The sequence below is a fragment of the Panthera onca genome, chromosome E3, assembly GCF_046562875.1.
Source record: "Panthera onca isolate mPanOnc1 chromosome E3, mPanOnc1 haplotype 2, whole genome shotgun sequence".
Classification (NCBI taxonomy): Eukaryota; Metazoa; Chordata; class Mammalia; order Carnivora; family Felidae; genus Panthera; species Panthera onca.
The window spans coordinates 7,556,983-7,828,024 of record NC_138354.1 but is presented as its reverse complement, the minus strand read 5'-3'; the positions used below and the strand labels follow the sequence as shown (position 1 = coordinate 7,828,024).

Below are 271,042 nucleotides of genomic sequence, written 5' to 3'. Positions count from 1 at the left end.
AGGGGCACCTGGGTGGCTCAGTTGGTTAAACGTCTGACTTAGGCTCAGGTCATGATCTCGCGGTCCGTGAGTTCGAGCCCCACGTCGGGCTCCGTGCTGACAGCTCAGAGCCTGGAGCCTGTTTCAGATTCTGTGTCTCCCTCTCTCTCTGACCCTCCCCCGTTCATTCTCTGTCTCTCTCTGTCTCAAATATAAATAAACGTTTAAACATAAATAAATAAATAAATAAATAAATAAATAAATAAATACAAAATTTAAAAGCCCGACCAGCTGTTGGGGTGGGGATGCTCTACACAGGTACTGGCATGGCGATGATCATAGGCAAGGAACAGGGGGTGACAGCCTAATTTTGGGGTGAGAGGTCAGTGAAGCACTCTAATAATGAAGGAAGGAGCACCCGAGATTTGCTCAGGTCTGTTCCACAAGCATCCATCCAGGTAGTGATTTGGCTGCTCACTTACGTAATGTAATACAGTAGATACTGAATTAGCTTTGCTAGGAAGTAGTCCTGGGTGGATGGAGGGTGGAGGAAATGACTTCACACTCACAGGATAGACACTCCTGAGCATTGGAGTGAAAAGCTCAGATATCATCTCCAAGGAAAGGGGAAATAATGGGATTCCTGCCCCATTAGAAGATCTTTGAGGCCAGGAGCCTTGCTTTACAAATCTGCAAACTAGCACAGTGATCGCTTGGCACATAGCAGATGCTTAATAACAGCTTTATTTTATTGATTCCTTTATTTATTTTTTGTTTTTTTTATGTTTATGTAATTTATTTGAATAATCTCTACACCCAATGTGGGGCTTGAACTCATGACCCCGAGGTCAACAATTGCAGGTTCTTCTGACTGAGCCAGCAAGGTGCCCCATTATTCATTCTTTTACTGGTATACATTAGATATTGGGAACTGGCTTACATGATGGGAGGGGTGGGGACTGAGGACCCTATGATAAGGGATCAACTGGGTATTTTCTTTTTCTCTAATATTTATTTATACTTGAGACATAAAGACAGAATGTGAACAGGGGAGGGGAAGACAGAGAGGGAGACAGAATCCAAAGCAGGCTCCAGGCTCTGAGCTGTCAGCGCAGAGCCCGATTTGGGGCTTGAACTCATGAACATGAGATCATAACCTGAGCCGAAGTTGGACACTTGACGGACTGAGCTACCCAGGCGCCCTTCAACTGGGTATTTTCTTATCTGAGTTCTCTTCCCTATAGCTGAGGGGGCCTGGTTCTCAGGGGTCAGAAATACAGGGTTCGAATCTGCAGTGAGCTGCACCCCTCTGTCTCATCAGCCCTCACTACCCCCTGCCTCATTTCTCTGTGCATCTGTGTGGGTCTCTCTTTACCATTCAGGCCATCCACCCCCCACCCCATCAGGGGTCCCAACCAAATAAGACAATTCAAGCAATCAAGGGCACAAGGAGGTTGAGCACAGAGCCCAGGAAGAGATAGAGACATAACTTTTGGAGGAAAGAATTTGAGTGTGTAGTGAGAACCAGGGAAAGGTGTGTGTGTTCCGAGCGAGGAGGTGGGTGTTTAACCTGGAGGAGAAGCTGAGTGAGAGAAGGGAGATATGGCTTGGATCAAGGAAGGAGGAGGGGATTCCTGGCCCTGGCCTGGTCTGCCTGGCTCCAGCCAAGCCGGCTGTTTCCTGCCCTCCGTGACCCCCCACCCCGGAGCAGGACCCAGGCAGGGCCATGAGGAAGGGCAGGGGTGTGGGGAGCACACTTGTGGCCGGAAGATAAGTGCGCTGGGACAAGAGGTCACTGCAGGCCTAGCTGTCCTCTTGGGGGGGTTAGAAGCGCTTGGCAGTCTCCTCACCCCCCCTCCATCCACCTCCCTCCCCAAAGTCCTGGGCAGCAAGGAGTGTTCCTTCACTCTCTCGGCTCCTCAGCAACTCCAGACTCTGTCTCCCTTAAATTTCTGAGTTAAACCCTTTTCTTCCAGCTCTTCACTGGCGGATTCCTGCAGCGCCCCCCCCCCCTCCCTCCAAAGGTGACCTGACTTATAAGGGGGTTGGTGGGAGGAGCACTGTTTTCCTGGACCCTCCCCTCTAACTGATGGGATGGGGGTGGGGAGGCGGCAAAGAGAGGAAGGGCCTTCCCAGCCATCCCAAGGGCCCCCAGGAGCCAGACAGGAAACAGCCTCTGGAAAGACAGCAGCAGCCCCGGCCCAGCCCCAGGGGTCAGGGCTGCGGGCGGCAATGAGCTCTCCCCAACGCGACAGTGAGAGTGAAGATGGTGATTTGGGAATCCATCCAGACTCTTTACTCTCGGTCCCACCTACCTTTTATTTACTCCTGCTTCCTTTTTTTCTATACTCCTCCCCATCTCAACCCAGTTGCCCCACTTCGCTAGGTTGCGCGCACAGCAGGTCCCCATACCTAATGTTTGTTGAGTGATTGTGTGAACGTTCGCTCCAGGGTCATCTAAGCAGCGATCGCTGTCTCGGGAGCCCAATGCGCCACCCTCCATCCTCAGAAACTTCCCCCAAACATGGTCCCCTGCGCCAACTATGGAGTAGTGGGCGCATCCAGGAGTAGAATCCAAGTCCGCAAGAAGGTTGGAGCGGGCTTCGAGTGAGTAGTGCACTTTTCCACGCACGTCCGGGCGGCCCTCCGTGCTGCTGCTGGGTGTGTTTCTCCGCTGCCTGCCGTGTGCTGGGTTCGGACCTGCCCCGGGGGTCCCCGGGCCCCGGCCCCGACACGCGCGGTCCGCGTCAGGGCGCACGGCCACCGCGCACGTCTGGGCGGTCCCCGGGCTCCGCGCCCGCCGCCCCTCCCCCTTCTCCAAACTTTCTCCCAACTTCCCGACCTGCTCCGCTCGGCGTCCCGCTCTGCTTCCCTCATGAATTATTCAGCAGTGCGCTCTCCAATCAGCACGCCCCGGCCCCCACGCCGAGCCCGGACTCGGGGAGGGGGGAGCTCCCCCGCCCCCCGCGCGCCCCTCCCTCCCCGGCCAGGCGCCGCCCGGCCCAGTCCCAACCCGGCCCAGCCCCGGCCCGCCCGGCCCCGCGCCGCAGTCTCCCTCCCTCCCGCTCTGTCCCCGCTCCGCTCCCACCCTCCCGGCCGGCTCGGAGCGCACCCGGCCCGGCGCGCGAGCAGCACCACTCCAGGGACGGGGGGGAGACCGCGAGCGGCCGGCCCACCCCCAGCCAGCCGGGGCGGGACCCCGAGGCCCCGGAGGGACCCCGACTCTAGCCACGTCTCGCTCTGCGCCCGCCCGGCGCAGCCAGTGCGAGGACGCCCCCCGCCCGCCCGCGCGCGCGGCGGGGACGCGGGGCCACACCTGGACGCCGCCGCCCGGTGCCCGTGCCGAGCGCGCCCGCATGGGCCCGCGCTGAGGGCCCCGACCGAGGGTCCCGGGAGGGGAGTCGGTGTCTGCCGTCTCGAGGGGGGGGGTCCGACCTGGGGGGGCTAGTGCCCCCCAAACTCGGATCGGATCCAACCCGAGAAAGGCGGCGCCATGGAGCTCCGGGCTCTGCTTTGCTGGGCTTCGCTCGTCGCGGCTTTAGAAGGTGAGTTTCCCAGGGGGCACCCCGGCACTCCAGGGACCCCCAAAGTTGGGCCTCGGAGTGAGGGAGCCGGCCTCGGTCTGCCCCTACCCCGGCACCCCAACCCTGAGCACTTCGGACCAATAGTGCTAGACCGGGCGGGGGGCGGGGAGGAGGCGGCCCAGCGGGGAGTGGAGTTTTCTTTTGTTTGGGAAAGAGAAGGAGTGGAGCTCCGTCCCGGGACTTGCCCCTGCCCCAGCTTCCCAAATTCTTAACCCTGATTCCGTACGCCCTTGGCAGCCTTTCCTTTTCTCCCTCCTCCAACCTTCAAACTGTCTCCAAAGCTTCTGTCCCTCTTCCCACCTCTGCCAAACATGAGAAAACGTTTCTGGAGGAACAACTGTAGACCAGGCAGAATGCTAGGCCAGAAGACTGCCCCCACCCCCATTCCTCATCGTTCACACCTTGATCCTGCAGTTCCCCTGGCCTCTGGCAGCTGGGCCACCTTCTAAACTCACCCTCCAAACGCCCAAATCTGTCTCGAAGCCACTGCCTCTGCTGCCATGAGGCCCCCTCCCTGGTTTCCCCAGGCTGCACCTCAGCCCTTTAAATGCCGTCTAGACCCCAGACCTGCACTAGTCCTGCCTAGGCCCCCTTCTCCAACCCCACAGGCCAGCAGAAACTGACCTTCACAGCCCCTGGGTCACCTGAACTTAGCCTAATAGCTACCAATCTCTCTAGATTTCTGATTTTTCTGTGTTCCTCCCAGATGTTTCTTCATCCAGGAGTCTTTTCCCTCGCTTCATCTCCTAGAGGGGGAGCAGAGCCCAGAGCCCTATAAACCCTCCTCCTACAGCCCTAATCTCCTTTCAATGAGCTGCCTCCTTCCCCCCCTTCACTGCCTGGAATCAAAGGGGTCTCTGGTGGGGGGGGTCACGGGGGGGGGCTGCTGAGGAGGAGGAATCAAAGGCAGTTGGAAACCCCTCTCCCCCAGGCTGGGCAGTGCTGCTCTGGGCTGGGGATCAAAGGCTGGGGAGGGGGAGAGGGAACCCTTGCCCGGCTCTGAGAAAGAAGGGGAAATAACTGAGTGAGGGAAAGGAAGACAAAGTGGGGAGATACGCCCCAGGGCAAAGCATGGCGAGAGGGAAGGAAAGAGGCAAAGGAGGAAGGGGGAATGTTTTCATGCTGCTAAGTAAGTGCCTTCCCAGCCCGAGGCCTGCGCTAAATTTTCACCTTAAATTTTCACCTTCACAACAGCCCTGCTGTGGGAGGGATTGTTGCCCCCATTTTACAGATGAGGAGACTGAGGCTTAGAAGAGTGAGATAACCTGCCCAGGGCCACGTGCCCCAGTGAACGTGAAAGGCTGGAGACGGAAAACCTAGGGGAGTATAGTGACAGAAATGGAGGTGGACAGAGGGTGGAGGAGAGAGGTGAGAGGCAAGAGAATTGACAGATTGAGGCAGGCCCTCTGAGCCTGAGATAGGAGAGAAAGTGAGTCTCTCAGAGCGCTGAGGACAGCCCTGAAACAGACAGTGTGTAAATTGGAGACAGGAAAACACTATCCAGGCTGGAACAATGGAGGGTGGAGACGGCAGCCTCTATCCACCCCCTTCCCAGAACCCGGGCATCCTGTCCCCAGCGTGCCGGGTTGGCTCCTGCCACCCCCGGGGGCCCGGGCCTCACCTCAGGTTGGCTGGGGTCCCGCCTGACCCCTTGCCCTCCGTGGACATCACTTGGCCCCTGGGAGGAGGCTGCCCCACCCACCCACCTTCCCTTCTCCCCTGCAGCCCCCACAGGGGCAGAGGGAGGCAGGCGGGTGAGTAGGGGGAACCTGGTCCCAGGTGTGCTGCTGGCTCCCCTGGGGGCCTCCCACATGGCACTAACTCCCAGGGGATTCCCCTACCCTCCCTCTACCCTCCACTGCCAGGGGCTGTGATGTTTCTCCTAATCCCCCCTTTCCGCCAGAGCCCCACCCCTCCCCCGATGCCCCTCCCCAGAGACCAGAGCAGAGCGGAGCCAGGTGTGTTCACCCCTCCATACACACACCCCTAAAATCTCCTCCCCTTTTCCTTCCCGTAACCAAATCCAGATGTGAGGCCTCTGCAGGCAGGGGCCAGGGCGGGAACCCAAGCGTCCTGGCCTCTAGCACTTCCTCCTCTGACAGCAGCGAGCTCTTGAGGTGGGGGCAGGGGGTGGTGGTGGCAGGGCTGGGCCTGGGCAGCTGAGTACCACCTTCAGGGATCTAAAGGACTGGAGTGTTTGGTCCCAAAAGGAGGTGGGAGCCTGGAGCAGGAATGGGGTTGCAGGGAGGGAGGCAGTGACTTTGGATTTGAGGAAGGGACTGTGAGTGGAGGTGAGGCAGGCCCTGTAGGGAGGGGTATCCCCCTGCCTGCGGTTCTCCTCCCTCAGGTCATGCCAGGTCGGGGTTCTAGTTTAACCCTGTCTGAGCTGTTTGGCCTTCTTCCCCTTTCCTCAGGGCAGAGCGGTTCTCGGAAGCCTAGATCAGGGAATTCGGAGGGGGGCAGCCCGGTGCCTGCCAGCTGTGAGGGGTGGGGTCGGCACTCCAATAAAGAGATGAGAAACAGGGTGGCAGAGGACAGGACTTGCTCCCCTCTTCATCTCTCGGCTCAGTCAGCCCCAATGCCACCAGCTTGGAGCTCAGAGGACCCACCTGCCTCAGTCAGTTCCCAGGGATCTGGTCTCCCTGGTGTCTCCCCCAGTGCTGACTGTCTCTGTCTGTCTGTCTGTCCGTCTGTCTTAGAGACCCTGCTGAACACGAAACTGGAAACTGCAGACCTGAAGTGGGTCACGTTCCCTCAGGTGGAGGGGCAGGTAGGAGGCAGGCCCAGGAGCTGGGGCTTGGAGGGACGCCGAAGGAGGAGGGACAAGAGGTACCTGTGCTGGCCTGCTTCCCATGCCGCCAGCCCCCAGATCACAGCAGCCTGAGCCCCTCCTTGCTTTATCACAGACACCCCCAAGCAGCCCCCAAGCTGATTCCCCCCACTCTCCCCACAGTGGGAGGAGCTGAGCGGCCTGGATGAAGAGCAGCACAGCGTTCGGACCTACGAGGTGTGCGACGTGCAGCGGGCCCCGGGCCTGGCCCACTGGCTGCGCACCGGCTGGGTCCCGCGCCGGGGAGCTGTCCACGTGTATGCCACGCTTCGCTTCACCATGCTCGAGTGCCTGTCCCTGACCCGGGCCGGGCGCTCCTGCAAGGAGACCTTCACTGTCTTCTACTTCGAGAGCGATGCTGACACGGCCACAGCCTTCACGCCAGCCTGGATGGAGAACCCCTACATCAAGGTACCGGGGCGCCCGGGACCCAGCCGCCGGCCAGTGTGGGACTGCGGCAGGCCCGTTGTGGTCCAGGGGCAATGGCTGAGCTTCCGAGGCCCTGGGGGGTTGCGGGGGCGCTGGGGCCTGGAAGCAGGATGCTGCAGCCTGGAGAGGGAAGAAGGTGATTGGCTGGGTGGAGCAGTCACGTGTAGTTGAGCTGCCCCCAGGACCCCCGGGGCGGGGGGGGGGGGGGGCGTCGTCTAGACCACCTCTGCCACTTCCCACCTTCTTCCAGTACACCTTGCCCTTCAGAGACTCCTTTCTGCGCCTTCCATCCGATTCCTACTTGCCCTGCAAGCTTCAACTCCCCCGGGACGCCTTTGCCCTGGGGTCTCCCGCCAGCTACAGATCTCATCATGCTTTTAACTTCTCTGTTTCCTTCGTTCCTGTTTCCTCGGCTCCAAGTCCAGGGGCCTGTCATAGAGCAGGTGTTGATAAATGTCTGTAGGGTGAATGAGTGAAGAGAAAGGGGGTGCAGGACAGAGGCTGGACGCATCATAGGAGCTCAGCAAGCATTAATGGGTAATGTTGGGGCCTGCAGGCAAGTGGAGAGAAGGCTCTGGAACAGGAACGGAGGTGGTCAGGGAGAGGGTGAGCTGGGAAGAAGAAAATAGTCCCCCAGGCCCTCGGGGAGTGGAGGACAGTTGGCAATGAGTCTCTCCCTGCTCCTGGCAGGTGGACACAGTGGCTGCTGAGCACCTGACCCGGAAGCGCCCTGGGGCCGAGGCAACGGGGAAGGTGAACGTGAAGACGCTGCGTCTGGGCCCACTCACCAAGGCTGGCTTCTATCTGGCCTTCCAGGACCAGGGTGCCTGCATGGCCCTGCTGTCCCTGCACCTCTTCTACAAGAAGTGCGCCCAGCTGACCGTGAACCTCACCCGCTTCCCGGAGACTGTGCCTCGGGAGCTTGTGGTGCCCGTGGCGGGGAGCTGTGTGGCTGACGCCGTCCCCACCCCCGGCCCCAGCCCCAGCCTCTATTGCCGGGAGGATGGCCAGTGGGCCGAGCAGCCGGTTACGGGCTGCAGCTGTGCCCCAGGGTTCGAGGCCGCCGAGGGGAATACCAAGTGCCGAGGTGAGGCCCAGCGTCTTCTCCGTAAAGCTTGCCCACCCATGCAGCTCGCCCATACCCCGCTCTTGGACCCACTCCAATTTCCATTTTGAACATTTCTCTGTTCTCAAGGGCACTCACAGGGCCTGTTTACAGAGCCCCCAGCATAGTTCTGAGCTCTTTCACACCCATTCTCCTAACTATGTCCCCAATTCTTTTCTGGATGAGGGATGAGGGACGCAGGGCTGACCGCAGGACGAGGGTACCTTGTTGGGCTCTGAGGACAAAGGCATCGTGGTCTCTGTTTCTTGTTCATTATGGTTTCCTCCAATTTACTGAGACTGAATTCTCACTTAGCTATTTTTCTCTAGCGTGTGCGTGCAAAACTCAGGTTTTGTAGATTGAACTTAAGGGATCTGGGAACTTCTGTGGAAAAGAAAATGACCTTACTGTCACTCACCTCCACCTGCAGTTGGCCTCTGATAGTGACAGGGCCCAGCAGTCACAGCAGGACCTGAGACTTGCACACCTTTCGAATCACAGCTATTTTCCCAGCCCTTTCCAGAAGATTCAGGAATGTCCTAGCTGCATTTTTTTGCCCATCAGGGCTTCAGTATTACAGTGGCCATCGGGCCTGCCACTCTACCTTGTAAATAAAGAAAACACGTTCATTCCTGTGGCACAAACTTGTTTTTCTCATGTTTTGATCATCGTATTTCAGTTTACTTGGTCTCTGTTGTGACCCGGTGTATTTAGTGGTGTGCATTTAAAAACATAATTCTGAGCAGGGGTCTGTGGTATTACCAGACTCCCAGAGGGTATTTGTAGGGGGTGTCGAGGTTAACAAAGGTCAGAAACCCTGATCTGGAGGGAGGGTTTCCTTCTCCTCTTAGAGGCGAAGTTTCTGAGCTCTTCCCTTGCTGCTCCCTGTGTGCCCTCCACGCAACTTTAAGAGCAGCTGAATGTTTCTGATGAACGCTGTCTCTCTCTCAGCCTGTGCCCAAGGCACCTTCAAGCCCTTATCTGGGGAGGGGTCCTGCCAGTCGTGTCCAGCCAACAGCCACTCCAACACCATCGGCTCGCCCGTCTGCCAGTGCCGCGTTGGGTACTTCCGGGCCCTCACAGACTCCCGGGGTGCGCCCTGTACCAGTAAGTGACCAGTGACCCCTGGGGCGGCGGGTGGACACCCACCCCAGCTCCCAGCCTCTCCGGCCTTCCTCCTCTTGGCCCTGGCCTGCTGGTGCCCAGCCAAGACAAGAAGTCACGAGGCTGCCTGCGTGCCCCACTGCCCCTCTCTGCTGAGCGGGTCAGCCTGACTCCCTGGTGTCCCACAGCGCCGCCCTCTGCTCCGAGAAGTGTGGTTCCCCGGCTGAATGGCTCCTCCCTGCGCCTGGAGTGGAGCGCCCCCCTCGAGTCCGGGGGCCGAGATGACCTCACGTATGCGCTGCGCTGCCGGGAGTGCCGCCCTGGGGGGTCCTGCACACCCTGCGGAGGAGACCTGACCTTCGACCCTGGCCCCCGGGACCTTGTGGAGCCCTGGGTGGCGATTCGTGGGCTGCGTCCTGACTTCACCTATACGTTCGAGGTCACCGCCTCGAATGGGGTGTCCTCCTTAGCCACCGGACCTGTCCCGTTTGAGGCTGTGAATGTCACCACTGACCGTGAGGGTGAGACTGCGAGCCGGCTGGAAGGGACGAAGCTGGCCCCAAGGCCTGAAGGGCAAAAGTCGGTGGTGGGGCAGTGAGGCCGCCGGGAAGCGTGGAAAGTCAGGGCTTGCAGGGCAAGAGGCAGACACAGCGAGTGAAAAACGGTGCCGAGGCAGGCAGGCCTTCAGGACGGGGCAGAGTCAGAGGCAACTCCTGGAACAGCTGGAGGACCGACACAGGTGTAGCCAGCAGAGGCAGAGTTGGAAAGACGGGGAACAGACCTGTCAAGAGCAAATACCCTACCCTGTCCTCTCCCTCACAGTACCGCCCCCAGTGTCCGACATCCGGGTGACGAGGTCATCACCCAGCAGCTTGAGCCTGGCCTGGGCTGTTCCCCGGGCACCCAGCGGAGCCGTGCTGGACTACGAGGTCAAGTACCACGAGAAGGTGAGAGCAGGACCTGCCCCTGGGGGTTTGGGGTGGGCAGGGGGACGTGTTTGGGGACTGGGACACCTCAATTACAGGCATCCAATAGGCATTTGAATTCTAGCTCTGCTGAGTACTAGCTGTGTGACCTTGGGCCAGCCCCTTGGCCTCTCTGAGTTTAATAACCCCATTGTAAGTCAGTTACAGGTACCAACCCCACAGAATGGCTGCAAGGATTAAATGCTATGATAAAAACCAAACACCCAGCACAGTGGATACATAAATGAGCTCTGAGGCCCCTCTTGCTGCACAGGGGAACCAAGATGCAATGATGGGGGAGGCTCAGGGCAGGGAGGAAGAGGTGGGAAGAGCAATGGAAACACGGCGGGGGGCGGGAGGGGTGCCTGGTTTACAGCCAGCCCCTCCTCCTCTCGGACAGGGCACAGAGGGCCCCAGCAGCGTGCGGTTCCTGAAGACGTCTGAAAACCGGGCAGAGCTGCGGGGACTGAAACGGGGAGCCAGCTACCTGGTCCAGGTGCGGGCGCGCTCCGAGGCCGGCTACGGGCCCTTCGGCCAGGAGCACCACAGCCAAACACAGCTGGACGGTGAGCCTGGGGAGCAGGGCATGGGCGGGCCTTGCCCGTGCCCTCGGAGGACCCCCAAAGTCACGTTCCCATGCTCCTCTTTCAACCACAAGGCGTTTTGGCCTAGTGAGGAGAGCATAGGCTGCAGAAACCAAAACGTATAGCTGGGAGGGGAGACCTGCTCAGTGGCTTTCCGGCTGTGTGACTTTCGGCAGAAGCCTGACCCTTCCTTAAGTCCCACCTCTCTCCTCTCCCCAAAGTGGAAATATCCCGAGACCTCTCTCACAGGGCTCCAAGGATTAACTGAGGTGACACCTGTTCATTTTTATTTATTCATTTTTATTATTTTATTTATTTTATTTTATTATTCATTTTATTATTATTATTTTATTTATTCATTTGTTTATTTTGAGAAAGAGAGTGAGCACATGAGCAAGGGAGGGGCAGAGAGAGAATCCCAATCAGGCTCCCGCTGTCAGCACAGGGCCCTATGCCGGGCTCAAACTCCCAAACCATGAGATCATGACCTAGCCAAATTCAAGAGTCGGACACTTAACCGACTGAGCCACCCAGGCACCCCATACCTATTCATTTTAATATGCTTGGCCCCGGGGGGCCCCTGGGTGACATTTGAGCATCTGACTTCGGCTCAGGTCGTGATCTCACGGTTCATGGGTTCGAGCCCTGCTTCGGGCTCTGTGCTGAACGCTTGCTCAGAGCCTGGAGTTTGCTTCGGATTCTGTGTCTCCCTCTCTCTCTGCCCCTCCCCCGCTCGAGGTCTGTCTCACTCTGTCTCTCAAAAATAAATAAATGTAAAGAAAAAATTTAATATGCTTGGCCCGGTAGCTTTCTGAGCCTTTTCATTTGACAGTTTAGTTGAGCTGGGACTCACATGCCATACAATTCACCCATTTAGAGTGTACAATTCGGTGGCTTTTAGTATATTCAGTGTTGTGTGACCATCACAATTAATTTTAGAACCTTTCAGCATCCAAAGAGAGATACTATAGCCCTTTAGTCACCCCCAGCCCCTGGCGAACACTAATTTACTTTCTGTCCCTGTGGATTTACTTATTCTGGACATTTCATACAAACAGGAACCGTGCATTCTGTGGCCTTTGGAGACTGGCTTCATCCTTCACTCAGGACAATGTTTTCTTTTTTTTCTTTTTTTCAAGTTTATTTTGGGAGAGAGAAGGGGGGGGTGTGGAGAGAGGGGGAGAGAGAATCACAAGCAGGCTCCACGCTGGAGCCTGCCGTGGAGCTCGATCCCATGACCCTGAGATCATGGGTCTCCCTAAGCCAAAATCAGGAGTCAGATGCTCAACCGACTGAGCCCTTCAACCACCTAGGCACCTCTAGGAGAGTATTTTCGAGATTCACCTATATTATAGCGTGTATCAGTGCTGTTTATGGCTGAGAAATATTCCATTGTATGGCTACAGCATGTTTTATATATCCGTTCATCTGTTGATGGACATCTGGGTTACTTCCACTTTTTTGGCTACAAACCTTTTCATTTTTAGCCCTTGGGGACTTTCTGTGATCACCAGTATCTGTAACTGAACAAAATCAAACTGCTCTTGCCGCAACTAGGTCTGGAAACTTCCTCCCTTGCCCTGAGGGACTTGGGAGGGGCCCCCACCTGTGGAAAGCAGTCCGAAAACCACTGTGCTTCCCGGACCCTGCGTCTCCTCTGCCTTCCCCGTACCCCCCACCCTGCTGGGGGCCTGTTCGCAAGGGAACACAGCTCGTGCCTTGCGGCTGGTGTGGGGTCCCCAGGGGCCGTCGGCTTCTCTTGATCACCAGTTTTTCTCCCCCAGAGAATGAGAGCTGGCGGGAGCAGCTGGCCCTGATCGCAGGCACGGCGGTCGTGGGTGTGGTGCTGGTCTTGGTGGTCATCGTCATCGCCGTCCTGTGCCTCAGGTGAGGGCTCTGGGCACCTGGAGGCCCTTGGGAAGGCCCGTGTAGCTGTCCACCTGCCCGCTCGCTCCAGGCAAACCTCCCTCAATGCCCCAGGATACTTGTTTTCTCTTGGAAGCTTCTCTCATCCCCGCTCCTCCTCCCCCCGGTCCTGTCCCTTTGGGAACGCACAGATGTGGGATTCAGTTTACCTTTTCTTTCCCATTGGCCACAGGAAGCAGAGCAGCGGGAGAGAAGCTGAATACTCAGACAAACACGGACAGTATCTCATCGGGCACGGTGGGTAGGCGTGTCCTGAAAGAAGCAGGACTGGGGGCAGAGCTGTGAGCCGAGAACCCAGGCATCTGAGTGCATGGGAAGCTGCCTCTCGGTTAACGGGGCCTGTGTGATCCCTCAGGTACTAAGGTCTACATTGACCCCTTCACTTACGAAGACCCTAATGAGGCTGTAAGAGAGTTTGCAAAAGAGATCGATGTCTCCTATGTCAAGATTGAGGAGGTGATTGGCGCAGGTGAGAGGAAGGCTGGGCGCCTGGGGGAGGAAAAGGAGGGCCAGATGGTGGGCAGAGGAGGGCTGACCCTCAGCGTCCTTCCTGAAGGCGAGTTTGGCGAGGTGTGTCGGGGGCGGCTCAAGGCCCCTGGGAAGAAAGAGAGCTGTGTGGCCATCAAGACCCTGAAAGGGGGCTACACGGAGAGGCAGCGGCGGGAGTTCCTAAGTGAGGCCTCCATCATGGGCCAGTTCGAGCACCCCAACATCATCCGCCTGGAGGGCGTGGTCACCAACAGTGTGCCCGTCATGATCCTCACCGAGTTCATGGAGAACGGCGCCCTGGACTCCTTCCTGCGGGTGAGCCTTCTGCCCCCAGCCTCCCGCACCCCCCTCACTCCCCCAGCACAGCCAAGGAGCTCAGAACCAAGGTAGATCGTGGGGCACGATCGTGGGGCATCACACCTCCTCTGCCCTTTGTTCTTCCTTCGGGACAGCTTGAATTCCTGGGACTGGCTTTTCCTTTGGCCGTGAGTGTCAATGGCCTCTCGGTGGGGCGAGCTGACCCCAAGATTTGGAAGGATGGTCATTTGTCCTTTTGACAAATATTTCCTGAGTGCCACCTGGCACATCAGCCACTGTCCTAGGTCCTGGGAATAAAGCCATGAACATCTCTGCCCTTGACAGTATAATCGAGGAGACTGGAAATTAACAAGTAAACAAATAAGCTTTTGGAATACAGATATTTTGGGGGCGCCAGGGTGGCTCAGTCGGTTGAGCGTCCGATTCTTGATTTTTAGCTGAGGTCATGATCCCAGGGTTGTGGGATCAAGCCCTGAGTGGGGTTCTGTGGATGGAGCCTGCTTAAGATTCTCTCTCCCTTTGTCCCTCTCCCCTCCCACTTTCTGTCACTCAAAAAAAAAAAAATTTAAATACAGATAATTTGGAAAAGTGACTTGAGATGATGGGGAAGAGTTTCTTTTAATTTTCATCACTTTAACAGGCTTCACTGGATTTTATTTTATTTTTTAATTTTACATCTTTTTGGGGGGAAAAAACGCATTTTCCTACAGAGCAAGATATTGCATTTAACAGAATTATGATGCTTCCTCGGGATCATCCGGTACCCAGTCAATATTCACATTTCCCTAGGTGTCCCCCAGATGTCTCCTTCCTCCTGGTTCCTCCAAACCAGGATCTAGTTCAAGCATTGCACTTAGTGGTTTTGTTTGTTTGTTTTATTGTGTTTTGTTTTTCCTGGTGGTTATTTTTTTGAGCCTCTTCTAAATCCAGGACCGTTCTTTGTTGTGACACACTGACATTCTGAAAAGCTGGGCCTCTTATTCCTTTGAATGTCTCACCTTCTGGATTTATCAGCTTCTTCCCTATGAGGTCATTGTTTCTCCACTTCCTTTAAGAGAAGATAGATTTAATGTTCTGATAAGTTCAAAAGTAAATATGTGTGGCCAGCCTACATCGGGGGTGCTGTGTACCTTACATGACACCCCATCCAGAGACAGGCTATCTGGCTCTCATCAGGAGAGATGCTGAGGCAGGCCTTGGGGTAGTGTGATGGCGGCCTGACCCTTCCTTGTGGACACAAGCTTCTGTTCCTTGGTACCATACAAAGGTCTGGTTGCCAAGAGAGGGAGGGAGGGTCTATTTTAGAAGAGATGACATTTGGGGTGCCTGGCTGGCTCAGTCGGTGGAGCATGCGACTCTTGATCTCGAGGTTGTGAGTTCAAGCTCCACGTCGGGTGTAGAGATTACATTTAAAAAAGAAGAAGAAGAAGAGAGGACATTTGGGCTGACATTTGGGTAGATGAGAGAGAGCCAGCCAGGAGCAGATGGAGGAGAAGCACGTGGGCCTCATGGCCTTAGTAAGGAGTTTGGATTTGATTAGAAGTTCAAGGGGAAGCCTTTGGAGGGATTTCGGCAAGAGAGGTGACTTTAGGAGCTCCCTTTGGTGTGCTGGGGGGCAAGAGCCAAGAGCCAGTGGGGAGACTCGCAATCCTTTTGGGGCACAGCAGTTGCAGCAGGATGGGGAGAAGTGGCTGGATTCGGGACGTGGTTTGGAGGCAGGGCCAGCAGAACCTGCTGATGGATTGTAAGTGGCAGGTGAGGAAGAGAGGAATCGCAGAGAACCCTGGCGTCTGCCCCGAGCATCTGGCCAGCGGCGTTCCTGCAAGCTGAGTTTTGAGGTGTGGGACAGGGGCAGGCTTAGAGGAGGGTTCAGAATTCAGGGTTTGGACTCTGGCCCTGGCCCTGCATGGCTGCCAAGGGTCCCCTGCGTGCTTGCTGAATCCAGAGGATGGGATTTGTCCACTGTAACTGTTTGGCTGATCCGGTGAGAGCAGACTCTGTAAAGGTCAAGGTCAGGCTTTAGGTCTTGGCTTTGGCGCCGTGTTCATCGATCGCACCCAGTTTTTCACTGCTGTGTTGCAGGCTACACACAGCTGGTCCAAGAGGGCTGAGCAAGCTTTCTTTGGGTCAGCACAAGTGCATCTGCACCTGTAGACAGGTAGTTTAGGGCACACCTCCACTGTCGCCACTCTGTTGCCTCCAAATAAAAAGAACATACTAGGGGCGCCTGGGCTGCTCAATCAGTTAGGTATCTGACTCTTGATCTCGGCTCAGGTCTTGATCTCAGGATCCTGAGTTCAAGCCCTGCACTGGGCTCTGTCCTGGGCGCGGAGCCTACTTAAAAATGGGGGGAAAAGAGTTGTGTCAGAAATAAAGAAAAAATTAGGGGCTCCTGGGTGGCTCAGTCGGTTGAGCCTCCAACTTCAGCTCGGGTCATGATCTCACGGCTCATGGGTTCAAGCCCTACGTCGGGCTCTGTGCTGACAGCTCAGAGCCTGGAACTTGGTTCAGATTCTGTGTCTCCCTCTCTCTCTGCCCCTCCCCTGCTCACACTCTGTCTCTCTCTGTCTCTCAACAATAAATAAATGTTAAAAAAAATTTTTTAATAAAAAAAATAAACATTAGAAACATTTTTTTAAAAAGTAAAAAACTGAAAAAAAAAAAAAAGTATTAGATTAAAAGGATTTGTTGATACTCCCTGGATATAAAGCCCTGCCCTAGGCTAAACAGAAGAAAATGATTTTTTTAGTTTTTTTTTTTAATAATGTTTATGATTTTGAGAGGAAGAGAGAGACAGAGAGAAAGGGAGACACAGAATCTGAAGCAGGCTCCAGGCTCTCAGCTGTCAGCACAGGGCCCAACATGCGGCTCAAACCCACGAACTGTGAGATCATGACTTGAGCTGGGGTCTGACGCTTAACCGACTAAGCCATCCAGTCGCCCCTAAATCAAAGAAAAGTTAAAAATAATCGTATAATCTTGAACATCATGTCAGGTTACTGTAGCGAGAGCTGAGAGAGCTCAGAGTAAGAGAAAAGAGGAGGGCTTACCTGGGAAGGAGGAGGGCTTACCTGGGAGGTCAGCGGAAGGAAGGGGGGATGGCAGGTGCGCTGGCCTGATGGTGCCCTCTCCCTCGTCTGGTCTCCAGCTGAACGACGGGCAGTTCACCGTCATCCAGCTGGTGGGCATGTTGCGGGGCATCGCCTCAGGCATGCGGTACCTGGCTGAGATGAGCTACGTCCACCGAGACCTGGCTGCCCGTAACATCCTGGTCAACAGCAACCTTGTCTGCAAGGTTTCCGACTTCGGGCTTTCCCGCTTCCTGGAGGAGAACTCTTCTGACCCCACCTACACGAGCTCTCTGGTGAGGCTGGGGGACCTGCGTATGAACTAGGTTCTCAGGGCCAGGTGGAAAGGTGGGAGGCACTGGCAGCTCCAGTTCAGGGTCAGGATGTAGGCGCAGACCATGGAGGGGGCGGTCAACTTAGGGAACCCAACTTCCGGTGTCCAGGAAAAGAACAGAGTTGAGCTATGTGTCTGGGTCCCAGAAAGAAAGGAGGCCTGGGGGAAGGCAAAGGCAGGGGGCCAAATGCCTGGGTCCTGTGAGTCCCTCAGCTAACCTTTTCCCTCCTCATCTTTAGGGGGGAAAGATTCCCATCAGATGGACAGCCCCCGAGGCCATCGCCTTCCGGAAATTCACATCTGCTAGTGATGCCTGGAGCTACGGAATTGTGATGTGGGAGGTCATGTCATTTGGGGAACGTCCATACTGGGACATGAGCAATCAGGATGTAAGTGTCCCATAGTCCTACCAAGCTTACCTGAAATGTTCTCTCTCCTGGGATATGGGTTGGGGAGTGGGGTCCCCAAAGAGCTAATCGCTGTTGTCCTTGAGGGTGGCACAGAGTAGAGTTGATCTTTGTATCCAAGACTTTGATACAGCACGTCTGGTCACAGAAGGACACAGAGGAGGGCAGGGTTGGGAAGTTACTCATTAGATCACGGCCCAAGAGCCACTGGGGCTTCAAGCCACAGCCAGCTTCAGCCCCGGCCAGAAGGACCCCCACCCCAAATCTGCCATTCTCAGGGGCTGTGGCACCTCTCCCGGCATCTGCTAAGTCCCCATTTTCTGGGAGTCCTTTGGCACCCCAGTGTTCCCGGGAGACCCTCACCCAGTGCTCCTACCTGTCCTTCCAGGTGATCAATGCCATTGAACAGGACTACCGGCTGCCCCCACCCCCAGACTGCCCCACTTCCCTGCACCAGCTCATGCTGGACTGTTGGCAGAAGGACCGGAACGCACGGCCCCGCTTCCCCCAGGTGGTCAGCGCCCTCGACAAGATGATCCGGAACCCAGCCAGTCTCAAAATCGTGGCCAGGGAGAATGGCGGGTGAGGATCCCAGACAGCGGGCTTCCTTCCCACACTCTGCCACCACCTGAGAGCCCCCCCCCCCCCCCCCCCCCGCCCTTCCTCCTCAGAAGTATCCGTCCCTCTGGTGGTTTGTGGGATTGTCCCTGCCTGCTTCTCTGAGGCTGGGCTCAGAGTCTCCACCTGATGTAGCCTTGGAGCTCAGCGCGCCCCTCCCCATCCTTGCCTCCCAGGGCCTCGCACCCACTCCTGGATCAGCGGCAGCCTCACTACTCAGCTTTCGGCTCTGTGGGTGAGTGGCTTCGAGCCATCAAGATGGGAAGATACGAAGAAAGTTTCGCAGCCGCTGGCTTTGGCTCCTTCGAACTGGTCAGCCAGATCTCCGCTGAGTAAGTCGTGGCAGAAGCTGGAGGTGGTGGCTAAGGGGTACCTGGGGACCAGAATCAGATCCGCAGGTTTAGCAGGGACCTTTGGGGGAGATTCCTGGTGCAAACCCTGTTATCAAGAGTCTCCACCACCACCACCCCCACCAAAACAAGCAGTAACAGCTCTGGGGGCTGAGAGCCTACAGAATCTCCCAGGCCGGCATTGCCCAGCTCACCCCTTTGCGCCACCCCATGGCCCTGCCGCACCATAGGTATCTATCCTTGTGTATCTATCTACATTCCGGGTTCTGCTCTCACATTAACAGTGACAACTCTGGCTGTTTTCCCCACCCATAAAAGGAGAGGGTTGGACTAGGTTTTGGAGATCCTTTCCAGCTTTAATGTTAAATAGTTTTATGGTTCCAACGCCTCTCACTTGCCTCTCACTTTGTTCCCCCAGTCGGCCCCTCTGGCGCTCCACCTTTCTGCCTTCCCATTTCCCTCCCAGGCTCTTTTCTCAGGCCAGGTTTGAATAACACGTGGAAGGAAGAGAAATCTGGAACCAGGAGGTGGGAGGCAGTCTCCCCGCAGGGCAGGTCATGGACCCCCCTGCTCCCTGATTGTTCTGGAGACTCATGCTCTCTATTTCCCACCTCTGCAGTTCTCCCTTATCTCGGGCTCCAGGCCTCAGGATAGGGGCGGGGGGGCGGGGCAGCTTGTGTTCGCCCCTCCCCCCTTCCTCCCCACCCGCTCTTCCTCTCTCTGAGACCTTTTCTTCTGACTTCTCTTTTTTCCTCTAAAGCAATCTGTGCAGCTCCTTCCCTCAACCTCATTTTGCGCGTTTTTCCCTCTTTCATTCCTCCCCTTCGCTGATTCTCTGCCTTTTCCTAATCCTTGCTGGAGCCCCAACCTGTGGCCCCCACAACCTCCCACCAGCCAGCCCTGCTCAGCTACCTACCCCACCCTCTACTGCGGCTGTGCAGAAGGACTGAGGCCCGGCTCTTAAATCCTCCGGAAACTGCCGGCAACTATTGGCAACTATTGACGTGCCCCTCCCCTGCTGGCCTTCCTGATTGGCTGACAGTCCTGAGGCAAGACGCGGTGTCTGGAGCTAAGAGAGCCTCCCTGGGAGCCCTATGGCCTCACCTAGCTCTCCCTTCTTCCCCAGGGACCTGCTCCGAATTGGAGTCACTCTGGCGGGACACCAGAAGAAAATCCTGGCCAGTGTCCAGCACATGAAGTCCCAGGCCAAGCCTGGAGCCCCGGGTGGGTCGGGAGCACCAACCCCCCAGTACTGACCTGCACCTGCTTGCCTGGCCCCACTGCTCTGGAGCGGCAGGAACTCCCAGCTGGGGACACCGCTCCCCTTCTTCCTGGGACAGAGTCGGATGGGGACCCAAGAGGCCATCATACCTAGGCCCCACTGGATTGCACTTTGAACCCATGGGGGTGGGGAGCTGGCAATTTGGAGACAGGATTTGAGGATTCTGCCATATGAGAGTAGAAATCACATGTCCCCCCGCCCCCCAGGCGGGGAACCCTATGCCAAGGGTGCGGGAGCCCTTCCCTCGGGATTGGGTGTGACCAGAGGGAAAGGAAGCGCTTATAATCTGCCAACTTCCCAGGGGTGGTTGGGCACGATCCCCACAACCTCCCTCTGATCCCCAGTTAGGGCCCCACGTACCGCCCCCCCCTTCACCTCGAAGGGTCACTGCACTGCCCTGCAGACCAAAGAGAAGAGGGTGACTAGCCTGGGAGCTCGGGAGTGGAGAGCGCCGCATCGTGGCCGGAGGCGGGAAGGGGTGTCGTGGCCCAGTGACAAAATCATTGGACTTGGATGTCCCAACCTTGCTGCTGTCTTCCCCGAACTCAGTTTTCCCTTGTAAATGGTCCTCCCCCATCTGCTGCCTTCATATTGAAGGTTTTTGAGTTTTATTTTTTATTTTGGCCTTACTCCCCCCCCCCCCCCGTTTTTTGTTGTTTTTTGTTGTTGTTTGTTCTTCCACCGTCCTTGTCATAACCTTTTGTGTTGGAGGGGCCCGTTTCATTATTGCCTCCTTTGCCCAGGGTGAAACAGGGCCTCATCGCTGTGTCTGTTTCTGGAACAATGCCTTGGTCACACCACAACTCCCAGACACTTCCCTGCCCCCAAGTACCCCCAAGCTGTGTCCATGAGGGGGTGTGGGAGGGGTGAGGTGGTGGTGGAAACCAGAGACAGACACCGGTGCTTGGAGGGGATCTTAAATTATATTTAAAACAATTTTTTTTTTGTATAAATAAAAGAAACTGGGAAACTGTGCAGTTCTGGGGGTGATTGGGGATGGGGGATGGGCCAGGTTTCCGCGGAGAGTGCGGCCTGGGTATGGAAGAGTGGTCGGAGGTCTGGAGACAGGACTGTGGGGGGCTGCGGGGGGCTGCAGGCTTGGTTCCCGGGCCCCAGGGTGTGTCTGAGGTGGTGGGGTGGGGGCAGTGGGAGATGAGTCATTGGCAGCTGCTTCTAACGGCTCCAGATGGTTCTGCCAAGAGCCTGGGGCACCTCCGGGGTGGGGCTGCCCCTCCCTCCCCTGTCCTGGTTCCCCAGCCCTGGTAGGGGGCCTCACCCGGGGAGGCCTTGAGCTTGTAGCCCTGCCCCGCAGCCCCCTGAAGGGGTATAGGGGGGCATTGGCTGGGGTGGGGGTCCAGTTAGATGAAGGAGACAGATGTGGGCCAGATGTTGGCAGCTGGGGTTGGTTTAGAGGCAATGGGGGGAAAGTCTGCATGGGCTGTGGGGGGGGGGGCAGAGCTGGAGTGAGGGATGTGGACCCCCCACGGGTACACACACACACACACACACACACACACACACCCTGGGCTGAGTCCTTGGGAAGACAATTCCCCCTTTCAAGATGCTGCCCGGGCAGGTTCTCCCAGGCTCTTCCGAAGGGGAGGGGAAACCACCTGAATGTCTTCCCCCAACTTCCAAACAGGAAGATGGGGATGGAGTCAAACCCCTGCGAGCCCTTGTTGCCCTCTTTTGTTCCTTTGCTCCCAATCTGCCCACCCTCAGGGACACCTGCAGGGGCCAGCCTTGCTACTTCTGCATCTCCGGTGCCCCCTGTTGTGTTGGGGTCTGTGCGGACCCCAAATCACAGTTTCTGCCCTTCCCTGCCCAGGTGGCCTCAGGTGGCGATCCCGTCTGTGATTTCCTACCTGTCCCAGCGTCTTCTAGGGTCCCTAATGCTCTGGAATCCTCTGTCCACTCCCTCGATGACCCATCACTCCTGTTTTGTACACTCAAGAGGTATGGGAGGGACTCCATCCTGCTAAGGATGGAGGGCGCATGGGTCCAGAAGGACGTGGTCTATCGGAGAGGATGCCAGTCCAGGCCACCCCTTTCCCCTCCCAACCAGACATCCGGGCTAGATAAGGTGACCTTAGTTGTTGAGGGGAGGGGCAGAGGTCAAGGGGACAGGGCACAGACGAAAAACAGGCAAAAGGTCAAAGATGCGGTGAAGGGAGTTCGGGTGGGGGCGGGGTGTGCAGCAGGGAACCCCGTGATGCCCGAGCCAAAGCGCAGCCAGCTCACTCGCGGAACCCCCTGAGCACCCCTGCCATGCCCAGCTCGAGTGAGAGCTGCTCCCCCTAGCCAGCCGGGTCAGGGGCCATCCCTCCCTCCCCGGGCCCTTCCCCAACCAGGTGGGATCTCCATTCCTTACACGAGGGTGGCTGCAAGGGTCCTCTCAGAAAATAAGCACAGAGGAAGGGTTCCTTTGTAGAACCCAGTGTCCTGCCTGCTCTGGCATCCCCTGTCCCTTGGGGTCTTATGTCCTGGCCTCCCCACCCCAATTGGCAGCCTTCCTTTCCCTCTTGGCGCCCAAGCAAGATGTTCCAGGCCCCATCCCCAAGCAGTGACCTGCACGTCTGGAGGCCCGAGACCCTGGGGGAGGGGTCAGAATGTGAGCCCTTTGGGTTCAGGCTGAGGAGAGCTGGCCTCCGCTGCTGGGATGGGGCTCCGAACTCCTCAGCCCCTAGACCTCACCAGCAGTTGCCATAGTAACCCCTAGGCCCTCCTGGGAAATGGATGTGCGCAGAAGGAGGGGCCTCCCCGGAGGATTACAGACAAAAAAGCCACATTCCCCATCCTTAGCCTCCACCCCGTGTTTAATCTCCTCATGGGAAATGTCAGCCTCCTCGGGATCACCTGGGTTCCTGGGAAGACTGGGGAAGTGCAGGCTTTTCTCCCATTTCCCAGAAGCCAGAGGGCTGGACACCCCACCGCCAAGCGGCTCTGTCCAAGGGACAGTCAGACCTCGGTCCGCCTCCCCTCTGGACATTTTGCAGAGCACCCAGCGCTGGCCACCCCCCAGCCCTGCACACCGGTGTCCCTCCCTCCTATTTCACCACCCCCCCCCCCAAGACCCACTTCACAGATCCCTTCCTCCACCACAGTCATGTGGAAATTCACATTTCAAAAATAAATTTTAATTTTCTCTCTCCTTTTTTGAGGGCAACTCAAAACTGAGGGACTCTAAGGGCATGCTCTGGAACGAAATCTGAGGAGAAAGCGAGAAAACCCCGCGTTAGAGGCAGACTCGGCTCCCAGTCGCCAAGGTTTTGTGGGGCCGGGATGGTTCTCACCAGCATCGGCCAGCCTGTTCTCTGTTCTGGCTCTGCGTTTTCTCCCTGGGAGTGGTGGGGAAGAGAGGAGGGTCAGTGCCCACTCCCCTGTGGACTCATCCCCACCCACCCCTGCTCATCCCCTTTCCCAGAACTCACCTCCTCCTCCTCTTCCTGGAAACACATTCCCAGGTCACTGCCGGCACTATGACCACCACAGGCACGAGCATCCCCAACAGGATGGCCACAAAGCTGGATGCTTCTGGGGTGCGGGGGACAGAACGGAGGCACATGGGATAGGAAGGCGTGGGGGAGGAGACACTCCCCTTCCATCCTAAGTTGCCACCGGAAAGGACTATAACCCCTGAGTCCCTGGGTGTGACTAGTTCTCCCTCCAGAAGGCTTTTACTCCAAGGCCTCGGCACCACACACCCAGGGTCCCTTTGTGTTTCTGGACACTCAACTCCCATCAGCCTTGTTAAGGGGGGTGTTTGTCCAGCTGGTCCCCTAGAGTCCAGGGTATCATTGTGGCCAGTGCTTCTCAACGAGCAGCCCTGGAATCACTTCTAAAATGTTTTGTTAATATTTATTTATTTTTGAGACAGAGAGAGAGAGAGAGTGCAAGTGGGGGAGAGGGGCAGAGAGGGGCAGAGAGACACAGAATCCGAAGCAGGCTCCGGGCTCCGAGCTGTCAGCACAGAGGCCGACGCGGGGCTCGAATCCATGAACTGTGAGATCATGACCTGAGCCAAAGTTGGACGCTCAACCGACTGAGTCACCCAGGCGCCCCCGGAATCACTTCTACTAGTCACCCAGGAGCTTATTAAAAATGCAGATTTCTGGGCCCCCTCCAGACCTACTGAATCCAAATCTCTGGGCTGCCAGGAGTGGGGGGGGGGGGGGGGAGTCCTGAAATGAACATGTAGAAAAAGCCACCCCCACCCACCCCACCCTGGGTGAGAGGTGGGATAAAGTCAGAGAACCACAGGCTCAGAAGCCCAAGGGAATTCGAGTTTTGGATGGGGAGAAAGGGTCAAAGGTACTGGAGAGGCTCAGACGGATCCGAGACGGGACAGGAAGAGCAGGAGTGAGGCAAGGAGACCAGAGAAGGGACCGGGGTTCCAAGAGAAGATCCCAGAGGACAGCGGGTCCCCCTCGTAGTCTGGGGTTTCGCTTTCCACACTTGGTCACCCACAGTCACCCGCAGTCCAGAAGCAGATGGTCCAGTAGCGTCAGAAGGTCAACAGCCTGACACTACATCACAACGCCTACATCATGCACCTCCCTCGTCATCTTCTCTCCCATCATCACAAGAAGGGGAGGACAGTACAATCGGTTTGAGAGAGGGACCACATTCACATGACTTTTATTATCGTAATTGCTCTGGTTGTTCTATTCGGTTGTTGTTAATCTCTTATTGCACCTAACTGGTAAACAAAACTTCATCATACGTCTGCACGTACAGGAAAAACCAGATGGGGTCCGGGGCTGTCTGTGGTTTTGGGCATCCACCTGGGTTTGGATGGGGGTCTTGGAAAGTACACCCCACAGATTAGTGGGGGGCTACTGTATGTCGGTAGGGGATGGGCACAGGGACTCGGATTCTTTGAAACTTCTTGCTCTGCTCATCTCTAGGGAGCATATTATTATGTTTTCTATAATGTGTGTTATGTTAAGAATCTACTACCCGTCATAGCTCTGTAATAGGTATGCATTATATGTTCACATTATGTACATGGAATAATGCTGTAGCAACTGGTGGTGGGGAAGGGGCGGTGAGGATACAGGGTCTGGGATGAAGTTCTCACCTGGTTTTCCAGGGGGTGGCGCATCCTGGGGCTCTGTGCAGAGGTGCCCCCCGTAACCGAGTTCACACTCACAGGTGAAGTGGGTTCCCTGCTCCTGGCACCGTCCATCATTTTGACAGGGGTTCCGTAGACATGGGCTTTCTGTGAGGACAAGCGGGGTGACGGGCGGGTGGTTCTAAGAGGACACCCACAGCCAGGGAGAGGGGCCTGGGGCTGGGACCCCAGAGAGGGAAACAGAGGCTGGAAGAAACTGGGCAGGGGTCCGCCAGCCTGGCTTGTTGCTTGCTTGCTTTTTTTTTTTTTTTTCCCCTGAGTTTTAACACTTTTTTGATTATTTTTATTTAAATCCAAGTTAGTTAACATATACACCAGCCTGCCTTTCAAACTGGGCTCTACACTCACTAGCCCTGGGCTCTGGAGAAAGTGCTCACCCTCTCTGAACTCCACTTTCTTTACCTATAGTGGGGATGTGGGGTAAGGACTGAAGATCACGGAAAGCTAATGCCGGGACAAGGCCCCAGCACAGTGCCTGGCAGATGGCAGGCACTCACTGCACGCAGATTCTTTCTCTCTGCCCCTCCCAAAAAAGGAGAGAGTGGGATGACGGCCAGCTTCCTGACATCGAAGACTGAGAGGGACGATCCTCCGTCCCGCTCTTCCCCGCCCCCCCACAAGGGGGCAGCTTGAAGCCAAGGGGAGGTCTAGGCTCACCTCGGAAGCAGCCACGAGTGAGGTTCCCCAGGGTGCAGATCTCCCCGGCACGACAGCGGAGGGGCTCACACAGCAGCACCCCCGAGCTGGCGCAGGTGCAGCGCTGAGAGCAATCCTCGGTCACAAAGCTGTCACCCCGCTGCAGAGGGGAGAAGGGCCGGGAGGAGAAGGTCTGGTTTTCCCCCCTCGTCAGGCTCTCCTGCCCCCACAGGGCCCTCCACTCCCAGCCCGGACCTGGTAGTAGATGCCGTTGCTGGTGCAGCCACAGTGGGCCACGGGGAGGCTCAGGGCACCACTATAGATGTAGCCTGGGAGGCTGGCACAGCCTTCCACACAGGGTCCCTTGCAGTCCCTAGGGGCTGCCAGGTTGGCACAGGAGGCTGGGCAGGGTGTCATACAGCTCTGATAGACGGTGTTGGCCGGACACGCCAAGGCTGACGGGAAAGTCATAGTGAGGTGGTGGCCAGGCCGGGCTGACCCCACAGATACGGGGAACGTGGGGCCGGAAGCTGGAGGGGGGAGCAAGGTCATCCAACAGAACCCAGAGCTTGGTAAAGGCCGGGAAGCCAGAAGAGGGGGCCGGCTCTGCGTGTCCTTCTGCCTGTGACATTAAAGCGTGCTAAGGAAGTGGAGGAGCAAAGCTGGGCGGAGGCGAGAAGGAGTGAGAAGGAGCGGGATGGGCTGACACGGGTGGGTGGGGTGCAGCCTCCTGGGTGGGGCCGAGAGGGAGGCTGGGTCGGGAGGACTCGGATGTGGTGAGTCCAGGGAGGGATAGGGGAAGCGGGGCGGGCAACCCAAGAGGAGCAAGAGTGGGGGCTCAGAGCCGAGCAGGGGGCAGAAGTGGCCAAGAAGGTCGGGGGACCAGCTGCTGGGGAAGGTCAGGGCCTCACCACAGCCGGTGAGGTCCCGCCAGCCGGCCGGGGTGGCTCCCGCCTCCTGGCAGATGATGGCGTAGCCGCTGAGGACCTGGCAGCGAAGTTCCTCCTGCTCTTTGGGGGTCCGGGCGGTACACAGATCAAACACACAGTGCCTGGGGGTAGCAGGACAGTTGGGGGCTGTCAGAGACGGGGAGGCAGAGACCCAGCCAGCCCTGCAGAGGAGGACCCGGAAGCCCCAGCAGAAAGATATTAGGCAGTGTGTGTGTGTGTGTGTGTGTGTGTGTGTGTGTATGTGAGCGTGTGTATGAGTGTGAGTGTGTGTGTGTGGGGGGGTGTGTATCACAAGGAACTGAAGCCACAGAGAGAAAGAAGAGCCAAACAGAGCTCGGATCACAGAACCGGCAGCAGGACCGGGACAAAGGCCACTCCCATGTGGTCTGGGCCCTCGACTCACTCCTGGAAGGGCTCGGGGGCCACAGTCTGGTGACAGGCAGCAAAGGGGCCCTGGGGGTCCACCAGCACCCTACACGCCTGGGTGCTGTTGATGAGCGCCAGCCGCTCCGGGGTGCATTCCGAAGTGTCGGAGCCTGACTCCTCCCCTTCCTCCTCTTCCTCCTCCGGTAGGGCCCTGGGGCAGAGACCCAGGGAGCGCCAGGTGAGGCCCATGAGGACGGTGAACTCTGGAACTGGGCAGGAAGTGTGGGGAGGCATGGGCACAGCCTGGGATCTGTAGGGCCGGTGTGCCCACAGTCGGTCTGAGAGGCAGGGACAGAACGAGATCAGGCAAGTGTGTCTGGGCTCTCGGCCTCGGGCGTCCTCCTCTGCTGAGGATACGGGGTGAGTGGGGTGTGGACAGATACCGGGCTGACGCTCACCCCCCCAGGGCCAGTCACCTTGCGGCCACTCAGAAGCCCAGCCCTCTCACCTTGCGAAGCGGGCGAGGCCGCCACTGATCCTGTGTACCTCCCAACTGTTGCCAAAGCCGATGAGGTCTTGGGTGATGGTGCCGTTGGGCAGCACGAAGTCATTCCTCTTGTTCCCGTCAAAGTTACCGCACAGGCCACGCACGAGCCCCTTGTACTTGTTGGGCAGCGTGATCACTGCGGGAGGAAGGGGTGTTCGAAAGCAGGGCTCCCCACCTCCTCTCTGCCCCTCCAGGCTCCTCCCCAGGCGCTCAGGGCCCACTCCCAGGGCAGGGGCCTCCTCACCACGGCCCGGGGACCACGTGGTTTTCCTGGCCCCCTCCCGGAAACGTCCATCCTGCTCTCCCATCCCCGCTCTCAGATACCTGCATTTTTGCCTCCGTCGAAGCTGACAAGCATCTCGAAGTCAGTGATCAGAAACAGGCGATGGCCTCGCAGGTTAACCCGCAGACGGTCATCGGGCTGGTAGGGGATGTCCACCTTCTGGTTGTTGACCTGGAGAAGACAGACAGGAGCCACGTGGTCCGGAGTCAACCCGACCCTCCGCTGCCTCTCCCCTGCCTCTCTGCACTGCTCGGCATCTCCGTGCCATCATTCCATGGAAGGAGACACCCCGGTAGGGTTTGCTCCCCCGCGTCTCTCTTCCTTGGCAGAGCAGACGCCCCCGGTCCTACTTCAGCCTGGCTCCACCTTCACGCCGCACGTTCTCTCCTTCCCTTTCTCCCTATGTGTCTCCAACCTCTGGCTCAGTCCCGCTGCCCTCCTCTGCCTCATCCCATGAGGGGAGTGTGGCACTGATTCCGACTTCCATAACCAGGCAGCCCAGCCCAGGCCGGGAACTTCCCAGAGAACACGGAGCCCTGGCTTCGCCTGTTTTCGGTGGCCTCCCAAGGCCCAGGCCGCCTCCCGACACCCACCGGGCCCGGCCTGGCTCTTACCACGAGCCCCAGTTGAGCCCGGAGCTGGACTGTGTAGCCATAGATCACCACGATGATTTCGTGCAGGTAGACGGGGCTCCAGGGCAAATACACTTTGTTGCGCCCCTCGACGATCAGAGGCGCCACCCCAGTGGGGAGCGCGTCCACCGTCTTTATCAGAGTGTAAGTCATGCGGCCCCGGAAGAGGTAGCTGAGGCCATCGAACGTGCGGTAATGGGGGTCCCCGTAAACTGAGCATTGTTCTGATGCTGCCAAGAAGGACAGACACTCAGAAGGGACCCTTCCCGGATAGAACAACGCTCGGAATCCTTCTAAGGCCCTGATGTCTCTCGTCACCCTCCCTCCGAGCCCCCAGCTCCCTAGATACTTGACCTTCAACCTTCTTCCTTTCCCAGCCCCCGTTGCAAAACCTGAGAGATCTCTCGGTCCCGTCCCCTGTTTGCACTTAATAGAGCAAATCCCAGGGGCGGCCACGGCTAGGCCACGGAGCAGGTGAGAGCCCAGATGAGGCCGCAGGCCCACCCCCTGCCCGTGCCGGGCCCCCTTCCCTCTCCAGACTTTCCCAGCCTGAGCCCCTTCTGGCCCCACCTCTTGCTCCACCTCCCCAGTTGCCCCTCTTACTGTTAACGTCACAGGTGCCCGTGCCGTCAGATTGGGGCTCACAATGGGAGCCAGAGGGGCAGCTGAACTGCTGGCAGTGGACGGTTCCCAAAATGCAGGCACACCTTCTGGTGCAGCGAATGGTGATCCAGGTCTTACCCTCCTAGAGAAGCCACGGGAAGAACCAGGGCGTGAGGAGGGAAGGGCCAGCCTAGGCCCACAGTCTGAATGGCTTACTTGGCCCAGGCCAGAGGCAGTTATGGCACCACCTCCTAGAGGCATCGTGCTTGGTGTCTTACATACGTTGTTCAGGAAGTACTACTGGACCCATCTTCCAGATGAGGACACTGAGTCACGGAGGTCCTCTGACTCATGAGTGGTACCCATAGGATTCAAACCAAGGCCACGCCCCATCCCGGCTGTTTGGATTCCTCAGATCCAGAACCCAAACCGTGCCCACAGCCACCCCCCCACCCCAGCCCAGCTCTGGCTGGACACCACCCTGTTCTGTCCCCAGGCTCAAAGAGACCCAGGAAAGGAGAAAATGCCAGCTTCCAGGTGTTGTCCCCACCGCTACTTCCTGTCCCCACTCACAGGGAAGGAGCTGCCATAGTCGTCTGTGCAGCCGCCACACTGACTCCTGGGTACACACTCTTTCCCACTGAGCACGAAGCTGGACTGACAAATGCAGCCCTCCTTGCAGATGGTGGGGACTTGGGTGTCACTGCACTGGCCTGATGGGTCCACGCAGGAAGGTAAGCAGGAGGGAACGCAGGACGAATACTGGGTGTGGATGGGGCATTCCAGAGCTGGGAGAGGGGGAGGGGGGGAAACATTTATTGAGCGTGGGCTCTGTGCCAGGCCCCAAGGAAAGAAAGGAGTAAAAACGGCCCTTCCACCAATTCAGTGTGGGAGACAGAGGTCAGCCAGCAGCCCAGCGACTTTGATGTGTGTGGTCAGTAAGTGTGTGACAAGTGTGCATGTGCAACAGGAGCAGGGAGGTGTTCGCTCTGCTGCAGGAGAGAAATAGAGCCCTTTAAGCAAAGTACCTGTGATCAAATGGAAATGTTCACGGATAGCAAGAATCTACAACATAAAGGAGTCAGTTGTCCCTAAGTTAATTTATACATTTCACATGACCCCAACAGAACACGCCAGCGTGATTTTGCATTGTTGTTGTTGTCTTAAGTCCATTTATTTATTCTGAGAGAGACAGAGACAGCCTGGATGAGGGAGGGGCAGAGAGAGAAAGGGAGAGAGAATCCCAAGCAGGTTCCGTGCTGTCAGCGCAGAGCCCCACACAGGGAACGCAGGAAACTGAGATCGTGACATGAGCTGAAACCAAGTCAGATGCTTAACCAACTGGGCCACTCAGGCACCCCTGTTTTGTTTTTTTTTTTTAATAGGGCAAGAAGGTATTAAAGTGGAGAGGAAGATATGAACAAACCAGAAAAGCCAAGAAAACTTAAAAAAATGAAAGAAAAGAAAGAGCAGTGAGTAGTGAATGTCCCTACCAGAAATTAAAACACAATTTAAACTCTCAATGATCACAACACTGGGTTACTAGTAAGTGAAGACACAGCAGTGAAAGGACAAAGAAGACCCCATAGGGACCAGATACATATAGGAATTTAGTATAGAATAAATCATGGCATCTCAGGTAGTGGGAAAAAGAGACAGGTCATTTAAGATGCTAGGGGAAAAAATAAAAACAAATGTGATTCACATTTCGTACTGTGTACCAGAATAAAAATTCCTGTGGATCAAACATGTAATATAAAAAAAGAAACCATTCGGCTGGCTTGGTCGGTAGCCCTACATTGGGTGTAGAACTTACTTAAAAAAATAGAAAGAAATCATAAAAATGCTGAAGCAGGGGCACCCGGGTGGTTCAGTCAGTTGAACGTCCCACTCCTGACTCAGGTCATGATCTCATGGTTCGTGGGTTCGAGCCCCGGGTCGGGCTCTGACTGACAGTGTGGAGCCTGATTGCGATTCTGTCTCTCCCTCTCTCTGTCCCTTCCCTGCTTGCACTTTCCCTCTCTCTCTCAAAATAAATAAACTTTAAATGCTGAAGCAAAACATGAGCAAATTTTTTTTTAATGAATTTTTTTAAGTTTATTTGTTTTGAGAGAGAGAAGGAGAGCATAAGCAGGGGAGGGGAAGAGGGACAGAGGGGAGAATCCCTATCAAGCTCCCATGATCAGCACAGAGCCCGATGGGAGGCTCGAACCCACAAAAACTTTGGGATCATGACCTGAGCCAAAGTCAGTCGCTTAACTGACTGAGCCACCCAGGTGCCCATGAGCAAATTCTTTTTTAACTCTGGAGCTGTAAGGCATTTGTAACTATGGCTCCAAATGCAGAAGCCACAGAACAAAGACTACCATATGCTACCCCACATACATGTATCTCTTTTATTTGCCTGACAAAAAAAGTCAAAGAAAAAAAAAAAAAGAACTGGAAAAATGTTTGTAACTCATAGCACTAATAAAGGGCTACTTACTCTCTGTGATAGATAAAGGACCTCCATAAGATAGTTTGACAAAAGCCAACGAGCCAGTGGAAAAAAAAATGGTGAAGGGATATGAAGACAGAGTTCTCAGCAAAGGAAATTCAAACAACTCCCAAACACGTGGAAGAATGCATAACCTCACTCATAGGAAAAATGCAAATTAAGACTCTTTGTATTTTTCACGTATCAGATTGGCAAAGGTCCGAAAGTGTGACAATGCTCTGTGTTGGCGAGGCTGTGGGGAATCGGGCACTCTCCCGTGTTGCTGGTAGGAACGTAAACTCCTCACCCGCTGTGGAAAGCCAACTGGCAGCATTCCTCAGAAGAACGAATGCACACAGTCCTTCATCCAGCATTCCACCCCCAGCAGTTTATCCTACGGACAGACGCGTACATACAAAATCATAACTGCAGCGCTGTCTGCAGTAACAATTGGAGACAACGGGAAAGTCTGCCAACAGGAGACTAGTTAAGTAAAGTAGGACAAACAAGGGGCGCCTGGCGGGCTCTGTCTGTGGAGCAGGCAACTCTTGATCTCAGGGTTTTGAGTTCGAGCCCCACATTGGGTGTAGAGATGACTTGAAAATAAAATCTTAAAAAAAATATATGACACAGGGCGCCTGGGCGGGGGGGGGGGGGGGGGGGGCGGGGGGACGGTGCTCAGTCAGTTAGGCGTCCGGCTCTTGACTTCAGCTCGGGTCATGATCTCACAGTTCGTGGGTTTGAGCCCCGTGGCGGGCTCTGCACTGACGGTGTGGAGCCTACTTGGGATTCTCTCCCTCCCTCTCTCTCTGTCCTTCCCCCACTCATGTTCTCTCTCTCTCTCTCTCTCCCTCTCTCTCTTTCAAAAATAAATAAACATTTAAAAAAATTATGACAGAGGCTCCTGGCTGGCTCAGTCATTTGAGAGTCTAACTCTTGATTTCGGCTCAGGTCATGATCCCAGGGTCGTGGGATTGAGCAGTGGGGAGTCTACTTAAGATTCTCTCTCTCCTGGGGCGCCTGGGTGGCTCAATCAGTTAAGTGTCCGACTTCAAGTCATGATCTCACAGTCTGTGAGTTTGAGCCCCACGTTGGGCTCAGTGCTGACAGCTCAGAGCCTGGAGCTTGCTTCCGATTCTGTGTCTCCCTCTCTCTCTGCCCCTCCCCTGCTCATGCTCTGTCTCTCTCTGTCTCAAAAATAAATAAAAACATTAAAAACATTTTTTAATAAATAAATAAAAAGATTCTCTCTCTCCCTCTGCCCCTCTCCCCAACTTGCGCAATGCTCTCTGAACAAATAAACAGATAAAAATTATGACAAATGAATTATGATGTAATCATGGGATATCACAGAGCTGCAAAAGAGAATGAGGGCACTCCTTAGCTGATCTGATGTGAAAGGATCTCCAAGCTAGATTATCAAGCAAGAAAGATAAAATGCAATCTACCGGCTGTTTCGAAGGGACACATGCACCCCCATGTTTATAGCAGCACTATCAACAATAGCCAAAATATGGAAAGAGCCCAAATGTCCATCAATGGATGAATGCATAAAGAAAATGTGGTCTAGGGGCGCCTGGGTGGCTCAGTAGGTTGGGCGACCGACTTCAGCTCAGATCACGATCTCGCAGTCTGTGAGTTCGAGCCCCGCGTCGGGCTCTGGGCTGATGGCTCAGAGTCTGGAGCCTGCTTCCGATTCTGTGTCTCCCTCTCTCTCTGCCCCTCCCCCGTTCATGTTCTGTCTCTCTCTGTCTCAAAAATGAATAAACGTTAAAAAAAAAAAGACAAATGTGGTCTATATATACAATGGAGTATTACTCGGCCATCAAAAAGAATGAAATCTTGCCATTTGCAACTACGCGGATGGAACTGGAGGATATTATGCTAAGTGAAATCAGTCAGTCAGAGAAAGACAAAAATCATATAACTTCACTCATATGAGGGCTTTAAGAGACAAAACAGATGAACATAAGGGAAGGGAAATAAAAATAATATAAAAACAGGGAGGGGGACAAAACAGAAGAGACTCATAAAAATGGAGAACAAACTGAGGGTTGCTGGAGGGAGTGGGGGGGGGGGGCTAAATGGGTAAGGGGCACTAAGGAATCTACTCCTGAAATCATTGCTTCACTATATGCTACCTAACTTGGATATAAATTTTAAAAAATAAAAAATAAAGTTAAAAAAAATGCAATCTACTGGATCTTGTATGCTATTTTTAAAACAAATAAAAATTTTAAAAATAAGGAAAATTAATTTGCGTTTGTTTCTATGGGCATAAGTAAAAGATCTTTGGAAAAATACTTGGATGCTGATAAGGTCAGGCTGTGACCCGGGGTCAGGGGGGAGGGAGACTCTTCACTGGCAATCTTTTTTTTTTTTTTTATTCTTTTAGTAATTTCCACACCCCGAACATGGGGCTTGAACTCATGACCTGACATCAAGAGCCGCAGGCACTTCTGGCTGAGCTACCCAGATGCCCCAGGCAATCTTTTAATGCATTAAAAGTTTCTGAACCATGTGAATGCGTCACATCCTAAAAACACACTAACCACTGTCTTAAAGTTTAAAAGGTTTTGGAATTATATAGTGATGATGGTTGCAGAGCTTGTAAATATCCTAGAAAACAATGAATTGTATTTTTAAAGTGGTGACTATTATGGTATGTGAATTCTAATTTGAAGAAAATAATGTTAGGAACTACAGAAGGATGCCTAGGAGTCTGCCAGGAGGCGAGAAGAATCTTTGCCGTCAAATTTGACCTGGACCCCGGTGTTAAAACCTGGAACTTTCCAGGTTCAGGGAGCGGTGTGGATAAAGGAAAGGAGGGGTGTGGAAAAGCAAGGTCCGTGTGTGCTGTCCCCGTCATAGGGGCATTGGCTAAGACCTTGTTGCAAAGGAGCCACAGCTGAACAATGAGGTCAGATGCAGGTCGGGCACGGCCCAAAAGGAAGACAGGGAGCTTTAAGGGACATGCAGATGGAAAGGAGGTGTGGGAGTGCTCCGGGGTGACCGTAGGGGACACTCACGGCAGAAACTGCTGTTTCTCCAGATTGGGGGCTGGAGCCCCCGGGCCCGGCAGGCGGCTGCGAAGTTTTCCAGAGATCCACAGAGGGCATGGCGTCGGCCTCCAAACTGACAGAGGTTGTGGATACACTTGAGCAGGAAGGGCTTGAGGAACACGTAGGTGGCACACTCAGTCCAGGCCGGAGTCTGAAAGGCTGCCTGGCATTGTTCCTGGGCTCTCACTAGGTCATCTCTCCTGCAGCCTATATTTAGATTCTCCAGCTGTATTGCTTGGGTCTCCTGGCTCTCTTTTTGGCAACTGCAGAGGAGAAAAGGGTCATCACAGGGACAGCCACTGTCCCACCTATGAAAATGGCTTGGCCCTCCCAAGTGACTCAGAAGACCCCCTTGTCTTGTCTTCACCAGGAAGCTGGTCCAAGCTCCGGCTACCTTCCGGAAGCCTCAGTCCCTGCCCACACTCTGAAGCGAAGAAAGGAAGGCTCATGTGTCCCCAGATAGGTTCCGGGGACCCAGAAGCCATCCCCCGTCAAGTTGCACACATACAGGAACACTCCAGTCTTCCTATCCCTGGCACGCTACACAGTCCGGGATCCCAACTCCTGTTCCTATGAAAGGCTAGAGGCTTTGGGGACAATTACTTTGGGTGAGACTCCTTATCTTGCCAACTCTCCACAAATTCAGCGTCATTCTGGGCTAATTCATCATTGGGCATCATGAGCTCATCCTCTTCCTCACCATTGAAGTTTCCGCACAAGCCACAGACCTGGGTGGGCAAAAGGGTTCTGGGCACCAGGGAAGCAAAAGAGGCTTTTTTGGGGTGCCTGGATGGCTCAGTTAAGCGTCCAACTTTGGCTCAGGTCATGCTCTCATGGTTTGTGGGTTCGAGCCCCGCATTGGGCTCACTGCTTCCAGGGCAGAGCCCGCTTCAGATCCTCTGTCTGCCTCTCTCTCTGCCCCCAGCCCCCTCCTGCTCTCACTTGCTTTCTTTCCTTCTTTCTCAGAAAGAAGGAAAGAAGGAAAGAAAGGAAAGAAAGGAAAGAAAGAAAGAAAGAAAGAAAGAAAGAGAAAAAGGAGACTTTTTCATATGGCATGGGCCCGCATTTCCACTCCTAAGAAACAGGCGCACTCCCAGCCCTCCTCCATTCTGGGGAGTGACCAGTTAGGTCTGGAGAGGGCTCTGCCCTCTTGAGACAGACTCCCCTAGAGAAGAGCCAGGGGATTCCCCCACCTTTTGGTAATAGGCTGCAGGGAGCTGGACCTCAAAGAAATCTTTGCCGTCAAACTTGACCTGGACCCCGGTGTTAAAATAGAGTACGGTGTTGTTGCCAACAGTGCTGATTCTGAGCCCTCGGATCTCGGTGGCGAAGGGAAAGGTGACCTGTGTGCCGTTGATCTACAGAGGAGGGCAGGGCAGGTGAGTGGGAAGAGGGACCTGAGCCCCCTCCCCAGAGCTGGCCTCCTCCCTTCCCCCCCACACCACCCAGCTCACCAGCACACGGTGGTCCTTTATCAAGGTAATGAGGGTATTAAAGAAGTCAACGTTGACCTGGTGGAGGTAGGAAACAGCGGATTGGCCTCTCTTCTTCCCATACTTGACGCTGATCTTGAAGAAAGGCAGGTCCGTGGTGGGGTGGCACACTTTCACCAGGATACCAGTGCAGGTGTCCCTGATGGTGTGGTAAGTGCCATCGAAGCTCAGGTACTGAGACTGGTTTGAGATACGGCACACTCCCATACCTGGCAGAGAGAGACGGGTTGCTGAGGAGTGGTCCAGCCTCTCCAAGAACAAGTGCTCCCCCATCTGTGAGGAGAGCTGAAGGTGGAGGAGGCCCCACAGGGAGGGGAGAAGAGAAATAAAGGCTCGGTGGCCAGGCTAGGATGAGGCTTGGGGGTGGAAGGGGCGCTATTCTGCCAGAGAATGTGGCATCATAATGGGACTCACAATGTCCCATCTAAGTTCACGGCCGGGACAGCCATGAGTGAACACGAGGAACCCTTTCCAACGGCACAGGGGTCATCATTCCCAGTCAGAAGTTCTTTGGGACCCCGGACATAGGAGCCCAAGAGCTACAGGTGATGGGAGAGGGTGAGGAGGAGTTGGGGACAGCAGTCTCAGTGACACCGGGGTCCTCCTGTGTGCTCAAGGGCCTTCTACCTGAAGCCCGGCAGCGTAGCAGCCCATCCAGGGGCCAGCACATCTGGCCAGGCTTGCAGGCGGCCTGCTGGCAGGAGATGGCGTTGCGAGTGGAGCAGGTGCAGAGCCTGGAACAGGTGTGGTCCGCGTACCATCTCTCCCCGACCTGTGGGATGTGGGCGTCAGCAGAGCCCATGGAGGTTTGGAAGCCAGGGTTGGACCGAACCCTCTACCCCGGGCGCCCCCTCAGGCTCGCTCCCCTTGGCTGCTTGCCTCCATCCCCAGACTTTCTCAGCCTTCGGGCTTCTGGGCTTGCTGCTCAGCCCCTAGCACTGGCCCTGCCGCCTTATCCCTTCACAGGCTCTGAGGCCTCCTGCTCCCCAAACATGTGGCGCTGCGGTCCGGCTTCTCACCGGGTGGTAGTAGCCCTCCTGGTCGACGCAGCCGCACTGGCTGAGGGGCACACAGGAGGTTCCACTCAGGATGTGACCTTTCTGGCACTCACAGCCCTCCGTACAGGGCAGTGCTGCTGGGCAGTCTCTGGGGGCCGTCAGGCTGAGGCAGGTGGCTGGGCAGGGGTTGGCACAGGGGCTGTAGCTGCTGCTGGACGGGCACTTCAGAGCTAAGAAGAAACCAGTGTCAGGAAAGGCAGTGATTTCCAGCACCCTGAGCTCGGGGCATCGAGAGCTCCCAGAGAATGTTCATCAGATGAATGGATGAACACAATGAGATCTATCCATACAGTGGATTATTATTCAGTCTTTTTTTTTTTTAATTTTTTTGTAACGTTTATTTATTTTTGAGACAGAGAGAGACAGAGCATGAACAGGGGAGGGGCAGAGAGAGAGGGAGATACAGAATTGGAAGCAGGCTCCAGGCTCTGAGCCATCAGCCCAGAGCCTGACACGGGGCTCGAACTCACGGACCGTGAGATCGTGACCTGAGCTGAAGTCGGACGCTTAACTGACTGAGCCACCCAGGCGCCCCTTATTCAGTCTTTAAAAAGACATTCTGGGGGCACCTGGGTGGCTCAGTCGGTTAACAGTCTGACTTCGGATTGGGTCATGATCTCAGGGTTCGTGAGTTTGAGCCCCGTGTCGGGCTCTGTGCTGACAGCTCGGAGCCTGGAGCCTGCTTCGGATTCTGTGTCTCCCTCTCTCTCTGCCCCTCTCCTCACGTTCTGTCTTTCTCTCAAAAATAATTTTTTTTAAAAATTTAATTAAAAAATGAATAAACATTAAAAAAAGTTTTAAGTCATTAAGATGGGAAATTTTATGTTATGTATATTTTACCACAATTTAAAAAAAAAAAAAAAAAAAAAAAAAAGAGTTCCCTGAAAAGAGAGGAAGGAAGAAAGGGAACAGAGCTGGCCCAGGTCAGAGGGGAAGGAGGCAGTAACCAAATGAGGGTAAACCGTCTTGGTGAAGAGAGAGTCAGATGGAGGAGGCTCCCAGAGTGGGGAGACAAGTTGAGGGTGGGGGTTGGGTTCGGAGAGACTGGAAGGCTGGGACAGGATGGGGGTTCCACATGGGGCTGAGGGGTGGGCTGTGACAGAAGAGCAGAGGAGCAGACTTTAAGGACAGGAAGAGAGACAGGGGTTCTGGCAGCCTCCTCCGGGCTTCGGGAGCAGGTGGTCGGGTCACTTACGGCAGAAGGTGCCATTCCGCCAGGAAGGGGCCCGGCCGGCATGCGCGCACAGGGATGCATAGGCCTGCAGGGAGCGGCACAGGGTCAGGGTGTCCCCCTTGGTCCCACACTGGCCATACACACAGCTGGCGAAGCTGGACTGGGGAGGCACCACCCCGTGGCACTGAGAGAAGGGTCCTGGAAGATGAAACGATGTAGGTGTGAGGGCAGAGAGTCAGCTTGGAAGGGGAAAGAACCACGCGGCTGCCCTGGAGTGCATTCAACATCCATTTCAATCAAAACCCGTCATTATTGAGAAAGTACTGTCTGAGGTGCAAAGAAAAAAGGTCCATCAGAGCTCCCGAGGTGAACACTGCCTCTGCCTTACCTTCCGCTTGCCTTCCCTCCGACTTTCTATTTCCTGTCTCATCCTTCCTCTCTGCCTGACCAGTCCCCCTCCTCTGTCTCTGGCCAGGGGAGGAGAGCGCTGCGGCCACCAAGGGATGTGGCTTACCCTGAGGGTCCATTAAGACATCACAGTTCTTTTCCCAGCTGTTTGCCCCTCTGTTCTCCTGGCATCTGGAGGGCTTCGGACTCTTAGCAAAGCAGCTGAACAAGGAGAGGGGAAGGGACAGGAATTTAGGATTGGAGGAAGCTTCCCCAAAACTGAAGCGACAGTGGTGAGGGAAAATGGGAGGGGAATAAGAAGAGAACAAAGTGGTCCCTCAAGCAACAAGGTCAGAAGATGCAACAGGAAGGAAAGCGTTTGGCACTCAGGATGGGATTCCCAAGGGGGCTCTCCAAAGAGACGGATGAGTAAGTGCAGAAGGCAAGCGGGGCGGCGGGGGACAACAACCTTGGGTCAGTTCATCTCCGGAGAGATCAGGGACGCACAGAGGACCCCCCAGGCTGCCCGCTGAGGCTGCTCCCCAGCTCTGGCTCCCCGCATTCCCAGCTCACCCTGTTTCAGAGTAATCAGGGAACTTCCAGGCGACGCCCAGGCCATCCGAGCTGGCCACAGGCCTTTTGTCCAGGAGCAGATTGTCATCCAGGCTATTGTTGTTGTAGTTGCCTGGAGGAGGGTCCAGTTAGAGCCATAGACCCTCTCCCAGGACCACCACCTTCCTCTTAGAAGAGACAGCTTGCTCTTCACTCAACAGACCACGGTTCATCTTTCTTTCTCTTTCCCTTTGGCCTTTTAACACCTACTCGCACACACAAGCAGACAGGCCCTCAGGACACCTACTGAAATCTGTGGATGAGCCGGTCTGGGACAAACTCTGGCCCATTGTCCCTACTTTGCCCGCAGATGCCCAGGGAACTCACCACACAGCCCGCAGAGCCGGCCAGCATAGGAGGAGGGCACTGTCACTTCGGCCAGATGCTTCCCATCGTAGCGAATTTGAAGCCCAAAGTCCGTGTAGAGGAGGATAAAGGAACCGCTAGGCCTTATGCTCACCCGGCCTTGCGCAGGCCACACAGGCAGGGCCACTCGGCGACCATTCAGCTACAGAGGCAGGGAGGACGCAGTAGGGAGAAGCCCTTGGGACAAGGACAACGGGCCCAGGACGAGGCGGCAGACAGCGATGGCGATGTGTCTGCGGAATTGGGGGCTGGATCTGCTGTGGGCTTCCCCCAGGGGCTCTAGAAGCCAGACAGGTGGGCCTGTGGGCAAGGAGGGTGCAGAGAAGAGATGCTGGTGGTGCAGGGGCCAGGGGAGGCGGGCGGAGGCACGCACCATGACCTTGTGGCCTTTGATGAGCGAGATTCTCAGGTTGAAGATGTGCAGGTGAACGGATCTGACATAAGAGGCCTCCAAGTTCCCACTGCGAAACTCATTGGTGGCGCTCACGATGAAGTAGTTCTCTAGGGACCTAGACTGGCAAGGCCTGGTCAGGATGTAGCTGCAGGTGCCCATGAAGTGGTGCAAGGCTCCGTCGAACGTCAGGTAGTGGGGGTCCCCTGAGACGGTGCAGGTGGCGGCCCCTGGGGTGAAGGAGATGGAATTCAGAGGTGCCCTGACCCTGAGCTGCTCTCTGGGCGAGTCCACATTGGAATGGGACCCTTGGCTCATCCCTGGCTCATCCGTGTGGTTGGCTCGGCCTAGAGAAGTCAAGCATAGGGACTGCCCCAACCTCACCGGGTCCACGCAGAGGCTGCTCAGGCTCGGGCCAACTGCCTTCCAGTCCCCCGTTAGACTCCGGCTCTCTGGGGTGACTGTTTTAGGGCAGAGCCATGCCCTCGCCCAAGGTCACGCGGGCAGCTCCCCCCCCCCCCTCACCTTCCACCGGTCTGCTCACCTAGGGCATGGCAGCCATAGATGCCATCCTGCTGACGACAGACCTCCTGGGCCTGACACCTCCACCGCGTGCAGCGAATTTTATTGTTGCTCTCGCAGGTACAGAGCTGTCTGCAGCCTGGCTTGAACCACCGCTCCCCTACCTGGGGGATGGAAAGAAGAAAGGAAAGAGGTCATTCCCAGGTCTGTTACTCAGATCAGTGGGTTGCTCCCTGGGACCATTCCTGTCATCCCGAAGCTCCAGGCTTCGCTGCAAGCCTGGCATTGGCTCACTTACTCAGCCATTCACTTCTTTGTTCCTTCACTTTTTCAACAGATATCTGTTTGTGCTAGGTGTTAGGGATTCAGGAATGAACTGGGTGGACGATGTTCCTGCCCTAACAGCTCACGATGGGGGGGGTAGGGAGGGGGGGCAGTAAACAAGTAAATTAATGGATCAACTGTTCCAGCAGGATATGCACCTAAAGAAGACAATCAGGGGGCCCAATGAGAGTTTCCTGCCATCAACACGGACAATAAGCACGGGCTCAGGAAGTTTAGAGGAATGTCTTCTGACTTTGCTTATCAGGAAGGCTTCAAGGAGGCAGCATTTGAACAGAGCCTCAGAGGAGGTGAAGGATTCCAACAGACACAGGTGGTGGGGTGCGGGCAGAGCAGAGATAGAGGGACTACAGAGAAAGTAAAATTGAGGGGAGAGCAAGGCACAGACAGGGTATTCAGTAGGCCGACCCAGAGCTGGGCAGAGGGCTGTGATGGACGCCAGTGTCGTTCTCAGGGACAGGGCAAGGGAAAGGCAAAGGAGGAAGAGAGAAACACCAGAGATGAGGGTCTGGCTTCAAATGTGCACATGGGGGTGGGGGGCCCAGAGGCTCACCTTGAAGTAGCCCAGTGTGGGCTCGAGGCACCCACACTGGGAGTGGGGGACACACTGGAGACCGCTGAGGACGAAGCCCGGGTTGCACTCACAGCCCTCCACACACCGGTTCTGGCAGGCCATGCCAGAGAACCCAGAATGGCAGGTGGCGGGGCACACCCTGGCACACAGCGTGTACGTGCTGTTGGGCGGGCAGGTCATTGCTGGAGGAGGGAGAGGCAGAGGTGAGAAGGGCACAGGGCAGGGCAGGGAAAAGGGAACGAAGGTGGGTTCAAAGCCCAGCGTTCAGAGGGCCCACAGCTAGAGGCTTCTGCCCAATCCTGAGAAGCAGAGGGTGACCCGGAGAAGGGTGACCAAGGAGCTCGGCTTCCACTCTGGGCCCAGAAAGTGGCCTGCTGGGAGCTACTAAGAGGCAGGTCTGGGGGAGCAGAAAGATCTGGGGGAGCAGACAGATCCAAACGTCTCAGCACTGCTGCTGTGTAGACATGCACTTGTCTACAGGGCAGAAGAAAAAGCCCATGAGGGCTCGATCAAGGGCACCGCCACCTAAGCAGGCTCCCCAGAGGCCGTGAGGACACCGAGGCCGTGCAAATACACCTGCAAGCATTGCCCCGCATAGCCTCAGGCGGCCGGGGGCGCTTTCTGAGTCTGCAAGGGACTGTGATTTTTCTCCATGGCTATTTCTGCCTGCAGATTTCCCTGTGCACGTGTGGAATCAGAGGGGTTCAGCCAGGGGTCCCCCACGCCTGTGCCAACACTCAGATGCCCACCCTCTGCTCGCATCCGTGGGTGAAGGAAGGGGCCCTGCTGCGGGGCACAACTCACGGCAGAATTGGGGTCCCCTCCAAGGCTTCACGGCATAGCCAGCATCCTGGCAGATCTCAGTCAAGGCTGCCATATGGGCACACAGCACTGGCTGCAGCCCCTGGAATTTACACATGTCAAACGTGCAGCTCTTGAAGAACGAGGAGGCCTTGAGGTGAGGCAGACATGCCCTAAGGAGAGAGGCTGGGTCAGAGGAATGAGCCAGGTGCTCAGTGACCACCCTGCCTCCCGTGGCCCTAATCGGCTCCCTTCATACTCAAAGGCTCCGCGGGTGTCCAAGAGCCGTCCACAGAACTGTAGTCCCGACAGACTGTTCTGCAAGCCTGACTTGCACGAGGGAGGAACTGTCGGGTTCTTCTGGCACCTGGAAGAGACACCCCCCACAACAGGCCCTGAAGGCTCGTCTCCACCCCGCCCCTACCCCAGCAGTCTCGCGGCTCTCGGCGGCCCCTAGTGGACAGCTGCTGAACCCCAAGCCCGGGAGGAGGTGGGAAAACCTGGAACCGAGCAAACCGGAACAGAGGCTGCTTGGCATCCCCTGAGGACGACTGACAGCGTGGGGGCAAGCGCGGTGGTGAGGTGTTCGTGAACTTGGCCGGATCGGGAGCAGGGAGAAGAATGACAGAAGTGGCGGGGGCGGGGGGGTTGCAGGCGGGAGAGGAGAAGGAAGAAAAGGGGTGATGTCGGTCAGGGTGCACGGTTCTCAGAAGGGCAGAGGCAGGGGTGGCCACGTCCTCACTCCTTGTCCTCGTCCTCTGCCGTCTGCCAGCTGTTGCCCAGCTCCTCATCGTCCAGCGCTGGGCTGCCGTCGGGCTTCTGGTTGTCATTGCTACCGTCCCCGTCATAGTTGCCACAGAAGCCACAGAGTTTGCTAGAGTAGGTGCTGGGGGTGGGAGGAGAGGAGGAGGCGTCAATGGAGAGAAGGGGCTCCAGTCCCTGGAGGGACCACGCAGAGGGAAGGGCAGAGCTGTGGGCCTCGGGCAGGACACATCGGAGGACTAACAGACGCACGTTGCAAACAAGAGCCTGTGCCAGGCACCCTGCGCACAAGGACCTCACAGACCTTCCCCCCCAGCCATCCTCACTACTCCACTCATGCCCCATCTTCTTGCTGGCCCTACAAATGTGGGAACCAAAGGCAAAAAGAAATGTAGATAAAATTACACTTCCTTACAACCTACAGCCCTTTGACAAATTCTTTTTTTTATGTTTATTTATTTTTGAGAGAGAGAGAGAAAGCAGGAGTGCACGCAAGCAAGCGGGGGGAGAGGCAGAGAGAGGGGGACAGAGGATCCGAAGCAGGCTCTGTGCTGATAGCAGAGAGTCCAACGTGGGGCTCAAACCCATGAACCGTGAGATCATGACCGGAGCTGAAGTTGGACACTTAACCGACTGAGCCACCCAGGTGCCCCAACAAATACTTGAGACAGGCAGAGTAAGATGTTCCTCCAGGAACTCCATCTGTCTTAATATTAATACTCTGTTAGAGGGAAGGACAACCGTAGCTTGGCAACAGCTAGACCTCTGGGATCCTGTGAGTCTCCTTTGGAAGCTTCTGCTTATCTTTACTTCCCCAATTCCCAAGTCTATAATCAGGCACCCCTCAATCCCAGTGCAGCTCTCTCTGCCCATGGGTCCTTTCCCTGTGCTTTAATAAAACTACTTTTTGGGTTGCCTGGGTGGCTCAGCCGGTTAAGTGTCTGACTTTGCTCAGGTCATGATCTCTCGGTTCATGAGTTCAAGCCCCGCATCGGGCTCTGGGCTGACAGCTCAGAGCCTGGAGACTGCTTCACATTCTGTGTCTCCTTCTCTGTCTCTGCCCCTCCCTGCTCGTGCTCTCTCTCTCTCTCTCAAAAATAAATAAACATTTAAAAAATGTTTTTAAAAAATTCTTTTTCATTGTCGACTCCAAACCCCAGCATTTCAAACCACACCACTACAATATTCCCACATTCCCGGTTTTCCATGCATTTGCCGTTTGCTATCTGCAAAGACATTCTTTCCCTTGTTTGTCCGTCCTGGGAACCACCCTTTCTTGAGACTGGAGTCAAGTGACCACTCTTCAGGAAGCTCCCAAGACCCATTAGCCACTCGTTCTAGGACATTCCCAAAGCATCATGTGTATATCCTGCTATTATCATTCTGCCCAGAAACCAATTTCTCCTGTCTCCTCATCCAAAGGGAGGCGGGAACTAGATGCTTCCCACCCAAAGATTGAAAATGAGTGCCTGGATGGGAGGGGGAGGAGGAGGGCAAGGTCCTGGGAGGGGGAGGGGACAGAGCAGGTCGGGGGAGTGGCAGCGGCACCGAAGGGCACCCCTCACCTGGGCACACTTATATACAGCTGCTGGTTGCCATCCCATCTCACCCGCAAACCAAACGCCGTCTGCAGCTCCACAAACCGCCCACTTGAAGCCAGGAAGATTCCTTTAGAAGGTACTGCTGGGAGAGAGACTTGCTTCCCCCCAACCTGGAAGGCGGGGCAAGGGAGGAGACCAGGAGACAGACGGAAAGTCAAGGAGAACCCCCACCCCCACCCCCACCCCAGGAGACAGACAGAAAGTCAAGGAGAACGCCCCACCCAGAGACAGATGGAAAGTCAAGGAGAACCACCCCCCGCCGCCCCACAGATTCCCACATCCACGCTGGAAGGCACGGCAGCATCCACGGCAATCCTCAGTAGCACACAGAATGCTCTGGAACCCGTCCCTGAGAGGTCTGGAGGTGGCAGGAGCTGGCTGGAACACCGCGGCCCACAGGACAGGCTACAGCCAAGGTCTGGAAGCATTGGCAGGACTGAACAGAAAACCAGACTCACCAGCGTGCGCCTGTCCCTGAGCAGGGTGATGGTGATCTCATGCAGGGTCACGTAGACTTTGCTCAGGCAGGACATGCCTTCCTGTCCTCGATCTTCATTCTTTGCCGCTACCCTGAAGAATGGCTCTGGGTGGGGAGAGGGGTGAAGAGCACCCAGGGGCCCATTCAACAAGCATGTCTGAGCGTCCACTGAGGGTGGCGCCCACACCTGGCACTGCGGGGCTAAAGGACCACAAAGAGTGGGGCGTGACTGTCTGCCTTCTTCCAGAATAGCCTGTACTGTGCTGAGACTCTGTGCCCCCTCAGTGGGCCAGGGCACCCTCTGGGGCAGGGCATTCGTAATAGCTCTCTCGTCCCTTCATTGCCATTATTCCAGGTAGGCCTTCAGTAAAAGCTGGCCAGGGAGACAACTCCTAAAGAGGCATTCTCTTAAAGGGCATCCTGAGTAAGTCCTGCTTCTGGGGTGGACGTGTCCACTCTTACGTCACCCAAGACATTGTTCCCATCTTGCTCCTCCCATCGGCTCCCCAGCCCTTTCCTGCCGCCCGCTGTTCCCAGCTGTTCTGAACTTGGACCCCTGGCCCAGGCATCTCCAGGGCCATACCTGTCGAGTTGCCACAAGGTTGGGCCAAGACGTAGGTGCATTTGCCCATGAAGTTGAAGTGTCTTCCATCAAAGGTGAGATAGTGCGGGTCTCCGTAGACGGTGCAGGTGGCGGTGCCTGCTGGGGAGGAGGAGGGTGGGGGGCACAGGCAGCGGGCTGCTGCCACTGCTCCAAGCAGCACCTCACCCACCCGGTGGCGTGCCCCGGCTCCTCTGGTCAAGGGACCCTGGTGTCATACCCACTCTGACCAGCTGGCTGGCGGGGTAGCGTGCAGGGAAGGGCTCACCATAGGGCTGGCATCCGTAGTGGCCGTTCTTCAGCTGGCACACTGTGTGAGTCCCACACTGAGAGATCTGGCACTCCATCCGACTGCCAGGCCTGCAGCGGCAACGTTCTGTGCAGTTCGAGCTGAACCACTCTGCCCCAGGCTGGGAGCAGGGGGTCCGGAGTTAGACACTATAGCTCTGGGGACCCTTCCCCCTTCACCACCACACCTGCAGACCTCACTTGGCGCATAATCTTCCTCTTCCCACGGCCCTGCCAGATAGCCCTGCTCACCACAGGACATTTGCACGTGCTTCCCTCTTGTCCTGGAATGCTCTTCCCCCTCCTTTCTAAATCATTTTTATGTAACCAGCTCAAGGGTCACTACTTTCTCAGGAAGACTTCTCAGACTCCCTGACGAGGTCACCCTCACCGCTTTGGGTACCCTTCCTTCCCAGGACTTACCACAACTGTACTTTCGTATTAATTCCTGTGATTGTTTGATTGCAAGCACTCTGTGAGGGACCATGGCTCTTTACTCACTATCAGAGCCGCAACACATCGCACAGTGCTTGGCAGGAGCTCTCATCCAAGAAACCTTTGCTGTTGGGGCGCCTGGATGACTCAGTCAGTTAAGCTTCCGACTCCTAGTTTCGGCTCAGGTCATGACCTTATGGTTTGTGAGTCCAAGCCCCGTATTGGTCTCTTTGCTGACAGTGGGGAGCCTGCTTGAGATTCTCTCTCCTTCTCTCTCTGCCCCTGCCCCCCCCCCCACACACAATAAATAAACAATAAAGAAAAAGAAACCTATGCTGTGCCATAGTGAACCAAGATCCAATGTATCCCGCGGAATCTAAGAGCATTAGGAGAGCAAGGACCATGCCCTGTTTGGGATGGCCCCAATTCCAGGAGGGTGGAAAGGACTCAAGAAATGTTCCTTGAATGCATAAATGAATGTATAAGAAATGCATACACGACTCCAGGGGCAGGCAAGAAATGCTTAATGCTAATGGTTGTGATAGATCTTTCTGAGGCTGAAACTAATCCTAACACTGACACAGGGACACCCAGGAGACTAGTTAAAGGGAGGAAGGGGAGAAAGTGGTCCTCAAAGAGGCAGATAGGAACTCAGATGATCCATGGGGAAGAACACCTGAAGCTGAGACAAGCCACTGGGCACTAGTGAAGAGCTTAATGCACTTTTTTTTTTTTAAGTAGGGTCCACGCCCAACATGGGCTTGAACTCACAACCCTGGGATCAAGAGTCACACACTCTACCAGCTGGGCCAGCCAGATGCCCCTGGCTTAATGCACTCATAATAGGTTGTGTATGATATTTACCATAATTAGCTAATAATAGTAACATTTATTAAGTACTTGGCCTGTGTTCAGACCTAATTTCAGCTTCACAACAGCCTTATGAGGTAGGTAGAAATTATTGTGTACACATTTCGTAGACACAGACACAAATCTGAAGAGATAAAGACACTTGCCCAAGGTCACCCAGCAAGTGAATGCTGGAGCCCAGATTTAAAAAAAAAAAAATCTTTTTTTTAAAATGTTTATGTACTTTTGAGAGAGACAGAGACAGAATGCAGGCTCTGAGCTGTCAGCACAGAGCCAGACGCAGGGCTCAAACCCAAGAACCGTGAGATCATGACCTGAACCAAAGTCAGACGCTTAACTGACTGAGCCATGCAGGTGCCCCTGCTGGAGCCCAGATTTAAAGGCTCTGTCCAATACAGTGGCTACCAGCCACATGTGGCCATCGAGCTCTTGAAACGTGGCTGGCTCAAATTGAGCTATGCCGTAAGTATAACATACACACTGGATTTTGAAGAATTAGTATGGAGGGGGGAAGGAATATAAATGATCTCATTAATAATTATTAGTTACATGTTGAAATGAGAATATTTGAGATTGAGTACATTACTGGAATTAATTTAACCTGTTTCTTTTTACTTTTTAAAAATGTGGCTATTAGGAAATGTGAAATAAAGCATGAGGCTTGTGTGCTATTTCTTCTGGACAGCGCTGGCTCAGAGCCTGCGCTCACGTGGAACCTTCCCAGGGGGGCCACCAATTAGGGGAGACAAAACAGTAACTCCTCTGTTTTGACAGGATATGCAAGCTCCTTTGGAAGAAGATTCTGGAATGCTGTGTTCTGCCTTGAACACTCCTGAAGTTCTACTCAGCATCTGGGCTCCCTGTACATGCAGGGACCCCCCCCCCCCCCCCGGCTTTCCTCAGGATGGAGATGGGGGCCTTGGACCACCAGGTTGGCCCAGTATCTCATGCGTGGGGCCACAGGATTATGGAATGTTCTGCACAGTCTAGCCTAGCTGAGCCAAAGTGAGTACTCAGCACCTATTTATTGTAGGAACAGAGATGACCATCAAAAGCCATATTTGGAATGAATGACTCCAATATTGCATAACCTCTGCTTGTGAGCTGGCCCCTTGGGACTATCCCATGGGGACAGTCATCTCGTCTTGGGAGCAGATGGAGCCAGAACCCAGGTGTTCCACTCACAATCTCCCTCGGGGGCTCTGGGCACCCCAGCGGCCTTACCTTATAGTAATTGTTGTTGTAGAAGCAATTGCAGGACGAGGCATTGATGCAGAGGGATCCCCGAAACAAGAAGCCAGAATTGCAGACACAGCCAGGTTTGCAGGGGGGCCCACAGTTGGGCTTGGGTCTCTCACAGGATGCTGGGCAGGTGCAGTGCTCATAGTGGGCATTTGGGGGACACCTCGCTGAGAGGAAAACAGCCTGCATCAAGCCTTCACTCTACCGCTTTTTTCAGGGAGACTTCCTGTTCTCCTATACCCCCACACTCAAGTTCTCTACAAAGCAAGTCCATAATTTAGCCATAAAGAGGAGCGAAGATCCCTCATATGGATGGACTTGAATTTCTACAACATGGAAGAACCTTGAAAACATGATGTGGAGGGAAAGAAGCCAGTCCAAAAGACCACATAGTACATCATGCTCCATGTATGCAATGTCTAAAAGAGGTAAATCCACAGAGACAGGAAGTTGATTAGTGGTTGCCAGGGCTTGGGGCATGGTGGGGGTTTGGGGAGAATGTGGAGTGACTGCTAACGGGTTTCTTTTTGGGGTGATAAAAACGTTCCAGAATTAGAAACTGATGTTTGCACAACGTTGTAAATATACGAAAACCACTGAATTGCAAACTTTAAAAGGATGCGTCTTATACTATATGAATTATATCTCTATAAAGAGGAAGGCGTGTGGCATGCGACTGGCCCAGTCAGTGGAGCATGCAACTCTTGATCTCAGGGTTGTGAGTTAGAGCCCCACGTTGGGTGTAGAGATTACTTAAAAATAGAATCTTAAAAAAAAAAAAAGATGCTGTAAGTTCGGGACTTGACTCCCAACAACCTCCACCCCACCCATGCTCTGCTTCCCTCTTGGTCGGGGTGGTCCTCATTTTTTCAAAAGTTAACATGTCGCATTCATCTCTCTTCTAAGACTGCAGTTTTCTATTAGAAGCATCCATTTACCTAATTCTCTCTCCTACTCATGATCTCTTACTTTCTGCTGTCGGTTCGATGCTGTGTCACATACCTGGAGTGCGTCCAGGGGTTGTAGCGGTCGTGGAGGTACTTGGAGCGGTAGAAGGCATCACCAAGACTGTTGGCCCAATGGGTACAAGTGTTGGGCTGGGCTGGGGTATTGTAGGAACTGTGTGCCATTCAGTGGCAAAAGTAGATATTTTTGTGGGGATGGTGGGGTTTTTTGTAGGGACAGTGGGTTTTTCAGTAGGGATGGTGGTTTTTTCTGTGGGGATGGTAGGCCTTCCAGTAGGGACGGTGGTCTTTTCAGTGAGGACAGTGGATTTTTCTGTGGGGATGGTGGTCTTTTCAGTAGGGGTGGTAGGCCTTTCAGTGGGGACAGGGGGTTTTTCTGTGGGAACTGTAGACCTTTCAGTGGGGATGGTGGGTTTCTCTGTGGGAAGGGTAGGTTTTTCTGTGGGGATGGTGGTCTTTTCAGTAGGGGTGGTAGGTTTTTCTGTGGGGATGGTAGGCCTTTCAGTAAGGACGGTGGGTTTTTCTGTGGGAAGGGTAGGTTTTTCTGTGGGGATGGTGGTCTTTTCAGTAGGGGTGGTGGGTTTTTCTGTGGGGATGGTAGGCCTTTCAGTAAGGACGGTGGGTTTTTCTGTGGGAAGGGTAGGTTTTTCTGTGGGGATGGTGGGCCTTTCAATGGAGACAGTGGGTTTTTCTGTAGGAACTGTGGGCCTTTCAGTGGGGACGGTGGGTTTTTCTTTAGGAAGGGTAGGTTTTTCTGTGGGGATGGTGGTCTTTTCAGTAGGGGTGGTGGGTTTCTCTGTGGGAAGGGTAGGTTTTTCTGTGGGGATGGTGGGCCTTTCAGTGGGGACGGTGGGTTTTTCTGTGGGGATGGTAGGCCTTTCAGTAGGGACAGGGGGGTTTTCTGTGGGAAGGGTAGGTTTTTCTGTGGGGATGGTGGGCCTTTCAGTGGGGACGGTGGGTTTTTCTTTAGGAACGGTAGGTTTTTCTGTGGGGATGGTGGTCTTTTCAGTAGGGGTGGTAGGTTTCTCTGTGGGAAGGGTAGGTTCTTCTGTGGGGATGGTGGTCTTTTCAGTAGGGGTGGTGGGTTTTTCTGTGGGGATGGTAGGGCTTTCAGTAAGGACGGTGGGTTTTTCTGTGGGAAGGGTAGGTTTTTCTGTGTGGATGGTGGGTTTTTCTGTGGGAAGGGTAGATTTTTCTGTGGGGATGGTGGGCCTTTCAGTGGGGACGGTGGGTTTTTCTTTAGGAACGGTAGGTTTTTCTGTGGGGATGGTGGTCTTTTCAGTAGGGGTGGTGGGTTTTTCTGTGGGGATGGTAGGCCTTTCAGTAAGGACAGTGGGCTTTTCCGTGGGAAGGGTAGGTTTTTCTGTGTGAATGGTGGGTTTTTCTGTGGGAAGGGTAGGTTTTTCTGTGTGGATGGTGGAACTTTCAGTGGGGACAGTGGGTTTTTCTGTGGGCACTGTGGGCCTTTCAGTGGGGACGGTGGGTTTTTCTTTAGGAAGGGTAGATTTTTCTGTGGGGATGGTGGTCTTTTCAGTAGGGGTGGTGGGTTTCTCTGTGGGAAGGGTAGGTTTTTCTGTGGGGATGGTGGGCCTTTCAGTAAGGACGGTGGGTTTTTCTGTGGGAAGGGTAGATTTTTCTGTGGGGATGGTGGGCCTTTCAGTGGGCATAGTGGGTTTTTCTATGGGGACAGTGGACCTTTCAGTGTGGATGGTGGTCCTTTCAGTGTGGACAGTAGGTCTTTCTGTGTGGACAATGGGCTCTTCTGTGGAGATACTGGGCTTTTCAGGGGGTATAGTGGACTTTTTAGTGGGGATGGTAGGCTTTCCAGTGGGGATGGTAGGTTTTCCAGTGGAGATGGTGGGCTCTTTGGGAAGGACAGTGGTCTCTTCAGAGGGCACAATGGTCTCTTCAGAGGGGACAGTGGGTTTTTTAGTGGGAATAGTGGGCTTTTCTGTTGGGACTATGGGCTTTACTGTGGTGACAGTGGGTTTTTCTGTGAGGGCCATAGGTTTTATTTGGGGTGTCATAGGTTTTTCTGTGGGGGTCATGGGTTTTCCTGTGAGGGCCATGGGTTTTTCTGTGAGGACAGTGGATATTTCACTGGGGACAGTGGGTTTTTCTGTGGTGGCCATAGGTTTTTCTTTGGGGACTGTAGGTTTTTCTGTGGGAGTCCTAGGTTTTTCTGTGGAGACAAGGGTTTCAGAAGGGCCAGTGGGGGGAACTGGAGATTTGGAAGGAAGCACTGTTGGCATAGTTCCTGCAAAGAAAAAACAAACAAACAAACAAACAAACAAACAAACAAACCCTGGAGTTTAGTCGAAACCAGACCACCACCCTCTTCACTCACTTCCAATTGGAGTGGGTGGCCTCAAAGGGTAATTTATTCACACCTCTCCTTCTACTCCCAACCCCAACCTTCACTCAACAAACTCTCAACAAGCACTGCTCCTAATAAATATCAGACGTCATGCCAGATACAAACGACACAACATGAATAGGATGTGGGTCCTCCCTTCAGGATCGCCATCTACTGGGTAAGGAATTCTGGATCTAGCCACAGAAATTCACTGCATCAAAGTCACATGCGCACACGCAAGCATCCTGATGCCACCGAGAAGGCAGAATGTAGAACACAAAGCAGTGTGAAAATACAAGCACAGGAGAGAACTTGATTTTCAGCCATCTGACAGATGGCCATCCCAGAGCACCGCCCCCTTTCCGGGGCCTTGAGTTTTGTTTTACCTCTACAAGTCCCGTGATTGATCAAGATAAAACCCACAGCGACAACAAAGGCAGTGTTGGTCCCTCTGATGGCCTCCAATATCAGCTGAAGGGAATGAAGGACAGAGAAGAGAGAAGTCCAACTGAATCCATGGCACCTCAAGGATTCTCCCAGACAGCCTGTCCTCTGCCAAAAGGTCACCTTGTTCTAGGCTCAACAGTCCAATTCTGCCCTCACTCCTTTTCAGGATGCAGATATCCCTCTCAGGGACACTGAGTTCACCTCTGCTCTGCCCCCTTTCCAGCGTCCCATCTCCTCAGCCCTGATTGTCCCCGGGTACTATGTCCCCCTCACCGGGCCCCACACAGGGCCCACTCTGTCTCTCACCTGCATGGGCTGTTGATGCCCCGAAGGGATAGTGACGGAGGTGTTCAGCCAGTCGGGGCTCTGAGACCCAACGCGGTGCCAGAGAGAAGTCGGGAAACTGCCTGCGGGACTCTCCAGCAGGAGACTGAGTTTAGCGCCCTCTCCTAGGCCGTACATGTGGTAAGCAAACTCCACACAGATCGCACTCGGGGCACAGAAGGGCCGGCTCACCAGTCTGCAAGACTGGCCTGCCTCAGAGAACTTGTCAGCCTCGAAATAGATATAGCGACCTTCTGGGCAAAAGAAGGGAATCAAAAGAAGGGCAAGATGACAACCCCCACCCCCACCCTGAGGACACTCTCGTGTTGTTTTCCCTAGAGACACCTTGCAAACGAGGGTTTGACGCGAACACCCAAACTCCCCACGCTGTAAGCGGGTTTTTTTTTTTCCTACTTGTTTTGGACTTCTAACTGAAGAAGGTAGGATCAGAAAGAAAGGGAAAACCAAACGAGCAACCCAGATTCCTTTGCTGGCTGCACCAGTAAATGTCTTAACTGAAAATGAGATTGTGGATTTTGAAGGCTCGGGCTCAGTGAAGTGAGTTGCCCGGATTTTCTGGCGGTTTCAGTGACCCCACAGGCAGGAGAATCTTCAACCCGTTCGATTTCTGTCATCTCCCCAGCTCGGACCCATGGTGGCTTCCCAATAAACACCTGCCAGCTGACCGTCGCCACCTACAATATCTTCTCCCAGGAATCATACCAGCCAACTCCCCAGTAATCCGTTGGCTTGGGAGATCCTCAATCTCCTCACCTCCATTAAGGGAACCTCCAAAAGCGCCTGTACCCTGGATGTGCATATTTTTACTTCCCCGGGTCCAGTGTCCGCCGTCCTCTGATGCCTGGGCCCAGTCACAGAAGGGATGGGCATCATCGTCAAAGTCACACTGAGGAAAGCTCTCTGGGGGATCAAAATGGGAGATGTGAGAAATTTGGGCCATGCCCTCTATTTCTCCCCAATCTTACCCTCCCACCCCCCCCCCCACCCCCACCGCCCGTTTTGATGATCTGGTGGAGGCCCTGCTCCTCCCAGGGCCTTGCTCTCACCCCCACAGGGAGCAATGCTGATCGCATCCACTGCCACAGCAGGCTCTGGGGTCTCTCCAAACACACCCACCACAGTGAACTGAAGAGAGAGAGAGAGAGAGAGAGAAAGGGGACTGGGAGTGAAAAAAGAGCCCAAATGCCCAAACCACCCCCCCACCATCTAATTTTACTCTATTCAGGAACCCAGACACCCTACTCCCAGCGCCCAGACCCTCACTCCACTTCAATATCAGAAGTGCCTACCCTGTGCAAGGGGTCCTGACCTTTGCTCCTCTGTACCTGAATTTGTCCCTGGGCTGTGTAATTGACAGTAACAGGCTGCCAATTGGGTCCAGGTTGTCCTGAGAAGAGAGTGTGTTTCCTGATGCTGCCTGCAAATGAAAGGAATCAGAGAGAGAATTGACTTATTAAGGGGACTGAAAATGACCTCAAACCTGTACTCAGGGGGCGCCTGGGTAGCTCTGTGGGTTAAGCGTCTGACTTTGGCTCAGGTCATGATCTCACGGTCTGTGAGCTCGAGCCTCACGTCGGGCTCTGTGCTGACAGCTCAGAGCCCGGAGCCTGCTTCACATTCTGTGTCTCCCTCTTTCTCTGTCCCTCCCTTGCTCACGCTCTGTCTCTCTCTCTGTCTCTCAAAAATAAACAATTTTTAAATTAGGAAAAAAAATCCCATACTCAGAAAGAGGAGTAGCTAAGGGAATACTGGGAGTGTATCCCCTTCTCCCAAATGCAAGCACATCCTTCTCTCTCACTCTCCTGGTACTTTTATCTGTTTTTCTAGAAGCCAGCACTCTCCCAGCTCCCCAATTCTACACCACACAATAATCTTGCATATATCCTAGATTTCCCTAGAAATATGGGATGCCCCATATTTTCCTGTCAACTCAACCCTGGGAGACGAGATAAGCATAAATCCTGCAAATGCCAGTCTCACCCAAGACAGAAGCATAGATGGCGAGGGCTGCACCAGGTGACTGGCCATAGAGGATGTAGTGGAAGGACAGGCTCAAACAGCCAGAGGACTGGCTCAGGGGGCTCAGGAGGACAGATTTCTGCCGCGGTTTTGCATTCTTGGGGTCCAGGAGCATGTAGAAGCCACCTATAAAGTAAAAGGCCAGTTAGGTGGGGCGGCTGAAATTGGGGGATAGGACCCTGTGACCGCAGGGGTCCCGGGCCTGGGAAGCCCCAACAGCTGCCTGGGATCGGCCAGCGATGAGGTGGGCCTCCATCTGTCCGAGGCCTTCGAACTTTCCAGAAATGCTTGGCAAGACTGGGTAAGGGCGCAGGCACCACCATATGAAACGCAGCATCCTCTCAGAAGCAGCAGCCAGAACCTTGTCCTTTGGGTTGTGACGCTTTAGGTCCCCCAGGGTCATATCCTCTTCCTTTTCTGGACCCACGGGACAGAGCTGATTCACACAAACTGGTGAGAGAGGACTGGTCTGACGCCTAGAAGCCGGCATCTTCCCACCCCACCCCCTCCGGCAGTTCAAGCAGCCAATCAACCTGGACCTCGCTCCGTGACGCAACTGGTAGCCGGGGGAAAAAGTTAGGCTGCGCAGGCGTGCTGCGTCTTGACTCCCGAGCGGTCCTGCCTGGTGAGCGCGCACGCACCAGGCCTGGAAAGGCGGCCTCGGGGAGACCGAATAGAGGGCAGAAGGGGAGGGAAGAGAAAAGAGAGGAAACATCAGGGAAGGAGGAGGTAAGGGGAAGGAGGGAAGTGGTAAATGGTGAAAGAAAACGCCAGGAGGGCGCTAATGGGATAGCTGGTTGGTGGAAAGGAGAAGTGGGAGTAAAAGAAAAGACGGAAAAATAGAAGGAAGCAAGCTGGAAAAAGGAGGAGAGAGAAAATGGAAACAACAACCAACATTTACTGAAACTACTGAGGCTCGGCTTGGGGGTGCTAATACTGGGAGGCGGGGGTGATGCGGAGATGGGCTGGCCCTGCCCTGATCTCCAGGGCTTCGGAAGGGAAGGGGAGAGGAGGTTCTCAGGGTCTTTCTAGAAGGCGGACCTCGGAGGCAGCAGGAACAGCAAGAAAGCTCAGAGGAAGGAGATCTTGCATTTGGAGTGAGCAGAAAGGGCTTCTGGGCGCTGGGGGCAGACGGAGGGGAAAAGGACAGAAAAATGAAGGGAGAGGATTGAGAATGGAGAAATGCAAGGGGCCAGAGAACAAAGAAGAGAATTTAGAAAAGAAATCAGGGAGCGGGGTTCTCATGTTTGACCTGCACAGCTTGGCGTGCGTGGCGTGTGCTCTGTGAGGACTGGAGAGGCACGTTGTGTGGAGAAGACAGGAAGAGAGGTAGCTGCTGTGGGCGAGAGAAAAGGAGCAGAGAGGCACAGGGAAGGAAGGAAGGAAGGAAGGAAGGAAGGAAGGAAGGAAGGGAGGGAGGAAGGGAGGGAGGGGGGTGGGGGAGAAAGTAGAAAGGGGGAAGGAAGGGAGGGAGGGGTCATCCGTGAAAAGAAAAGCCCAGCCTAGAGCACAGAGAGAGATGGTGGGAAAGAAGCTACGGACAGACATGGATGCAATGGAAGAGGAAACATATTGCCTGGCTTATTACAAAAGCCTTGTAACTATATACATATGTATATGTTTATTTTAGAGAGAGAGCACGCACACGTGCGTGAGTGGGGGAGGGGCAGAGAGAGAGGGAGGCAGAGAATCCAAAGCAGACTCCAGGCTCAGAGCTGTCAGCACAGAGCCCGACATAGGGCTCGAACTCACGAACCATGAGATCACAACCTGAGCCAAAGTCGGACATTTAATCGACTGAGCCACCCAGTTGCCATATTGCAAAAGCTTTCTAAATGGCCTCTCTGCATCTGCCTTTGGCCGTTCCCTTTAGCGTATTCTCAACGCAAAAACAAAAACAAAAAACCCCAGGTGATCCTTTTAAACATAAGGCAGATTTAGTCACTCCTCTGTTCCAAATCCTGCAAAGGCTCCCCATCCATATCCACATAGAATCAAAGCCACAGTCCCGACCATGGCCTTCAAGGCTCCAAGTCATCAGCCCTGCCTAGGACTGCTCTAAGCTCCTCTTCTCTATCCTTGCTAGGTGGCCTCTTGTATCTCAGCACCTCCCCTACCTCCTAGCTCACTGCTACCTCAGGACCTTTGCATGGCTGGCCCCTCGGCTTAGAATGTTCTTCCCCTCTATATGTTCACTCCGTCACTCCTTCACTTGCTTCAAGTTTATGCTCAAATATGACCTGAATGAGACCTACCCTGACACCTTGTTTAAAACTCACAACCCCCCCCCCCCGCCTTAACTCCTGCACTCCCAATCCCCTCATTTTGTTTGACTTTCATTTTTCAATAGTCCTGCTATAACTATATAATTTATTTCTTGTTTTAGGAACCATCTTCCTCTCACCCCCTGCCACTCCTAGTCTGTTTTGTAAGCTGATGTATCTCAAGGGCCTGGAACAGCACCTGGCACATCATAGGCGTTCAGTAGGTACTTGTTGAATGAATGGATGAACGAATGAATGAAGAATGCATGAATGAATGGTGCCAGGGAAGGGAGGTGAGGAGTAGGCTGTGTTGGGTCTGCCCGGTGGGGTTTGTGGGATGGCAGTGGGGGAAGCTGGGGTGTGGAGTTTGCTTTCTGCTGAGTAACTTGCGCTCAGCGAGGTTTGAGGTTGCTGGGGCTTACATCCCATGGCAGTTACTGTGCGGTAGTCAGGCAAACATCGTAAACTCCTGCAGAGGTCACTAGAAGCCCACAAAGTCAAAGGACGGAAGTGTGCTCATTACTCACCACCAGGGCTAGAGAAATCGTCCTCAGGCCCCACTTTCAGCACCCCGGACGACCCCTTCTTCTGGACCCACTTGGCCCCAGAGGCTGTCGGGATCCAGCTCCAGCCACAGAGATCATTTGGAATGTCAAAGCTGCACATTTGCATCATGCAGACTGAGGGGAGAAAGAGCGGGGTGGGGAGGGAGGGAGGATTTAGCTTGTTCTAGAAGGATGCAGCTCTCAAAAGTATGCCCCAGTGTGGGCATACTCAGAATTCTGAGTCCCAATACTGTGGGACCCAATTCTGAGTCAGAATACTGTGAGCCACGGGGGGCTTTGGAGCCAGATACAATTCCACTCCTCAACGGCTTATTCCTGGGACATGTTACAGAACCTGCCCAAGCCTCAGTTTCCTCATCTATAACTGGGAACGACAGCACCCGCCTATCTCACTTTAGATCATTTGTGGAGAGCCACTAGTACAATCCTGTGCCCAGTAAGTGTTAATTACTTGGACTCAGCTTCTGGAATTTTCCTTCACTTGAGTTTGCTCCCCTTGAATCTCTATATGTCAGCTTAGAGGGCTGATTCGGGATGGATCTGGGGGAACAGCTGGAGTGACCAGACATCCAGTTTTGCACAGGGACTGAGGCATTCCTGAGATGCAGGACTTTCTGTGCAAAAATGGGGACAGTTCAGGGCAACCCGGACTTGGTTGGTCACTCTCGGAAAGTTATTACCACAACTGTGTTCAAAGGGAACCTCTCCTTAGGTGTAGGTGCTTCAGGATTCAAAGGTGTGAGGTGTGGAAGTAGAGGGAAGCCAGAGCTGGGCGGATGGTGGAGGCAGAGAGAGAAGGAGGGACAGGGGCTCACTCCGATTGCAGGAGCCCCTGTGGATGGAGATGGCATCCAGAGCGATGTCCAGGTAAGCCGTGCTGCCCCTCACTCCTTCAAACATCACCTGTGGGAGAAAGGAGGGGACCACGCAGCCTGTAAGCTCCTTTGCCTCAGGCCCCCACTTTTCCTGTCTGAATTCGGGTGGCCCGGCCCCGGCGCCCCCTCCTTGGCCCGGCCCCTCCTGCCCCCACCCACCCAGATTCGCCCCAGGGCCCAAGACTCTGCCCTCTGCCGCACCCTCACCCGACTGGGCAGGGCAAGCCCCATAGGCACGGTGACAGTGGTGGGAATCCAGGAGGGGTTCTGGGTGTTAGTATGTTTCCAGAGCAGGCTGGGACGCTTCTTCTTGGTGCCTCTGAGCAGCAGCAGTTTGAGCTGGGCGCCCCACGAGAGCCCAAACAGGTGGTAGGCGAAGTGCACGCAGAGGGGGCCTTGCTCCCATACGGGGGGGCTGCGTAGGCGGGCCACCCCGCCCCGGTGGAAGGTGCTTGATGCCATGTGCAGGTAGTAGCCCTCTGCGGGAGGCAGAGCCCAGGATGATGAGGAGGCCCTCCCAGCCTTGAGGGCTGCCCTCCCACCGCCTTCCCAGAGCCCAGGCGTCCACTTCCAGCTGCCTCCCTTCTCCCTGCACCTGCGTCTGCCCATGCCTACCTCCTAGCTGTCTCCTTAAACCTTAGGCTTCCTTACCTCCATTGGGGTAGCCCCCGGGGGGACCCGTACTGCCGATGGGGGAGGGTCCACTGGCTCGAGTCCAGTCCCCGTCATCTGTGGACACTTGGGTCCAATCACAGAGGGGGTTGGAGTTATCCTCAAAGTCACACTGAGTGAGAACAGCTGGGAAGAAAGGGCCGCTCTGAGGCCAGGAGAGGGGAGAGGGCCAGCCCCAGAGCCAAACTGGGGGTCGGGGGTTAGCAGGATTGCTTAGCTTAGAGAAGGCAGCCACTATGTGGGTCCAGAGCACAGATTTGGAAAAGAGAATCTGAGAAATAAGAATCTCGTAGGAGAAATTCAGGGCGGGGTGGGGCAGGGCAGAAGGACTTCTAGGACAGGGGTCGCACACTGAGGTCCCGGGGGGTGGGTTCATCTGGGCAGACAGGCTTTGTCTGGATGCATACATTTTGTTGTTGTTAACCTGAACACGAATCTTCTAGGTAGGGCTTAGACTCCACTCTTCCATGGTCCCTCCACCCTCTATTCATCCAAGGACTGCCCTCCACACATCATTATGTGTTTATGCCATCGCCCAGCCCAGAGGGCCCTTGAGGTGACCACCCTGCCCTGGGGAAGGAGAAAGGTCTGAGTGGTGCTGGTTTCCAACTCACAGTTATCCCTAGAGTTGCGGGCAACTGGCTTCCATTCTGAAGGCTTCCCCTTCCTTGGGGTTGGAGAAGGAAAAAGAAAAGTAATACTTGTCATCATCAAGAATCATAAGCCTCATTGATCGTGAGCTTTCTGAGTGGTTCTTCATGAAGGATTTCTTGGTATTCATACTGCACCAAAGTGTAGGCGGCGAACATATATTTGTCTTCTTTAAGGTTTTCGAAAGGCCGGGCGCTTGGGTGGCTCAGTCGGTTGAGCGACTGACTTCGGCTCAAGTCATGATCTCACTGCTTGTGGGTTCGAGCTGCACATCAGGCTCTGTGCTGACAGCTCAGAGCCTGGAGCCTGCTTCAGATTCTGTGTCTCCTTCTCTCTCTATGGCCCTCCCCAACTTGTGCTCTCTCTCTCAAAAAATAAACATTAAAAAAAAAAAAAAAGAAGGCCCCCAACCTCCTCACGTTAAATTCTCATCTGTCTCCTAAAAATAAAATAAAATAATGAGTGTCTCTCCTCGGAGCGCCTCACTGGTTCCCTCCGTGCCTCTGTGACGTGTGTTGGAGCCTCCCTGGAGGAGGAACCCGATCGTGTGTCTGGCAGTTCTCAAGCAGTGCCTCCGCGTTTACACCTGGGGACACCCCTTCCTTCGAGCTGAGGTCCTCTTGTGCTGAAGCCTAAGTTCTCCCCTTAGAGCGGGGACCCTGGGTCCCATGCTGCCCTAGCTACATGCCACTGAACATACAGATGAATAACACAGGGATGGCGCCTCCTCGCCCTAGGAATAACACACAGACGCTCACTGCGCCTCCCCAGATGGTGTAGGCCAAACAGAATAGCCCTTTGCCATCCATGCACAAGTTCGGCTTGCTCAAATCCCACAAAACAAGCTCCAGGACACCAAGCCATCTATCATTTCTTGCTGCCTCTACCGGAAGTCTCCTGTCTGCTGGGTTTGCCCTGGGTTTGGTCCGTTTCCCGAAGGCCCAGCCTCTCCTCTCGTCTCTCCTTGCTCTTTCTAACATCTGGGCTCTGTCCTCTGAGCTTCTCACACTCCTCAGTTCTAGGCGCTTGGGTCGTGGGGTTCTCCCCACTGTTCCTGTTCATCATCCCCTTCCTCCCCACGGCTGTGCCCTTCATCGTTACCCTTTTGCCCCCCCACTCTCCCCCAGAGTCACCCCAGATCACCCCCTGAGCCCCGCTTACCGGACAGGGGCAGGCATGTGACCCTGGCCCCAGGCGGCCCCCACCAGCAGCACCAGAGTCCAGACTGGAGGAGCCATAGGGGACCTCAGAGGCGGCTCTTAGGGAAGAGGGGAAGGCACAGTGAGCCCAGGCTACTTTATCTATCCCTGACCCTCCTCTCTTGACATCCTTCCAGGGATGCCATGAAAACCAGACAGAGAACACCAGAACGCTCTGGGAAATGAAAAATACAAAGGGTGGAAATTTAAAATCCAGTGAGAGGAAATGAGATGAGAGCAGGAGAGAAGGACCAAGAGAAAGACTTAGAGAAGCAGTCCAGAACGTCTAGCATCCAACCAAAGAGTTCAAATCAGAAAGACCAAAGGAAAAGAAAGGACTTCGGAAAAACCACACGAGAAGATTTCATAGGACTGAGCTACAAGTCTCTTGATGAAAAGGGGTCTCTTATGATGGGTGCAAAGACACCCATGGAAGGTCTGACATGAGATTTCAGAGTATTGGGGGAGGAGGGGAGAGAAGACCCTAACCACTTTCAGATAGAGAGAAGCAGGTCACATACTAAGGATCAGGAGTCACCATGGCATCAGGCTTTTCAATAGCAACCAGGGGTTCTAAGAGGCCGTGGAACATTGTCTGCAGAATTCCAACAGAAAATCATTTCAAATCTAAAATTCTATAGCTGGCAAAAATGGCAAAAACGACTGGCAGGTCATTACTGGCAAAGAATTGAAAAAGACAAGTCCCAGAGGAAGACGTACCACCAGCCAGTAAACATCGGAGATGTCCTGCTTCACTAGCGATAAGGAAAATGCTAATCAAAACTACAACTGTCACATTGACAACCATTTAAGAGATTGAAGGCATTGGGCATTGGCCAGGATGTGGGTAGACACACTCAAATACATTGATGCTAAGACTCTGTGTTGGTGAAAACTTCTTCAAAGGTAATCTGAAACTCTCAAACTTCCTAACATGCACGTCTTTGACCCCGCCTTACTTTTCCAAGCATCTTCCCACAGAAATACCTATTTGCACAAAATAGTAATAGAAATGCCTTTTTGCACAAAGCTGGGCACATCTTAAAGTTGGTAATTGTGGCACTGATTAGAGTAGGAAAAAAAAAATCGAGATTACCCAAACGTTTGCCAGCAGAGATGCGGTTGGATCATAGTCAAGGACTATTTTTCACATGGAGGAATATTATGTACATATTAAAAAGAATGGCACTCCTCCAAAAGTTAAAAATAGAATTACCATAGGGCCCAGCAATTCCACTTTTGGCTGTATACCCAAAAGAATTAAAAGCAAAGATGAAGAGATAGATAACCTGGTCACCCATGTTTATGGTGGCATTATTCACCATAGCCAAAAGGTGAAGGCGACCCAAAGTCCACAAAGCCAAAAACTATGGCACATACATACAATACCATTCAGCCTTTTTTTTTAATGTTGATTTTTAATTTTTTTATTTTTTGAGAGAGACAGTGTGAACAAGGGAGGGGCAGAGAGAGGGAGACACAGAATCTGAAGCAGGCTCTAGGCTCCCAACTGTCAGCACAGAGCCCAACGCGGGGCTCGAACTTGCAAACTGCGAGATCATGACCTGAGCCGGAGTCGGATGTTTAACCGGCTGAGCCACCCAAGCGCCCCTCGTTCAGCCTTTGAAATGAAGGATGTTCTGACACATGCTGCAACACTGAGGACATTATGCTAAGTGGAATAAGCCTGACACAGAAAGACAAATAGCATATGATTCCGCTCATAGGAGATGCCTACTGTAGTCAAACTCATAGAGACAGAAAATAGAATGGTGGATGACAGGAATAAGGAGTTTTTGTTTCATGGGGACAGAATTTCAGCTAGGGAAGATGTGAAGGTTGTGTGGATGGCCAGTGGTGATGATGTCACAACGCGAATGTACTTAATGCCACTGAACTGCACACTTAAAAATGGTTAAGAAGAGGTTTGCCTGGCTGACTCGGTTGGAAAAGTGTGAGACTCTTGATCTTGGGGTCGTGAGTTCAAGCCCTATGTGGGGTACAGAGATAAATAAATTTTAAAAAAACAAAAAAAAATTTTTAAGAATTTTAATGGTTAAGATGACAAATTTTATGTTGAGTATGTTACCACAATTAAAAAATAGTTTAAAAATATTAATTGATGTTATTACACTTTGTTAAAGTTTATTCCTGGCTTAAGGAAAAACATAAAGAATGGTGGTAGAGCTGTATGCTGTGATAGTGGAAAGGGATCCTGCATATGTTATTAAATGAAAGAGGCCGGGAGAGTCCAGAATGCAGGCAACAGGAGGGATGAGCCACCTCTGGGAAGGGACGGAGGAGACCTTGCCGACACAGGTTTAGAGACTTTCTAAACCACAAAGGGGTGGTAATCAGACAAGATGGGAAGACACATCCAGGAAGGAAGAATGTTCCAAGCTTAGAGGGAGCATGACACTTTTTTGAAGAATGGTGTGGGGGCGGCGGGGGGGGCGGGGCGGGGCGCGGAGAGGCAGGGTCCCTGGCTTGGAGGACCTTGGATGCCATAGCTTTGAAGGGCCACTAAAAGTTTTTAAGCCACCAGGGTGACTTGATCCCACGTACATTCTCCAAAGGCTTCTGTGGCAGCCTCGGCAGATAAGGACCAAAGAGAGGCTGGTTGGAGCTGGAGAGACAGGAGGGGAGGCTGCGGAGGGCGAGGGATGGTGGTGCAGCTGGACGGTAACATCGAGACAGCAGGAGTGGGGAGAACTTTGCAGGAGCCAGGAACAGCGGTGCTTGTGGGCTAATCTAACCGCACCTCGTGTCCTCTTTGTTGCACAATTATTGTCCTCGTTTTCCATGTGTTGAAACTGAGCTCTTCGGAAATGAAGTCCACTGTCCGGCCCAAGAGCATGGCTCCGACGGTGCCCACAGTGTGGCCTGCAGACTCCCACCGTTGTGTTGGGAACATCCAGAAGAGGTCAGGGCCCCACCCCCACCCCAGCCACAGCCACAGCAGCTCTGCTTTGACCTGTTTCATAAATGGCAGTCCTACATAAGACTGCAGCGGAAGGGTGGTTTTGCCCCTTTTGAAAAGGCTGTTGACTCTCACCGCGCATATGGAGCCGTATCTAGGCTGGAGGGCCGGTCAACAGCGAGCTGGCCTCTCCCGTCCAGATTTCCCATATCCCACCACACCCAGGTGTTTCTAAAAGCCTTCAGTTTCACTCCCTTCACCTTGGCAGCCCCCCATTCCCTATCATCAAATCCATGCCCAGCGCGGCTCAGTCGGTAGAGCATCTGACTCTTGGTTTCAGCTCAGGTCATGATTTCATGGTTGTGGGATTGAGCCACACGTTGGGCTCTGTGTGGACAGCAAGGAGCCTGCTTGGGATTCTCTCTCCCTCTCTCTCTGCCCCTACCCCACTCATGAGCATGTTCCCTCTCTCTCTCTCTCTCTCAAAATGAATAAACTGTAAAAAAACTTTAAAAAAAAAAATCTGTGCCCAGGGGTACATCAAAGAGGGAAGTCCTAACCCCCTTCACAGTCCTGGGGATTCCTGCCCACGTGAGCCCAAAGGGACTGTGTAGGGGTCCGATCTGGGGAGAGAGCAATCCTCTGCCCCTTTTCATCAAAGTGGGGGATGTAATGGATGCCCGGCCCAAACGCTGATCTACCCTTTCTCCATACCAGGTTAGGAGAGCAGTCGAGAGAGGGACAGCGCCAGGAAATGGTTAACCCGGGGAAGAGCAACAGAAGTCAATTGATCCACAGCCCCTCCTGGTTGGGCAATAAGTCCTCCGAGGGCTGCTTTTGCTGACCTCTCTTTGGCGCCACAGAGCTGGACAATCTCAGCTTCCAACCTGTCCGGGGGTGGGGGTTGGTTCACAAGTCAGGACAGGAAGGGCTGGCGATGTGGGAGGGAGCCCCCAGGCTCTGCATTTTGGGGAGTCACAAGTGCACAAAGACCCAGAGGGCTTGTGGCTTGACCAGCCTAGCAGCTGCAGGGATAGGTATGAGAGACCCTGGTATGTGGAAACCCTGGGGACCACTCCAGAGAAGTAAAGCCGGTCTTGGCTTCACTGTGTTTTTTTGGACACTTTACTCACCCTCTCTGGTCTTTAGTGTGTGCTTCTGTAAAATGGAGAGACTAGCACGGCTAAATTTTGTTTTGTTTTGTTTTGTTTTGTTTTAAAGCAGGAATTGTGTGTGGGTCATGTAATTTTTTTCCTAATCAATTTTTAAAAATCAAGAAGAGAGAGTTCATGGACATTTGGGCATGACTTATATAAGTTGGGAAACCATACTCCTGCCTGCTTTTCTGTTGCCAGTAATCTTTCATAATGTCAGTTTTATGATGGAATTTTAGAGGAATTAACCTTGACCAGCTAGAGAAAAAAAAAACAAAACAAAAAACGTAGTTAACGTTCAGCTTAGGTTGCAATGTCTAATGTTGCCAACTCAACTCCAGCAACACTTGTCTTCTTTGGTGAGAAGAGGATTCTGAGCAGTTCCAGGAACATCTTAGGTGACCTGTGAGCTGGGGTCAGGCAGGTGCATTTGGTCAGCCTGATGCTCAGGCCCAGGGAGAAGGTTTGGGCCAATAGGTGGCAGTCAAGGTGGGGTCTCCGGCTGCTGGAGGCGACTGAGTTGGCCTCCAGTGCTGGAGACTTGGGTCTGGGAAGGGTGGGAGGTAACTTCTGCCCATCTAGGGAGGAAGGAGGAACCCCAGGCAGGGGATGGAGCAGGGAGGAGTTGATGGAGCAGGGAGTGAGAGATGGATGGGCCTAAAGCCTCATTGACCCAGAAGTGCTCTCTCTCCTCCAGCTACTCCCTCTACGCTCCTTTCCCCGTGGTCCCCGCTTGGGGCAGAAGAGGGAACCAGGGTCAGAGAACCTGGATCCTGGTCCTTATCTTCCTCTCAGTGTCTTACGGCCTGGGCACGGCCCATAATCTCTCTGAACCTTGGTTTCTTCCTCTGCAAAATGGAGATCCTCTACCATCTCTGCCTTCCTCTCTTGGTTAGGAGAGCAAATAAGAAAATGCCCCGAGAAAGCACCTTGTAAATCGCAAAGCACTCTACAAACACAAGGCAGTGCCATTAAACAATTATGTAACCGGCTGACTCAGAACTGGGCTGTGCCGGCTCCTGTCCTGCCAGGAAGTCAGAGGAGCTGGCTGGCTGTCGTTTACCTGGTGGGACTGAAGTTTTATTCTCCCCATCCGGCAAACGGGGATGATACTGAAGGTCTTCCTGTTTCGTGGATTGGTGGTGAGAATCACAGCAGGTCATGCCGGTGCCAGAGTTTAATAAGTTGTGAATCATCATCATAATAGTACAGAAGAGAGTTCACACTCCCTGCCTGTGCCTGAAAAACATCTGGAATCTGGAGACACCCTCCCTCCTTGGGTATCTATGTCGCTTCGCAGGGACTTGAGCCTTCACCAGGTCCTTCCCATCGGGGCCTGTCCATACAGTCACCTACAAAGCCGGCTCTGTCCACATTTATGAGCTCCTGTCTTTTTGTCTCCAGTGGGGAATGCCCGCTTTCTCGGGGGACACCTGGGCTGTGAGTGGCGCAGATAATCATTTCATGTTTTTCTAAGCACTCAGCACAGAAGCTGGTACCCAGTAGGTACTCCGTTAAGTGTGGAATAAATGAGTTATGTGGGGTTTTTTTTTAAAGTTTTTTTATTTTTGAGAGAGAGAGAGACAGACAGGCAGACAGACAGAGTGCTAGTGGGGGAGGGGCAGAGAGAGAAAAGGAGAAAGAGACACAATCTGAAGGAAGCTCCAGGCTCCAAGCTGTCAGCACAGAGGCCGACGCAAGCCTTGAACTCACGAGCCATGAGATCAAGACCTGAGCCAACGTCAGATACTTAACCAACTGAGCCACTCAGGTGCCCCATATGTTTAGAATGTTTTAACATACTGGCCCAGGTCATATAGTTGGGGTCCCTTAACTAGCTAGGTACCACATCAGGCTAAGATGTGCTTAGGGGTTGAGTTCTCAACCTTGTGTTCAGGTCCCAGCTGCCATTATTAGCTGCATTCCTTGGATTTCAGGACAACCCTCTTGACTTCAGTTCTGCCAGAGAGAAAGATTCCTCCCTTCCTGATTCATAGCAGTGGGGCGAGAACCAGATGCCATCTGTGGAAACCGCAATACAAACTTCTATTGAAATGTGCCAAGATCGGAGCCTTAAGGGTTCTTTTGCAGGCCAATTTGTTTAGCATTTCCTAGTGGGGCCTGAAGAGGGCACTGTACCCCAGGAGCTGGATTGGCCAGGTGAAAATTCTCCTTTGGATCCACCCCTCTGTGGATTCCTCCCACCCCTGCCCCCATCACGCTCCTATACTTCATAAATACCCTCCAAGCCTGCAACCTACCCCTAATTTTTCCTGCTGCAGATTGCAAAACTTCTCTCTCTTTTGCATATTTTCAGGGGTGCAGCCTGACTTCTCTGTTTTGTGATAGAAACAGAGAGACTGATCCTCCCATATATGTTAATGGCCGGGATCTGGATCCTGATGCAGTTTTGTGTCATCTTTTGCTGTCTGCACTGGTCTCTCCTGGGCGGTACTTTACAGCGGAAGCATTATGTCTGGGAAGGAGTTTGAAGTTGATTGTCAGAGTAATGAGTAAAATTAGACGTAGGGATGGAGAGTGGAGGCCGTTTGTTCTGTGTCCCATATCCCGGGGAAGCAGGGAGCAGGTAGGGATTCTGTGGAAGGAACAAGCAGAGAGGGAAGGGGTCAGTGCTGGGGGAATTGGGGGTTCCTGTTGTCTTGACCTTGGCAGTGACTTTATTTCTTCATCTGTTCAATGGGAATGACAGTGGACACTTTCTCATAGAGTTGTGCAAAGAATCAAATGAAGTCGAGTAAGGGAACCACCTGGAAGAGCCATGCTCAGTGAGACCCTTGTCGGGGAAGGTGGCTCCTTCTGTGAGTTACAGGGTAGAGCATTAATAGTGACCATCGCCGGCAAGGAAAGAGGGCAGCGGGATTTAGAGGTGGCAAAGGCGGATTCTGGGAATGTGGCTTTAGCCAAAGGCACCACAGAGAAGAAGTGAGAAATAATAAGGGTCTAGTATACAGGACTGGGAGCTGTCCCCAGCCACCAAAGGGACTCTTCCTCCTGGCTCCTGTTTCCTTGATGGCGGCTGTAACTCACTAAAGAGAGTTGCCAGCTGCCTACTGAGGAATAGCCTTGAATGGAGCCACCTTATTGACCAGCGTGGGCAGAGCTTGTGGCCTCAGGCCCAGTGGGGTCAAGAGGTCAGACAGGCCATGCGAGGCAGCACGTAGGGCCTGACCCCCTCCAGCTCTAGTTTCCCAGGACTGCTGCCTGCTGCCAGGGTGGGAGCAGGGCCAGGGAAGTGGGGTGCTCCAGGGGAAAACAGAAAAGCCAAGAGCCATGTTGTGGTTTCAGTTCTTGCCGGTGAGATTGAAAAATACACAAGATGTGGACCCACTGGGAGCCAGGGGCCAGCCCCCATCCCATCTCCCTGGCTCCCACCACCCTTCGTCCGGCGGGCTCTTACTATCATGGGAGTGCCCATGAGACCTGGAGAATTCATGGCTCGCCACCTAAATTCTCCGGTCCCTCCTATCCCTGCCTGATGGGTGCACGAAGAGGCATCGGCCCTCCACCTTGTCCCGGCATCGCGGTTCGGCAGGGCACCAAGATGAGTTTCTGTTTCTCCCCAGCAAGGCTCCATCCCCAAGTTTAAGCTGATTTCCTCCAAATTCCTCCTGCTTTGGGGCCTCAGGCTGGCCCTGTGACATCCCTAGATCTGAGTTGCGCTCTGGACAGTTCCTCTGGCCCTTGCGATGTCACCACTGGCCGTGGAGTGTCCGTGGGACAGGCTGGTGCTGAGCTGATCACCCCCGACAGGGGTCAGGAGTGGTGGTGCAGAGGGCGTGGCACAGGCAGTGGTGGTAAGTGAGGTGGTGGACATGCCCGGGGTGGGAGCACCTGGTCACCTGTCTCCTCTTCGGCAGGCCTCCCCTGTGTACAGCGTCAGCTTTCCCCGCAGGAAGTTGGAGTAGATTCGGAAAAGTTTGCACAAAGTATCGACAGTGAATGTTCGGAGTGGAGCAGCAGAGGTTGCCTCTGGAAGGGAGGTGGCTTCCTTCTGCCAAGGAGAGAACAGAAGGTTACCGCAGTGCCGGGGCCCCTGGAGGGAGATGGGATTCAGGCTAGAATCGGGAGGGGGATGAGAGCCTCAGTATTTCTTGGCAGGGGTCCTTCTCCCATTTTACAGAAAGGGCAGAGAGAAGTGAGGCCCCCCCACCTACGCACCTGGGCTCCCAGTGCCCGAAGCAGGGAGGTGAGGCTGCGCAGGCTGCTGACGGCTTTATCCACATGCAGCTGCAGGGTCTCAGATGGCTGGGAGGAGTTGGCCAGCAGGGCCTGGCCCCGCAGGATGGCTTCTGAGAGCAGGGCGAGGCCCTGCCAGACTTCCACAGCCTGCTGCCCGACCTAAAGGGAGTGGACACTTGGAGTCAGCAGCCCAAGCCAGCCCCTCCGTCTCAGCAACCCCAAGCACCAAGCTGAGCAAATGAAGCCATGGAATCAGTTTTGTTGAATGAATGAATGAATGAATGAATGAAGAAAGGAATAAATGAATGGACATACTGCATTCAGCCCTCACCTCCTTCTGTCATTCTCCCTCCCACCCCAACAGGTTCCCAAAATGAGACTCCCCAAGAAGAAGGAAAACATAAACTCACGTCCATCCTCTTCCAGGTATAGAAGTTGACCTTGGTGTCTGGGACAGTGATATTCTCACTGAAGCTGCAGCCTTCAGCACAGCCCATCTGAAATGCACGACCCCGAGTCAGGCTCCCCGAGGGCTCCCCTCCACCACTGCCCCTTACCTAGCTTCCAGGTATGCATTGGGGGTACCACTTTTATCATTGTTACTGGGGGTTCTGGCTTCCCACCTCCCTGAGCCAAGTGCCAGGAAGGGGCTCAGCTTCCTGGATCTTGGAGGACCCCCCCCCCCAGGACTCCTGAGAGTGAGTTCTGTGGAATGTTTTGTGGAGGGGGCCTCACCGTGACATTTTCGGCCTCCCTGGCCTCCAGAATGTACCTCTCCAGGACTCGGCTGTCACAGATGAGGCGAGGGGGGGCGCCCAGGACTGGGAGGCCCAGGGGAAGCAGCAGCAAAGATAGCAGAAGCAGCAGGGCAGGACATTCTAGAAAAGAGTGCCAGGCTGAGTGTGTTTGGAGGAGCAGGTTCACACATCCCGTTCCTCTGCCCCCAGCTTGTCGCTCCCACCCCGAACCTTCCCAGCGCTCGGGTTCTGCCTCCTTGGCCTTCATTCAATCCCCGCCGCCGCCGCGGTGAGCACACCCCACCCCCCAAACTACCGGCATCCCCTTCTCCCGGGCAAACTTCAATCCCGGTGTGACAGAGGCTTCCCCTCTCGCAGATCCCGGGGATTGCTCCAAGACCCAGGTATCAGCTTCCTCCCCACGCACGGAGCCGCCCCTCTTCCCCCCGAACCCGCAAATTGCGTCCCCGTGCCCGGGTCAGATTTCACCTTTTCCCGGCGGCTCCGGGAACCCTGCCGGCACGTGGAGGCTGCCCCACCCCCCTTGCCCTTCCGGGGTCCTTGGCAAGTTGTCGGTCCTTGAACCCGGCCACCTCGGGGCCACTCGCCCCAGCGGTAAATTCCTGCTCAAACAGGGGCCCAGGCGGGCGGGGGCTCCTCCAGCCGGCGGGTACTCACCGCACGACCCCATCTCCGCGCCTCCCCCGGCCCCTCAGCGACCAGGGGCTCGGCCGGCGCCCTTGCCGGGAGCCCTCATCCCGGGAAGCGCGGCGGGGCAGGGCCGGTCTCACGCCCTGAAGGAAGGGGCCACCGTCCGGGGGCCGCCGAGCCGGGGTCGCGCACAGCGAGCGCAGGACTGCTGGCCACGGTCCGCGAGGACTGGCGCGCGGCGACCGGTCGGGGTTGGCCCGGGGACTGCGGCTCGGCCGGGGGTCGGGGCTGTTATCAGCATGTGTGCGTGCGTGTGTGGGGGTGGGGGGCAGGCTGTGTGCGTGAGGGGTCGCCGGAGGTAGGGGCCAGAGGGGTCAGACCGGGGCAGGACGCCTGGGTCGGGGGTTCGCCGGGGCGGGAGCACAGCGGCCGCAGGCGCGGAGCGGGGCACCGGTCTGCGCGTCCGAGCCCGGGTTCTGGGAGGTGCCGCTGGGTGCGCACCCGCGGGAGGGGTGCCATTCTGGGAAAGGCTGGGGGCCTCCGACGCTCCCTGGGGGTGGGGGAGGGGGGCGTCCCGTTCTCGGGCCAAGGTGGGGGGGGTTCAGAGTTGGGGGTGCCGGTTCCTGCGAGGCAGCTGGGTCTGGAGGCCGGGAAGGTGCTGGCAGAGGCGAGTTGCCTTCCTCTCACAATCCCGCTACTTCTAGAAGCCAGTATTTGTTCGTGGTCTGGAATTTTATGGGGGCACACGAAGCAAGAACTCTGGGGGTCTTCTCTCCCCACTCATCACTTTCCAGGACTCTGAAAACCCAGAAATGGAACTTTCGGGCACCTGGTAGGTTGTGCAGGACAGGCCATGCACTTTGACATCCTTTTTGTTGTTTTTGTCTCTGACCTGTGATATAGGTTAGTCTGCGTGGCAGAATTCTTAAGAGCTCTGAAATAGAGCTATCCCCCAGAATGATGGCTCTTCAGATTTGCAGCTCAGCCTTTGGGGCTTCTAGGAAGCATCCGGGCAAGCTGTCTAGAGCAGGAGTCCAAGGCTGGCTGGTCTCTCAAACCTTGGAAAGGCCTCAGTGCCCTGACCTATCAAATGGGGCTGATGAAAGTCCCAGTCCCAAAGTCCTACAGATACAGGTGGTTATATATATTCCTTCACATCCTTACCAGTTCTGTGATACTAAAGATATCTCATTCAAGCCATCGGTGCCTTCTTTTGTCAAGTCAGCTGACTTTTGCAAGACAAAAAGATGTGTTTGAGACCTTGCTCCCGCTTCCTGGAGTTTGTAGCTTACCGTAGAGATAAGATGGGTACACAGGGCAGTGTGTGAGGACTGGAGTGTGTGGAGCCTAGGTGGAAAAGTTTGAAAGAGGCAGAGCTCACTGTTAGCCGGGGGAATCACGGAAGATTTGATGCAGGAGGTGACTTGAGCTCAGCCTCGAAGGGCGGGTAGGATTTCCACGGGAAGTGATGTGAGGCGGGGGAAGAGGCTAGTACAGCAGGGAAGAAGGAAGATCCGGGATGGTCAGGCATGTCAGGGGGGAGGGTGTGGAAGGGAAAGGTGGACACAAGGCCAGAGGGCTGGTTTGGGAGGGGTCAAGTTGGGAAGGGCCTTGCATGCCACTCTAAAGAATTTGGATTTTGTTTGAAAAGAATGGGAAAGGGGCGCCTGGGTGGCTCAGTCGGTTAAGCGTCCGACTTCGGCTCAGGTCATGATCTTGCAGTTTGTGAGTTCAAGCCCCGCGTCGGGCTCTGTGCTGACAGCTCAGAGCCTGGAGCCTGCTTCAGATTCTGTGTTTCCTTCTCTCTCTGCCCCTCCCCTGCTCATGCTCTGTCTCTCTCTGTCTCAAAAATAAATCAAACATTTAAAAAGAAAAGAATGGGAAACATTCATTCATTCTTTCATTCAAGAAATGACTATTCCTCTAAGAAATATATATGAGTACCTAATTGTGGCCAGGGACCTGGGGATAGAGCAGTGAATGAAACGGACAAGAACGCCTGCCTTGGTGGAGCTGACGTTCTGGCAGCAAGGCAGATGACAAACACAAACATGGGGATCTCCGGGGCACCTGGGTGGCTCGGTTGGTTGAGCATCTGGCTCTTGATTTCGGCTACGGCCATAATCTCGCGGTTGGTGGGTTTGAGCCCTGTGTTGGGCTCTGCGCTGGTATCACGGAGCCTGCTTGTGAGTCCCTCTCTGCCTCCCCCGTATTGCATGTGTGCATGTACTCTCTCTCTTTCAAAATAAATAAAACTTAAAAAAAAGAAAAAAAAAAAAAAAAGAGGCTCTCCAGTGGCAATAAGGACCAAGGAGAACAGACATGGAAGTGGCCAGGAGTGACCGGGGAGGCTGCAATTTTAGATGGGCAGTCGGGAGAGCCTTGCTGAGAGGGTGACATGAATAAAGTCCAATGGAGGTGAGGGAGGGAACCATAAAGTGGAGAGAGAGCAAGATCAAAGAGGGGCTCAGAATGGTGACCAGGAGAGGCCGGGAAGCAGAGGCTGGCCTGCTTCCAGTGGGAAGGAATGAGGGTCTGACTTGCTCAGATCCTGCCCCTCTGCCCTCCACTCACCTCCAGCCTGCTCTGGGGTCCCTCCTCAACCCTGCTGTACTGGCTCCCGGTCTGCACACCCTGCTATGCCCCTGGTGCCAATTTCCCTCTCAGCACCCAGGCAGCCTCCCAGCCCCGCCTGGCCCTCGGAGCCCGGTTCTGCTTCCCTCCTAAATCCCAGCTGTGGGACAAGCACACGCACGCTCACGTCCACACACGTCCACACATGCGTTCTGTCCCGACCCCTCGCCCCTCCCCAGCCTCTGCTCTTCATTCCCCCGACTCCTGCGTCACTGCCCTGACCTGACCATGGAGAGGGGGCCAGGGACAGATTGGGGGGGGGGGGTAGACACTGCCTGAGGAAAGGGAGGAGAGGAGGATTTCGGGCTGTGGGACCTGCTGCTTCCTTCGTAGCAACTTGTCGGAGGTGCCTACACCCCTGCCTTCAAGAAAGGAGGGGAGATGGGCCAGAAGGACCAGCTTCTAGGTGTTGGGGCCTGCTGGACAGGGGCGGTGCTGGCTCATCCTCTAGGGCTTTTAGAGAGAGCCCTCTGATGGCAGCTTGGGAGAGAAGGTGCAGGAGAGGATCTTGGTCCACCCCACACCCAACCCCTGAGCTGAGGTAATCCTACTAGAGGGCAGAGGGTGCTTCGGGGCCAACTTCAACCCAAATGCTCTTGGCTACTGCCCAGCAGGGTCCAGCTATCTGCCCATGACATCAGGGGACCCTGAAGAGCAGAGAGAAAACAGGAAGCTTCCCGGGGCTCCCCCCCTGCAATGCCCACCGCCCCGTGCCAGGGCCCCCTTCATCTGCCTCCCTGTGCTCTCCTAGTATGGCGCTGACCACTGCAAAGGGTCTCCTCCCCAACCTCTGCAGTCAATCCCCACTATCTTTCCCATTGAACAGCCTCTTCTGTGTCACTCCCCTGATCAGGAGCCTGCTATGGCTCCCAGTTGCCTCAGAACTAAGACTCCCTGTGTTCTGCCCTGTGTCTACCTTTCCAGCCTATTTTCCTACTTTGTTCATTCCTGCTCCTTCCATCACGTGAACTCAGATGCTTCCTGCCTTTTGCTCACTCTGTGCTTTCCACCTGGATCACCTTCTCACACTCTCTCTCCCCACATCGTTCTTCAAAGCCCAAGCCCGAGCCTTAAGCTCCTCTATGAAGCCTTCCCTGATCCCCCAGCAGGAAGCTGTCCCCTTCCTCTGTACTGCCATCATTTATGGATGTGGCTTAGGCCTCTTACTGGCTGGGCCAACATGCACAGCTTTCAAGATTGAGCACTGTACAACTGCAGAGGGTGCCACTCACAGGCTTGCCGGGAATGGTACTCCCTGGAGTCACGCAGCACGGGTGACTTGATCACCAAAAAGAGCAAAGGACAGTGTATGGCAGGTCTGGCTCACTTTGGTACCCCCCGGGCACCCAGCATGTTGCCTCTTTACGGTTAAGTCTGGCTGGTATTAGGCAATCCCTCCACTCCAGACACCTCTGCCAGAGAATGGGAGACCTAGAGTGGGGAGGTGAGCCACTCATCCTCCGAGTGCTTGCTGGAGCCAGGCTGGACAACCTAGCTCTGGGATTGCAGGGGCCCGTGAGGCCTACATCCACTTCCTGAGCAGCAGCCACTGAGGCAGGATCTGAAAAGGGACGGGGTGACAAGGAGGATGGCGGGGGTGGAGGCAGGCTCTGTTCCATGGAGCCTTCCTGGCAGCCAGTCCAGACTGAAAGTCCAAGGAGAAGCAAATTTACGGTTCCCCTGAACTGCCCCAGACCCCAAGGCAGCAGGAAGCCCCAGCTGCCTGGAGTCGTGTTGGGGACGAAGAGGGGGGCCTCCGGGCTTCTCTTCCATCCTCTTTGCAAGCAGTGGCTTCTCAGCTCGGCTGGAGAGTTCAACCAGTGGCCCAGAAGACGTTCTGTGCTGGGAAGTGAGGTGGCCAGGGACTGTGGAGGGTGCGGTGGGGAGGGCTTCCTGGCCCTTAGGGAGCTGGGAAGGGAGCAAGAATGCTGGAGAACAGATCCCCGCTGGAGAACCAGAGAAAGTCCTGTCCGAAGTCAGTTTGGGGAAACTGAGGCAAGGGTTGCTTTCTTGGCCATAAAATAGCCAGTGGAACCAGACATCCAGGTTTCTGCTCTCAACAAGCAGCTCTGTGGCCCAGTGGCTTCCAGGGGTTGTCCTGGAAACAAGGGAGCCCGGATTAGTGGCCTGATCTGCCGCTTACCAGCAGCCCACTTGGACCAGTGACTGTACCTCTGAGTCTACGGATGGCGAAAATGATAGTGATTGCTTGCCAGAGCTCTCGTGAGATTATGTAACACCTCGAGCGGGGTAATCAATGAGTGCCGGCTGTTACTACTGCACTATCTCTGCTTTATTGTCCCTCCTACTTGTCCTCACTTGGGAGGCCTAGAGACCAAATCTCCAGCATATTCTCCAGACTTCCTCCACTGTTCCCTCTGGGGCGCTGGGCACAGGCTCAGGGCACCTCGTGTCTGGTGTTGTGTCCGCTATGCCAAGCAATTCACCGGAAGACGTCGTGAGAATGGAGAATAGTGGGTTGTGGATGGAGGTATCTTTGGGTGTGTATACTGATGGCACTTGGAGAAACTTGCCCCTGAACACAACCGAGCGAAACAGAGTCACTGTGGGAGTTGCAGGTGGGTTAAGAGGCAGATACCAAGACATGTCTCAAATGGGTCAGCTGGGGATTCCTTGCCCTGTCGGTGTGGGTCTCCTCCTAGGGGGGCCCAGAGAAACCCTAAGGATCTTGAACTGAATGAGGCCTTTGGGCTCACCCTAGACAAGCCCTGAAACATGATGAGCCACTTTTCTTGAACACTTGTCTCCTGAATCCCCCAAATGTTTGAGTCCTTGAAGGTGGGCTCCCAGGGCACCAATGCCTCCGCCTCAAGCTCCAGAACGACCCCGGTTCGGTTTCCGTGGAGAGCGTCTGGCGAATCCTAGGATCTGTAGCTCACTAGTATTGCTGAATATTCCTAAGCCCCCTCCTGTATCTCCCAACCTGTAATCAGAAGACAGAGCTGCTAAGTTGACCAGAGTAATGTTCCTGTCCAAAAATAAGACTAGAAAATCCTAACTGAAGCAAAACATGACTGGTAATGTCAACACGAGTAGTTTGTTTCTCCCGTGTGAGGCCTTTGCAGGCGCTCGGTTGTGAGTACAGACGTTTCATTTTGTTGACGTGCGGCTCGGGGACTTTTTGAGGATTTGGTATGACCTCTACTGGGCGGTATTATAGGCGCTTTCTACTTAGAAGAATATAGGCCGAGACCTCAAGGGAAGTTTATAGAAGCCTTAGACATACTCCTGCACATCCAAATATAGCAGATATTCTCCCAAGCTGTTCACGGTTCACTGAGAACCAACAAATATCAAGAACCTGTTGCTCGACCCCATAGGCATCCCTTGATCTGTATACAAGGGAGCCTCTCTGCTTCTGTCTTATTTCAGGAGCCAGCAAATAAGTTTAGTACTTTCGGGAAAGTATATTTTTCTTGCAGCCAACAAAATTCATTGACTCTGAACCGGAAAGGACCTAGGAGGTCCCATGAAAGTGAAGGCCCACCCTCTGCTTGCAGACTTCCAGTGGCAAGATATTTGATGTTTCTCAAGAGAGCGGAGGCTTGTTATAAAGTGGACGGCAAGCTGTCCTTCTATACATCCATCCATGTAGTCATTAGGTATTTATTTGTTACTGGATCAGGCAATGAAATCACTTCTTCTCCTTGAGGTTATCTTACCAGTATGATCACTAACTCCCCTGATGACCCCACCTAGAGAACAGAACAAAGGAACACGCTTCGTAAACAATTAATGTTCTCTTATTACAAAAATGATACGTGATCACTGAAAATTAGAAAATATGGCTAAACCAAAACATAGGAGTTAAAAAGCACCCACAATGCCATTATGGCATTTCTTTTGCCGGACAAACTTCTAGTCATCCTTCAACATTCAAGTCAAAGATGACACCATTAAGGGGCGCCTGGGTGGCTCAATCTTTTAAGCGTCTGACTTTGGCTCAGGTCATGAGTTTGAGCCCCGCGTTAGGCTCTGTGCTGACAGCTCGGAGTCTGGAGCCTGCTTCAGATTCTGTCTCCCTCTCTCTATTCCCCCTCCCCCACTCATGCTCTGTCTCTCTCTCCCTCTCAAGAATAAATTAAAAAACATTAAAAATTTTTAACAAAAAGATGAACGATTAAGGCAGAGCCTTAAGTGGTCATATCCAGGCATGTTTCTTTGTGGGATCACCTTTGCCTCACCCCAAACCCTGGTGCAATTGGACCTCTGCTCCCTGAGAAACTACGTTCATCACAGACTTTTCAACCAACTTCTCTAGAGGTTCGTGGGTTTAAGGAACACGCCATTCTTCCCCCAACTCCTGACCAGGCACCCTGCACTCAGCCCATCCTGAGTATGAGGACCTCCCCAGGAGGATCATCACCCAGTCCAAACCAGTTCATGTGTCCTTAGGGCCTGTCTTCTTCTCTCCCAGGCAAGCCACAAATGTAAAAGCCAACAGAACTAGTAACCCGGCCTTGTAAATCAAACACACAAATCCCCTTTCCACCCCCCTCCCTATTCCCACAGAGAGGCCCAACACCATTTCTTTGCAAAATGGCTCACATTAACAATAGTAGCTTTTCTGACTTGTGGAGCCTGTACTAAATGGCAGGGACGGCTCCCAGCACTATGCCAATTATTTGTCTTTTTAAATCTGTCTCACTCCCTATTGACTTTATAGGACCAGTTTCACCCTCTCTGGGAGGCGGGATGCTTAACAGATCCCTGCAACTAGTGACTGCTCAATAATGCTATGGGTGATGAGCAAATGTCTACACCCTCCTCCAAAATAAGGCATTTCAATTCTGGCCTCTGGGGATCTGCTTTTGAAGTAAGAGGTCATTTTGAATGCCTGGTGGCCTCTGCAGCTGTTGAGTAAAAAGAAGGGAGGGGAACCCCATTGGGACACACCTTCTGCCCCACCCCCTTCCCTTTTCCCAAACTCTGATGGAAGGTGCTTCAGTCAACAGAAGGAAGCGGAAAAGAGGTCTTGGTTGGCCTCCCTACAGGAGGGATCTGGAGTGCCCTGCCCTGCCCACGGTGCGTGGACTCTAGCAGATGCAGGAGCCTCCCCCACGCCCCCTACCTCCCCACACACTAAAGGGCACGCTCCAGGACCCACTCTTCCTTCAGCAGCAATGTCCAGGAGCTGTTTCTGCAGACCTGCCACTGAGGGAAGCCCCATTGGCAAGCAGTGAGAGGACTTGGAGTAGAAACAACAAATAGGCTGGGAGAGGTAGCTGCCAAAACAAACCAAATGCAAAAGGGCTGCTTGCCACCACCTCAGCTGGGCCTGGGCCAGGAGCACAGAGGGATGAGAACACATACGTGCAGAGAGACACATAGTTCCAGCAAGCTCCCTATTCTGCTCCTGGGGGGCTCCAGGGCAAGGGAGCCTTGCAGTCAAGGCTGATAGGGGGACAAGGTAGGTGGCTATGGAGTGGGGTGGGGGTGGGGGACCTGAAAGAAATGTCTCTGGTCTTGTCTCCCTTAAGTCTCCCCAGTGCCCCCTGCTTTCTCGCCACCCTGAGTCCCACGATACACGCTGCCTATTCATGACTCCCCTTTGTGCATGCTGACCCCCCTGCCAGAGATGTCTGTCCTCTCCTCTCTTTTGCCTGGCAAACTCCTATTCATCCTTCAATACCCAAGTCAACAGTAAAACCATTTTAGACTCCAGCAGGAAGCTAGCCATTTCATTCTCTACATTCCCAACTCATGGCTACTCTTACATCTTACATAACTCACCTTCTCACTCATTCACAAATTTGTGTATCTACCTCCCCAGTTAAATGAGGAGCTCCTTGAAGGCAGGGGTTTTTGTACTGATTTTGTATCCCAGGGCCCAACCCAGGCTTTGGCTCACAGTAGACACTCAGCACGTTTGTTGGAATGAAGCACTGGTCTGGTAAGGAGTCCCCTTGCCCGAGTTGCTGGCAGTCAATGACCTGGCATCAAAGTCCCTCAACAGGAATATCCAGGCCAGGGGCGCCTGGGTGGCGCAGTCGGTTAAGCGTCCGACTTCAGCCAGGTCACGATCTCGCGGTCTGTGAGTTCGAGCCCCGCGTCAGGCTCTGGGCTGATGGCTCGGAGCCTGGAGCCTGTTTCCGATTCTGTGTCTCCCTCTCTCTCTGCCCCTCCCCTGTTCATGCTCTGTCTCTCTCTGTCCCAAAAATAAATAAAAAACGTTGAAAAAAAAAAATTTAAAAAAAAAAAAAAAAGGAATATCCAGGCCAGAGGGAGGGTTTTTGAGAAATGAGAAGCCTTATTTTCAGAACCCCAAACCAAACTGCCTTCAGGCAAATTAGAGTAAAACCTCTGTTACTTTTAAGTCAGAGGCTTTCCAACTCTTGTGACTTCGATCGATGGTAAAAAACACAATTTCTATCATAAGTAGCACATGTGTAACTCTACACCTACCCCTAACTGGAAAGGCACTAACAAAACATTACCGGTTCAGTGGCTTTTTTTAATAGAAAAAGAAAAAAAAAAACTTTCTAAATGGCTCTGACCCAGTAAATTGATTTCAAGACCCACAAATGGATCACCACCCACTTTGATAAACATTGCTTTCAGGGACTCCAGCTTGATAAACATGAGAAATCAGATCCTCTTACAAATACCCAAACAAAAATTACTGATTACCTGTGTGCCCAGTAATTCAGGGAGGAAGCTCTCCTTTCCCACTGGAGCAGCTCGTCAAGAAGGGTCTAAAGGGCTCTGGACCACAACTGCTTGGAACCACCTGGGCCCCGCAGGACTGGGAATCCAATGAAACAGTCCCTATCATAGAGTCTGACACAGGGCAGGCCCACGGTTTTTGTTTGCTCCCTTCATCCTTAAATTCTCACCTTTCTTGTCTTGGGGACCGCCACCAGAAAGCCCGATGCTTCGTGAGTGTACAACCATCCTGCTGCACTTTAAGCAGGCAAGATGGAACACCTCATCCCTCGGCCTTCCTCTGAGAGTACACAAAATGTTAAAGCAAACACTGGGATTCTCCGGTTTTTGCATTGCACTACAGTTTGTTTTCTTACACAGTCTGTAATACTATCTACGCTCTCTAAAGGCAGAAAACACTTGGGGTCCCCTCCTGTACCTAAATACTTGTAAAGTTTCCTACTCTCCCTTTCCAGGCACACACAGAATTTACACAGGGGAGAGCCAGCCGCAGTGGGGTAGCTGCATACTAACACAACTTGATATTTTTTATTGTCGATGACAAAGCTTACAGACCACAAAGACGGTAAGACCCGCGGCTTGGGCCCAACAAGAGACAATACTCTTTCCCTCAGTTCAGAGTCCTCTGGGCTGTAAGGGAAACAGGCTTTCTCTTACGTGGCTCTGGTAGGAGGTCCATGGCCACATTCAGTACAAGGGGAGCCACGTCTGAGCCTAGCTACCTGGGGGTAGGTGGACAACGCCGTCCTCATTTGGATTACTTGGGTGTAACCCTGAAAACACGGATGTGGATGGCCGAGTTGTTGCGGATGCGGGTCAGCGGCTCTCGGGTATCAGTCTCTGGTTCCAGCTCATCGACGAGCTCCACGGTGGAGGTATTGGCAGCCACCTGCAAGGACCCGAAGCTGCCCGCCTGAAGCTGTAGAGCAATGTTGATGGCACGGTTGATGGCCAGGCCCAAGCCATGAATGTAGATCTCACTGCATGAGTTCTGACCCCGAGCCCCTCCGTCCAGAAGCTTTTGGCAGCGGGCCAGCTGGGCTTTAAAGTCAGTCTTCATGTTGACGTAAATGTCATTGGGTCTCCGGGGCAGGCGGTGGGGGAGCCGCTTCCGAAGGGTATACTCCACCGGGTCCAGCTCAGCCTCGACGGCCCCGCGGGGCTCTCGATTTTCCGCCATGCTGTGCGCCCTGACGCGGGGAGGGAGATCAGAGAGAGGTGACAAGCGACTTCGCTTTCGCTTTCTTTCCTACCCCGTTTCCAGCCCAAAGGGTGCAGACGGGAGGGGGCGCACTCAACGCCCCTTTTCCCTTCCAGCCTCAGTCCCCTCCCACTCACTTCGGACTTGCGTATCTCCCTCACCCCCAGTTCCTATTCATCCAGGACATCTCCCCCACCCTCAGGTCCCTCCACAGCCCCCTTCCCCCGCGCCTACACTCTCCAGTCCACAGTGCTCTCCCCGAGCACGCGGCCCACTCCCGGCCGAACCACTCAAGTTTGCGTCGACCCGCCCGGGCTGAGGGCGCGGCCCGCGACCCACAAGCCCCAGGACGAGAAGGAAAGCCGCGCGTAACAGGATCGCGAGATCGCAGGCACCCTGGCGGCTCCCGGCTCCTGAAAGGGCTGCCAAGTGCGCACGCGCGCCCCGCCCCCCGAGGCCCGGCCCGCGTGCTCCACGAATCGCTTTCCCGGCCTCCGTTCTCCCCGCCCCCTCGGGCGCTCGCGCAACCGCGCGACGTGTTTAAGTAACGCGAGAGATCTGAGAGACGGGCTCTACCACGTGTACGCCACGCAAGCTGGGCGCGGATGCGTGGGGCATGTATTAAGTCAAACCCCGAGAGAGTCAGCTTTCCTAAGCCAGTCCAAGTTCCTGGCCCACGAACGGGGTCTTAGAGGGGAGACAGGAGGCTGTTCTAAGGACGTGGAGGATTTGGGGTAGGGGACTGCCAAAGACCAAAAAAGGGCTGCGAGTTCAAGAGAACCTGAAGGGGACTGAAGGCAAGTCTGGACTCCCGCGTTCATCGCGGTTTCTCTGGTCAGAGGAGGCGCGGCAGAGTTGGCAGAACTGACTCCCGCCCAAGGCCCCTGCTGCCCAAAGACTTGAGTAGGGGATTGAGTGGCGAGGTCGGGCCCCGGGCAGAAAAAGCCACCTCTGGACTCCCCAGTAGATCACGGGGACCTGTCCCTTTCCCCTATCACTTGCAAGGGCTGACCCTAAAGTCAGCCCTTGGAGACCCAAGCTACGAGACGTAGGCCCAGCCTTCACGGCTCCCCCGGAGCATGCTGACCGACCCACACTTCTCAACCTTTGCCCGCCAGTTCATCGTCCTCTGTCCACCCCCACTCCCGCCCCCAGCAGGGACATGCACCCCCTGGTGGGCAGGGCGAGGCAGCGCCTGCGGGTTCCTGGCTCCCGATGGCAGTAGGGAGGGGTTTCCTCTGCTCAGATTGGTATCGTTTCTGGAGAGTTCTCTTCAAAAAGGAGTTAGACCTGCATTGGGAACCTAGAGCTATTCTCTGCTTGAGTTGCCCCAACACTTAAATAAGGATGATAATTCGTGTTCTGCCACTGGGAAACCCAAAATAACCTTGTAAACTTAAGCCTACGCATGTGAGTTGGCATTTTTATGACCCCATTTGACTGCAGGTTGGAAAGGGGTCAGGTTCTTGAGAACTTTTCTCCCAGCATCATTTAAATCCTGTAGTTCTCCCTTTAGTTTCAGATTTTCATTAATCACAAGTTTGGGGGTTTATGTGGCGTGAGGAGGAAAGGCTATTCTGCCTCGAAAGTGACGTCTGAGCTGAGTTTTGATGGATAAACTGTTTTTCAAGGAACCAAGGAGTATTCTGGAAACACTGAATGGTATTTTGAAAAGAATGGAAGCATAATCTAAGCTTCCACTTCAAGGAACTAGAAAATGAGCCAAATAAAGCCAAAGGAAAAAGAAGTGAGGAAATAATAAAAGAATAAAAATCAAACAACACAAAAACAATAAAGAAACTCAAAAGAAAAGCTAGTTCTCTGAAAAAATCGATAAAGTTGATAAGCATGTAGCAAGACTGACAAGTCAGAACCAGAGAAGGAAAACTGGTGCCTGGCTGGCTCAGTAGAACATGCATGCAACTCTTGATCATGGGGTTGTAAGTCTGAGCCCCAGGTTCGGTGTAGAGATTACTTGGAGCTAAAATCTTAAAAAAAAAAAAAATCAAATTATGATTACTAGAAATGAAAGTGGGGATAGCACTAAAGATAGCCTCATATGCAAAAGATACTTAGAGAATAATACAGGCATGCCTTGGAGATATTGTGGGTTCAGTTCCAGACCACTGCAGTAAAGTGAATATCACAGTAAAGTGAGTCAAATAAATTTTTTGGTTTCCCAGTACACATAAAAGTTATATTTACATCATAGTCTATTAAGTAGTCTATTAAGTTTGCAATGGCATTATATCTTTTTAAAAAAAGCATGTATCTTAGTTTAAAAATACTTTGTTGAAAACATAAAAATATTTTATTGATGGGGCACCTGGGTGGCTCAGTCATTTAAGTGTCCAACTTTGGCACAGGTCATGATCTCATGGTTGGTGAGTTTGAGCCCCAAGTCGGGCTCTGTGCTCATAGCACAGAGCCTGCTTGGGATTCTCTCCCTCCCTCTCTCTCTGTCCCTCCCCTGCCCTCTCTCTCTCTCTCTCTCTCTCTCTCTCTCTCTCTCTCTCAAAAATAAATAAATAAATAAACATTAAAAACTACTTTACTGCTGAAAAATGCTAACCATCATCAGCTTTCAGTGAGTTGTGATCATGATTACAGATCATAACAAATATAATGAAGTTTGAAATATCAGAATTACCAAAATGACCCACAGACACAGGCTTAAGCAAATGCTGTTGGAAAAGTGGTGCCAAGAGACAGGGTTGCCACAAACCTCCAGTTTGTAAAAAGTGCAGTAAAACAAGGTATCCTTGTACAAACAACTCGCTATACACAAATTCAACAACTTAGATGAAATGGACCAATTTCCTAGAAAACCACAACCTACGGAACTTACAGGAGATGAAACAGATCATCTGAATAGTCCTGTGGCTACTGAAGTAACTACATTCATAGTTTTAAAAAACCTTTAGAAAAAGAAACATCTAGGTCCACATGATTTCCCTGGTGAATTCTACCAAATTCTACACAATCTCTTCTCTACAGAAGAGGAAGGAACACTTTCTAACTAATTTTATGAGGCCAAAACCAAAGATTTTACAAAGAAAACTACAGACCAATATTTCTCATGAAAAAAGGTGAAAAAATCCTCAACAAAATTCTAGCAAACTGAATCCAGCAGTATATAAAAAGAATGATAAGCCATGACCAAGTATCCAAGCATCCAAAGATGCCAGACTGGCTCAAAAAATAGAAAATCAATCACTACCATTTACCAGGCTAAAGAAGAAAATGTATATGATCGTATCAGTCAATGCAGAAAAAAACATTTAACATAATTTAGTATCCATTTATGAGAAAAACTGTCAGCAAAAAAAGAATAGAAGGGAGCCACCTGGCTGGCTCAGTTGGTGGAGTGAGGACTCCTGATTTCAGGGTTGTGAGTTCCAACCCCACATTGGGTGTAGAGATTACTTTAAAAATAAAAATCATAAAAGAACAGAAGGAACTTCCTCAACTTGTTAACGAGCATCTACAGAAACTCTACAGCTGGCTACAATCATATTTAATGACATAAGACAGATGTAAGACAGTTTTCTCTTAAAATCAGGAACAAGGCAAGGATGTCTTCTCTAACCACCCTCACTATTGAAGTCCCACCCAGTGCAATAAGGCAAGAAAAGGATACAGTGTAATAAAGCAAAGAAAAGATTGGAAAGGAAGAAATAAAATTCTCTATTTGCAGGTAACATACATGACTATTGGAAACTGAAATTTAAAACAGTACCATTACAATCCAGAGAGAGGGGAATCAGGAGTGAGGGAAGTAGAAGGAGGGAGAAATATTTAGGTATAAGTCTGACAAAACACGCAAAGAATCTGTATGCTAAAAACTACAAAATCCTGATGAAGAACTCAAAGATCTAAATTACTAGATGTCCATGTATTAGAACACTGAACATAGTAAAGATATCAATTCTCTCCAAACTGAACTCTAGGTTTAAGGCAATTCCTATGAAAATCCCAGCAAGAATTTTGTAGATCTAGCCAACTTCACTGTAAAGTTAACACGGAAGGGCAAAGCAAGGTAAAGCAATTTTGAAAGAGGTGGAATCACAATACCTTATTTTAAGACTTACTACATAAACACAGTATCAAGACAGTGTAGTATCTGCCAAGGGATAGACACACAAATCAATAAAATGGACTAGAGGGTCGCCTGGGTGGCTCAGTTGGTTAAGCGCCCGACTAATGATGTCAGCCCAGGTCATGATCTCACAGTTTGTGAGCTTGGGCCCACATCAGGCTCTGTGCTGACAGTGTGGAGCCTGCTTGGGATTCTCTCTTTCCCCCCGCTCTCTCTGCCCCTACCCCGCTTGCTCTCTCTCTCTCAAAATAAGTAAATAAACCTAAAAGACATTTTTAAAAAATGGAATAGAGAATCCAGAAATTGATTCTCACAAATACAGCCAGACAAAGGTGCAAAAGCAGTTGAAGGAGAAAAGAATAAAGAACCTTGGGACACCTGGGTGGCTCAGTCAGTTAAGTGTCCGACTAATGATTTCAGCCCAGGTCATGATCTCACGGTTCAAGAATGGGAGCCCCACATCGGGCTCTGCGCTGAGAGCCCAGAGCCTGGTATGGATCCTCTGTCTCCCTCCATCTCTGCCCTTCCCCCATGCTCGCTCTCTAGCGTTCTCTCTCTCTTTAAAAGATAAATAAACATTAAAAAAAAAAAAAAGAAAGAAATAATGGGGCGTCTGGGTGGCTCAGTCGGTTGAGCGTCCGACTTCGGCTCAGGTCATGATCTCGCGGTCTGTGAATTTGAGTCCCGTGTCGGGCTCTGTGCTGACAGCTCAGAGCCTGGAGCCTGCTTCGGATTCTGTGTCTCCCTCTCTCTCTGCCCCTCCCCTCCTTGTACTCTCTCTCTCTCTTTCACAAAAATAAATAAAACATTAAAAATTTTTTAAAAAATTAACTTTAACCCTGTGAAAGATCACGTTAGTAGAATGAAAAGAGAAACCATCCATCGACTGGGAGAAAATATTTGCAAATTACATATCAGACAAAGGATTCGTATCCAGAATAAACTCTCTAAATTCAAGAGTCAGAAAACAAACAACCCAATTAGAAAATGCGCAAAAGTCTTGAACTGACGCTTAGGTAAAGATGGTGTACGGGTGGCAAATATGCACATAAAATATACAAAGTTGTTAACCGTTGAGGAAACTCAAATTAAAACCATGATGAGGCACCACCACACATCTATCAGAACGTCTAAAAGAAAAAAATCTTACCAACCAAGTATTCACAAGAAAGCAGGGAAACTGGATGTCTCACACACTGCTTGTGGGAACAAGAAATGGTCTAGCCACTCTGCAAAAGAGTTGGGCAGTTTCTTCTAAAACGAACCATACAGGGGCCCTGGGTGGCTCAGTCGGTTGAGCTCAGGTCATGATTGGTCACCTGGTTGGCTCAGGTCATGATCTCACAGTCTGTGAGTTCGAGCCCCGCATCGGGCTCTGTGCTGATAGCTCGAAGCCTGGAGCCTGCTTCGGATTCTGTCTCTTCCTCTCTCTCTCTCTCTCTTTCCCTCCCTTCTCTCTCTCTCTCAAAAATAAATAAGATTTAAACATAAATAAGTAGGGGCGCCTGGGTGGCTCAGTCGGTTAAACGTCCGACTTTCAGCTCAGGTCACGATCTCGCGGTCTGTGAGTTCGAGCCCCACGTCGGGCTCTGGGCTGATGGCTCAGAGCCTGGAGCCTGCTTCCGATTCTGTGTCTCCCTCTCTCTCTGCCCCTGCCCCGTTCATGCTGTCTCTCTCTGTCTCAAAAATAAATTAAAAAAAAAAAAAAAGTTTAAAAAAATTAAAAAAAACATAAATAAGTAAATTTTTAAAAATAAAAAATAAAATAAAAATAAAACAAACCATATATACGCTTAGCCTATGACCCAGCAAGAACACTCAAAGGCATTTAAAAACCTGTTCACCGGGGCGCCTGGGTGGCTCAGTCGGTTAAGCATCCGACTTCGGCTCAGGTCATGATCTCGTGGTCCATGGGTTCGAGCCCCACGTCGGGATCTGTGCTGACAGCTCAGAGCCTGGAGCCTGTTTCAGATTCTGTGTCTCCCTCTTTCTCTGACCCTCCCCTGTTCATGCTCTCTCTCTGTCTCAAAAATAAATAAATGTTAAAAAAAATAAAATAAAATAAAAACCTGTTCACCAATGTCCATAGCTGTTTTATTTGTAGCAGCTCCAAACTGGAAATAACCCAGGTGTCTTTCGACGGGTCAATCGTCAAACAAGCTTCTCAGCAGTAACAAGTGGATCAAGACTTGATAGGCTGTTGGAATACTAGTTACATCACAGAATTCTGTGCTAAGCCGCTCACAGTTTCGTGTGGAAGACAAACAAGATGAACAAAATGGTGAGACCAGTGCTAAATGGGGAGCATGTACAGGGTTCGGTGGGGCCCCCAGGAAGAAAGAACAGCCAATGTGACCTGGAGGAGATCCAAGGTTTTCCAAAGGAAGCAGTGGCTAAGCTGAGATAGGAATGTCTAGCATTGGGGCTCATAGCCTGTGCAGTCCCTCCCATTACAATGAATAGGTCTGGAAAGACTGAGCATTGTGTTAAGGAAGAAGGAAGGAACCACAAAGGATGCAGAAGGAGCGGCTGGTGAGGTAGGAAGAAAAACCAGGGAGTGTGGTGTCCTGGAAATTATGGGAGGAAAGCATTTCCTGGAGGAGGGAGTGATCAGCTGTGTCCATGCTGCTGACAGGCCGCATAAGATAATGGACCAGTGCGGGTACCTGGGTGGCTCAATCCATTAAGCATCAGACTTTGGCTTGGGTCATGATCTCACGATTCATGAGTTCGAGCCCTGCTTTGGGTTAGTGCCTTTTTCCCTCTCTGCCCCTCATGAGATTCTCTCTCTGCCCCCTCTCACTTGCACCCTCTCTCAAAAAAAAAAAAAAAAAAAAAAAGATAATGGACCAGTGGGATCAGCAACGAGTAGGTCATTGGTAACTGGAGACGCTAAGACAAAATCTTAGATCGTGGCAGAAAATAATTCTGAATGCAATAAATTCATTTTGAGGCCCATTTTGTCTGACAATTAACAATAAACAGTTTATGAACGATCACTCCATTACTCAGGATATGTGTCTTTTCATGGGATCTAAAATGTGGTTTCTGAACTCTGACATCCAGATAAATATAAAGGTTCATGATTTATGTGGGTGAGGCCAGGCACCGTAAGAAACTGATGTGACATTAAGATGGTCCTTATCTTTTTTGCATTTCATTTAAGGTAATCACTACAGAGGAATCTGCCATTCGGAAAAAGGGCAGAACTTGGCTCTTTAAACTTACTTGGGACCTCCCTTTCATCTCGATTAATCATCTCGCCAAATCTCTTTCTTAAATTTTTTTTTTTTAACGTTTATTTATTTTTGAGACAGAGAGAGACAGAGTATGAACGGAGGAAGGGCAGAGAGAGAGGGACACAGAATCGGAAGCAGGCTCCAGGCTCTGAGCCATCAGCCCAGAGCCTGACGCGGGGCTTGAACTCACAGACCGCGAGATCGTGACCTGAGCTGAAGTCGGACGCTTAACCGACCGAGCCACCCAGGCGCCCCAACCCAAATCTCTTTCTTTACTTCAAAAGCAATTTAAAACAACATAGACCAAGGCATTTTACACCATAGCACCTGAATAAACAAAAACATTTTAGGTCTAAGTGATTTTTTTGTAATTTTCTCTTTCATTCTGTAGGGGAGATACACAGTTCTGATTTCAGTTTCTTTTCTCAAAGAGGGTGCTTAACAGATTCAAATTCCCATGTCTTCAGCGGCAGCAGCCAGAGCGTTTTCCCCAACTTTACAGCTGGAGGAGATTACTTGGCTACAGTCACAAGTTGGAACACAAGGAACCTTTGGTGATCACTCCAATCTTGGACTCTGGAGTCTAGTCTGTGCTCCTTGCCAGGCTGCATCTAGTGGGTGCTACTCTATAATCAAACACTTTTTTTAAAAAAAGTTACTTATTTTGAGAGAGAGAGAGAATCCCAAGAAGGCTCCACATTGTCAGCACAGAGCCCAACACAGGGCTTGATCCCACAAAGCATGAGATCACAACCTAGCTGAAATCAAGAATCCGATGCTTAACCCACTGAGCCACCCTGGTGCCCTGATCAAATACATTTTTATGGTAGCATTCGAAGCATTCAGCTGAAGTTCTGCTTTTCTTCTTACCCATCTACTCTTCTCCCATCAGCCTAGATTGCGGCTATCATAAAGCTGACCCCCACTTTTCCTAAAGCCACCCCAAATCCTGCCTTTCTTCCAGCTCAGCACGGCTGAGTCCACAGAGCTACAGTCCCTACAGCTACCAGTCGACAGAGGTCCCTCTTTTCCCTTGTACCATTTCTCCACCAAAATTTGCAATCTCACGTTGCTAATTAACAAAACACGCTAAGGCTTTCCTCATTCCGAGATTAGGCTGCTGGGATCTTCAACCACCCAGGACACAATCTAGAAAAGTTAAAAAACAAACAAAAAGCAAGGACAACAGCTTTTGAGTTGAGAAAACACTGTTATAAAAAAGCTGATGAACTTTAGGTAAAAAATTCTCACCCAAGCTTAGATTCTGTTGATACATTTTTATACAGTGTTAACAATCAGAATATTGTGGACCCTGTGGAACCAGAAGCCCCTACCAGGTAACACCGGTGGAGTACCTGCCCTGTGCCAAGCGCTGTGTTAAGTGCTTTACCCCACAATCCAGAGATGGAAGAGATTATTTCCAAGGCCACAGGCAGTAATGAATGAAACCCACACGGGAGCCCTTGCTCTAAAATAATTCCACTTTCCAGCCTGGGAGCAAGCACCTAGACTGGCAGCACTAAGAAATCCTGACTGCGAGAAAGTCAAGGGAACGGAAAAAAGCAGACACTAACACTACAAGTGCACAGAAGCCTGGGGAATGCTCAGTGCAGGAACAAAGGGCCTTCTGGTAGCTCCTGAGGTCTGTGCTCCATTATGGCACAACACAAGGGACTCAAGTTCTAAGTCTGACTTTACTTCTCCATATCCTAAGAATTACATTGTGTTTGGTAACAGCTATTATAGGAAGCTGGAAAGCAAAGTATTACATTCTAGAATAACTGTAAAAAAAAAAAAAAAAAAAAAAAAAAAAAGGTGAAAACACCAGAACACTTTTTCATCCTGAAAAGTTCAAGGATTCTGGAAAACCCCTTTTTTAAACAAAGGAGGTGTCAATCTACTACTCGATTTGCATAGTAATTTCTCTCTTTTCACAGCCTTTCATATTCACCTATTTTAATTCTTTCAGCACTCCGGGAAGGAAGTGGAGTGAGGGTCAGGGGTGGGGCGGAGAAGTGCAATAATACCTGACTGCAAACGAGAAACCGAGGCCCGAAGGTATCAAATGCTTCCCCCGAAGTCTAGAAGCTAGTCAGTGGCGGCGCCAGCCACTCTAGGTCTCACCAGCCAGTGCTGCCTCGGACAGTTTCCAAGTGATTAGTTCCTCACTTATTTCATATATCCCAGAACGTCTGAGTGAACACACATCTGGATTAAAAGTTGTCTCCTTCAATCCAGGCGGGCTTCCTGGAGGAAGCCGACTGGCGAAACTCAGAGCCCTGCGATGCCACCTGCGGCGGCCTCCGTCGCGACGGTCACGCGTCACTTGCTAGGGGCAGCCGGGGAGCGCCCCGGGGACCCCCACCCCCGGCCCGCTGCAGGCCCTACGTCATGTGATGAGCCAGGCCCCGGGTCACGTGTCGGGGGGGTCGGGGCGGCGGGCTTTGGGGCTCCTCGCGGGTCGCGCGGGGCGGACGCCTGGCCGTGCGGGTCGCGGGGGACCGGAGCCGCGGAGGGGGCGGGGGCGGCGGGGGCGGCAGCGGCGGCGGCGGCGGCGGCGGAGGGGGCGGCCCCGCGGCCCAGCGTCCGCGTCACGTGGTGCGAGGCGGGCAGCCATCTTGCTACAAACACAAACAGAGAGGAGCGGCCGCCGCGGGAGCGCCAGCGCCCCCTCCCCCGCCGCCGCTGCCGCCGTCGCCGCCGCCCCCCGGCCCGCCGCGCGCCGCCAACGCCCCGGGACCGGAGCCTCGCGCCGCCCGCCCGCCGCGGTAAGCGCTCGGCGGCTCCGCGGACCCCGGCCCGCCGCCGGGCCCGGGGCAGGCCCGCCCCCGACGCCGAGGCGGCCGCGCCGAGCCTGCGAGAGCCAGAGCGAGAGCGCGGGCCGCCGGCACGGACCCTCCCGCGCCTCTGCCCAGGCCGCCGTCGCCGCCGCAGCCGCCCGGTGCGTCCGCACCCCCGCCGGCCCTTCCCCGGCACGGCCCCGAGGGAGGCCGGGCCCCTCCCGGGGGGCGGCCGCCCTCGCCCCGCGCACCTGGCGCCCCCTCCCTGAAGGGCACGCCGTCCTCCCGGGCGGCCCGCCTCCTTCCCACCCCCGCGCTCCTAACGGTCGCCCTCGGGCCCCTCGGCGGCCCTGCCCGGCCCCCTCCCGTCCACCCGCATCCTCCGCCTGGCCCGCCCGGGGCCCCCCGACCCTAATGCCCGGCGGTCCCCGGAGACTTCCCCGGCGTGCCTCCGGGCTCTTATCGTAATTAGCTGGGCCCAGCGGCTCTGAAAGTCCAGGCGTTCCGTGACTTTGGCCAACGTGGAAGCCTTTCCTCTTAACCAAAGCACCTCCACTGGGTCTTCACCTAAATCTCCTTTCCACGAGCGACATTAGTGCTTGGTCATTGGGGTCTCCTTGCTCCCTGTTGCCTGACCGTTTTCAACACCTAAGTCTCTCCTGTCTCCAGGCCAGGCTCTTCCCAGCCCAGCGCCTCTGATGCAGCAGCTCCCCGGCCACGGCCCCTCACACTTTGGCTTTTTTTTTTTTTCCCCCTCCTTCTTCTTCCTTCCTAAGTTAACTTAAAAGCAATCCTCATCTCGCATTTCTTACCCAGCCGTTACTAGAATTCCCAGTAAGCTCCCAGGTCTGGTCCTTCATAGGGCCCCGGCCCTGGGAGATGCTAAGTCAATTGTTGTTGGCCCATTCTTTCCTCCACCCGCCCCAGTCTCACTGCCCTCTCCTTATTGCTGTTTGCCCAAAGATCAGCCTCCACACAATCTCTCCACTGCTCCTCTGAGCTGGCAGTTGCACCTTAGCCCTCCACCCCCCCCCCCCCACCCCGCCTCTGCATCTGAAGCCCTATGGGCGCCGACAGGCTAGTCCCCTTTGCCACTCACGATGTGGGAGTTTGCTCTCTAGGTCCTTCATCTGTACTGTTCCCTGTGTGTCTCAGGCCACCCACCCTCACTCAGCTCCAGTCTTAGTTTCTAGTTGTTGGCCTGGTGTGTAATTGGGAAGGATCGAGACGGATCTGGATTTTGTGTTGCTGCCTTGGTCTGGGGACCCAGGGCCTTAGGAGACCTATATGGTGATTACAGTCAAGTGAGTTGTGTTCCTAGACCTCTGGCCCGGCTTTTTAAGCCAGGGGACAGATTAGTATTGTTGCCGTTTGAGAAATTAAAGGACTGTAGTTTGTTGTCTGTGGTTGGAGTTAGGGGTAGAAAGAGTAGTCTCAATTTAAACAGCAAGGGAGAAGAGATTGCTACGTGAAAGATTTATAAAACTAAAGGAAATTTAAAACGGCCTGAAACTCACAAAGTACTCAGGGTGCTTCTGCTGCTAGTGCATCCCTTCTCTAGTCTCGAACAGAGTGTCTGGGGACATGGGGTCCCCTGTGGGGCCAGCTGCATCCTTCCTTCCTTGTTTTCCCTGGCTAGGTCCCAAGACTGGGCAAGTGGGTAGAAGGGATCAAATGAGGTAAAGTGTGAAAGCGCTTTGAAAACTTAACTGGTAAACGTGCCAAGGGGCGTTATTTGTCATGATGGCTCAGAGAGGAGAGAGCTGGGATCGCTCACCAGGTGGGGGAAACATGGGCTTGCACCCCTTTCTGAGCTTTCTCAGTTACCCTCCTGGGCCTGGAGGATCTTCGCATCCTGAGAAAGGGCAGAGTCACTTCCCAACAGGTTTGGGACTGGGCGGTTGTTGGTTGCTCAGATGTTGGGGAATTTGGGACTCCACTTCTGTTAATAGTGGTACCTTTCTGTGCCAAGGCACATAGCTCTGGAATGGGGCTAATTTTAGGGTTGATGGAATGAGGAAATAATGTTAACTTAGCGAGTGCTAGGACTGCCCATTCTTGGGATCTTTTTCTTCTCAGGGTTCTGAACCCCAGAGAACAGGCTTCCCTCCTGTTCCTGCAAGCCTGTTGTGAACACCCTGGACCAGTATATCTTTTTCCCTCAACTCCAGCAGGGGGCAGCCTTTTAATAGCAATAAATCTAAAGCTCGGAGGGAGAGGGTGTACCAAGGCCTGAGAAAGAAGATGGGGCAGAGGGATGGAGGGAGCTGGGCAGGCAGATGAGGCAGGCAGGTGCTGAAGGTAGGGGTGGCGGGTAAGCGGGAAGGAGCCTGGAGGAGACGCTTAGATCAAGAAGCCAGGAAAGGGTGCTGCCCCCAGTCCTGTCTGCTCTCTGTCCCGGCCCTTTCCTTCACTGGAAAGGGATCCAAACAGGTGGCTTCGAGAGTTTGTGATAGAGAAACTTTGCACAATTTTTTTCATCTCTTAAGGATTTCCCTCCTGGCAGGGTTTCAGATTTCTCTCAAGGGACAGTATAATTAGGAAAAGATTTCCCTGCTTTTAGGGGAGACTGAACTGGAATAAATTTGGTTTCTCCTGTCTTCTGTTCTTCCCTGTAAACACAGAGCAGGCTTTACCTGCGCTTGTGATATGGAGGAGGCGTCCTCAGCCCGGGCACTGTCGCCGCATTGGGCCCACTAATTTCTTGTTGTGGGGGGCTGTCATGCGCCTTGTTGGAGGCCAGTAGCGCCTTTCAAGTCATGCCTACCAAAACCGTGTCCAGATACCGCCACATGTGCCCTGGAGTGCAGGCGCCCCCAGTTGAGAACCCCTGGCTCAGAGGACACAGAAGCACGCCTGGTCGGAAGGTGGGAACCACTGGCAGCTCGTGTGCTGCTTTGCAGTGCTTCCTTTGGTCTGAAGGACGACCCGACAGCCACCGGCTGCTGGACCAGGTCCCCCTGTGGCCAGGCCAGCCCGGAGACATGACTTTCCTCCAGCCGCTCCTCTGCTTCCTCTGCCCTGACTGCCTTTCCTTGCTTCTGCAGTTTCCCTGCTTCTCACACCGGGAACCACTTTTCCTCAGTTTGCCAGTCTGCGACCGGGACAGAAAGGTGAAGGCCGGAAGAGGAGAGCTGCCTTTGCCACTCCCTGGAAGGGAGGGAGGGTGAGTTGTCCCTGTTGTCTCACAGTGGACTTCCATGAGGATGGGGTTCTTCTGGAAAGAATCGCAAGAGGCTCAGAACAGCCTCTCCTGAGGTTTGTTTGCAGGAATGTGGGGTGTTTTCTTTGGAGTGAGGAGGACCTCGGTATGTAATAGGTATTCCCAAATGTCTCTTTTTTTCCCCCTAAACCTTTTTTTTTTTTTCTCCTGCCGGGGTGGCGGGGTGGTAAAACAGGCCATTTAACCATTTTTGAGTGTACGATTCTGCAAGGTTAAGTACGTTCACGTTGTGCAACTGTCCCCACTGTCCCATCTTCAGAACTCTTTCGTTGGTCCCATTTTGGCTGAAACTTCTTGCCTATTAAACACTTCCCAGCCCTGGCCCCTATTGTTCTATGTGTCTCTAAATTTGGCTGCTCAAGGAATCTCAAACGAGGAATCCTGTGGTGTTTGCTCTTTTGTGACTGGGCTGTTTCATTTAGCATAGTGTCTTCAAGGTTGATTGGGCAGATTAGGTAAGGGCTGTAGCATGGAAAGAAGGAACCTTACTCTGTTGTCCTGGGAGGCCTGCGTGAATCCAGTGAAAGGAAGAGCTTTTCAAATGTTTTTATTTATTTTTGAGAGAGGCAGAGCATGAGTGGAGGAGGGGCAGAGAGAGAGAGAGGGAGACACAGGGTCCAAAGCAGGCTCCAGGCTCTGAGCTGTCAGCACAGAGCCCAATGAGAGGCTTGAACCCATGAACAATGAGATCGTGACCGGAGCCGAAGTCAGACGCTTAATGGACTAAGCCACCCAGGTGCCCCTTTTCAACACCATGTGTCTCCTGAGAGCCACGTGTGCCGTGGTGTGCTCTGTCGCCAGGAATGTCCAGTTGGGGCTGTTGCAGAAGAGATGGTCATGCCAGGGACAAGTCCACCCTGTTCTAGACAACCTCCAAAGCTGGGTTTCCTCCTAGGACACCAGGATTTTGGAAGCGGATCGCACTTCTGTCATGGTGTTCTGCTTTGTCTTCCCGTCTGCAGCTGTGAGAGCTACTGCCCCTTGACCCCTCTGGAAGAAACCCTTCCGCCTTTCTTCGCAGAATCGTGGAGTCTTGGACTTGATGGAAACCGTGGAGGCACTCTGGTCCGGCCTCCTCCCCAGCCAGTGAGGGAAGCCCTTGTGCAGCTCCCTGAGACCTCACCCACCCATCCTTGCTCAGAACCGCCAGGGATGCGCTGCCCCCTGAGAGCCTCTCCTGCTGTTCCTTAGGAGGACAGGTCACTGCCACTGCCACTACTTCTGTCAACCTCATTTTTACTTTATGGTGAGAGGGGCTTTTGCCTAGTTTGTAGCATAATGTTCCCTTTTTGGTTCTTAGTAGTTGTGATGGGGCTCTTCCCGATCCCTGGAAAAGTGTGGATTCCTGTTGGGTAAACCAGGCCAAGGGGGCACTGGCTGGACTCACCTGCCTGTGGCCTTCCGTTTGCCCTGTCTTTGGCCCTGGGGGAGGGGCTCCTCACCGCCGCTCCCATTCCACTGTCTTTCCCCCCAAATGGAATCCCTGGATTCTAGCCGCCAAATAGGCGGCCCTGAGAGTTTCCAGGAGGGAGGTAATTTTGCTCCTAGGTTGCATTTGTAATTCTTTCCATAACTGATGTTTTTTTGTCTCTAGGGTATTTGTGGCTCTGATGTTTTGTTTGTTGGTTTCCTTGCTTGCTTGTGTTTTACCTTTGTTCTCAGTGTCCCCCATGCCTCAACCAGCCCCTTCCCAAATACCACGCCACCCTGCGGGGGCGCTTAGACCTGGAGAGGTACCTGGCGTGCTCTGCCACAATGCCAGCGCCTCTGTTAGCTCTGCTGGGTCAATTAACTGGTCTTAAGGCCTAGCGGGGGGGACAGAGATGAGAAAGAGCAGGGTCCGTGGCTCCCTGCGCCGGGTAACTAGAAGCCTCCCGCAGCTGTGGATCTCCCCATGTTGCGGGCCAGAGGAGGGCCAGAGGTGGGGAGACCCATCCGGCCCGTTAGTTTAACCCCAGTTTTATTTTCTTGCCTCTCCGTAAGGATCTTTCCCTGATGTGAAGCTCCCTCCCTGGACACCACTGTAGTCAGGTCAGCGTCCTGTAGCTTGGAGACCTTGGTTCATTCCAGCACAGGCCCCTGCCTGAAGAGAGCCCCGGCCTGGCCCTACCTGCTTCCTGGGGCAAGGCTGCCAAGTAAGTCTGGGGTAGAGGGAGGTACCCTTTGTTGAAGCTGGAAAGGGCTCCAGCTGCCCTGTTTCCTTCCTTCCCCCAGGTCTTCCCCCGTCGCGACAGTTCACTTAACTCATGGTGTGAGTGGCACGTGGCTGGCTTAGGTGAGTCCTTTCAGAGTTCATTAGGCGGGATTCCATTTTTTCTCTTCTTGTGGTTTTCTAGGTGTGTGATGTGTTGTCTCCGAGGCCTAGTGTCCCCGTGTCTCCACAGGTGTTTGGAGAGTGAACGCCAGGTCCCCCCCCCCCTTGTCCCTTCAGCCCCTCGGACCTTGAGGATACACCTGGCTCCACAATGGCAGCAGAGACCCTCAATTTTGGGCCTGAGTGGTGAGTCACACATGCTTTGGATGGCTCAGAGAAACCAGGAAGAAGAGGGCTGCCCGGATTCCTGTTTCTCTCCTTTCCTGTGTCCCTTTTCTAGGCTGAGGGCCCTTTCCAGCGGTGGCAGTGTGGCCTCTCCACCCCCGTCCCCTGCCATGCCCAAATACAAGCTGGCTGACTATCGCTACGGGCGAGAAGAGATGCTGGCTCTCTACGTCAAGGAGAACAAGGTGGGGCTAGGCGAGAGCGTGGGGTGTGTGGCCCTGTTGCCCATTTGGTCTCAGCCAGTGGAGGGGGTCCAGGAGCACGTGGGACCTCCGCTCTGCCCCGGTTGACAGGTACCCGATGAGCTGCAGGACAAGGAGTTTGCTGCGGTGCTGCAGGAGGAGCCACTGCAGCCCCTGGCGCTGGAGCCTTTGACTGAGGAGGAGCAGGTGGGCCTGGGCCGGAGCCTTGCAGGGCAGGGTGCTGGGTCTCCATCTTGGAGAGAGGGGCCAAAGCTGGAAAGACAGGTGGTGGAGGTTGTGGTTCTGGGCGGGGTGGGGGGGGGGGCGGCGGGTGCCTGGGTCCTCACTCCCACCCCTGGCTCCCTCCTCAGAGAAACTTCTCCCTGTCAGTGAACAGTGTGGCTGTGCTGAGGCTGATGGGGAAGGGGGCCGGCCCCCCCCTAGGTGGCGCCTCCCGCGGCAGGGGCAGCACTCGGAGCCGAGGTAGAGGGGGTGACCACGTGTCCGGGGGCGGGCCGAGGTGGGGCCCATGGTTTTGAGGGTACAGAGAGACGATCGGGCAGGCTTCCCACGTGCATCTCCTTCTTTCTCCAGGCCGAGGCCGTGGTGACAGTTGCTTTTACCAAAGAAGCATCGAAGAAGGCGAAGGGGCCTTTGGCCGAAACCCCCGGGAGATCCAGCGTAGCCAGAGTTGGGATGACAGGTGCTAGCAGCATCATGGCAGAGCAGAGAAGCCCTGTGGCGGGTTCTGGTGTCGTGTGGAGGGGTTCCGCGCCTTTGGCATTAGAGAGCAGCAGGGGATTTGCTGAATAAGCCTTGGTCACAAGTCTTCCTCTTTGCCTCCCAGCTCCCTGCTGCCTTCCTCTCTTCCCATTTGTCCTGTGACCTCCTATTCTAATGTGTCCCCTTGGGCTCCCTCCCAAGACTGACTTTTCCCTAACTGCCCCCCCCCCCCCCAGCCCTCCCTCTCCCCACCCTTCTCAGGGCAGAAGGGACAAGTTGTGCAGAGATGCTGCAGGTTGGGGAGGGGAAGCTGTCCTGGTTTGACCAACACCTTTTCCTTCCGCAGAGGCGAGAGAAGGTTTGAGAAGTCAGCCAGGAGGGATGGAGGTATGGAGAGTGACAAGGGCGATGGCCGGGTCCTGAGGGTCCCTGAGAGGTGGGGGTTGGACTGAAATGGGTGACCACATGAGGGGAAGGTGTTTCCCGCGGGAGGTGGTGGGAGCAGGAGGGCCCAGAGCTGGGCTCCTCCTTTATCACGAGGTGTGTAGTAAGAGTCTTCCAGGAACCGTGGCTGCCCTTCCACTGACTGTGTCTTCCCGTCTCCAAGCGCGATCCGGGTTTGAGGAGGGAGGGGCTGGCCCGAGGAAGGAACATGCCCGCTCAGATAGCGAGAACTGGCGTTCTCTCCGAGAGGAGCAAGAGGAAGAGGAGGAAGGCAGTTGGAGACTTGGGGCAGGACCCCGGCGAGATGGCGACCGCTGGCGCTCAGCCAGCCCTGGTGAGGTTGGGGCCGGATGGGTGTTGTGGGGGGCATTGGTGGCAAGAGCTTCCTGAGGGTGTGTTCCCGCAGCCGGGTGGAGGGAACAGAAAGTTTCCTGCAGTGGAGCGGGTGGGAGGGCAGACTTGGAGATGCCGGTTCCCGGTGGGGGCGCGGGGGCGGGGGGTTCCCAGTGGGCAGCAGAAGAGCGAAAGCCAGCTTGCCCAGGATACTGATTCTCCTTCTCTTGACTTTTTCTGCCCAGATAGCGGTCCCCGCTCTGCTGGCTGGCGGGAACATGGGGACCGGCGTCGCAAGTTTGAATTTGATATCCGAGGGGATCGAGGAGGGTGTGGTGAAGAGGAGGGGCGGGGTGGGGGAGGCAGCGCTCACCTGCGGAGGTGCCGAGGGCCTGACGGCTTTGAGGAGGACAAGGATGGGCTCCCCGAATGGTGCCTGGACGATGAGGATGAGGAGATGGGCACCTTTGATGCCTCTGGGGCCTTTCTGCCTCTCAAGGTATTCGTGAGGGGGCGAGGGGAAGGTCTGTGCTGGCGGGTGGCGGGACCTACCCCAGCAGGGGCCTCTCCCACTCATCCTCTGCCCCTCGTCCCCACCGGGTTCCGTAACCCCGTGCAGAAGGGCCCCAAGGAGCCTATTCCTGAGGAGCAGGAGCTCGACTTCCAGGGCCTGGAGGAAGAGGAGGAAGAACCTTCTGAAGCGCTAGATGAGGCGGGCCCTGAGGCGGGTGAGCCCAAGGAGCAGGGTGGGGTGGGGAGGAGAGGAGGCGGGCAGGCAGAAGGCCCTCACCAGGCTAGGCACCAGCTGTCCACCCGCCTTCAGGAGAAGGTGGCCTGTGAGAACAGCGGGTGTCGTCAGGCGGGAGGAACGCAACGGGGCTGTCTGAAAGGCAGGGTGCCAGGCGAAACCCCGATGTAATCAAGATGACCTGTGAAAATTCCTTGGAGGACTTAAGGAACGTGGTGCCAAGAGTGGTGTTGCGTGTACAGCCCTAGGCGGTGACCCGGACACGCTCCCGACGTGTCTGGTGTCGCAAAGTGGGGTTTGTGGTGCTGATTGGTTGGATGTTAGCGGGGTCGACCAAAGCTAGGTGGGAGAGGATTCAGTGTCCAGAGGCCTAGATTCTGGCCACAGATGGAGGGTTTATGCCAAGTCATCTTTAAGGCCTTCCAGCTGGTTGGTTTTGAATTCTGGTAATTGCCCTTCTCTTTCAGGAGGGAAGGAGCTGACCCCACTGCCTCCCCAGGAGGAAAACTCCAGCTCCCCACCCCCACTGCCCACCTTGGGACCGCTCTGGGGAACTAACGGGGAAGGCGACGATGCTACAGAGAAAGACCTGCCGGCGACTGAAGGTAGCCTAGGGTTGATGGGGGCGGGGGACGCTCCCCTTCCTTGGAGGGGGCGGGGAGAGAGCTAGAATCACAGCGCTCTCCTCTGGAATGAGGGTGGTTGGGGCGGGGGGGTGTTTCCTTCCTGTCTCGGGATCTTCTGTTGCACTTCCTGTCTTCACTCCTAGACGATATGAGGGGGATGCAGCTGAGTCCCGGGGTGGGCTCACCCCCTGGTCCACCCGGAGATCTGGAGGATGATGAAGGCCTGAAGCACCTGCAGCAGGTGTGGGAGAAGCCTAAGAAGGTTCTAGGGATCCTCCCCTACAGAGGACAGGGGGCCGTTGTTCCATCTGTCGCCCCCCAGTTCCTACTTTCCCCGTCTGTCTGCCTTGTGATCTGACCTCCCGGTTCCACCCTGACCTCAGCCTCGGCCTCGTCTTGGTGTTGCCTTCTTGGGCCGTTGAGCCTTCCCTCTCTCCCTGGTCTCCCAGGAGGCAGAGAAGCTGGTGGCCTCCCTGCAGGACAGCTCCCTGGAGGAAGAGCAGTTCACGGCTGCCATGCAGGCCCAGGGTCTGCGCCACTCAGCAGCTGCCACTGCCCTCCCTCTCAGCCACGGTGCGGCCCGGAAGTGGTTCTACAAGGACCCACAGGGGGAGATCCAAGGTGCTCGTGGGGAATGGGAGCCATGCAGTGGGAGCTCGGGGGGCGGGGGTAGGTGGGCAGGAGGACGACCTCATTCTCGTTCAGGGCTTCTCTGGCGTAGCTTTCTGACCGAAGTTCCCTTTCCCTTGGTCCAGGCCCCTTTACAACACAGGAGATGGCGGAGTGGTTCCAGGCGGGCTATTTTTCCATGGCACTGCTTGTGAAGCGGGGCTGTGATGAGGGCTTCCAGCCACTGGGTGAGGTGATCAAGATGTGGGGTCGCGTGCCCTTTGCCCCGGGACCCTCACCACCCCCACTGCTGGTGAGCACGTCCACCTGGAGAGGAGCAGGGCGGGGAAGCGGGAGCCGGACGGATGGCGGCGGGTGGTGCGGAGCGAGACCAGGTCAGAGGCACAGAAGCGCTCTGGCCCCCACTCAGGGCAACATGGACCAGGAGCGGCTGAAGAAGCAGCAGGAGCTGGCGGCCGCGGCCTTGTACCAGCAGCTGCAGCACCAGCAGTTTCTGCAGCTGGTCGGCAGGTACGGGGGCCTTGAAGGCCTTGTGGGTCAGGCCGGGCGCCGGCTGTGTGGCCTCTCCCCGCTCGACACCAGTCTCCGTGTCTGCAGCCGGCAGCTCCCGCAGTGCGCGCTCCGGGAAAAGGCCGCTCTGGGGGACCTGACGCCGCCCCAGCAGCAGCTCACTGCGTTCCTACAGCAGCTCCAAGCTCTCAAACCGCCCAGGTCCGGGGCCAGTCTGTGCAGGGGGGGAGGTGGGCAGAGCCGAGAGGGACTCCCGTCCTGAGAATCCTCGCTCTGCTCCTCAGAGGCGGGGACCAGAACCTGCTCCCGACCATGAACCGGTCCTTGTCGGTGCCGGATTCGGGTCCCCTCTGGGACATACATACCTCAGCCTCATCACAGTCAGGTGTGTGGCCAGCCTGTCCCCTGCCCCCACTTTCTGAACCCCAGTGCCCCAGTCCCGGGGGGGCGGGCCAGGGGCTCTGTGTCTGCTCCCACCCTCTTGCGCTCTAGCCCGGCGGCACCCTGAGCTTCTTCCTGCAGCTGCTTTGCTTCCTGCAGGCGGTGAGGCCAGTCTTTGGGACATACCAATTAACTCTTCGACTCAGGGTCCAATTCTAGAACAACTCCAGCTGCAACACAAAGTGAGTGGGCTTCACGGGGCTGGGGTCCTGGGGTGGCAGGGGCCAGACCGACGCAGGGGAAGGCTGGGTGCCCCCACTCTGCCGTCTGAGCTGGCTTCCTGTGCCAGTTCCAAGAGCGCAGAGAAGTGGAGCTCAGGGCGAAGCGGGAGGAGGAGGAGCGCAAGCGGCGGGAGGAGAAGCGCCGGCAGCAGCAGCAGCAGGAGGAGCAGAAGCGGCGGCAGGAAGAAGAGGAGCTGTTCCGGCGCAAGCAGGTGGGTGCCCAGCTGGGCCTCCCCCGCCGGGCTGGGGCCCGCGGCCGGCCACGCGCTCTCCCCGCGTCTTCCCGTGTCTCACCGCGTCTCCTCGCGTCTCCCCGCTCCAGGTGCGGCAGCAGGAGCTCCTGCTGAAGCTGCTGCAGCAGCAGCAGGCAGCGGCCGCCGTCCCGGCGTCCCCCGCACCCAGCTCCCCGCCACCGTTGTGGGCCGGCCTGGCCAAGCAGGGGCTGTCCATGAAGACGCTGCTGGAGCTGCAGCTGGAGGGCGAGCGGCAGCTGCATAAGCAGCCCCCGCCTCGGGAGCCGTCGCGGGCCCAGGCCCCCAACCACCGTGTGGTGAGCAGGCGGGCCAGCCCTTCCCCCACCGATCGATCGGCCGGTCTTGAGCCCTCAGGAACCCCTTCCAGTTACAGTTCCCAGGGTGACCGGGGGTGGGGGGAGCGGGGGGAGGGATAGTTGAGCCCAAGGTACAGACCTGACTCTGAAGGCGCTCGCTTCTGGGCGGCCCTCACCTTGCGCTCTGCCACCTAAACGAGCCCCCCTCCCCACCTAGCTGTTTGGAGTGCGTGTGTCTGTGTTTGGGTCACCCTGACTTCTGCCATCTGTAGCAGCTCGGGGGCCTGGGCGCTGCTCCTCTGAACCAGTGGGTGTCTGAGGCTGGGCCACTGTGGGGCGGGCCCGACAAGAGCGGGGGCAGCAGCAGCGGTGGCCTGGGGCTCTGGGAGGACACCCTCAAGAGCAGCGGGAGCCTGGCCCGCAGCCTGGGCCTGAAGAACAGCCGGAGCAGCCCCTCTCTCAGGTGGGTGCCGGGGTCTGTCTGCGTGGCGGGGCGGAGGGGGAGGCCCTGACCTGCCTCAGCAGATTTCATGCCTCCGGTTCGTCCCCGTCCTACTCAGTGACTCGTACAGCCACCTGTCAGGCCGGCCTGTGCGCAAAAAGACAGAGGAGGAAGAGAAGCTGCTGAAGCTGCTCCAGGGCATCCCCAGGCCCCAGGACGGCTTCACCCAGTGGTGTGAGCAGATGCTGCACACATTGAGCACCACAGGCAGCCTGGACGGTATGGGCAGCAGCCCCTGAGGGTGCCGGGCTGGCCCGGGGCTTCCCGACCTGCATCGGGTGGGCCCTGACAGCCCGCCTCTCCTGCCCCTTAGTGCCCATGGCTGTAGCGATCCTCAAGGAGGTAGAATCCCCCTACGATGTCCACGATTATATCCGGTCCTGCTTGGGGGACACGCTGGAAGCCAAAGAATTTGCCAAACAGTTCCTGGAGCGGAGGGCCAAACAGAAAGCCAGCCAGCAGCGGCAGCAGGTGAGGCTCCGTTGGCTCCCCCGGCAGGTGGGATGAGGTGGGATGAGATCGCCCCACACCGCGCTGACCCAGCTTCCTTCTGCGCCCCGCAGGAGGCTTGGCTGAGCGGCGGCTCCCTGCAGACAGCCTTTCAGACCAACCACAGCACCAAACTCGGCCCTGGGGAGGGCAGCAAGGCCAAGAGGCGGGCTCTGATGCTGCACTCGGATCCCAGCATCTTGGGTAAGTTTGGGGGTGCGGCCATGAAGGAGGCTTCTTACTCGTACGGGGCGGGGGCCTGGGGAGAGCTCAAACCCAGCTTCTCCCCGGCTTCAGGGTACTCCCTGCACGGACCTTCTGGTGAGATCGAGAGCGTGGATGACTACTGACCAGCCCGTCCCACCAGCCCCTGGGCTGTAGGCCAGGGGCAGCAGCAGCGGCTTGGACCCTTGGGTCCCCAGCCTGCAGGCTCCCCACGGGAGCATAGGAGGAAGCAGGGGCAGGGTCCCCAGCACTTGTTACAAACCACACGATGCACCTTAACTCACCCACCACGAGGCACTTTACAGATTGGGGGGGAAGGGTTTTTGGTTTTTTTGTTTTTTGGGTTTTTTTTTTGTTTTGTTTTTTCTTTTTTTAAAAAGCATTTTAAACCGCATTGAAGAAAACTGTTAGGAGAGACAAAAATTGTTAAAAACTAGACTCTAAGCACCCCTTCCCCCTGTAGGGACAGTGAGGGTGACAATGGAAGGTCCACAGAGGTCTTTTGGGGTTTTTTTTGTGTATGTGTGTGTGTGTGTGTGTGTGTGTTTTGTTTTTTGTTTTTGTTTTTTAAGAAAAAAGAAAATGGAAAAAAAAAGGTTAGGAGATTTAAGGAAAAAAACACACTGTTATTTTGGGGCAGTGGGGACACAGGCCCCATGGACCTGTCCTGCCTGGCCCCCAAGGCTGCACTTACCCTCCCTGCCCCGCAAGGTGGGCCATTGGGGTAACTGGAAGCTGGGGTGCCAGCAGTTTGCACAGCGAGGCCCCCTCAGCCCCGCCGGCCGGACCCGCTGTGAACGGCTCCCTTTGTTGCTGTGACCGTGGCAGAGGTGTCCGTGGTGGGGGCCAAAGTAGCCCCTTGGCTTTGCTGCTTTAGGGGAAAGTTGCACAAATGGGCCGGGCCGCCTCAGCTCTCTAGGCTGCCATCCTGTGCTGGCTGACGGTGGGGAGGGGGAGAGGGCCAGCCGGTGCCAATCTCTTCTGGCCGTCAGGGTGATGGGACTTCCACTCTGGCCCTGGTGAGGGGCTTCCCCCACTGCTGCCATTTGGGGGGGACGGCCTGGGTGTGAAGCTGAAAGCCTCAGCTCCCTGCCTTGCCACATGAATGTATTCTTTGGGCCACAAGCCCCTGCTGCGCCTTCTGCCTCAACCCCGTGCGAGGTGGGAGTAGAGCAGTTCCTCCGGGAGCTGGAGAGAGAGGCACCACTTACTGACTGTTTTCTCCTGTGAAAGGGGCAAGAGGAGGGCCTAGGAGGCCAAGGGAGTGGGCAGCATGGGGCTTTGGGTTGCAGTGTGGGGGCTGTCAGAATGGAGCTCCCCCCGCCTGCAGCCAGCTGTGTGGGAAGTGGACCACCCAGCCCTGCTCTGAACCCCCCCCCCCCCCATTGACCAAATGGGAGAGGAGCCGGTGGCCTCTCCCCCTCCCTGCTCCCCTGATGCGTTTTTAATGTTGGGTAAGGTGTGGGGGTCAAGAATAGAAGTGTCGTCTCTCCTGGGTCAGGGGAAGGCCACCCTTCTGTTGCTCACCAACTTCTCATTCCCAATCACCTGCCTGGGTTTGTCTCCATTTGTGTGTGTTTTTCTTTTCTTTTCTTTTCTTTTTTTTTTTTTTTAACAGTTTGTTGTATCTTTTGGGTTTCTCATCTAACTTCTCCCATTGACCTCATTGCTCAGAGTGCAGTATTAGGGCAGGAATCTGCCACTGCCTCCCCTCCATGAATGTATTTGTCCTTCCTGCCCTGGGGAAATGGGGAGTGGCCCATTTTCTTTCCCCATCCATTCTTAGACCACATTTTTTTTCTTTTTTTGTTTTGTTTTGTTTTGTTTTGCACCAAAGTGGCAACTGGGTCAGTGTTGGGGGATAAAGCTGGCCTCGGGGGTGGAGGGGCACCCTCCACCTGCTTCTCCCTGGTTTCAACAGTGTTAGCGTCCGTGAAAAGACAATATTCTCTCTAAAGCAATAAGGGGGTGATGGGCCAGGGGGAAATGTCTTGCTGCTGCTGGCCCCCCAGCTCCCCCTTTCCTCACGCCAGTATTTGGCGGCATTAGAGGTGTCGGGGGAGTACTGTTGTGACTGAATGTAACCGCCCCCACCCCTGCCGCAGCCAATGCAGGGGAGGGGGGTGACACTCTTCCCTGTTTCTTCCTTCCCCTTCCCCCCAGCTAAAGAGACTTTGAACTTAGGGGGCCCTTGAGCCTGGAGAGGCCTTAACCCTGTGAGGAAGTGTAGGGGGGGCCCTCTCCCACCCCCATCCCCTTCTGAGAGTGGTCAATGTTTACAAGCCCCTGAGCCCCCCAGCCCAGGGACTCCACCCCCATTGCTGTCCTTTCCCACCCGTCTTCCTGGGCCCCAGCTGCTCTCCCACCCTCCTGGGTTGGGGTGGGTGCAGGGGCTGTTCTGTATCCCCTTGTCTGCCTTGGACCCACAATCTCCCCCCACCCTCACCCTGTGTGACTCCCCTCTCTTCTACCTGCCCCTGTAAATATTCCCCTTTCCCCAATAAAACTTGGTGTGTGTTCTCCCCTCTTGATTCTGTGTCTTGTCTTGGGGAAAGGGGCATTGTGATCGGAAAGACAGCTCTGAGCTAGGAACTGAGCTGTGGGCCGGGGCAGCTGTGGTCAGCCAGCCAGAGTCTGGGGGCTGTGTGTGTGTGTGTGTGTGTGAGCACCCGTGGCCTTGCTGGGCAGGTCCTCCTGCTTGACTTCCGCTTGGGCTGGAGAAGGAGTGGGAGTTTCTCTCTGGCCCTTACTTACAAGGGCCCAAACCCCTTCCCCCCCCCCCCCCCCCCCGCCCTTGTCTGCCCTGGGGACAGAGATCTGCACTGAGAAAGACACAAGGGTAGAGACCAGGTACAGAGTTGGAATTGGTTCCTTTATGGAAAAACTGAAAATATAATAAAAATTAAAATAAAACCAGTTTTAAAAAAGCCAGCCCCTGGAGTTTCTACCTCCTGCCTCTGGCCCTCCAGAGGGATGAGGCCCCAACCCCAGGGCAGCAAAAGGATGAGGGCTTTCTGCCCCTCCTCTCCCCCCATTCTATCCCATCTTCATCTCCACAGTGGGGGCCCCCGGGAGGAACCAAACCTGGGTAGGGGAGCAGGGACCCAAGGCCCGGTGGCCCGGGGAGGGGGGCTTGGTGTGCACCCAGCCCCAAAGCTCCCGGTCTGTAGTGTGGGCATGGGCAGGGCCCCTCCTGGCCTGGGCTCAGTGGGGTGGCAGCTGTTAGTTCCAGATCTTGAGGAAGGAGTCCCAGGAGCCTGTGGCCACAGCCATGCCATCATCAGTGACCCCAAGGCAGCTCACGCGGTTGTCGTGGCCAGCAAGGACACCTGTGTGGAAAGAACATCAGAACTCCCACCGGCTGGCGGCCCCGGCCCCTGCCCCCGCCCATCCCCAGCGCACCTGCACGATCACCCTTCATGGCGTCCCAGATGTTGCAGTTGAAGTCGTCGTAGCCAGCGAGCAGCAGCCGGCCGCTGCGGGAGAAGGCAACAGAGGTGATGCCGCAGATGATGTTGTCGTGGGAGTACATGAGGAGCTCCTGGTCGGCCCGCAGGTCAAAGAGGCGGCACGTGGCATCATCAGAGCCCGTGGTGAAGGCATAGCCATTGGGGAAGAACTGCAGGACATGGGACCAGAGTGGGATGAGGGCACAGAAAGGCCAGGAGCTTGGCAGAGACAGGCCGGCCCAGCTCTGTCCAGAACTTACAGCCACGGCATTGATGTCTGATTCGTGGCCAATGAAGGTCTGTCGGCACATAGAATCCCGAACGTCCCACAGCTTGATGGAGGCGTCACAGGCACCTGACACAAAGGTGCGGCCATCAGGGGCCAGCGACAGGGACATCACATCTCCACTGTGTCCGGCAAAACCCACCGTCTGCTGTCCTGTCTCAATGTCCCAAAGGGCACTGGAGAGATGACAGGAAGAAGGAAGGGGTCAGAGAGAGGTCCCTGCCCCCCTTCCCCTCCAAGTGAGCCCAGCCCTGACAGAGCCTCCTCCAAGGAAGGGGCATGGCGTGGGGGGGGGGGGTTGGGGGGAGCCACTGGGTCACAGGAAAGGGAGGCAGAGTGTTCAGAAGCCCCTCACCCTCTCAGGGCGTGTACTACATGCTCAGCACCAAGGCAGGGGCCCCCCCGGGGAGGAAGTACTGGTGAGCCCTGACTACGTAGCCCTGGCAGGGCCTCACCAGGTCGTGTCCCCAGAGCTGGTGATGATTTGGTTGTCATCCAGGAAGCGGCAGCATGACAGGTACCCTGGGGAAAGGGGCTGGTCAGCCGGGTCTCTCAGGGAGGGCAGCACAGCCCCTCCCCCCGCAACAGCACCCAAACCCTGCCAGGTCCCTCTCACCAGTGTGGCCAGGCAGCTCCCGGCTGACCCTGACATTGCCCTCACGGGTCTTGAGGCTGTAGATGGAGCAGATGTTGTCCAACCCCCCACAGGCCACAAAGTTCCCTGAGGGCGCGTAGGCACAGGTCATGACCCAGGAGGAGCGCAGAGGGATGGCATGGACCTAGAGAGGAGGAGCAGTGCCCAAGGTCAGAGCCAGCCAGGGCCTGCAGCCCAGCCCCATCCAGCCTCAGGCACCACCTCTACCTTGTTGGTGGTATAGCTGTCCCAGATGATGAGCTTCCCGTCCTGGGAGGCGCTGACCAGCAGCCTTTTAAAAAGTGGCAGGGAAGAGGCAGAGGAGTCAGGGTAGGAAGCTCCCCCCGGAGGCAGGACACCTTTCCCCCTTCACCCATCTGGTGGGAGGCCCTCTGAGACTACTCCCAGCAGCAGCCCAGAAGTCCCTGTTCACTCGGTCCTATTTCCCACCCCCTGGGACTGTCTGGGAGCCATGGCCTCCCCAAATATGTCCACAACATGGGGATCCTGTTCATCCCACCAGATCAGCAAGGTTGCAACCCTCACCCCACTCTGCCTGCTATGTTCAGCCCAGGGCAACACAAAAGCTCGGCACACAGCCCCAACCACTCGCACACCACACCTTGAATCTGTCCCCCAGTGCATGGCATAGATTTTTGCCAGGTGCCCGCGGAGGGTCCTCCGTGTCCTCATCTGAATTCTCCCCACTGGGTCCAGCCCAGCTGTGATCTGGAGGTAGAAGCAGAATGGGCTCAGGGAGGTTCGAGGTGGTGTGGCCCACCAAGCAGTATGCCTCTAACACTTGCTCCTTCCCTAAACCCCAAGTCCGGCCCTGCATTCATCTCACCTGGGTCAGTGTTGAATCCCCACATGCTTTTCGGGCATCCTGTAAGAGATGGATGGCAGAACCATCAGAGAGACAGGAGAGGCGAGGAGGAGACAGGGAAAGAGGTGACAGGGGAGTGGAGAGAAGACAGCGAGCTACTAGGATAGCCACACACACACAAATCCCTCCCCCCACCCAGTACGTGCAGGCCACCTGGCCCTGCCTGCTCAGCCTCCCCAGCCCAGCGGCCAGGCCCTCACCCGGATCTGGTTCCGGAGCTGCTCAGCCTCCTGTCTCAGTTGCTCCAGCTCACTCATGGCGCCGGGCCCGTGGGGCGGGGTTGGGGGCGGCTGGGGGCCGCGGGACGGGGGCTGGGGGAGACAGCTCCTCGCCGCTGGCCCGAGGCCTGGGGGATGCAGGGCTGACGTCAGGCCCAAGGCCGCCGGAGAAGAAGGGGGGAAAAAGGCGGGGTTGAAGCCCGGCCCGGAAGGGGTAAGCGCCGGTCGGAGGGGGGAGGGGACAGCAACGGCGGCCGCGGTCCCCCAGGCTGAATTGGGGTCTCTGGCACAGAAGGGATGTTGCCCAGGAAGAGCTGACTTCCCCAATCTTCCGCCCCCCGGAAACGGAGCGGGAAGTGCAAGAGGAAGCGCAGGGGAAACCCCTCCCTCGGACAGCAGCTCGGGCGGGACACCCGCGGCAGGAACTGAAGGGGGGGGGGGGGAAGGAGGAGGGGGGGCGGGGAGAGTCCCTTAGAAAACAAACCTGGCGTCCTCCCGGGCCGCACAGACACCGCCCTCCTAGCACCTAATTTTAAAAGGGGCGGTGCCTCTTTAAATTCACCCCCACACGCCGCACACCCTCCACACATACCCCAGCTTCGACTGGGGTGGGGGAGACCAGAGGGGGAAGCTGGGCTGTTCGTGGGGTTGCCTAGGCAACCGTCACCCGGACTGAGAGCACCTCATTGGTGAAGTGCCCCCACCCTAGCCCTGTTGCCAAGGCAACCGCATCCACGGCAGAGACCTGTAGGGTGGGTGACCCCACCCCCGGCCCCATCGCCCCCGCCCGACCCAGCCTCCCGCCCCGACCCAGAACCGGCCAGGGTGGCTGTTTACAGGATTTGGGAAAGCCGATTGGCGCTAATAGGTTCGGGACGGCTCACCCCGGATAATCCCCGGGCCGGCTGCGCCCCATTAGCCGCCCCCGGCGGGCGGAGGCGAAGGTGGAGGGGAAGGCAGCCCCTAGTCGCTGCTCCCTCCAGCGCCGAGGCCGCCCGCCCCGGCGCGCCCGCAGTAAGCCCGTGGGAGCCGTTCTCGAGTAATTAGTGCTCCGAGGAGAGGTCCCCGGCCCCGAGGCGCGGAGCTGCTCTCTCCCAGGCGCGGGCGGGCGGGAGAGCTGGCGGCCCCAAGCGGCCCGGCCTCGCGCCCTCGGCACCCCAGAAGCCCAGTCCCTGGGCTCCGCGCCGGGGCCCCAGGGGCCAGGCTGGCTCCGCTCCAGGGCCCCGGAGTCCTGCCCCACTCTTTGGACACCTGTGTGATCAGGCCATGCACACTGCTCTCTGCCGACCCAGGCGTCCCCCACCCAGCTCCCACTTCCCCCAGGCCCTGGGCGTTCCTCTTTCCCCCTGACATTTCCCCTCTGTCAGTTCAGCGTTTTACGCTCGCGCCGGGGGATGCCCTTCCAAAAAAGCGGGGGGGGGGGGGGGGGGGCAGAGTCTCCCACTCCACCGCCCCAGCTCAGGACAAAGCCTCTTCCTTCTAGCCGCCAGCAGCCCAGGCCGGGCGGCAATGCCAGAAGCTGGGGGCAGAAGGAAGCAGGCCAGGAAGAAGCCGCTGGGGGCGGGGGCGACGCTCCCAGCCCTCAGTCCCCATCACTCGCCGGAGCCCCCTCGGCTGCCCCCGGATTCTGGGCATACAGTAGCCGGGGCCCCAAGGAGAAACAGGGGTGCCACCGCCTCCGCGGGTCTGGCGGGGCGAAGGGGAGGGGACATGGGAGGGTCCCGGATCTGGCAGCTGGAAGGCGCGGGCCGGTGCCGCGCTGCAAAGCGCAGTGGGCCTGGCCCTTCGGCCCCCACGACCTCCATTTTGCCCAAAAGAAAGCTAGGCGTGGGGTGAGGGCGCCCAGGAGCTGGGCTTGAGGTTAGGGCTAGTAGAGGGAGCAGGGTGCCGAGGTCTCCGGTCTAGGGTAATATGGCCAGAAAACACCGACAGAACCCAAGGGATCTGAGGGTAGGGTGGAGGCGAAGGGAAGGGTGGCCTCGCGGCCTTGCCTGCCTCTGTGAAGATTCTGGAGTTTTGCAAGGCGAATACCGCCAGAGGTGCAAAGAGGACACGAGGGGTGCTACCCAGGGGCAAACGAGAGGGCGGTGATGGGGGGGAAAGGGGGCGGGACGGGGCCTACAGAAAGCCCGGAATTTGGCCCCCAAACTTCTCAGGGAGCAAGAGGCAGGAGGGGCTGCGACAGGGTCTGGGGTCAGGCAAAACGCCTCGGACGGTGCAAGGAGCGCGTGCATTTCTGGGAACAAGGGTCCCCCCCACCCCAGTTCCCCTTCCGGGTTTGGGAGCGACGGAGCCAGAGGAAGGGAGGGGAGGTCTAGGGTGCTACGTCCGCTCCCGAGAGGCCAGACCAGGAGACAGAAGGAAGAGAGGTTCCCCCATGGGAATTTGGGGCTGGGGGAGAGAAGGACTCCTTTTGCCAGCGGAGGTACCTGTGGCGGTGGGACTCTGCGAAGGGTCGCTAGAGCAGCGCGGGAGGTCCTGTCTTCCTCCGCGGCGGAGGCGGCAGCGGCGGCGACGCGGATGGATTTCCTCAGTCACCCCAACTCAACCGTCCAGCGCTGCTCTCCCCAGAGCGGAGGGATCCCGCCCGCCAGTGACGCGGCCGTCGCCGCCGCGCCCAGGGCCCGGCTGGGCGAGACCAATTCCTTAGTGGGGGGAGGCCAGAAGGCAAAAGACCACTTAAGGGGCAAGAACTAACCCCGTCACAACAAAGATATCACACCACACTATTTCGACGCAAAACGGACCAAAAAGAATGCTTCGTTTTCTGAAAAGGAGCAGGACATCCCCCCTGGGACTGGAAGAGATGGTATCGGCACAGGGGCGGGGGGGGGGGGGGGCGGAAAACTGCTCTCTGGTCACGTGACCCACCCTCCCGGATTGGGCGGCTCCAGACTGGGTAGGGGAGCTTGACGCCCCAGTTCTGAGTTCGGCACGCCCCTGCTCCAGTGAGACCACGCCCCTCCAAGGTCCAGGACAGAGCTCGAGAGATCCCTACCCGCGCGGGACGGAGCAGTCGGTCTTGAGGCTGCAGAGGGACGCTTCTGAAAGTCCCCGAGGAATGGTGCGGGACCCTGAACCTGAGAATGATGAGAAGAGCCATCCATGCCCAGGAAGTTCCCCAGCGTTGCCCCCTGGGCTTTTGTAGAACTCTGCCGGGCTGCATGGCACTGTAATAACAACTCCTATTTTTTGAGGTCCATACTTATTTAGTCCTCACGACAGTGCTGTGAATTTAAGTACTGGCATTGTCCCCATTTTATAGTAGTGGAAACAGATTCCTAGGGCTGCAGAGTTGAGATATGAACCAGGGTGGCTTTAGCGACTTAACGTGCAGGAATACCAATACTAACCTCTTGAGTAACCCTCCAGTGGACCCTCCCTGCAAAGGAATGAGAATGAAAGTGTTGCCTTCCTGTCTGCCCTGCAAGTCACGTTGGATTGTTATGAGAGTCTGACGGATTGTGGACATGCTTTGGAAGGTTCAAGTCACCGAAGAGCCTTCATTGAGTCCTCATCCAATTGAAAAGTGAAAGTATCAAAACAGACACTTCTTATAGGCATTACAAAAAGTTTTCACAGCACACTATTTTTAAGAAAATAAGAAAACAAAGTCAGTCTTATGCACAAATCCCATGTATGTGCCCTCACCAATTCAAGGATATATTAGCAGTAGATGATAGATGTCAATTAGGCATTAGCATATAGAAGGGACCTTACAGATAATTTCCTTCAGTTTCCTCTCAGTCTACAGATGGACAAAGTGACTTCCCCAAAGTCACTTAAAAAACTGGTAGCCCAGAGGCACCTTGGTGGCTAAGTTGGTTAGTTCGGCTCAGGTCATGATCTCATGGTTCATGAGTTCAAGCGCCACATCAGACTCACTGCTGTCAGCACAGAGCCCACTTCAGATCCTCTCTCTCTCTTTCTCTGCCCCTCCCCCACTGTGCTCTCTCCAAAATAAATAAAACATTAAGAAAGAAAAGAAAAGAAAAGGAAGGAAGGAAGGAAGGAAGGAAGGAAGAAAAAACTGGCCGCCTAGGACTAGAACCCAATTTTATTAATCTCTGTAGTGCATCTGACAGTGCTTCCTCTTGCTTTGCTTTCCATGCTAATACGCTTCTTTGTTTGAACTCGTTCAGCAAATATTCACCTAAGTCCCAATGATGCATCAGGCACCGTCCTGGGCACTGAGGATATGACCATGAACTGTGAACCCTCCTCTGCCTGCAGGGAGGTTATAATCTACAGAGGAGGCAGTGGTAGATGATCGTTGGAATGACGATCAGTGCTGGTGGCTTGGAAGTGCATTGACTAAGAGCAGAACACTGGCGGGGGGAGGGTGGGGATCAAAAATTTTAAGTTGAGACATGTTAGGTTTGCAGTGCCTAGGAGAGGTGCTCAGAAGAATACTCAGAGGGTGGTTGTCAACGCAGGTCTGGGGCTCCGCAGAAGAGTATGAGTTGGAATAGAGCCTTAAGAATGAGTGGCGTTTTAGAGCAGATGAAGTCATAAAGAGGTTCAGGGAAAAGACAAGATGGCCTAAGACCAAGCCCTGAGGAACTCCAACATTAGAGGTCAGGCAGAGGAGAGGAAGCTGCCAAAGAAGAAGCCAGAGAGCTAACAGGAAAATCAGGAGAATGTGGAGTTCTGGAACCCAAAAGAAAAGAATGTTCCAAAAAGGGAATGGTAAAACTGTTTTGAATGCTGCAGAGAGATGAGGCAAGCCTGCACTGGGAAGTGTGCGTGACATTGAGAAACAGGCAGGCCATGGGTGACTTTGTCAGGAGCCCTTGCAATGAATGCTTTTCTTGCAATAGGTTGAGGGTGAGAAATGAGGCAGTGGAGACAGTCAAAGTGGCCAAAGCTCTGAGAATCTTGTCCTGGAGGGGGTGTAGAAGGGTGGGGCAGTGGTGAGAGGAGAATTTGAAATAAAGGTATTTGGGTTTTGGTAGGAGCTTCTTTAGATGATAATGGGAAGGATGGGGTTTGGGGGAGGAGAAGGATACACAGGTAGCCAGTGGACGACCAACTTCTCTGAGAAAGCAGAAGCCCTAGAGGACATGTGGAGACCCTGACTCTCACGAGTCATGGGACACTTCCTCCTTCCTCTAACTCTTCTTTCTCAGGCTTCTCCTTGGTCCTCTCGTCCTCCTCCGCAGGGCATCCGTAAACAGAGTTTCTACAGGATCCCAACTTCAGCCTCCTTTTCTCACTGGTGACTCCCTCTATTACTGTGACTTTAACTGTCCCCTAATTGCTCACAAAGCTCCATCTCCAGCCCAGATATCTCTCCCCAGATGTAGACTTGGTGTATGTCCAACTGCAGCCTGAATATCATCATCTGTTTGTTCCCAGACAGTGGTGTGCTGGAGTCAGCTTGTGCCAGTTCAGGCCAGCTCACAAGAGCCCAGAGTGCACCTCTCTTCCCAACTCCTTGTTTAGTGAAGTCAGGTTGATAGCAGTAACTTTTAATTGTCATGGTGGGAGTAGTTACACCATGGACATTGGGAGTTGCTTCAGATCAGAGCTGCCTTTGCCTGAAGGGCTGATTGTTAAAACATTTCCTACACACCTCTGATCACAAACATGTCACATTCAACACATTCAAAACTAAATTAATCCTCTTCTACCCCACCCCACCCTGCCCAACCCTGCCCTTTCTCTGAATCTCCTGGCCTAGTCAACAGCGTCACTATCCCCTCAGGAGCTTCTCGCTCCCTCATTCCCCATATCCAAAGGTGGTCAAGTTACTGTATAGGACAAGCTGCTATAACAAAGAATCCCAAAAATTCAGTGGCTGAAGAGACCACTTTAAAATAGATCCTCCAGGACTGTGGGGACATCTCTGCCATGCTGAACCCCTAGCTTCCGTCTCCGTGTCTATTGTGCCCCAAGCAGCTTCCACAATCATACCTGAATTTCGTCCATTGGGAAGGGGGGGTAGGGTGGAAAGCACAAGTTCTTTCCTGCCAAGCAGAAGCACTAACTTCTGCTCAGAGGTTGGCCAGTTACAAGGAAGGTGGTCTTTCGTCATACACACAGCTAAAACGGTATTAATAAAGAAAAAAGGGAGATGGCTGTTGATATAAGGCTAGCAATCTATGTCACTGGTGGCTAAATCTTGTCAATGCTACCTTTTGTATATTGCTGAAATCCATCCCTTCTACTGTATGCCAAATGCTATTACCCTGGTTTTTGCCTATGTCCTGTCCTCTAGGACGGTTCCTCTCTATTCGTCTACCAAATAGCTGCCAGACATATCTTTCTAAAATGCAAATTAGATCATATAACTTTGCTGTTCAAAACCATGCATGAGTTCCCTATTGGTTCCAGGAGAAGACCCAAACTTCTTTGCATAACACACAGGGCTGGGTCTTGTCCCCTCTCAGAATGCCTTCCACCCCAACTCCAGTTCTATTTCCTTTTCAGCTGGGGAAATCCAGTTTATTTTCTCAAGCTTCTTTTGAATATTGCCTCCCTGACCACACTGTTGTCTGTGCCCCACCGCAGTGCTGGCTCCGTCCCTATTGCAGCCTTTACTGGACTGTTTATTTCTGGGCCCTTGCCACCTGCACTAGGCAGGGGCTCCCTGTGAAGCCAAGACACTTGATTTATCTGGCAGAGGACTGGGGCGGGGCGGGGGGAAGCCCACCAAAGCAAGGAACAGACCCTCACAAGATGCCAAATCATGTCCAAGGTGTGGGGTCTGAGGGTCCTGGACCTACTACTTTTGACATCATTACCGGGTGTCCAGGTTTGGCCAACCTGACTGTGGGCCTGGAATGTGCGAACCTCCCGATGACTTTGTTGAATTAATTATTTAACCCTCCATCTTCCAGGATAGATATGAAACCTTAGGAGAGTCACGTCAAGTTATATGAGCCATTTTATTCCTGGTGTCTGCAAGGCACCTTGAGAACATCCTTGAAATTAATAGAAGCATAGCAACATTTTCCCCAGGATCAATACTTTTCACATGTCACAGTTCCAATCTCAGCTCTGTCATTTACCAGCTGAGTGACCTTGGGCAAGTCGCTTAATCTCTCCATGCCTGTTTCCCCTACAAAATGGGGATAATAATCAGATCATGATGAGAACTAAACTACTTGACATTTATAAAGTGCTTATAACAGTTGTTTTAAAACACTTAAAAACAGATGTTTTGTGTTTGCTAAATAAAAATAGAGTTTAGGCATGAACAAATTGGTCTTTGACTACTTTTCCAGTCTTATTTCCCCCTAACTCTGGTTTCTGCCACCAGCTCATATGCAACCCTCCTTCAAGACTGAGCTCCTAACTCCATACAGGCCACAAATGTTCATGTCTCTAGAACTTTGGACATGCCAGTCTTTGTGTGGAAGACCTTTCCCACCTTGTTCACCAGTGAACCCTATTAGTCCTTCACAATTCAACTCAAACTTCACTTCTAGGAGCCTCTCTGGACTCTCAGAGACAGGCAGCTCCTCCCTCCTCTGGGCCCCCATTTCACCCCACTTACATGTATGTCCGAGCTCCCCACTACACCAAAACTTCTCTAGAGCAGGGATATATCTTATGCATTTCACTATTCCCATGCTTCGCACAAAGATGTTTGTTGAATCAATGAATGGACAGTGAAATAGAGTAATAATATTTTACCTTAACCACTGACATAATAGGATACAATCATAATACAATGGAATGACAAATGAAAATCGGCCACGGTTGACTAGGAGGTAAATCAAGTCCAGTTGTGTAGTCAGCCAGCTATAGTTTTTCCACCAACTGTGAGAGGAACATTCACTTCTTATTACAATACTACAGATTTCCAACTTATGAATAATAAGCTTTCCTAAGCTTCAAAAACTCCCCAAGAGCATTCTTAGGACCAGCGTTTACTGATTAGTCCTGTGTGCCTAGCTTTTAGCCAAGCACTTGGTTCTGGCATCAGATTGAGTCCTTACCACCAGCAGTACTATAGATGGGGACAGTGAAGCTTGGACCAGGACACAAAAGTGTTATGAAATAAGGTCATCTCTCAACTGGCTGATAAGAGGTGTAAGTTCTAGTCCTGGCTCTGCCCCAGTGGGCTTTGTGACCCAAGACAGGGCTTTGCCTCAATCTGCAGAAACCTTTGTAAAATCCAGGGGCTGGATCCAGGATCAGTAAGGTTTCTCCTGACTTGGGGCAGTCTCTGAATCTGAGATCCTAATGGAGGTAGGGGAGGGCTGATGGGAACTGACAAGGTGAATTTACAGGGGAAGTGAGGCAACATCATCAAATGTCAACAAAAGGAGAGGTGCAGGTCACGAACAGAATCACTTTCCACTCCAGCGTCCCTGTAATCCTCACCTCAGCAATGATAACAATAACGATAATAATAATAATTTTGTAAGATGAAGAATGCAGGTGCCAAGAGGTCGAGGGCACTCATCCAATTCATCCAGGTCTCAATTTATGGAGGCCAATGACTAACTCACTCAGGAATATTTCAATTTCCCAGCACTGAGTCAGCTCTCTCCCCTACAGCTCACCTCTTGCACTTAAGCCTGAATGCCTCCAGACTGAAGAGCTAGGCCTGGACTCCCAACCAACCTTGGGCATGTGAAGGGCCACTGTTGTCAGTAGGTAATCAATGAGCCATCTTAAACTATCTGTCCTTTGGCTGGAGACAGGTGGAATCTCTTCCAGAGTGGGCATCTGGTGAGCAGAGAAACTTCAGGGGCTTTGGCTGTCACACAGTACCCTCTTCCTGTGCCATCCATGGTCTCCATGCTCTCCCCCCACCCCAGAAAGGAGGTGGAAGTGCCCTCAGCACACACATATTCACATGCACATATGTATACACACACACACATGCATATGCACATGCACACATATCCCCACACGTGTAAGCACATACATACCAGGCACACATCACATAAGTCTCTCAGCTAAGCGAGTCTGTAGAAGTAGCTCCCTGACCTTTGCTATTAAAACTGTTGTGGAGGTGGTGTCAGGCCAGGAGAACAGCTGGGGAGAGATAGATGGGGAAAGGAAGCTAAAGATGGGTTAGCTCAGCACCAATGGGTGAACACGGTACACGTGTGTATGTATAGGGCCCAGGCGCCAGGGACGGGAGAGGAAAAGAGGGGCCATTAGAAAGACGAGGGTGGAAAGAAACAGGGAGAATATGGAGACACACCCCCTCCTGTACCTCTCTCTTTCCTTCTTCCCTTCTTCCTTTCCCTCCTTCACCGGGCGATTTCATTCAGACTTGGGTATGACGGAACCTTGCTCAGGAGCCTGAGAATGGAAGACTCCAGGACTACGGAGCCCTCTCCTCGACCCCATTTAAAACAGTAAGGAAGCAGGGGCCCCATCAGTCATCCTGCGGCGTCCTGATCTCCAGATGGACAAGATTTCCATCTCTTTTGTACGCCAGCCAGCTCTCTACCTGGTTATCCCTTAGGGTCAGTCTCAAAGTCTTTGCTATCCTCCCCACAATCTTGAAGTTTTGGTGTCTGCCCCTTTAAAGCAGCGGCCCCCGGTCGGGTTATTGTCTTGCCTCGCAGCCAATCTGCGGCGCCATTGGGGGCGGGGGATCCGACCTCCTGATTGGCCACTGCGCGCCCCGCCCCGCCCGGGATCCCGGGAGCTGTCCGGCCGCCTCGGTGCTGATCCCGCCGCCGCCCACGGGCCGTGAGCCGCGCTGAGAGGGCATTATGAGCGGGGGCGTCTACGGCGGAGGTGAGCTAGCCTCGGGCTTCAGGCTCCCTAGCCTGTCGCGGCCTCGCCGGCAGCCCTGCACCCCTCACCCGCGCGACCTGAGCTCTGGGCACCCCAGGGCCTGTCACCTCGGCGCTCGAATGGGTCCACCCTGGGTTTGGGTCCTGCGCCACTCCTACCTTTGGTCCTCCCAGGTCGGTCGCTCGCGCGCACTGGGCTCACTCTCTCCATCATTCAACTCACCTCCTCCCGGCCCCCCTGGCCCCTTCTTTCCCGGCGAGGAGAGTGGCCTGAATAAGGCCACCGGGCAAGAAGGGATTCTGGAGGCTTGATCCCCACTCCCAGGATCCGGACTCCAGGCCGAGCTCCCACCTACCCCGGCCGGCGTTGAAGGTGGCGAGACTGTGGCTCTGCCCTGACCTCCTCTCGGAGCTATCCAGGGGGAGAGAGTTTGGGAGAGGTCCCCTCACACACCTGTCTCCCCGCACAGATGAGGTGGGGGCGCTGGTCTTTGACATTGGCTCCTTCTCAGTCCGCGCTGGGTACGCTGGGGAGGACTGCCCCAAGGTGAGCCTTCCAGCCCCATCCCCAAGTCCGAGAGACTCCGGACTCCCCTCCAGGCTTCCCAGTGACCCAGGGTTCTCACAACACAGAGAGAAGCTCTGCAGAGCGGGAATGTGGGAGTAAACCCAGGGGTGGGCTGAGGGCCTTGCCATGGGCCTGGACAGGGGCAAGAGGTTGATCCCTCTTCCTGCCCATGCCCCCCTCCAGGCTGACTTCCCCACCACGGTGGGGCTGCTGGCCGCGGAGGAGGGGGGCGGGCTGGAGTTGGAGGGGGAGAAAGAGAAGAAAGGGAAGATCTTCCACATCGACACCAACGCCCTGCATGTGCCTCGGGATGGAGCTGAGGTCATGTCGCCCCTCAAGAATGGCATGAGTAAGGAGCCCCTACCCACCATCTCCCGACACAGACCCGAAGCCCACACACTACAACCGGGGGCACATCACCCCACACCCACAGAGTCTACCTTGCAGTTGCCCACAGCTGCCTGGTTCCCAGCCCAGGGGCCCGACAGATTCCTAGGAAGGGGGGATTTCTGCTGAAACTGATCTCACATCTCCTCCTCTGGACTTGGCCTCCCTCCTTCCTTTGCTTCCTGTCCCTGGACCCCTACCGGCCCACTCTCATCTCTCCCCGCTGGTCTCCTGGCCCCAGTTGAGGACTGGGAGTGCTTCCGTGCCATCCTGGATCACACCTACAGTAAACACGTCAAGTCTGAGCCAAACCTGCACCCAGTGCTCATGTCCGAGGCCCCGGTAAGTGCCTCATCCAGCCCCTAGTCCAGCCCTAGGGACTCCCTGCATTCTTTCTGCCATTTGTCTCTCCCACCCCTCCCAAAGCCTCTGCCATCAATCACTCCACTTAACTTTTCAGACTTTGCTTCCAACTCCACCATCACCATCTTCAAAAACACTTTCTTTCCTCCCTGGTTTAGTCTCCTTTCCACCTTCCTATTCTATCCACTCCTATCTTTTGCCCATTCAGTCCATCCCTGCTGTTTTCTTCACCAAAGTCCTTGTTTGACTTTTTAACTTAAAATTTTTTTTGTCAATGTTATATATGCACATTGTCAATTTCCTTTGTAAAACATGTTAAGGAAAAAAACTGCCTTCATATCATCTTCCTTCCATTCCCCTTTTCCAGAGGCTTTTCTTTTAGCTATTTTTGGGAGGGGGGGGGGTCAGGTTCTTCCATATCTGCAAATATCACACTCAAAAGGCTGCTTGTGGATTTTTTTAGTTTTAGGCATTGATTTCCCACCATAGAAAAAAAACATTGAGCTCACTTTCCTCTTCCAGCCCACACCACACACTTTAATACAAATACAGTTGTATTTTAGATTTTTAAAAATCATTATTCAGTATTTACACTCTTATGTTTATGTATGCTAATAAGGTCTGGCCTGGGCAATAAACTATGGTCACTTTTCTTTTCCTTGCACAGCTTTCTGTTTTCCCTAAAGCTAAAAATTGTGCTGGTTTTTATTTGACTTAGTTTTCTATTTGCTTAATAATATGACCCTAAATTATTCATCTGCTTATTACTCATCAGCTTATGTTACCTACATCCTTTCTCAAAACATTAATTCCTTTAGATATTCTATCAATTTCATCTTCTTGAAGAAATCTCTCCAAAATCCCAGTGATTTGCTCCACTTTGGACTTGTTGCCTTCTACACAGAGAACATAGATATCATCCTGACATCTCCCTTCACCATCATCTTAGGGCATCCCTTCACCTCTCTCCTGTGTTAGAAGTCCTGTTTCTTGTATCTCATCACTCCTTTTCTTGATTTATTCCCTTATTTTCATGGAGCATATCCTCCAGTAACTGCCTTAGAAAGGTCATGAGAAGTAAAAATGTTAAGACCTTGCATGTCTGACCTTGGATTGATAGCTTAGCTAGGTATAACATTCCAAATTGGAAATCATTTTTCTTCAGAATCTTGAAGGTCCTTCTGCATTGTCTTCCAGCATCTATTGCCATCAACAAGGCAGAGGTGAGGTGTCTGCATGATTCAGTAGGTTAACTCTCCGACTTTGGCTCAGGTCATGATCTCATGGTTAATGGGTTTAAGCCCCTCATCAGGCTCTGTACTGACAGCTCCGAACCTGGAGCCTGCCTCGAATTCCGTGTCTCCCACTCTCTCTGCCCTTCCCTCACTTGCACTCTGTCTCTCAAAAAAAAAAAAAAATAAATAAATAAACACCCATAAATAAAAGGAAAAATAACAATAAAGAAGGCAGAGATGTCTAATTCCTGATCTTTTGATGTAATGCTTTCCTTTGTGAAAGCCTATAGAATTTTCACTTTGTCCTTAGTGTTCTATAATTTCTCAATATTATATTGGTTTGTTTTCATCCATTGTTCTAGATACTCATTATGTCCCTTCAATCTGAAAATCTATGTCTTTCGATTCAGTGAAAAAATAATTCAGTAATTATTTAAGTAATTTTAGTTCCTTATTTGATGATTGATTTCTCTTAATATTCTCTGTTTTTTCTTTAGGAAAGTATTATTTGGATTTTACACCTCCTGAATTCATCCTCTAATTTTCTTATCTTTTTTCTTATATTTTCCTTCCTTTCATATTTTCCTCTAATTTCTTTTAACTTTTTTTTAAATTTATTTTTGAGACACAGAGAGACAGAGTGCAAGTGGAGGAGGGGCAGAGAGAGAGGGAGACACATAATCTGAAGCAGGCTCCAGGCTCTGAGCTGTCAGCACAGAGCGCGATTCGAGACTCGAACCCACAAACCACAAGATCATGACCTGAGCCAGTCAGTTGCTTAACCAACTAAGCCACCCAGGCGTCCCTCTTCCTATAATTTCCAAGATATTCCCTCAACTTTATTTTTCAATTCTTCTATTGAGTTTTTCATTTCTGCTTCTGTAGTTTTACTTTTCAAGAGTTTTTTGGTTCTACAAATGTTACTTTTTAGAACATGCAATTCTTTCTTCATGGGTGAAATATGATGTTAGCTCACTCAGGATATCATTAGTTTTGTTTCTGTTTTTGGAAATTTTCATTTCCCTACATAATCTCTGTTCTTCCAAATTGCTTTTTTTTCCTCTGCCATTTATTTATTTATTTCTGAGAGAAAGATAGTGCATGAGCATGTGGGAAAGAGCAAGGGAGGGGAAAATAGAGAGGGAGACAGAGACACCCAAGCAGGCTCTGCACTGTCAGCACAGAGCCCAATGAGGGGCTTCCAACCCACAAACCGTGAGATCATGACCTAAGCCGAAACCAAGAGTCAAACACTCAGCTGACTGAGCCACCCAGCCACTCCCTCTCTACCCTCTTTCTGGAGGATCTCTGTCTCATTTTAGAGGCTTTTCTCAGATTTCTGCCAATCCTTGGTTGTCTGCTTATGTTTACAAGTGGTGGACTAAAACACTGATTGGAAGCCATGTGAAGTGGGGGGACTCATTGGCTGTGGTGATAGAGGATGTTGCTATAGGATGATTTGCCTGGGGTGTTTGTTAGGCAGCCTCTGATAATTGGCATCTATAGATTTCTGATGTAACCCATGGAGAAAGCTTGTACCCTACAGACAGGCCTGGTCACCCCCTTTCTGGGAGTGAGGGAATAGGGCTGAGGTTCTCAGCATTTAATATGCATGGAATCACTTAATTCTCCTGTTTTTAGTGTCTTCACTCCCAACTGTGTCGTGTCCCACCAGTCCAGAGCCCCTCAGTGTTATTCTGTCTAGAGAATAAACTTCCAGTCTTCTGCTGAGGCTAGGATGGGTAATAAATAGCTCAGTGACATGGATGGAACTGGGGAGAGAGTTTAGGGAGCTATTACTTGAATGGCTTTAAACACTCTTTTTTTTTTTTTTTTTTTTTTTTTTAAGCTTTCCCTTAACCTTAACTGCCAGAGATGCCTGAAACTACAAATTCTTGAACCCTGTGAGAAGTCCGCAATTTGACACAGGCTGTTCTTGGCTTTTTCCATTACCTGCTTAGGAGTCAGTGTTCTTGAATCTGTTAGGTCAGTTACCACTCAACTATCTGGCTTCCGCTCTTCAAAAATTTGTTGTTTTCTCCTTCTTTGTTACTCCCAACTCTTGAGGGTGTCTGTCCCAAGATTCTTCCTGTCTCTCTTTTTTGAACTAAAATTCACATAACATAAAATTAACTTTTTAATGTTATCAATTTGGTGGCATTTAATACATTCACAATGTTGTGCAGTCATCATCTTTATCTAGTTCCCAAACATTTTCATCACCCCCCAAGAAAATCCATTTTCATTAACCAGTTTCTTCCTACTCTCCCTGCCCTTGGTAACCATCAATCTGCTTTCTGTCTCTATGAATAGATCTATTCTGGATCTTTCTCATAAGTGGAATCATACAACATGTGACTTCTTGGGTCTGTATTCTTTCACTTAGCATAATATTTTCAAGATTCATCCATGTCATGGCATATGTCAGTACTTTATTCTGTATTATGACCGAGTAGTTTTCCATTGTATGGATATACCACAATTTGTTTTTCCAATTTCTCCCTTCATGGACTTTTGGGGACTTTCCATCTGTGGCTATTGTGGGTAGTACTGCTATGAACAGTTGTATGTATGGATTTATTTGGTACCTGTTTTCAAGTCTTTGGATATATAACTAAGAGTGGAATTGCTGGGTCATATGGTAATCCTATGTTTAACTTTTTGAGAAACTACTCATTGTTCCCCACAGTGGCTGAACCGTTTTACTTTCCCCCCAGCAATGTACAAGGGTTTCAGTTTCTCTATACCTTTATTTTCCCCTTGATTATTATCAACACACTAGTGGGTATGAAATGGCATCTCATTGTGCTTTTGATCTGCATTTCGCTAATGGCCAACAATGTTGAGCATCTTCTCACGTACTGGTTGGCTTTTGTGGGTTTATGCCTTTTTTTTTTTTTTTTCCTCAAGAAATCTCAAGCCCAAATTCTCAAGCCTAATGTGGGGCTTGAACTCGTGACTCCAAGATTAAGAGTTGCATGCTCTAGTGACTGAGCCAGCCAGGTGACATGGGTTTATGTCTTTTTAAATTGCCCCTTTATTATACTTTTGCTGGGATCTTGGAAGAGAATAAAATTAGATGTTTGTATTCAATCCACAATTTTTACCCAGAAATCCTTTTCCCAGCTTTCTTCCCTCTGAGATGATTAAAATGGGAAAGAGGTATAAATTGGAGGCTGAAAGGAGCCTGAAGTATATATTGTACAATAAAGAACACTGAGGGGTGCCTGGGTGGCTCAGTTGGTTAAGCGTCCATCTCTTGATCTCAGCTCAGGTCTTGATCTCAGGGTCATGAGTGTGAAGCCTACTTAAAAAAAAATAATTAGGGGCGCCTGGGTGGCTCAGTCGGTTGAGTGTCCGACTTCGGCTCAGGTCATGATCTCACGGTCTGTGGGTTCGAGCCCCGCGTCGGGCTCTGTGCTGAGGCTCAGAGCCTGGAGCCTGCTTCGGATTCTGTGTCTCCTCTCTCTCTCTGACCCTCCCCCATTCATGCTCTGTCTCTCTCTGTCTCAAAAATAAACATTAAAAAAATAATAAATAAAATAATAAAAAGTAAATTAAATTAATTAATTAAAAATAAAAAATAAAATAAAGAACACTGGGCCAGAAGTCAAGAGACTATGACTCTACCAAGCTCTACCCAGAGCTTTCTGTGTGATCTTGGGGAAGTTATTCTCCCTCTCTGAGTTTTATCTTCTTCAGCTGAATTTGGAGTGTGATCTTTAAAATTCTCCATAGTTCTCACATTCTAAAGGTCTATGTGGATCAAGAGGCCTGAACTCTCCCCAGTCCAAGTTTTGTGTGTGTGTGTGCGTGTGTGTGTGTGTGCGCACGCACGCATGTGTGTGTCGTACATGGGTCTGTGCCTCCCCCTTTTTGAATCCTCCCCTCCTGTACTTTCTCCCCAGTGGAATACACGGGCCAAGCGGGAGAAGCTGACAGAGCTGATGTTCGAGCAGTACAACATTCCTGCCTTCTTCTTATGCAAGACGGCTGTGCTCACCGCGTATCCTCTGGGCTGAGCTGCTCTGCCTGGGTGGAGGGCCAGGGTGGGGTTCATGGTGTGCTAAACTGGAGGCTGGACCTGATTCTGTGCAGATTAGTGTCCTGGATGGCAGACACCCACTCTGTGCCCCATTAGTGCAGAGGGCCTTCTGTGGGCCTTCTGACCCCGGGGCGGCCAGATCAGTGGCTCTTTCCTATTCCTTGGATCAAGCTGAACAGAGACAGACAGACAGATAGACAGAGTTGGGCCAAGTAGACAGCAGGGGCTGGGACTGGAGAGAACAGGGAGGGATATAACACTGAGGAGTTTCCTCCCCAAATAACCAATCAAGCATTTTTTTTTTTTTTTTTTTTTTTAAGGATCTACCTTGCATTAACTCCTGAGCTAGGCATTGGGGCAATATGGCCCCCCATTTCAAGGAGCCAATAGAACACTGAACCAAGACTCCAGAGAGACTGGGAGCTCAGAAGGAAGAAAAAGAGGAAGAAGTTGTGATTCAGACAGGGAAGAAGTGACAGGGGTCTCAGGAGCTTTCCTCTAGTCATGGGTCATAAACCAGAATGAGAGATTTGCAGATTGTGAATGGGCTGGACCAGGACAGCAGAGGGTGACCAGGCCAGACCTGAGTCCCAGCCCCCTCACTGCCACCATGTCTTTGACTTACCCATCCCATGCCAGCTTTGCAAATGGACGTTCCACGGGCCTGGTGCTGGACAGTGGGGCCACCCACACCACGGCCATCCCAGTGCATGACGGCTACGTCCTACAGCAAGGTGAGGCCTCGGTAGGGCTCGGGGGTGTCTTGGGGGACAAGGCCCTAACGTCCCCTCCCTTTCCAGGCATTGTCAAGTCACCTCTGGCAGGAGACTTCATCTCCATGCAGTGCCGGGAGCTCTTCCAGGAAATGGCCATTGACATCATCCCACCCTACATGATTGCAGCCAAGGTGGGGTCTCTGGGGAGTCCTGGGCACTCACCCTATGACTGTTGACCCACTGACCCACCAGATACCAGAAAAGGGTGTAGCAGGGCCCCCAGAGGACCCAACTTACAATTGAAGCATCAGAGGTCCAGGCATGCTGAAGGCCATACAGCCAGCTGGGAGCAGGATGTAGGAGGGTCAGTGTGGTAGACCCAGGTTCAAGGTGTGCCTTTGCCATGTAAAAGCTGTGTGACCCCACAGCATGAGATTGAAGCTTCCTGAACCTCAGTTTCTTCCCCTGCAAAGTGGAATAACACCATGCAAGGCTGCCGTGTTAAGTGAGACACTGCATGCAAGGGTCCATCCTGGACCCCCACATGGAACACGGCTCAGGAAAAAGCCCCTTAAGGTTCTGTCTGATCTCTTACTATATTCCCCATGCCCTTAGCTTCCTCTGACTGGGCCTTTCAGATAGCTGCACTGCTGCATGAGTGACAGACGTGGGAACAGGCTCTCCCTATTCTCTCTCTTCCGCTGCCTTTTGTGGACAACAGAGCAAAGAACCCAGTGCCTGTTTGATGTAGGAGCACAGGTGTGGTCCAGGTGGGCTGGGCAGGTGTGGGGTGGGGAAGGGCGCTCACAGGCTTTGTGCCCCACAGGAACCCGTACGGGAAGGCGCCCCTCCAAACTGGAAGAAGAAGGAGAAGCTACCCCAGGTTTCCAAGTCCTGGCATAACTACATGTGCAATGTGAGGACAGCGTCCCCCGAAATAGCCCCTGCCCCTCCCCAGCTCCTCGTCCCCTACCATGAGAAGAGGGGAAGGGACAGAGAGGCCCTGCAGGTGGGGGTACTTGGGGGTGCTGAGGAGGGAGACCAGGCCCTCACTACCTCCCTGGGTCCTCAGGAGGTGATCCAGGACTTCCAGGCCTCTGTGCTGCAGGTCTCAGACTCTCCCTACGATGAGCAGTGAGTGGCATTCCCTGCTGGAGGGTGGGAAAGAGGACAGGCCTGGGACTCTCGGGGGACCTCTGGTCCTTTGTGGGCACCCCCAGGCAGGGTCTCACTCTTTCCTGGGCAGGGTGGCTGCGCAAATGCCCACAGTGCACTATGAAATGCCCAATGGCTACAACACAGACTACGGCGCTGAGCGGCTCCGCATCCCTGAGGGCCTGTTTGATCCCTCCAATGTCAAGGTTGGGCTGGGCGGAGGGTGTTGAGGTGGGGGCTCATTGGATTCCCTGGATGCCGGCATGTCGGGGAGGCTGGGAAGGATCGCCGGGGCCTGGGGAGAGGGGGCAGAGGCTGGAAACCTAGATCACCTTTCTCGGCAGGGCCTGTCGGGGAACACCATGCTAGGTGTGGGCCACGTGGTGACCACCAGCATTGGCATGTGTGACATCGACATTCGCCCGGTGAGGCCCAAGCCTGTGTCTGGGCAAAGGGGCCCAGGAGCAGTGGGGAGACGGGGAGGGGCCCTTCCCTGAAGGTTCACTCCTCTCTGCTCTCAGGGCTTGTATGGCAGTGTCATTGTCACTGGCGGGAACACGCTGCTCCAGGGCTTCACTGACAGGCTCAATCGAGAGCTCTCCCAGAAGACCCCACCGGTAAGAGCCCACCGCGGCCAGGGCCCTGGACTCCAGTCGTGGCTTAGCTCTTTAGGACTTAGTCCTTCCTCCTTCCCCAACATCAGGCATTCTGGCCACCAGAGCAGACACTCCCCCTGTGACTTCCCAGTCTTCCCCACTTCCAGCCCTGTCCCTTCCCAGAACCCAGGTGTCTGCTTCCCCCCCGCCCTCCCCTGCCTGCCCCTCTCTTTCTCCCCAGAGCATGCGACTGAAGCTCATCGCCAGCAACAGCACCATGGAGCGCAAGTTCAGCCCCTGGATCGGGGGTTCCATCTTGGCCTCGCTGGTGAGAGGGACAGGGCTTGGCCTAGCACTGACTGTGGGAAAGGGGCAGGTCCGAACAGCTCCATCCTCTTGCCTGCCTCCTCATTCATTCATTCATTCATTCAACAAACATATTTTTGAGAAAGAGCAGCCAGTGAATGCTCCATTGGGGCAAATCAGGGAACAGAAGGAAAGGAGCTGGAGAGACTGGTTGGGGTTGAGACTGTGGATGGGGCACCCACTGTTCTTAGCAAAGGGGAGACACAGAAGTTGGGGGGAGGAAGCAACGTGACAGTCACAGGCATGTTTGGGAAGACTGTGTCAGGCATGAGGAGATCAGGGTGTGAGCTGGACACAAGGGGACCCTGCAAAGGGTCCTGTCTGGACCTGTCGCTGGGCACAGGCAAGACGGTGAGCAGGGAGCCGGAGATGCAAACTTCATCTCACGGGCATCAGCCACATAGAGGGGACAGCGGGGCCACAACAGAGCAAGAAGGACATCCCTCAGAGGGGCAGCCCTCAAGGAGACAGAAGCAAGGGTCAGAAATAGAGGAGGCTGATAGTGTGAAGTCAGCTGAGGGCCGGGAACATGTCAGCCATGCCTACTTGTGTGCCTGGCTTAGTCCCGGCCCCCATGAGAAGGCAGAGTCCAGAGGCTGAGGCCATTAAACAGGAAGAGACCACAAAGTGCAGGGATGTCCCTTCAAGGGAGGACCAGATCTAGTTCAAGGGTCATGAAGGAACTCAGAGGAGCGTTGAAGTTGAGATGGAAGACTGAGTAAGAACTTCTGAGGCAAAGAGAGAGAGGGTGCTGGGGCTATAGGGAGAGGCAGGTGAGACCAAAAGGTATAGGCAGACGCGGTCATATCCGAGTTTAGGAAGCTCACTCACTAGGGCAGCAGAGTGGAGAGTGGCTTGAGTAGGGCTGCTGTGGTCTCCGCTGGGAGTGGGGTTTGACAGAGGAGTGGGTATCAGGCTGTGGAAGTGGCAGCTCATCACAGGTCCAACTGACAGATGTGGACAGCATTTGGATACAAGAGGGAAGAGGGAAGGAGTCCAGGATGAGGCTCAGGACGCTAGCTCCTGGCAGCCGTGGTCAACAGGAATGTAATGCGAGCCACATATACAACTTTAAATTTTCTAAATAGCCATATTTTATTTTATTTTTTTTAATTTTTTTTAACGTTTATTTATTTTTGAGACAGAGAGAGACAGAGCATGAACGGGGGAGGGTCACAGAGAGAAGGAGACACAGAATCTGAAACAGGCTCCAGGCTCTGAGCCATCAGCACAGAGCCCGACGCGGGGCTCGAACCCATGGACCGTGAGATCATGACCTGAGCCGAAGTCGGACGCTTAACCGACTGAGCCACCCAGGCGCCCCTAAATAGCCATATTTTAAAAGAGCCTGAAGAATCAGGTGAGATTAAGTTTAAAGAATATACTTTGGGGTGCCTGGGTGGCTCAGTTGGTTGAGCTTCTGATTCTTGATTTAGCCTCAGGTCATGATCCTGGGGTCATGGGATCGAGCCCCAAGTTGGGCTCTGTGCTGAGCATTGAGCTTGCTTAAGATTCTCCCTCTCTCTGTCTCTTTCTCTCTCCCTCTGCCCCTCTCCCCCGCTTGCACATTTTCTTTCTCTCAAATTAAAAAAAAAAAAAAAAAAAGAATGAAAAAATATACTTTCTTTGGGGCACCTGGCTGGCTCATTCATAGAAACATACAACTCTTGATCTCGGGGTTGTGATTTTGAGTCCCACGTTGGGTGCAGAGGTCACTTAAAAACTGAGTCAGCCAAAAAAAAAAAAAAAGGGGGGGGGGCGCCTGGGTGGCTCAGTCGGTTAAGTGTCCGACTTCAGCTCAGGTCACGATCTCGCTGTCCGCAAGTTCGAGCCCCGCGTCGGGCTCTGGGCTGATGGCTCAGAGCCTGGAGCCTGCTTCCGATTCTGTGCCTCCCTCTCTCTCTGCCCCTCCCCCGTTCATGCTCTGTCTCTCTCTGTCTCAAAAATAAATAAACGTTAAAAAAAAAATTAAAAAAAAAAACTGAGTCAGCCAGGCACCTCTAGTTAAAAGAAAAAAAAATATATATATATATATGTATACTTTATTTAATCCAATATATCCAAAATATTATAATTTCAAGGTGTGACCAATAATTTTTTAAATTTTATTTATTTATTTTGAGAGAGAGCCATGCACCTGCAGGAAGGGCAGAGAAAGAGGGAGAGAGAGGAAGAGAATCCCAAGAAGACTCCACACTGTTAGCTTGGAGCCCGACGCGGGACTCTAACTCATAAACTGTGAGATCATGACCTGAGCCAAAATCAAGAATTGGACACTTAACCAACTGAGCCACCCAGGAGTCTCTAATGGGTGATCAATATCAAAGTGAGATATTTTACATTCTCTTTCCTGGACTTAGTCTTCAATATCTGTTGTGTATTTTACAACTGTAGAGCGCACGTCAGTTCAGACTAGCCACATTTCGACATCCACAAGTGCTCAATAGCCACTGTGTCAGACAGCATTAGTATAGAAGGTGAGAAGACCAGCGGCACCTGGGTGACTCTGTGGGTTAAGTGTCATGATCTCACAGCTCATGAGTTCGAGCCGCACGTGGGGCTCTGTGCTGACAGCTCAGAGCCTGGAGCCTGCTTCAGATTCTGTGTCTCCCTCTCTCTCTCTCTGCCCCTTCCCCACTCGTGCTCTGTCTGTCTCTCTCTCAAAAATAAATAAACATCAAAAAAAAAAAAAAACTTAAAAAAAAAAAAAAGAAGAAGGTGAGAGAGACCACAGAAGCAGGTTTGGGCCAGGCCTAGGGGAACTCAGTCTTGGACATGCTGAGTTTGAGGTCCCAAGAGACTCAGAAAGAGGTGTCCGAAAGACAGCTGAGTATTTGGGTCCAGTACTCAGTGCTGAGCATTGCAGACTGGAGACTGGGGGAAGGGGTGGGGTTTTAGTGCTTGAGCAGAAGTCCCAGGAGTGGAGGAGCTGGTTCTGGAGGGCTTGTTCTGTGAGCCCAGAAAACAGGGTCAGTACCAGGGACACAGGCACTAGCTTTCAGGCAGAGGTGAAGCAACCATCCAAGAGAAGGGACAGTCTGGGATGCCCAGTGCAGGAGACCCTCAAGGGGCAAGGTTCAGCGTGGGTGGTGAACACCACTCCAACCAGAAGTTAGGTGGTGCAGGAAGGGTGAGGGTGGAGGAAAGATTGTTCTTGGGAATGCAGGAGACTTGACAAGTTTGTAAGGCCTGATGGAGCGAAAGGTGCAGGAGGTGTTGGGGGGTGGGGGCTTTGGGGGGACAGGTTGGCTGGCCTGAGGCTCTAAGCTCCACTCCCCCCTCGAAGACAGCACGTGGCCCAGGGCAGACAGGTGCGCAATAAATACTTGTTGAATGAATGAACCAATGTTCTGACTGAACGACAGGAGGAGGGGTATTCACCCTCTGAATATGAAGGAGGGCGGGGAGGCTTGGGGAGGTGGAGGAGGAAGGGATATGGGCGGGAGAGGCGGGGCTCGCAGGGCAGGGGGAGGGTTTCCCAAGGGCTGGGCCTGCTGGTGGAATGTGGGGAGGGGCGTCCCCTCCTCTCTCCAGGGCCGCCCTGAAGGCCTCTGTCGTCCCCCGCCCCCAGGGCACTTTCCAGCAGATGTGGATCTCCAAGCAGGAATATGAGGAGGGAGGGAAGCAGTGCGTGGAGCGGAAGTGCCCCTGAGGGCGTCCCCTCAACACCCACTCGCCCGCCCGCCGCGGTGGGATAGGGGACGCCAAAAGGCGGGGAGAGGGTTTCCCGGCTCGGCCTCCGCAAGCGCACATCGAAGTCCCCACCCCATGCCCTCGTCTCTTCCCCTCCCTTCTCTTCCGCTTAGATGTGATGTTTCTGGGTTGAAAGGAGTAAAAATGTTTTAAGAAAAAAAAAAAAAAAGTTTGGCCTGCTTGGTGGGGGTGGAGGGCGTGGGGTCAAGGGCCTGGGGGGAAGCGAGGGGAGGAAGGCCCACACCTACGTCCTTTGATGATCCCACAGTGGACGCCGGGGCAAAGTCTGCGGATGGGGACAGAGATCCAGGAGCCGCAGAAGCCTCGGGTTTCAAGGGAGACCCAGGGAGGATCCCGTAGCGAGGACACAGCAGAGTCGCTCAAGTGGGCCCCTAGCGAGGAGCCGAGTTGGGGCAGGAAACGGATGCTGGAGACTAGACCCCGCGGCAGGGGAGGGGCGGAGCGGAGGGCTCGCCAGGGGGGCGGGGCTGGGGCGGGCCCTAGGTGGGCGGGGTTTCGGGCCTCAGGTGGGAGGCGGTGCCTAAGCCCCCCGGACCTGCAGCTCAGGTGAGCCGGCTGCGCCTCGTCTTCCTTCTCCGGGCTCTTGGCGGTGGCAAGAATGGGGCGGAGACTGGGGCACTGGTGCGCCCCAGCAGCTCTGAGCCTCTCTCCCAATTTGGGTAAGAGCTGAGGTTTCCCAAGGGAGACCCGACACGAGGCCCCTGAGCACTTCTATTCCAGAGCTACTTGGGATCCTCGGTAGGGCTTGAGGACCTGCATCCCATGCGTGAAATTGTGGGTAAAACTTAGCAGTTTGTGCCCGTGATGTGTTCCAGGGGTGCCCAGACCCCAAAGAGGTAGAAGTCATGTCTTCCGGTCACCAAAGAGACGCAGGTGCCCAGAGAAGACCATGACTTGTTGAAGATCACCCAGTTCTGCCCAGGCCTTGACCAGGACACTTGCCACCAATGCCTGGTGGGCCTTGACTCACAGATCCAGGAGAACCCCCACATGGAGCACTCTCTGGTCCTACTTGACCATATGCTCCCACCCATGCCCCTCTATCCCCAGAAGTTAGCAGGAGCCCGAGACCCACTTTTCAGCCTGATTCCAATGAGATAGGCATTCACATGGCCAGACCAACCCCCAGGTCACACCACTTAGGCAACTTCAGCTTAGGATCACCCCAGCCAAGCCTAATGTGTTACAGGGACTGGCTGGGCACTCACTGGTGGGCCTGCAAGCCAGATGACTTGAGAGGGGGTGAGGTTTTCATAGTGGGGAGCTTAGGAAGGGGTCCCCAAGGACACTGGGAGGGGTGGAAGCAGGAGAGGGCATCCTTATCTTTGCCCTCCCCAGCCATCAGTCCCCTTCCCCCACCCCTGATGGGAACTAGGAGGCCAAAGTCTGCCCCAAGGTAAAAAAAAATGATTGTTTTGCAGGAAGGGAGCGGAAGTGGGACTGTGGAGGGATTGGCAGGGGAGGGCACAGCCCCTTGTCCTCTGGCCTGGGCTGGGGGTTCATATCTGGAAGGCTGGACTGAGGCCAGGACTGTGCCCCCACCCTTTGGGGGGGGGGGGACAAGAACGGCCTAGGCTCAGGCTGCCTGCCAGGGCTGATAAGGGGCCCTCTTGGGGCTCCCACAAACGGTTTATCACTGTTGGGGGAACAGCCGGCAAGGCTCAGGAGGGGGCACGAGCATGGAGCGGCTTTGGGGTCTACTTCACAGAACGGTAAGACCGAGTGGGGTTGGGGGACACGTTAGGCCTTCTCTCTAGGTCCTTCAGCCCCCTCCCAAACCCCAAAGCTGGCCCCTCCTCTCCCCACCTCCATCTTTCCCCTGCAGCTTGCCTCTCAGGACCCTTTCCCCTGCCTTGTGCTCCTCTGGCACCCCATAGTCACTGACTGTTATTGCCAGATCCTAGCCTATCCCCCACGCCTCTTCTCCCAATCTCATGCCCACCGTGCCCTGCGCAGCAAAGGCTGTCCCCACGACCCTCTCAGACCATCTACAAGCGCGTGGAGGGCACCCAGCAGTGGCGCCTGGAGGAGGAAGAGGAAGACGGGGAGGAGGGGGCTGAGCCACCCATCCACTTCTGCCCTATGGAGCTGAGGGGCCCTGACCTGGGCTCCAGAGCAGGGAAGCAGAACCTCGGACTCTGGGCAGCAACAGGACGAAGGGCTGCCCCCTACCTGGTCCTGACAACCCTGCTGATCTTCACTGGGGGTGAGAGTCATCCCCTACCCCATTCCCCCGTCAGTGAAGGGCCTGGGTTGGGGGTGGATTTCTGGAATCCAGAGGGGGGCACAAGGGCATCTCCATCTTGCCATCCCCCAGCTTTCCTTCTGGGCTATGTGGCCTTCCGAGGGTCCTGCCAGGCATGCGGGGATGACGTGTTGGTGGTCAGCGAGGACATAAACTATGAGCCGGGCCCAGACTCCCACCAGGGCACCTTGTACTGGAGCGACCTCCAGGCCATGTTCCTGAGGTTCCTGGGGGAGGGGCGCCTGGAGGACACAATCAGGTAAGGGTCAGCCTTGCCGGAACTCAGCCTCCTTCCCTCTGCCCAGGACTCTGGTGTGGGGCCCCTTCTGAGGCCTTCCACTTGCCTCCCTGGCCTCCCTGGGAGTGGTCCTGGGAAGGATGTCAGGCACTTGGAGCTGAGGGGAGGGGGGGCATCCCAGAGATAAGGTTGCAGAGGGGCTCTGGCTCTGAGGATGGCACCCTTAGGAGATGTGGGAGCTGACTGTCTGAGTGAGAGCAGAAGGGTCCAGTATCCAGACAGGAGGCGGGACAGACCCAGAAAAGTCCTGAGTGCCACATTACAGGGCTTGGATTTTGACCTGTGGCTGTGGGAAGCTCTGGGGGTTTCTGAGAAGGGACATTTTAAGGAATCTGAAAAAATGAGCACGCAAATGCATTTGTGAGCATAGACCTTCCGTCTAATTTGTGAGAGATCCCATCCAGACACAGACCACGCAGGCCCGAAGCTCAGCCCAAGCAGGCCAGTGTTTCTCTTGTTTTGCTGAGGTCACTTTCCCTATTGGGAAGGAGCTGCCCATTTAAATGGTTCAGAGGTCAGGCCTCCAATAGCCCTCTCTTTGGTCAGGAATAGTGGTTTCAGTGGATTCTCCTGGGTTTTCTAAGTAGAAAATCATATAAGCTATAGCTAGTGAGAGATGTATAGCCTCTTTCTCAATGTCTATACCTTTTCTGTCTTTTTTCATTGCTTATCGCATTAGAGGATGTGAATTTAGGTAATGATGACTGGAGATATGCCTATTTCCTGATTCTCACAGGAATGTTTTTATATTACTTTGTTATGGAGTATGAACTTTGCTGTAGACTCCAGATAACTTTTTTTTTTAATGTTTATTTATTTATTTTGAGAGAGAGAGAGAGAGAGAGAGTGTGTGTGTGTGTGTGTGTGTGTGTGTGTGTGTGCAGGGGAGGGGCAGAGAGAGAGGGAGAGAATCCCAAGCAGGCTCTGGGCTGTCACCACAGAGCTGGACTAAGGGCTCGATCCCACAAACAGTGAGATCATGACCTGAGCTGAAATCGAGAGTCAGATGCCTAACCAACTGAGCCACCCAGGCGCCCCAGGGCTTCTTATTTTCTTGGGCAACACTCGGTCGGCTGGGTACAGACTGAACAGGTGGTTTGCCAGGTTGCAGGGTGAGGTGTGGCACTGTGGATGTCATCAGAGGGTGGGGAGGGCAAGAGGGTGGCAGTGAGGGGGAGCGAGCGATGAAGTGATGCATGACTCCAGGGTGAATGGAGAAGGAAGGGAAAGCTGCAGAGAGGCTTGGAGAAATCGGACAGTCTGGAATACTCAATGTGGTTGAAGAGCAGGTATAGTGAGGGTCAGGGAGCAAGCTGGAACCTGGAAAGCTCTAGTCAGAGAGTGGGATATTGGAACTTTTAACATTTATCTGATAAATTGTGTCCTATTTATTCTGACATCTCCAACACTTAACACAGTGCCTGGCATTTAGTTAGTGTTCAGTAAATCCTCAGTGGATAAATATTCTGGAGACGGAATTCTGGGTAATGACAAGAGCAGTGTGGGTGTGACCAGGGAAGTAAATGGCTGAACTGGCAGTGACATTGATGAGGTCATTCATTCGTTTGTCCACCAAATATATTTGAGCACCTACCGTGTGGCAAGTGCTAGGCTAAGTAGTAGGTGGAGGCGATAGAGCAGAGAACAAAAGTCTGGACCTTGTCCTTATGGAGCTTTCAGTCTATTGGGGGAAATCAATACTGAACTAATAATCACATTCCTGACTATGTATTTGTTACTAGGATCATTGCAATGACTATGACCAGGGAGATCTGACTTAGAGTGGGGGTCAGGGAAGGCTTCCTTAAGGAAGGGAGGAGCTGACCCCAAGGGGTGAGTTGTTCACCAGGCCAAGAGAAGGTAGAAAAGCATTTTAGGCCAGAGAACAGCAGGTGCAGAGGGCCTGGGGTGAGAATGGTGGCCTATTGGAGGAAGTGAACGAAGGTCCATGTGACTGTCTGAATGAGTACAGAGGGGTCCAGATAGGACAGACCCAGAAAAGTCTTTAATGGCACATCACAGGGCTTGAATTTTGACCTGTGGCCAGGGGGGGTTCGGTGTCAAGGTGGATATGGCTCAGGTCATATAAGGCCTTAATGGCTACCCAAACTGCTTTGGATTTTAAGAGGAAAGAGGGAGAAATGAAGAATTTGAAACAACAGTGTATCATGATCAGATGTAGGGGGAGCTTTTAGTGGTTTGTTTTTTTTTTTTTGGTTGTTTGTTTTTGTTTTTGTTTTTGTTTTTTAAGGTTGGTGCAAAGAACAGAGTTCATGATACTCCTGGGGCAGTAGTTCAGTGTCCTCAGCAAAGGATTTTCTTATTTAATTTCCCTCCCTAACTCTGAGCCCTCCTCCCTCGTCTCCTCACCCAGAAGCACCTCATCTGATGTGTTTGATGTGCGCCTTTAAATACACACATAGCTTTGTCATATATGGAATGTGCTACATGGATAGGTAGAATTTTCAAAACATTTAATGTTTGCATAACATCCTCTATGTTCATTGTTTTTAAAGTTAAGCCATGTGGAAAAATATAAAGAGGAATGTAAAAAAAAAAAAAAAGTCACTCCAAGACCCACTACTCAGATACAGCTCTCTCTAGTGTCTCTCTAGCGTGTTTTTAATTTGATAAATTTTTCTTTTAATTTAACGCCATGTTTTCAAGGTCTATATATTGCAGCGTGTACATCTAATTTACTGTTATGCATCATCTATTTTACGAACGCACTGATGGATGCAGTTTCAAACAAATACTTGAGATCCTGGATGGGGGTGGAGTGGGAGGCAGGAATGGTCTTGAGAAAACCACTTAGACCATGGAGTGCAGTGGTCCTCGCGAGAGCTCAGAGGGTGCAGGCTGAGACTAAGGTGACCCTGCATGTGGATTTTGAAGTAGGGCAGAAACTTGGTGGAGTTCCTTAGTGGAGATGAAAATGATATGCCAGATACCAAAGTCCTTGATGAAAGCGGACAAGTGACCGATTGTCTGAAAGAGGGGCAGAGCGTGGGAGAGCTGGATGCTCCAGGCTTCAAAGGAAGAGAGTTCTCCCAGAGCAGTAATGGCCAGAAATTCGAACCGTGGAGCCAGGGGCCTGCCTCCACTGCAAGTGCAGGTGGTAGAAGAACCAGAGCCCCATAGGAACCCGGCGTCTCAGGCGACAGCTGGGTTTCTGCCAAGGCAAAAGGTAGAGGGGTATTCAATGATGATGCTGAGGAGGGAGGAGTCTGTCCACCTTGGAGAGGGTGCAGGTGAAGCCTGTTGTCAGGGAGGCCATGCCTGAAGCTCAGGCGACAACAGGCTCACTAGTTAGGTGGTGACTATGGAAGACGACAGGGTGAGGTCTCCAAGACAAGGGGCCCCACTATGACACCTGGAACCACGGTGTTAAGATAGCTCTGTGAGACTCAGGTGGAGGGTGGGGGAGATGGAGGGCCACATCCGCCCAGTTAGCCCTTTGGAAGAAAAGTGTTTTTCATATGTGGGGCAAAGCACAGGACAGTATGCGTATGTGTGGAAAGGCAGTAAATCGGGAAGTTTGGATTGAGCCAGTAATAACCTAAGAGATGGTGGACAAGATACCAAGAAAGCTAAGGAGGAAGGAGGCCTTAGAGACGCTGGCTGGCAGCCCGGTGGTAATGGGATGGATGGTAATGGTCGAGTCAGGGAGAGACTTGAGAGTCCGTCACTCCCCAGGCCCCAGGGCGACCCCACGTCTCTGGCATCAGTCCCCCTCCCTCCCTCTCCTCCAGGCGTCCAGAAGTCCCCTTCTTCCCCTTCCACGCCCCAATCCCACCTCTTCCCGCTCAGGCAAACCAGCCTTCGGAAAAGGGTGGCTGGTTCGGCCGGCATGGCGGCCCTGGCTCAGGACATCCGCGTGGCGCTCTTGGGCCAAAAGCTGGACCACGTCTGGATGGATACGCACTACGTGGGGCTGCAGTTCCCGGACCCGTGAGTGCGCGGGGGGGCGCGCGGGGGGGCGCGCGGGGGGGCGCGCGGGGGGCGCTTACCACCTCCGCTCCTCAGGGCTCATCCCAATACCCTGCATTGGGTGGAGGCGGCTGGGAAGCTCGGGGAGCCCCTGCAGCTGGAGGACCACGATGTCTACTGTCCCTACAGCGCCACGGGCAACGCCACGGTGAGCGCCCCCTGTCCCGCCCCCAGGACGGGGGCAGCGAGCGTCCCCTCCCGGGTGGCGGAGGAGGGACGGGGAGACAGCGCCTCACAGCCCTTCTCATTCCCAGGGAGAGCTGGTGTACGCCCACTACGGGCGCCCAGAGGACCTGCAGGACCTGCGGGCCCGGGGCGTGGAGCCGGCGGGGCGCCTCCTGCTGGTGCGCCTGGGGGAGATCAGTTTTGCCCAGAAGGTGAGGGTCCCTGGATGGGGGATGGAGTGGAGCGCGGAGGGCGCAGGGCTGGGGAAAGCGAAGATAGGACAGCAGCAGATGGGGAGCCTCTAGGAGGCTGTCAGAAGAGGAAAAGAACCAAGCGGGTAAGAAAGTGTTGGCGGGGAACAAAATCGGGAGGTTGGGATGGGGAACAAGCAGGGAAGAATGTGGAGCAAGGTGAGGTTTGCTGTGCGAAGGTGGGAAGATGAGGGTGGTGGGGGGTGCCCACAGCCTCTCTGGGTTCATAATAGCAGAGCAGAGGCAGTGCCACTTTACTTTTACTTGCTTCTCCTGCCCTTATAAATCGGTTTTCTCTGGGAGAAGGAGCCTTTTACCCATGTCCCATCCCCAGGTGGCCAGTGCCCAGGACTTTGGGGCCCGAGGAGTGCTCATATACCCTGATTCCGCAGACTTCTCACAGGACCCACACAAGCTCGGCCTGTCCAGCCACAGGGCTGTGTATGGACATGTGAGTCTGGGGGCAGCCAGTGGTGGATTCCTGGGGTCCCAAGACTGTACCTCTTTGTCTAGGATGATGCTGGTAAGCTACTCCTGGGAGCCCAGCTCACAGTTTCAGCGTGGACACCCCCTTCCTCACAGGTGCACCTGGGAACCGGGGACCCCTACACGCCTGGCTTCCCTTCCTTTAATCAAACCCAGTTCCCTCCAGTCCAGTCCTCAGGCCTCCCTAACATCCCAGCCCAGCCCATCAGTGCGGACATTGCTTCCATCCTGCTGAGGTGAGGGGCGTGTGGGGGCCAAGAGGGGAGGAGGAAGGGAGAGGGAGCTAGTTTGTAAAGTCTTTTGGGGTGAACTAGAAAAAGATGAATCTTCTGGGTGGGCAGAGCCTCATGCCAGTGCCTGCCATCCGGTGAGTGGAACTCCAGCTGGATATCACACCCACTTCCTCTGGGCACCTTTGAGGACCTAACCTGCACAACTGTCCAAGGCAGGAGGCACATTGCAGAAGTCGAGCTGGAACCAGAGGGTGGGAGGGAAAGAGCGCAGGGGGAGCTCTGGGCTCTTCTATAGCCTGGGCCTCTCTGCCACTTCCAACCCTTTCTGCCCCACCCCTCTCCAGGAAACTCCAAGGCCCTGTGGCCCCCCAGGAATGGCAGGGGCACCTCCCAGTGTCCCCTTATCGCCTGGGCCCTGGGCCAGGCTTGCATCTAGGGGTCAACAACCACAGGGTCTCTACCCCCATCAGCAACATCTTTGGCTGCATCGAGGGCCGCTCAGAGCCAGGTGTGCTAGCTTGCCCAGCATCACCCACAGCCTGCAGGAGGGGAGCCATTGCTCATGAACCTGGACTAGAAATGGGGCTGGAGCAGGAGGCCCTGGGGGAGTGGGCAGGGGTGGTGCCCAGGGGAGGGGGCAGCAGGAGTTAGCAGGGTGGGAGGCTGGCAAATTGAGGCTGATCTGGGACCAAGGAGGGTGGCAATGAGTAGACCCCATGGTCAAATCTGTCCAGAGACAGAATGGGCAGTTCTGCACAGTAGTGAGTTCCCTAGCACAGGAGGTGAGCAAGTGTGCTTTGGGTGATGTCATAGCATAAAAAGGAGTTCAGGTTAGACAGACGAACATTTTGAGCCTAACTAGATGCAGATAGCAGTAGGAATCTAAGTGGGTTCTTTTTTTATTTTTAATGTTTAGTTTTGAGACAGAGAGAGAGAAAAAGAGTGAGCATGAGCGGGGAAGGTGCAGAGAGAGAGGGAGACAGAAGAAGCAGGCTCCACCTTGATAACAGAGAGCCTGACACAAGGCTCGAACCTATGAACCATGAGATCACAATCTGAGCTGAAGTCAGATGCTCAACTGACTGAGTCAGCCAGGTGCCCCCGAATCAAAGTGGGTTCTTGAGCTGAAGAGTGTGATATCTACAAACACTGAGGAGAGACACAGGGAAGCCTGTGATGGCAGCTCAGATGAGAAACCGGGGTTGGGGGGGGATGGTTGGGGTAGAGGGGTAGAGGAGGAAGACCCGTCAGGACTTGTCAAACAGCAGGACATGGCTGACCAGGGAGGTGATGGAATCCAGAATGACTCCAAGCACCCTGCTGAAGGAGCAGGCCATCCAGGCAGGGCCAAGCAGAAGTGGTGCTGTCACTTTAGGGACAGCAGGGATGGCAGGGCTGGGAAGTGGAGACTGAGAGGCCTAAGAAATGGTGAGGGCTGAGGCCCTGTGACACACCCTCCCAGGTGCTTTCTGGGTACTGCCAGTATAAGGACATAGACCCCAAACCTCCCCTCCTGCAGATCACTATGTTGTCATTGGGGCGCAGAGGGATGCGTGGGGCCCAGGAGCGGCCAAGTCTGCTGTGGGGACGGCCATACTGCTAGAGCTGGTGCGAACCTTTTCCTCCATGGTGAGCAATGGTAAGGTCAAGCCCTGGGCCGGGTAGCTGGGTCTGTGGCCTGAGCCAGGACAGGGCAGAGAGGCAGTCAGGAGCACAGGCTAGAGAGTGGCCACTCAGACCTGGGCCAAACCTGGCTTCTCCATGTCCCAGCTGCATGGCCCTGGGCAAGTCACTTTACCTCCATTTCCTCATCTAAACATGAAAGTAGAGTTGACCCTGTAGCAATGCCAGGGTTAGGGGTGCAGACCCCTCTGCTCCGTTGAAAATCTGCATGTAAGTGGACCCAAGCAGTTCAAACCCATGTTTAAGAGTCAACTGTAATAATAGTCCTTGGTCTGAGTGAAGCATTAAGCAGGAGACTCCATACGAAAGCCATCTCCATCACTGTTATAGTTGAGTCAGGGCAGACCAGGGGAGGTGGGCTGGGCTGGGGGCTGGACGGGAGGAAAGGAGAGACCCCAGGGAAGTAGGACAGAGGAAGGCAATGATGGCGTCTCTGCTTGGTCTTCAGCTGAGCCCATGCTCCCAACCCACTCTGCTTCCAGGCTTCCGGCCTCGTAGGAGCCTTCTCTTCATCAGCTGGGACGGAGGGGACTTTGGGAGCGTGGGCTCCACAGAGTGGCTAGAGGTAATGTGGGGTCCAGGACAGGGAGTCAGGCAGTGGGAAGAGGTGGGGGGGGGGGGTTAAACCTCATATCCCTCACCCACAGGGCTACCTCAGCGTGCTGCACCTCAAAGCTGTAGTCTATGTGAGCCTGGACAATGCCGTGCTGGGTGAGTGGGGGTAGTGTGACCAGCTGGGCCCCCTCTGGTACACCCTGCCCTCAGGGCCAAGCCTTGAGCCTGGCATCCCTTCTCCTCCCTCTCTGCAGGAGATGACAAGTTCCAGGCCAAGACCAGCCCCCTTCTGATCAGCCTCATAGAGAACATCCTGAAGCAGGCAAGAGCTGGCCAGGAGCAGGGGATGAAGGGAAGCTGGTGGTGGCCAGGGCCTGACCTGACCGGTGCCCCCTACCCTGCCTCCAGGTGGACTCTCCTAACCACAGTGGGCAGACCCTCTATGAGCAGGTGATGTTCAACAATCACAGCTGGGATGCTGAGGTGTAAGTTGGGGTGAGGAGCAAGGGAGGGCAACTTGTGGGGGGAGCCAAACCCACAGAGCACTCCAACCTGCCCACTCTCAGGATCCAGCCACTGCCCATGGACAGCAGTGCCTATTCCTTCACGGCCTTTGCGGGGGTCCCTGCCGTTGAGTTCTCTTTCATGGAGGTGAGACTTCCTGGCCCTGTCCCAGAGCAGCATCCCCTCAGCCTGCCTGTACAATGACCCTGTGCCAGCGTGCACCCTGTCCCCGCAGGATGGCCAGGCGTACCCGTTCCTGCACACGAAGGATGACACATACGAGAACCTACACAGGGTCCTGCGGGGCCGCCTGCCCGCGGTGGCCCAGGCTGTGGCCCAGCTCGCTGGGCAACTCCTCATCAGGCTCAGCCACGATCACCTGCTGCCTCTGGACTTCGGCCGCTACGGGGACGTGGTCCTCAAGCACATCGGCAGCCTCAACGAGTTCTCTGGGGACCTCAAGGTCCAAGATACCAACCCTGCTCCTGGCTTCTGGGGATGGGGGGGGGGCGCTATATCCCCCCTAAGTGCTGCCCATTCCAGAGGTGTGGCCCCTCTTCCCCACAATCCTTAGGGTCTAGTCCCCTCTGACAACCTGGTCCTTTTACTCCTGCCCTAGACCCCTAGACCCCTTAGGACCCAACTCATACCCTCCCAACCAGAGAGAAGGCCCAGATCTTCTTCCCTCTCCCACTATTCTGTTCCACTATACCCCCTAGTCCTGCCAGCCCCAGGGTCTCAGCCCCATTCCCCAGCACCTGGACCCCCACCCTAGGCTGGGGTCCTGGCCCCTGCGTCCGGCCCCAGCCTGCGTCTCCATCCTCAGGCCCGCGGGCTGACCCTCCAGTGGGTGTACTCGGCGCGGGGGGACTACATCCGGGCAGCTGAGAAGCTGCGAAAGGAGATCTACAGCTCAGAGGAGAGCGATGAGCGGCTGATGCGCATGTACAACGTGCGCATCATGCGGGTGAGGCCCCGCCCCCGCGCCCTCTCCCTTTCCCTGAAGGCCTGGAGCCACCCTTCCGAGGACCCATTCGCCCTGTGCTCCTCTCCCCTGTTTCCGCCTTTGCTCCGTCCCTGTCTTCCGGGCGCTCCCAGTCCTGGACTGACAGCGCTCACAGACCGGCCAGGCTGGAGTGACCACTGAGACAGGCCCCGCAAAGTGATGAAACGGACAGGGAGGGCCAGACGCGTGGCAGACGGCGTGGCAGAACTGGGACTCCTCTGCCTTGCGCCGAGCCCTTCACTGCCTCCCTCTCCTCTCCTCTGGAGAGAAAAAGCACGTCCACGATCGTCCACAGTACAAGAGGCACAAGCTTATGGCCAGGAGGGGCAAAGGCTTAAGAAATTCAGAGCAAGGAGAGCTCTCTTCCCTCTGGTAATAAGATAGGTGAAACCCAGAGAAGCTGCCTGGGGGAAGTGTCACGTAAAGTTCTACAGGATCTGATTCCTTGGCCAATTCCTCCCACTTCATTTTGAATACTTCCCAACTCACGCTCTGTCTCCTGTTCCAACCTCTCCACTTTCTTCCATTTATTTATTCCCAAGAACTCAGCGCTTTGATTTCGGGAAATGGGATAAGTAGGGGCCGTGGGCATGGGAAAAAGTCTACAGGGCAAAATTCTAAGCAGGACCATCCTCCTTGAGTGTGGTGTGGACAGGGAACCCGGACTGTATGCAGGACCTTGGTTTTGGGACATGTCTTCCATTTGTTTTTCCCTCCTGTGACCCTGCCTGTTTCCCTTGGCACCACTTACCCCTTGTTTCTGTTCGCAAACCCATCCCTCTTGCTCTTTCATCCTTGCTCTTTTCTCCTGATCCCTCTCATCCTTCTCTCTCTTCAGTTTCCTCTCTTATTCCCCTACTTCCTGACCTCTCCATCTCCCCTTCCCTTTGCCCCTTCCACTGAGACACGCATGGTTCATTCTCATTCACAGATCTTGCTTTAATCCCTGCTGTGCCAGACTCCGGGAACACAAAAAGATGCTACTCCCCTCACCCACCCCACTCCCCCAAGTTGCCACATGCCCCCTCCCCCCCCCCCCCCCCCCGGGAATGAAGGGCACCTATATGCTAGGGGCATGATTCAGACTCAGGGCTGGAGAGTAAAAGATTCAGAACTTCAGAACCAGCAACATGGCTGGGTCAGACCCAGGGAACTCTGTTGCTCTAGACCAGGGGTTGGTAAACTATAGCCAGTGGGCCAAACTTGGCCTGCTGCCTGTTTTGCAAATAAAGTTTTATGGAAACACAGCCATGCACATTGATTTTTCATATTCTCTATGGCTGCTTTTGTACTAGCTATGGTGGCAAAGTTGAGTGTTTGCAACAGAAACAATATGGCCTGCAGAGCCGAAAATATTTGCTACCTGGCTTTTTTTAGAAAAAGTTTGCTAACCCCTGCTTTAGACTGTGAGGTTCGTCTAGAGGAACAAACAGAACGTGGGTTGGTGCAGAGAAAAGACATTCAGAGTAGAGACATCCAGAGTAAGGGTATGGCAGTGAGATAGGCCTGGTTGTCCTTGGGAGCAGGGCATGGACCAGCAGAACCTGAACAGAAGTCTGTGGAGAAGCAGAGGGGAGAGGAGCACCAAACTGTGGGAGAGAGATCACCTATCAAGGGAGCCTTGAATGCCAGGAAAAGAAGTTTGAATTTTTAGGGTCTGGGCATCAAGGAAATTAGGGAGGTGTTTGAACAGGGAGGTGGTGGGGGCAGAACAGAGTTTTAGGAAGGATTTGGCCAGACCGTCCATGGTGAAAAGGGAATGAATGGAGTGATGGCTGAGCTCTGGATGAGAGTGGTAGTAAATACCACCTGTGGGTGAGGGGACTGGAATGATGGGAGACATTTGGAAGGAAAATGGACAGACGGGGTGTTAAGGGAAGAGGAGGGGGAAAATGATAGCAGCTGCCATTTCTCGAGGGCTGCCATGTGCTAGGGCTTTACTGCATTTTCCCTCACAGGACCCCCCAAATCTCGTGAGGTTGCTAGTACTGTACAATAACTTATCCAAGATCGCAGTAAGTGGTGGAGCCAAAATCAGAAACCAGGCAGTCTGAGCTCACCCCATTCACATGAACACACCTTCCGGGCTGAGAGGCTGGCACTGGGGAGACCCTGGCACTCACGAGGGATTGTGGGTGCAAGGGTCAGGTTTTAGAAGAAGTTGGTGCTCATGTGTGTGAGGCTGTGTCCAGGTGCCCCCTACCTGGTGGGGAGGTCCAGAAGGGTGGAGGCCAGGATTTCAGTGGATGATTTTTGTCAAGTAGACTTGGCAATTATCCCCATGAGGTCGTGACTGCAGTCAGGGGCATGGAGGAGCCCTTCCAGTGAAAGATGGAGGGCTTGAAAAGATGTGAGCGTGTGAGACCACCCATAGAGATTCCAATTTTGTTGGGGTGGCACCCACGCGATGGTGATTCTAATAAGCAGCCAGGCTTGAAGAACACCGGATTGTAGGTAAGGAGAGGAGCAGAGGGTGGGGGTCCAGCCTTGGGCCTGCCCATACGTGGGAGCAGAAGGAACCCAGAGAGGCTGGAAGAAAGGTGGGAGAACTGGGCGGGGAGTGAGGCCATCTCGAGAAAGATGATCAGCATCTGAGTCACAGAGGGAGGACAGAGTCAGGCACTTCATTAGCACTAGCCTGTCCCCTTGACCTTTGACGCTGGTATGTGGACGTTGGCGGCCGTGAGGGGGAATGACTGGGGTGTAGGAGAGTGAGGAACAGCAGGACCATAGACTGTTATTTGAGGCTTTAGCCGGGTAAGTGAATGAGTGAAGACGGAAGACTGGGAGGGCGTAGATGCGGGCTTGGAGGCCAGAGGGATAGAATGGGATAGAATCTAAAACACAGTAGGAGGACGCTGCCTACCCGGCTGCTGGTGACGTCAAAGAATGGCTACCCCCGATTGGGTAGACAAAGGGAGGTGGGACTTAGAGAAGCTGCTCAGCAATGTTCGCTACGCGTGTCCGGCCCCGCGCTCAGGCGGAACCCCCACCCGACACGACCCCTTCTCGGCGCAGGTGGAGTTCTACTTCCTGTCTCAGTACGTGTCGCCGGCCGACTCCCCGTTCCGCCACATTTTCTTGGGCCACGGAGACCACACGCTGGACGCGCTGCTCGACCACGTGCGACTGTTGCGCTCCCACGGTTCCGGAGACCCTAGGGCTGCCTCCTCCCGGGTGGCTCCCGGCCTGGGCTTCCAGGAGAGCCGCTTCCGACGCCAGCTGGCCCTGCTCACCTGGACGCTGCAGGGGGCAGCCAACGCACTTAGCGGGGACGTCTGGAACATCGATAACAACTTCTGAGGTCCGCGGTGGGCAGGGCGAGCATATGCCCCTGCCGAGAGCTCCTGCTCTCCCGCTTGAGCGACTTCTAGGTGATAGAGGTGCCTAGTGCCACCTCTCACTGCTGACCGGTTTCTCATTAGCCTTTCCCGTCCTTGCAAAGGGCCCAGCTGAGATGCCTGCGCAGACACCCACACCCCTGGCCCTGAAATGTAGGAGTAGGTGAGGAGTGACTTCCACAACGGGCCGGCATTACTGTCAGCTAATCAGAGAGCCGCATCCGCTCCCTCATCACAGCCCTTTACCCTGCGGGAAAGGGGCCCCCACACCTAGAGACCACTCGGGAAGGTTTCCTAGGTCCTGGGACATGACCAGTCCTCTTAGTGGGAGAATGACTGGAACCATAGCCTATAGCCAACAGGTGGTCTGTGGTGGGAGGGGCTGGGGTTTGGACCTTAATAAACCACCTGGTGGCATCTGTTGTTTATAAGCACTTTTATGCTTCTTCCTCACCCTCACTCCACCCAATCTTCCCTCCCTTGAGACAGGGAAGGGTTGGGCAGAGGGGCCAAAGAGGATGCAAACAGGAATGCTGTCTCCATGGGGAAAACTTTGTTCTGTTACCTGAGGAAGTAAGGATGCTGCCTAAGGAAATAAGGAGGGCCCTTCTCCAAAGACCATCGTGGGTGGAGAGCTGGCTCTGTAGCTTCTCCAGAGACCAGGGATGGATACATTATTTTCAGGGCCTCTTGTTCAAAAGGTATGAACAAACCTTTTTCTTTCCTACAGTCTTTCAACCTGTATGGTGGATTTTAATTTGCTATTTAATGTCCGGATCTTCAGACGGAAATACCCTGGGGCAGATCCCCATAGGTACTGGGGCTCTGCTCCACACCTTGGTACGGATGGCGCACGTGCCAGACCCTGACCATGACCTGGAGCTTTCCTGTGCCTGGGGCCAGGCCCCTGCTGGGAAAGGAGGGTACCAGTTGTCTCTGGGTGGGGGCAGGGAGCTGGCAGGTAAGAACACGACCAGGGGCGGCAGGACCCCCACACATTCACCATTGTCCCATCAGACTGTCCTTCCAAAAACATAAATTCAGACGAGACAGGGCGCGTTCAAGGTGGCATGGCCGTAGATCCAAAACATAAATTCAAAGGTAAAACCAATTAAGAATTTCAAGGTGGTGACCACAGAGCATTAGCCCCCAAACATGGGGCCTCCTGAGAACAGGGCCCTGGGAGACTGCAGGGGTCACACACACACACCTGTTAGACTGACCCACCCTGGGACCGCTCCACATGGGTCCCCTTTGGTCAGTTTTGTCCAACAAGGTAGAAGCTGCAGGAGGGCAGGGAAGTGTAAATGCTGCCTGCACCACTTTACCCTTAATCACATCTCAGGTGGCGGCAGCCCTGGCCCTCACTCAAGGGCAGCTGCATAAATACTAGGGCCTGTGTCTGGGCTACTCGGTCCTCTCTTGATGTGGACAGGTCCTACCCTGCGCCTCAGGACACTGGGGAGTAAAGGCCTCTTAGTGTACAGTTTGCGATGCCCCAGGCTCTGGGTTCCAGGATGAAACATCCCCCCTCTTACGCCCCCTGAGCCTGACTTGGTGGGTTCTCAGGAGCCTGGACCAGGGTCAGATGCTCCTTGACTATTTGCTTCTCTGACATAATGTCTGGAACAAATTTCCCAAAGTAGTTTCTCAGCCCTTCACCTTGTCCAGAATAGCAATCTGGAAAAGAGATGTTCATGTGCTAATCCCTGAAACCTGTGAATGTTACCTTGCCCAACAAAAAGGACTTTTTGGATGTGGTTGGGTTGAGGATCTTGAGATGGGGAGTATGTTGAGCTGAAATGTGCCCCCCCCCCAAATTCGTATGTTGAAGCCCTAACCCCCAATATCTCAGTCTGTATTTGGAGACACGGCCTTTAAAGATGTGATTAAGTTTAAATGAAGCCATTAGGGTGGACCTAATCCAAGCCGATCAGTGTCCTTGTAAGAAAATTGGACACGGAGAGACATCAAGAATGTGCACACACACAGGAAAGGCCATGTAAAGACATGGTGAGAAGGGGGCAATCTGTGAGCCAAAGAGAGGCTTCCAGAGAAATCAAATCTGTTGCCACCTTACTCTTGAACATCTAGCCTCTAGAACTGTCAGAAAATTAATTTGTGTTTAAGCGCCACCCCCCCCCCCCCCGTCCCCGTCTGTGTAGCCCTAGCAAACTAATAGGGAGATTATCCTGGATTGGGGGAGTGGGGGTATGTCATCAATAAGGTCCTTCTAGAAGGAGGCAAGAGGATCAGAGATGTGACAACAAGCAGAGAACAGACAGAGTCTGTCTTAACATTGTCTTGCTGATTTTTGTCCCCAATCAACGATCTGCCAGTGTCACTGGCTGCCCCTCTTCCTTTCTTCTCCCTTGCCCTGCATCTGAGAGAGGGCTGGACACCTACCTTTCGAGGATCCTATTCTTTTCCTGTGCCTTAGTTTCTCCTGCCTGGTTGAGTTGGAAGTTATGTCAGGCAATCCCATTTTCCCCAGTCTTGGCAGGGACCTTGGTGTTTCTGACTCACAGGAGTTGAAGTCATAAAGGAAGAGACAAAAGCAGATAAAGGGTCAAAAAGGCAGAAAAGGATTCTGGGTATTGGAAGCATCTAGGAAACCCTGGCAAGAGGCTCTGATGGCTCCAGAGCATGAGACTGGATGGGGCACCTGGGTAGTTTGGTTGGTTAAGCATCCAGCTCAGGTCATGATCTCACAGTTTCATGAGATCAAGCCCCATGTTGGGCTCTGCACTGGCAGTGCACAACCTGCTTGGGACTCTCATTCTCTCTCTCTCCCTCGTCTTTTTCTGCCCCTCTCCCATTCGTGCTGCCTCTGTTGCTCTCAGAATAAATAAATGAAACTTAATAAAAAAAAAAAAAAAAAAAGGACTGAAACTGGATGTCTACAGCAGGTGGGATTAGGCAGCATTTGTTTGTTTCTTTGTTAAGTACATCAGCCTAGGGAAGGGACCCTATTTTAGAGCTAAAGGGGACCTTAAAAAAGTCTACTTCCCCAATTCCCTCATTTTAGAAGTAGAAATAGAAGCTCAGAAAAGTTCAATGACTTGCTCAAGGTTACACAGGTTTTTCTTCTGGTGCAGCACCAGGACTAGAACCCTCACTGGGTCCCTTCACTGCCCCAGGTCCCCTGAGGATGGGAGGAGGAACTGGAGGAATGAAGTGGGAAGAAAGGGGCTTGTTTCCTACATTTCTTAGTTTAATTTCAAAAATTTATTTTATTCAATTTGGAAAATGAATACAAATCCCTGGGTAGTTGGGGAGAGAGGCTGGGCAGGAAGAAGAGGGAGTAGGAGTTGAAACAAAGCATGGGCATCACAGTGGCTGTCTCATGTACACATCCACATCTCTGCCCCAGGAGGTGGGTAAAAGTTGAGCAGGGAGCTCAGGTCCGAAGGAACACCATGGTGAGGAGGCCTGGAGGAGGAGGACAGAAGAGCAAGACCGAATGAGCAGCCTTGGGGCTCTGTTAGCCTTCCTCATGGCCCCCATGCCCCTAGCCACTACTGTGCTCACCCAAGATGTAGGCCGCCACCAACTTCTGTCCCAGGGAGACGTGCAGGATTTGGGGCAGCTGGCTGCCAAGTTCGTCCTGGAGCGGGAGCAGCAGGAAGGCCACGGAGACTATGCCCGTCAGCAAGAAGAGGAGGAAGGAGCTGGTGGCCAGTTGTGGATGGGGGTCTGGGAAACAAGCCTGGCTCATCAGAAGCTCCAGCCTCCCTCCTGCCCAGCCCACCGTCCTCCAGGATGAAAGTTGGAGATGGGAGGTGTGTCTATTTCTTATTGCCTTCCAGGGGGCATACTGCAAGTGTCGTCTCCTCCCTGGAGCCTCTGTCCCCACAGTTACAAGAAACCTTCTATCCTCTGGTCCCTCAGCATATTTTTCTCTTCACCCTGCCTTCATTACTGACTCCTGTGGACAAGATTGTCAGGCAAGGAACTCTGTCTCCCATATGCAGCCCACGACTTGGTACAGCATAGTGCTTCAGTATGGGTTTCATATTGAACTGAACTAAGCTGGCACATGATAGGAAGTACTGAAGTTAGGGCCAAGGGAGAACTTTTCCCTCTAAGTAGAGGCCAGAAACCAGGGAAAGCTACAGAAGTCTGTGTTTTGCCTAACCTGATATGAAATCTCAACTCCTAGGAATGCTTCTGCCAAAAAGCAAAAGACTGAACCAGAAGACTCCTTCCACTCCAACTGGGTGCATCTCCAGGGTAACGCTCAAGAACTCAAGAATTCCCATCCCCCAACTCACTCTCGGGGAAGTGTCTGGCCGTGGGTGGTGCTGTCCAGGAAGGAGGCCCTGGGTGGGGCGTTGGGTCAGGCTGTCCCTGAAGCTCAAGAGGGTAGGCTGGGGCCCTCAGAATCGAGGTGATGTCCTTGCGCCCCACCACTCGACCCTCAGCTCCCTCCTCAGACAGCTCAATGCGGAAGCGGTCCTGGACGTCATAGTGGCTGGGAATGGGGGCCACGTGGCGAATCACACTGGTCCCAAAATAGGAGAGAGGCCCATTGTGAGGAAGTGAATGACAGGCAGTGATCCAAGTGGATCCAGGCCCACTTCCCAGGAGCTTTTCCCTTAGGGATGCTGACAGAGGTGGGGGAAAAGGTTGAAGAGACCCAGGTCTGAGCCCTAGGGCATGGGCGCGGTAATTCAGACAAAGGTAGCTGCAACCCCTGGCTCCCACGAGTCCCCTCAACCATCCCAACTCACATGTCAATGCAGGATTGAGGTTTCACGTATCCTTCTGCGTCAAACACCGTATATTTGGCAGGTGCTGTGCACAGGACTGAGGGATAAATGCACACACAGACCGACCATTGCTTCAGAGACCCTACACAAGCTTGCCCAGGGAGGGACACTAGAGTCCCTCTTGCCTTCTACCCCAGAGCACAGGACCTGATTCTTCCAGTCTGCCAAAGTTGGATATCTGACCCTGCTCATCACACTCCTCCAGCCCCACACAGTCCCCTGGTGTCCTGCCCCCAGACCCAGATCCCTAGCATGAGGTGCCCATCCATTCACCTCGGAAGCGAAGCGCAGCTCCCGTGGGGTTATAGAGGGTCAGCAGCTGCCGGGGTCCACTCCGCTGGTCCGCCCTGAATACTAGGTCCGGGGGAAAGACGAGGACCGGGACAAGTCCCGAGGGAGGAGGGGCGCCCCGGGACCCCCGCGCAGGAGCCCCCGGGCCCACCAGCTCCTGGTCCTGGGGCGCCCCACGGCGCATGCAGGCTGTGTACGGTGGGACATCCGAAGGCAGAGCCCAGGGGACAGGGCCTGGAGTCTAGAGCTGTTGAGCGAGAGAGGAGAAAGGGGTCGGAATGAGGTCGAGGGACAGGGCCTGGTCTGATGCTGCCGCCGCCGCGTCGGAAACCCGCTAGATGAGGCTCCTCCAGACCAGGCCCAGTCCCCCCAAACCCTTCCCCTCTCCAGCTCGGCCCCGGTCCCTTTAGGCCCCGCCCCAGGCCCCACCTCATGGTCACGCCCACCCCATAAACCCTGCCCCTAGCTGCTCCCAACCCGGGCCTCGTCTCCTGGCCCGGCTCCCGAGCTCCAAAAGCTCCACCCGCCCCGCCGCAGGCTCCGCCCCTTCCGGGCGTCCCTGCTCTCCGGCCAGACCTCGCCTGCCGCACCGCCCCCTCTGGAGCCGCCCTTTCTCTAGCTCTCCGGAGACCTTTATATAAGTGCCTCCGAACCCTCCCTGAGCTCGGCTCGCAGCTCTTTCGTGCCTCAGCCTCCAAACAGCCTCTCGGGTTGTAAGGCTCACCCTCTGGTCACCGCACCTGCCAATCAACTTGTGGCCGGACTGAGGCTGCCATCTTCCCAAGAGACCATTTCTACACTTCCGCCGTACGGCCCCTGTCATTGGCTAGGGCGACCTCGTTTCCGCCGTAAGCATACGCCGATTGGTGCACTTAAAGACGTGATTGGTTTGATCCCAGTGACGTAAGACTTGACGGGCGACTCCGGCTCGAATGATGGAACTCAGAGGTACCGGATGGGGACCTCGGCTGATTGGAGCTCGGGCTTTGTTCCTCCCTCCCCAATGAGACCTCCAAATCACTAGAATCAGCATCCCACAGGGAAGCCCTCTTTCTTTACTTTAGTCCTAGGCTCTCCTACAAGCCCCTGCAGCAATCATAGCCGTTTTCCATAGTACTGGTTGGGAGGTTGCTTCCAGTTGGACTCGGACTGAGACAGGGAAACTGAAGGAACCCCAGGGAAAAAAGCCGTGTTTTTCCTTTGCTTCTTTTCTGGCTTCTATTCTTGCTAGGACCCCGCATTCCCACCCCACTCAACACATGCCTCGTAATGCAAAAACACATGTTCTCCTTGTAAGGGACAAAGAGATAATATCATCTTTGGAGTCTTCCAGCACAATAGGCGATATCTAAGGAATGACCCGGCAGGCCATCAAGTGCCTATTCCAGACCACTGGCACTAGATATCTCCACGCCAAGACCCCAGGCCTCAGGGAACGAGTGGCTTAAGAAGGACCCTATCCTTGTTCTGACCAGTTCCTGGATGCCTGAGAAGGCATGTGCACAGAGTACAATCGCCAGTGAAAACCCCAGACCCCAAGAAAAGAGGAGACTCATGGTCTTTTCCTTTCCAAGTCTTCCAGACACCCAGTCCTTCTCTCTCTCTCTGTCTTCAATAAACTGCTTTCACCTACTGCTGGCTCCTGTTTGATTTCCTTTCTGCGGGAAGCCAAGGACCCTTTTGGCTGGTCCTGCAGGACCCCCGCTGGGTCTGCAGACCCAGCCTGCCAGCATCAGGATGTCAGCCCACGGCTCCTCTCCTGAGTTTCCCTTTCCTTATGGGACTCAGAAGTCACTCACATATGCACAAGGAAGTAGGGTTTGCCAACCCTGCCACTTGCATCATCCCACTGAATCTTGTGAACTCCTTTCACAAACCAAATGGCCTCAGCAAGGTGAAGAATCTCACCCCAGGCCACATAATTGGTTAGCAGTAGAGCAAAAACAAAGTTCATTTTATCCCAAAGCCATCCCTGAGCACCCCATCAAATGGAGAACCCCTTTATACTTTTAGGCTGTTTTTCTCATAGCATAGTTTCACTTGCCACCATGCTTATTCTTATTCTTATTTTTTTAAGTTTATTTATTTTTGAGAAAGAGAGCAAATGGGGTGGGGGCAGAGATAGACTCCCAAGCAGACTCTGAACCCACAAACTGTGAGATCATGACCTGAGCCAAAATCAAGTCAGATGCTGACTGAGCCACCGAGGTGCCCCAACACCATGTTTATTTTATTGTGTATTTCCGCTCCAGTAGAATGTGCTCTCCTCCCCACAAGAGCAGAGACTTTGTTTTGTTTTCTGGTTCATTCCACAGTGCTTGCCATTTGGAATGAACAAATGAATAAGTGACTAGGATGAACTTTGAGCTGAGATCTGATTGAAGTTAGGAAATGAGCCATGAGAAATCAGTGGAGAGAATTCTGGATAGAGGGGATGGCAAAGGCAAAACCCCCAACCAGAAGGGTACTAGAACTGGTCACGGAGTCACCAAGACTGGAAAAGTACTTGCAAAGGAGACAATAGACAGAGATGAGATGGGGGGGGGGGGGGGTGGTGGTGCTGGATGCAGATCACCTAGAGCCTCAGAGTCTACAGTAGGATTTTGGCTTTTATTTTGAGACTAATGGGAAATTTTGGGAGGTTTTCTTTATCTCTCTTTTGATAGCTTTACTGAGATATCTTAGACATATAAAAATTGTATACATTTAAGATATACTTGATATTTGGATTTACATACACAATGTGAAAAGACCACAATCAAGCTAATTAACATGTCCATCCTCTCTACATAGTTACCACTACGTGTATGTGTGTGTGTGTGTGTGTGTGTGTGTGTGTTTACAATATGGGAGAGTTTGGGGACGCCTGGGTGGGGCCGTCGGTTAAAGCGCCGACTCTTGATGTGGCTCTGGTCATGATCTCACGGTCGTGAACTGAAACGCCGCATCGGGCCGGGCTGTGTGCTGACAGCGCAGAGCCTGCTTGCTTGGGATTCTGGCTCTCCTCTCTGCCCCTTCCCTGCTTGTGGTCCCTTTTCTCCCTCTCAAAATAAATAACTTAAAAAATATATATGGGAGAGTTTTGAGCAAAGGGGTGACAAGGTCTTACATTCTTGAAAGATTGTTCTGTTACAGTAAACCTGTGTCGCGTTTAACAAATGAATGATTTCTCCTAGATGGGCCCCCAAACCATAGAAATGGAGATGTGACCCCTTCCTCAGTCAAGAAACATTTATTTGGATAACAAAGGAGTCCCTAGGGCTAGGGGCTGGGAAGCTGGCCTGGGTTTCAGGCCTGGGACCCAGCAGCCCGGACAGGTTGGGAGGGGCACTTCCTCTTGCTGAGGTTGGTGAGGATCTGGTCCTGGTTGGACCGGTAGAGAACTACGAAGCTCTCTGGAGGAAGGGTAGGACCTCTGTTCTCTTCCACCTGGCCCATCATCAGATAACTGACTCCTGGGGGAGGGGAGGGAGGGATTGAGAGTGTGTTATTGAGACCTTGTAGATATACCTCCTCATCAGAGTCCTTCAGATTCTATCATTTTCATGAGGCAAAGTCCTCCTCCCCATTCACCCACATCTGTTACCTTTCTTCATGGGGGGGCACTGCTTGCAGGGCACATAAAACTTCAGGGGAGTGTCGGTGAGTGGAGAAGGCAGGTCCAGGCCACCGGTTTTGTAAGCACCAATGAGACTGACAGTGACAGTGAGGCCCTCCCCTGGGCCCCGAACCATGGACTTCACTGTTGCGGTCACCACTGTGGGAGAGTGGGGGTGAGCGGTGAGGAGAGAGGAGGCCAGCTCGGGGCTGGAACCAGGAGGAGGGATTTGAGGGCCGGAGGGAGGTGAGAGCTGCTGGACGAGCAAAGCTGGGAGATGGGGCTTCTTACCCAGGTTGCTGGTACAGAAGTTGCTCTGCAAGGTGCCTGTCCGGCGGCACTGCTTTGGGCAAGGGACACTGGGCACATCTAGGAGGGAGGGGGACGCGGTTTGTGGAGGGCGACCTACGCAGCGGGTAGGAAGTGCCACTTTCCCCATAACGGCCTCATTGATTAGGACCCATTCCGAGCTCTTTCCAGCTTTGGGCCCCAGCGCCCAGTACCAGTTCAGAGGAGGCACCAGTGAGTGATGTATGAGTGAATGAATGAGTTCAGAAAGGAGACCTTTGAAACGGCTGCCTTCAGTCTGCGTCCCCTTCCTCCCCCTTCCCAGACTCACCGGGGCCCCCCGGAGTTGCCTGGGCCTCAGACGAGGCTTTTGGTTTCTCCTCAGATGGGAGTCCGGGCTTGGGGCCCGGGCTGAGGATCGGGGTACCCGACCGGGCATCCTCCCCGGCGTTCTGGGCCTGCTCTTCTTTGGCGGCACCCCGCGGCAGGGTCTTGTAGGAGGCGGAGAAGCCATCGGCCGTGACACTGAGGTCAGAGACGAACTGGACGAGGAGCTCGTTTCCTTCGGAGGAGATGGGACTGCGGATGGCGGGGCAGCGGGGGATGCGTTAGGCGGGCCTTGTGACCTCTGCCCGGGGTTGACCGTACCAGCTTCCTTGCTTCGCAGGACCTACTCGCCTCTGCATCCGCGGACCCGTTTTGCCTGGCTTCCTACTAGCTCCGCCCACCAGTGTGGGGGCTCCCGGGTTCAGATCCCGCCTCTTCAGCTAAGCCCGGCCCCTCCCAACCGCCTCGAGGTTCCCACCACTGTTTCCCCTGGGGAATTGGAGACTCCCCGGCCCACCGTCCACCCAGGTCCCGCCCCCTCACCCCGGGGCGGTGTCGCCGCAGAACTTCCCCAGCCTCTTGGCGTCGTCGCTCACGGCTCCGTTGAATACGCTGACCGAGTCGTAGCGGCAGTAGGTGTCGGGCTCCAGGTCAAACTTCCCGAAGGTCAGCGAGATTACCTGGCGGCAGGACCCAGGGCGGCTTGAGGGCGCGGAAGCCCTGCACCTCTCTCCTCCTCCACTCCGCGTCGTCGCCTCCGGAAGCCCAGAAGCTCGCCACAGCTTCCTCTTTCCACTCCCGCGTCCCCTGGAGATCTCCCCTCCCCCCGCTAAAGCATTCACCACCACTCGGAGGATCACACACTCAGGGGAACCTTTCAGTGGCGTCTGTTGCCGTCGTCGGCAAGGTCTAGTCCTGGCTCATTCTCAAGGAACAGACCCAGCATCCACCTCCACCGCCTCCACACACACACACACACACACACACACACACACACACACACACACCGTTTATATATCAGCATCGTGTACCTCACTCTCGTAAGACCGTCACAGGTGTAATTTTACATTTTTTTTGAGTGCAAGCAGTTCTGGGTCTGTTTTTGCTCCCCACCAGCGCGAGCTCACTGGTCGGGACATAGCAGATGGTCAATTAATCTCTGCTGGCTGCATGCTGGAGGACGCCGCCTGGGTCCCCGAGGGCAGCCGGGGCTGGGGATCGGTACCTGGTCCGGGGGAGCGATGATGTGCCAGGAACAGCTGATGCCCGGGGGATAATCAGACTCGGGCCAGTTGGGCGTGGTCAGGGTTCCCTGGGCCTTCTCCAGCCGCCCCCCGCAAAATTGGTGCTCTGGGGAGGGGAGAAAGGAGTGGGGGTGGGAGGCGGTGGAGACCCTCGGTCAGCTCGAGGAGAGCTCTAGGCTGGAAGCCGGTGCTGGAAGCTCGGAAGTCTGGGTCTCAGCGGGAGGGGATGAGAAGAGGGGTAGGAAAGAGGGGGTTGGTTAGCAGAGAGGGGGCTTGGAGGACCAGCGCTCAGGGGAGTCTTGGAGCCGGGCGCCCAGTCAGGCGGTGGAAGGGGGAGGAGGACTTGGCTGGACACGCTCCCTTCTCGCCCCTCCCCCTGACCCGCGGCCACCTCGCTCCTCTTCCCCTGGGAGATCCCATCTCCCCCGCCCGGCGGAAAAGTCCCCTTTGCAGGCTGGGGAGTCCTCACTCTGTGAGGGCGCCCTCAAATTGGGGCACAGCCCCAGAGGCCTCTTTGGCGAGGCCCCCCTGCCTTAAACATTTTAAGGGAGGCTTCTGCCGCCAGGAGGGGGTGATGGGACCGCAATCGGGAGCCCTGGGCTGGGTGTAGGGAGCTCCGGGTCGGGGGAACCTAGTCCCCCAGCCCGGGGGTGCCCCCTCGCGCCCGTCTGAGGGAGCCCGATTGCGGACGGGGGCGGGCAGTTACTCACCGTCCCAGTAACCCCAGGCCGCCCATTCCACCCGCGGGTCGGTGACCCATTTCCGCCTCGCGCCTGGGGGGGGGCCTGGAAGAGGGGATGGGTGGGTGCGGGAGGGGCGAGAGAAGATGGGGAGGAGGGACTGAAGGGGCAGTTAGTGAGGAAAAAGGGTAAGGGAGGTAATGGGGGCCCTAGGCTCTCGGGCGCAGGGTTTGTCTTGGGGGGGGGGGCGGGGTAGGTTAAGGCTGGGGGTGGGGCCTGCGCCGGGGGCGGAGCCAGGAGAGGGGGAAGGCGAAGGTGAGGGAAGTCTCACCAGTGCCCGAGGTGGCCCGCCCGCTGTACCAGAGCAGGAAGCCTCGTCCTCCTGTGCCCTCGTCTGCAGTCATCCTCAGGGTCACCTGGTTGCCGGGGGCGACTAAGGGCGCTGGCCGGAAGGTCCCGCAGAAACGTCCAAGCCGCTGGCCGGAGGTTCCAGACCCGGCAAAGACTTCCAGAGCATCGTAACGGCAGGCAGGGTGCAGCTCGAAGTCGAAGACTCGGAAGGAAAGGGACACAGTCTGGCCCTCAGGGACCTGACGACGAGGACAGGGGAGAGGACCTGCAAAGTCAGGCCACACACAACCGAGGCAAAGGATACTTCCCTTTCCCCAAGCACTTCATATGGACACTGGGCCTGAACAGGAAGGGACGCCATCGGGGAGCAGAGCAGAGGGCCTGGGCTCTGCAGGAGCTCATTGCCCAGGGGACAAGCCCTGGGGTCTGTGGAGAGATTCGAGGGCCAGAAATAAAACTGGGAGTAGAAGAGCAGGCCTAGAGTTAAGGTGTGAGGACACTTTGCCACATGTTACTGTGGGCTCTGCTGCCATCAGTGAAGAGGGGAGGGGGCCTGGACTTCCCTGGGCGCAGTGGTGCAGGGAGGAGGGCGGCAGGGGCTGGGTGGACCCGGGTTATCTTAGCAGTCAGGCCTCAGAGACTTCAACAAGGGGGTAGCGATGAGAGGGTCTTTCTCACCGTTATTGTCCAGATGCATTCCTTATTAGAGGGGTAGAGGTTGGGGAAACCCTCACTTGCCACGTAACCGGACTCCCCAGTCACATCCCCTCCGCACAGGAACACAGGTCTGGAGAACAGAAGAGGGGGCAGCCATGAGTGGAGGAGAGCTTGGGAAGGATAGGGTAATGAGGGTGAGGGGCCAGAGAGGGAAGCCAGGGGGATGAGGGAGAAAGGGGGTCTGGGGCAGCTTCAGCCAGCCAGGCTGGGATTGAGAGGATCTGGAACATGTGGCTGTCTCCACAACACCCCCCGATCCCCACCCCCACCCCAACAGGAATTCCCGGAATCCTCCTCGGGCTGTTCCTCACTCTCCCCCCTCGCGCCCTGCCTGGCAGCCGGGGACAGGAGCCGCCTAACTACTTCCAGATGTGGACACAGCCACGAGGCCATGGGGGGGGAGGGGGCGGGGAGATGAGAAGCAGCAGTGATGGCCCTCATATTGAACCTGGAGACCAGGGTCCCCCAGCTCCCAACCTTTGCCCTGCTCCTGTTCCTGCTAACTACTTGAGTATCTGATTCCCAAGTCTCCCACTCGCTTCCCCCACCATCTCTAATTCCCTCCTGGAATCCAGATGTCCAGATACCAGGCAAGTTGAAGGTCTTGGAGCTCTCAGGTTCCATGGGGGGGGCCAAGGGTCTGGGAGGATGGGGAAACTTAGAAGGCAGGGGACAAAGGGTGGAGGAATGGTGGCTAGTGGTGCCCGGCTGGAGACAGTGGTCTTGGAGCAGGGAGGGAGAACTTGGGGCCTGGGGGAGGGTGGGGGCTGCGAGAAATCTGGGGGGGGGGGGTGTGTTAGTGAAAGGATCCACAGGATCCACAGGCAAAACCCCCAAGAATCAGGGCTTTTGAAGCTCACTCAAGCTATCTGGAAGGTGCCAAGAGACCTACCTGGTGTAGTTGGGGGTCTGGCCCTGGGCGAAAGGCAGCAGGGCCCAGGCAGTGAGGAGGGGCCCCAAGAGGGAGGCAGTGGCAGCAGGCAGCATGGCTGGGGGGAGAGGCGCTGGGGTCCTCGAGACCGAGGCAGCAGCTGAGTTTAGCAGCGGCAGCAGCAGCAGCAGGGATAATCAGTGCCAGATGAGGCAGCCTCGGGTGTGTGGGCGTGGGGACTGGCCAGCGGGGCGGGCGGTGGGGAAGGCGGGACAGGAGAGTGCAGTCGGGACAGTGGTGAGTCCAGGGGCCTCTCTAGGTCTAGGACACATAAATATTGACCTAAGTAGGGGGTGGAGCAATGAAGGGCAGAGGGAGCATCAACCCTCAGCTGTAATGCAGGCATCAAGTAATGTCATCTGGAAGCCTGCTGTGTCCAGTACCCAAGCATCCTGTGAACACAGCCTCTGGTCCTTCCTCATGATCCTCCCCATGCCCGCCTCCTCAGCACCCGTAGAAAGTCCTTCCCTAGACCCCCAACAACTAGTCACTCACCCCCTTCCTGACCACCCCCTGCTCCAGCTGATTTTCCGCTTCAAATTTCTACTGTCTTCTTTGCATCCCTGGACCAGACTAGGCCAAGGAGAAAATTCCTTCTGCCCGCCCATTTTCCCTCCCAAATATTTGGAGATCCAGGAGTGGGTTAGATGTGGATAAAGGGAGCATCCCTCTTAGTGAGGAGGAGGATGGAGGAGAAAGTGAGGGAAGGAAGGTTAAACAGAGGAGGGGAGGAGGTGGCTGACTTCACAGGGACCGAGGTCAGAAGCAGGTGGCCCCCTCAGGATGGGAGTAAGTCTGACAGACAGAGGATCCATAAGGGGACCGAGAAGCATATGTTGACTGCATTGTTCCAGAAGGTGGGGCTTGGACTTCAAGTCAAGAAGCCTGGACCACTCTTGGGAGTGGGAGGGGAAAGAGAGCTCTAAGATTCAGGTGGTCAGTTCAGCAGCACCTGAATGCTTGAGCCACTTCTGCTCTCTCTGCCTCCTCGTCCATCCCCCTGCCTTCCATCACCCTCCTGATTGGGGGGCATTGGGGCCCCCATCCCCTGCCCTATTTTCCTCCCAGGCCACAGGGTTCCAAACAGGGCCTCACTTCAGCCTTTTATTCTATTTGCCCATCAAATCTCTTGTCCATGATAGTCAGGTTGGGGGTCCCTCCCGGGCAGCCCCCTGAACATTTTACAAAACGGTTCCCTGCCCACCTTGGCAAGCCTAGCAATTCCCACCCCTCCCCATGTGCACATACAATGTTTATTGCTACCATCCCACTCTCCTTAGCTCCTGGCCCAGGGCCAGACTCTCCCTCCAGGGGTTAAGACTAGGAAAGGGGCTCAGCTCTCAGGGGTTGAGGGGCCCGGGCCAACCCCTCCAGCAGCCCTCTGCAGCATGTCCAGGGCCTCCCAGAAGAAATCTTTCTGTGCAGCCATCAAGGGCATCCAACCCACGATCTCCTTCATCTTTTCCATGCGATCCTGCAATGTGGGACAACTGTGGATCTGGCTGAGGTACTCCTCACAGGCCCGGGCTGCCCCCCCAGGGTCTTGGGGTGCTCCAGCTCCCAGGCCGGGCTCGGGGGTCCCCACCACCCTGCTGGCTGGTAGGTCCCGGTAGGTGGGATGGTGTTCGATGTCATGGCTGGACAGCATGTAGAGGCACTCTCTGGTAGAGCAGAGGGAACAGGCACACAGAGGGACCTTAAAGGAGAGAAGGGGCGTGGCTGAGAGGGGCCTTTACTGAGGGGCTCCCAGGAAGCCCCAGCTGTTGTGTTCCTCCCTCTCAGACCAGCCCTGGGCCAGCAAGTGAGCTAGGGCTGGCTAAGCCCCAAGGTTGTGTGAGGTCAGAGAGGGCGAGCGGGGTCTGCTAAGGGAGAGAGCCAGGAGCCATGGTGTGTGGCCGGAAAAGGGAGGTGGGTAGTGCTGGGGGGGGTGGGGCCCCCGGGTCCTTGCAGGAGCCCCAGCTACAGCCCTGTGTGCCACCTGGCTCTATTGCCCTTGCCCCGTTGCCTGCTGGCGTGTCCTGGCTCTGACCTTGACGTGGAGCTTCACGAAAGAGGCACTCCCCTTAGGCCAGCCAGGGAGGCGGCCTCCAGCCCCACAGCCGCAGCCCAGAAGCTCCTTGCTGAAGTCCGAGCCCTGGCTCAGCACCAGAGAGTGGTTGAGGCCACACCACAGGGCAATGGGACGTTGCAGATAATGCACCTGAGAACACAGGGCCAGGATCCCTAAGGTGGGAATGCCGAGGATTTGAGGGCCCAGGTAGGAAGAGGGCAACAGAAAGGCTCAGAGAGGTCTCTAGGAAACTAGGAGAGGGAAGCAAGGGGACTCAGCACCCCCTCAACCCCCACCCAGCCAGAAGGCAGACCAGCAGCAATCTTTCCCTCCCTCATTCTCCTGCAGCCCCTGTCGGACTGCATGGGGTCTAGCACTTCTGTTGGTTCCTCATCTTTGCTCCTCAGAAAACAGGCTACTTGCCTGCGCCCAGGGCCTGCTACCTGCTCCTTCCTACTCCCCCAGACCTGTGCCAGTCCAGGCTCATCCTGCCTTCCAGCCTCAGGAGGGGGACTAAGTTTCCTCTTCCCAAAGTTTAAAGACTCCCTCCCTCCCTGTACAATTCCAGGTTAGCCTTCAGGAGGGACCTTCCTTCCACTGATTCCTCCCTTCTCTCTCTAGCATTTTCCACTTGTCCTATCCTTGTCTCCCAAAATGGCCACTCTGTTTTAAAAAAAAAAAACAACAAAAGAAAACAGAAACAAAAACATTTCCACCTGATTCCTGCCCCTTCCTACCTCCATCTTTTAGGCAACAGAACTGGTTATGTGACCAGTTTGAGGTTGACCACATTTTTGTTCTCACCACAGCCCATCTTTCCTGAACTTCTTGTGATCTGGCTTCGCTGCTTACTAAGCTACTGATGTGTTCTCCCCAAATGCACTTGGCTTTCCAGCTTCCAAACCCCAGGGCCTCTCCTGCATGCTTTCTCCTGAGATTATGAGGGCTTTAATTTTGAAGACATAGGTACATAATTTATGGTCATTAAAGAAATGTTATAAAATCTTGGAGAGCAAAGATTAATTTAAAAATCACTGGAAATCCTACCACCCACTATTAACATCTTGCTGGGGGTGCCTGAGTGGCTCAGTCAGTTAGGTGTCCTACTTTAACTCAGGTCCTGATCCTGAGTTCGAGCCCCACATCGGGCACCCTGCTGTCAGCACATCAGCACGGAGCCCCTTCAGATCCTCTGTTCCCCTTTCTCTCTGCCCCTCCCCTGCTTGTGCACCTTCTCTCTCTCTCTGAAAAAATAAACTTAAAAAAATCTTGCTAGATATTCTTTTTTCTTTCTTCTTTTTATTTTTTATTAAAGTAGGCTCCTGTGCAGTCTGCTTGGGATTCTCTCCCTCTCTGTCTGCTCTTCCCCCCCTCAACATAAATTAACATTAAAAATAAAAAAGAGAGTCAGCCGCTTAACCATGTGAGCCAATCAGGCATCCCTGGATATTTTTCTTCACTGCTGCCTCTGTGTGTGTGTGTGTGTGTTCAAATTACAGACTTTTAAATAAAAATGGGGTTGTACTATGTAAATAATTTTATAATTTTTTTTTTCATCTAAAGATATGACCTGACCATATTTCCATGTTGGCAGGTATATTCCTATGTTATCTGTTACCATTAATCACCCCCTCTGTTTGGAACTCCCTGTGTCCCTGGCTTCTGGGACTTGGCACCTGAAGGTGTGCCTCCTGCCTCAGAGATAGCTTCTTCATTCCCTTTGCCTACAGCATCAGCTCCTGCCCAGGTTTGTGCCTCTGTCCCTGCTTCTGTCTGTTTCAGCCTTGTTCCAACATGGAATCTAATGCCAGAGAGACATTTTCACTTTAGAAAATGTCCAAATTCACGCTCTTCCTCTTTCCTCAAGCCAGCATCCCTTTCCACATTTGTTAGTGATGCCATCTCTCTTTAAGGGGTCTACTGCGACAGCCACTTGTGTCCCACAGCCATCTCCTCACATCTAATCAGTTTCCAGTACCTATTCATTTTCTTTCAAAACATCTCAGGTATCCATTCCTTTCCATTCCCACTGCCCCAGGCTCTTGTCCCAAGTGCCACTGTCACTCAATGGTCTCCCAGTGGGCTTCTCATTCAGTGGCCTCCTGTGCACTCCGGCCAGGTGACCTGTTCTCAGTCATCTGTGTGTGTGTGTGTGGGGGGGGGGGGGGGGCTTCTCTTGCTCCAGAACCTGCAGTGACTTTCCAAAATCTATACCTTTTCAGGCTCACCCCTGCCTGTATCACCTCATATCTACTGATTTCCAAAACATCCTCTCTGCTTCAGACCAGTCCTTTCATGGTCCCAGGTATGTGCAGCTTCGTTCTCATTCCTGTTACATGGAATGCCTTTCCCTGTACCCACACGAATCTGATCTAACCCACCAGACCGTGATCGCATCTCACCTCTTCTAGTTATACCAGCCCACCGAGGTCTCCCTGCTTCACTAAATTCCTATTGCACTGGCAGCAAGCACCACACAGAATGGACCTCACAGTGCCAACCCTGGGAAAGACACGCAATAGTATCACGGGCATTATATACTGGCTGGCTTAACTTCCCTAGGGAGTAAGAAGTGGGTTCTAAAGAAAGTAGAGAAGAGGAGAGGTCTAAGGTGTAGAGGATTGGAGGAAGGGGGCCACGATGAGAATAACTGAAAACGAATCTCACCTGTGTGGGTTCCCCTCGGTCCATTTTGTCCCCTGTTCCCAGCTGCCCATATCTGTTATTTCCCTGCATAAAGATTCGGCCAAATTCATCCACCAAGCCAAGGTGATTGTAGCCAAGAGCACAAAATAGTATCTAGGAAGTAAGACAGAAGGAGAAGGTAGGCATTCAGTTCCCTCCAGAGGAACTCTGAGCTCCAGAATCTCCCAGCCACTAACCTGCCATTCCCAGCTGATTTCTTTTCGCCTTGCCCACTACCTCGCCCCTCTCTCTCTGGGCCCCTGTCCCTCCCTGATCAATCATTTGATTCCTGCTCATATTTCAGACCTCTGGTGCCTTTTAATCCCTAAATCCCCCTCTGTCCGCCCCTTGGTCCGTCCCATCCCTCCAGGATCCTACCTTGGCAGGCAGTGAGAGAGCAAGCGGCATCTGCTGGTCCAGGGGGTCAAAGGCTTGAAGGGTCCCAAAGAGATCACGATACACCCCTGGGGTATGCACCTCAAAATATACTCCCCCCTGGTCTGGGGGGTCAGGAGCCCTCAGCTCAGCAGCTTTGGGCACCCATTTCCTAGCGATAAGGCCCTACCTAGGATGAAAGCTGCAAGATCCAGGGAGTCTCACACCCACTAGAAATGTACCAGCTATGATATCTGGGAACCTAACCTCATCTTTTCACTAGGATGCCCGAAGGGGTCCACTGCTAGAGTAAGTATAAGGGGCTGTCCATATCTGGAAAGTCTGTTTAAGACTAGGGTGTGGAGAAGAAGGAAGGTGGTTCTTACCTGTGATGTAAAGAGTACTGCTCTGGTTAGAAGCCATGCGGGTCACACGAAGGTGAGGCAGGCAACGGGACACCTTCCTCAGGGCCAGCTGAACTGTGTAGGAGCGTGGCTGGTCCAGCTGGGTTTCATTCACTACCAAAGAGTAGATCTTTCCTTCCTCTGGGAGATGGGGAGAGGCAGACAATGATGTGGGGGAGGGGACCTCCCAATATCCACATTAACTTCCCAATAGACTCTCTAAGCCATAGCGATTAAACACTTATTGGCCTAGAGTGGGGTTGGAAGAAAAAGGGTAGAGGTGAAATACAGGAAGTGTGACCTCAAGTTGCCCAGACTCTAGCCCTGTACCGCCAAAAATAAATCAGGGAAACCCTTCAGTGTGAATGATGAGTGGAGAGAAAACCAGCAGTTAGATCTGCCAGAATCCAATTTGAGTGTTGGGAGGAATGATGCCTGGGGACTTGGGGCTCTGCCTGGAATTAAGAAGTCCAGAGGGTCTGAGGCTTGGGAGTAGGGTCAAATATAGGGGACAGGGACACCAGTCTGCTTCAGTCAGAACAGCGCATGACTCTTGATCTCAGGGTTGTGAGTTTGAGCACCACACTGGGTGGAGAGATTACTTAAGTAAATAAAAATAAAAATTAAAAAAATGTATATATGTGTGTGACAATCAGCAAGGTGGGGGTAAGTTTGGGGTATTAAGTGGAGTGCCTAGCAGGAAGTGAGGAAGATTAGAATTTCGAAAATCAGGCTTTCACTAGAACAGTGGTTTCCAAACTATTTTTTTGCAGCAGGGCCCTTTATTCATATGAAATACACAGAATCTGGGGCGCCTGGGTGATGCAGTTGGTTAACCTTCCCACTCTTGATCTCAGCTCAGGTCATGATCTCACAGTTTTTGAGTTCAAGTCCTGCATCAGGCTCTGCGCTGACGGTGCTGAGCCTGCTTGGGATTCTCTCTTTCCTTCTCTCTCTGCCCCTCCCCTGCTTGTGCGCAGGTGATAAATAAACTTAAAATTTTTAAGTTGTTTAAAAAAAAAAAAAAAAAAAAGCAGAATCTTAGTCTATGAGACAGACAAAAAGCAAAGCTATTTGGCTTGAGACCAGGATGAGGTGGCATGCAGAAAGGCCTTCCCCTCCCCTGCAGCAGGTCCTGAACCATGTGTAGAAAACAATTTGCAAACAACTGCTCTAGGCCACACCTGTGAGAAGCAGTAGAGCCCGCTGGTTCTCCTGACCAACCAGCACAATCTGTTTGAAGCTCATGGAGTGGTGGAAGGTCATCTTGAAGACCCGCTGCCCGCTGGACTGCAGATAGACCTCGACACAGTCACAGGCCCGGCTGCCCGTTGTGCCTACCACTGCTGGCTGCTCCCGGGTGGCCAATACATAGAGGTATTTACGGTAAACGGTGTCACATCTTGGGTCCGAGGCAAACTGTAGGAAAAGATGAAGCTGTCTGGGATCTAGGTCTTAGAGTGGAATGAGGCTTGGGGGGTGACAGGATCCTGGGGTGAGAGATGAGATACTTGGGTTCAGGGCTGGGAAAAGAGGGTTTAGTTTTCAGTTCCTGATATGGGAGGGCAGACATCCTGAGGAGAGTACCTCCGGACTGGTGTGGGTCCCGGAGGAGCCCCGGAGGAGGGGTGGGGTCTCAGCTCCTAGGGCTCTGCTACTCACATCCTTGGCTCCGCGACACAATACAACATAGCGGCAGGCTCGCTTCCACTGGATCTGGCCAAGGGTAGAGGAGACCAGGGCATTTTTGAGGAAGAAGAGGGTCCCCGTGTAGTCAAGAATGAAGACATGGTCCTTGGTGGGCAAGAAGCGGCGGTAGCCATGGGCTAGCAGGGGGGCTACACTCTTGCTGAGACAGCGGCGGCGGCCTCCAAATGCCTGGAAATACAGGCCCTTCGTGTCTGGAGAAGGGAAGGAGATGGAAGGCTCAAGGGGTCAGGATGGCACAAAGAAGAGTTGTCAGAGCTTGGGCAAACTATAGTTCTCAGGGAGCCGGGTACTTAGCAGCTCCCATAGCAGCTCCCTTAGCAGCAGGACTGGGGAACAGGGACTTTTCTAAATGACATATGGAAAGCTTAGAAGATATCTTTAATAATCCCCTACACAGGCTATCTTTAATAATCCCTTATGCCTGAACTTTAGTTCTCTGCCCCCTACCCCAAGCCCAGGGCACTACACATGCTTCTAAGTGAGGGCTTCTTGCAGACAGAGGAGCGAAAAGGAATGGCTGAGAAAGGCCAGTAACGCCCCTCACCCCTAGCTCTGGATCTGCTATCTGGATCAGATCTGGATCTCCCTGAATCTCCAGTGTGTGCAGTCAGGTACTTGGGTAGGGGCTCCCTGGGAATGGAGGGCTTCAGAGCATGTTTCTCAACGTGGGGGTGATTTTGTCCTCAGGGAACATTGGTTGTCACAACCGGGGGGAGCTTTGTTACTGGCATCTAGTGGGTGGAGGCCAGGGATGCTGCTAAACGTCCTACAATGTGCAGGACAGCCCCTCACTCCAAATAATTATTTGGCCCCAAATGTCAACAGTGGCAGGTTGAGAAACCCTGGTTTAGAGGAGGGAAAACTCCAGGTTTGGGGAGTGGAGGAGATGACCGGGGTAGGATTTGGAAGAGAGTTCGAATACGGAGGCTGACTTGGCAGGGATGCTAGTAACGGGGGCTCCGGGTGGGACGTCTATCAGAGGGTGGAGCTGGAGGCTTGCAGAGCTCCTAGATGGATGGCATGTTTGAATCTAACAGGCTCTTCTAGAGAAAGGGGCCCTGGCAGGTTGGCTAGGAATGCTGAGGCAACTCTATGGAACAGGAGGGATCCCAGAATAATAAGGCATAGGATAGAGGCAAAGAGAACTGAGGTTCTGGGGAGGTGTACAGTTAAGAATGGCAGCTCTCTTCCAGGGCCGGACCCCAGAGCCCTGCTCTCGCAGACGAGGACTAAGCCTGCGACAGATGCGTCTCCACACGCCCTCAGCGTCGCACACTTCATGGAAGTAGTGGCAGGTCTGGCCCAGAGCGACTACATCTCTGACTGGGAGGAATGAGATGATATGCTCCACCTGGGGGGTGGGCAGGAGGGAGGAAGCAGGAATCATCAAGGGGGTTCCTCATCACTCTGGTCCCCTGCCCTTTATTCTGGAATCCCTCCCCACGGATGACTCACCAGCTCTGGGGGGAACAGCTGAACAGAAATAGGGTTCCCTCTGCCCTTCTTCTCTTCACCCCCAGGATCTGGGCCACATGAAGGGCAGCTCCGCTTCACCTACCCAAGGAGAAGGGAGAGCACAGGGATTCCATGAGAGTCAGGCCTCCTTTTCTCCCTTCTGTCAGCCTTTCATTAGCTTCTTTCTTAGGGGCTCATGGCTCTGTGCCCTCAAATCTTCCTATCTTTCTCTCTAGGTCCATGGGACACCCCTCCCTGTCTGCCGTGTTCCTGGGTTCACCAGCTCCAAAGAACCCCTCCCCTGATCTCTTGCTGCCATCTTCTTGTCCTTTCCTTGCCTCACCCTCCCACCCCCTCACCCTGAGCCCCTCCTCCTGTCTGCACAGCCCGGTGAATTTTTGCAGCCTTCTTCTCCGGCTTTTCCTCACCATCTTGACTGCCCCGTCCCTGCTCCTGCCCTCATCCTCCGGCCCCCCCGACCCCCCTCCCCCGTAGTCAGCTCCCTGGCCCCCGTTCCTGCTGTCTTTCCCACACCATGTCCCCCGCCTGGGCTTGGGGGACCTCTGGGGCCCCTCAGCCTTCTAGGCCCCTCCCCCATGGAGTCTGGGAAGACAAACCTCTCTGTGACCTCACTGTCCAGCCACTGTGACCTATTTTCCCCAACCCTGCCAGGATTTTCTTAGACAGTTCCTGGGTTCTAGCTTGGCTCTAGCCACCCAGTGGCTCATGGGATATGCATGAGCCCCTCCTCCAGGAGAAAGAAAGTGTGAATGACTGCTAGATGAGGCCTTTACTTTTGGAGCACAGTTGTGAGGTTCCTCCCCTTGAGGCCCTTTAGCACTCTGCTCTGTAGAGAAACACCGGTGAATTCTTCATATCTCAGCAGGCCAGGGCCTCCAGGGGATTTGTATAGACTACGTAAGAGGATGACAGTATAAACTACCTAAGAGTATAAACTACCCCCCCCCCCAAAAAAAAGTATAAAAAATATAAACTGTTTGACAGGTGAGGAGGAATGATGACCCTGCTACACTCGCTTAGAGGGAAGCATGCACTAGATGAAAGTGGGAATAATTCAGCACCGACTCTTTAGTCTTACAAAAACACATCCAAAAGCAGATTTCCTGGGACAGTAACATCAATGCATGTATGAAGGACAACCTATTAAGGTGGAAGAAAGGGATAGAATTACTCTGAAAGCATAGGGTATCTCCCAGGGTCTAAGCTTTTAACTTAGTCTTATGGGGAGAGAGGGCCGCCATATATGAGAAACAGCTGGAGTTCAGGGTATGTCTGTCCAGGTAGGGGCAAAGGATCTACACCAGTAAACCAAAGGGAGTAACCGGCTCTTCCAGCCTCAGCTGCCTAGTATTACAGACTTTCCTTTACCGCGCCAGCTATCAGTCAATCACCCAAACTCCCTTACTCATGGGGACTAGTAAACAACTAGTTTGAGACACTGCGGATGGAACTTTAAGGATTCAATACATGTTTAGGAAATCTCAACCTCTGAGATGTGATTCACAAGAACCTTTAGTTGTTTGTGATCAGGCAACTATTAACGTGGTAAATGGACTATGTTAATGTGTTAGGTCCTTTTGCCACCTAAAAGGACGTTAAGATCCCTTAGCACACAGAAAAAGGATCCTCAGCTTCCTCTTGGGTCTGGGTCCCCACTATTTCAGCTCAGGAAGCAAAGGAGACAGTGCGAATAGAAAATGCCCACGTAGAAGTCGCTGGGGAACCGGGCTTCTGCTCTAGCCAACTCCTCAACTTCCCTCCGCCTCAGTTTCCTCATTTGTAAAACGGCGGGCTTCTTCCGAATGAGATGATCCCTTATGGACTAACTCCCCTCCCCCGCCTCAGGTCCTGTCATCACAGTTCCCGCCGGGGCGCGCTCCTCGAGGTAGGCTGGCCAGCCGGGCGGTAGTTCTGGAAGCTCTCCCGGTCTCCCGTAACCCTCCCTTCAGGAGCTGCCTTGGGCATCTCCAGTCTCTGGGAAGCCCCCCGCCCGCCGGAGCTCCGGAGACCGCCGCAGGGCCTCAGACTCCGCAGCCGGAAAGGCCTCCACGGTCCCTTCAGTTGCGACGACCCCCTCCCTCCCCGCTGGTCTCAGGCTTCGCCTTGCACCCCACCCCCCTCCTTCACGCCCTCAAAGCAGGCTCGCTCCCTAACATTTGCAGCTCGCACTCGCCTCTCCAGGCCCTGCACTGTTCCCAGCCGGCCCGACCGGCAGCGCTCACGTTCTTTAACCTCCGTCTCAAAGATCTAGCTCACCCGCCTCCTGCTCGGCGAAGGGACCGCCTTCTCGCCCATGCTATTGGTAGGTACAGCCGTCCCTCAGAGAAGAGGCCGGGCCAGGTTCCCTCCGGAAGATTTAACTGGCCTTCTTGACAGTCACTCGCCTATATCCGGCTTGCGATTGGTCTCCGTTGGAAAAAAAAAAAACCCGAGACCCGGCTTGAGGTCTCGGCCTCTATCCCTTCTAGTTGAGCACCGGCGTCCCCGTCTCCTGGTTAGACCTGATTGGCTCCATCTCCAGCCCTAAGCATTGCGATTGGACGCGGCTGCGCGGGGCGGGCCAGCCTGGAGCGTCGGCCGTTGGCGAGAGATCTATTCTAGCCCCCTCCCTTCTGTCGCCTCACTCCTGCGCTATAGTCTCCACCCCCCCGGCGGGTTCTGATTAGCCACTTCCAACGCGTCTTCGGATCGCGATTGGTCCGCCGTGTCCCTGAGCGCGTTTCCTCCCCCTTGAAGCGACTACGGCGGCTCCAAGGAGGGGGAGGGGGGAGGAGGGACGGCCGGTCCCGTCAGTCAGGCAGCGGGAGCCGCCGAGAGCGGATGGCGGCGGCGGTAGCGGCCCCACTCGCCGCCGGGGGTGAGGAGGCGGCGGCCACGACCTCCGTTCCGGGGTCTCCGGGTCTGCCCGGGAGCCGCAGTGCAGAGCGGGCCCTAGAGGAGGCCGTGGCCACCGGGACCCTGAACCTGTCCAACCGGCGCTTGAAGTACTTCCCCCGGGGCGCGGCCCGCAGCTACGACCTGTCAGACATCACCCAGGCTGGTGAGTGCACTCGGCCTAGTCCCGGGCTGGGACCCTCATTTGCATAGCCCCGCCCCTAGCTTGTTTCTCACCGGTCTCGGGAGTCTGGCCCGCCCCTTCACCTGACCGTCGAGGTTCTTGACCCTGACTATTTGCATAAGCCTGCTAACTCCCCCTCCCCACTTTGAGAACTCCTGGACAATGAACCCATTTCTCCTTTGTACCGAACGTCCGGCGCCCTGACCGAGTGTTGTGAGAGTTCCCCGTCTTCTGCTTCTCTTTATTTGCCTTTCTGCGCACCTGTAGAATGGTCCCGCCCCTCACCTGGTTGGCTCATTTGCATGACCTCTTCAACCTCAGTTCTGATCGTTCCTTAAAGCAGCCCCCAAGAGCCCCTCTAATGACTCCTTTCTCTTTCTCCACTTCGTCTCCAACTCTTTCCCGGTTCCACCTAGATCCGAACAGCCGTAGGCCCCCCTGTTCCTTAGGATTCGCCCCTAACAACCTGGTGCTTCTGTTTACTGTGCTTATCGTCCCGCCCCCTGGCCCTCTCCACTCTTCACCCAGCAAGCCTATGGGAAAGAAGCAAATCTTACACCTCCCCTAACTCTTTTCTCCGCGAGCTCTTCCACCTATTATCCCTGACCCCCTTATCTGAGACTCCCCCTCCTTCTTGCGTGTGTGAGGTCACAATGGAGCCTGTGACCTCATAGGGACCTTAGAATTCCCATTTCAGTGTCTGCTTTCCCTAGGAGGGGAGGGACTTGAGGCAGTTGCTGAAAGGAAGGAAATCTTATCTCCTGGCATGGAGTTCTGGGAAGCTAGAGACTGTCCCACTGTCCTTCCACTCCTCCACCCCACAGATCACTCTAATCATGTCCCTCCTCCCCGGTGTCTCTTGATGGTGGGGTGTGGGGGACTCTACCATGACAGGTGAGTCAGGCTTCAGCTGCTCAGGAGGCAACAACCTATGACCCTGGGCTGGCAGCTGGGGGGTGGAGATTGGGAGTGGGCCAGAGGACCGCATTCCCGAAGCCCCACCCCAGCCTAGCCCAGGGGTGGGACTTGGGGCTGGCTGAGTGTCCTCCTGAAAACACTGCTCAGGGACTGAATGCATTTCTCCTCTAGCAGGTGCCCGTTCACCTGCAAACACCCAAGTGGACACAGACACTCTCTTTCCTCCACTGTTCTGGGGAGAACCAGTTTAAACCTCTCCACTTTTCTTGGGTTGCTGGGGAAACTTACTTGCCCACCATGCAGCAAGTGAGTTCAGGGAATGGGTGAGCCCCAGGAGCCATTCCTCTCCCTCTCCGTCTCCCCCAGCCGCCTAACCCCCAAGCTCCAGATTGACCTCAGCAGCTGTGTGACACTCACCGTCTGTTCCCTTTCCCCTCCCCCTTGCTTGTTTTTTGACAAAGACCAAATGTTATTCTTTACTTCCTTAGGGCTCTGTCTCTGTGAGTGGACTCCTGGGGAAAACTACCAAGAACTCCCTGACCCCTCCCAGCTCCTACCCCCTCCCCGCCTCCTCCCCCAGCATTCCGGCTCAGGGTGCAGGCAGTTAGTTCTCCTGAGTGAGTTTGTGTGACGAAGTGGGAAAATCCCAGCTTACTGAGGACCTCTCCCTGTCCTGCTCTCCACGCAGAAATCCTAAGTCCTTTCTGGGCCCAGGTTGTAGGCCAGGTGGAATCTGTCTTGTCCAAAATGTTCTCTGACCCTGCTCCCCAAGCAGAAGGCTTATAGTTTGGAGTGGAAAGGGGAAGTAACAGTTGGGGTTGCCCATACCCTGCCCTCCATACCTCCTTGCCCTCCAACCCAGACTAAACACTTCAACACTCCGCCAGATTATCCTGAGCCCTCTGCTGCTTTCCCAACTCTTTCTGCCCCACTGTTTTCTCTGCATATTTCCTGTGGCACAGGTCTCCGATATCCCTCGGACTCTGTTCCTTGGGGCCCCTGAAAGTAGGGTGAACCCTGAGATGGCGGGGAGGGGCCGCCCTCACAAAGGAGAAGTGCAGCTCATTCTCTCACAGACCACATCCTGTGCCTCCTGTGCCCTGCCTCCTCCAGGCTGGGCTCCCTTCCACCCTGAGCTTTTGCCCCTTTTGCCCCTGTCGCCGCTCAGCCGGCTTGTCCTCTCCACCCCCTTCATCCATGGCACCCGCGCTTGCACACACATGCATTTGGGGATGCAGGGAGAGCAGGCAGGTGGAAGGTGAGCGGAGGAGGCCTGCATCTGGCCCTCTCACCCTCTCCAGAACTTGGGTCTTCTCCCTTGACAGGTCTTCTCTCTGTGCTCCGGGACTGTGAGCAGAGAGGGAGAAAGAAGGACCCCTGGTGCCTCAGTCTGTCACCGCCCTGGTAAACATAGGGCCCACCAGAGAGAGAACCCGACAGCTTGTTTCTACTCCATTTCCTGTCGTGAGATTCGTTTCCTTGGGGGATATACCCCAGCTTCCCTCCCAATGGCTTTCGCTCACCCCTTCCTGGGGAGGGCTGTCTAAAAAGCTCACCCAAGTTCTGTTGCCAGAGACATCCCACAGCAGGCCCTGGGCCCCTCCCAGTACAGGCGAGGAGAGGAAGCAGAAATCCAGTCTTGCTTGCAGGGCTCTCAGCAATTACCGTCCCCAGACTGGCGGAAACCCCATGCCTGACTCCTTTCATTGGAGTAGCAAGAGACCCCTTGAGAATAAGGGGTGGTAAGAGGTTTTATCCTCTGTTCCTCCCTCTCTGCCCCTCACCCACACCAAGATCCTGCAAAAGAGCCGAGTGCCTGAAGTCTGGGTCAGTAAGAGAGGAAGTAGAGCGGGGCTGGTGGAGCTGGAAGAAGGTGGGAAGGAGGCCAGTCCTGAGCACAGTGTATCCTGATGGGAGGGACCCGAGGACTGTAGCTCCCACCTCCAGGTTGATCAGCTTGGCCTCCCTTCCTGGTCCCTGGGAGTCTGTTACTTCACAGACTCTTGGACCTGGCTTGCTGATCCCAGGGGCTGATGAAGAAGCGCTGTTGTCCAGTATGTCAGGAGCCTTATTTAATCTCTAGAGCCAGACTCTAATGGCCCTTGGTTTCTCCCCTGTGTTGAAAAGAGGTTGAGGTTGGGGAAAAGGCCCCTGAGGAGGGATGAGCTTTCTCAGTGGTCTCCCCCAGAGGTTGACAATATTCTTATCTCGAGCCTCCCACTCTATTACCTTGCTATTTTCTCTGGAGCACCAGCCCTTCTCCATAGAACAACAGGAATCACAAGAGTTCTAGAAGCCAGTTACCCTTTCCAGGATAGCCCTTCATTTGTGTACTTGAAGGCGGTGTTCATGTTTTGCTCTCCCAAGTCTGGGACCCTGTGGCCTTTGCCTTTCCTTTGCTGTTCTGGTAATGTGCTTGCAACATGCTCAAGTTTTGCAGAAAGCTTTGTTGTCTCCAGGGACCCCAGGTTTATAGGTCTGATTGTTCAGGTCCGAAGGGGAGGCAGACTTCTGGGCAGCTGGCTCTGGGAGAGTTCATGGTCCTTTTGTCCAGGGCTGGGTCTTTCCACAGCTCTCCTCTGATACTTGCTTCCCCTAGACCTCTCCCGGAACCGGTTCCCCGAGGTGCCGGAGGCAGCATGCCAGCTGGTGTCCCTGGAGGGCCTGAGCCTCTATCACAATTGCCTGAGATGCCTGAACCCAGCCTTGGGGAATCTCACGGCCCTTACCTACCTCAACCTCAGGTAGGAAGGCGTGGCTGGGGAGGGGGTGCAGGGTGGGGAGCTTATTCTTCTCAGCCCCAAGTCCCAGTACACAGTACCCTGAGTCCCCCTCCTGGTGACCCTGAAAAGAGGGCAACCCTGGGATGCCATGCCTGGGGAGTGAGCCCACTGCCTTTCTCCCCTCCACAGCCGAAACCAGCTGTCATCGCTGCCACCCTACATCTGCCAGCTGCCCCTCCGGGTGCTCATTGTCAGCAACAACAAACTGGGAGCCCTGCCTCCCGACATCAGCGCCTTGGGAAGTCTGCGGCAGCTTGTGAGCATAGGGAGCAGGGCAAGGAGAGGGGCTGTCAAGCCAGGCACCTTTGGGGGAAGCTGGGGAGAGGTGGGGACCACCTGGAGGTGGCCAGAGACAGGAGGCAGTTTCTGATGCTCTTGTTTGTTTGTTTTTTCTTTTTAATGTTTATTTCTTTATTATGAGAGAGAGAGAGAGAGAGAGAGTGAGTCGGTCAGAGGGAGAGCGGGAGAGAATCGCAAGCAGTCAGCGCTGTCAGCGCAGAGCCTGACGCGGGGCTCGATCTCATGAACTGTGCGATCATGACCTGAGCCGAAATCAAGAGTCAGCCACTTAGCTGACTGAACCAGCAGGTGCCCCTGATGCTCCTGGTCTTAGGGCTCCTGCCCTGCTTCTTTCCTCATTGCAGGATGTGAGCGGCAATGAGTTGCAGTCCCTTCCCACAGAGCTGTGTAGCCTCCCTTCCCTGCGGGACCTCAGTGTTCGGAGAAACCAGCTCAGCACCCTCCCTGATGGTAAGGAGAATGAGGAGCTGGAGGGAGGGCGGGGGGGGGGGGGGTGCGTGCGGAGAGAAAGAGTGTGTGTGTGTTGTTTACATTGGAGAAGTCGCAGACAAAGACTCTTCACAGAACATCGATGCCTTAGTTGCCTAAGGTTTTGCAGTGTGTAAAACAAATGAGAGAGAGTGAGCAGGGAGGGGCAGAGAGAAAGGGAGAGAAGGAGAATCCCACGCAGGCTCCGCACTGCCATCGTGGAGCCCAATGTGGGGCTTGAACTCCCGAACCATGAGATCATGACCTGAACCAAAATCAGGAGTCAGACACTTAACCGTCTGAGCCCTCCAAGTACCCCCTAACTTACTTGTTCTTAACCAGCAACCCTCTGAGGCTGGCAGACATGGGTTATTAGCTCTGTTTCACAAATGTGGAACAAGGCACAGAAGGGAGAGTGAGTGAGTGTGTTGGTACCCTGTAGAATCCCAGGATTGGAAGGGGCCTTCAGCATCACCCGGTGTCCTCATTCACCCAGTGGGAGCTCTCAAGTCAGATGATGCCCTGTACCTCCTCCCCGGAGATTGAGTCAGTGGAGCCACGTGCCAGAGCCCAAGCAGCCCCATTTGAACGAGCTAGCTGTGATCCACCCCAACATTTGATAGCCTTTGTTCCAAAGCAAGCACCACTGCCCTTAGCCAGCCAGCATTGTCGTGTGTTTCCTGTGTTTTAGGTGGGCGTCAGGTAGATGTGTGTGATGTCACTCAGATCTGGGGCCAACTCTTAAACTGTATTGGCTTCATGGGGAGAGAAGTGGAAGAAAGTGCTAGAACAGGACTCTTAGCTGCAGAAGCTGGAGGGAAGGCACGTGGCTCTGCTCAGGGAGTTTGAGGAAGACTTTGCCCCAGCGGCATGGCAGGAGCCGACCTGTGAAGGAAAGTTCTCCTTCCTTCTGCATCCCAGGCAAAGCATCCTGGGGCAAAACATGTGGGTGGGAGGGAGCACAGTCTGGCAGGATGTGGTGAGAAAGGCGAGCCATGGCCAGGTGAGAAGGACCTGAGCCTTGTTCATCTTGTTCTTAAAGAACAAGGGAGGGAGTCAGCTGGTCACCCATTTTCTCTGAGCTCCCCTTACTCCTACACTGGCTCTCTTTCCTTCTGAGTCAGTAGCAGTGTAAACAAGCATTTGATCAGGATGCTCTCTGGGCCATAAAAAAGACCCTAGCAAAATTCTCTGGGGACACAGAGGAAGGAGCAGGGAATTCTAACCTAAGTGTCTGGAAAGATTTTGTGGAGCAGGCAACACTTGAGCTGAACCTTGAAAGATGGACACAAAAATGACATTGTCCCAGCTGAGCAAGCAGCAGGTGGAAAGGTGCAGAAGCCAAGGGGCTGGAGGGTTGTTTGATGTGGTGTAAGGGTGGGCAGTGAGATGGGAAATGTGGGCTGAGCCAGATCATGAACACCTTGACCGTGCTGGGCCAGGGAGTGGTGATTTTTATTCTGTGTCTCTGGCTACCACTAATCCAACTGTGTGTGTTTGAGAAATAGAAAAAGGCACCCTTTTCTGTGGGTGGGCACAGCCTTGCCTGGGACCGGAAGGGCTTAGCTAGTGAAGTTCAGGTGGGATTGCAGTCCCTTCCTGCCTGGGTCCTTTGTGCAGGGCACAGGCCACTCACCCTCAGCAGCCTTGGCTGCAAGTCATGGAAGATTTTTGAGCTGTGCGACGTCACAGTTTGGTTTGGGTCTGTGATGGTCACTTGGGAATGGAGGAACGGTTGAAGTGTGCAGTGGGCAGGGTGGGGAAAAGGAGAGAAGCACATGAGATGGATAGGAGCTAAGGGAGGGGGGCCTGGAGGGGGCCATATTTGAGCAGGAAGGGAACCAGGTAGGTTGTTCCTGGGGAGTGCTCTCAGCCAGTCAGGGCATCCTGTGGTGGACCCCGGGGTGGCCAGCTGGCCAGAGCAGAGGGCAGAGGAGGTGAGCACAAGACCCTCCCCCCCTTGGGCAGGCTCCTGACTCTTCCCTCACCCACGCCCAGAGCTGGGGGATCTTCCTCTTGTCCGCCTGGATTTCTCCTGTAACCGTGTCTCCCGCATCCCGGTCTCCTTCTGCCGCCTCAGGCACCTGCAGGTCATTCTGCTGGACAGCAACCCCCTGCAAAGCCCACCTGCTCAGGTGAGGGGTGGGTTTGGGGTAGACCATGGAGACAGAGCTGAGAGTGGGTAGGCGTTGGGAGGTGGTTCCCTTTAGCAGCCAATCGGGATCTGGGGGAGCCCCCTTCCCTTCCCCTAACCCCTACCTTGTGCCCCCTTATACCTAGATCTGCTTGAAGGGGAAGCTTCACATCTTTAAGTACTTGTCAACAGAGGCTGGGCGGCGTGGGGGGTCAGCACTGGGGGACCTGGCCCCTTCCCGCCCCCCGAGTTTCAGTCCCTGGTAAGTTCTAAGTGGGAAGGAAGGACGCTCCTGGATACTTGCTGCCCCTTCCTGGCAGCATGGACTCCGTGGGTGTTGGTGGGAAGATGAGAGGGGTCACTGCCTGATATCGGACTGACTAGCTCTCCCTGGCTGGCACTAGCCCTGCTGAGGACTTATTTCCGGGACGTCGGTACGATGGTGGGCTAGACTCAGGCTTCCACAGTGTTGACAGCGGCAGCAAGAGGTGGTCTGGAAATGAGGTAAGAGCCTCTTTTCTGAGGGACGTTGGGGGTCTCAGCCCCCGGGGAGAACCTCCTGAGCCAGGACCCTTTGCTTGGTGCCTCTGAATATCAGAGTGACAGTTGGTGGCTGGAGTGGTCTTCTTCCCTTGCCCAAGTTTCCAAGAAAGGGCTGGCTCAGCAGCAGACCCCAAGGGCCTGAACCCCATGAACCCCCAGCATTGCTGAGCAGCTGACTCCCATTTTTGCATTTCCGCATTTAAAGTCAACGGATGAATTTTCGGAGTTGTCCTTCCGAATCTCAGAGTTGGCCCGGGAGCCTCGAGGGCCCAGGGAGCGGAGGGAGGATGGCTCTGGTGAGTGATGGGTTGGGATAAGGGGACTGGGGTAATGGACAGGTCCCCGAAGGCTCCCCCCTGCTTGCTGACGTGCCCTGGCCTTTCCAGCTGATGGAGACCCTGAGCAGATTGACTTCATTGACAGCCACGTGCCTGGGGAGGACGAAGAGCGAGGTGCTGCTGAGGTGAGGGTCCGGCCCCTGTCCCTGTGCCCGGTAGTGTGCTGTGCCCTGTGGGACAGGAGAGCGGAGGGAGGGAGCCAGTACAGTCTTGGGGGAACAGATCCTCCCTCACCCCCTCTGCTGCTTTTTCTTTAGGAGCCCCGACCACCAGAATTGAGCCCTGTGGCAGGGGACCAAACAGCAGGTACCCCAGAGCCTGAGAAGGCACCAAACAGCAGGTACCCCAGAGCCACCTGAGCCGGCATCTCCTCCCTTTACCCCGTCACCCTACACTTTCCCTCCTCTCCTGAACCTGCTCTGCCTCACTGGTCCTGCCTCTACCCCTCAGGCGGGAGGAGCCTGCTGGTGAGGAGCGGCGACGCCCGGACACTTTGCAGTTATGGCAGGAGCGGGAGCGGCGGCAGCAGCAGCAGCAGCAGCAGCAGCAGCACAGCGGAGCGTGGGGGGCCCCCCGGAAGGACAGGTGTGGGCAGAGGGCAGGGGCGGGGTGGGGCTAGGGGGCTGTGGAAATGAGCCCTCGTGAACTACTCTGTCCCTCAGGGTTTGCAGGTCCGCTGCCTGTACTGCCGACCCCACATCTCCTTTGCTTTCCAGTTTTGTGAAGCCGGGGGTCAGGGCTGCTGGCGGAGGTCCTGCGGCCTCATCCACTCAGGCCTCCTACAAGTATGTGTCCTCCCCGATTCCACCTCCCTGCGCCATCTCCCTGCGCCATCTCCCTGCACACCCTCCCTGGACCCCCTCTGATTTGCTGTGTGTCTGTCCTCAGCGGCATGCCCAAGTCCAGTGCCACCCAACTGGGATCTTCAGGGGGGCAGGGAGCCCCCCCGGCCCCTGCCCCCACCCCTGCCTCCCAGGAGCCCCTTCCTGCAGCTGGACCAGGTTGGACAGGGACTTTGGGAAGAGGATGGGGGACTGTATAGGTGAGGGGGTGGCTGGGCCTGGTGGTCTGAGGGAAGCATGGGACTCCAGGGGGTGTCTTTCTCACCTGCCCCCTGGCTCTGGCCCCCAGCGACAGTGCCTGCTCCCCGGCCGCTCGGCTCCATTCAGAGACCAAACAGCTTCCTCTTCCGTTCTTCCTCTCAGAGTGGCTCAGGTGGGTTTCCCCCTGTCGCCATTGCTAAGCCAGCACTAACCCCTGGGCTGCGGTCACCCCTTCTGGCCTGGGAGTTCTCCAGTCTATTGTCCCTTTGTGTTGAAAATCCCCACAAGTACAAAGGCAGGAGATGTGGGTGCCAGACACGGTGACCCAGCCAGAAAGTCGGCAGTGGGTGGTAGAGACAGCCCACATTCCTCCTTTTTCTCCAGGCCCTTCCTCACCAGACTCTGCCGTGAGGCCTCGGCGACCCCCTCAGCTTCTGGACGAGAAGGAGCTGATGGCACAGCTGCGCCAGGTGAGAGAGGTGGGATCTGTGGGGGCGGGGAGGGGCTACTTCACACCCTGTGGGTGCCTTCAGGAGGATGGAAGGGGCGGGCCGGAGTCCCCACTGACCCTGACTGCTCCCCTGTCGTCCTCCTGCCCCCTAGGTAATGGAGTCCCGGCTGCAGCGGCCCCTGCCTGAGGACCTGGCGGAGGCTCTGGCCAATGGGGTCATCCTCTGTCAGCTAGCCAACCAGCTGCGGCCCCGCTCCGTGCCCTTCATCCATGTGCCCTCGCCTGCTGTGGTCAGTGGGGTCCCAGGGTGGGAAGTAGTGGATGGGGCAGAGGACTGCCAGGGCCTCTCTTACTCTCTTCTTTTTCCTCTCTCGCCCTCCTGCAGCCAAAACTTAGTGCTCTCAAGTCTCGGAAAAATGTGGAGAGTTTCTTAGAAGCCTGCCGAAAAATGGGGGTGCCTGAGGTATGGGGGCGGTGTTCTCAGGAACCCAGGGCCAGTCCCTACTATAGAGTGGCGATGTCCTGGGCTCAGCTGAGCACTCCGTGTGGATGGCAGGGTTCCATTCAAAGGGGTGTCTGCTCCCCGGAAGAAAGCACGTCCACAAGTCCCACTCCTGCACGCCTCCCTACCCTGCATGCTTCCGTGCCCTGCACTCTGCATGTTGGTGTGGCTCAGGCCTTGGCACGTGAGGGCAGGGGGTGGGGAGGGATTGTCTTGCTGCTGCTGCTGACGTCTGCTCTTTGTCCTTGTCCATCTGTCCTACTCTCCCTTCCCAGGCTGACCTGTGCTCGCCCTCGGATCTCCTCCAGGGCACCGCCCAGGGGCTGTGGACCACCCTGGAGGCTGTGAAGCGGGTGGGGGGCAGGGCCCCCCCACCCCTCTGGCCCCCCTCTGGTCTGGGCGGCTTCATCTTCTTCTACGTGGTCCTCATGCTGCTGCTCTATGTCGTCTACACTCGGCTCCTGGGTTCCTAGGACCTGAAGTCACCCTTTCCCCTGCCCTCTCCACCTATTTCTATTTATAAGACTCCTGTGCAACCCCCATCCCTACCAGTGGTGCCTTCAGTCCCTACCAAAGACACTAGTGAACCCTCTCCCCTCACACACACTGACCTCAGAGGCCCCACTCTGGTGCCCCCAGACCCTGGGCCCCCAGCCTCTGGCCACCCTCCTGTAGCCCCTTCCCGTGCCCCTCACCTCTCCATGCTGATGGTGCCTTCATTCCCTCCAGGCCCTGCCCTGCCCTCTGCTCCCTCAGAGGGTAGATCTCAACCTTCTTCCTTGTGCCGTCCCCCTCCACCCCGGTCCCCCCACTGTTATGGGGAGCTAAATTATCTATATTTTGTAGAGAGAACTCTATATTTGTAGGAGTTGCAGGGGCCCAGGCTGGGTCCCTGTCTCTGTGTATAAATTGTACAGACCGTGGCCGCCTCTGTGTGTGTGTTTGCGTCTGCTCTTGCTGTGGCCAGGCCCAGCCCTGGCTGTGCCCCTTGGGCTCTGTGTGCCAGCCTGCCTACTCCAGCATTTCCCTCTGGAAATGACAGGTCTCTCCTCCCCTGAGCCTTGGCCCCCTGTGTCATCTCCCTTCTGTTACCTGCTGGCAACTTCCTTGCGTCTCATTTGTCCCAAGCCATGTCCAGGGTGCCCCTGAACTTTTGCCGCCTCCACCTGGGCCATCCTGTCAGCCCTGTTTGCCCAGGCTTCTTTGGGGTTTCACCCACCCTGCTCCCAGGAAGGGCAGGGAAGCCGAGAGAACAGGGTGACATAGGGAACTTAACCTGGGCCCCTCCCCCCAGGAGTCCCTGTGCCAGCCCCATCACATCCTGGAAGAGGAGGGGGCCCCGGGAAGGGGCCTCCCTTACATCGCTGCTGTCGTCCACGCACTGCTGGAAAGGCCATAGGGTTGAGGAAGGGGCGCAGGGCCCCGACCTGGCCTGCAACCCAGGAACAGAGAAGACAGCCGTGCCCGGCTTCTGATTTCTAGCAAGGACTCTGGTGAGGGCGGCCTTGGGCCTGGCCCTGTTCCTTGGGCGCCCCTCGGCCCTCCCGAAGGGTTGGAAGCAGGCCCGGTCCAGCAAGGTGCCTGGCCGCCTCTGGGTGTGGCCAAGGGTCTTGTGTCAAGTGCAATAAAGAAGTCGGGCCCTTTAGGCTGCCCTCAGGTTGTGTGTGTGTGTGTGTGTGTGTGTGTTGTGTGTGTGTGTGTCCGTCCGTCTGTGAACGAAAGCAGTGCTTCGCGGGGAAAGGGTCGCCTCCGTGTTGACGTTGGGGTTCTGCAGTTCCCCGCACCTGGCGTCACCCCTCCATAGCCAACGGCTGCCAAGCGCGGGCCCAGCCACCCCCGCCGCCAGGGGGCGTCCGCGGGATCCCTGCGGGAGCGCGCGCCACGTGGTCCGGAAACGCGCTGGGCGTCGGCGTGGCCGCGAGGCCCTGCGAGCTGGGCGGGGTGCTGCGGGAGGTCAGGGCCCTGAGGGGGCCGCGTGGGGCTGCGAGGGGAGAGGTGGGAGGCGCCGACGGTGCGGACGGGGGGCACGGAGCGGCTGGCCTGCGCTGCCCTCCCCCGCCAGAGGCCTCATGTTGCCTGGGCCGCCTCGGCGGTGGGACGCGGGCAAAGAGCAGGCGCTCGAGGAACATGGCTCCTCGGCTGGCAGTGACCCCGTGGAGACCTCGACCTTTGGAGAGGAAGCCCTGGAGGAGCCAGGAACTCCCCCGCAGGACAGGTGAGGGGCTGGGCGGGAGGGAAGTCCGACAGGGGGCCCACAGTGTGCGGAGATCTCCTTGCCGACCCTGAAGAATGGCTGTGCCCAGACTCCCTGCACCAGGCACCCTCGGCCCTGCCCAGGAAGTACCGGGGGAGGCTGTGACCGGTGCACCTCAGTACCTCCCGCTCCCAGCCCGCAGCCCCGGTCCCGAAGGCCCTCCTGGACCCGGAGAGAGCTGCTGCTGTCCCGGCCTCCCCCAGGCCTGGCTGCGGAGCATTCCCCGGGAACCCCAGGTAGGTTCAGGCCTTGCGGCCTTTACCCCACAGGACCCTTCCACCGATTCCCGAGCCTGTTTTAATCTCTGTCCCCTCCCCACCCCAGTAGCCCTTTCCCCTCAGATGGCCTGGGAGGTGGCCCCCTCAAGGATGACCGTGTTAGCACCATGGGATCCCAACTACAAGGCTAAAGCGGGACCCCGGCTGGTGTGGGTGAGTTGGGAGTACCTGCGGCTCTGTCCTGGGGGTGGGGCAGGGGTGCCTTCGGAGGGAGCCCAAGCTCCAGTGTTCTGTCATGCCCCCTTCACAGGGGCCCAGCTGTGCACCTGGCACCTCCTTCTCAGGCCGGACCTTGTGTCATCCCTCATTGTGGCCGCTGTATGAGGCAGCCTCAGGCCGGGACCTCAGGTCCCTGGCCCCTGCAACAGGACATCAGAATGGAGAGCATGAGCCCAGGGATGCAGGTACTTTGCTTGGGCCCAGGGACTTGGAGTGGCCCTGCACGAGCTCCTCAGGGAACCAGTGCAGCCCTTGCCGATGTGGGAACCCCAGCCTGCTGCCCTCCCAGCTTCTCCTCTCCAGGGTTCCCAGTGATGTGCTGTGAAGATGTCTTTGTTTCAGACCCTCTGCTGCCATGTGGGCAGCGTATTCCCCTGTATCTGTCTGAGGCCTCTCAACAGGTGAGTGCACTTCCTGCCCTGGCCTCGCCTATTTTTCATGCAGGGCTTGGGTGGAGACACTCCCCCCTCCTGTCTCCTCAGGTGATGGGCTCTCTGAAGCTGCTGCTCCCACCTCCTATCATGTCTCCCTGGGTCCTCCGCACCCCATCCCCTGGCTGCCCTACTGCCTGGCTCAGTGGGCCTGAGCTCATCGCCCTGACTGGCCTCTTGCAGATGAGCCAGGGGCCTCCTAGACCTGTGGCTTTGGAGGCTCCCACGCCCCCTGCTGGCCCCCCAGACCCTGTATCTGATCACCCAGACCCCAGTGGTGGCCCCAGCTGTTCTCACTGCACTGATCCATCTGCCCCTCAAACCCCAGACACACATTGAACATACCCTTCTGGGTGCAGAATGGGTCCCCTACTCCCCTAGACAGCTTCTGTTGACAATAAAAGTGTTGGTTTGCAAACAGGCTCTTTGTAGTGAGTAGCAGAGTGGGGCATGGAGACAGGGATGGGATCTCTTCCTCTACACAGCTTAGGCTGCCCTCCCCTCAAATTCTTGTTACTCATTGGTCACCCCCACAGTAGCTCAGGGGAATCCACGGACCTAAGACCTTTCCAGGCTGACCAAGGAGGGCACCTTTAATAGGGCAGGGTGTGTGTGGGACCCACAGTACAGTCCCCCAGACAGTATTTGGAAGCAAGAAGTCTAGCAGCTCTGCCAGGCTCCATAGAAGGGAGGGTTGTATGAACACATGGCTGGTGCTGAGAGAGGGAAATCAGGGAGTAAGGGGGTGGCACAGCACTTTTGGGAAGCAGTAGAGGGAAGGTACGTGGTGCTTTCAGCCCTCTTGCTTTGGGGTCCTAGGAGTTCAGCCCTGGGGCTGGGGATTAGTTCTTTGGCTGGGAGGAGACACAAGGCAGGTAGGGAGGAACAGGTCCATGTGAGAGAAGTCAGCCAAGACCGGGTAGGGGGCGCCAAGGCCAGCCTGGGAATTTGGAGTGATGCTTCAGGAATTCTGCCAGGAGAGAAAGGATCAGGGCTTTGCTGGGGGTTTGTGGGCAGGAAGAGGGGAGGGTGGCTCTAGAATTTTCTCCGTTAAAAGAATCCAGCTTCTTGGGGAACCTTTTCCTGAAGATTCCCCAGGCACCACATCTGGAAGGAGCAGAGTGGGTAACAGGCCTAAGGGCAGCTCAGAGCTCTGCAAGTCACAGGTCCTGGGGGGGGGGCGGTGCCTAAGAGCCCCTCCAGGTTTGGAAGGGTGAGGGGAGGAGTTGAGGGGAGCTGGCAGGAAGGCATTTGTCCTGTTTTCTCTCTCCTCCTCCCCATCCATCCGTCAGCTAGACTGGAGGGGGCTGCCTGTGTCTCCTCACCGGAACCTCCCTGAGGTTCTGGAAGTCGATGCGGGCATAGCTGTGTGGGTGGTGAATGCTGGACCCCGGGGTGTCGCCTTGAGCCTCCAATGGAGGGACCAGGTCCAGGTCTACATAGTTGAGGCGGTTTTTGGTCGGGTCTTGTATGGCAGTGCTCATTCCTAAGTGGTGTGGGGCCACGTACCTGATGCACACATAATCTCCTGCTAGCTCCGAAGGTGGTTGCAAGCAGGGATGAGCCCCTGTCGGTCCCCAACATTCCCCGACGGCGGGAGGGGGGCCTTGGAAAGAAGGTCCCGGCCTCCTGGGCCTGGGCGTATAGGAACGGGGCAGGGAGCTCGAGGAAAAGGACCCTGGCAGAAAGTGGCTCATGGGCACGTATTCAGTGCCCCCGCACCCCTGGAGCTGCTTGTGGGGAGGGACATGGGCAAAGGCTGCAAGGCCCGGGGGTGCCATCACCATGTAACCACCTGCTTGGCCACCCCCCATGGGCTCGTAGTTGCTCCCAGCTCCCATGGCGACGTAGCCCCCGCCCCGCTCCAATTCCCCAGGGTGCGAAGCTGCAGTCGCCAGCGCCGCCAGGGTCTCAGGGGTTGCTTTCTCCTTCCTCTCACCCGCGCTCCCGCGATGGCTCAGGCCGCTTGATTGGGCTGCCGAGGCCAGGGTCGCATAAGGTTGGGAGACAGAGGGTCTGTAAGAGCTCGTCGGGGGATCCCTTGGCAGTGGCTCAGTCCTGCCACCAGCATCATCATCCCCGAGTCGCTTCATGGCGGCCAGTACGGTCTCGTGAATGCTTTGGGCCACCGCGGCATCCGGCGCCTGTAGCCACAGCTCCCCGGGGCCCGTGGGCGCCGAGCGGCCGAGTTCCAGGAAGAAGAGGGAGTCTGCGTGGCCACAGCGGCGCACGCTGAGCAGCGACAGGCGCAGGGCCGGCGGCGGCGAAGCCTGGGTGTCCCGAGAGCCTCTGCCCTTGGGCTTCCGCAGCAGGCTCAGCACCCCCGAACCCAGGCACAGGCGATAGCTGCCGCTGCCCAGGCCTCGTGTCCCCCCCAGTCCCTTGGGCCGCAGCGTCACGGGCCAGACGTCCTGAAATGGAGCAAGGATCCAGGCCCTGGGGTCCTCGTGAAAGCTGGGACCTGGAGAGATAGTGGGCTGGTCACAAAGGGCTCCTGGGTCCGGAGGTTGGAGTCACTGTGCCCCAAGAATTAAAGAGGTGTTAACGCTTCACGTTTGAACTTCATATCCGAGACTTGCTGGGACAACCTAGGATAAACAAAACCCGCGAACACCCAACCCCCGGTTCCCAGCCCCCCGCCGCGTCTCCACCTGCCAAGGGGTGGGGCCTCACCCGCAGCCGCGCGCACCTCAAGCAGGGCGCTGTACCACGCCTGCTGCTCCGCCTCGCAGGCCGCCGCCACGCCCAGGCTGCGGTCACGCGTGTACAGGAGGATCAGGTGGCGCTGGCGCGCGTCCACGCGCGTGCTGATGGTGCACGCGCCCGCCAGGCTCACGATGAGCTTGGGCGGCACTCGGCCGGCGCGGAACTTCTTCTCGCTCTCGTAGCACTCTAGGCTCGGCGGGTCCGCGCGCAGCACGAAGAAGCGGCGGCGCTGGGACTTCTGCTTCCGAAGGTGGCCGCAGAGCCGAACGTCAGCGGGACAGGCCCAGGGCCGCGGCAGTACCAGGGGCACGTCGCCCAGCTCGGCCTCTGGGGCCGCCGTGGGACCACCGCCTCCCCGCTTCATCACGGGCCAAAGGCAATATAGTGGCCGGAGTAAGGGCTGAGATTCAGTAGGGTGGAGGTGGCGGTCCTCAGGGAGGAGGGCAGCGTCCAGACAGGTTGCCACCTGTCTTTATGCCCAGGGTCTCACCCCTTCCGACTTGAAGTTTGGGGCCTGGGATCTGCGGTGGACCCCTCGCAGCGCGCAGCGTGTACCCCAGTGGTTGTCCGGTGGCCTGTGACACACGGGGCTCCAGCGGCCTCTGAGGCCTGACCCAGGCCAGCCGGCCGGCTCCCCGCGCCTTGGGTCGCCTCCTGTCCCCTCCCTCCCTTTGCCGACCGCTCCAGAGTCCCCACCCCCACGAGGTTAACCCTCGTGCGACCGGAACGCTGGACACCAGGCCGTGGGAGTGAAGTCTGGGAGAGGTGGCCTCCACCCCACCCTAACCACCCTTGGGCTGGGGTTGCAGGGGCGGGGAGTGTGTGGGCGTCTCTACGGATCCGAGCTGACTGCCAAGGAAGCGACGACCGAAGTGAGGCAAATGTGAGTGGAACTGTGTCGGAGGCGAAGGCGCAGGAGTCTGCAGTCCTGGAGATTAGGGGACCGCCCTTACTGCAGCACCGCCTTTTGCTCCTGCCACTGGCTACTGGGGCTCTAGGCGTCCAAAACCTGTGTCCTCCGTTCCCACCCAGGAATGGTTCTGTACCCTTCCTTCCCAAGCCAGCCTAGGAGCTAGGGCCACCAATCATTGGGCTGTGATGATTTCAGAAGAGCTGGAGTTCATTTTCTCTCTGGGTTTAGGGTGATAGGAGGGGTCTTCAGAGAAGACTTCTGGATTGGTCTCTATGCACAGACCATTCCACCAGAATTCCAGTCAAGGGGACACTGAAGGAGAACCCGGGGAAGAAGACACCATCTCTCTGGGGCACTGCCCTCCCGCTGCCCTCAGCCCCTTCTCACCACCACTGTCCCAAAATGCTACCATGGGCCAGCTGAAGGCTTTGATCAGAGGTGCAGACTCTCTGGTGGGGGAACCCCATCCTAAGAGATTTGAGATGGAGTTGGGGTTCAGACATTGTACACCCCACTTCTGACCCTTTCAAGGATCATGACTCCTGCTGGGGTGATGGCGCTGGTCACCACACACTCTAGAAGACACACCACCAGGAGATGACACGTGGGTGGGAGCCTTTGAGGACTTTGTGCTATCATTCTCATTGCTAGTAAGATAGCTAAGGGCGGGGGTAGGGTGGGGGGAGCCAAGGGTCGAGGAGGGGATGTGGGCAACTGAGTCTTAGCCCTATTAAAGATGACATATGGGGGGGGGGAGATGGCATATGGGGAGGAGGGCTATTAGGTAGGGAAGAAGATACAGCAAGAACACTGAAGCAAGGGAAGCCTGTTCATTTTCTCAGACTAGTCCATAGGCCATGACAGCCTGAGCTGCGAGGGCAGGTCTTCCCACCCATGCTTCTCCACTCCCCAGATTCTTCTAGAATGCTGGAGAAGCCAATGGTGCACTGTGTGGAAGCTAGGATCCTCAAATATCTTTTCACCATCATGTTGAGGGTGAAATGCAGGGAGCCAACCGTCATCATGAGGATGGGCATCTGGCTAGAGGCAGGTGGTGCCCAGGTCCCCCCTGAGCCTCTGGCTCAGCCATAACCCCCCCCCACCCACCCCCCACCCCCACCAAGTGCAGGAGAGGTGCAGAGAGCATGTGAGCACTGGGGCCAGTGGCAGCCACTACTTTTGGTGGGTATTGGCCAGGGAGAGGCAGGTATGTGATGGCTCCATAAGTGGCCCCCCAAACAGAATTGTGCTCAAAGCCATTGTCTCCAGTGTGGCCTTGACACATGTACCAGGTGCAAAGTAGCAAGGACACAAAAGAGATCTGCAGGTCCCTCCCCCTCCCAGTGCTGCTTTGAGGAACAGGGCACCCACAGGGCCTACGGACTTGCTGTGCTCCTGGCCTGGAGCCTTACTCTCCAGGCTTGATTTGAAGCTATCCACAGAGGGCCTCTTCATCCCTACTCCTTCCACTCCGCATCAACCAGGCCACAGTGAAGCACCCCAGTCCTTGTGAACTCACAGCTGCTGTCACAGAGACCAGCTCCAGACCACTGGACTGAACCCCTAAGTGCTGGGTACAGATAGAGCAGAAAGCAGCAGGGATTTGAGTACCTGGGTTCTGGGCAACAGTGATGGTGTGGGGTGGTAATCAGTGCCAGGTGATTTAGCCTGCTGGATACCAGGAAAAGCCTGGAGCCAAACGACTGGCCTAATCAGTTGCCTTAGCAACAACATTGCCCTTGGCCCTCCCCAGACAAGATCTTGTTAGCCTGTTGCCCTGGTAACTCCACTTGCTCCCCAGGGACGGGAAGTGGCAGAACCTCAGCCCCGCTGGGTGAGAACACCTTTCCCAACCTGAGGGGTCTACCTGTGCATCCCTCTGCTGGGTGCAGGGTAGCGGCAGGATGGGATCTCCACATTCTAAATCCCTGTGGAAGAATCTTGTTACCAGCGAGAGGAGCCCACAAGGAGAATGGGGTCCTAAGGCTGGGCTGTTCCTATCAGCCCCTTTCTCCCCCATCTGGAGTTCTTCCCCCTCTGTGGAGGAGGGATGCAGGGCCACCGCCATCTCCTGCCTTCAGTCTTCCCTCACCATGGCTCCCAAGCTCCAGTCTGGAAGGAAGGGAGTTTTCACAGCCATCCTGGGGACTGGCTCCTGCTTCCTCACCCACAGGGGCGTGTGACCTGCTGAAGGCTGGGGCCAAGCCAGAGGACTGTTGTCTGCAGAGTGTGATCACAGCACTGGCCAGAGGGACATGAGGACTTGGTCAGAAGCCCGGTGGGAGCCTGGGTGAGCTCCATGGTGTGCCTGCAATGGGGTTCAGATTTGTAACCCCCCAGGCAGGGCCGTGTAAGTGCGTCCTGGGGGGGGTGAGGTAGGAGGAACACAGCCCAGTCATTTAGACATTTTCTGTCAGGCCAGGGATTTTTCCATTCTTTGCTGCTCGCCTGGACACAGGAGGCCCCACGGAGGCAGCACTGTGGCTGCTCTGCGCCAAGAGAGGCAGCTGCGGTCCTAGTCTTGGCCTGTGCCCAGGGAACTCGAGTGTTCTGTCCTGGGGTTGAAGGCTGACCCAGTGTAACTTCTCTGATTGGTCACCCTGCCGTGGCCAGTGAGCTGGCTGGAGTCCATGTTGGACACAGTGCCCGGGATGTGGGGAGGGGGACTGCAGGGAGGTACTGGGGCCCAGGCACCAGGCAGTAAGGAGACCCTTGAGAAACTATAGGAGTGTGACTGAAACAGCACAGGCCCTTTCAATGTCACCTCCAAACCTCAGTGCTTTTGGTTAGGAAAGGGGGTTGGGGGTGGCTGGGGAAAAATAAGAAAAGGCTCCTCCTCCTACCATGCAACAGACCAGCTTCCTCCCTTCCTGGTTCTAAGCAGAGAAAATGGGAAACAAGGACAGGGACAGAGGGGTAATCAAGGGGGACAGAGAAAAACACTGGGAGAAGGGGACAGAGCATGAAAAACCCAGGGAAAAGGGATGGTGGTCCATGCTGGGAGAGCCACCAGGCAATGGAAGGAGAGAAGGGGCTGGGAGAGTGGGAACACAGACCCAAGACAGGATGGGTTCTGAGCCTTGCAAAGGTGGGGAGGCCATGCCTGGCTGGGCGAATAGCAGCAGCTGGAAATATTTCCAGAAAAGTCCTCAAAGTAAATAAAGTGATAACACAGTCTCCATCTCTCCTTGCTGTTCTGCTGTTAAAGGACATTGGGTAGAAAGATCCAGTGAATCCCAAGAATGAACAGCTGCAGGGCCAGAGTCCCTGTGCAATGTGGAAAAGGGAGGAACCTCTCTTGACAGCAAGGCTGAGTGCTGGGCCTCTCCTCTGCCACATGAGGTGTTTAACCCACGCTGGCTACCTTGTCACCACACAAACAGCAGAGACACCATGGCTGTTGACATAACATCCTCAGGTGAAAACAGTCTGGAGAGGGGCTGAGGATGCACCGACCTGGCAGTAGTCCACTGGTCTATCGGGTCTACTCGGATGAGACTGTCTCCATGCTGGCACTTCCTCCTCTGTCCACTGGCACCCCCCCCACCCCCATCACCCCCTCCCTGCAGCCACCTAGCTCCCACTGCACACGGGGACTCCAGCCATGTCCAGAAAGGAATTCTAGTCCCTGGCCAACAGCAGCCACGTTGGGGCCCCTCAAACTGACCCAAAGCAAGACAGCTAGAGCCATTTCCTTTTTCTTTCAAATGCAGTTCTTTTCCAACATTGCCTGCAACAGCTTTGGTGCAGAGAATTTTGTGGTGGGGTGGGGGAGGCACATGGGAAAAACAAAGGAAAAAACCCAGCCAATTGCACAAAACCTTTCCCTGGAAAAGCCCAGGCTCTGGGGTGGTCAGGACTTGTGACTACCCTCCCCACCACCCTCTGGAGCTCCGGCTCTGCTGGTCGAGGCACAGATGGGGATTCATTCCATTCCCCATGTAAAAGAGCTGTCTGGGAGCAGAATGGCGGTGTGTGTGTGTGTGTGTGTGTGTGTGTGTGTGTGTGTGTCTGTGTGTGTATAATAGACTATATTAGAAAATTCTCTATGTATAAATATAAAACACTGGTATCCAAACATGACACCACAGCTAACTAAAGTGCTTGACAGGAATCGGGCATGTCTAAGTATGTAGGTAAAACTATTTATCCTGAATACCAGGATGAGGAAGGGAGCCAGGAAAGCAAAAACATGGAGGGCCTCCTTGCTCCGTGGGGGTGGGGAGAAGAGGTTGAGCTGCCCCCCACCCACCTCCACCCCCGCCCACAGCTTTCTCAGCCTGTCTGATCACCATCCCAGGTCAACACCACACATCATCTCCACCTTGACCCTACTTTTCCCACTGTGCTTCTGTCCACAAGGAGACCAGCACGGATGTTGTGGACACGGGGGAAGGCTTGCTCCCATAGGGGTATGTTGGTCAGTCTGTGCCCACAGCTTCCTTCGCCCACGGGGTTGGGAGTGAAGGGACCACTATGTATGCTGAGGGCAAGACAGGAGGATTATTGTTATCATAATTAATAATTTGAGAAATCAAACGCCATCGCTCCTCTAGGCCAAGCCCTGACTTCTCTCTTCTTGGGCCTCCTGCCTGGGTTGGGGCTGGAGGGAGGATGGGAGGAAGCCCTGGGGGCACCTGATGGGCAGCTGCCCTTTTATCTGCAAGCCCCAAGCAAAGCATTAGCACTTCCACCATCCCTAAGACCCCTTCCCTACAAAACAAGGCCCGTTCTGGTCTCAGACCCACAAAAATGCCACAGGCAAATGGTCACCAGAGCTCCTGGGAGTAAAGGGGCCCCAGAGGGCAGGGAGGAGGCCCCCCCCCAGGACACAGTGCTACAAAAATGGGTTGGTGGTTGGAGGTTTGGAGGCAAACGGGCTTGATGAGGATCCAGTCTGGAAAGAAACAACAACCACAAATTAGAGGATTAGGGGAGAAGAGCCGGAGGCCACAGAAAAGATGCAGCCCAGGATTCCTTTCTCCCCAGAATTACTGTGGTGAGGGTTGTGGGCAAGTCAGTGAGTGGAGGCGAGTTGGACGTGAGGGGGTGTGAGCCCACTGACTAACCCACTCTCCTGCCTGGCCAAGGCAGGGTTTCTATCCCACACTGCTCTGTTCCAGAAGGATTCTGTCCCCGGCCCTCAGAGAGAGGCCATACTCTACACTGAGGCCGTGCTGGCACTCACCATGAAGGGGTTGGTGGATGTCCCAGATGGCTGGCTGAGTTGCCTCTGCCCCAGTTTGGCTGATCCTAAGTCACTGAAGGAAGAGCCTGGGAAGCAAGAGTAAAAACTAGGCTGCCATAAACCCTGCCCCTCACATTGGTGCTGACCAGGCGCATCCGGCCTCCCTGCTGGGTGGGCACCTTTACATCACACAGTGGCAGCAGAACTGGGCCTTTCTAGGGGCACCTGGGTGGCTCAGTTGGTTGAGCATGCAACTTCGGCTTGTGTCGTGATCTCATAGTTCATGGGTTCAAGCCCCGCGCTGGGTTTTACACTGACAGTGAGGATCCTGCTTAGGATTCTCTCTCTCTCCCTCTCTCTCTGCCTCTCCCCTGCCTGTGCCCCCCCCCCCCTCTCTCTCTCTCTCAAAAATAAACATTAAAAAAAAAAAAAAAAAAGACTGGGCCTTTCTAAAGTCAGGGAATAAGGGTACAGAGCAGTCAGAGGACACAGGAAGGTCTGTGGCTTCTCGGGTCCCCCTAACGGTCCAAAAGGGAACTAGCTCAGATGTCTAGCTCCCAAATATCCCTAATATTCATTGCCACCCCCCCCCAACCCCACCCCTGGGGGTGGGGAATGGGGGCAAGAGAGGAGGGTATGGTCTGAATCCCTTACCATTCTGTTGCTGAGTCATCGAGGTCTGTGGGGGGAACAGCGGTGGTGGGAAGGAGCTGACAAAGGCCCTGGTGGGTGGCACTGTCTGGGGGAAGCCAGGCCCAGCACTGCTCATCCCAAAGCTGGGCCCTGTGGAACGAGGGACATGAAGTTCATGCGAAGTTCTGGAAGGCAGGCTGGAGAACAGTTCTTCCTAAATCTCTCCGAATTGGGGCCATGGGATATAGTTATTCCTTAGCCAGAGGTACCCCGCAGAAGTACTCTGACTGAAACCTTCCACTTCCATGCAACCTGGCAAAACCTGCCTTCTTCCTGTACCCACAGATTGTGGCATGGAGGGCACGGGTGGGGCACAGAACCAGGGGCAGCTTTCTGCTACCTGTCAAACTGCATCAACTAAAGCAAATGATTAGCCCTCTGTGTGCCTCAGTTCTCTCAACTATAAAACTGGAGTCCTCCTCTCTCCTAGGGCTGCTGTGGAAAGCAAATAACGGGTGTAAAGCACTCAGCAGTGGGTCAGCTTGCTAGCCGTTATCAGTCTGTCTTCCTGGCCTCAAGGATTTTGAGAACAGCTATGACAACAACAAAAAGGCAGGTGGTGGGGCGAGCAGGCCTTGGAAGAGAGAAAAGCTGAGGCTGGGGAGGAATGCGGGATCCACTAGCTGACAGGAGCCGGGACCAGGGGCAAGGTTGCAGGTGGGACACAGGAGGGAGAGAGGCTGGGGGCCTGGCGGGACACTGCCCAGGGGCAGGAAAGGAGAGTGGCTGCCACATCCGTCATTAAACCTTCAGAACTAGCTCAGGTAGGGAGGATTCTGTTTTCTGAAATATATTCTGGGACTTGGGTGCTTCCGCTCTTTGCCCACTAGGTGGCCTGGAAATTACACCGGGTCTGGCCTGGTGAAGGGCAAGAGGGGGACTTTCAGGACTACCACAGCTGCCTAGTGAGGCTGCTCCACTCCTCCCGACAGTGGGGTGCGTGTGTGTGTGTGTGTGTGTGTGAGAGAGAGACAGACAGACAGACAGAGACAGAGAGACAGAGACAGAGAGAGAGAGAGAGAAGGGAGAGAGGAATCCAAGCCCAGGAGAGCCAGGGCCAGCACAGTCCTGGGGCTTACCTGCGGCCAGGCCATCGGGCTGGAACGGGTTGGTGGGAGGCAGCTGGGGGTGAGCAGCAGGCGCTGTGAAAGGGTTGGTGGAGGCTGCTCAGGGTGACATGGGGTAGAGGTGGGAGAAAGAGAGGGTCACTCTTCTCATTTGGTTACTACTGAGATGACAGCACTCATCTAAATCTGGTGTGCTCTCTCTCCACCCTCCTCCCTGTTTCCTCTCGGCCTTGGATCCCTTTTCTGGGTCCCCTCAGGCAAGACTCACCTCCAAAGGCAAGCCCTGTGCCGCTGCTTCCACCAGCTGTGGCCGACTGGAGCGTGGGGACCTGGCCGGCCACCCCGAAGATGCTGTGACATGGGGAGACAAGTCAGCATGCAGGGCACCCAGGACCAAGGACAGAAGCTGGGCAAGGGACCGGGAGATGGCAAACCCTGTCCTGCCCAACGGGAGGAGCAAAGCAGGCTGGGAAAAGCGAGGCTCTCCCTAAGACTCTGTGAGGTCTGGACCTACCTGCTAGGGACACCTCCAGCTGGCACTCCGGGCCCCAGGAGGCTGCCCATATCTGCGAGGCTGTTGGGCTGACTGGCAGGTGCCAGAGGAGAGGCACCAAATGGAGTCACGTGGCTGCTCCCTGGGCAATCACAGGAAATAGAACAGGGAGTGCTCGGTGAGGCAGGATGGAAGGGTCAGACGAGACAGAAGTGGGGGAGCAGGGGGTAAGCAGCAGAGTGATGGCATGAGGGGTTGGGTTCTCTGAGCCATTTCCCCCTGGATCATCTGGTTCAGAGGGCCCTGAGTCCCACTGAGAATTCTAGGCCACATGCTACTCAGGCTTTCTCAATCTCCCTGGCGGTCAAAGCCGCCACTGCTGAGAGAAAACGGCTCTTGTGTGTGTCAGGTCATTGTCCCTGCTGCTCCAGTTTGACTTAAGGTTCCCATTTTTTTCCTCAAGATGTGGACAAGTCTGTCCTTTCCTCAAACCAGCATTTCCATTTATGGATCAATCACAGGAATGAAGGGGCAGGTAGAGGGGATGGGGGAGGAGCTGTGAAGGGCAGAAAGGCCCAGACACTCGGAACTGCTGGCTCCTGGAATGTGGAGACCAGTGCCGAACACAGATCTCCAGCCATCATCGAGGACTCCCACCAGAGCCGCCTCCTCTCGGGAGGCCACCCTAGGCCAGGAGCTTCGATCAGGGCTGGGGTTCACTGAGCAGGGCTGACTAGAAGTTCCCCTGCCCTCTCTGGTCATCACATCTAAAAAGAAAAAGCATCACGTGGGAGGCTTACAAAACAGCCTGAGGAGCAAGTCCAAGAAATCCTGAGCAATCTCATCTCTTGGGAAGAGGCCTGGGGCCCTGTCATTTGGAGAAAGCCTCTTTATTTGTGTGCCTGTCTCGGCTGTATGATGGGATCCTGTTAACCACTCTGGGCTGCTGTGATGGTAAAATGAGGCTGCAGATGGAAAAGGCTTGCTTTTTCTGAGTGCTGGAAGACTAGTACCGAAGGAAACAAACTTTGCATGGTGTCTGCCACGTGACAGTGCTCAGGAATTGTTTGCTGAATGACTGTGTGATGGGCAGAGTGAGGAGAAACGGAGTCTAGTTGGGGCCCTACCCCCTGCTACTGCTGTGACCTTACTGCAAACCATCTTATTTTCCTGAGCCCATTTTTTCTCGCCTTCTCATAGGGTGGCTGTGAAGACCCCCTGCGGTGAGTGAAAGTGTTCTGAAGTCTGCAAAGCATAATACAGATGTGACGTATTATCATAGCCTCTGATATAAGAAACTATTTCCAGGGTCAACAGAAACAAGACAAAGTCTCAAAGGAAACGTGATGGCTGGTTCAGATCGTAAATACAAGTGAACAAGAGCCCCCCCTCCCTCCGCCCTACTCTCAGCTCCAGCCTTCCCACATGCTCTGCGTCTGCCTTAAACAAAGGCCCCACCCGTGGTCCCGCTCACTCTTCCGGCTTAAAGGAACCAGACAGGCCTTCCCTGACCTCAGTCTGAATTACAGCCTGGTTTTCCTCTCATAACACCTCATTCTTTGCCTTCACAGCACTTGATATCTCTGCAGTGACATATTTTTGTTTACTTCTGTATCAGCTGTGTTCCCCACTAGACCAATTCCATTGCCAGGGATTTTCTTACAGATAGAGAAGTTGCAAATGTGCAAAACATGACACATGCGGGGTTATTAACTGCAGCACTGTTTAATAGCAAAAGACTAAACAGTCATCATTCATCCTAAATATTCACCAAAATGGGACTAATTAAAATAAATTATGGTATATACATAAGCAGGACTATTGTGCTGCCATAAAGAAACGTGTACTGATAAAAAAGAGAATCTAACAGTACTGTTCAGTTAAAAAAATAAATAAAGGTGCAGAACAATATGCATATTATATCATAAGGTGTGTAAAAAAAGAGAGAGAAAGAGAAAATAGGACAATAAAAAAATGGGTAAGTGAAGGCTACAGGCTCCTCTTCGCAGAGACATAGCTGTGGAGAGCAGGGGAGACAGGAGCCGAGCCTGGATGAGGCTGCAGAAACATTTGTAGGTTGGGCAACTTGGTGCATATTTGTGCGGAAAGGGAAATATGGTGGCAGAGTGGAAAGAGCAGAGATGAGATTCAGATAAGAAAGCTGATGGCAAAAACTCAGTAGAGATAGGGAAGGACGCAAGGGTAACCTTCACAAGGGGAGAAACTTTTTCCCCCCAGAGATGAGAGGGAAAGGAAAAGATAAAGTCATAAGGCAAGGGAGGAACGGCAAAGTCAGGCTGATTCTCAAATCTGTGTTGTCCCTGCCCCCCTCAAGCTTCAGCCTGGTTTCTCCTAAGTTTGGGGCTTTTTTCTGAGCCCCCCAGAGCTATCATGCTCCTCCTTCCCTAAAGGGTAAGGCTGTATTTTCCCAAAGCCCTTTGTGAAGGGGACCTTCCCTGTGCTGGGCATCTCCGGGTCTGATCAGAGAAGCAGAGTTCAGCAGGGAAGGCAGGTGCCCAGGGTCTGCCGGCTGCGAGGTTCCAAGGATGGGCTGCTTCCTGAGTGCCAGTGCTCGCCTCGGCCACTCTCTTCTTCAACCCCTGGGCTTTCTACAGGAACGAGTGCTAGGCTATCACGCCACTGAGAACACTTGGTGTCAGTCCTCTGCACTCCACTGACCGTCAGGAAGGCTGGGAGGCCAGCAGGCTAGGGTTGAATCTTCTGATTCTTAGGGCCGCCTGGGCCTTTCCCTGGCAATGACTCAGGGTACGTGGAATTTCTGAGTGAGCACTTAGGTCACACTCTTCAGTCCTGCTCTGGGGCCTTCCTGCCAGGGAGCTCCCAGGCTGAAGGAGGCGCTGTCCTTCTGTCCCGAGGCCGAGCTGTGCCTCCTTGCGGACACTAGAGGGCAGAGCCGGCCCTTGCTCAGGCGGCCACGATGCTGCACTTTCGGCCCATTCTCAGAAAGGAGGCTGACTTAGGAATACCTGAGCTCTGGTTTGCTTCTTCTACACCTCCAGAGCCTCACTCCTTGCAGCTGGATTGGTATACATGCCTTCCAGCAGTTTCAGGGGCAACTGCAGTTTTAGAAACCTCCCTTCTCCATACTCCCCCTCAGAAATATAAAAATACAACCAGGCTTGTCAGAAAAGACACCCACCACTCACCCAATTCTCCCTACTTCATACCCCATAGTTCTTTATATCACATTCACAGAACCATCCTCGTGATCATGGTGTGATCACGGTGAATGGGATCTGCCACCCATCAGCCATTCGGTTCTGGCCAAGTCACGGGCCAATTTGAGCCGGTTTCCTCAGTTGCAAAATGGAGATCTTGCCTTCCTCATGGAGATGATGTGGGGATGCTCTTAGCAAGGGCAGGAGCCTCGGAGAGGCTGGTTGGCTCTGGCTGGCTGCAGACCGTCTGTTTTTTGAGATGACCAGACACTGGACAAAAGTTCATCTCAGGTGCAGCCAGGGAGGGGACTAAGACGCCGACACCTTCTTTCTTTCCTTTTTTAAAGGCGACCCTTTAAGCTCTCTTTTTAAAGCAACTGACTGTGACAGGAATGCATTTCTGAACGGACCAATTTTATAACCACCTTGTACAGGCTGTTTCCTTTTGAGCTCTCATTCCCAGGAACACTTCCCTCTTGTTACTCTGAATATTCTTGTACCAACTTACATTCTTACTGAGAGCAGATTAAAGGGCCAATATTCCCACATGGTACCCACCGTTATCAATCTTTAAAATTTTTGTGGATATAATGTGCAAAATTATTATCTTACCCTGATTTGCATTTTTTCTGATTAGTCAGGCTGGGAACATTTTCATGCCCCCGGGTTTTTTCTGTTTGTTTCCCTTGCTCGTTATCCTATTCTTCCTTATTGATAGGAGTTTTAAAAAACACATGATAGTTGTTAGCTTTTTGTCTGTTTTCCATATTGTAATTATCTTTTCCTTGTTTCATGCCTTAAAGGACATGAAGCATTGTTACAGGATATGTTTTAGGACACCTTTTATCGTATAGAATGTGACCTATGCAATTTCTATTTGTTAGAAATTTATGTGGTGTTGGGGCGCCTGGGTGGCTCAGTCGGTTAAACGCCCAACCCTTGGTTTCAGCTCAGGTCATGATCTCACAGTTCATAAGTTCGAGCCCCGCATCAGGCTTAGTGTTGATGGCACAGAGCCTGCTTGGGATTCTCTCTCTCTCCTCTCTCTGCCCCTCCCCTTCTCGTGCTTTCTCTCTCTCTCAAAAAAAATAAAAATAAAAAAAGAAATTTATGTGGTGTCTCCTAGTCCATGGTCAAAGTATAAAATGATTCTGTGTTTGGAAATTCTATCTTTTGATTACAAAGTTCTACTTATATTTATTAGGTCAAACTTGTTCAAGTGTTACTCAAATGGCCTACTTTCTTATTTGTCTATCTACTTTATCTACTAAAATCTTGTGAGTCTGCTGTAGGCCCCCTCTCTGTTGCTTTATTATATTTTCACTGTGTCTAGCGGTTTTTGCTTTATTACTTTCAAGGCTACCCTGGTCAGGTACTTTAAGTTCGTAATGTGAGAATGTCTTTGTGAATTTTAACTTTTATCAATATAAAATGTCTCTCCTTGTCCCATTCAAAAAATAAAATAAATAAAATAAAATAAAATAAAATAAAATAAAATAAAATAACAAAAGCAACCAGACAATTTGTGGTGGCATAGTGGGAAGGATGTGGGCAGAGTGAGAGTCGAAAAATCTGGGCTCTGGGCCGAGCTCTGCCACGCTGTGGGCTGCACAGCAGGGAAATTACTGAACTGCTTCATCTGTAAAATGGCTAAATTTGAAGGGGTCCTTCCAGACCTCAAAGCTCTCGGCTCCAGAGGACCTGAGATAGGCTTCTACCTTGGGTGGGCTGTGGGGTGGGAAGAATAACTCACCAAAGCTGTAACTTCCAGTTAGCATCCGACTGGCTGGCAGTGAGGGTAGAGAAGGGGGAAGGGTGGGTAGGTGGGGGAAGGGAGAAAGAGAGAGCATCAGTCACTGGCTTTCCCTAGATATTGAGTCTTTACAGCACTCTGGCTGCCCTCCCCTGTGTCCAGGATGTGCAAAGGTAATGGGCCAGCCCCAAGGCTATGAAGACTTAATGTCTGGGGACTTAGGGAGGAACCAGATGCTTTAGGGCAGCTGCCTTTAGGGTCTCTTTCAACTGCTAAACAACACAACACAGTTTACAGGCTTCTGCTTTAACAGGGATGGGTGAATTTCTGGAGACCAGCTTGCACTTTGACCCAGCCCTTACCTTTTGGGCAGTGTACAACATGAGCCTTCAGAGCATGCTACAGGAAAGGTCACATCCACTCTTGACTTTTTGAGGACTGGGGACTCCCGAGCTTCCTGGTTCTGACCTCCTATGCACACCCTGCACGACTCCTATACACACCCTGCATGACTCCTGCTGCAATTCAGCTGCTTTCCTTACATGACAAAATGGAGAAGCGCCCTTCTTCCTGGCAAGAATCTCATTAGACCCCTCTCTTCCTTTCCCGGGGCTTCTCCTCTTCATCCTCTGTCTCCTTTGCCTAGTTCTCTAGGTTGGTGCAGATGTGAATGAAGGGCGATACATGGATGTGGAAAACTGAATGCAGTTGGAAGAGAGAAGGGGATCTGGAGAGAGCAAGGCAAAGTTTACCTGTGGGTGTTGGCTGGGCCTGGAACGGGCCTTGGCCAGCTGGAGGAATGCTTCCAAATGCAGAAGAGGCAGGGCTACTGCCAAAGGCATCAAAGTTGGCAAAGCCTCCGTGGGAAGGTGTCTGGCCTACAGGTGGAGGGTATATAAAGGCTGCGTATATAAAATGTACATATAATCGATATAATATACACTAATTCCAAAGGCCAAAGGCCACTGATGGGCCATCTGCCTTTCTACAGGGTCCTCTTCAGGGAGAGATGGCAGGGGCTGAGCAGAGGGGATCTCAAAGGTCTCCAGGTTCACTCCCCCCCATCTTTTATCCTTACTCCATGAGGCACTAACATTTTTGTCAAGGCCTCATTCGGGCTTAATCATGTGAAAAAAAAATTAGTTCTGGTGGGGGAAGGAGCTTGAAAGGAAAAATGGAAACTAGACACCGCTTTATTCAACACTCTGTTGGCTACTGCTGATCTTTGGGAAGAGGGCAGGGGAAATGGAAAACAAGATAATCCCTCAGCCCCCATTTTAACAGAGAAAGAAAGTAATAAAAAGGCTATTTCCAGTGCTCTAAAAGGAAGTGCTAGGAGTCCCCAACTGTAACGTTTTCTGGTCAAACTTGCAAACATAATCCCAGCCATACTCATTTGGCCCCAACCCTCCCGGTCTTGAGGCTCCACAATTCCCATCACATTCATTTGTGTGAAGTGAGCTAGAACCAGGTGAAATCTGGTCACCGCAAGGGCGTGAATTCCTCGTGTCCTGTGTACATATATTGCAAGAATGTTCTTGTCCCAAATCCCACTTACCCCCAAAGGCTGGGAATGCAGCAAAAGCTGGTGCCACCTGGGGAGCAGCAAAGGGGTCTCCACCTATGTCAGCCAGCAGGTCAGTACTGGCTTTCTTGACTGAGGAGTGGGCAGGTGGCTGGGAGCTCCGGGGCTGGGACGTCCGAGGCTGAGACTGACTGACAGACTTGAGAGGAGAAGGCATGACATAGAGCACTTGGACCAGACATGACCCGGCCCCCGCATGACTCCCTAGGCTGCCCCCAGATAGGCAAGTGGAGAGAGAAGAGAGGGAGAAACTGCCCTCAACTGAGAGACTTTCCTGGGCAGAAGCTGCCTTAGCCCCTCACATGTCTAACTCCTCTGTCTTCTCAGTATACCAGTTCCCAGAGCCATACATTTTAGAGCCTGTCAGTGAAGGCAAGTCTGAGATATACAGGGATGTGGCCAATGGTCCCCCTGGACCTGTTACTGCCTCATCTTTCCCAGGTGCTCAGGCAGTGTCCCGGCCCCTTCTGTGTTTCCCTGGAGCAATGGTCAGGTTTGAAGCTGTTACTCTGACTTCCCTAAATATCACTTCCTGTTGGGTTCTTTCTTCCAAAACATAGGAGTCCAAGGGGAGTCTAAGACATGGGTAACGGCAGGGCTGAGAGCCAACTCACATCTCCTATACTGCTGTCTGCTATGTCCAGGGGATTGGATTAAGGAAACCAATAGCCCTGTTTCCCAAAACCCCAACCAGTCTCGGAGGGAAGATTTGAGAGTTACCTGGCTAGAGGTGGAGGCAGCAGCAGAGAGAGATGGCACGGGATCCCCTAGAAGAGTCCGCAGGGGCTTCCCTTCTGGGACGGAGCCCTGGATGGGGGTGGAGGCACTGCCTTTGGTATAAGCGGGCCCCTTGACTTGGTCTGGGGGGACATACCTTTGAGAAAGAATAGTCAGGTGACATCATGGGCCATGCTCAGCTTAGGCACCCGGGAAGCACAGGTGACAGAAGTCCAAGTCCCTTTTCCTTTTCCCACTAATTCTCTTTTTTGAACTGAATTTTGTAACTCAGCACATTTTGCCCATCTTGAGAGTCTTCTTTACCATCAGGTGCTCATTCTTTTCTGACTTGTGCCTGTTTTTCTCTCCTCTCTCCTTTCTCTTTCTGACATCAAACCATCTGGGTTTCAAGTGATAACCCCTCAATAACGCCGCTGGACAGGCAATCCTATTTTCCAACTTCCTTTTTATTTCCTAGGTGTTTCTGCAGGTTCTCCTCCTTAGTCCCACAGAAAAGTTTCTGCCACCTCATCTTCTAAGTGCTCACAATCTATCCTGCCAGCTCCTGCTACTTCTGATAAAATCCCCTCCACTCCAATGCATGTGGTCTTTTACTTTGGAAGTATGTTCTATAGCCAGAGGACACCCCAGGAGGGACTCCAAAATGCTGTTATGTCCACAACAATCCCCTTGCTGTCTGTGTTCTCTTCTCCACCCTATAGTTACCCCCCAACATGCACACAGGACTGAGATCAGACAATAGGAAGGGCCACCTGGGGAGAGAAAAGGCAAGGGAGAAGAGAGACGCTTTTTTCGTCACCAGGAAAACAGAACACACAGATAAATCATGGATGAAACGATGGGGTAAAAGCACAAAACTCTCGGACATGCTTCCAGCCGCCTCTCTGCATCTATGGCCCCAGCTGAGCTATAAATCTGACCCACACCCCCTCAGGTCCAGCACCCCCTCTAAGCAGTCTAATGTCTCCCCAAAAGAGGAGCATCAAATCTTCAAGGTTAGTGACCGGTAACAAGCTGTCTTTTTAGGTAGCTTTATTTCTTTGAAGTCAGAATTGGGCCCTAACTGAATCTGGGTGGAACACACTCAACCCAAGTCTGGCCTCTCGAGAGAAGCCCCAATTCAAGTCTGGAAATTAGCCTGTCAAACGAAGAATGTCTTGGACATGTGTCTCTATATAGCAATCTCTTTCCTCCTCCTTACCATCTCTTCTTCTCATATTTTTCCTGGAGAAACTCCTTCACCTTCTGAGGATCCCTGGAGTCTGGTATTAATGACGTCCGAGCATCAAAAAGACCCAGCCAAATCTTCCTGCATACCTAAAGGAACGGAGTCAGGTGACAGAGGAGTTGAGGCAGAAAGCATGAAATGGGAATGATACCACTTCCAATGTATTCATCAATACATATTTATTGAGCACGGACACAGGGTGAGGATCTGGGTATACCTACAAAGCAGACATGATCCCTGTCCTCACAGAGTTGACCATCTAATGGGGAGGTCCTGCCTTAGATAAATAGAAATAGATTTATCATTACATAGTATGACACATCTTATAAAAGAAAATAGAGGGCCCTGAGAATTATGGGGCACTAAATCTGGATGGGGGTGGGGTCAGGGATAACTTTCAGAGCTGTGGCTTCCAGAACACCCTCCAGAGGCCTTCCCTTGTTTGCACCCCAAGTAAACCAAACACCCGCAAGCTAGGAGTACTGTTAACACCAAAGACAGCATCTTCCGACCAGCAGATTTAGCTGGGGAAGGGGTTTAACTCACTTTCAAGTACATGACATGAACTTAAACCCAGGGTGCTGAGGCTCAGGTCAGGAGAGCTGGCTCTAGGAGATCTTACTCAGAGGGGCTGGCCCAGGCAACTCTGAATGCTCATCAGTGTGGAGCTCTAAATGTCAAGGGACAGTTTTCCTTGTGAGTACCCAGGGGTCACCCCCTACACAGATTTTGCTCCTTTCCCTAATTCCTCTAACAAGGGCCTAGACAAATCACAATTTGTATAACTAAGACTACATGAATATATAAATATACGTAAGGTAAGACACATTTTAGGCTAAAAAATAAAAGAAACTTGGCCAAAAAAGAAGGCTGTAGGGTTTTTCTATAATCTGGACGCAAAGTTCACCCCGGCCAATGGGGCAACTACACCAGTAACTGTTCCGTCAGTGGTAGCTCACCTCATTTCCACGGGATTGCAGGAATATTACTTCAGGCTCAGTGAAAGTTGTCATGGAGATGGACTTGACTCGGTGAGGGGGGTTCAGGCCTCTCCTGTGGGAGAGAAACAGAAAGAGAAGTACAATGCAGTTAGCCTGCAGGTCTGTTTATGGGAGGAGGGGGAGGGAGAAAGGATAAAACAACACATAAATTAAGCTCAGGTAGAATTTCCCGACTGAAGCTAGTTCCTAATTCAAGGAAAGATGGGAAGCAAGAACGTTTGGGAGGTTTTTAATCAGAGACAGGGACGACAGAGTCCAGAATGTGTTGTGATCCCACTCATTCTGGAGAGTAAGGCAGAGTCTGTCCATCCAGAAGCCTTCTCTACTTTGACAAGGTTCTGTGTTCAACCTGCAGGCTGGGGGTACTTCTGGGAACTCTGAGATGTGCCCACTTCCCATTTCCTGTTTTACCACTGTTTTAGACCTGGCTGCCCCTCCTCTTTGTCTAGACAGAAAGTGTGTTGGTAGAGATGAACAGGGTCCCTCTCTTTCAGGAAGAGATCTCTGGGAAAAGAAATAGTCCAGACTCTGGGTTCTAGATCGATCGATTGATCTTTCTTTCTTTTTTAAATTTTTTTAATGCCTTCATTTATTTTTGAGAGACAGAGAATGAAAGGGGGGGGGGGGTGCAGAGAGAGAGGGAGCCACAGAATCTGAAGCAGGCTCCAGGCTCTGAGCTGCCAGTGCAGAGCCCAATGCGGGGCATGGGGCTCCGGGCTCAAACTTGTGAACTGTGAGATCATGACCTGAGCGGAAGTCAGGCACTTAACTGGTTGAGCCACCAGGCGCCCCCTAGATCTTTTAATGAAGCAGGAGGAAGTCAGGTTCAACCATGAGATAGGAGATTGGCATGAGTCAGGAACATATATCCTGTAGTGATGCTTTTGTGTTTAGCTCTGTGTGTTCTGTTAACTCTCTGAAAAGTCTAGTTCTGCCCACGGAAGCCCTGTGGAGATTGCAGTAGACAAGAAGGCTTCCTTGCCCCCACTCAGCTGCCCTCTGGAGTGTTCTAACAAGGGAAACTTGGCGCTAAGCCAGGTTCCCCTTTCCCTTAAGTTTTACTCTGGTCTAGACCAACGGCACTCATCAGATGAAAACAAAACGAGCTAAGCCAAAACAAATAAATCAGACCCTAGGACCACGATGTGAAAGAGCCCAGGCACATGCAGGAAAGACAGTCTCAGCTGATGAGGTCTCTTCAGACTTTTGGTCTCCTGGGAAAAATCGGCAAATCAAGATGGGAAAACAAAAGTAACTCTAGCATAGGGTCCTGGTTGATGCCATCAGGAAAGCAAAGAGGGAAGTAAGAGATAACTCAATTTACCAAATGGAAATCCTAGAGAAAAGTGGGGAGATGCTTATCCTTATGCACACACAGTTCATGCTTATGCGTGCACACACAGATTAAATGCGTCCTTGCCAAGTCTAGAAGAATGGCAGTACACGTGTTAGTGTACGCGATGGCAGTGGGGCGGGAACAGGGGAGAGGTGACACAGTACAGAGTGAACAGTGAAGGGTGCAGCCCCTTTGTATGATAAATTACTGATTATGGGATTCTAACAAAGGACAGGACACTGAAGGCTACAATCGAAGGCAGTTTCAGCAATTCTGCTGCTAGGCTTTTAAGTAAAGGGTCTCAAAATACTCCTTTAAAAGACAGTATCAAAGAGGACTGATGCCCCAAGGAAAGATTAGAGCAGTGAAATCCAAAAGCAAGGCTTTGTAACTACACGTCAAACAACAGCTCTTAAACTTGATCTGCCCTGAAGATTCTCTTCTAATCACATTTCAGAGATATTCCAGTTTTCTCTCCCAAAGCCTCTCTTATAATGGCCTTGTTTTGAGTCCAGACAGCCTTTTATATCCTTTCCCTTACCCTTGCTAACCTTAATCCCTAGCTAGGCCTTCCCTCTCAGAATGCCAGACTGCTCTGAGGTCTAGCTAGAGTGGATCTCTCCATCCTTATGATCCCAGCCCCACCTCCCACTAACAAATATTTGCTTTGCCAAGATACAAGGCATTATGGTAAGCACTTTGGGAGATACAATAGACAGTTGTTTATCACTATATATCATATATATCATATATATCATATAGGACCTAATCCTTGATCACCAGGACCTTGCTTACAAGGCCCCAAGGAGCCTGGACAAAGATACGTCTCAACACAGTTGGGTGCCATTCAGGCACACACAGCCTGATCAGGGAGAATGTGGCACCAGGATGCAGCAGTGGGGGAAGGAAGAGAAATGGTCATGGGAAAAGTAAAATATATTATGTTTACTCTAGAAAAACAGATTCTAAGACTATCACAAAAAGGTCATTGACATTTCCTGAAAGGACAACCAGGAACTGTTAGCAAAGTGTAAACAGGGAGGTGTGCTTCCTTGTAGGGGGAAGGGGAGGGACTTGACTCACTCATCAGTCTAGAGGGGATGATTAGAACAACAGAACTTCCTATGGCTGAGCTTGGACTGGAGGGTTTTTTTTTGGGGGGGGGGGTGTCGCTGGGGGGGTAGAAGATAGGATGAAGGGAAAGCAGAGAAAATAAGTGATTTAGGTGCTTTGGGCCAAATGAATCTGAAGGAACAGGATGTTTCCATAGCACAGTACAAAAAGCACTGCTCTGACCTTGATGTCTGTAGACTGGATTATGTATAACTAGAGCCACAGTTTGGGGGCAGGGAAAATTCTCTATAACGCAACACTCTGCAGCCCAGGAAGAAAGAGGACCTAGTTACATGGCCTATGAGTCAGAGCATTTGTTTCTGAATCAGAGAGAGGCCATCGCTGGCTGACAGAAGCAATTTAGAAACAAGAGCCCCTCTCCTCCCAGTAGCTGCAATCGAATGGTCTAGGGGTACTGGGTCTCCCTGGGGTCATAGCAGGGTCATGCAGTGGGCCATATCTGAGTCACTGGCCTGGAATCAAACAGACCCAGCTCTCCAACTTGCACCCGGTCTCCCCAGCATGACTCTCAGGTTCTCCCCAAAAGAAGTGAGAGCTGGAAGGAGGCACTGCCCTTCGGTTATCGCAGCAAATCCGTTCTGTTATTTCTAACCAGGAGGTGCTGGGGAAACATAGAGATAAACTTATTTGCCCAGAATAGGGCATGTTTTTCCAACTGAGAGCAAGTACATTACTAGGACTTAAGCCTCAGCCCTGTCATGACGCCTTCTTTAACTTCAGTTTCTCTTTCACAGGGCACCTGACCAGCATTTGAAGTGCTCTGAATTACTGGCAGTGAAGTGACTTGCAAGGACCTGAAAGCCCGCCCAATTCTTTTTCCTTGCCTCTCTCTCCCTTCCCTTTGATTCTATCAAGCATACTACTGTTTCTACAAATACCACACCTTTTGTTTTTCTGTGAGCATCACCCTCACAATGGCCCATATTTTACTTCTGTCTTGCTTCATGAAAGTCTTGAACCTGCTCAGCTGCTCAGATAAGAAGGTTCTGTCAGGTCAACAATGGAAAAAAACAGTTCCACCCAGCACCCAAGTTCTTTCATTTGTACCAGATTTGGACTTGGGAACTCCTGACTTCTGAATATTTCATGTTCAAATTCAAACACCCCAGAGGGGGTTTCTTGCTGCTGGGATTCCAGTCCTCTGCCTCTGAGCAGGGTTCAGTGAAACCACTGCAGTTCTTGGACCCAAACATCACCCAAAAGAGTCCCTATTAGAGATTCTTACTAGTCCCTAATAGGAAGGCTCCCCTATTTCCCTCCTCCAGGCTCAATTTCACTAATTTTAGGAAACTTCTTCCTAATCTAAAATCCCTGCCTCAAGCCATTTCCTGTAGTTCTTCCTTAGTGACAATGATAAACAGCTGTCCACTCGTGTAGAGCACACAGAATCCCCTGCTTTCTTCTTCAGGCCTATTCTCAATCCTTTTACATTGTTCCCTCTTCTTCTTATGTCTTTGGATGGAAGGTGAGGTGGGAGGGGTGAAGGGATGGGACTAACACAGGGGCAAGGAACACATCTACCTCTCTAACCCAGATGGATGGAAAAGTACTGAATTATTTAACACCGCACTACGCCTTTTCTTCCATGGAGATAAAAGTACTTCAACTAGGAGGGCACCTGGGTGGTTCTGTTGGTTAAGTGTCCAGCTCTCGATTGTGGCTCAGGCCATCGTCTCACAGTTCGTGAGTTTGAGCCCCACGTTGGGCTCTGCGCTGACAGCATGGAGACAGCTTGGGATTCTCTCTCTCCCTCTCTCTCTCTCTGCCCCTCCCCACTCGTGCTCTCTCTCTCTCTCAAAATAAATGAATAAACATTAAAAAAACCTGCTTCAACTAGGAATCACTACTAGCAAGCCAGATGGGGAAACTAAGGCACAAGGAGGTTAGGAACTTGTCACAAGTAAAGAGCTGTCAAACACATCTCCTGGCACCCAGCCTAGAGCTTTGTCCACCTGAATCCTGAATTAATCCCATTACTGGAATAAAGTTGTGCAGAAGTAGAGGAGACAAGTATCTATTACCGAGGTCAGAAGGTCAATGGATTAAAAAGAATGGACCCAAACAGCCCGGTTGGGGAAGTGTGCCACATATTTTGTTGAAAAAATTGGGTGTCAAAGGTAGTGCCCATCCCTGATGTCAAAAGACATTTCAGGACTCAAGATCTATTTTCTTTCTAAAGAAAAGCGCTTTATCCATCGAGGCATCCAGTCAAACCGGAACAAGAAAACACATTTAAGGCACTGCTTTGGAAAAAGCACTTTTTAGCAGCAATCTAGCATCTTTCTCTAGTAGGAGAGTTAGACACAACTAAACAAACAAGTGTATGTGTATGTTGGGGACATGAAATCTATATCTAGGTTAAGGAAACTAGGCATTGGATGAAAACCAAATGAATAAAACTAGGTCAAATTTGGGACCTACAATTGTGGCAGCATGTACATAAATTTAGAAACAGCAAAAACTAGCAGCTTCTCTCTCAGTCCCTCACACCAACGCTGTAGTTTTCTGCTAGAGCTGAGAAAATAGTTCTCATTAAAAAAGAAAACGAGAAAGAGCTCACACATGTAGCAATGAAGCCATAGGCATACCCACCCACCAGTATTAAAATCGAAAATTTCTCCAGATCCTGGGAAATTCAACTTTGGCTGGAACAGTCAACTTTGCTACCTCAGCACGTGTAGCCAGCTGGGAACTCGGGTGATTGTGCACACTGCCCTCAGAATATTCCATTGCTCTAAGAGGTGGAATATTTGTAACATACTCAGCAGAAAGCTGCCTTTCAAAATAAAGCCAGTCTCCCTGTCTCCTTTCTCTGGCTGTGGTTCTAAGTGTGGTATTTGAATTCCCTGCCCCCAATACCCTCGTCATTTTTAACAAAGAATATACTCTTTTCATCATCATAGCTCAACACGAGCTCCCATCACTCTCCAGCCCATGCTACTTCACAGCACTCATTACTACCTGCAAATATATATTTAATGATTGATTTTGAGTCCACAGTCTCCACTATGATGTAAGCTACATGAAGATTGTACTTTGTCAATTTTGTGCACTGCCGTATCTCCAGTGCCTAAAACTGTGTCCGGGTCTTAACAGGCACTCAATAAATGTGTTGCCAGACTGACTGAATGAATGTGCCACCTCCACATTTTTCACTTCCCAGTACCACAACATCCTAATCTGTGGGCAACCATGTGGATTTAAGATGTTAACTGGTATATGTGTCACTGGGGAGCCATGCCCCTCCGCTGCCTGCTGAACTGTGTGTGTCCCCTATTCACTCTGCAGCCAGCAGCAGTAAGCGTCCCTCACTCATTCTATTTCCGGCTCACCTGCCAGCACCCAGCCCCTCCCAAGGTCCATCAGAGGGCACACGTAACACTTTGTGAAGACCCTTTTATAAGGTTTCTATGCCTTGCCCTACTTAGTTCATGCTAATTAGAACTCCAATCAGCAAATGAGAAGCACCATCAGAACCCTGGCAGACAGTCACAGCCAGGGAAACTACAGCTTTCTTGAAGAAGTTTCTTCTGATATCTCTCTCCTTATAATCTTGACATGCCTTCAGTTCAGCCTCATTTATTGGCCCAGCCTCTTGATCCTCCACTAAAAACCAACAATAATGAGCACAGGGGAAAAGTAGTAAAATTTTGCAATTTGTGCACTGATATTTAAAGAGAACCGTTCCAGCAAAAGAAAATCAGGTTTTTAATGTGTGCCAGATCCCTTGACCCTCCTTCTGTCCTGATTGAGGGAATACTCATTATAGAAGTGAAATGTCATCTATGGGAGACTTGAAACCAAGATCTATGAAATAATGATAATGGTGTCAGCCCTCCCATTTAGTCAGTGATTTATCTTTTATGCTGCGAAGCTAGCTGTGGGAATGAATTAACACTATTTCCAAACAGTTTCTTCCCAGGACCTAGACTCTGATATACCATCAATTTTATCCCCCTGCTTCCAGACTCTATAATCAGATTTTCCTTTTCATAACAGGATCTTCAAGAATCTGTTCTTTCTCTTTCTGCTATAAACATTCCTAAACGTTGCTCCTTCTCTCCTCAGACTATTCGTCCCAGACTCAAGTCTATCCTTTTGCTTCACTTAAGTCTCTATCTTTTGACACATTCCTGTTTGCGTTCTAATCATTGTCCCAAGAGCCATAATGACGTTCACTAAGACCAAAGTTATAACACACAAGTGAGGTTGATCAGAACATAGAAGTTTGGCAAAGGAGGTAAAAACGAAACAGAAACAATCGTACACTGTATCTTAGGAGACCTGGATCTTCATTTCTGGTCTGTCATGATCATAACTAATATCCAACAAGAAATGCTGAGAACAGCAACCCCCATATGGCATTGGATAAATTACTAAACCTCTCTTTGCTTCTGTTCTCCCATCTGTCATGTAAGAACAATACTGCCCGCTCCTTGGCTCCTAATGGTATAAGAAACAAGGAAAGCACCCCTTGTTAAATCTGAAACCAACCGACCAAACAAACCAATGCATTAAAACAATACTAAACAAGTCCAAATAAATCCCTTAATAAACTCACGGAAAAAGAGAGATACAGCATTGGTATCGAATGCTAACCAGGCATCTAACCAAATAATTCCCTAAGGGGAAAAAGAACCCTACTCTATAAGCAGAATTCTGGCCTAGAACTGTGGCTCTAAATTAGCTCAGGCATGACCAAATCGAGTGCCAGTGCCAAGTGTAGCACTGCAGATTATACAACAAAACTCCCCCAAATCTACAAAGATGCCAGATGCTACTACCAGGATCAAGCCATGGCAACAAGAAGCTTAAAGGTGTAAACTATTACACTTAAGGATGGCTCATCCAGATACCCAAACCTCTGGAAAAATTAAGCTCTCTAACAGGGCAACCCAGCAGCTCCCATCTCTTAAAATTTGTAAGAAATCTACCTTTGGGTAGCATCCCAAAACCCTGCGACATTAGGGCCTGCACCTGAACACTGGAACATGGTTCCTTACCTAGTCACTATGTCTATGCTGTCAACTGAGCTAACTTATCTATTTTAAATTGGTTTTTCCATCTCACACTCCAGGATGGGCACAAGCTAATAGAAAAGTACGCTTTATCTAGGGCCCAGTTCACTCTACTTCTTTCCTACTTGCCACCCCCCCCCCCAAAGTTCCCTTGAAAGGTGGGTGTCATTCTCTGGCCCTTTAAATATCTAACCACCTTCCCTTCAACTCTCCCCACTTTCGGTTCGCCTCTCCTCCCTTAGGGAGTTTCTCCCTTCTTCTTCGGTGTCCTTCCTTTCTCCTGCAACGCGACTCCAATCGTGTCTTGTCTCCCCTGCCAATTTCCCTTCCCCATGACACCTCTGCAGCGGGGGACCCTCGCAGCACATCAGGCGCATCTCCAGGCCTCCCCGCCGCCACTACCTCAGCTCTGGCCCTGTCCCTTCGCCCCAGATCCCCGCTGTCCCCAACGCCGACTCTCCGCTGTCCCTTCCCGGTCCTGCCCCCTCCCCACCCTCCGCGCCAGTCCACTCACAGGAGGCCTGAGCAGGTGGTGCAGACGAAGCTGCCCACGGTGATATCCACGTAGGTGACCCCGCGCTGGGCGCACTCGAAGCAGTGGCGGTTCCCGGCCTGGCTGCAGCCGCCCAGTTCCCGCACCCGGCGACACCACACCTCCGAGGCCGCCTCCGCTTCCGCCTTTCCCCCGCTGACCCCGCCACCCGGGCCTGGACCCTTCTTCGCCGCCATCACCATGGTTGCCTGCACCCTCGGACCTCCTCCCCGCAAATCAGCAATCGTCCCTTCAACCACAGCCGCCTTCCCGCCTCCTCAGCCTCCTCCGCACGCTTGGCTCCCCTGACAGAAACTACGGAGCCGGCGACGTCCGCGCGAGACTCCTCAACCCCTTGCCTTGCCTATTCTGCACGCTGATTGGTTGTTCTCCCCCCACCTCCTCACTCTGATTGGCCCGACATTGGACGGCCTTGGGTTGCGGGAGCCGCCAACGCCACGCCCCACCGCCTTCACCCTCAGGCCTTTCCCATTGGTCCTCAGAGACTCTGCCCCTAGAACCGTGCGTGCCCTCTCCCCGTCCCCGCCCCCTCTCGCCACTGCCTCCACGGCGGCCCGCCTCCCAGATTCGATTGGTGAGTCCTCGGAACGCTGGCTCTGACGTTAACTCTGATTGGCTACCGCGGCGGCAAAGTTAGCGCGCGAGAAAGAGTCGGTGTCTCGCGCGTGCGCAGCCCTGGTCCTCCCGGCTGATGACGTTAATTCCCGCCAAATTTCAAAGGCATCGCCTCCGCTAGACTGTGCAGAGAGGTATGAAAAGCAGAATGAAGTGGCATATAAGGGACCAGGAATGGCGTATGAGGGGCCGAGGGGAGGAGGAAAAGAAGGGAGTTCTCGGAGGGAGGGAGGGAGAAGGAGAGAGAGCGCTTGTTTTATAAGTGCCATTTCATTCACTCCTACCTTATGCCATAGGAAATCTCATTTTACAGAGATTTCATTATACAACTTGCCGTAGGTCACACAACTGTTGCATGGCCCAGCCAGGATTCTGATCTGAGTCGTCTGACTTTAGAAACCCTGCTTTTACCAGCACACTATCCGTGGAATAGTATTTGACAAACACGTAGTGAGTGTCTAATATAGATTTCAGTCATTGTGCTAGACAGTGGAAGTCCAGCAGTAAACCAACCCATTAAAATTCCTATCCTCATGGAGCTTACCTGCTAGGAGGGGGAGGCAGACAACAAACTGAAATTCTTCATCAGTTAGTGATAAGTTCTATGCAGAGAATTAATATAAGGTATTGTAAAGGAGAGTGACTCACTGGGTGTTTTAGATTGGCTACGGGAATCATCTCTAATGATGTCCCTCAGTGATATTTAAGCTGAGACCCGAATAACTGAAAGGAGTTAGCCATGAGAAGATCTGAGGAGGAGCAACCCAAACGGAGGGAAAGCAGGTGCAAAGCCCCTAAGGCAGGAAGAAAGTCAGTGTTTTGAAGCAGCAAAAAAGAAAACCAGAGTGACTGGAGCATGATGACTGAGGGAAGAATGGAGGGGATTGTACCGGAGTGAGAACTGATCGTGTGGAATCTTCCAGGCTTTGGTAAGGAGTTTGAATATTCTTCTAAGTATGATGGGAAGCTGTATTAGTTAGAATTAGGTCCTATGACAGAAAACCTCAAATAACTGGGACTTAAACAAAATGAAGTTTATTTCTTTCTCATGTAGAAATCTAGGTAGGCATTTCAGGGCTGGTGGGTTGCTCCACCATGACAGGGACCCGGGCTTCTTCTATCTTGTTGCTCACAGGGCATTACCTCCACTCCCAAGTTCACCTTGGGATCTGTTCCAGCTTCAGCCATCATACCTGCTACATGTCTTTTTAAAGACATGCCAGGAGACTGCACACAACTTCATTGGCTCTCACTGGTCAGAACTTGGTCACATGACCACACTAAGTGCAAGGAGGAACTCTGGAAAATATGTTCTTTATTTTGGGCTTCTATGTGCTCACCTAAATTTCAGAAGTTCCATTATTGAGGCAGAAAGAAAGAAAGAAAGAAAGGACATAAAGATAAACTACATAAACTACAGTCTCTGCCACAGAAATCATTGGAAGAATTGTAGCAGGAGCAAGCCATGATCTGATTTTCAGTTCTGAGAAAAAAAAATCATTCTGTTTACAATAGGGGAAATGGTTATAGGTGGGGAAGGTTGGAATCAGGGCAATTAAGAAGTGAGTTCAGCAGTCCAGGTGATGGTGGCATAGATGGATATACCAGGGCGGCAGGAGTGAGTTGGAGAGAAATGGGTTGGTTCTGGGAATGTTTTGGAGGTAAAATCCATAGGATTTGTTCATGGATTACATGTGGAGGTAAGGGAAAGAGGAATCCCTGGCAACCTCGCTAGAGAAGCATTGTCCAACAGAACTCTCTGTGCTGGTGGAAATGCTCTGTATCTGACTGTCCAATATGGCAGCTACTGGCTATCAAGCACTTCAAATGTGACTAGTAAAACTGCAAACCTGACATTTTCATTTAATTTAATTTTAATTAATTTAAATTTAAATTTAAATAGCCACATGTAGTTAGAGGCTACCATATTGGGCATAGCAGCTCTAGATTTTTGTTTTGAGCAACTGGTTGTCTTATGGTGTCATTTATTGAAAAAAGGGAGACTGTAGCAGGAGCAGGTTAGGGGATGCTGATAGACAGAAATTGGTAGCTTTGCCTTGGACATGTTGGTTTGAGATCCTTGTGAGGCCTCCAAAGAGCTGATCAAATAGGCAGATAGATATATAGTCTGGATTTGCAGGTGAGGCCAGAGCTGGAAATGTAGGTGAAGGAGTCATCAGTATATAGGAGTTATTTAAAGCCACAGAATTGGATGCGTTTGTTTAGGTACAGCATATAGACAGAAGCGGGCCCAGAACTATGCCCTGGACACCCCAATGTGTAGTTTGTTATCACAGGCACAAAGTACTTCAGTGACCCCAAAAGGAGGCAACGTCAAGTCACCTTCAGATAAGACAGATGTGACATCTCAGGCCACTTTAAATGTTCCTTCTAAGTTTCAGAGTTCACTGTCTCAAAGTGCTGCCCATTCCTCCTCTATTTCTTGGTAGCCAAAAGTTATTTCTTACTGTTCTGAAACCTGGGACAAATTGGTAGACTTAGCTACCACCAAACCCTGATATGTACAATAGTGGGGGAGGAAAATTGATACATTAATATGGATTTTGATGGTTTTCTGTTAATTTGTGCCTCTGGGTGTGGCGATGCCCAGCAAAAGGAGGCAACCACCTCTGCCTCTCCCTGGCCCTATCAGGGACTAACAACCCTACTTCCCCTTTATAATCAGGGTCGCACAGCTAGTACAGGAACACCCTTTGCTGCAATTGTCCTAGAGGGAGGAGGAATTCCAAAAGGCCAGGTGGAACCCTTACTGAGTTCCCTGATGACAGCACCTCATCTTGGACAGTTACACCCACAGAGCATGAGTGGTTTGGGGTATGGGAAGCATACCATTATCTTTTGAAAGCGAAAATACTAAGAGCTGCCACCCTCCACCCCCCACCCCAGCCCTCTGTATTGGCCGAGGGAGAACTGACACTGCATTTCAGTCACTGTTTGAGATCACATGTCACTTTCTACCAGAAAGTGTCCCAGCCTCACAGGTGCAGTCTCTTGGATACTGCCAGATCTGTTTTCAGAACACCATTTCATTGTTCTGTAAGGCCAGCTGCTTCTGGTGGATGGGAAATATGATAACGGCCCATGGCTTGCCAACTGTCTCATTCCTGTCCCTGGGAAGTGAGCTCCTTGGTTGGAGACAGTTTTGTCTGTGTTCTGTAAAGTCAGTAATTCCAAGAGTGGCAAAACAGAGGCATGACCTGTGGGGAAAGAAAACCCAAATACAGAATAAATGTTCCTTCCAGAGTGTATAATTCACCACACCCTCTGTGAAAGAAGGGACCCGATAGAGTTGACCTGCTACGACATTCCTGACAGGTGCCCAAGAAGTCTGGTGGTCCATTAGGGCTTCAGGACTATGTCCAGCTTCCTACTGAATTAACTTACTGTTTATTTATTTTTTTTTAAACATTTATTTATTTTTGAGACAGAAAGGGACAGAGCATGAGCAGGGGAGGGGCAGAGAGAGAGAGGGAGACACAGAATCTGAAACAGGCTCCAGGCTCTGAGCTGTCAGCACAGGGCCCGACATGGGGCTTGAACTCACGGACCGCAAGATCATGACCTGAGCCAAAGTCAGACGCTTAACTGACTGAGCCACCCAGGTGCCCCTTAACTTACTGTTTATAATACTTTTTTTCCAGTTGATTTTCTTCATTTTTCCAGATAGAGATCACGTTAACTTCAAATAAGGATAGTTTTAGCTTCTCCTGGTTTTTTTTTTTTTTTTTTTTTGGTCCCCAATTACTTTCTTTTGTCTAATTAAGTTGTTTGAGCATCTAGAACTAGTTAGATACTAGTAGACATCTTTTCTTCTACTATAAGGAGAGAAATATCAGAAGGAACTCTACAACCAAGTGGTAGTTTCTCTGGCTATGACTGTCTGCCTGGGGTCTGGTGGTCCTTCTCATTTACTAATTAGAGTTTTAATTGGCATGAACTAGGACAAGGCATGGGAACCTTACAAAGGGGTCTTAACAAAATATCACCTCTGTCTTTTGATGTACTATGGGAAAGGCTGGGGGCTAACAGGTGGCCCATAAGCAGAATTCGTGAGGATGCTCACTGATGCCTGCAGAGTGAGGAGGGAACACATCCGGTCCAGCAGGCAGAGGAGAAGCAAGGCCCCATGGAGACATATACACCAGTTAACATCTTAAAATTATTTACTTTAATGGGAGTATATCTTTATTTCTCCATACGTCTTGATGTTGACTTTTTGGCTAACATAAATTGTATTTTATCATATTGAAGAAGCATCCAGGGGCGTCTGGCTGGTTTAGTTGGTACAGCGGGCAACTCTTGATCTCAGGGTTGTGGGTCTGAGCCCCACATTGGGTGTAGCGCTTACTTAAAAAAAATCTTAAAAAAAAAAAAAAGAGGGGCGCCTGGGTGGCTCAGTCGGTTAAGTGGCCGACTTCGGCTCAGGTCATGATCTCACGGTCCGTGAGTTCGAGCCCCGCGTCGGGCTCTGTGCTGACAGCCCAGAGCCTGGAGCCTGTTTCCGATTCTGTGTCTCCCTCTCTCTGACCCTCCCCCATTCATGCTCTCTCTCTGTCTCAAAAATAAATAAACGTTAAAAAAAATTAAAAAAAAAAGAAGCATCCGTCTTTTCCCATTTAATCTAGTAATTTGGCTGTGTTTCATTTTCTAACTTAATTTCTGATTGTTTCTATTAATTTATCTCTTCTACCCCCTTTGGTTTATTTTGTTATTCTTTATCTAATTTCTTGAGTTATATGCTTACTTATTGTAATTTTTTATTAGAGACAAAAATATTTCATGAGTACTGTCTTACTTGTACCTCATAAATGCTGATATGTTGTACTTATTTTTTTTTAATTTTTAAAATGTTTATTTATTTTAGAGAGAGAGCACAAGCGGAGAGAGAGGAGACATAAAATCTGAAGCAGGCTCCAGGCTCTGAGCTGTCAGTGCAGAGCCAGACACAGGGCTCGAACCCATGAACAGTGATATGACCTGAGCCAAGGTTGGTCACTTAACCGACCGAACCACCCAGGTACCCCTATTATTTTAAAGTATTTTGTATTCTTATATGTATTTCTTTTTAAAATTTTTTTTTAATGTTTATTTATTTTTGAGAAAGATCATGAGCAGGGGAGGGACAGAGAGAGAGGGAGACACAGAATCTGAAGCAGGCTCCGGGTCAGAGCTATCAACACAGAGCCTGATGTAGACTCGAACTCACAAACTGTGAGATCGTGACTTGAGCCAAAGTCGGACACTCAACCAACTGAGTCATCCAGGCGCCTCTTGTATTTCTTTATTGGCTCATGAGTTTCTTTTAAAAGGGAATAATAAAAAAATATTCAGGTGATAGGGACATTTTCCCCCTTTAGTTTAATTAATTAATTAATTAGTTAATTAAATTTTAGAGAGAGGGAGAGAGTGTGCATGAGGCAGGGAGAGGAGCAGAAGGAGAGAGAGAGAATCTTAAGCAGGTTCCGTAGGGCCTGACTTGGGGCTCGATCTCACAACCCCAGGATCATGACCTGAGCTGAAATCAAGAGTCAGACGCTCAACCAACTGGACCACTCAAGCAACCCCCTTAGTTTTAATATTAATGTGTAGTTATATTACATAGTGATCAGAGAATGATGCACATATTAGTTCTATTTTTTGTGACTTAATGAAACTTTCTTTGAAACCTAATATATAGCTAACTTCTGTGAATTTTCTCATTGGGTATTGAAACTGGATGTGTTTCATAATGAGATCTACCATATTAATTATGTCATCGAAGTCATTCAACTCCTTACTTTCTTGTAGAGGCTTTCATAGTGCAAAGTCCTTCCTTTACTTTGCTACCCCAGACAGAGACTTCCCCATGCAATGGCTTTCCTGATTGTCATTCACCTCACTTCTTCTGCTTCTCAGAGCTAGACTAGGTCCAGGAAGCTTCTGCCCCTCTGCTTACTCAATTCACCATCCCAGACACCTGAGACACACTCTGAGGTGGCTTTTTTGCTCCATGGTTTGCCGCTTCACCTTTCAAGAAATGTATTGCTGGCTCTTTTTGAGATCTGGAATAACAGTGACTTGCCACCTGTCCTTCCACATGCACCTCTGCTAGAACTCCACTACTTATGGCAGTGTTTCCACCTGCATTTCTAATTCTCCCCATTGCTCTTGGATTGTTGCAAGAAGGTAAAGGGGAAATGCTGGTTTTATGCTTCCATCTTCAAAATGGGACTTTCCATGGGCTTTTTATATAATAATTCTGCGTCTCCTTCTGGGTGGTACCATATACCACATAGAACCATCTGTAGATCTGGCCAGAATCATTTACCCTTGCTTAATTAATCATAGGTGGGCTCCCTCCCATGGGCTAATGTTGAGGATGAGGAACAATGTGGCAAGTAAAAGAATGCTTGACTGGGGAAGTGGGAAGGGTACAAAGACAGAAACAACATACTCAAGTAATTTAGGCATTCAGGATTTGAAATTTACTGAATAGCGGAAAGCTTCTGGATTGCCCATTTTTGATGTGAGGTAGAGTTCAGGTTTCATGGTAACTTTTCATCCCAGATATTTATACCAGATTTCAGAAGCAACAAGCTAGGGGATGTTTCCTGACAAGAGAATAGTTATATGTTGAAATGTGGTCTTGCTTCAAAACCCCAGGGGCCCCCCACTGTGACTCTCTGTAGGGCATGCCAGTGGTTTGGTCAACTAGACACCTCCAGCACCACTGGGTTGGCAAGGACACAAGGGCATCCTGCTCTGCAGCCTAATTTCACAACTTCCTTTTTCTTCTTCTTCTTCTCACTCAAATGGACATTTTTTCAGGCTAACAATTAAGTGAGCCAAAGAAGGACTCCTCAGTAGGGTTGTTCTACGCATGTTGGACATGGACCCTTCCATGCCCACAGATTCTTTTAAGGAAATCAACCAGTCTTCCCCTAGCCCACACTGAGTGGGTAACCCACTGTAGCAGTAGAATGGTCCCCGGTCACAACTGATTGGAGGGTAAGAAGACCCATGATCCTAAGACAGGCAAATTATACCATGGCCTGTGGCCTTTAAAACTGTCTGATGTGAAGAGACACGCAAGGAGACTTCTGCCTCTGATGGAATAACAGGGACTGCATTCACCCTCCTGTGTTAAACAATTTAAAAATGAGCGAAATATACAAAACAGTCATTTTCAGACATTGGGCAATGGGTAGGCACAGGACAGTGATCTCTGAGAAGAGGGAAAAGAATGAGGTGAGTCCTACAATTGCTCCAGCATGCTGCCTGGAGAGAATTCCCAGTCTGCAGTGCAAAGAGGACAATCCATGCAGAGACCACCTAGAATTGAGAAGATAGAACTGAGACCAAGAGAGCTCGAGTTTACAGGACAAAATGTTGCAGGGAGAGCTGCAGAGACAGAGAAAGAGCCCCTAAGATCTTTAGAGCACTAATCCCAACTCTTGAGCTGACTACTTATCATCATATGTATATGAAGAAATTACTCAAGACTGGATAATGAACTACCTGAAAGGAACAAGTGAAATGATTTCTGGAGATTGCACAAGCCTGGCAATAGTTCACATTCCTAACAGCCAGAATGGAGAAATCTCATAATACACAAGACATTGAGAATACTCCAAAGGGTATTGCCTAGCAGGAGAGCTAGAGTAGCCCTAGACTAAATGCTGCTTTTGTCCTCGGTAACAAAAGTCACAAACTATCTCCAAATAGCTTAGTTACATCCCAACAAGCAGGTCCAAGATAGTTAAAGGACCACAAAGAAATCCAGCACCCAAATGTAAAATTCACAATGTCTGGCCTCCAATAAAAAAAAACATAGATGCAAAGAAGCAGGAAAATATGACCCATGGTGTGGTGAGAAACCCTTGGAAAGCAAAATATGAAAAACTCAGAAGAGGTAAAGTTCATGAAATCTCCTAAAAAGTAGTTCAAAATTAGATGGGAAGAAAATATGAGATAATGAAAGGAACAGTCCCAAGAAATCCAATATATGAATAATAGATCTTACAGAAAGAGAGAAGAGAAAAAAATGGAGGGAAGAGTATCACTGAAAATTTTTTAGAAAATTTCCCAGAATGTAAGGGCATGAGTTTCTAGACATAAAGGACCTATCAAGTGTCCCAGCATAATTAAGAACAACTAAGAACCTCACCAAGGCACATTCTTGTGAACTTTAGAATTGAAGAGATAAAAAAAAAAAAAAAAAAAAAAAAAAAAAAAAAAAAGAACCATATAAGTTTCTAATGGTCAAATGATCCAAATTAGAACTTATAATAGAAACTCTGGAAGCTAGAAGGCATTAGAATTCTGTAGGAAAATGATTTCCAACCTGCAATTTCATACACAGCCAACATGCAATTATGAATTACTCTAGAATAAAGATATTTTCATTAATGTCAGTTTAGATGCAAGTGACAGAAAACCTAAACAATAGTTACAATTTTTTTTCTCTTTCACATAAAAATACAGGTCACTAGAGTGGCTTTGTTCCATGCAACCCAGTTTCATTCCAGTCCCCACTCTGCCATGCCCAGGGTATGGCTCTCAGCCTCATGGTCCAGGATGGTTGCATCCTCCAGATGGAGGAAGGGAAGATGAAGAAGGAACAAGGGACATTTGTCCTCTATTTCTTCAGGAACTTTCTCAGAAGCTGCCAAATAACACTTCTGCTTACATCCCTTTGGTCAGAATTTGGTCACATGGCTATTCCTAGCTGCAAGGGAAGCTAGAAAATGTAAAAATATAGACTTTATTTTGGATGATCTTGTGCCCAGCTAAAACCTCTATTACTATGGAAAAATAGAAGACAGACATGGGTGGAAGGAATCGCAGTTTCTGCTACACAGTCTTGAATGTTTACTGAGCACTCTCTCAGAAGTTACTGGTAGAGTATACTACTGAAGTGAAGGGATTAAGCAAGAAGGAGGAAGACTTGGGATCCATGAATGAAGATATCCAACACCAGAAAGGTAAAGGGAGTCCCAAGGGTGCTGGTGAAGGGAGATTGCAAGACAACAGCTGTGCGGAGGCCTACACAGCAGCCAGACCAGAGTGGAGAAGGTCAGAAGGTTGTAGGAAGGATTTCTTTAGGACAATGAAACTGATAGAAGACTTAATAATTTCCCTTCACCTGTCAGGCACAGCAACACACCTTTATTTTTGTGACAGTCTACTCCATATGTTTGAAAATAATGAAAAGACATTTATACATCAGGGGTTCCGTTAAGAATAAATACCTAGAGGGGCGCCTGGGTGGCGCAGTCGGTTAAGCGTCCGACTTCAGCCAGGTCACGATCTCGCGGTCCGTGAGTTCGAGCCCCGCGTCAGGCTCTGGGCTGACGGCTCGGAGCCTGGAGCCTGTTTCCGATTCTGTGTCTCCCTCTCTCTCTGCCCCTCCCCCGTTCATGCTCTGTCTCTCTCTGTCCCAAAAATAAATAATAAAAAAATAAAAAAATAAAAAAATAAAATAAAAAAAAAGAATAAATACCTAGAAAACTATGCAAACAAAAAAGACAAGGCAATTATTAACTCCAAGGAAAACAAATGGAAAAATAATAACATTATAACATATGGCTCAATCGTGAATAGATTTACATAGCTATAAAAATATAACTCTAAATATCTTTCTAACTACATAACAAATGTATATTCAGAGGATAGTGACAGGGGAAGTGTGTGTGTGTGTGACTAGGAAATGAAAGCTAGATCTTACTGTGCACAGTGCTAAGTTAATAGGTCATGGGAAAACTGAAAAATATCAGTAATTCAAAATATAACCAATTATTTGGAAATATGGAGATAAATACCAGATACCAAAATAATCATCTGTAACAACTAAAAAAGTGCTTACTTCTGAGGAGCTAGAAATAGAGAAGGATTAAAAGAGGTCTTCTTTTTTTTTCCTTTTTTTTTTTAATTTGAGAGAGAGAGAGAGAGAAGGAGTGGGGGAGAGGGGCAGAGAGAGAAAGAGAGAGAACCTCCAGCAGGCTCCATGTTCAGCACAGAGCCCGATGAGGGGCTCGATTCCACAACACTGGGAACATGACCTGAGCTGAAATCAAGAGTGGGATGCTCAACTGACTCAGCCACCCAAGTGCACCTATTTTTTTCTAACAAGGCTTTGGAAGTATTTAACTTTTTAAATTATGTACATGTCAAACTTTATTAAAAATAAAAACATTTAAAAAAAAAGAAAAGGCAATTAGATTCTCTTTCTTGGGGTTTTCAGGTGAGAAATGTGGAATCAGATGGAAGGAGACCAACACTAACTGGGGTGGTAGATAGTGGGTAAGCCACATAAACCATCTGGGATAGAAGTAAATCCATAAATTCCTATTCCTAGAGTTTTTCTGGATCCAGAACTTCCTTGAGTTTCAACCTGCACTAAGCCTGACCCCACTATAGCCTCAGATCGAGGATAGTTGGTCTGTCTCAACTATTTCCCTTGCTTGAACTCCACCGAGTGAATGTTTGTTTCTTGCAGTAGAAAAAGTCGTGTTAGAATAGAGTTATGTGCTGCTTTCAAAACTCCTTATAGTTGAAAGGGTATAAAATGTAGCAACTTGCTCTTTATTTCCTCCCGCTTCCCTTCACTTCAAAGGAGATATTCCACTGTACTTTATTCCAGTGGTCTCCTAAGAACTTCACTAATATGGCAGGTCCTCGTATTTCTTTGGGTTTTACCTCACACCCCCATTGCCTTCATGTCTCAGCAGGATACCAAAAGATTCATGCTACTTCCTAATGTTCAAGGCCAATCAGGATGATATCATCAATGTAGTAGCTTAAGGTGACATTCATGGAGGAGTAAATTAGTGTGATCAACCATCCCTGTTGACCAGTGGTTTCCTGGGATTTTCAGACCATCACATGCCCACTGGAGAGCTGGTCACCCTAGATCAAGTGGACTGGGTCCCTGTGAAGATATGCTGGTACACCTGCCAGCTGCCGGATGGTGTGGGTAAACAGAAACAGAAAGAATACTTTTATCATATATCAATATACCTAATGAAGCTTGAGGTAACCCTCCATTATTTTTCAAGTCCTGTTAATCTTTGCTAGGAACCAATCTGGAGAACTGAATGATTTCAAAGCAGCCTTCCTGCAAGGCTTCCATCCTCCTCTTTAAGGAGATCTGGGGTAATAACTGACTCAGGGATGGTTTTATGGCCAGAAGGCCTGTGACTCTGTAGCATGCTGGCTTGAGTTACATCTTTGTTCATTGAACTAAGGATTATTTTGCTGTACAAACCGAGTAGAACCCAGGCCTGCCTATCTGTTCTGTTCCTGCCAACACTTTAAGCAGAAGCCAAAACCTCAACTCAGTGTGTTAGGCCATTTCTTGCACCGAATTACCACACCTACTTGGCTTTTGCTTTTTTGTGGCCACAGTTAGGGGTGATATTCAAAATATTTAGCAGCTGGTTACCACATGGTCACCAGTCAATTAGAAGACTTTAGCACTAAGTCAGATTCCTGGAGGCCAACAGCTGTGCTGGATGTTAACCCTTTAGTTGCTGGATGAGAGGGAGGTTTGGTGGCCTGGAGTCAGGTAGATGGGGGTGAGGCATCAGGGGACTCTAGGTAGCAATTTACCAACTGATAAGAAAGCATTTCGGTATTTCAACAACCTATATGGCCATTAGCAGAATGTCAGGTTGGCTTTAGCAAAGAACAGAGACTGGATGGTCCACCCACTTTACTTTAAGACCTGCCTCCCCTTGGGTCTAACCACCTAGTTTCTTCCTTTCCCAGTGTTATCAGTAATTTCATTTTTGTTAAAAGCCTTTCTTCCTGTTCCTGGCTGGAGCAACTATTACCGTGACCTGCCCCTTGCTCACATTCCCCATCTGTCATCCCCAAAAGAGATTTTGTTACTTAGTTTTTCATCAGTAGTGAATTTTTCTGAAGAAGATGAGGTGTAGGTGGGGGAGGCAGCCACAGCAGTGGTAACACACTGTCATTCCTTTCTCCTTCAGTCTTTGGTATTTATTCATCTAGGATGTGCCAAGAACCATTACCCTCTTCAGTGTCAGCTTGACAAAGTATAATCAGCCAAAATGTATGCAGGAAGAGAAGGAAAATGGGGGTGAGGGAAGGAACGGAGACAGAGACAGAGAAATGAAGGAAGAAGGAAATAAAGTAACAGTCTACCCTCCTTTATTTATTCCATCTTCCTTGATTATGAACCCACAGGCTTCAAGTCCACATAGTCACTCTTGCAACAGCTCCTTAGAAAATTCCTGCAATTCTTTTTGCCTATAATTCCTCTTTTCCCTGCTCAGATTTTGCACACCATCCTTGGTTTCATGGTATTTCCAAACTCCTATGACCAGATGTTCCTCATTATGAGGTGACTCATCACATTTGCTTGGTAATCATGAATGCAGTAGAAATTATTTGGAGGGGCCCAGGAGACTGGGGAGCTCCATCCTCTCAAGATATTGCTATTTCAACTGCCAAGATTTTGGTCTTTGATAATCAAAAGCTTTATTTTAACCATAGAAACCCAGCACAGTTGTGAACTTAACAAATGCAGTAATTTGGCAATTTACTGTATCCCTTTTTATTGTAAAATATTTGGCAGAAAATTTTTGTGGTAACATATTTGAAGGCATACAAAGAATACATATTACACATATTAACTATTGTGTGTAAAAACAAATGAACACTGGTAAACCCACCACTCAAGAAATAGAAGATAATCAATATTCACTTTAGGGATCTAATTTTCAGTGGTTTCCAACCACTGGCTCATAGTAAAAGATATTTCTTGCTGCAGGGCCACAAGCTGGCCTTGAATGTTGTTATGTACTCAGGTGTTCTGAGACTAATATTTGTTTCTTTCTTTTTTTTTTAAATTTTTTATACATTTATTTATTTTTATTTTTGAGAGACACAGAGAGACAGAGCACAAGTGGGGGATGGGCAGAGAGGGAAGGAGACACAGAATCCAAAGCAGGCTCTAGGCTCTGAGCTGTCAGCACAGAGCCCGACACGGGGCTCGAACTCACAAACCGCAAGATCATGACCTGAGCCAAAGTCAGAAGCTCAACCGACTGAGCCACCCAGGCACCCCTATTTGTTCCTTTCTTGATGCAAATCACCAAATGCTGTAAAAAATGTCCATTTAATCCTACGGCCTTTATACTCCTTATTCCTTTAGAATGTCTAGCAAGCAGTGGTTCTCAAATGTTGATGTACTTTAGGATCAACTAGGGAGATCTGAAAAATCCTGATGCCCTAGGCCTGCCCCAGAAAAATTAAACCAGAATCTCTGGGGATGCAATCCAGGCACCCAGGCTTTTAAAAGTACTTCAGGTGATTTTATGTGCTCTAAAGGAATAGCAATAAAGTCCACCAAGCTTTACTTTCAATGGGTGTAGCATCTGAATACCAAGACTTTAGTAACTTTTATCAATCGATGGACTTCTAACTTCCCCTGCAGGGATGTTGAGATCATCCCTTCCTTTTTCTCCACTCAATTATTACAGAAGTTTCTATATCTCTTCTGAAATTCTGTTGTTTGTGACTCTACTCCTGGAATAAAATTCAGTATTTGTTAGGGTAGTTTGGTATTTTGTTTGCAAGAAATGGGGCTAACTCTGAAATTTTAGGGGAAAAAAGGGTGTGGGCCTATTGTAAGGATATATGTGGGCTGGAATTGGAAATCAGAGTCTGAGGTTGGGCTGGGGGCTGGTTACTGTCTCTTCTGTCTCTCATGGCCCACATAGCCTCTCTCATGTCATCCTTTTCTCTCTCATTTTCACCTCCCTAAGCAGTGAGAATCTCATTAATTTGGCTATTTTTAGACTCAGATTCTCCGTTAGCCAGCCCTTAGTCCAATCATCTGTGGACAGGGTCCACTTAGGATCACTCAAAGCCCAAGGCTTCAAGTAAAAGGGAAATAGCATGAAAATAGCAAAAGAGAAAGATAAAGTAACCATACTAACATCAGACAAAAGGGATTTTAAAAGAAAAAATTGGGGCACCTGGGTGGCTCAGTCAGTTGAACGTCCAACTCTTGGCTTCAGCTCAGGTCATGATCTCACGGTTCGAGAGATTGAGCCCTGTGTCAGGCTCCATGCTAATAGCACAGAGCTTACTTGGGATTCTCTGTTCCTCTCTCTGTGTCGCTCTGTCTTGCTTATGCTTTCTCTCTCTCAAAATAAATACACTTTAAAAAAAGAAAATACAAAATGTTATTAGAGATAAAAGGGTCATTTTATAATGATAAAAGGATTAATCCATCAGAAAGATATAACAATTATAAACATATATGCAACTAACAATAGAGACCCAAAATACATGAAGTAAAACTGGCAGAATCAAAGGGAGAAACAGATAATTCAATAAAATAGTAGGAGATTTCAGTACCTCTCTTTCAATAATGGGGAGAACTACTAGGCAAAAGATCAACAAAGAAATAGAAGATGTGTTGGGGTGCCTGGGTGGCTCAGTTGGTTATGCGTCCGACTTTGGCTCAGGTTATGATCTCATAGTTCGTGAGTTCAAGCCCCACCTCAGGCTCGGTGCTGACAGCTCAGAGCCTGGACCCTGCTTTGGATTCTGTGTCTCCTCCTCTCTCTGTCCCTCCCTTGTTCATGCTCATTCTCTCTCTCAAAAATAAATAAACATTAAAAAAAAAGAAAGAAATACAAGATGTGGACAATGGTATAAACTAACTAGACCCAACAAACATCTATAGAATATTCCACCCACCAACTGCAGAATGTATATTCTTCTTAAGTGCACTTGGAACATTCTGCAGGATATGTTAGGCCATAAAAAAATCTCAATTAATTTAAAAAGATTGAAATCATACAAAGCATGTTCTTCAACTTTAATAAAATGAAATTAGGAATCAACAATAGAAAAAAATGGGGAAATTCACAAATATGTAGAAATTAAACCACACAGTCATAAATAATCCTGGGTCAAAAAAGAAATCATAAATGAAATTAAAAAGTATTTTGAGATGAATGAAAATGAACAACATACCAGAACTTAGGAGATGCACCCAAAGCAGTACTCAGCAAGGGAAATTTATAGTTGTTAATGTCTACTTTACAAAAGGAGAAAGACTTCAAATCAGTAGTCAATCTTCCACCTTAAGACACTGGTAAAAGAAGAGCAAACTAAGCCTAAAGCAGGAAGAAGGAAGGGAATGATGAAGATTAGAGTGAAAATTAATGAGATAGGGGATAGAAAAAAAGTAGAGAAAATCAATAAAACCAAAATCTTGAAATCAAAATTTACTTATTTGAAAAGATCAACAAAATTGACAAACCTTTAGCTAGACTGAGTTAAAAAAAAAAAAAAGACTCAAGGGGCGCCTGGGTGGCGCAGTCGGTTAAGCGTCCGACTTCAGCCAGGTCACGATCTCGCGGTCCGTGAGTTCGAGCCCCGCGTCAGGCTCTGGGCTGATGGCTCGGAGCCTGGAGCCTGTTTCCGATTCTGTGTCTCCCTCTCTCTCTGCCCCTCCCCCGTTCATGCTCTGTCTCTCTCTGTCCCAAAAATCAATAAAAAAAAAAAAAAAAAAAAAAAAAAAAAAAAAAGACTCAAATTAACTAAAATCAGGAATGAAAGAGAGGTATTACTACTGGCCTTTCCAAAAATAGTTGAGGGGGAAGGATTATAAGGGAATACTATAAACAATTACATGCCAGTAACTTAGATAACTTATATGAAATAGATTCCTAGAAACACACAAACCATGGAAACTGACTCAAGAAAAAAATATAAAATCTGAATAGATCTATAATTGGAGATTGAATTACAAAACAAAACAAACAATACATAAAGAAAAGCCCAGCCCATTTGTCTTCACTGATGAATTCTACCAACATTAAAGAATAATTAATACCAATTCTTTACAGACTCTCTTCCAAAAAATAGAGTAGGAAAGAATGCTTCCCAACTCATTCTATGAGGCTAGTATTGCCCTGATACCAAAACCAGACAAAGACATCAAAGAAAAGAAAACATATAGACCAATATGAATATGGACACAAAAATCATCAACAAATTATGAGCAAACTGAACCCAGAAACATATAAAAAGGATTATATACCATGGCTGAGTGGGATTTATCTCTGTAATGCTTGATCAGCTTAACATTCAAAAGTCAATTAATGTAATGCTCCTTATCACTAGGATAAAACCAAAAAACCATATGATCATCTCAATAGATACAGAAAAAGCATTTGATAGAATCCAACACCTCTTCATGATAAAAACATTAAACAACTAGGACTAAGGGAACTTCTGCAATCTAATAAAGGGAATCTACAGAAAACCTACAGTAAAGATCACACTTAACAGTGAAAGATGGAATGCTTTCTCCTTAAGATCAGGAAGAAGACAAGGATGTCCTCTCTCACTACTTCTATTAGACATTGTACTGGAAGTCCAGCCAGTGCAATTAGGCAAGAAAATTAAATAAAAGGCATCTAGATTGGAAAGGAAGAAGTAAAACTATTTCTATTCACAGATGACATGATCTCATATATAGACACTCCTTAGGAATCCACTAAAAAAAAATCATTAAAACATGAGTTCCCTTGGTGTTGGGGTTGTGAGTTTGAGCCCAATGTTGGGTGTAGAGATTACTTAAAATCTTTTTTAAAAAAATTTTAAAATATTTTAAAAAATCTTTAAAATCTTAAAAATCTTAAAAAAATAAGAATGTGAGTTCAGTAAGGCTGTAGGATACAAGACCAAAAATCGATTTTATTTTTATACATTAGCAATGAACAGTCTGAAAGTGAAATTAAAAGAACTCAACTTACAATAGTATCAAAAATAGGGGTGCCTGGGTGGCTCAGTCAGTTAAGTGGCCGACTTCAGCTCAGGTCATGGTCTCATGGTTCGTGAGTTCAAGCCCTGCATTGGACTCTCTGCTGTCAGCGCAGAGCCTGCTCAGATCCTTTGTCCCCTTCTCTCACTGCCCCTCCCCCGCTGGTTCTTTCTCTGTCTCTCTCTCTCTCAAAATAAATAAATAAACTTTAAAAAACACAACAAAAAACCCCCACAATAGTATCAAATATAATAAAATACTTAGGAATAAATTTAACAAAAGAAGTGTAAAATGTATACTCTGAAAACTACAAAGAACATTGTTGGAAAAAAATGAAAGAAAAGTGAAATAAGTGGAAAGACATCCTCTATTAATGGGTTGGGAGATTAATATTATTAGGATGGCGATACTTCCCAGTTCTTCCCGATGGCAATAATATTATTAGGATGGCAATAGTTCCCGATTCAGCGCAATTCCTATAGAAATCCCAGGTGGATTCTTTGCAGATATTGACAACCTGATCCTAAAATTCATACGGGAATTCAAGGGACTCAGAAGATCCAGAAAAATCTTGGAATAGAAGAACAAAGTTGGAGGACTCACATTTTCTGATTTCAAAATTTATGACAAATCTAAGCAATATCGTGTGGTACTGGCATAAGGATAGACATACAGATCAATGGAATAGAATTGAAAGTCCAGAAATAAACCCTTATATTTTTGGTAAATTCATTTTTAACAAGGATGCCAAGAAAACCAAATAGGGAAAGAATAGTCTTTTCAACAAACATTAATGGGACAACTAGATATCTACACGTGAAAGAATGCAGTTGGATTCCTAACTCACACCATACACAAAAATTAATTCAAAATGGACCAAAGATCTAAATGTAAGAGTTAAAACTGTAAAACACCTAGAAGAAAATATAGGCATATATCTTTGTGACCTTACATTTGGGAAAGCTTTCTTAGGTATGACACCAAAAGCATAAGCAAACAAAGAAAAAATAAATAGGGCTTCATCAAAATTAAAAACTTGTGTGTTTCGAAGGACATCATCAAAAAGCAAAAAGACTGGGTACTTTGTTGTCTCAGTCAGTGGAACATGTGACTCTTGATCCCCATGCTGAGTGTGGAGATTACTTAAAAATAAAATCTTTGGGGCACCTGGATGGCTCAGTCGTTGAGCACCCGACTCTTGATTTCGGCTCAGGTCACGATTTCACAGTTCTTGAGTTCGAGGCCCACGTCAGGCTCTGTGCTGACAGTGTACAGCCTGCTTGGAATTCTCCATCTCCCTCTGTCTCTCTGCTCCTCCCCCATTCATGCTGTCTCTCACTCTCTCTCAAAATAAATAAATAAACCTTTTTTAAAAATTAAAAAAGGGTGCCTGGGTGGCTCAGTCAGTTGAGCATCCGACTTCGGCTCAGGTCATGATCTCACAGTTTGTGGGTTTGAGCCCCACATGGGGCTTTGTGCTGACAGCTCAGAGCCTGGAGCCTGTTTCAGATTCTGTGTCTCCCTCTCTCTCTGCCCCTCCCCTGCTTGTGCTCTGTCTCTCTTCTGTCTCAAAAATAAATAAACATTAAAAAAAATTTTTTAAATAATAATAAAAATTAAAAAAATAAAATCTTAAAAAAAAAAAGGCAAAAGACAGCGCACAGAATGGGAGAATATTTTTTCCAAGTCATGTATCTGATAAATGGTTTGTATCTGGAATATATAAAGAACTATTACAATTCAATATTATAAGAGAAATAACCTAATTAAAAATGAGCAAAGGATCTGAATAGGCATTTCTCTAAAGAAGATATACAAATGGCCAATAAGCACATAAAAAGATGCTTAACATCATTAGTCATTAGAGAAATGTAAATAAAAACCCCTAATTAATGAGATACCCCTCCACACCCAGTAGGACAACTATAATTTAAAAAAAGGTTGGGGCGCCTGGGTGGCTCAGTCGGTTAAACGTCCAACTTTGACTCAGGTCACGATCTCGCGGTTTGTGAGTTTGAGCCCCGCATCGGGCTCTGGGCTGATGGCTCGGAGCCTGCAGCCTGCTTCGGATTCTGTGTCTTCCTCTTTCTCTGCCCCTCCCCCGTTCATGCTCTTTCTCTCTCTGTCTCAAAAATAAATAAACGTTACAAAAAAATTTTAAAAATAAAAATAAAAAAGGTAGAGAATAAGTATTGGTGAGGATGCAGAGAAATGGGAACCCTCCTACCTGCCTAGTGGGAATGTAAAATGGTGCAGCTGCTTTGGATGAAGTCTGGCAGTTAGTTACTCAAATAGGACTCAGCAATTTCACTTCTAGGTATATACCCATAAGAATTGAAAACCTTTGTCCACTCAGAAATGTGTATGTGAGGGGCGCCTGGGTGGCTCAGTCGGTTGGGCGGCCAACTTCAGCTCAGGTCACGATCTCGCGGTCTGTGAGTTCGAGCCCCGCGTCGGGCTCTGGGCTGATGGCTCGGAGCCTGGAGCCTGCTTCCGATTCTGTGTCTCCCTCTCTCTGCTCCTCCCCCGTTCATGCTCTGTCTCTCTCTGTCTCAAAAATAAATAAAAAACGTTAAAAAAATTAAAAAAAAAAAAAAAAAAAAAAAAAAGAAATGTGTATGTGAATGTTCATAGCAACATTATGCATGACAATCAAAAAGTGGGTGAAATAGATAAAGGGGATTAAGAGTACACTTACTGTGGACACTGAATTATGTATAGAATTGCTGAATCATTATATTATACACCTGAAACTAATATAACACTGTATGTTAAATGTACTCAATTTAAAAAAAAAGTGGCAGGGGCCTGGGTGGCTCAGTTGGTCAAGTGTCCAACTCGTGATTTCGGCTCAAGTCATGATCTTACAGTTTGTGAGTTCAAGCCCTGCATCGGGCTGCATCCTGGCAGAGGGGATTCTCTCTCTCTCCTTCTCTCTGTCTCTGCCCTTCCCCACTTGTGCTTTCTCTCTCTCTCTTAAAATAAATAAACTTTAAAAAAAGTAGAAACAATCCAAATTTCCATCAACTGATGAACAGGTAAACAAAGTGTGGTATATCCATACAATGGGGTATTATTTGACACTATGGATGACCCTGGAAAACATGCTAAGTGAAAGAATCCAGGCACAAAAAAGACCACTCGTATGATTTCATTTATATGAAATGTCAGAATAGATAAATCTGCAGAGACAGAAAGTAAATGAGTAGTTGTCTAGGACTGGGAAGAATAGCAACATTGGGGGGGTGACAGCAAAAAGGTGTGGGATTTCTTTGGGGGATTATAAAAATGTTCTAAAGCTGATTGTGTTATGGCTGCACAACTCTGAATATACTAAAAACCTCTGAAATGTATACCTTAAATGAGTGAATTGTATAGTATGCGAATTTTAGTTTAATTTAATTTTGTTTTATTGGGGCAGGGGGACAGAGGGAGAAAGAGAATCTCAAGCAGGCTCCACACCCAGCACAGAGCCCAATGACGGGATCTATCCCACAACTCTGGGATCATGACCTGAGCCGAAATCAAGAATCAGATGCCTAACCGACTGAGCCACCCACGTGCCCTGTATAGTATATGAATTATATATTTTTAATGTGAATTATATCTTGATAAAGGTGATAAATATATATGTATATTATATAAAGGTTATATAATTTCTTTAGCAGTGTAGACTGTATAAGTGGAAGGCATGAAGATTTATAGCCTGCCTTGGACCAGAGGCCAAGATGGGCAATACTAAGCCAAGGCAGTGGCAGTTGAGGTGGTAAAGTCAATAACAGGGGATTTGGTGCACATGGAGACTGAAGGGAAGGTCCAGCAAGAATCTCCCCCCAACTCTCCATGTTCAATTAGTTACCAGTCCTGCTGACCCCTAACAGATCTCCCTGTTGCCTATCTCTTTCCCTGCTGTAGACTGAATTTGTGTCCCTCCAAAACTTGTAAGTTGAAATCCTAACCCCAGTGTGATGGTGGTTGCAGATGGGGCCTTTGGGAGGTGGGCCCTTTTGGAAGAGCCCTCATGAATGTGATAGTGCCCTGAAAGAGGCCCCAGAGGGGCACTTGGGTGGCTCAGTCAGTTAGATGTCTGACTTTTGATTTCGGCTCAGATCATGAGCTCACAGTTCATGAGATGGAGCCGTGTGCAGAGCTGCTTGGGATTCTCTCTCTCCCTCTCTCTCTGCCCCTACCCCCTCTCGAAAATGAATAAATAAACATTAAAAAAAAAAAAGAGGCCCCAAGAGAGCTTCCTTGTCCCTTCTGCCACGTGAAGACAGTGAGAAAACAGCTGTCTATTAACCAGGAAGTGGGTTCTCACTAGACACCAAATCTGCCAGCACCTTGATCTTGGACTTTTTAGTTTCCAGAACTGTGAGAAATAAATGTCTGTTGTATATAACCACCCTTCCCCCCACCCCATCTACTGTATTCTGTTATAACAGTGCAACTAAGACCCTCCATTCTATCCATCTTCTAAATCACCACGAGTTTCCTTCCTAGAACTCAGATCTGATTGTGTTACTTTTTTTCTCAAGATCTTTCAAATAATGTGAACCCAGTTTATCTCACACAGCTCTCCCACAACCCCCGCCCCCAGCATGCGAGCACTTGCACAGACACATACACTCATCCTTCATTACAGCCACAGGGAACCATGTGTCTTCTTTGATCTTGCCACATCTCTCCTTTGCTCACCCTGTTCCCTCCAGCTGGAATGTCCCTCCGCCTCCACATCTACAACAAGGGCTGGAATTATCTCCATTCTTCAAGACCTGATTATAATTCCACCAACTTGACGTAAACTTTTTTTTTTTTTTTTTTTTTTACTCCCCACTCTTGGAGCATGATATCTGGTAGAGGAGATAAACAGGACAATTGAGTTCTGTACTACAATGTGATAATATTCTGGCTGCTGTGTGCACAGTGTCCTAGAAGGACAGGGGAGGAAGGCAGAACTATTTAGTCAGTTGAAAGATTGAAAATTCCACACTCAAGTTGACTTACCAGTCTGGGGTCTTAGAACTCGTGAGGAGACACTGATCTTACCCTAATGGGTACCTTTCTACTAATCGGCTGTTTTCTTATGAGCAGAAGCTATGTTTTTGATTTCTGTACCTACAAGCACCTAGTAGGGGTCCTGGCCAAAAGTCTTGACAATCAGTCTTTAGACAAGACTTAACAAATGAGAAGCGTTGTCTAACTCACCTCGGAGGAGGGGAAGGAAGTACTTCTAAATACTTCTAAGTACTAAGAAGTACTTAGAAGAAGTAACACAAGAGTTGAATCCTGGAACAAGGGTAGAGTTGAACTGGAGAGGTTAGGGGAAGAAAGGGGCTCCGAGTAGAGAAAAATTGAACAATGTCATGGAGGTGAGAAACTTGCCTCCCTTGGAGAGTTGGAAGGAAGTCGGCAGCCCGGAACTAGAGGTTTTGGAAAAGAAGGCAGAGAGAGAAAGCTGAAAAGGGCCAGATCATGAGGTCTGTGAATGCCATGTTGATGAATTTGAAATTGATGTAAAAAGCAGTAGGGACCTCCTCAAGGGTTTTGTGAGAGACGACTGGATGGGTGAAAGTGATGTTAAGGAGACAGAATCTAAATCTATAGATTCCAACGTATTTGGAGGACGCTCCCTTCTTAAAGTTTCAATTTAATTTGGTTTTGAAAAATAAGCAATATGGCCACACCATTCAAAATCAAAAAGATCTAAGGAGATATTGTGAAAAATCTCTCTCCCTAATTTCCAGACTGTGTGGTCCACAGCTGTACCTCTGCTCCCTTATCTGGGAGAAATCAAGTGTACCAGAGCTCCAGTTTGGCATATACAGGCATATCTCATTTTATAGTTCTTTGCTTTATTGTGCTTTGCAGATAGTGTATTTTTCACAGATTGAAGATATATGGTCACCCCGTGTTGAGCAAGTCTATCGGTGCCACTTTTCCAGCAGCATCTGCTCACTCCATGCCTCTGCATCACATTTTGTTAGTTCTTGGACTATTTCAAACTTTTTCATTATTATTCTATTTGTCAGGGTCGTCTGTGATCAGTGATTATGACTCACTGAAAGCTCCAATGACGGTTATAGCATTTTTTAGCAATAATGTATTTGTGTTTTTATTTTTTTAAAAATGTTTATTTATTTTGAGAGAGAGAGAGAGAACACGAGCAGAGAAGGGGAGAGAGAGAGAGGGAGAGAGAGAATCTGAAGCAGGCTCCACGCTATCAGCTCAGAGCCCGACATAGGGCTGGATCCCACAAGGGCTGGATCCCACAAACCATGTGCAGATGACCTGAGCTGAAATTGAGTTGGATGCTTAACCGACTGAGCTATCCAGGCATCCCAGCAATAAGTATTTTTAAATTAAGGTATATACATTGTTTTTAAAGACATAATGCTCTTGCACACTTAAGAGACTACAGTATAGTATAAACATAACTTTTATACGCATTGGGAAACCAAAAATTCACTTGAGCCACTTTATTGCAATATTTGCTTTATTGCAATGGTCTGGAACCAAACCCGCAATATCTCTGAAGTATGCCTGTATACAACGTGTAGCCCACTGCTTTTTCAACTGGCTTTTTTCATTAACAATGTATCTTGGAGGGGCGCCTGACTGGCCCAGTTGTGACTCTTGATCACAGGGTCGTGAGTTCAAGTCCCATGTTGGCATGGAGCCTACTTAAAAATAATAAAATAAAATCCCTTAAAAAACAAACAAGCAAAAACAAAACAAAACAAAGCAAAAAAAAAAACAAAAACCCAACATATCTGAAATCTTTCCATATCAGTCCCTAAAGAGCTTCTTTGTTTTTTTAACATTTATTCATTTTTTGAGAGACAGAGTGTGAGTGTGGGAGGTGCAGAGAGAGAGGGAGACACAGAATCTGAAGCAGGCTCCAAGGTGTCAGCACAGAGCCTGATGTGGGGCTCGAACTCACGAACTCGAGATCATGACTGTCTCAATCCATGACTAAGAGAATTTGATGCACTATTGAAGTTTTATGTCCCTGACTTAAATTTTTTTTGTCCTAGCTTTCACTCCTATTCTCAACCCAAACATTAAAAAAAATTGAGATATAATATTATAAATATATATAAATATAATAGATTTATATTTTATATATAAGTATTATATATAAATATAATAGATTTATATTTTTATATAATATATAAATATATAATAGATTTATATATAATTATATAAATATAATAGATTTATATTTCATATATTATATATATATATGTCGAGATATAATTAACATACCATAAAATTCACCATCTTAAATGGTGGTACATCTTAAATTGTGGTAAATGAATGTACAATTCAGTGGTTTTTAGTATATTCCCAGTGTTATGCGACCATCATTACCATCTAATTCCAGAACATTTTCATCACCAGAAAGAAATTCTGTACCCATTAGCAGTCATTCCCCATGTGTCCCTCCTTCCTGTCCCCTAGTAATCACTAATCTACTTGTCTACATTCTTTCCATATAGATTTGCAAGTTCTAGATATTTCATATAAATGGAATCATACAATATGTGATCTCTTGTGTCTGGCTTCTTTCACATAGCATGCTGTTTTCAAGGTTCATCCATATTGTACCTTCACTGTTATGGTTGTACAGTATTCCATGGTATGGATATATCACATTCCGTTTTTTTTTTTTTCTTCAGGCATCTGCCGAAGAACATTTGAATTGTCTCTACTTTTTGGATATTATGAATAATGCTTCTATGAACATTCATGGATACATTTTGTGTGGACATATGCTTATAATCCTTTTGGCCTGGGAGTGTAATCATTGGGTGATATGGTAACTCTACACTCAATTCTTTGCGGAACTGCCAAATTGTTTTTCATAACCACATCCATATTTACACTAAGAAAATAATATTTAAAATATTGGAAGCCACTGATTTTTTGGGGAAGAAAATCAGAAATCATATTACTCAGAAATAACACAATTTAGGGCCGCCTAGGTGATTCAGTCGGTTGAGCATCTGACTCTTGATTTTAGGTCAGGTTATGATCCCAGGGTCATGGGATAGAGCCCGAGTTGGGCTCCACCTGCTTAAGTTTCTCTCTCTCTTTCACCCTCTGTTCTTCCCCACCGCTCTCTTTCTCTCTCTAAAATAATTTTTTAAAAGTAACACAATTTAGAGACTGAGTCAATATGGAGGTACGCTCATGTTTCCATTGTCTCCCTCCCGAAACCCCACTAAAATGATAGTAAACAATTTTTTTTTTATCTTTAAGAGCCTTAATGTCCATCAAATAAACAATTTTCTGTTAAGACATAAACCCCTCACAGACAAAGAAAACAGAAAGGAGAAAATGGCAACAAAATGTTTCGAAGTTAAAAAGTGGAAGGACAGTGGTTACTGGTCACAGTAACTCGTCTCTGATCACAGCAGACCAGAGAAAGCTGAGACCTAAGCCAGCTGTGGGGGAGCCCAGGAGAAAGCTGACTGGCATCACAGTACCCCAGAAAGGCTCCCTTTTTTTTTTTAATTTTTAAATGTTTATTTATTTTTGAGAGAGACAGAGCGTGAGCAGAGGAGGGGCAGAGAGAGGGAGACACAGAATCTGAAGCAGGCTTCAGGCTCTGAGCTGTCAGCACAGAGCTTGACGCAGGGCTTGAAGCCACAAACAGTGAGATCATGACTTGAGCTGAAGTCGGACATTTAACCGACTGAGCCACCAGGTGCCCCCAGAAGGGCTCCCTTGTCAGAGATACCAGTCATTCCTGAAAGTGGGAGTGCAAATGGGGGTGAACAAAGAGATCAAATAAAAGTTTATAAGAAATTTGTACATGCATACTCATAGCATTATTCACGATAGCCAAAAGATAGAAGCAACCCAAATATCCATCAACAGATAATGGATAAATAAAATGCAGTACATACATACAATGAAATATTATTCAGCCTTAAAAAGGAAGAAAATTCTGACACCTGCTACAGCGTGGATGAATCTTGAGGATACTATTACTGAAATAAGCCCAAAGGACAAATACTGCATGATTTCTAGAGTAGTCAAATAGAGACAAAAAGTGGGGTGACTGGGTGGCTCAGTCGGTTAAGTGTCCGACTTCGGCTCAGGTCATGATCTCGCAGTTCGTGAGTTCAAGCCCCATGTTGGGCTCTGTACTGACAGCTCAGAGCCTGGAGCCTGCTTCAGATTCTGTGTCCCTCTCTCTCTGCCCCTCCCTAGCTCACACTGTCTCTCTCTCTCTCTTTTTCTCAAAAATAAACATTAAAAAAAAAATAGAGACGAAAAGTAAAATGGTGGTTGCAGAGAGGGGGAAGGGGGAGTTGCTGTTTATTGGGTACAGTTTCCCTTTTGCAAGGTGAGGAGTTCTGGAGATTGGTTGCACAATAGTGTGAATGTACTTGACCCTACTGAACTGTACACTTAAAGATGGTCAGGATGATAGATTTTATGTTAAGTACATTTTGCCACAATTAAAATAAAGTTGGTAAAGATTCTCCGCTCCCCTTCACCACTCTGAGCAAGATAACAGTTTCTCCCCAAGTCCAAGCTTAAGATGTGATATTGACTTTCTGGGGAGGTTTAAACAAGAGGAACTCTTGGCTTGAGGATGTAACACAGCAGAGGGCAGTGAGACCTCCAGCCAGCCCCTCTCCCTCTGTTCACCTTTCTAACTGCTGGAAGCCAGAATTATGACTTCCTCTTCCCCCACTCTCCACTGATGATTGATGGAGTTCTCTCTAGAGTAACCAACTTGCTCAAGAGAAGGAACTTCAGATATTGATAATATAAATAGAGAGTTGAAGGTCACACCAGCCTGTGACATGAAAGATAGAAACCAAAGCAACAAAGAGAAAAAATGACCTTGGAAGAAGCTGGAGTAGAAAACCTCAAAGAAAGAAAAATGAATGTTGCTGGTTTTTGGATAGATAAGATTAGATATTTCATCCTTGAAGAAACACAGAAGACCGTTAAAAAAGGAACATTCAGAACCAAAAAAAAAGGCTCTTAAAAATTTTAAATAGGGTATTGAAAATGAAAAATTCAGTAGAAGGATTGGTAAGAAAAGGTGGAAAACCCCCCTGGATAGTAGAACAAATGGCAAAGATATAAAAAATAAGAGAGAAAAAAATAAGAAAATTCAAGAATCCATTTAGGAGATTGATCCAACATCAAAAAACAATAGTTTTAAAGAGTAAATTAGATGGGAAGAAATTATCCAAAAATAAAATAAAATAACTCTAGGAAAATTGCCAGAATCAAAGAAACTTAGGTTCTAGGTGGAGAGATCCCATGTCCCATATGTATTTAATACAATTAAAATAAATCTATATTAAGACAAAGAAATCTTGAAATTTCAGAGCACATAAGCCAAATCAAAGATCCTGCAAGTGTATAGAGAGAAATAATAGGGAATCAGAATGACTTCAGACTTCTCAACAATATTATTGAAAAGTAGAAGAACTATTTTATTTTATTTTATTTTATTTTATTATTGAAAAGTAAAAGAACAGTTTTTGTGTGTTTATTTTTTATTATTTTTTATTTTTTTATTATTTTTTTAATATATGAAATTTATTGTCAAATTGGTTTCCATACAAAAAGAACAGTTTTTATTTATTTTTTATTTATTTTTTTTTAACGTTTATTTATTTTTGAGACAGAGAGAGACAGAGCATGAACAGGGGAGGGACAGAGAGAGAAGGAGACACAGAATCTGAAACAGGCTCCAGGCTCTGAGCTGTCAGCACAGAGCCCGATGCGGGGCTCGAACTCACAGACTGTGAGATCATGACCTGAGCCGAAGCCGGACGCTTAACCGATCAAGCCACCCAGGCGCCCCAAAAAGAACAGTTTTTAAAAAGAAAGAAAAGTAGAGGCATTTGTCTGGCTTGGTTGAAGAGTGTGTGACTCTTGATCTCAGTGTTGTGAGTTCAAACCCTACATTGGGTGTAGAGATTACTTAAATAAATAAAACTTAAAAAAGAAAGACAATAAAGCAATGCCTTCAAAACTCTGAGGAAATATACCTACATCAAATCATTATGTTGTATACCTAAAACTCATACAATGTTCTATGTCAATTATAGCTCAATATTTTTTAATGTTTATTTATTTTTGAGAGAGAGAGAGACAGAGTGTGAGCTGGGGAAGGGACAGAGAGAGAGAGAGAGAGACAGAATTGGAAGCAGGCTCCAGGCTCTGAGAGCATGGGGCTCTGGCTCACAAGCCGTGAGATCATGACTCGAGTGGAAGTCAGACACTTAACCGACTAAGCCACCCAGGCGCCCCAATTATAGCTCAATTTTTTTTTTAATTTTTTTTTAACGTTTATTTATTTTTGAGACAGAGAGAGACAGAGCATGAACGGGGGAGGGTCAGAGAGAGGGAGACACAGAATCTGAAACAGGCTCTAGGCTCTGAGCTGTCATCACAGAGCCCGACGCGGGGCTCGAACTCACTGACCGCGAGATCATGACCTGAGCCGAAGTCGGCTGCCCAACCGACTGAGCCATCCAGGCGCCCCTATAGCTCAATTTTTAAAAAGCAAACCTTCCGTGGAGAAGCACAATATTAGTTTTAGCATATTTTTGTTGAAAAACTATTGTTAAAGAGACTGATTACTAAATTAAAAAAAAAATTCTGAGGAAAGATGATTGCGCACCAAGAATTCTGTCAATCCAAACTGTCAATCCACTTAGGGTAGGACAGTTTCAGGTATGTGAAATCTAAAAAAAAAAAAAAAAAAAAAAAATCTCCCTGGTGCACTTTCCTAGGAAGGGTATGGGCTTCCATAAATTGAAGGACTAATCCAAGAAAGAGGAACCGTGGACTCAGGAATAGGAGCAGGGTGTGCTCGCTTCGGCAGCACATATACTAAAATAGGAATAGGAGCAGGGAGAGAGGTAACGGGTGTCCCAGGGTGAGAGCTGTGTCGCAGCAGACAGACAGGCCTTCTAGAGTGTAACAGGAAGATGAAGAGCTGTAGGACAAAGGTCTCCAAGAAAAAGCTTAAGCTGATGAATCACCTGCTGGGGACTGAATTCCTGTTAGGTTCCTAGAAAGCAGACAAACAAAAACTTGAGACAATTAACTCTAGGGAAAGAAAACTCCAAGAAAGAAAATACAACCATAGTCTATGACATGGCTCAGGTTAAATAATATGTATATAATAATATTATTACGAACACTGAATTCTTCTCTGATTAAAAACTAGGATATGACTTTTTTTTGAAGATTTTATTTTTAAGTAATCTCTACACCCAACATGGGGCTTGAACTCACAACCTGAGATCAAGCATTGAATGCTCCACCCACTGAGCCAGCTGGGCACCCGAGGGTATAACTTTTTCAGGGAGGAAGAGGAAGAGTTGTGTTTGGGGATGGAAGTATAAGAGTTAAATTCTCATTTTCTGTTTTATGAAATTGTACAGAAAGCTGAAAAAAATCAAGAAATGGCTGTACAAGCATGTTACTGAGAAACAAGGAGGTACATACCAGTAGAAATGGCTGAAAGACTTGAAAACGATTAAATCTGAGAAGCGGGTCCAGAGTGTAATGAGGTGAGCTTGCTTTTCTTCAGTCTTTTACTCTTTGACTTTTAAAATCCTGTGCATGTCTGACTTGATAAAGATAAAAACAAATTAATTCAGTAAAAGGACAGGGGAAGGAACAATAAAATGGAAGAGAAATTTAGGTGGAAGGATAGAACATTCTGTCCGTTTGCATTTTAAATTAGGGGCAGGGCACATCAAACTATTTAATATGTGCAATGAATAGTAAAAAAATGTACTTAGGATTTATATGAGACCAATTATAAAGCAAAGACTGGGAGAGACCGATGATGAGAGAGAGTTTGTGAAAGAGAAAGAAAGAAAGAAAGAAAGAAAGAAAGAAAGAAAGAAAGAAAGAGATGAAGGGCAGGGAGAAAGAGAAAACAACACCAAGATACAGAAAGACAGATGGAAACACGAAAAGACAAACCTAGGTACACACATGCAAAGTGACAACGTAGGGAGACATTACAGGAAGAAATCCACAGATACACATGGGAGTGTATACACCCGTGTGCGCATGGGGGTATACACTCCCATGTGTGCGCACACAATCAAGTAATGATGGAGACTCAAATCTTCATAGATGACATCTCAAGCTTTTGTAGAATATCCTAGAATGAGCTTATCACCACTGAACATCACTCCCACCACCACACACACAATGGAACTAACCCTCCTCTGCTTTCAAGACTCAGTTGAAATCTCCCCTCTTGTTCAGAGTCTTGTCAGCCACACTACTCTGGGGCCATTGCTCTGTCTCTGTTTCTTCAAGAAAAAGAGTGTCTTATCTTATCACTCATTTGGGGAAAAAAATTCATAGATGGTCTTGTGACATTCTTACATAGCCATATTAAGCTGTTGCTGTTTCTGTCTTGAACTGCTGTGTAGCTTTCCAATGTTCATTGTTGCACACTGGGGACAGGAGAACTGAGACTTACTCATTCTGAAGAATCTTCCATTGGCCCAGCTTTGAGGGAGACTCTAGATTTGAATTCCTTCTCTGCCATTCACTTGCTGTGTGGCTTTGGGCAAATTACTTGACTTCTCTGTGCATCAGAGTCCTTATCTGTAAAGTAGAGCTACTATGAGGTTGAATAAGATTGCCAATAACCTACCATATTTGACCAACAAAAATGGCAATTTTACACAGCTCAACCTAACAAAACCGCTGCCTCTCAGGTGACATGAGGATTAAATGCAGTCTGCTGCATTGTACGCCAGGAGCATCCTGCTACATGAAAACTAGACCTGGGAGTGAGTCACTCAGACCTTGTAGAACAAAGGCAATACCCTTGGAAGGCAGAGCAACCAAACAGAAAGAGCCTGGATTATCCTGGATCATCTAGGTCCGCTGTGGACTGATTATGTCTAGATGCTTATATAATCAAGAGATAACCTCCCTTTTCGGTTCAGCCATTGTTGTTTGGGTCTCTTTTGAAGCACTTAAACTGATATCCTAATGAATGAGCGGTGTGAGTGAGGGAGAAAGGAACCAGGTACTTCTGCAAAGAGATTTCTGGATGGGATGGCATTGACTGAGATGGGCAGTCCAAGTCACGATGGGTGGTTTGGGGGGACATGTTGTTTTTGAGGTGGGCCTAGGGGGAAACTGCCCTGTTCCTCTGGAGCCCAGGAGAGAAGTTGGAAATATTAGTTTGGAAATTGCACGTGTATATACAATTACAATTACTGTAACCATGGGGAAAGTGTGCTTATCCTGGGAAGACACGTAGATACAGAAAAAAAGGATTCTTTTTTTTTTTTTTTTTTTTTTTTTTTAATTTTTTTTTTTCAACGTTTATTTTATTTTTGGGACAGAGAGAGACAGAGCATGAACGGGGGAGGGACAGAGAGAGAGGGAGACACAGAATCGGAAACAGGCTCCAGGCTCCGAGCCATCAGCCCAGAGCCCGACGCGGGGCTCGAACTCACGGACCGTGAGATCGTGACCTGGCTGAAGTCGGACGCTTAACCGACTGCGCCACCCAGGTGCCCCCAGAAAAAAAGGATTCTATTAGCCAAGTGTATCAGGAAATGGTGAGGACACTGATACTCATGCCTATTATGACCACTGACAACACACTTCTCCATGTGCCAGGCAAGCCCTGAGCTAAACACTTCAAGCGGGTCATTTTTATCCTCAGGGTAACCCCTTTGGTGGATTTTATTAGTCCAATTTACTGATGAGAAAACCAAGGCTTAGAAGGCAGAGCTGGGATTTGAACCCATGTCCGATCAACTTCAAAGTCTGTGTTTCTAACCGTTACTCCATAAATCTAAACATAGTTTTTTTAAACTTATGTTTGCAGGTATATAGAGTTGTCAAAATTCATCATACTGTAGACTTCAGGTGCATGCATTTTATTGTATATAAATTATAAGTCAATAAAGCTGACTTTTAAAAGTAGAAATGTGATTTTAGAGCTTGCATTGTGCCTGCCATCAGGGTCAATAGCCAATGGTTAACAAAAAAATAATGTAAACTTCAAGTGCCAGTCAAATGATGAAGGTTGGAACTTTAGGAAGGTTTTGTGTAATTCCTCATCCCTAACAGTCTGAATTAGAAATATGAAATCTTGGGGCACCTGGGTGGTTCAGTCGGTTGGGCGTCCAACTTTAGCTCAGGTCATGATCTCACAATTAATTCGTGGGTTCTAGCCCCACGTCGGGCTCTATGCTGACAGCCTGAAGCCTGCTTCGGATTCTGTGTCTCCTCCCCTCCCCCCTCCCGCTCTCTGCCCCTCCCCTTCTTGCACTCTGTCTCTCAAAAATGAATAAATGTTAAAAAAAAAAAAGAAAAGAAATATGAAGTCTTACTGGCACACTCAAAAACAAAAACACACAGATTTGTGAACGGAATAAAGATGTTAGATTTTACAATAGAAATCTCAAGGTACCATGTTCTTTCTCTCTCTATATATATATGTATATGTATATATAATATATACTTTCTATTTATTATTATATAATATATGCTTTTAATTTATGATTATATAATACATATATAATTTAATATAAAATATATATTATTTTTTCAATAAGCTCTACACCCAATGTGGGGCTTGAACTCAAGAGCCCAATATGAAGAGTCACATTCTCCACCTACTGAGGTAGCCAGGCACCCCTGTCAAAGTACCATGTTCAAAGTGTCAAGATACTCTAACTCAAGGCTTCTTGACCTCAAAAGTCAAGGTTTATCAACCTCAATGCTATTGACAGTTCAGACCAGATGCTTCTTTGTTGAGAGGGGCCGTCCTGTGCATTGTAGGAAGTTTAGCAGCATTTCTGGCCTCTACCTGCTAGATGTCAGGGGCAACCTCATCCTCAGTTGTGACAACAAATAATATTGCCTGATGTCCTCTAGGGGGCAAAATCGCCAAGTGGAGAACCATGCTCTAACTACTGATTAACACACCACCCGAGTGGTAGAGTTTTCTCTTGGGTTGCAATACCAGCAGGGTTGGGGACTCGTGTCCACTGGGCCCACCCAGGGCACCAAGCATCCCTAGGTCACTTTCTAGCCAACTGGGTTCATCCCACTCACCCTTGTGGGAGGGGCTGCTGCTTGCCTCCTTAGCAGGGCACTTCCATCACTGAGCCCTGTCAGTCCTCCTCTCTGTGCACCCGGTCCAGTGGTTCTGTGCTGCCTCCTCATCTGCACCTCCAGGAGCAATGGCTGGCCTCCTTGCTGTCCTCTTGTACCCTCCTCACCCCCAACACTGTAAATTCTCAGTGGTCCCCCCCTCCTGAGTATAAAGAGCGGTGGTCTGTTGGTGGACAGGGCAGTGCCCCCTCCCTCTCCTTCAGAATGGCAAAGGAAGGGAAATGCTCCATCCACGGCAGAAGGTGTGGGCTGGGGGGCAAGTCTCTTCCAGAGCAATGATGGAGGGTGGCAAGGTTAGGTGGAAAAGAGGTGGACGACTCACATCCACACCCCAGGAGAGAATTTTAGAAGCTGACTGTCCCTCCCCAGGTCTGATTTGTTGTCAGGGACCCCCTCCCACCCTGAGCAAGTGGGTTTTTCCCCTTAAAAAGTTCCTGTTAGAACCACCTTTATTCCCTTACCATAGGGCCTCCTAGCTGGGAGAGATAGACCGAAAAATGGAGAGGAAGGGGAATACTTTTCCCCCATTGACTTTCTCACTCAGCCCCAACCTCAAAATGGGGGGGAGGGGGTATGTTCTTCACTTTTAGATTTACATATCTCTAAGTAGACCAACCATGACAGTTTTATGACCCAAATACAAGAATACATTTTATGTTACTCAACGAACAAAATGACTTCAGATCTTAACGGGCAGGGAAATCAATAACACATATAATTAAAAATTTCCCTCTAGCTTCTAATTTTTCCAGAAGGTTTCCCCTCATTACTCTGAAATTTCTGGAATGTGTACATTGCACCGTCCCACCCATCCCTGGGCTTTAAGGCAGGAATGTCACACACAATCAGCATAAGGTCACCACTTGGTCAGTGGAAATTTTTTTAGATGGCGGTGACACCATGTCTGGTGCTTCCTGCCCAGGGTTTCTGACTCACAGCCATTTTTTGGTGGCAGAAAATTGCCCTGGGGCAGATGAGTCCCCAGCCAACATGCTCCTCACTGCATCCTAGGGGCAGTTTGGAGATGGCAGAGGACCAATGGAAACTAGAGCATCAGAATGGTCTGCCGCTCTGAAGGCACATGCATTACGGGCACCTGGGGTCTGACTAACAAGGGACAAGAGGCCCCAATCCCCAGGACTTGTAAACTGTAGAGGTACCCAGAGGAGGCATCCAAGCATATGCAGGGAGTGTGGCATTCTTTAATACAAATGGCCCGGGCTATCTTACAAGTCAGAGTTATGGGAGCAAAAGAAGCAAAGAAAATGTGACAAATTAGAAGGGAGGAAGAACCATAACAACCAGATGCAACTCCCAGGTCTGGATAGAATCTACTTCGATAATTCACACATTAAAGCCTTAACCTCTGATGTGATAGCATTTGGAAGACTTTTGAGAAGTGATTAGGTTCAGGTGAGGTCATGAGGGTAGGACCCTAATGATGCGATGAGTGTTCTCTTAAAAGGAGAAAGAGGGGCGCCTGAGTGGCTCAGTCAGTTGAGTGTCTGACTCCTGATTTTGCCTCAGGTCATGATCTCACGGTTCATGACATCAAGCCCCACATCTCGCTCTGTGCTGACAGTGTGGATCCTGCTTGGGATTTTCTCTCTCCCTCTCCCTGCCCCTCCCTCCATCTCCCAACTCATGCACTCTCGTGCACGTGCGCTCTCTCTCTCTCTCTCTCAAAAAAAAAAAAAAAAAGTTAAAAAGAGAGAGAAAAATCAGACCCTGCCCCCACTTTGTTCTCTCACTCTCTTGCTCTCTCACTCTTTGATATGTATGGATACAGCAAGAAGGTGGCTGTCTGCATGCTAGGAAGAGGACTTGGACCAAGAACCAAATTGGCCAACACGTAGATCTTGGATTTCCCAGCCTCTAGAGCCCTGAGAAATCAACATCTGTTGTTTGAGCCAACTAGTCTATGGCATTTTGTTATGGCAGCCACGTTAAGACACCAGAACACTTTGGGGCACAATTAGGAAAATGTATATATGGCCTGGGTACTAGATAAGATGAAAATCTATTGATATGGAGAGGTGGAGACCACGAATGGGGAAAAGCAGCTTTCAAAACAGCATGTTCAGGATGATCTTGTTTTGTTAAAAAACATATGCATAGAAAAAAATCCTGTAACATTATACAGTAAGCTGTTAAATGGTAACCTCTGGGTGGTGGAAATATGATGTTTTATTTTTGCTTTTCAGTATTTGATAACTTTCTACAATGAATATTGCTTCATAAAAATAAAAGGTTATTTTTAATTGGAGAGAGAATAAGTTCTGGGAGGGGTTTCCTAGAACATTGGCTCCCAACCCTCATTTTTTTCAGAGGAAAATTTTTGACTCATCACATTGACTTAAAACACACACACACACACACACACACACACACACACACACACAAACACGACTTTTTATGTGGAAACTTTCAAATAGACCCAAGTGCAGACAGAACATTCATCCAGCCTAACAATGATCACCTCATGACCATTCTTGTTTTGTCTTTTCTGGCATGTACCTTTTCCATTTCCGTTCTATTTTGAAGCAAATTCCAGACCCCAAAGATTTATCCCATTAATATTTCAGGATTATCTCTCTTAGGACTCTAAAAATATATAACTGCAATACACCAGCACACTTAAAAAGTTAATAATAATTCCTTAATATCATCAAAAATCCCAAGTGGTCATTTTCCCAATTGTCTCATAAATGCAAGGAGCAAGTGTTTGTTTGTTTATTTATTTGTTTAGGGGTTTTTTTGTTTTTCTTGGGGTTTTTTGTTGTTGTTGTTTTGTTTTGTTTTTTTTAAGTGTGTTTGATTGAACCAGGATCCAAATAGGGTCCATAGATTGCAATGGGAGACATGTCTTTTTTAGTTTCTTATAATCTACAGCTTGCTTCTCCATCTCTTTATTCCCCTGGTAATATATTTGTTAAAGAACCCAGGTAGCTTGCCCTGAGGCGTTTCCCACAGTCTCAATTTTGTTGATTGCATTTTATGGTGTTCAACGCGTTCCTGTCTCCTCTGTTTTTCCCATAATTGATGGTGGCATCTACAGACTTTGATCATATCTCTAGGCTAAGTTTTGGGGGGTGTGGGTGAGAACACTTCATAGGTGATGGCACATTCTTTCATCAGGAGGCATGTAAAGTCTGATTGTCTCTTATCATGTGATATGGGATGTTGTCTGTTGTTGAAACTCAACATTAAAACTTGGGATCCATTACTTCATGGTGATATTCTAAATCTAAAATTCTGTCTTCATTTATTAGCTGGGATATTTCTGTATAGAGAAGCTTTATAATTCAAAATAATGAATTGATTCTCTAACACCCTCCAAAGGTGAGAAATTTTTTCGTGTCAATATGAGCTAATGAATTTAACCCTATTTGTCTTTCATTCCATTGTAGTTTTTACCCTTCTTGATGCTCAAATTATCCCATCCTTTGACCATTGGGAGCCTTTTCAAATTTGCTCCCAGGTCTTTGTGACATGACCCTAGCTACCTTTGATAGAAATCTCTCTTCGAGCTGAAATATGATCTCAGTAGGCAATATGGACCATGAGAAATAAGGTAGAGTATTATTTCTGAAGTCCTTCTTTTCTCTCCCCTGGAGTTTGAATGTGTTACCTCTCCAGTGGGGGGTCTCTCCATGCAGCTCCTGTCTCCCTCTTGACTTGAATGCTCCCGGCCCCTCTCACCTCTGGCTGTACTGTCCTAGAGTTCCCTGCTGTGCTGGGTCTTGAAGGGTAGAAAGTCAGTGTTGGAAATGCCTTTGTGACTCCTGGAGGGTACACGTAGTCCCAGGTGAGTCCACGTGAGTTTTACCAGGTATCAGGCAGGCAGGGCTGGGTCTGGGCTGACTACCCAGGGTGTGTTCATCCTTCTATCCTTCATGTGAAATTTATATAGTGCCAGCACAGCATAAGTTCTTGAAACTGCTAACTCTTCACAGGTCTCCGATCTTAGGTAGTGTAAGGACTCGCATCAGCCTCAAGCACCTGCCGTAGCTTGAGCCCTTCCTACCCTAACTCTGTTGGTTCTTGCCCCTTCCTCCAGCTCTGCTGATGTTCTGATCTCTGTCCCTACCCCTCAAGGAGGCGCATGCTATCTGAAAGCAAGAAACTTGGCTTTGAGTGCTGATCTGGGATTTGAAGACTCACATGCCAGCTCCATGAGGCTGATGCTTCATGCCTGCCTCTGCCTCTTGTCACTGAGCACAACTCCCTCACCTTCATCTTTCTTGAACACCTAAAACTACTTATTTTTTTTAATGATAAATATATTTTCTGATTTCAGAATGGAGATATACACATAAAACTTCAAGCAATACAAATTTTTTTTTTTGTTTATTTTTGAGAGACAGAGAGAGAGAGAGACAGAGGTGAGTGGGAGACGGGCAGGAAGAGAGGGAGACACAGAATCCGAAGCAGGCTTCAGGCTCTGAGCTGTCAGCACAGAGCCTGATGCGGGGCTCAAGCCCACAAACCGTGAGATCCTGACCTGAGCCAAAGTTGGGTGTTTAACCAACTGAGCCACCCAGGCACCCCTAAGCAATACAAATTTTTAAAAAGTAAATTAAGCCCCCTATCTTCTCAGACCTCAAATAATCACCATCAACTATTTAATGTATCTTCTTCCAGATCTACACAAAAATTTACAAATGATTTTTCTAAAAATTTGCAACTTATGAATAATTTTTTCTTTATTCATTTACTAATTTATTGTGAACTTTCTTGTGTTTAGAACATCAATATCTTCTGCATTCTAGTTAACAGCTTCATATTCCATTGTTACCATAAGTTAGTCCATGCCATACTGATGAAATTGGGGTTGTTTCCAATTTTTTATCATTTCAAACAATGCTGCAGTTAGCACGGTTGTGCATTTAGCTTTGAATGCTTGTGTAGCTATTTCCATAGGATAAATTCCTAGAAATGGAATCTGAGTCAAAACTATGGATACTTAGAGGCATCTGCGTGGCTCAGTTGGTAACACGTCCGATGATTTCAGCTCAGGTCATGATCTCACCGGGGTGAGATCAAGCCCTGAGTTGAGCTCCGCACTGAGCATGGAGCCTGCTTGGGATTCTCTCTCTCTCTCCCTCTCTCTCTCTACCCCTCTCCTGCTGGTGCTCTTTCTCTCTCTCTCAAAAACAAAAACCAAAAACAAACAAAAAACCCCCAACTATGTACATTTAAAATTTTGGGGCGCCTGTGTGGCTCAGTTGGTTAAACATCCAATTTCAGTTCAGGTCATGATCTCACGGTTCGTGGGTTCGAGCCCTGCATTGGGCTCTGTGCTGACAGCTCAGAGCCTGGAGCCTGCTTCAGATTCTGTGTCTCCCTCTCTTTCTGCTCCTCCTCTCTCAAAAATAAATAAACATTTTTTTAAATTAAAAATAAAAATTACCACTGAGATGCCCTCCAGAAATGAGCCCCAGGTCTGGCTCTGTGCTGACAGCTCGGAGCCTGGAGCCTGCTTCGGATTCTGTGTCTCCCTCTCTCTCTGCCCCTCCCCTGGCTCACACTCTGACTCTCTCTCTCTCAAAAATAAACATTACAAAAAAAATTTTTTTTCATTTAGATTTCAATAAATAGTATTAAACTGACCACCAGAAAAGCTGTATTTATGTTTACACAACGAGTGCTTGTTTTCTGCATAATAACCGGAGTGATGCTATGAATTTTCTTCAGTTTTGTCTGACAGGCAAAAAATATTTGATTATTGCTCTATTTTGCATCATATACTGTTATAGTTGCACATGTGTGTTGGTAATTTTTGTGCCTTTGGTGAATTATCTGCTCGTGTCCTCTGTTTGGGTTGTTTTTTCCTTTTCTTATCAACTCACACATCTTTCTCACATACTGAATCAATCTGTTTCATGTGTTAGAAATCTTTTCCCATGGGGTGCCTGGCTGGCTCAGTCGGTATAATTCATGGCTCTTCATTTTGGTGTTGGAAATTTGAGCTCCACATTGGGTGTAGAGATTACTTACTAATAAAATCTTTTAAAAATTGTTTATATGGGGCGCCTGGGTGGCTCGGTCGGTTAAGCATCCGACTTCGGCTCAGGTCAGGATCTCACGGTCCGTGAGTTCAAGCCCCGCGTCAGGCTGTGTGCTGACAGCTCAGAGCCTGGAGCCTGTTTCAGATTCTGTGTCTCCCTCTCTCTCTGCCCCTCCCCTGTTCATGCTCTGTCTCTCTCTGTCTCAAAAATAAATAAACGTTAAAATTAAAAAAAAAAAATTGTTTATAAAATTTAAATTTTTAAGTTTTATTTCATTTCATTTTTTAAATGTTTATTTATTTTGAGAGAGAGAAAGCACAGCAGGGGAGGGACAGAGAGAGAGGGAGAGAGAAAATCCCAAACAGGGTCCATGCTGTCAGCACAGAGACCTATGTGGGGCTCGATCCCCCGAACCATGAGATCATGACCTGAGCCAAAATCAATAGTCCATCGCTCAACTGACTGAGCCACCCAGGCGCCCTATAAATAAAATCTTAAAAAAAAAAAAAAAAAAAGAAATCTTTTCCCAGTTGAATATTTGTAGTTTAGTTTTGCCAGATAGAAGTTTTAGTTGAGAACGTGTTTGAACTTAAAAGTCTTTCAGTTTGTTTCTGGTTTTCATGCCATTTTAGAAAGACCTCCTCATCCCAAGGTTATAAGAATGTTCATCCACTTTTTGCTTTTACTGTTTTGTTTTTACATTTAAATCTTTTGGCATAATGAATGAAATAGAAATCCAACTTCTCCCATTCTCCCTTGAGTAGCTAATTGCTCAAGAAACAACCACTAGGGGCACCTGGGGGGCTCAGTGGGTTAAGCATCCGACTTCGACTCGGGTCATGATCTCACAGTTCGTGGGTTCTAGCCCCGCGTTGGGCTCTGTGCTGACAGCTCAGAGCCTGGAGCCTGTTTCGGATTCCGTGTCTCCCTCTCTCTCTGCCCCTCCCCTACTCATTCTCTGTCTCTGTCTCTCAAAAATAAATAAACACTTAAAAAAGTTTAAAAAAACACCCCTGAATAATCTTTTCCCCCATCCTTAAAATACCACCTTTATCATATATATGCTAAATTCTCATGTGCATTTGGAGCTATTTCTGGATTCTATTCTGATGGGTGTGCCAGTCCTGTACCAATCTCAGTACACTGTGCTTTTATTTCCACTTTTAATATTTGGTAGGCCAGGTTCCCCTGTTACTTATGTTTCAGAATGTTCCAGTTTTTCTCATTATCATTCTGGATGAACTTTTGCATTGTTTTGTCAAGTTTCTCAACTTATCCTTTTGGAATTTAGACACTGCATTGCATTTATGGGTTTAGGGAAAACTGACATCTTTTATATTGTGGTCTTTTCACTGACAACAAGTTATTGCTCTGCTTATGCAAATATTCCTGGTTTAAGTAACTCAAAGGACTTTAGTTTTATTTATTTAAGAAAAATTTTTTAATGTTTCTTTATTTTTGAGAAAGAGAGAGTGCAAATGGGGGAGGGGCAGAGAGAGAGGGAGACACAGAATCTGAAGCAGGCTCCAGGCTCTGCTGTCAGCACAAAGCCTGATACGGGGCTCAAACTCGCAAACTGTGAGATCATGACCTGAGCCGAAGTCAGACACTCAACTGACTGAGACACCCAGGCATCCCAGGACTTTAGTTTGATTGATTGATCAAATATAAGTTCTGCACATTTCTTATTAAAGCTACTCCAAGATATTTTATGATTTTCGTTGCTCTTATAAGCAGGCTGTTTACTTGCATTAATTTTCTAACTAATTATTAAAAAGGTATTGAGGGGTTCCTGGGTGTCTCAGCCAGTTGAGTGTCCAACTCTTAATTTTAGCTCAGGTTGTGGTCCCAATGTCATGGGATTGAGCCCTGCATCAGGCTCCATGATGATTGTAGAGACTGCTTGGGATTCTCTCTCTCTCTCTCTCTCTCTCTCTCTCTCTCTGTCTCTGTCTCTCAATCTCTCTCTCCCTCTGCCCCTCTCCCTGGCTTGCCCTCTCTCTCTCTCTGAGATTAAAAAAAATTTTTTTTTTTAAGGTACTGGAAATCGTGACATTTCTGTCAACATGGATGGGCCTTGAGGGCATTAGTCAGACAGAAAGGCAAATACTCTATGATCTCACTTACATGTTGAATCTAAAACAGCAACAAAAAAACCAACAAAACTCACAAACATAGAGAACAGATTGGTGGTTGCCAGAGGTGGTGTTGGCCGGGTGGGCAAAATGAATGAAGATGGTAAAGAGTACAAACTTCCAGTTATAAGGTAAGTAAGTCCTGGAGTTGTAATGTACAGCATAGTGACTATAGTTAACAAGACTGCATTGTATCTTTCAAAGTTGCTAAGAGGGTCAGTCTTAAAAGTTCTCATCACAAGAAAAAAAAATTGTAACTGTGTAGTGATGGAGGTTAACTACACTTACTGTGATGATCGTTTCACAATATATATTCACAATATTCACAATATATATCTAGATCAAATCATTATGTCGGACGCCTGAAACTAATACAATGTTATACGTTGATATATGTCAATTTAGGAAATAAATAAAAATGTAAAAAGCTATTGCCTGTTCATATTTTCTTCTTAACGCTTATCTTCATCCACACTCCTGTATAAAACTCAGTCTCAGCCCTGAGTATTATTTCTATGTTGATGACTCCTACTATCTACAGTTTTCTCATCTCTCCCGAACTATTGTCATTTCTTCTCTAAGTCGGTGTTTCCCAAATTCCAAAATTTCTCATACCCTGTCATAATTTGCCATATTCTGTATATCATACCTGTACCATTATTTAACATTCTTCTTTAAACCAACTCATTAGAAATAAATTTAGCCTCATCTTGTGCAACAATACCCATGAAATAAATACTTTCATGTGCCTGGTTATAATTTCTCTAATAGGAATGAAAATAAATAGAAAACTGTTAAAGCTTTTAAAAAAAAATGTTCTTCTTGGGGTGTCTGGCTGACTCAGTCGGTAGAGCATGTGACTCTTGATCTTGGGGTTGTGAGTTCAAGCCCCACGTTGGGTGTAGAGATTACTTAAAAATAAAATCTTTTTTTTTTTAAAGAAAAAAAAATGTTCATCTTCAGATTGCTTAAAAACATCTCTTGTGCCATCCACCACACTGTTCTAGCTGGTAACAAACCTTTCAGCCTGGATATTAACCATTGCTTCCAATCCAAAATTCTTCCCTCAAAGGAATCTTGCTTTGTTCTGTCAAGGTGCTCATTACCCAATCATAGGAGCTCCAAACTTGGGCTTCAAGGATCCCCCCTTTGGCTCCTTCATTCCCCAGCAGGGGCTGTTCTTTCAGCTGCATCTTACAAACTGTCCCTTGCCCTCCATTCTCCCAGACACTTTTTATCCTCTCCCGTGATTGCTTCTTGAGGCTGAGCATCTTGCTTTGATGCCCATCTCTCCAAACCATCTTCATCATGGTTGACTCATTGCGCGTTGCATTATTTACACACATTGCCTGCCCCACCTCCATCTCCTACTCTTCTGCAGATAATCATACTGTGACCTTGGGACGGTCCCTCCTCCCCCTGCTCATCCAAACCTTACCTGTCCTTTTAGGCTCACTTTCCAGGAAGCCTTAGATTACTCCAGGCACTCCCAGCCCCCTTACTGCTGTAGCACTGTCCGGTGTTGTCCCAGGTGTCTCCTCCCCCTTAGTAGACTAGAAGCTGCTTGAGGGCAGGCTTCAGTCTGAATATTCCTTCTGTATGAGTGTATTGCCAAACACATATCAGATGCTGGCTCAGTAAATGCTTGCTGAATCACAGCATGGTGGCATTCCCAAAGACTTACCTCAAACTCCACCTCTCCCTGTTACTTGCCACAGCCACTCACCCCTCCCTGCACCACCTCCAACTCCCACCAACCATGGGGCAAGAGGGAAAAGATACAGGTGTAAGAAAAGCGGAGCACACTGAAATAGAAGAAGCCAGTTCTAGGATCGTTAGTCTTTTAATATATTATTCTGAAAAGAAAGGAATTAAAAAAAAGTTCCTGACATCTCTTCTGATTTTTTAAAATTTAAATAAATACCCTACCCACCCCCCACCCGCTAAAATGCCCCTCCTTCCCCATCATCCCGCCCATCCCTGGTGCTAGACCCTCACCCCAGAGCTAAATAAGATGCCTGTTTCACAGCAGGCCACACTCACTACCAAATTCTGGCCATTGGTAAGTACTGTAATGAGTCTGCGGCCCTCAGCTCACCGGAGCCCCTCCCTCCCTTCTCTCACTGGGCTCCCCACTCCAGACTGATCCCCAGCTTGGGGGTGGGCGCGGATGGTGGGGCCTTCAGGCATTGGGGAGAGCGCCAACTTGGTTCCCTTTAATTGCCCACCATTGTCTGCTCCCTGCCCAGGAGTAGGTCAGAAGGGCCCAGAATTGCCCTCCCAACTAAAATAAATAATGAAATAAATACCCCCTCCCCACTCCCGGCTCTTATAAAAGAGCCCCTCTACCTCACACTCTAGCCCCGTCCTTCACTTGACCCGCCCTCCTTCCTCCCTTCCCTTCCCTCCTCCCCCACGCTGACTTCTGGCTTGGCCTTTGCCCTCTCAGGAGGAGGAGTCTACCTCGCCCGGCTGGGAGAGCAGCGGAGGCCCTCACTTCCAACCTCAAACAAACCCTCCTCCCCCAAATCTCAGGGGGCGCGGCTGGCGCCCCAAGCCCGGTGGGCCTGGCGCACTCCCCGTCTCCGGGGGTTAGGGTGGAAGGCAGGGGTTCTCCCTGGCTTTCTCTCACCTGGTCCTTCAAGTGTCCCTCTTTCAAGGCAAGTCTCTGGCACCCCCGCCCCGCTCCCAGTCCGGTGCCCCGGCCTCCCGGCCTCCTCAGATGGCAGTGTCCCAGAGGACCGTGTGCTGCCGGCGGCAGGGTGGGGTGCCGGACTTGCGGGGCTCGGGCCCCCGCCGCCAGCTGGGGAGGATGGGCATGCTCTCCTGCTTGCAGAGGCCTCGGTCGGGGCGGTGGCGGGCCTTGATCTCCTTGCACACGCAGCGCTTGCGCTCTATCACCTCCAGCAGCTTGCCATCGCGCTCACGGGCAGGCTGAGGCGGTAGGGGCAGCGGCAGCGGCAGCGCGGGGTGGGTCTGTGCCCCTTCCTCCCGCCGCCGGCCCGCGACGAGGGGAGAAAGGAATGAGGGGGGGGGGTCAAGGACCTCGGAGTGACCAGGTCCTGTCCCCCACTGCAAAGACCGATGCCTTTCCCCAGAAACAAGTTCATGTCATGCCCCCCAAGGCCTCTGTCCTCTCCCCTCTAGCTGGGGGTGGGGAGTGGGTGACAGGAACCCAGCCCTTGCACCCTTGGCCTCACAGGGTACCGGCCAGGCTGGGCCTGTCTCACCCTGAGGAATGGGCACCGTTAACAAACTGCAGAATGCATTTTTTGAGTTGGTCCCGCCCCATCCCACCCCAAGGAGACACCTTTTCCTAAATGCACAGAGGGACACTGCAGGCCAGTGGTGGCCCTGCCAGGCTGTCCATCTGATTAATACAGGCTCTTCCCAGGATCACTGCCTCCCCCCCCCCCCCCCGCCCCAACTCTCCTCTGAACCCCTATTAGACTGTGCCAGCCCCAGGCTGACCTCCTACTTTTCTTTCCATACCCAGGCTTTCTTCTCTACCTGCTCCTTCACAAATAAAAGAAAACCCAACTCCGTCCTCCTCCTCCTCACCTGGCTTGGGGCATCCCTAGGCTGGCTGCAGGGCCGGGGTGTGTGGAGCGCGGCCTGCCGGACTCCAGAGGTGGAGGCGGAGCGCCCCAGGCGGTAGCCTCCCGTGAAGTCTGAGGTGGAAAATGAGAAGTGAGGAGGGGTCGGGGCCTCCAGGTTCCCTTCCCGAAGTTCCCAGAGGGCAGCCCCTTCCAGGCTGCCCAGGACTCAGCAGAGGAGAAAAGGGAATTGACATGTGGTGGTAAAATGGAGGGCCCGGGGCATGGACCCAGAGAGATTTCCCCCATCCGGCCCCATCTGTGTCCGGGTGTGGGAAGGGTGTCACCTCCATTGCGGTGGCAGGCAGGAAACGTCTGGCAGGGTATGGGCAGCGCCGTGCGGCTCCCTCCTCGGTCCCCTCCGTGGTGGATCCTGGCCAGCAGGCCCTCTGCCCCCTGACTCCTCACCGGGATCCCTGATGCCATAGGGCCCCTGTCCTCACGCTCCACCTTGCCTGGACCCTCGGCACTGCCGTTCCAGGCCCGGGCACCATCCTCGAGCTCTGCTGGGATGACAAGGGGAGCTCAGTGCCTACACATGAGAAGGGTCTTGCTGTCCCCCCAGCAACACACACCATGGCATGCAGGGACCAGAAGTAACTGCCCCTTTGGAAGTCACAGCTGGGAAGGCAGGGACGCTACCTCACACTGCCCAAACACACACACACACACACACACACACACACACACACACGAGGGACCCCATTACTGCCACTTTCCTCTCCACCCACTGGTACCATCCCTGGGCTGAGAATCAGATATTTGCTCTTGTCAACCCCTTTTCTGTGGTCAAAGGGGACTCCCCTGGCCCAGCTTTAGCCCCAGAGCCCCTCCTGGCCTGATAGGGCCAGAATGACCACCATCTGAAACAGAGACCAGGAGCCCTGGTCTTCCCCAGGAGGGGGAGATCCCAAATCCTGAGCCAGGAAGTGGGAAGGGGGAGGTTGTTGGGGGAAGGGCTGCAAGTGAACTAAGCTCAGCTCCGAGAGGAGGCCTGGCAGAGCATTGCGTTGCCAGGCAACGGTAGGGGCCTCCCTCTCCTCTCCCTCCTGTCTGGATGGGTTGCCATGGCAACAGCTGGGAGGCAGCTGTGTTTAGCCCTTCGTGTGCGCACACTCACAAACACACACCCCTGCAGCCTAGCAAAGGGAAGGGCAGGGAGTAGAGCAGGACTGGGCAGGAGGCTACTCTTGGGGCCAGATTCCAGCCCCTTCCGATTGCAGATCTTCCTTGCCCCTCCAGTGCACATGTGGGGACCCCCTCCCCTCAGTCTCTTGCATGCCCTTATTCTCTGGTCTCCTTGAAAACTTCCCACTTCAGGACAATGGGTTGTGGCTTCCAAATAACCCTTCCAACACTTCCCTGAAATCATCACGGGCATCCCCAGTCCCCCACCCCCAAATTCCTACCCCTCACTCACTGTCCAGCTCTTTTGCCTTCCTCCCTCCATACAGGACCTTCCTCTGTAGAGCCCAGCCTGCCCCAAATGTCGTGGCGCCCATCTCCTCTTCTTCCTCCTCTGGTGTCCCTGCACTGGCGATGACATGGGCGCAGGAGATGCTGGCAAAGGCACCCCCATCGGTCCCTTGCTCCTGAAGCTGGATCTTGACCATGGGGGATGGGGCCCCCATTCCACAGCCCTTATTCAGCACCCCCCCAGCCTTGAGGCTCTCATAGGCAGGGGGTCTCTTGAGCCCAGCTGCTGCAGCTGGGTAGGTCCAGAGGGGAGTCAGGGGGCCTGCGGTTGGGTCCGGAAGGCTGTGCGGGGAGGCCAGGCAGCCACGATGGTGGAGGACCCCAGCTGCTGCGCCCATGGCCCCGCTGTGGGGGCTGGACTTCCCAGGCACTGGGGGCCTCGAGCTGGTGCACAGCATCCCATGGAGGACTGAGATCTCCTTCTCCGTCTTTGGCTCCCCAGCACCCAGGGGCGGACCAGCTGGCAGGACGGAGTGCGTGGTCACCTTGACCGCCGAGTACACCATGGTGTAAGACACAGCCTTGTCCTTGGGGGGGCCAGGGAGCAAGGCGGCTGGGGCAGGAGGGGCTGCCGGCGCCCCTGCCGCCTTGGGGCAGATCATGCTGTGGGAGTTGGGGAGCTCCCGCTCCCCCCGGGGCTGGCCAGAGCCCTGGGGTGGCAACGGTGTTGAGTGGCTCCGGGCCCGGCCTGAGGGTCCCAGCAGCAGCAGGTTGGCAGCAGGAGGCGGAGGCGGCGGGGGAGGCGTCTCCCGCTCCCGGGCAGGCACTTGGGGAGCTGGGGTGGAGCCCGCTGGCTCCTTCGAGTGGCAGAGGACCGGTAGCCTTGAGACCCCATCGCCAGGGGTTCGGGAAGCAGGCTTGGCTTGGGGGAAGGCCAGGAGCGGAGGACGGTGTTGGAGGAGGTTGGGGAAGGGTGGGGGGATGTCACAAGGAGTGGTCTTGGTAGGTGTCCCATCCCTCCGGCTTGGGAGGGCTGAAGCTGGCCGGCGGTGGGTGTGGGGCTGCAGGGCCTGAGGCTGGTGTGGCGAGGAGGTTGCGGTCAATGGAGGGGCCCCATTGGCCCGGCCTTCCCCTGCCTCCTCGGGCAGTGGGTACTTCATCTCCTCGTATATAGCCTCGCTCTCCTCCGAGTCCGAGTCGGCACCAGCTGGAGGGGTCGGGCCTCTACCCCCGAGAGGGGGCCCAGTCAGGCCCCCTCCACTTCGCCCTCCTCCCCTGAAGACATCCCCCACCATCTCAATGTACACGGGCTCCTCTTCCTGGGCACCCACCTCAGGGTCCCCAGCTACGCAGGACCCCCTACTGAGGCGCTGAAGGGGCAGATTCCCCCCTCGAGGAGAGGGAGCTGAGGGGCAGGACTCATCAAAGGAGACAGAGAGCTGAGTGTTGGGGCTTCGCCTGGGCTTCTGCGGAGGAACCTTCCGGCTGGACTCTCGGCCCTCTGGGGTTGGCTTCTGTGAGCCTGGGCAGAATGGGAAAGAGAAAAATAAACTGGGCTCTTATTGGGGGAAGGAGATGGGCAGACCCCCTCTCATCTCTTACCCCATCTGCAAGGACATATCTGCTTCTTTATTTCCCCCACGTTCCTCAACTGAAAGCACATAGGTTCCTTTGCTACCAGCCAGCTCTATCATCCTTCCAATGAACTCCCTGGAATCTGCAGCTCCCACCCTAAATTCTGTTCCACCTTTACGTGTCCCTTCCAGGCCACCCCCTCCCCAGGAATGGGCTTTTCAGGGAGCTTCCCCTACCCTTGAATGGTTCATCTCAGGCCCTTCCAAAAAGAAACAACCCTCCCCCCACTCCCTCTGAGAATGGAACCTTCCATTCCCTTGGTTCTTCCCTGAATGGACCCTCCCCTGTAGGCCTCTCTTGGCCTGGAATGGATCCTCCCAGCTCCCCCAGCTCCCGGGAAGGGTTGGGGGTATCTCACCTGCTTTCTTGCCTGGGGGCATGTCTGCCCCCGACCCTGCCATGCTGAGCTTGGTGCTAGGATGTCTCCGGGGCTTGGCAGGGGGTCTTCGGGCACTGCTGTCCTCTGTGAGACCCCCACCTCCCCCCCCAGGCCCAGCCCCAACACTGTCCATGCTGCCCACTGAATGGCAAGAGAGTGAGCGTGGGGCCATGGCGCTGCGGCAGGGGTGGGGGGTGTGCTCCTGGGAGGCTGGCATTGTCATGAAGCCCATCCTGAGGGAGCGGCGCAGCGAGGCGATGTCCCGCACGCGGACCCCAGGCCCTGGGCCGGCCCCGGGCCCTGCGGAGCCTGCAGGGGCCACCTCCTTACTGGAGCTGGAGAGAGAAAGATGGAACAAAGGTTGGGCCTCAGGCCTGGGCCTCCCCCTCCTCTACCCTAAGAGGGGTGTGCAACCCTGTGGCCTCCAAGGAGGAGGAGGAGGAGGAGCCTCGAGGAGAAGGAAGAGGAGGAAGGGGCCTGGGGTGGGGATGGGAGGCTGCCCGAAGGTCCAGGGCACTAAACTAGAAACGTCAGGCAGAATCCCTAGGCTTTAAAAAAGACAAGGAGATTGGGGAGGAGAGGCGAGCAGGGATGAGAGAAGGGATGAGTATGTGTGCAGAGGAGTATCGCTGGAGCTGTGTGATCCCAGCCTGGGCATATCTGGCACACGGCACTCGTGTGGACGGCTTCATGCACAGGTAGAGAGATGCACACGCAGGCAGCACAGCCCTGTCTGGCACATACACCTGCCATCACGGCCCTGCTCCTCCCAGGCTCACGCTGGCCCACACCTGGTCTCTGGCCTCCCGTCACGTCTGGCTACCACGGCCTGTGCTCCCACACCACACCGCGCCTCCATTCCCAGATGAGGGCCGTACAGCCGCATCAGCCTCCTCCTGCTGATCCTTTTCCTCCCTTCCCCTCTCTCTTCCTCTCTCTCGGTGCTGTCCTTTCTGTCAACCTCCCAGGCTCACCTCCATTCCCTTTCACTGTCCCTGAGCTTCTGTGTGAGTGAAGGGAGGGGCGGCTGGCAGGGAAAAGGGGAGAGCCACTGTGGGGTGGGCTCTCATTAAGGCCCTGTCTACTAACCCTTCATTAGGGAGAGATCGCTGTAGTCATAGCTCTGATTAATCTAATTAACAAAAAGAATTAAACTCCACAGTTTCAAGGAGGGAGAAGGGAGCAGGGAGGTGGCTCTGACTCAGGCTCCAAGAGGCTGTGCAGTCAATGGGAATGAAGAGAGAGGGGAGCAAGAGCGGAGAGGCCAGGATCCAGGTCCCTGGGAGGGCAAGGAGAGAGGGCAAGCAGGGAGAGGTCCCCAGCCCTGGCTCTTCTGCAGGACCCAGCCTTCACGTCTCCTACCACACACACACACACACACACACACACACACACACACACACAGACACACACACAAAACCCTGTCGCTTGGCCCCCTCATCTCCCCCAGCAGAGGAGGCTGGGAGGGAGGCAAATGGATCTTCTCTGGTGCCCCTCAAATGACTCAGTCCCTGGACCATGAGGGTAGCAGGGTCTGCCCCTACCAAGGTCAGGTGACAGGGGTGCCTGGAGCCAGCCCCACATAGACAGAAAGGAGACTACAGGCCAGAGGTGAGTCAGGAAGGGGTGACTCGGGCCTCCAGGGGTGGGGAAGAGCCAACAGGGTGCTCCTGAGCCAGAAGCCCCCCATGAGGCCAGGATGAGGGCTGGAGCCAGGAGCCAGGAGCAGGGTGGGGACAGGGTGTATGCAATGCCAGCAATTCTGTACTGAGCATAGACTCTAAGATCAGACTCATGACGAGGCTGTTGGAGCCAGGAAGGGCAGAGGGATGTGGTCCAGCCACCGGGGAAGCAGAGGTGTGGGACAGCCCAGAGGGCAATCTGGGTCCGCAGCCTTACCTCCTCTTGGCCTCCTCCTCCTTGTGCTGCCTCCACTCCAGCTTGGTTTTTCGGTAGAGGAGGTTCATGTCGTGGGGCAGGAGGTGGGGGCTGGGGGGCCCTGCTCAGCGCCACCAGGCCCGGGGGGCGGCCCTCCCTGGGTCCCGGATCCACTTGGTGGAGATGAGAAGGAAAAAAAGGAAGATGTGGGGTGGGTGGGGGCCAGGAATGAATGAGAGAGAGAGAGAGAGAGAGAGAGAAGCGGAGATGTGACTTGGGTCCTCAGAGAGTGGAAAACAGATGGAAGCACAGAAAACCCAACACTGCCTCTAGGACCCGTAGACAGACAGACATAGGAGGACATGTGTACACAGAGTCACACACCCTGACAAAGATGTCCAGAGCCACAAACACACATTCTGGAGAGATCAGCTCGACACAGATTCCCATCCTGTAAATACATCCTGATCTACCACACAGGCCCCACAAATGCACAGCAACCCCACAGCCACACAAACACACATTCAGACACACAAACCACCAGGCCACAGAACCCATATCTACAGAGGACCAGACACATAGATCGGCATGGGTAAACACAACCTAACATCAGGCAGACACACACAGACATAAACACCCCCGACACACCCACAGCACACAGAGACCTCCAGACACACACAGATCGGCTACACAGAACTGGACATACCTACAGACAAGGAGTTATACTGGGGCCTATTTGCGTACATCGCACCCCACAGGGGAAGGGGGGACAGTCTGAATCCCCACCCCGTCTTGGGCCCCGAGGCAGGGGGTGTCATGAGGGCAGGGTGGGGATGCTGGGGAAGGGGTGGGGGCACTCCAAGTTGGGTATCTACAATATTACCCAAACATCTATTTCCATTCCCTGCGGGCAGGTTCCCCCTTCCGGTCCTCTGCCTGGGCCCGGGCCTCGGTCCACCCCTATTCCTGCAACACTGGCCCCTCGGTGACCGTCTCCACCTCTCTCCATGATGGCCCAAATCACCTTCTTCCTCCTCCAGGATCTGGGAGGCTCCCGGCTTCCCTCTTCCAGTCCCTGCCCTCAATCCCACCCGCGGGGTCTCTAGTCTGGCCCCACAGCTACCTTCTGAGCTGCGGCCTCCATACCTGCTTTGGTTTCCCTCCCCCCAAACACACTCTCCTTTTCACCGTCGGCCTCACCTCTCCTCCTAGGCGCCCCTCCTCACTGCCGTCCTCTCCCTTCCCTGTTTGTTCCAAACCTGGCGGCTTCATTCCCCTCTCCATCCAAGGGCCCCAGGTTCCCGGGCACCCCTCCCCTTCCCCTTGTCCTGCTACCCTGGGTTTCTCCGTCTCTCGCCCCGCCAATCCTCACTACTCCCTGTCCCCCCATCAAACCTCCCCGCACCAAGGCTCCCCAATTTCCACATCACCGTACCTGGCCTGCCGGGCGCCGGCCCCCCCATGCCGGGCTCCGCCCGGAGCAGGAGGAGGGAGGAGGAGAGACAGAGAGAGACCGGGGGGAGCCGAGCTGGGCCCTGCCGCAGAGACAGCCCCGCCTCCGGGTCCGCCCCCAGACCCGCCCCCGGCCCCAAACCCACCCTTCCACACCCTCCAAGGACGGAGTGGGAGCGGCCGCGCCGCGCTGCGCCGCCAGGCTGGGGTGGGAGGCACGGGGGACGCCGAGCCCGCGGAGGCTGCGGGGGGGACTCGGAGAAAGGGCGCGGGGCGCGGGGGACCTGGCGCCGGCCCGCCCCCGCTTTGAGGCGTCCTCTCTTCGTCGCCCCTCTGCCCCTGCACGGCCGGGCGGTGTTTGGTTCGGTGTCCAAAGCCCCGGCGGAGCAAAGTGGGGCGCAGCGCGTAGCGGCGCCCCCCGGTGGCAGCCCGGGTCCTGCACCCCCGCGCGTACCCCGTGCGCGCTCGGCGCTTCCCGGGTGCGCACCCCGCGTCGGGCCGGGGCGAGGCTGCGGCTGCGGGGCCCTGAGTGCAGTGGGGTGACGAGGCCGGCAGGGGGTGCCGCTTTCCAGGCCGAGGGGCTCGGAGAGTAGCGAGCCCGACCCTCCGAGTCTCTGCCCAGCAGGGGGCGGGCTCCCTTGGCTGCACCCCATCTTCCTGCCGTCCCCCCCCCCCCCACCCCAGGTGCGGGGAGGGCACCGGAGCTGACTCGCCTATCCCTGAAGACTCCCGGGCGCCCGGACCTCGTTTCACCGCCTGAGCTCAAAGGCTTACTCCAGTCCGCCCCCGGAGCCCAAATCATCCTTCCCCAGTAACTTTTGACTCGGCAGCGGCGCCCGCCAGGTCCTGGGTGCCCCAGGGGTCGACCTTTGACTGGGACCACCGTAGCAACGGTCCGGGTGCGGACGAGGCGGCCGTTCAGGGTAGCGAGTTCGCGGCCACTTCCTCAGTCCCCCATCATATTTCTCTTCAGCTCGGAGGAATGCTCCCTCGGAAATCCCTTTGCCAACACATTAGCTGCAAGAAGACCTGGGTTCTACCCCTAAGTGGCTGAAAAAGGGACCCCCGAAAGATATCCACCCCTAATTTCCGGAACGTGTGCACGTTACCTTATATGGCAGATCTTTGCAGATGTGCTGTGTGGCTTTGGGCAAATCACACAACCTCTCTGAAAGATGCCTCATCTCATATTTACCTCCATAAAGTTGTTGGGGCAGCAAAAGAATTAATACAAGGAGCTTTGTAAGTCGTAAAATACATTAAAGGGCTATTATTGCCCCCCCCCCAAAAGGTAACCCATTAAAATACATAACAGCCCTTTCACATTTACACCTTAGTGTGAATGAATTTTTATGTATTCATGCAATAAACACTTGGCGCCGGGACCAGCAATGTCCCAGGGCCTGTAGACACGGAGGAGTCCAAGTTGAGGCTGAGTGTCTGAGTTGGTAGGACGGGGAGCGTCCAAAGATAAATTTTGAATAGTTTGTAGCGAGTCAGCGCTGAAGGAAGGAGGATCTGGGGGCGGAGCAGCAGGGCGGTGTTCTGAATATTGCCAAAGGGGAGAGAGTTGAGGAGTGGGGGGTTTGTGTGGGCGGCTGCTTCCTGGACCTCAGGACTTGGGAGGACCTGGGACCTGGCTGTGGTAGCTATTGTTACCATGGAGGGATAGAGGCAGAGTGCAGATGCATTTTAATAAAGAAATACAGAATAAATATATAAACGTGGAGGCAGGAGGCATTATTTTTTTTCCCTAACCCTGAAGAGTGGTTAAAAATTTCCATGAGCTAAAGCTGAAGAAGAAGGGGATGTGTCAGCCAGTCCTAGTCTCCATGCCATCAAATACTAGCTCCCAGGCCTAGGGCAGATAACCGAATGCCTAGGAGCCCCAGTCACCTCCGCAGAAACACTGGAGCTAAACCCTGCAGCTCAGCCCAGGACTGTTTTGAAAATCCATGAGATAACTATGTAAAGCCGACCAATATGAGGAATTTTTAATGTGCTCAAGAATAGTTCTATTTGACCAAAATGATTCAGAATCCATTTCCTAATGAGCCCAAGAGTGAAGGCAGTTGTGGCCTTTAGACACTGCTTTTGCTCAGATGGTTGATTGAGGGTGCCAAAAAAGAGAAAATGGCGGTTGGGGCGGGGGGGGGGGGGGGTGGGGGTGGGGTGGGGGGGGGTGGTATTTTTTCACACCGAGCACTCAGTAAACCCTTCAAGCCTGTGTGAGGATTCTCCATGGCAAAGGAGGGAGGGGATGGGAGAGGTGGGGTGCTTTAGGTCCCCTGGGTTTGTCTTCAGGTGCATCTGCGTGGGTGGCTGTGTGTGCATACGCACACATGTATATGTGACCACGGTTGGAGAGAAAGTGCAAGTCCAAGTGGGCACCTTTCTGAGCACATCTTTGTTTCTCCACGTGAGGGCCAGACAAGGGCACACCTGAGTGTGCAGAATGTCCCAGCTGCACCACCGACAGCCTTTCTGAACCTCCAGGGTCTCAATATCCACATCCAAAAAGAGGAATACTACGCTGCTTGGGGTTTGGTTCAAATACTCCAGCACAATGCAACAAAAGATACTGGGAATATAGATGAGCAAAGGTTGGTTGTGAGTTGATCATTGTGGAAATTGCATGATGGGTACCTGGGACTTTATCACATTCTCTCTACTTGGGGGCATGTTTGCAGATTGTCATAATAATCCCCTTTTTAAAATAAGGACAGAGAAGGGTAACGGGACCTTCCTCATACCGTTACCGTAGAAACCAGTAAAGATACATTAACAGCTGCAGCAGCACCCAAACACTGACTGGGTGCTCATGGGGTGGCACCCAGTAGAGTCCCGGGTAAATTCCTTCCCACTCTTCTGTGGATCGGTAGGCCAATGGCAGCAAGTGCCTACAAGTAAGGGAATCCCTGGCCTACCCGCAAGCTCCTCCCCTTTCTCTCCGCCCTCCACAGCCCCTCCCTCCGAGGAAGCGCTGGGCTACGGCCCAGCAGGTGTGGGGTTAAGCCGGTTCTGGGGGCCCCGGGAGCAGCAGCCGCCGCCGCCGCCGCAGCAGCAGCAACTCCACCAGCAGCGGTGCTGGCAGGCCTGGCCCCGGGCCAGCTGGCCAGGAGCCCCAGGAGGCAGTGAGGGCGGAGGAAGGGGAGGAAGAGGGGAAGGAGGAGGAGGAGGAGGAGGAGGAGAGGAGCAGTCAGCAGGCCCGAGGAGGCAGGACTTCCTGGTGTGGGGGTTGTCAACAGCCCAGAAAGAGAAAGGCAGAGAGACAGAACCGACCCGAGCCGAGAAGCGAAGAGAGACCCAGCCGTGCCACGCGGAGGAGTTTTGGGAGACCCACTTGCCCCAACCACCCAGGCTGCTCCACCTGGAGGATCGGGGGCGGGGGGCGGGGGGGGCAGAGCCGCCTCTTCCCGCACCGGTCTGGAGACCCTTGGGGCTTCAGAGGCCGCGCCTGGGTTCCACCAAGGAGGCGGGGGATCCTTCTTTTCCGGAGAGCAAACTTTTTACTGAGATGCCTTGTGGGGCAAAGTGCGGTCCCCGAAGAGAACTGGACAGCCTCTGATTCCCGCCTGCGCCCCCCGCGCTGCTGGGGCCAAGAGGCCCCAGGGGAAGGACAACCCGACATCTTAGGCGGCCGGGACCCCCGGCCCAGCTCGGTGGCCGAGGCCGAGAGGTATGGCTCTGGGCTGGGCGGGGCGCTGGGGCAGCGGGGCAGGGCCTGCCCCAGGGATGGGGGAGCTGGGGTGCGGGGGCCCGGACACCCGGCAGAGGCCTCTCAGCGGCGGGGCCAGGCTGAAAAACTGCTTCACCCCTGCTCAACCAAGGCCCTGGAGCCCCCCGCCCTCGGGTAACTGGGTCTTGCGAGTTTGAATCCCAGGGAAGAAATGCCCAACTTTGGGTCTGGGCTGCCTCTTCCTACTCTGTGGAACGGCTGGGATCTCCTGGTCTCTTTCGTCTCTGTCTCTTTGTCTCTGGGTCTCTGGCGGTTTCCCCTTCCTCCCCCATTCTGCTCCCCAGAGAGGAAGCCCCAGAGGTGGCCTGCCCACAGCTTTCTCACAGTCTCTCTCTCTCTCTCTCTCTTTTTCCAGTTTGCAAACTCAGCTCTGGAGTTGGGCAGCGCCAGTGGCAGGAAAAACCTGCCCCTGCCCCCACCTCCTGCCGCCTCCCCTGCCCTGTGCTCCCTTCACCAACCCAGCACCCCCAGTTCCTGCAGGGCCCTCCGGCCATGTCGGACCCAGATGTCCCCAGGGGCCCTGATGCCCCCGCCATGTGGCTCCCCTGTTCCAGGGGTGCCTGAGCCCCTTCGAGGAGCCCCAGCTGCACCCCCGCCCACCTTGGCTGAGTCCTAGCCCCAGGGACCATGAGTGGGGGCAAGAAGAAGAGTAGTTTCCAAATCACCAGCGTCACCACGGACTATGAGGGCCCAGGGAGCCCAGGGGGTTCTGAGCCCCCTGCCTTGCCCACCCCCACTGGGCCCCCACCCCGCCTGCCTAATGGGGAGCCCAACCCTGAGCAGGGGGGCAAGAGCACCCCCCGGAATGGCTCCCCACCGCCTGGGGCCCCTGCCTCCCGTTTCCGGGTGGTAAAGCTGCCCCACGGCCTGGGAGAGCCTTACCGCCGAGGCCGTTGGACGTGTGTGGATGTTTACGAGAGAGACCTGGAGCCCCCAGGCTTTGGCCGGCTCCTGGAGGGAATTCGAGGGGCCTCAGGAGGCACTGGGGGCAGATCTCTGGATTCCAGGTTGGAGCTGGCCAGCTTGGGCCTGGGTGCCCCAACTCCACAGCCAGGCCTGTCTCAGGGCCCCACCTCCTGGCTCCGTCCGCCCCCCACCTCCCCTGGACCTCAGGCCCGCTCCTTAACCGGGGGGCTGGGCCAGCTGGCAATGCCTGGCAAGGCCAAGGTGGAGACACCCCCACTGTCAGCCTCCCCACCCCAGCAGCGCCCCCCAGAGCCCCGGACTGGGGATAGCGCGGGCCCATCCCGGGCTGCCACGCCCCTGCCATCCCTGAGGGTGGAAGCGGAGGCTGGGGGCTCAGCAACAGGGACCCCTCCCCTGTCCCGGTCAAAGGATGGAGCCCTGCGGCTGAGGATGGAGTTGGTCACTCCAGAGGAGATGGGGCAGGTAAGAGCTGGGTTCTGGGGTGGGGGAGACACCTGAGGGGTGGTGCTTGCCCATCTCAGCCTGGGCCTTCCTGCCTCCACCTCCATGCCACCCTCTCCCCACCTGTCTGTCCCATCAGATAGCCTCTCTTTTCTCTTCCTGCCCTTTCCCTGGGAAGCCCATCCTTCTCCCCACACAGACTTTCTTTTCTTTCTCAGGCTCCTTCTTCCCCTACATTCTGCACCTTCTTTCTTTCTCTTTAGCCTTTAATTCGTTACCTTTGGCCCAGGTCTCCATTTCCTAATAGCCCAGTCCTGTCTCTCCATCACAGAGATGTGGCCTCCTCACTTTGGCCCTTACCTTCTGTCTTAGTTTCACCCCTTCTGGCTTCAGGCATTGAGGGTGGAGGTCCTAGGTGGGGCTGGGTGCTTGGGCCTCTGGGAGCTGCCGAGGTTGGCAGGGAGGGGTAGAAAGTGGTCATCCCACAGTCTCCCTGGCTGACTTGTGTGTCTTGGGACCCTGCATCTAGGCCTCTCCATGACTGATAACTGGGGGTGGCCACTGGGGAATGGGAGAAAAGCAGGAAGCAGCCCAGAGAGAGTTAAATCCTTTGCTCTTTCTGCTTCCTGTCTCCAAAAGAGGAACAAGTCTGGGCTGGGGGGCAGGATGCTTGGGTCTCTGGGGTGGGGGTGGGCAGCCAGGGGTGTGGGGGATGGATGTGTCTGTCCTGAAGGAGAAAATAACACCTTGGACTGCAGAAGAAAAGGCAGGGAGTGTGAGAATGAGAACTTTTCCCCCTTCCTGGCCTTGGGCACAAACCACAGTATAAAAATAACCTGGGACTGGATGTCTGGGCCCTGTCAGGACCGGTCAGGACCGGCTCCCCCACCCCCTCCTGGCCTCAAGCTCACATCTCTCATGCTGCGCCCCCTACTTTTCTTGAGTCAGTTCTTACTCCAGGGGAGAAGATGCTGTTTCCTTTACTGGTCCCTGTCCCCATGCTGTTACAAAGCAAGTCCCCTTTGCCCCAGTCCCTCTGTCATTAAGCCCTGGCCAAGCTTCCCTTGGACCTGCAGACCCTGCCCATCTGTCCTTAGTGCCCCCAGACCCCTCTCCTCAACCCACATCCTGTGTGCACGTGCCCCGAAGTCTGGCTCCTCTCTCTCAGGAGGGAGGCTGGGAGAGGGCGGGGGGACACCACCTGGGCCCCCTTCCTCTGCTCTGTCCTTCTAACCACTCTGGACTCTCTGTTCTTGGCTTTTCCGAGAAGCAGGGGCCTCCTGGGGCCTCACAGAGGCGTCTTGTTCCTGTGGCCCCCGCCCTTTTGCAGCCACCCCCAGCGCCTGTTGGGCTGTGTGGGTCCATGCCCAGGCTCCACCTCCCCCCCCATCTCCGCAACCTAACCGCTCCCCCCACCCCCAGGGCCCAGTGCAGGAGCAGAACCTCACCTGAA

At 52.4% G+C, this 271,042-nt stretch overlaps 17 protein-coding genes and 2 long non-coding RNA genes across 48 annotated transcripts in view; 8 read left to right on the top strand and 11 right to left on the bottom strand.

The window, feature by feature from the left end:
• EPHB4 (EPH receptor B4) overlaps positions 1–20,345 on the top strand; it is a 31,679-nt gene extending 11,334 nt beyond the window's left edge. The window contains exons 1-17 of one of the 2 annotated variants that reach the window (XM_078439834.2): positions 2,976–3,524; positions 6,263–6,333; positions 6,517–6,804; positions 7,513–7,909; positions 8,879–9,034; positions 9,220–9,552; positions 9,854–9,978; positions 10,397–10,562; positions 12,365–12,467; positions 12,679–12,743; positions 12,862–12,975; positions 13,063–13,310; positions 16,462–16,677; positions 16,955–17,104; positions 17,511–17,704; positions 17,917–18,072; positions 19,217–20,345. In XM_078439834.2, the coding sequence (XP_078295960.1) occupies positions 3,473–3,524; positions 6,263–6,333; positions 6,517–6,804; positions 7,513–7,909; positions 8,879–9,034; positions 9,220–9,552; positions 9,854–9,978; positions 10,397–10,562; positions 12,365–12,467; positions 12,679–12,743; positions 12,862–12,975; positions 13,063–13,310; positions 16,462–16,677; positions 16,955–17,104; positions 17,511–17,704; positions 17,917–18,072; positions 19,217–19,346 (2,964 nt within the window). In that variant the 5' untranslated portion in view covers positions 2,976–3,472 and the 3' untranslated portion in view covers positions 19,347–20,345. Of the gene's footprint in view, positions 1–2,975; positions 3,525–6,262; positions 6,334–6,516; positions 6,805–7,512; positions 7,910–8,878; positions 9,035–9,219; positions 9,553–9,853; positions 9,979–10,396; positions 10,563–12,364; positions 12,468–12,678; positions 12,744–12,861; positions 12,976–13,062; positions 13,311–16,461; positions 16,678–16,954; positions 17,105–17,510; positions 17,705–17,916; positions 18,073–19,216 lie in introns of those variants that run through there. The other variant, XM_078439835.2, reaches the window with a different exon arrangement.
• Positions 20,346–22,487: 2,142 nt separating this feature from the next.
• Positions 22,488–60,909, bottom strand: ZAN (zonadhesin). Of its 6 annotated transcripts, XM_078439833.2 has the most exons (46): positions 60,380–60,909; positions 59,182–59,234; positions 58,547–58,693; positions 58,103–58,374; positions 57,836–57,923; positions 56,982–57,134; positions 54,152–54,316; positions 53,497–53,588; positions 53,218–53,296; positions 52,925–53,071; positions 52,133–52,404; positions 51,766–51,850; positions 49,061–51,280; positions 48,041–48,225; positions 45,492–45,633; positions 45,206–45,325; positions 44,603–44,727; positions 44,109–44,254; positions 42,524–42,667; positions 42,041–42,148; positions 41,785–41,954; positions 40,960–41,162; positions 40,087–40,228; positions 39,525–39,772; positions 39,113–39,293; positions 38,747–38,858; positions 38,301–38,395; positions 37,808–37,984; positions 36,574–36,782; positions 36,182–36,326; positions 35,516–35,763; positions 35,255–35,419; positions 34,665–34,789; positions 34,029–34,324; positions 29,097–29,311; positions 28,524–28,665; positions 27,903–28,150; positions 27,330–27,459; positions 26,967–27,141; positions 26,496–26,669; positions 26,054–26,193; positions 25,398–25,597; positions 25,164–25,302; positions 24,453–24,593; positions 22,804–22,906; positions 22,488–22,710 (listed from the first exon to the last, which is right to left on the bottom strand). In XM_078439833.2, exons 1-46 carry the CDS (start codon positions 60,454–60,456, stop codon positions 22,662–22,664), a joined length of 9,192 nt encoding a protein of 3,063 aa, XP_078295959.2. In that variant the 5' UTR covers positions 60,457–60,909; the 3' UTR covers positions 22,488–22,661. The 6 variants fall into 6 exon arrangements, with proteins under 6 accessions (XP_078295959.2, XP_078295955.2, XP_078295954.2 ...); XM_078439829.2 differs by lacking the exon at positions 60,380–60,909 and having other exon boundaries at positions 22,488–22,580; positions 22,666–22,710; positions 58,547–59,260; XM_078439828.2 differs by lacking the exon at positions 60,380–60,909 and having other exon boundaries at positions 58,547–59,260.
• LOC132689515 (uncharacterized) lies at positions 54,808–69,748 on the top strand. 3 transcript variants are annotated; one of them, XR_013552833.1, is made up of 4 exons: positions 54,808–54,919; positions 56,577–56,674; positions 69,118–69,259; positions 69,639–69,748. It is a non-coding gene; the product is annotated as an uncharacterized LOC132689515 (long non-coding RNA). The 3 variants fall into 3 exon arrangements; XR_013552832.1 differs by having other exon boundaries at positions 69,056–69,259; XR_013552831.1 differs by having other exon boundaries at positions 56,577–56,678; positions 69,056–69,259.
• On the bottom strand, positions 67,121–69,641 carry EPO (erythropoietin). Its single transcript, XM_060649315.2, is given in 5 exon segments — positions 67,121–68,503; positions 68,671–68,850; positions 69,102–69,188; positions 69,427–69,598; positions 69,600–69,641. Coding segments are annotated over 5 exon segments (615 nt in total). The 5' UTR covers positions 69,620–69,641; the 3' UTR covers positions 67,121–68,347.
• Positions 69,749–79,906: 10,158 nt separating the features above from the next.
• POP7 (POP7 ribonuclease P/MRP subunit) lies at positions 79,907–90,323 on the bottom strand. Of its 2 annotated transcripts, none has more exons than XM_060649324.3 (2): positions 89,967–90,323; positions 79,907–80,590 (listed from the first exon to the last, which is right to left on the bottom strand). In XM_060649324.3, the coding sequence occupies exon 2, from the start codon at positions 80,578–80,580 to the stop codon at positions 80,158–80,160; it is 423 nt and encodes a 140-aa protein (XP_060505307.1). In that variant the 5' UTR covers positions 80,581–80,590; positions 89,967–90,323; the 3' UTR covers positions 79,907–80,157. The 2 variants fall into 2 exon arrangements, with proteins under 2 accessions (XP_060505307.1, XP_060505306.1); XM_060649323.3 differs by lacking the exon at positions 89,967–90,323 and adding an exon at positions 80,836–81,030.
• Positions 90,324–90,538: 215 nt separating this feature from the next.
• On the top strand, positions 90,539–105,634 carry GIGYF1 (GRB10 interacting GYF protein 1). The gene is made up of 29 exons (XM_060649320.3): positions 90,539–90,707; positions 93,767–93,885; positions 94,964–95,188; positions 95,926–96,077; positions 96,157–96,217; positions 96,327–96,442; positions 96,537–96,666; positions 96,775–96,870; positions 97,035–97,146; positions 97,258–97,366; positions 97,733–97,773; positions 97,994–98,164; positions 98,409–98,662; positions 98,783–98,891; positions 99,379–99,516; positions 99,681–99,778; positions 99,987–100,158; positions 100,293–100,459; positions 100,577–100,677; positions 100,765–100,878; positions 100,962–101,062; positions 101,218–101,300; positions 101,408–101,551; positions 101,662–101,889; positions 102,162–102,352; positions 102,450–102,610; positions 102,705–102,862; positions 102,955–103,084; positions 103,178–105,634. The coding sequence occupies exons 6-29, from the start codon at positions 96,408–96,410 to the stop codon at positions 103,228–103,230; spliced, it is 3,096 nt and encodes a 1,031-aa protein (XP_060505303.1). The 5' UTR covers positions 90,539–90,707; positions 93,767–93,885; positions 94,964–95,188; positions 95,926–96,077; positions 96,157–96,217; positions 96,327–96,407; the 3' UTR covers positions 103,231–105,634.
• Positions 105,635–105,956: 322 nt separating this feature from the next.
• GNB2 (G protein subunit beta 2) lies at positions 105,957–111,169 on the bottom strand. Its single transcript, XM_060649346.2, has 10 exons — positions 111,008–111,169; positions 108,561–108,706; positions 108,322–108,360; positions 108,097–108,203; positions 107,703–107,766; positions 107,457–107,619; positions 107,296–107,362; positions 106,815–107,016; positions 106,508–106,724; positions 105,957–106,434 (listed from the first exon to the last, which is right to left on the bottom strand). Exons 2-10 carry the CDS (start codon positions 108,615–108,617, stop codon positions 106,328–106,330), a joined length of 1,023 nt encoding a protein of 340 aa, XP_060505329.1. The 5' UTR covers positions 108,618–108,706; positions 111,008–111,169; the 3' UTR covers positions 105,957–106,327.
• Positions 111,170–111,664: 495 nt separating this feature from the next.
• Positions 111,665–131,950, bottom strand: LOC144614746 (uncharacterized). Of its 2 annotated transcripts, XR_013552819.1 has the most exons (4): positions 131,661–131,950; positions 125,900–126,067; positions 122,795–122,948; positions 111,665–115,641 (listed from the first exon to the last, which is right to left on the bottom strand). It is a non-coding gene; the product is annotated as an uncharacterized LOC144614746 (long non-coding RNA). The 2 variants fall into 2 exon arrangements; XR_013552818.2 differs by lacking the exon at positions 111,665–115,641 and having other exon boundaries at positions 121,496–122,948; positions 131,661–131,919.
• On the top strand, positions 118,089–131,570 carry ACTL6B (actin like 6B). 2 transcript variants are annotated; one of them, XM_078439791.1, is made up of 14 exons: positions 118,089–118,289; positions 118,759–118,835; positions 119,040–119,205; positions 119,485–119,585; positions 124,750–124,847; positions 125,526–125,620; positions 125,687–125,793; positions 126,429–126,518; positions 126,675–126,736; positions 126,849–126,963; positions 127,102–127,182; positions 127,279–127,374; positions 127,595–127,681; positions 131,291–131,570. In XM_078439791.1, the coding sequence occupies exons 1-14, from the start codon at positions 118,265–118,267 to the stop codon at positions 131,369–131,371; spliced, it is 1,281 nt and encodes a 426-aa protein (XP_078295917.1). In that variant the 5' UTR covers positions 118,089–118,264; the 3' UTR covers positions 131,372–131,570. The 2 variants fall into 2 exon arrangements, with proteins under 2 accessions (XP_078295917.1, XP_078295918.1); XM_078439792.1 differs by lacking the exon at positions 118,759–118,835 and having other exon boundaries at positions 118,092–118,289; positions 131,291–131,569.
• An 881-nt stretch (positions 131,951–132,831) lies between the features above and the next one.
• On the top strand, positions 132,832–146,621 carry TFR2 (transferrin receptor 2). Of its 3 annotated transcripts, none has more exons than XM_060649331.3 (18): positions 132,832–133,145; positions 133,417–133,639; positions 133,751–133,937; positions 137,787–137,927; positions 138,003–138,114; positions 138,221–138,343; positions 138,717–138,833; positions 138,965–139,104; positions 139,446–139,609; positions 140,621–140,730; positions 141,233–141,349; positions 141,432–141,495; positions 141,594–141,661; positions 141,748–141,824; positions 141,906–141,990; positions 142,079–142,306; positions 142,670–142,810; positions 145,868–146,621. In XM_060649331.3, exons 1-18 carry the CDS (start codon positions 133,113–133,115, stop codon positions 146,150–146,152), a joined length of 2,415 nt encoding a protein of 804 aa, XP_060505314.1. In that variant the 5' UTR covers positions 132,832–133,112; the 3' UTR covers positions 146,153–146,621. The 3 variants fall into 3 exon arrangements, with proteins under 3 accessions (XP_060505314.1, XP_060505312.1, XP_060505313.1); XM_060649329.3 differs by having other exon boundaries at positions 132,833–133,145; positions 133,390–133,639; XM_060649330.3 differs by having other exon boundaries at positions 132,834–133,145; positions 133,390–133,639; positions 140,621–140,740; positions 141,267–141,349.
• Positions 146,622–149,382: 2,761 nt separating this feature from the next.
• On the bottom strand, positions 149,383–152,443 carry MOSPD3 (motile sperm domain containing 3). 4 transcript variants are annotated; one of them, XM_060649357.3, is made up of 6 exons: positions 151,994–152,443; positions 151,236–151,500; positions 150,924–150,999; positions 150,465–150,694; positions 149,722–149,886; positions 149,383–149,622 (listed from the first exon to the last, which is right to left on the bottom strand). In XM_060649357.3, the coding sequence occupies exons 2-6, from the start codon at positions 151,435–151,437 to the stop codon at positions 149,591–149,593; spliced, it is 705 nt and encodes a 234-aa protein (XP_060505340.1). In that variant the 5' UTR covers positions 151,438–151,500; positions 151,994–152,443; the 3' UTR covers positions 149,383–149,590. The 4 variants fall into 4 exon arrangements, with proteins under 4 accessions (XP_060505340.1, XP_060505338.1, XP_060505341.1 ...); XM_060649355.3 differs by having other exon boundaries at positions 151,978–152,069; XM_060649358.2 differs by lacking the exon at positions 151,994–152,443 and adding an exon at positions 151,885–151,903.
• Positions 152,444–154,470: 2,027 nt separating this feature from the next.
• PCOLCE (procollagen C-endopeptidase enhancer) lies at positions 154,471–160,352 on the bottom strand. Of its 2 annotated transcripts, XM_060649343.3 has the most exons (10): positions 159,351–160,352; positions 158,420–158,528; positions 157,722–157,980; positions 157,421–157,495; positions 156,692–156,816; positions 156,010–156,146; positions 155,471–155,718; positions 155,143–155,220; positions 154,840–155,010; positions 154,471–154,708 (listed from the first exon to the last, which is right to left on the bottom strand). In XM_060649343.3, exons 1-10 carry the CDS (start codon positions 159,443–159,445, stop codon positions 154,542–154,544), a joined length of 1,464 nt encoding a protein of 487 aa, XP_060505326.1. In that variant the 5' UTR covers positions 159,446–160,352; the 3' UTR covers positions 154,471–154,541. The 2 variants fall into 2 exon arrangements, with proteins under 2 accessions (XP_060505326.1, XP_060505327.1); XM_060649344.2 differs by lacking the exon at positions 157,421–157,495 and having other exon boundaries at positions 159,351–159,906.
• Positions 160,353–160,479: 127 nt separating this feature from the next.
• FBXO24 (F-box protein 24) lies at positions 160,480–171,731 on the bottom strand. 4 transcript variants are annotated; one of them, XM_060649338.3, is made up of 11 exons: positions 171,433–171,731; positions 170,346–170,495; positions 168,069–168,167; positions 167,781–167,964; positions 166,566–166,804; positions 166,088–166,322; positions 164,886–165,044; positions 164,503–164,624; positions 164,107–164,238; positions 161,419–161,589; positions 160,480–161,085 (listed from the first exon to the last, which is right to left on the bottom strand). In XM_060649338.3, exons 2-11 carry the CDS (start codon positions 170,382–170,384, stop codon positions 160,723–160,725), a joined length of 1,743 nt encoding a protein of 580 aa, XP_060505321.1. In that variant the 5' UTR covers positions 170,385–170,495; positions 171,433–171,731; the 3' UTR covers positions 160,480–160,722. The 4 variants fall into 4 exon arrangements, with proteins under 4 accessions (XP_060505321.1, XP_060505322.1, XP_060505325.2 ...); XM_060649339.2 differs by lacking the exons at positions 170,346–170,495; positions 171,433–171,731 and adding an exon at positions 168,497–168,553; XM_060649342.3 differs by lacking the exons at positions 170,346–170,495; positions 171,433–171,731 and adding an exon at positions 168,428–168,528.
• On the top strand, positions 170,728–182,272 carry LRCH4 (leucine rich repeats and calponin homology domain containing 4). Of its 3 annotated transcripts, none has more exons than XM_060649333.3 (18): positions 170,728–171,129; positions 174,665–174,809; positions 174,978–175,104; positions 175,493–175,598; positions 177,615–177,751; positions 177,897–178,012; positions 178,155–178,254; positions 178,499–178,589; positions 178,680–178,756; positions 178,889–178,971; positions 179,082–179,216; positions 179,303–179,416; positions 179,520–179,632; positions 179,763–179,846; positions 180,059–180,144; positions 180,278–180,415; positions 180,511–180,588; positions 180,903–181,550. In XM_060649333.3, exons 1-18 carry the CDS (start codon positions 170,910–170,912, stop codon positions 181,098–181,100), a joined length of 2,148 nt encoding a protein of 715 aa, XP_060505316.3. In that variant the 5' UTR covers positions 170,728–170,909; the 3' UTR covers positions 181,101–181,550. The 3 variants fall into 3 exon arrangements, with proteins under 3 accessions (XP_060505316.3, XP_060505317.3, XP_060505320.3); XM_060649334.3 differs by having other exon boundaries at positions 170,729–171,129; positions 179,348–179,416; XM_060649337.3 differs by lacking the exon at positions 180,903–181,550 and adding an exon at positions 181,922–182,272 and having other exon boundaries at positions 170,732–171,129; positions 179,348–179,416.
• Positions 182,273–182,370: 98 nt separating this feature from the next.
• On the top strand, positions 182,371–184,227 carry SAP25 (Sin3A associated protein 25). 4 transcript variants are annotated; one of them, XM_060649353.3, is made up of 6 exons: positions 182,371–182,842; positions 183,017–183,117; positions 183,209–183,312; positions 183,386–183,563; positions 183,682–183,779; positions 183,861–184,227. In XM_060649353.3, the coding sequence occupies exons 1-6, from the start codon at positions 182,697–182,699 to the stop codon at positions 184,146–184,148; spliced, it is 915 nt and encodes a 304-aa protein (XP_060505336.1). In that variant the 5' UTR covers positions 182,371–182,696; the 3' UTR covers positions 184,149–184,227. The 4 variants fall into 4 exon arrangements, with proteins under 4 accessions (XP_060505336.1, XP_078295859.1, XP_078295860.1 ...); XM_078439733.2 differs by having other exon boundaries at positions 183,206–183,312; positions 183,410–183,563; XM_078439734.2 differs by having other exon boundaries at positions 183,206–183,312; positions 183,721–183,779.
• A 148-nt stretch (positions 184,228–184,375) lies between these two features.
• Positions 184,376–188,044, bottom strand: LOC132688804 (uncharacterized). Its single transcript, XM_060647879.3, has 2 exons — positions 186,483–188,044; positions 184,376–186,270 (listed from the first exon to the last, which is right to left on the bottom strand). The coding sequence occupies exons 1-2, from the start codon at positions 186,877–186,879 to the stop codon at positions 185,102–185,104; spliced, it is 1,566 nt and encodes a 521-aa protein (XP_060503862.3). The 5' UTR covers positions 186,880–188,044; the 3' UTR covers positions 184,376–185,101.
• Positions 188,045–191,075: 3,031 nt separating this feature from the next.
• Positions 191,076–212,746, bottom strand: AGFG2 (ArfGAP with FG repeats 2). Of its 3 annotated transcripts, none has more exons than XM_078439730.2 (13): positions 212,356–212,746; positions 204,312–204,405; positions 203,326–203,441; positions 202,107–202,260; positions 201,360–201,525; positions 200,554–200,679; positions 199,802–199,834; positions 194,891–195,011; positions 194,645–194,727; positions 194,389–194,451; positions 193,271–193,399; positions 192,617–192,702; positions 191,076–192,325 (listed from the first exon to the last, which is right to left on the bottom strand). In XM_078439730.2, exons 1-13 carry the CDS (start codon positions 212,574–212,576, stop codon positions 192,266–192,268), a joined length of 1,452 nt encoding a protein of 483 aa, XP_078295856.1. In that variant the 5' UTR covers positions 212,577–212,746; the 3' UTR covers positions 191,076–192,265. The 3 variants fall into 3 exon arrangements, with proteins under 3 accessions (XP_078295856.1, XP_078295858.1, XP_078295857.1); XM_078439732.2 differs by having other exon boundaries at positions 191,079–192,325; positions 194,389–194,472; positions 212,356–212,745; XM_078439731.2 differs by lacking the exon at positions 199,802–199,834 and having other exon boundaries at positions 191,079–192,325; positions 194,389–194,472; positions 212,356–212,745.
• Positions 212,747–256,035: 43,289 nt separating this feature from the next.
• NYAP1 (neuronal tyrosine phosphorylated phosphoinositide-3-kinase adaptor 1) lies at positions 256,036–264,901 on the bottom strand. Of its 3 annotated transcripts, none has more exons than XM_060649326.3 (7): positions 264,466–264,901; positions 263,052–263,203; positions 261,132–261,487; positions 259,143–260,660; positions 258,010–258,228; positions 257,688–257,797; positions 256,036–257,102 (listed from the first exon to the last, which is right to left on the bottom strand). In XM_060649326.3, exons 2-7 carry the CDS (start codon positions 263,117–263,119, stop codon positions 256,845–256,847), a joined length of 2,529 nt encoding a protein of 842 aa, XP_060505309.1. In that variant the 5' UTR covers positions 263,120–263,203; positions 264,466–264,901; the 3' UTR covers positions 256,036–256,844. The 3 variants fall into 3 exon arrangements, with proteins under 3 accessions (XP_060505309.1, XP_060505310.1, XP_060505311.1); XM_060649327.2 differs by lacking the exon at positions 264,466–264,901 and adding an exon at positions 264,231–264,439; XM_060649328.3 differs by having other exon boundaries at positions 256,037–257,102; positions 258,010–258,225; positions 264,466–264,900.
• Positions 264,902–267,498: 2,597 nt separating this feature from the next.
• TSC22D4 (TSC22 domain family member 4) overlaps positions 267,499–271,042 on the top strand; it is a 10,670-nt gene continuing 7,126 nt past the window's right edge. The window contains exons 1-2 of the mRNA XM_060649359.3: positions 267,499–268,161; positions 268,577–269,610. Of these exons, the coding sequence (XP_060505342.1) occupies positions 268,849–269,610 (762 nt within the window). The 5' untranslated portion in view covers positions 267,499–268,161; positions 268,577–268,848. The remainder of the gene's footprint in view (positions 268,162–268,576; positions 269,611–271,042) is intronic.

Coding starts and splice junctions, on each gene's coding strand:
- ZAN (XM_078439828.2), bottom strand. CDS start 58,976: ATGTATGCATCCAGACAAAGCCTGTCTGCCCAGATGAACCCACCCCCC. Junction 40,229..40,959: donor CCACACTGGGCTACTTCAAG/GTGAGCCTCTGG, acceptor TCCATCCCCCAG/GTAGGGGAGCGGTGGTTCAA. Junction 22,907..24,452: donor GCCACCCCCTGGAAAACCAG/GTGAGAACTTCA, acceptor CCCGCACCCCAG/AAGCATCCAGCTTTGTGGCC.
- POP7 (XM_060649324.3), bottom strand. CDS start 80,580: ATGGCGGAAAATCGAGAGCCCCGCGGGGCCGTCGAGGCTGAGCTGGAC.
- GIGYF1 (XM_060649320.3), top strand. CDS start 96,408: ATGGCAGCAGAGACCCTCAATTTTGGGCCTGAGTG. Junction 99,779..99,986: donor GCCTGAAGCACCTGCAGCAG/GTGTGGGAGAAG, acceptor CTGGTCTCCCAG/GAGGCAGAGAAGCTGGTGGC. Junction 102,353..102,449: donor CGGAGCAGCCCCTCTCTCAG/GTGGGTGCCGGG, acceptor CGTCCTACTCAG/TGACTCGTACAGCCACCTGT.
- GNB2 (XM_060649346.2), bottom strand. CDS start 108,617: ATGAGTGAGCTGGAGCAACTGAGACAGGAGGCTGAGCAGCTCCGGAAC. Junction 108,204..108,321: donor GGGATTCAACACTGACCCAG/GTGAGATGAATG, acceptor TTCTACCTCCAG/ATCACAGCTGGGCTGGACCC. Junction 107,363..107,456: donor GGAGCTGCCTGGCCACACTG/GTGAGAGGGACC, acceptor CCCTTTCCCCAG/GGTACCTGTCATGCTGCCGC.
- ACTL6B (XM_078439791.1), top strand. CDS start 118,265: ATGAGCGGGGGCGTCTACGGCGGAG. Junction 118,290..118,758: donor CGGGGGCGTCTACGGCGGAG/GTGAGCTAGCCT, acceptor CTCCCCGCACAG/ATGAGGTGGGGGCGCTGGTC. Junction 127,682..131,290: donor GTTCCATCTTGGCCTCGCTG/GTGAGAGGGACA, acceptor CCCCGCCCCCAG/GGCACTTTCCAGCAGATGTG.
- TFR2 (XM_060649329.3), top strand. CDS start 133,113: ATGGAGCGGCTTTGGGGTCTACTTCACAGAACG. Junction 141,662..141,747: donor TAGAGAACATCCTGAAGCAG/GCAAGAGCTGGC, acceptor CCCTGCCTCCAG/GTGGACTCTCCTAACCACAG. Junction 141,825..141,905: donor CACAGCTGGGATGCTGAGGT/GTAAGTTGGGGT, acceptor GCCCACTCTCAG/GATCCAGCCACTGCCCATGG.
- MOSPD3 (XM_060649357.3), bottom strand. CDS start 151,437: ATGCGCCGTGGGGCGCCCCAGGACCAGGAGCTGGTGGGCCCGGGGGCT. Junction 150,695..150,923: donor CCTCAATCCTGCATTGACAT/GTGAGTTGGGAT, acceptor TTTTGGGACCAG/TGTGATTCGCCACGTGGCCC. Junction 149,887..150,464: donor GGCCAGACACTTCCCCGAGA/GTGAGTTGGGGG, acceptor CTTGTTTCCCAG/ACCCCCATCCACAACTGGCC.
- PCOLCE (XM_060649343.3), bottom strand. CDS start 159,445: ATGCTGCCTGCTGCCACTGCCTCCCTCTTGGGGCCCCTCCTCACTGCC. Junction 155,719..156,009: donor TGCGGCGACACCGCCCCGGG/GTGAGGGGGCGG, acceptor CGCCATCCGCAG/TCCCATCTCCTCCGAAGGAA. Junction 155,221..155,470: donor GGCAACTCCGGGGGGCCCCG/GTGAGTCTGGGA, acceptor CCTCCCTCCTAG/ATGTGCCCAGTGTCCCTTGC.
- FBXO24 (XM_060649342.3), bottom strand. CDS start 168,499: ATGGTGAGGAAAAGCCGGAGAAGAAGGCTGCAAAAATTCACCGGGCTG. Junction 161,590..164,106: donor ACCGAGGGGAACCCACACAG/GTGAGATTCGTT, acceptor CTGTGTTCTCAG/GTGCATTATCTGCAACGTCC. Junction 161,086..161,418: donor TCGTGAAGCTCCACGTCAAG/GTCAGAGCCAGG, acceptor CTCTCCTTTAAG/GTCCCTCTGTGTGCCTGTTC.
- LRCH4 (XM_060649333.3), top strand. CDS start 170,910: ATGGCGGCGGCGGTAGCGGCCCCACTCGCCGCCGGGGGTGAGGAGGCG. Junction 175,599..177,614: donor GCTCAGCACCCTCCCTGATG/GTAAGGAGAATG, acceptor ACCCACGCCCAG/AGCTGGGGGATCTTCCTCTT. Junction 179,847..180,058: donor TTCCTCTCAGAGTGGCTCAG/GTGGGTTTCCCC, acceptor CTTTTTCTCCAG/GCCCTTCCTCACCAGACTCT.
- SAP25 (XM_060649352.3), top strand. CDS start 182,697: ATGTTGCCTGGGCCGCCTCGGCGGTGGGACGCGGGCAAAGAGCAGGCG. Junction 183,118..183,205: donor GCATTCCCCGGGAACCCCAG/GTAGGTTCAGGC, acceptor TCCCCACCCCAG/TAGCCCTTTCCCCTCAGATG. Junction 183,313..183,385: donor CGGGACCCCGGCTGGTGTGG/GTGAGTTGGGAG, acceptor CCCAAGCTCCAG/TGTTCTGTCATGCCCCCTTC.
- LOC132688804 (XM_060647879.3), bottom strand. CDS start 186,879: ATGAAGCGGGGAGGCGGTGGTCCCACGGCGGCCCCAGAGGCCGAGCTG. Junction 186,271..186,482: donor TGAGGTGCGCGCGGCTGCGG/GTGAGGCCCCAC, acceptor CTATCTCTCCAG/GTCCCAGCTTTCACGAGGAC.
- AGFG2 (XM_078439732.2), bottom strand. CDS start 212,576: ATGGTGATGGCGGCGAAGAAGGGTCCAGGCCCGGGTGGCGGGGTCAGC. Junction 201,526..202,106: donor CTGCCTCCACCTCTAGCCAG/GTAACTCTCAAA, acceptor TCTCCTCTCAAG/TCTGTCAGTCAGTCTCAGCC. Junction 192,703..193,270: donor GATGACTCAGCAACAGAATG/GTAAGGGATTCA, acceptor CTTGCTTCCCAG/GCTCTTCCTTCAGTGACTTA.
- NYAP1 (XM_060649326.3), bottom strand. CDS start 263,119: ATGAACCTCCTCTACCGAAAAACCAAGCTGGAGTGGAGGCAGCACAAG. Junction 260,661..261,131: donor GCCCCCAGGCAAGAAAGCAG/GTGAGATACCCC, acceptor CATTCTGCCCAG/GCTCACAGAAGCCAACCCCA. Junction 257,798..258,009: donor TGCCTGCCACCGCAATGGAG/GTGACACCCTTC, acceptor TTTCCACCTCAG/ACTTCACGGGAGGCTACCGC.